We start from the raw sequence: 288,358 nt of genomic DNA on the forward strand, positions 1-288,358 counted from the left end.
CCATGGCTCGGCTCTAACAAATAAGTCTCACTTCATCAGGTCCCAAAGGCTGAACTTAAAAAATGTGTGTCTGAGAAACAGGGTAGGTTTTTTTTAAAGTCTTACTAACATCCAGTTTCCTAACCAAAGCCTTAGGAGGTACTGAAAAGCCTTGAATTTAATTTACACTCCAATATAAAATATTTTCTCTCGCCTGCTTTAAGCAGTAATATTAATGTAATAAAAGCTTTTTGTATTCAATTGCGGGCTATCGGGCAACGATGGATTTTGCTGCAGGAGGCTCTTTTTTTTTGCGGAGTCAGACCTGAAACATGCCCTTACTGTTACGGCTGCTAGCTCCAGCAGAGCTAGGAGGCCCTCATAATGTCTCATAATGGGCAAATGTCACTTTTAGCAAAAACTTAAATTAATCATTTTAAATTGGTTAATCCTTTCACACATTTTCTGCTACTTAGCCATCTCCACATTCAATTAATTCTGAATATATCGTTACAAAAGTATATAGTATATTGGATGTTTAGATTCTGAAACAGGTATTAGGAATTTTAAGGTAGGATGTGTGGATAGCTTCTGTCCATCTATTTCCTGTTACGTGCTGGGGCTGGAGGTTGTCCCAGTGCACCCTGGACAGGTTGGCAGTCTATCACAGGATAGCTCTTAACTGCAGTACCCATAGTATCGGCTGCCTTGGACAGTTCTCTGGCCTACTGCCTTTTTAGTAAGAAAAATAAATTGAAGGAAACACTGACATCCCTCTGGTGTATATCAGCACATTGGACAGCTGTCTTGTACAGTTAACACAGATTCAGCACCTTGGATGATTTTTTATTTTATTTACCTCTGAATCAGTATCTTGGATAGTTCTCTGGACTACACACACCTCTCTGGCCTATATCCTCAGAATCAGCACCTTGGATAGTTCCCCTATTTAGTTAACACTGATTCAGCACCTTGGATAGTTCCCTTATTATCCAAGAATCAGCATCTTGGATAGTTCTTTAGTTATCAAAGACTCAGTACCTCGGATAGTTCTCTAGTTATCTCAGACACAGTACCTTGGATAGTTCCCTAATTATCTTGAATAGTTTTCTGGTTATCTAAGAAGCAGTTTCTTGGATAGTTCTCTGGTTATCTAAGAATCAGTACCTTGGATAGTTCTCTAGTTATCTAAGACACAGTACCTTGGATAGTTCTCTAGTTATCTAAGACACAGTACCTTGGATAGTTCCCTACATATCTCAGAATCAGAACCTTGGATAGTTATCTAGTTATCTAAGACTTAGTACCTTGGATAGTTCCCTACTTATCTAAGAATAAGCACATTGGATAGCTATCTAGTTATCTTATAATCAGTTACTTGGATAGTTCTCTAGTTATCTAAGAATCAGCACCTTGGATAGTTCTCTGGCTTTGTTGCCTCCAACCTTTTTTAGTCTGAGTTTTTATGACGGGAAGCTTTGAAAGATGGCAGGGGCCAATGGCAGAAGAAGCATTTACACTCAATATTTACAGTGGGAGCACATTTTCTGTGATAGACTGACTACATCTTCTTTTTATATGTCTTTTTTATGCTGCATTCACTTGAGATGGAAATTGCGGCTGGCACCACTTGTTTGAAACCTTGTAACTTTTTCAGGGTTGGCTTTGGCAGACTCTTTTATAAGACTTTTCCTAAAGTTGTTATTTATGGCCCTTTTTATGTGTGGTACTGGAAACCTCTCTATAGTACTAAAAAAACAAAGAGCAGTAGAAAAGTAGGATAAATGCTCATTAAATTAATTGGATAGGTCAATTAATAAGAAGAAATCATGGTCTCTCGTCCAAAACAGAGTTCTCTAAGATATTTTCCAAATTACTTTACACTCAAACTTATGATCAGACCTACATTCAGCTGGTGGAACAGCCTGCTGTCTCAAACTACCACCTCAGACAGCACTCTGTTGATCTCTGCCAATGAAAATATGTGGAAATCATACTTGGCTGTCTCTGTTTGATCAGTTTAGTTGCTGTCTAGACATGCTCTATCATTCACTACATCCCTTTCATTTATATCTAGTTATTGTTGCTTCTGTGTGTACATTATTTATTGTGCGATTGCTTTGGAAGACATTATAAGCTAGGTTGTTATCCAGAAAACCATCTTTTGATTAATACTCTGCTTTCTCAATTCCATGATAAGATGTATATGTATTGCAATGATTTTTTTTTATTTTTGATAACTTTGTTTGTTTGAAACTCAGAGTTTGGTGCCACTTACAGGACCAATTGGGGAACTACTGGCAATTTCACTAGTGAATAATAACCTAAAACTTAAGAATTGCTGTGTTTTTTAAGCTTAGAATTATCCCTTTATATCTACATATGGGACCCACCATACTGCTACATTAATGGTAAAACCAAACACTGGCTCTAGAGAGGGACTATCCTGTGTTTACGTCAGCCAAAGGCCACCATAGGTTTTGCTACATGCTTGGAAAGGGCGGGGCGAGTGGATGGATATTTCGTTTTTTACTTTCTGCTAGACGCCACTAAATCCAGCACACTCCTCCTTTAAGGAAAGTTAATTTGTGTTATTATTAATACTATTGATAAGTGTAGTGTATAATTTACACTGGCATGTTCATAATCTTTTTTTTTAATTGCATCATAATCTCCACAGTAATTAGCTTTCTTCTGTTGTCGATGTGCTGTCAGCCGTCTGAGACACTGATATCAGACCACCGTCATTTAACACAGTGACTTACGAAGACAATATTACCCCTGTGTGACTCACTTGTCTCGATTGCACCCCACCCACTAAATAAGCGCTAATGCAAACTATTCAGCACATCCAGGAAATTAATTGGGGTTGACTTCAACCATTTGCTGTGCGATGAATGTGTAGTTTTATCACCCATCGCCTTTCACTGACTGCTTAATGTCTCACTTTGGTCTGTGATTAAAAACCAAGATATTATCTCCTCTGTGTGTGTGTGTCTGTAACAGACAAGCTAAATTACACAGCATCCAAGTCTTCTCCGAGGCAGAAAGTACACAGCCAAGATTGCAGGGTCGAATGGAATGATGTGATTACAGTCCAACCCAGGCAAATAAAACGGGGAAGGTCAAAAGCATTAGCGGTATGCAAAATTATCAATGACCTTGGGAATTTCCAACAAAGACTCTTGTAGTTGTTGCTCAGGAAATCATACCAAGAGAGTTTGAGAAGCCAAAGACATCTCAATATGCCTATCTCTTCACTGAGGCCTGGTATGGTCTAATAATCTAAAATAATTTATTTTCCACCATCCAGTAATGACGAATTGCCATTCATGTCTGTCAAACTGGGCCGTCACTCGGTCAATATTGTGTCTGATTAGCTAATTCACACACACAAGTCAATCAATATCCAACAAAAACCCTCCTCTAAGCCTTTCTCTGAGAATATTTCCACCCATGCCATGTAATACATTTGATAACCTTGACGGCCAACAAACATACACAGCACATATTACAATGTTGTTTCTTTTCCCCCTGCAGACAAGTATCATTACCCCCTTGATATTTGCTGCTGGAAATCGAGCACTGACGTCAGAAAGTGCTTGTGAAGGTTGTCAGCCCACTTGATGTCGATCATAATCACCACAACTGAACAGTGGGTGGCTGTGTGAACACTCAATGCGAGTAGGGCCTGAAATGAATGACCGAACGTTTGCATTTTGGGGTAAAATAACAACAATTATAATAAAGGTCACCTGTCAGGGTGATTGGCAAAGCATGGCCAGCAAAGGGCAAAGTACGGAAACAAGCAAAACTCATTACATTTTCTCTTTTAATTCGAATTGAGCGAGCATTACTTCAGATTTAATATAATTCCCTTCTCAAAAAGAGCTTCATGATTCATTACTTGATTTGTTAAATTGATCTGGGTTGTTTTTCACCCTGTGGATGAAATATATATATGTGAAAAAGCACCTTTGCCCATGAAAATGATTCTTCCTTGACAGGTATTTTTTATGTCAGCGTTTAGCCCTTGGCAGGCGAGCCAGCGCGTTAATTCCTGACACTGTTCCCCGCGTGCAGGATCTTGGGCTGCCAACAGAAAAGACCTTAAAGTGTGTCAGGAGCTCTCAAACACACCCGACACAGACACAGTTGGACAGAGCCGGTTAGATTGATAGCCGAGGAGGCAGACGGCTCTCACCTCCCTCTCGGTGGCAGCAGCGATCTCAGGGCTTAGTGAGTGTTATCTGTCCTTCAGATCAACCGCAGTGACAGTCAATAAGCTCATCTCTGTCAGGACCTGCTCCGCTGCATTCACAGCAAACATCTCAGCTCAAATCACATCCAATATTCACACTCAGTCTACAAGTCTCACAACATATATATAGTGTGTGTGTGTGTGTGTGTGTGTGTGTGTATATATATATATATATATATATAGATATATACATACATACATATTTATTATATATTTTTTGTATTATTATTCATATTTTTTATTATATATATTTATTTTGCTGAATTATTTAACTGCAACATACAGAAGGGATGCAAAAGTTTCCAAACTTGGGTCTTGAAAGGCATTTACTTTCGTTCAACTATAATAGAGCTGAAACATAAGTGATGCAGAATGGATCAATATTTGTCTGACTGTAAAACAATGGAGTCACTACTCATTGAGTAGTCCAGAGGTGGGACCAAGTCATTGTTTTGTAAGTCACAAGTAAGTCCACCACTTTATAGTTTTTATGCCTGAAAGAAACTATCTTTGGTATCATTTTTGCCAACTGGCATCCTTTTTCGACAGTTCTTCTTCATTGGTTGTGCTGCAATTTGATTGGATGAATGCTGTCGGATCAAAATAACGTGGATCGAATTTGATTGGATGTTGTCAGACACACTCAGACAGACACACATTGAGAGACACACACATTTACAGAAGGAGAGGTAGAGCGGTCGTTAGTAACAGACTTTTTAATCTTTGGGTTTTGGGGAAGTAGCAAGTCTTTTCAAGACAAAAGGCTCAAGTTCAAGTGAAGTCGCAAGTTATTAAGTCAAAGACGAGTTGCAAGCCTCTTTACATTTTGTCAAGTCGAGTCAAAAGGCATCAAAGCATGACTCGAGTTTGACTCAAGTCCAAGTCTTGTGACTTGAGTCCACACCTCTGCTACTCAATAAGATGTAATACCACATTACGAAAACACTAAACAAAAAAAAGGCAACAACATTTTTAAAAAATGTATAAAAGCAACAAGTGTTATCAGGATAGATTGACAAGTGTTACATGTATGTAGCTGGGCATCAGGATTGCTGAGGAGTAATTGTTTCAGCCAGTTAACCACAGGTTTTCTTCATAACATCTACCTAGCCGCTGTTAATGCTAATAAAATATGCAACCTTGAGCAATATCATTTGCAGAAAGGTCACCCAGGAGCAGAATGATTAGACCGGGGGGAATCCTGAGGGCAAAAAGATGTAGGCTCTCCAGCTTGTGCCCTCTACAGAGAAAGATTGAGTCGGTGTACAGAGCCAGAAGGCATGAAAATAATCAGCTCTTACATATTGACAGTGAAGGCCTTTGTTATCATCAGAGAGTCCCGTGTGAGATTTATTAGCTCTATGAAGGACCTTGTGGTGTATTAATTTAGAATGGCAAGTCTTTAAAATTGAATTGTTGCTATACTGTGCCAATTTGAAACAGGTTCCTGCATGTTAAGATGCATAATATTAAGACCTCATTAGTGTTTAACATGCCCTTTTGTATCAAGAAAAATATGTATCTACAGTAACATTTTCAGGGCATTTCAGCAACTTGAAGATACTGGAATTTTTTTGACAACTGAAAAGGTGATTAAGACCTGATTCTACGTGTCAGAAAGTAAATCTGGGCTGAAAATATGATAATGATAGTTTTATGTCTGGGATGAAATGGACTGTATTTTCTATTTTTGTGCTCCTTGCATTTACTGATTAAATCAAACTGGAAATTATTTGAATTCAGGGCTATAATGTTGTATTCCCTCTGCTGGATGGTTCCACACATTTGGGCGTTATCTTTGTGCTAAAAAACTTTTCAGTAAAGTTTTTCACATTCCAGACTAGAATAATGTAAGCCGTGCTCTGGCATAATAAACTTGGGTAATGTACATTTTTTAAAAGCAACCAACTTCAAACTATTTCAGCCTGAGGGCATTCTGATCCTTGTCAAACACTACAAAAGAGAATATTGACAGAAACATGCAGCCGACGTACAAAATGATAAAACAATAATTTTCACCTTAAGAGCTACTTGCAGAGAAATGCTGAGGCGAGGTAACCCCAGTGATTTAAGTATCCGCTGGAGGAGCCGGGATGCTTAATGAAGAGAACAGAGGCACTCATCCATCAGCTTCAGACAATGTCATATCTCTGCAAAACAGGAACAAAGGACTCCAGGGGAGGAAAACAGGGACGGTTCTGCCAGCTGGATCACCTTTCAGAGGAAATGTTACTGTACATGTGCAGTGCTCGGTGTTGGCACCCCTATTAAAATTTTTGGCATAGCTGTGGTTGCTGCAGTTGTACTTCTTCTTAACTAAATGTTACAACACAATTGTGGAACACAACAACACCTCAATAATACCTCAACACTGCACTATGAAGTTTTCTGAAAAAGGTAAAAAATAGTGGCAGCATTTCTGTGACACAGCCCTCCTTCTGCAGATCTCCCCTCTCACCAGACGAGCCTATGCAAGCACTTCATACATTAAGGGTTACGAGTGTACACGTACTAGTCATTTATTTCAATCATCCTGGCCATAACTGTGATCATAATGCTGTTAGATTGCAGCATTTCTATGAGAAACTGTCCTGTTTTCCTGGCAAATCTGTGTCTATAAAACCCCTTGAGAGGACATACTGTGAGACTACAAACAGTCAGTGTTGGTGAAGTGTTTCAGAGATGGAAAGAAAGTGTTGCTCATAGTTCAGCCTCCTCCTAGCTGCTAGAAGTGCTCTCAGCCACAATCTCCTTTTGGATAAGTCCATTTTCATTTTCTGGATTTGTTCTGCAGTGTAGGCAGTTGTTCAATGCCTTTACCCTCTGAAGGGATGTGCATGTCCAGCTATATATGTAGTCAGTCATAGAGGTCGGCAGTATATCGTCTACAATAATATCGTTAACGCTGTTTTGAGAATATGCAATTTTACATTATTGAGGATTTATAATATCTCAAAACGAAAAAAACAAACTGATGTTTACCCAATTAATGTCTATACACTGAAGTTTAACTGGGAGTCTCTTGAATGCTTAAGTTTAAAGAAAACAAACCAGAGCTGTTGTGTGTTGTTCTGAAACATTGTGTCCATCCATAGATGTCCTGGTAAGCAAGAAGAACTTAACAGCTTTTTTTTTTGGTAAAGAAATCAAATTTCAAAGGGTATTGTCAGATTATCGTCATTGGAAAATAAATAAAATACATTTTTAAGATTGGGTTTTTTTTGCCCATATCGCACATCCCTAGTCACTAGGAATGACCCGTGAGACACGGTCTCACGGACAAAATATTCTAATACCTGAAACAGAGCTAAGTGAAGGTGCAGTCTTGTTCTTTCAGACCACTTAAGAAAAAAATGCTGAAAGGCTCTTGTATCTATATTTTTGAAAATGATTTCAAAATAAAATGCCCTCCAAGGGCTTTAAGGGTTTCATCAAAAACAAAATAGTAATATTTTTTTAGATTACCTTTACAGTGAGTGACTAACACTGCAAAACCTCACCGTTTCATGCAAACATTTTCTGAAACTGTAAAATGAGAGCCAAAATGTGTTTTCACCACCACCATGTTGGACATTTTTCATTGAAGCAGACAGCAATAATCAAAAACCCACATTTGGTCAGAACACATTCTGTTTTAATTGTGTTTTTACCATCATGCTTGAAAGTTGAAAATGAAGTAGTACCTCTGTAATGTTCTGTTTCACACATTGATTGCTTTACCTCTGAAATATTGTTTATAAAAAACCTGGATAACTGTGTTAATGCTAATAAGGATGTATCATTCACAGCTAGTAAGTCATAAAATATGATTTTTCAATTTTTTCCCCTTTCAGTGCATAATTACACCGTTTTTCTGGCTCAATCCCCACTCCAGAAAGAATAAATGATGGTTTAATTATCCTCTTCTTGCAAGTATTTTAAAAGTCATTTACAATCATTGGCAATGTTACAAGTGTCTGAAGCATTGTCGTCACACTTTACCTCCCAGGGATCATAAGTCAAATTCTGTTTTAAAAGAATACTTCAACCGCAAAATGACCACTGTTATCATAAATTATTGAGAGAACGTTGTGCTTCTTGCATGCCTCTATGGTGAATGGAGAAGCAAAAAGACAGAATATCCTTGATATTCAGGGGTTGCATTATTACTCATTCGGACTTGCACAAAGGAGTGTGAGCATGAGATGATAGTGACGGAAGTCACTACCATCACTAAAATGCCAGGATTACACTGCACAAGTTTTGTGAGAGTTTGCAAAAGTTACAATAGTTATGCTGTTTTTAAACTCTGCCTGAATTAACATCCATATTTTGTGAATATTTTCAGTTTTTTGTTTGCTTTTTACGTTTTTTAAGTGTAGGCACGTGAAAAAACCCAGGGAATTGATATACAAACAGACATTTTAAGGGTGAAGTATTCCTTTAAAGAAGTAATGTCACTGTATCCCAAATCGGACACCGTTTGGTTAAGATTCTATCAAAATTTTAAATGAAGTAAGTACTAATATGAATGATCGTGTTATGCATGGAATTAATGAAATCGTGTGAAACTAAAGTCTAACTTCTTATCTTTTGAACCATTTATCGTTTTAACCGTGTATGTTAGGCTCGGGTTTACCAGAGTCGACAAAAGGACGCTAACACCGGTGAATTAGCCGTGCGCTAACTGTAAAACCAAAAAGCTGTAAAACAATGGGGCTGCTGAGTTTTTCAGGGTAAATTGGATGTTTCAGGGTAAGCCAAATAACTAACACCGTTGTCAACCATAGTTATCAACACACCCGGACCGCACTTCTGTCGTTCACAATAAAATACTGTACAGTAAAAATACAGATGTAAGATCATCGCCTTAGTGTCGCCCAAACGTTCTCACTGCTTTCTCTCATCAGATTTACTTTTGTATTGTAATTAGACATTGATTTAATTTCACACGTAGATTGTTAAATATGTATAAATCAATTATACCTACACTGGTGGTTGCAATCTTCTTCTAAATGATTGTGAAAGACTGGAAAGTGCGACGTTGCAGATGTGTCTGATTCGGGATATAAGTGCCAAACGGTGTCCGATGTGGGATACAGTCTCTATAGTTGTACATTTTGGGGAATAGCCTTTTTTTCTGGCAGAGAGATACAGCTGATATGAAGATCGATACCACACTTAGGGGTGGGCGATATGGCCTTAAAAGAATATCACGATATTGCAGGCTATTTTTGCGATAACGATATTCTTGACGATATTAGGAAATACTTAAAAAGATAGAAAATATGTTTTTTTGTAGTCTGTATAAATAATAAAAAATCTAAAATGTAGTTTGAAGTGCAAATCTCAACAGTTGCCAAATACAAAAAATTTTACTCTTGACTCTTGAGTATGAACAAATAAAAAAAATAACCATTTAGGGGTTCCGGGGGCATATTTGAATGAAATTTTGTAAAGGAGAATAAAGGTTATTGTATGTTCTATTTAAGGCATCTTATTTTGACAGTCTTCTTGTAAATTCTGTGGTGGATTCTCTTAACACACTGTGCTCTTATTTTGAAAGCTGCATGTGTTTAGCGACAGGGAGTAAGTAGCTTTTTGTGATTAAAACAACTTTAACCACTACATCAAGAAGTAGGAACGTTGCCGCTATCATGATATGCATGTTTTTTAACCATAAAAAAATATACCAATATTATCGTGAACGATACGATATGGCACACCCCTAACCACACTCATATCTTCCTGTAGGATATAGGGCTGTTGCCTGCTAGGTAAGCTCACCACAGAGACTAAAAGTCTAGGGTACCTCCAATTTGACATTTTTACCCTTTCTGTATAACGTGTCAATTAGTAGCCTTTAAGTCCTGGTAGGCAGATTTTGTACACTGGGACATGAGCCATTCTCGTTGTTCTGGTCTGTATGGTCTAAGCTAAACCAACTGGCTGCTGTTGTAGCTTCACAAACATTAGAGTGATCTTTTCATCTAACTCGCTGTCAGAAAACAAAAGAACACACCGACCAAAATATTGCACGTTTGTACGGTTTATCCTCAGCCCAGATTTACAGTGACTTCTTCTATTTAATTTACAGCTGCTTTTGATTCCTTCCCATCACAGGAACATTTGAAATTCATAGCTCCAAAGCTGCTGTGTGAACATCCCTTTTCTCTAAGTAGAGAAAGAGGCAGCCGTCAGTGGGAATGTGAAAGAGTAGATATTAAATTTAAGTGGTCATGGGTTGAATCACTGAAACATGAAGTGATTAAATTATATAGGGCAGAAAGTAGAGATTTGGCTGTGTCTTGTTCACTGATACTGTGATTTATGCCGTATTATTTCATAAACTGACAGCTTGGAATGACTTGCTTCTTCTTGTGGTTAATGTGTGTTGTTTTAATGTAGACTGCACAAGATATGTGAAGGCTTCAGTCAAAACCGAGTGATAAAACCTGCATGTCAATGCCAAATTACACTATGCCTGATTTTAAAATCATGCCCATAGCTGTAGTAGCGTAATGGCGGTGATTTCTCTAAAAAACATTTTAAATGTACTCTTATATTGCTCCCATTATCATCTTCAGGCATAGCGAGTGTGAGTTTTTAATGCTGTGCGCCCCGAGCCCTTCACTTGAAAATGGATCCAACTGAGCAGAAAAGTGCCACTCTGACTGGCAGTCCCGGCAGTTGTTACAGTAATTAGCTCCTTTGCTCCTTTATACTCACCGCTGCGTTCCCCAACATCTACGACTTTCCCTCCAGGCCTCTAAATCTCTCAGGTGGAGCCATTGCCAGATGAAACGTAGGGGCTTATTTTTGGCTGTAATAAAGGCGAAAAATGCAAACTACCACACAAAACAACAAGCAATTATTTTCAGTAATGCCTTGCATCAGACTCATAATGTTCTACTTTCAGTGGAGGAGGTTGCTAGAGCTCCAGTTCCAGAGGGGGTAAAAAGAAGAAAGCTGTGCATTATGCACATAGGGTAATATAATAACTTAATGCATGGGGAATGATGTGGCAAAATAGGCTAATAGTAATGGCCATTTCCATTTGTAGTGTAACGTGAGGGTTCGATGTGTGGTGGTTGGATCTCGCTTTATAAGGAGAGACAGCAAGATGGTGACAGATGACTTTCTCAAACAGCCTTTTTACTCAGTCACCAAACTTCAATACAACTTCACTTCCTGGTTTCTCACATCCCACCAGACTGAATTAACCAATCAGAAGCCAGTCCTAAACTGTCTTGAAGACGCAGCTGCAAACATTCAACATGTAAATATGTAAATAATAAATGTGCAACATAAATACACAAACAGCCAATTGATGATAATTATAACATTGTAAAAGCATCTTTTAGTAAATTAACTCAAATATAAATTATATTAACTTCTGAACCTTACAGTAGGATATTTTTTCTAGAATCTTTCAAAAGAGCTCTTTCTGGCATGCTTTTTAAAAATTAAATATATATATATGTATATATATATATATATATATATATATATATATATATATATATATATATATATATAAAGATGCATTACTGGTTGTGTGTGCTTCACATACTATCTGTAGGGGATCGTATATGAGCAGCACAAAAGCTTTAACAGCAATAGAAAGTCTAATAAGCAGAAGTGTGTCAGTCTGTGCTGACCTCGCCATCTGTTGCGGTGATACGTGCTGGGCCACGCACACGCGGAGCTGACCGCGTGGGAGCAGAGCTACCGAAGCGTCCCGCTGTTATTTGTATTCCAGAGCAACGTAGCGCAGCCTCCCAGCGCGCCTCCCACCACGCGGTCAAGCCATGGGCATAACGTGATCCTCGCCTCGCTTCAGTTAGTAAGTCCTACACTCACAGACCCCTTATGCATAAAATGTCTTCAAGATCGCAGGCGAAGGGGTTATAAGGAACAGCGTGGGAGTCAATAGTCATGCGCATTATATATATCTATGATGCGCATAATCACACTTCATAGGTTAATGCGTTAGTGGTGAGACAGGCGGTGGGAGGAACCGTTCCCCTGGGAGGTGCTGCTTTCTTCATTAATATACTGGAGTGGATTACAAATCCAGTGAAGATTAAGTCTTCAGTCCAAATCATTCCTCTATGTATCTTTTTCCCTTTTTGCACTCCTTTTCTCCACAATTTCCTTTAAGGCCGTACACCTCCATTATGTATTAATACATATAATGGCACCCAACATATTTAATTGTTGACTCCTTGTACGATCAGGCAGGTGCTGTTTTATATTTTTCTTTCTGGCAACAAATCTTGCAAAAAGACTAAAACCAACAATTTGTCATTCTGCCTCTCCTAACTTCCTTCACCTGTCATTGACACTCAGCGTCAACTCAATGATTTCCTAAAACAGCTGGGCTCTGTCACTTTTTAGCAAACGTTACTTAGACAGGGAGGGAACAGAGCATGTGAAGTTACACTGAGTGACACATGAAGGTTGGGGCGGTGCCTGGTCTGTTTTCAAGCAAGAAAACATGGTAGTTACTTAGTTGTACACCATGTTGAGCCACAACAAATAGAGCAATAACGGTGGTTGTTCCAAACCAATATTTTAGAGGGACTATCAAAAATAAAATGTCAGAAATAATGTAATATGTGTATTATATTTGCAGGAGCTTGCTTGCATCTATCACATGTCTCAATTTTTTTATTTAAAGAGACGGCCTTTGACTAGTGGTTGGTGAATGAGCAGAGGCCCCACGATACGATTTTACCCCGTTACTTGAGTCACGATACGATATTTTAGTGATTTTAAGCATTTTGCGATATGGTCCACAAAATTAAATTCAATCAAGAATTATTTTGTCAAATAAGAGAAAATTCTCTGTGTATTCATCTCTCTTCAGTCTTTGATTCAAAGCCACAGACTGTGGTATTTATTCAAAGACAAAGTATTTATTCAAACTGAACTGAACTGATATCAAACACGTATGGACGACAACAACTGCAGCATTTTATCAAACTTTCAAAAACTTTAAGCTTGAATTGAAGCTTGAAGCTCTGAAATTTTTTGAATGTAAAATAAAAAAGCCTAACTCTATTTAGACAATTCCCCAACATGATATCTATAGATTCCTTAGATCTTCTAGTTTCATAGGATACCAGTATCTCCAGTATATTCCTAAAAGTGAGCCTGCTATCGCGAATACTGCCAGCCTGCTGGAATGCAAAATATTGATACTTGACGGCCATGAATTCATATAATATTGCCTATTCTACATTTATTCTGCTTTAAGCCTGTCCTGAACTTAAAAAGTGGACTCTTGCAGAGACTTACATGAATATACAGGTGGTAGTAAGTTTTTAATAACAACAACGGAGCTCTGTGACACAAAGGAAACAAGATGAATCAGACTACAAAAACATTTCCTGTATGTATGCTTTTGGGCTTTTTATTGGAATTGTTGCCCCACGAAAAAAAGCTAAAACGATCCAGTATTTCACAAGAAAAAAGTAAAAACAACATTATTTTTCTTCTTTCCTGTCTGTTAAATATCTTGACCCCTCTTACAGTCTTACAGTGTGGGGCCACTGCTGTAGCAGACATGAACACTGAGAAAATAGTCTTTCTTCTTCGTTTTGTCTCTAGAGAAATACAGGATCATTCAGCTGGTTGCTGATTAAAATATCAATCCCTCCAGTTTTGAACACTGGACCTCATTTTCTTGCCTTTCCCCCTCGGATTGATTGATTTGGACTAAAGTCTCAGTAAGCAGTTTGCCCGTCCCGGCAGGAGGCCCTGTGGCTGTCAGCCGGCTGGCTTTTAAGTTTCCTGTTTATTCTCTGAGACTTCCCTCTTTCATTTCTATCAGAGGTTCTACACACATGCAAGTGCTATTCAAGCATTTGCATTGTCATTGTGGCATTTTTCACACACAATAAACCATCACAGCTATAGGATTACATGTGACTTATAGTATTACACAGTAAGTCTGTGAAACAATGGTCCATGCAGGAAAACACAAAAAGTGTTTGACGCAAAGAGGTGAAATATGTTTAAAATGCTCAGAAAGCAGAGGGAACACAAAGGTTAAGGCAGACAGCTACTCTGGAATTGCAACATGTTTCAAGCTTGGCAGTTTTCCTCAGGCGGCATCCATTGTTGATTATCTGAAACAATGTCTCGCCATTTTTCTTCACTTTGTGCTTTGAATTTTTCACTGTGATGGTTATGAAACATTGTAAGACCTCTGTAATCACATTCTGTTCCCCTCTGAAGAGCTGAAGGTAACATTTGGGAGTTCACCACTGCAATACAGTTCATACGTAGAGCTGACACACACAGACACTCACATTTTTCACAGATGTTTCATTTCAAAGTGTAATGCTGTAAACTGACCTTTGGGCACTTTTGGAGGTTGGTCTTGGAGTGTTTTTGGGCTGAAAATGTTTTTTGTGGTAAGCTGCCAACCTTGACATTCCACACGAGAAAAGAAACTTTCAGACTATATTCATCAGTATGATAAAAAATAGTGAAGTAAACCGAAGCTGGAGTTTTAAAAGCAATCCTGTTTTCTTGTTCTCCAATCTCTATCTTTGTCTCCCAACTCTCATTTCAGTTTTTTTCTTTTCCTTGTGATTGACACATGAATTCAAAATACTGCAAAATATCCTGATTTTGACTGAGAGCTTTCTAAACAAGTCAGAGACCCATAATAAGGTGATGTTTCCCATGCAAAGTCTTTTCACTGCACCTATTCACATATTCTTTTTCAGGCTTTTTACAATTCAAGCAAACACAGTGCACCTTTTGTGGACTCAAACCTGAACAGACCTAGTAATAGACTGAACAACAGCAGTGCCTCCTCGTATAATTGACAGATTTTAATATTATATTTATGAGAAAGCGTTTGCAGGAGAGAAGCTTTATCCAGAACTTGGTTTAGTGTTTACCGAGGCCGGCAGTAACAGATTGCTGGAGCATATGGTTCGGTCTTGTGGTGATGCTTAAGTAAAGTCTACACTGGCTGCACAGAGTAAGCAGCATGACGGGCAACATGTGAATCTTTCTGCCAGCAGCGTCCACAGAGTGCTGAGGGATGGTTTCGTTGTTTTCATGTTTAAAAGCTTTTATACAAAATCTCTACTTTAGAATGTCTTGCACAATAGTATGAAGTTCTCTTTGACAAACTGAAGACAAAAGAGAAACTAGAGAACAGTATTAGGGCCAGGCAGGAAAAATACATTTTTGTTTGGACAAATGTAATGATAATAACAAAATTAGCTCACAAGGGTTTAATTTAAGAGCTGATATCTAGCCATTGTCCATCGTTTTCTTGAAAATAACCAAAATCATTTTCAATAAAACCACGCAAAAAGGCTAGATATCAGCTCTTAAACTCGTATGAGCTATTTTTGTCCAAACAAATGTGCCTTTAGTTGTACCAGGCATTAAAATGAAAAAGAAATTGAAGAAAACAATGGTGTTAAAATAATTTATCCATGACTGTATATCAGTGGAAGGTTTAATTATTTTGCAATCCCAGAATAAAGTAGAAATGTCAAGGATAAATTTGACATTTGAAGGTAAAAGAGTTATCTTCCTTTACTTTTATTTCTTCTTTGTTCGCTTATTCACACTCACAGCCGATTCCAGCTGACATTGGGTGAGAGTACACCCTGGACGGGTCGCCAGACTATCACAGGGCTGACACATAGAGAAAACACATAGATCACACTCTCATTCACTCCTACGGGCAATTTAGAGTCACCAATTAAATCTAAGTGCATGTTTCTGGACTGTGGGAAGAAGCTGGAGAACTTGCAAATGTTGTAGAAAGTCTGCGACGATGTGGTTTCGAATTACAGCCTTGTGCTTGGATTTTAATGAAAGGTATCAAAAACAGATACAAATGTCAAAGGTGACAGACAAATCCAATGATCAGAACAACTCTGAAGAGAAATCACTCTGTTACCTCCTATTTCTACCTTCGTTCATGCGTGATCATCTCTGTGTAACTCTGACTCATGATTTCCTGTTTTGTTCCAATTTTGATATAAGAGAACTCTGGGGAGAGTTCAAATTCCTTGTCTCATTTTATTGTAACAACCAGACCATTTGATCAGGCTATACCGAGCTGACTTGACTAATGAGTTTTCCTTTTCCCATGAAACCAGTAAGGTTTCATCATGTATTAACTGTTAGAATGTTTCAGGTACATTTTTCAACGGATTTCCCTGACATAAACTCCACACAGAAGAGCTTATTTTTATAATATAATAATTTAATTCTCATTTTTCCCCTTATGTCTGATAATAATACTCTTTAATACAGCGGGACCTCCCCCCAAACCCTCACACCATGGGAGATCAAACACACAACATACAGTTACACAAAATACAAAAATAACAACTTCCAGAAGAAAGATTGTTGCCTTTGTGCCAAAAGACAACACTATGTTAGCATGTGAATCATAATAACCATGTGCTCTTCTCCTCATCTTCATTCATTCATTATCCTTAACCGCTCATCGGCACTCGGGTCATGGGGGGCTGGAGCTGATCCCAGCTGACATTGGGTGAGAGGCGGGGTAACCCTGGACAGGTCACCAGACTATCACAGGGCTGACATATAGAGACAGACAATCACGCTCTCATTCACACCTACGGACAACTTAGGATCACCAATTAAATCTAAATGCGTGTTTTTTGGATTGTGGGAGGAAGCTGGAGTACCCGGTGAGAACCCGCTGACACGGGGAGAACATGCAAACTCCACACAGAAGAGCTTATTTTCACAGCATAATAATTTAATTCTCATTTTTCCCCCTTTTTCCTAATGATAATACTCTTTAATACAGTGGGGCCTCCCCCTAAATCCTCACATTATGGGCAATCAAACACAGAAATCACAAATACACTTAAACAACAAAAAATATAGTTACACAAAATACAAAAATGGAGCTCTGTGTTAGTTCAGGCGGGAGTTCAGCCATGATCTGTGGCATCCTGCACAGATGCTGCTGAGAGCTCTCTACAGCAGATCCCACATCGGCAAAGTCAACTGTACAAACCATCTTGCAACAAACAGTTAAAATCTATGAGGAGAGTATTCCTGAAATAACAACTTACAGAAGAAAGATTGTTGCCATTGTGCTGAAAGATAACACCATGTTACCATGCGTATCATAATAACCATGTGATCTTCTCCTCATCTTCATGTCTCACAAATAATAATGATAACAGTTGTGATCACTAAAGTTTCTCACGTAACTATCATTGATCATCTCACACACCTCAGAGCCATTCCTTTTTCACGTTGGCCCATAAAAGTTTGTCCTTGTCTGGTGCCGCCAAGGTTTTGTCAGTGGGGTAAAGCTGAGTCAGGGTTGGCGTCCTGATCCCTGATCCGTCATTGTGATCACCACCATGTATTGTAATGCTGATGGTTTACGCTAAGGATGTGTTGCGATCAACCTGAAATGGCTGTTCTGAGGTCAGGGGCAGGATTGCATTTGTATGCATCTAAGTGGAAATGAAAAATGTTGTGCCAGAATTTATTAAGCTTTGTGCAATGCCAGAATAAATGGACTAAGATTTGCATTTAGTGCAGGTTGAGGAGTGCACTGTTGTCTATGAAGTACCTTATAATGGATTAGCTGGTGTCTTGAATTAATAGAACAGGAACTTGTGCTTTGCAGGCACTGAGCCCAGCCTTCATCTGTGATTTCTACCCCCAAATGAACCTTCCAGGGTTCTTTAAGATGTTTTGTGTGAACCGTATAGTGCTCTGTAAAAAGTTTGACACATCTGGATACTACTTTTTGTGTCCGTGTCATTTTGTCTGAGCCCACTCTTTTAATTAAAATGTCAAACCTTTTATAAAGACAGTATGCAAATGATTCAATTAAAATGATGTGTGGCCTGCTTTTTAAATGTAACTTGTGTTAAAAAAAAAATCAGAATTCTAGTCAGTAGTTTCTACATAAATGTTACACAGAAGCTCTTTAACTTCTGTCAATCAGTCTGTAGGAGGCAGCGTTTAATCGTGCCCTTTCAGTTCTTCTAAACAAAATTCCCAGTTAAATTGCTGAGCCCTCCTTGCAAGCATTAGTGCTTTTAAATAAATAACCACGCTTTTTAATCTTGCTCCTCAGAGTCTTCAGCCCCATGTTGGGCATATAGAAGCGTAAATAATCCATTTTAGAGACCATGCTGATTTTTGAGAAGCAACATATCTGCTTTTTTAATATCAACAAACTGTACACAAACACCTACAACCTTGCTTTTCTTGCAGAATTTTTCTATTGTCCCATCTCTATGTAAAGTCATTTTCAGAAGGTTTGAACACTCACGACAATACTCTCCTCTCACAATACAAGTAACTCTGGATTACACTCTTTCAATCAGTCGAGTTCTCCCTTGGGGGTGACTGGCTCGCCCTATTAAATTTCTTCCTTTTTCATGAAAAAAAAGATGATTTAAATTCAGAGCCTCAGTTCTTCTGCATGTTACGATGAGATCAAAGCAGCTGGACTGCTGCTTGTAAAAGTAATTCAGCATTCTGCACACTGCACTCTCTGAAAACGAGGCCACCTCACTTTGATGACTAAACCATTTCTCTCCCTCTAATAATCTTGCAGTATTGACTTGAAATGCATGAAAGGTATGACTGCATACGCTCTGTCAGCAGGCGTGTGTCTGTGTCAGTACAGTCGGATACAAAGAGTGCGCTATATTCCCCTCTCCTGCAACATTAATTCTGCACCATTGTCACTTTTACACTGATGGAGCTTCTTCTGAGGACCTTGTTTTCCCGGGGGGGAAGTTTGATGATAAAACGTGTTTTGCAGGGCACTTAACAGGAACCTGTATTTCTTCACCTTACATCAGTTTCCACTTTAAACCCTTAAGAAGTGCCTGGTCTTGCACATAAAAACCTTTGGAGAGGTATTTGTAGTCTGCCAGGTCAGTAGTGGAAGTCAATCCAGGTGGGCTCTTGCGCTTCTGGACCGCTCTGTCTCGCTGCAGCTTTACTCTTCTCAGTTTTAATTAAGTCATTACCCTGGCTCCGAAATCGGAAATTCTCTTTGTGCTCTTCTCTTTCACTGGTTCTCTATTGCCACTGAAGCTATAATCTTCAGTAGAGACACACAAATCCTCCCAGGACTAGAGGGATTAGTATGTTCTGTGGGGAGCCATAAGTGGAGCAATGATTAGCTCTGACACTGCTATACCTGAACCTCCACATGGCTTTTTCCATAATAGGACTGTAATTATGACTGCGTATAATTGGAGTTGAACATCCAACACCTGTCCCTTTAATATGCAAAGTAACATGGACACGAATGAATATCAGTGGCACCTAATTTTACCAAATGCGTTACATTTTCCCAGAGGAGATGAGCTGCACTTATCTAAGTTCAGCTGAATAGATGATACACCAGGCACAGGTTCATTCAGCTTGGTGAAGGACACTGTGAATTAATCCCTCGGCAGCATATCACATTGGCAAAAGCAGACATGAGAAGTATGCAGATATCATAGACAGACTGAACAGTGTGAAAACACTAAAAAGAGAATTTATGCCACATGCTTTTCTCTTTGTCAAAATACAGTTTCAACCATTTTTACCCAACAAGCTAAGAGTGCAATATATAAAATTGAATGCAGCCACTTAAATAAAATAAAATAACTGAACACCAGATAATCTAAGCATCTTATCTCCTGTTATATTTGTTTCTCAGGAACAGCAGTAATATCCATGGGTCAGTTTGACCCGGGGCATGTTTAATTATCCAAAAGTTTCAGAAACTTAAAAAAATCCAAATAAACATTGTTTATATTTCATTAACAACTTTATTACTGACCATTTTAATCAACATTTATTGCAATGGTGTTCTTTAACTGTCACAGATCTTGGTTCTATGAGGATAATTCACTCGTTTTCCATAAAAAAATGCATGTTAAAACTTTTTTATGTCCTTTGGAAAGACCTACAAATAAAATACAATGGTTTTAAATGACGCTGATTTTTTAAATTTTAATTTTACATTTTTTCTATTTTTGAAAAAATACTTTTAACTATTTTTTTATATATATCTTTAAACTTTGAAATGGGTCAGTCTGACCTGCAACATAACAGGAGGGTTAAATATTAAAATCACATTGGATATAATTGTCTCAAGGAGATGGGGTGATTTTAATATTACATGTGCTGAGCAATGATTTCAATTCCGTCCAGAGTACGTCTGCATTCTATTTTTCACTTCCACTGCAGTAATAATTAGAGTAGCAGCTACTGTTCAGTAAACTCACTGATCCTCCTTAAATTTCAATTTCACTGGAATGACCAGTTCCAGAGTTTTATTTAATGTTCAAACAGATAAACTTTGTTTATTGTAAACATACGCTCATTCTGTGTTTTAAATGCCTGCAAGACATTACTGAAAAGTCATACAGTCAGACAGAGGCATGTGTTACACCTTTTCCAAGTTCTGAATGTGAAATTCTTTCCCAGTCTTGCTTTATATACGAGTTCAGTCCTGGCTTGACGTTTTTCTGAAGGAAGCTCAGAGGTCCCTTCCAAAAATGTTGTCTGGGTGGCAGCATATGTTGCTCCAAAACCTTTATGTACCTTTCAGTATTAATGTTGTTTTCACAGATGGAGTTACCCATAATGCCATAGGCACACACACCCTTATACCATCACAGATGCTGCTGCTTTTAAACTTTATGCTGGTAACTGTTGTTATTTTCCTCTTTAGCTTGGAGGGACATGACATTCATGATTTCTAAAAAAAATTGAAATGTTTTTCAAATCTTCAGACCACAGCAAACTTTTCCAATTTGTGTCAGTCCATCTCAAATGAGCGCAGAGAAGTTGGTGGCGTTTCTGAGTGTCGTTGATGTATGTTTTCCTCTTTGCATACACTGTAAAAAAATCTGTTTAATTTATGGTAAAATACCGGCAGCTGTGGTTGCCAGAACTTCATTATAAAAAACACAGTGAGTGGGTTTTCTAATGTAAATTTAAATGTAAATATTAGCAAAAACTGTAATTTTGACTGAATAATCCTGTAATATTTAGGGTAATTGTATCTTTATGACATTATGGTATTTTTCTATTAATTTTACATACATGTGTTTTATATATTTTTGCAGTTTAAGTTTTGTACTATTCCTTGATTTATGATAATTAAGTGTCTACTATGCCCTATTTCTGATGCAATTTGACTGTTTTACTGCAATTTCTACAAATTTTTTTTTACAGTGCAGTAGTTTTGTACATGCAGCGACAAACTTTGTTTACTGACAACTGTTTTCCTGAGCCCATGTAGCGATGTCCTTTATACAGTGTAGTAGGCACGTGAGTAATCCACCTAGGCATGTGCAGCGTTGTCACATGCCAGGCTGTCTAGTTCAGATTCTGACTGTAGCAACACTAATTATTGGTATGTGTCATACTAACACACATACACACACATCTGTCCATCCATATTTTATGTATCTACTTTGATAAAGTAATTTCAGGTGACATTTAAGTAGGCTACGCTATTCTGATGTTTACCTAAGACATCCTCAGAGTATGAAATTGCCAATCAGACACTGTTTCCTTATGACTAATAATGTCATAGCCCTCTGTGGGGAAACAACTGCAACGCAAAGGGTAATAAAGGTCCAGGAATATAAAATAAATAGATACTTGCAGTAAACATGATTAAAATTAAAGACATGGGGAGAATCACAATTTTAGTTGCTATATTCAACCACCTTGATGATGCATGCGGAAATGTTTTAATTTCCTTTCCCACTCTCTTCTTTTATCTTGCCATTTGCTTATTTGTTGTAAATGCTATTGTTCGTTCCACATCTGAAAAATATAGTTTTTTGGCTTGTTTATAAAACGGAAAGCTAGCCAGGTCTGTCCAACATCATCATTTAGTTAAAAGTGAATAAAGGTCGAAAAGTTATATAATATCCCTCCGCATTTCTTATTTTTGATTCATTGTAAAATATATCTCTACCAATAAAAAAAAGTAGAAGCAGAGGACCTCAAGCAATGTAAGCAAGTTTCAACTTAACAATTGGCTTTGCAAATGTTTTATGAGGTTGGAAATGCACTCAACGTGTGTGTGCCGCCCAAGGGCCACACACTGTGTGTTTTCATGAGCAACACAACCATATTTGTTCTTAATGTTTAAGTGTTTCTTATTTTGGTCCAGGAAAACTTTCAAAATTCTGTAATAGCAAAAAAAGACACATAGGACTATTCCCTCTGTCTCCCCCTTTAGCCACACTGGAGCCTCAGCAATAACTCAGATATTAACTCTACTACGATTTTCTGGTATCAGCTTGTATGTGGCTGATAAGAAAGAAGAAGGTTTGTACAGAAATGCCAAAGATTGAAGTCAGATTGAAGTCATTGAAGAAACATTGTTGGCATCAGTTTGTCCTCAGTGAGCCCAGCTCAGTGCAGACCTTGGTAATGGCTGTTTTCTACTGGATTTTGGATTATTGCAGAAAATAAGCTCTGTGGTAAACAAAAGTTAATGACACTTAGATGACTTGTTCAGCAATATAATCTTCACGAACACTACTTGATTTTTAAGCCTGAATTCAATTGCCAAAAATAAAAAGTGTAATGTCTTGACAACCTTTGTAGTCTCATCTTAGCCACTTGTTAGCAACCACCTTTTCAAGACACTTAAAAGCTTTAAAATGTACTCGTTTTGTATTTACTAACACATTTTATGTCATACAACAAAAGCTGAATAAAATCAGACTTTACTTCAGGCTGCCAACCAAAAACCCAATTAAAAAACAATTGACTTTGAGATAAGGGAACAAGAAGTGCTAAAATGCCAGGTATCTTCCAGGTGTCATTCCTGCATCGCTCTGTTGTTATCTGACTTTTTTTAACCTGTGGAGTTTTTGACAGTTTATAGCACAATGGAGCATGTCTTTTAATACTCCTGGTCCTGATACTGTTGGTACTGTACACCCATATGAGGACGCAAATACATGCACCAATCTATGCTGCCCTACAAAGACAGAGTACAGTACAAAATCTGTAAAATCACAAGTTATGCACAGTTTTGAGCCTGAATGTATGAAGTTAGGATTGATTTGGATACAAATGGTAATGCGGCATGCCAGTAAACAATATTTTATTGTGATCTGCCAGCTATTAATCTGCTGGGACACTTAACACACTTTGAAACCTTTTTTTTTACGGTTAAAATCATTTTGTATTTGCTGCACTTTGCCTTTGTAGGGCAATACAGGTAGCAGTAATGCACCAACAAAGGCAGGGAGGGAGCTTTGTAAATGTTTTATGTTGATAAAAAAAACACATTTACTTTGGGGATTCACACCATGCATGTTGGTGAGTGAAAACATATCTTTTTTTTGTACAGTCCACAGGGCACCTTTAATATCGCCACCTGCTTTCATCCAGCAGGTGTCAATGTCATCAGGATGGATGCATCCTTTTGAAATCAGGACACAAGCTCAGATTAGCATTTAAAACACAGACACCAACATGAAACAGGTGCCACAGGTGCACAGTATTTTGTTGTTAGCATTCAAATGAAACAGCGTGCTGTTCTCTTTATTGTCCAGCCTGTTCCACAGATCACTGGCTGTCACTGCTCTCCACTGTTCAGTATTGGTAATGAAGCAGTGTTTAGAAGAAGAAGATTTGAGAAGATTTGAGAAGATTTGCACGTCAACAGTTGTTATAAAATGATCCAGGGCCGTATGCACACAGGGTGGCCACGTCACTGTAACTTCCTCCAACCTGTTCTATGATAATGAAGGTTGTTAATGAGAAGTGGAAGCTAACAAAAGCAGAGTTAATGAGGACCAGCGTCTGTCTGTGTGGCTTACAGGACAACTCATTAGGACTCCCTTTTAGCCACTGGCTGGCCCACATTAGCAGGTGCTCTCTCTGCTTAAAGTACACAAAGGACACCTCAGTATGTGTCATCTCAGGAGATGAAAGGTGGCATCAGATCTGAAAGAGAAAACATGTGATCTTAGATGGATGTGTTCCCTCTGAGGGATGTGAGGGTTTCTGTCAGACAGTGACACACCATTAAAGAAAACATCTCTGAGGAGATCAAAGACAAGATCATCCCCTCATAGTATGACTATTTTTATTACTTTGTGGCTATTAGAAAAGGTCACAGGAGTCAGGTTCTGAGTAGGTGGCCTTTAGAGATCATTAGGATTGTGGGTGAACAAAAGAAGATGCAGCAGGTTTAAAATCCGTGTGGCTCTGCAGGTGGTTATTGGATTACTGAAAGCTTCGCTCCCAGCAATCCATTCAAATTTAGTCAATGGGAGTGCTCAACATTTCCATTTTGTCAAACTTGGCAGGGACTGTACTGAGGTGCTTTCTAACACACATTATCTGTGTTGTTTCTGGCATGCAGTAGCATGTCAGTGTGTATGCCAGCTGATTTAAAAAGTAGATAGTAAGCCTGAAAGTTTTTGAGGACGGAGATATTCTCTCAGGAAATTTACAGATACAATTAGAGCGAGTCAAGTTAGGTGAACTTAAAAAAAAAATTATCTTTTGAAGTGGAAATAGCATGCACGTATCACTTTTTTCCCCTGGCTGAGCTCACTTTGTAGTATACCAGTGTTCCTCCCGATTTATCTTCATCTGCAAATGATGGGTTTTAATTTAAAAGAACAAATGTAAGATTATATTTAGGGATGTGGTGTTCCCTTAAGAAAGCAGCAGCTACTAGGGCAGTCCGTGGCCGAGAGGTTAGGAATCGGGCTTGTAACTGGAGAGTCCCCGGTTTGAATCCCGGTACTTACAGGCCTAGGACTGAAGTGCCCTTGAGCAAGACACCTAACCCCCCTGCACAGCTCCCCAGGCGCAGTAATGTGCTGCCCACTGCTTCTTGCATGGTGTGTTCACTTATGTGTAAAAAAGGATGGGTTAAATGCAGAGGTTGAATTTCCCCATTGTGGGATTAATAAAGTAATCTTCTTCTACTTTGGTGCTGTGTACAAATAAATCTTGTTTTAATCTTAATACTAGACTTTACAGTTTACCCATAGAAACGTGAAAGCAAATGAAATAAAAACATTACAAACATCACCAATTTTCAATGTTATGAGCCCATTAAATGGTTGTTATCCGTTGTTATACAGTCGTCATACATAAGATTAAAATTAAGATTAAGATTTCCTTTATGAGTCACACAATGGGGATATTTCAAGTGTTACAGCAGGTGGTTAGCAAAAAAACAACTAGAAAATTTCCTCTTGGGAAATTCTGAAAGGGCCACGGGGGCTACTGCCGGTGTGTGTACACTATGATGAGATTCTTCAGAGATTTCAAACAATTAATACTAGTAATGTTAAGACACTATATTATATACAAGAGCACACCTACAACAAGCATTCCTTTTCAAGTATTTATTTATACAGCAACCTATGCCCTTTAATCTCAAAATGTGTGTGTGTGTGTGTGTGTGTGTGTGAGGGGTATTTTATGCCGGTGCACTATACTAAATTGTGTGTACAGCGCCTAACCTCTAACGTGCGCATGTAAATTCCGTTCACTTTCAACGGACAGACGAGCGTCACATAGGCGTCGCGCAGACGCAGCACAATCGTTGTTGCGCATACGCCTACGTGACGTCTGCATGACGGGTGAACTACGCTTCAAATACGTGACATGAAGACCCGCATGACTGTTTAGTACAATTCTACATGAGCGTACAGACACGCTGTGAAGTGTGTGTGGAAATCATATAGGGATGGGTCATTTGTGCCGTGCCACAAGTGAACGTAGCGGACGCCTGTGCGCACACTCGTCTCAATTATTAACTTTATGATGACAAATTTTGAGTTTAACAGCTGCTTCGCTTCACAATTAAAGCAGTTCATGTATTACCAAGAGAGACTGATGAGACGGTTTAGCCTGTTTCAAGTCTACACGTGCGCACGTTAAGGCGTCTGAAGTGTTGCCTTTAGGACAATAACACACACACGCATTAACGTCTGTAATGCGTGTCACACCTGTAACAGTATATCAGGACTGGACCATTGCTCGGACACCAAACTGAGGAAGAGGCTGTGCGCATTTACGCACGAGGTCCACTGGATCATCATGGCCTGACAGTTATTCATTTTCTATGTTCTGCAGCATATCTACACAGATCAGCTATTACACATAGCAGACGCTTAGCCAGTAATGGGCCTCGGCGGCACTGGCCCGCCCATTTTACTCACTGGCCCATCCAGCCAAGATGGATAAAAACAAATTTTGTTACAAAAATTATATAAACATGTATGTAAGGAAGGAAATAAATGTATAATTGTATTTGTAAACCACGTTAATGCGTGTGTGCTATTGTCCTAAAGTCAACGCTTCAGACGCCTTAACATGTGCACGTGTAGACTCAAATAGCCTAAACTGTCATCGGTCTCTCTTGGTAATACATGGACTGCTTGAATTGTGAAGTGAAGTAGCTGTTAAAGTCAAAGTTCGTCATAAAGTAACTCATTATTTGTACACTGAGATGAGCGTGCGCACAGGCGTCCGCTACGTTTGCACGTGGCATGACACTTTTCACCCGTCACCCCTTTATTATCTGGTGTACTCGGAATACGTGTGCCCGTACGCACGCCTATTTATCAGTCTTTATGCAGGCGCAGGCGACTCGTTTAAGGTGTTTTAGTATAGTGTGCTGGCATAAAATACCCCTCATATATCTGGAGTGTGTGCGCTTAAGCGCGCATTTGTGTGTGTGTGTAACTAAAATCACATAAAATTACCTGTGTGTGTGTGTGTGTGTAGCATACATCTGGAGGAGTAACTGTAATCACATTAAGTTACCTGTGTGTGTGTGTGTGTGTGTGTCCGTCCATCTGTTTGTCTGTCTGTCTGTCTGTCTTTCTGCCTGCCTGCCTATGAAAGGGAGCGTGGCTAATCAAAAGGAGCGGGACCCTATATTGTTATGTAATATTGTTCAGTGATGAACCATCATCATGCATGACAAGTTTGACGCAGATTGGACAATGTATGGTATGTCTGGCTGTTACATTAATATGGGAGTCAATGAGGCTGTTGGTGCATATTGGTGGCACATCTGAGCGTCCTACGCCCAAACTATAACTCTGACTGCTTTACCAGAGGATTGTGAATGAGAAGACAAATTTTCCTATGTTTCTATGTATAAATTATTTCTGTAGAGTGGAATTTGCGGCCTGGAGAGCAGTTTTCAAATTTATTTTTTGACAATTTTGTCACACACTGTGACATGGACATTCCATGCAATACACACCCATCATAATCTCAGAATTTCTCCAAAAATGATCATGGTCATCAAACAGGGATTGATAAAAAAAAAACTATATGACCTGTCGAAACGTGGAATAATACACCAATACACAAGACTTGTGTCTACTGTTTAAAGTTTAAATCGAGTCTCTAGGTGAAATTATGCCGGAGAAGTAGACGTTTAAAAATCTCCAATCATGTTCTTTTTCGCTAACTTTTTTCGGCCATCCCACTCACTTCAATGTAACATTTTGGGCAGTTTTTTGAGACTTATGTCGCAAAAAAATCGCACCGAGCACTATTGTTATACTGTTATAACAATAGTGCTTAGTGCGATTTCCCCGTGGCCTAATTAAAACAAAAATAAAATTAAATACTGGCCTCTTCCAGCTGTAAATATGTGCAGAATCACCCTTATCAGCCAATTAAATTGCTGGCATCACTTTCGTTACGTTTCACATTCAGTTGTGTTAGGTTTAGACACCAAAACTACATTTTAAGGTTTAGGAAATTAAAACATTTGTGGTTAGTTTTAGGAAAGAAGATCATAGTTTGAATTAAAGACCCTAAAAATGGCATATAAATTGGCAAAACTATGGTTACGTTTAATTAAAATGATAATGGTTTGAATTAAATACCTTACATTGCTGAATGTACGAGTTTAACTTCGATCAATTAAATTAACTAACTGTGTCAGTGTAATTATCGATTTGCCAACATGGAAGGACACGAATGCCCCAACATGGTACAACTGAGAAGTTTCAATAATATTCAATTTTGTTTGATACATGATCTGATAACATCAATTGGTTGACTAAAATATTGTTGATTTGCTATAAAAATGTGTTTAATGAGCATGTTACAACCATAACTCACACTGTTACAAATTATACTTTATTCAAAAAAACTTTAAGCAGATAATGGCAGTAGACATATGCAGGTTTTTTACCTGAAAATATTACATATGGAGGTAAAAAAAATACTCCTAAATATGTATCAAGTGTGCAAACTCTCCCCTAGCAAGTCCCTTCTAACCTATGTTCAATCATACGGTTTAATCTCACGATAATGTCAGAACTTGATGTGAAATATATAGAAAGAAGGGGAATCTAGACTCTTCCTTTTTTCCTTTTTTACTGTATATGAAGTTGATGTTCCCAGCATTGGGGTTATTACCCTCTATCTTTTCTGAACAGCATGATATTTATTGAAACGGACATGTCAGCACATCACTGTGAGAAAAGCTTCTGCTGCTGTGAATGCTTTCTTATAAACAGTAAGTCATTGTGGGTGGAAACTGGCACGAAACAATCAGTCGCAACACAGATTGTTGGACTGCAACATATTCGCATGATGCATCAGTTCACTTGCAGTTCATCCCGAGGCCAAAAATTGACCCATAATCGGATCCTGATCACTAATCTGTGCTCCTAGATTTTGGGACAGAAATCTTGTGTTAAATGTGTTTTGGTCTGAATCATTAGAGGAGAGTAATTGAATGTTGTGTATAAAAATGTTTATGATGCATTGGTATGTTATCTGTTAGTGGTGGTTTCAATATATCAAAGTTTATAGAGCTTTTCAGATTCTTTTTCAGTTTTTCTTCTTCTTACTTTGACCTGTTTTATTTGCCAGCACCTTGCTTGGTTTGCACTCGGTGTCCTTCTGTTTTGTTGGTCCATAATTTACCCAGAGTGGTAGCGCAGCCAATGCCAGGTCACTGCCATCCAAGCTCTAGAAGAGAGAAGTCCATAAGAAAGAATTTATGAAGTAGTAAAAGCAATAAAGTGGTATTTTGTTTGCCTGCTTTGCTTTGATCACTGTCGCTGTAGATTTTGGGGGATGTTTTCGTGCCGTGTGAGTGTTGATGAGTTTGCTGAGGATCCCTCGGGGTGTGAACAAACACACCCACACTTGAGCTCTGCGAGGCCCCAGCAAGCTGGCAAAGAGCACATGAGTAAGACTGATTAGCTTGAAGCCTTTGTTCATTTACAACGTGTGTGGTTTCATATGCAGTATATTATCTGGGTTTTGTGTTTTGGCTCATAATTATTTTTCGGTCTGTAATTGTAATTGCACACCAGCAGAAAACTGCTGAGAAGTAAATTGAAGCTAAAGTTGCACACAAAAGGAAATCCTTTTTGGCAGTTTTCATACATGAATGTCTTAAAGGGGATTTTGTTTTTATATGTGGTCTGTTGGACAGAGATGAAAGCAAATGAGTGGAGCTTCCAGCTCTCTGGTCATTTTCTTTTATTTTATGCCATTTCCAAGAGTGCCACTAAGGATTCTAGGCTGCATGGTTAGACGTGACACTGGGTCTCCCACCTCAATGCATCTGTTTCAGCCCAGTGACAGCTTGCCTGTCTGAAGGGTATCCACGAACACGGGGCTCCTGAAAATAGCCTCCCATTTCCTCTGCTCATTTCTTATCTTAAGACGTTACAGTCCATTGAGTGCATTTTTTATGCAGAGCCAGTATCAAGGTCATTTATTGATGAAGTTGCTTACTGATAAGTCAGCATCAACCCCGGCCAAGCTTGGCAGTGTCTTCACTGCAAACAATAAGTGTCGATTAAATGATTACAGCAATCAATTCTGCTGCTATCTATTTTGTTTCTGCAGTGTTTCTTCATCCAGATGCTTCTTTCCTGGGAGGGCCCAGACAATAATGTTATTCCCCAGAAGGAAAAGGGAGGCAAGTAAACAAACAAATCAATAGATATAGATGAAAGTCATCATCAAAGTTTGGTAAGATTTTTTTTTCTTTAGGCAGTGGTTGTTTCGGAAGAGAAAAAACATTCCTGGAGCCAAGTGATTCCAAGAATCAGCTATCTGTGTGAGTGAAACATTATCATAGTTTTTGTTATAAAGTGATGCTTGCGTTTTTGGGTTTCAAAATGTCCATATGTCAGAAATGTTCTACAGGCTGTTGTATGTCCCTGTTGGCACATAAAGTGCGCTCTTCTCTGGTTTTTATTTTCAGACAAGTGAAATATGGACATCATTAGCTGGAAGCAAACAAAAACAACAACTTGCCTAATACTAATAATTTCTCTGAAGGCTCATTTGACTCACGGAGGTGTTTGATGCATTTCTTGATTCATGAAGCTTATTTTCTTAGACAGGAACATTGTTTTTTTCAACATTTTAAAATAAATGTTTAAAGGCAGCAAGTTTGTGGAAAACTTAGGTGCACATATATGTTAAGTTTATCAATTAAAATATATACAATTTCACATAATGTTGGACTGTATTCATCCATGTTAAAAAAATTGGAAAAGCTAGAACAGGAAATAAACAAACAACGCCCAAAAAGCTTCAAGACAGAACTTGCTAAATAAGTCCACTGGGGACTGAAAAAACCATTAGATGTGGGGAAAGGATTAAGTTTGTTTTGGTCCTCTGCATTGATTTTACATTCATTTATCTTAGGTGCTGTCCAAGGAGTTGGGGTTCTGCACTTAAGCCTTATAATGGTAGGGAAAACCCTGGATAAAAGGATCAGCTCACCTCTAAATCAAAAATACACATTATTCCTCTTACCTGTAGTGCTATTTATCAATAGCTTGTTTGGTGTGAGTGGCCAATTGTTGGAGATATCTCCAGTCGAGATGTCTGCCTTCTCTCGAATATAATATAACTAGGATGCATTCAGCTCTAGTGCTCTCAAAGTGGCAAAAACTACCTTGCGAAAAACTCATCAACAATGTCTCCCTCCTGAAATCATGACCTGGTTGCTCAAGATAATCTACAGACTTGTTTTGAGTTCTTTCATGTGGGAGTTATACCAGAAAGGAAATAGCTCCGACATGAAATTGTTCACAGCCCCCTCAAACTCACACCAAAGCAATTTATATTGAAAAAAAACACTACAGGTAAGAGCAAAATATATATTTTTGATTTTGGGGTAAACTGGCTCTTTAACATTAATGTAAATCCACAAACAATATGTTGTAATCTATGTGCATTGTGATTCCCACAGATATTTATGAAAGCAATCACATCAGCCGGAGTTCAAACCCTCCATCAGTATTCTGCTGCAAATACAACATCATCACCACTGCATTTGTTCAGAAATCAGGCAGCTAACCTGCAGAGCTGTTTGTCATTTGCACCCTGTCACTAAAGGAACAGCAGCTGAAACAGCTTTTCTTGAAACCCCATGCCTCATTTCTGTTGTTGAGATGTTGATGACAAGTCTTTGCTTTCTGAAGGCATGTTGCGTTGCTGTAATGTTTTCACATCGTTGCGTATTGCTCGAGTAGAGATCGGTCTCCAGAGTTCTTAAAGCCTAAAATCTGTTGAAAGACTTGTAGTGCTGTGCACTGTCAATGGGAGTTAAAATGCTGTTTTTCAAATGAATGCAATGTCTTTGATAGTGTTCTATTCTTTTTTGCCTGAAAATGTAGATCAGATCAATAGAAGAAGAACCAGAAACTCATTCAAAATCCCATTGACATTTGTAACAAATCCAACCTTTGAACAGAGCTTTTCTCAACAGTATGTCTTGCAGTTTGTTTCCAAATGACTTTCTTTACTTTTTTTTCCAAAGACGTGTTTTTTTAGTGCCATTTAGTAAAATCCATTTCCCTTTAAACCTTTGTCTTTGTTTGACTTTGGTGAAAATTTAGGGATACAGACTAGAGTGCTTGCTTGTTGTGCACCAGAATATTTAGTCTGTTTTTGCTCACAATATAATCATTGTTAAACTTTAGTATTTGGCCAAGCCATGTTGTAATGATATACTGCAGATCACAAAAGGTCACTGGAAGTGGATGGTAAACATCAAACGGCTCACATTTTCTCTCACAGCCACCAATTTCCTATTTCTATTTTCAGCATAAAAAGGCATGGTGTAGATCTACTGCAGCTAACCTTCAACAAATCTCATTATTGCTTTGCCCTGTGCCTACATGTCTGACCTTTACTATTTTAACTCCATTACTGTATGTGTACGAGACCAAGGAACATGTGAGGGAGAACTTAGAAACACCATGTCACATACTGTTTGAAAGATATCTCTCACAGCGCCTACTCTTTGCTTGTAGATTGAAGGATTTGATGTTTGGGTATTTATCCGAGACCTCTGAATTATTTTAATCAGCTGCCTTTTAGATGCCTTTTGCTCTGAGGAGATAATGACCAGTGTTTGCACTCAGCCGCTCATCCAAAACGCACGAATCAGAAAGGGTTTTTGATAAACGAGGCTTGTATTCATGCTTGTGTGTTTGTCTGCTGGTGTGTGTTCGGTATGAATTTAGTGTGCCTTATTTTGAGTCACAGCGGGGCATTGTTGCTGAGGATGCATCTGCTGCTATTTGAAAGATATTTTTTCAACACTGAGGGACTTTGATAAGGCTCCGGAGTAAGGGCACTGTGGAAATGTGATGTGAACAGAGACTCTATATATAGAACATACAATGCATGCTCCGTCCATCAAGATGAACCCAATCACCTCAATATAAGGTGCCTATATATAGCTCTTAAAGCTAAATGGGCTTAGCTCCTGTGGTGACAGGTCATCGACATGATGATGTAAAGAAAGTCATAATTTATTACTTGCCACGCTGTAGCAGCCTGCTTTTCTTGGCCCAAGCAGCAAGACTGTTGAAATAGGTCTGTGCTGAGAGAGCTAGTCAGCCCATAGGTTTGCAAGGTGCCTTCGCTGTCAGCATAACAAAGAACCTGGCTGGGCACTACGTGGAGTGCACAGCCACATTTTTCTTTCAGGTTTTCTTCCCTTTGTCCCCTGTTGGGCGAGGATAAAAAGCATTCAGCTGAGTGGCCCTGGACCTGAAATAACTCTTGATGTTTCTGAAGGTGTAGAAGACCTCTTCAAGAATAGCACTTCTCACTTTCCCTCTTCTAAAGCTACTGCTGGGTCAGAGTGACTGCTGAGGTAATGTGCTGGAGACTCAGTAAAAGGTAAAACGGTGAAAATTCCTTCCACTGGTCCTTAAGGTCATGCAAAAACCAGCTGCTCAGCTGAACCAGATTTGATATTTTGTTGGATATTCTGGTTTTTGTAGATATTTGTTTGCCATAAAGGTTTGTGCAAACATTGATGGTCCCCAGAGGAGGAATCCTCATGGATTTGGTGATCTGAAGCATAGCTGTGGCAAAGAATCAGCTTGTGGAAGGGAAAAAAATACTTTTAAACTTGCCATCTAGCTTGTGCAGGACCTAAAGGCTTCAATTTCCACTTAAAAGACCGTAAATACTGAGAGGAGCAAGCAAGGTTGGAGTAAATTGCCCAGGTGTAGTGATCCATAAACCCTTTCAGAGCATGGTGACGATGCCGGTCATGATAAGTGGGTTTGAATCTAGGTTTGAATTTTCAAAAAGTTGGTCCAGAATGATGGTGCCTATCAGATTCTTGTCACATTCGTCTTTCTTCTAGGAGCATTTTTTTGCCAAGCACCAGTGACCGGCGACATTATATCTACCTTCAAAACATCCCTGATTTTCCTTTCAAGAATGGCAGCAGTGAGAGAAGAGTTTTGCCTTCCTTCAATTTAACTATTTTCAACACAGCAGAATAAATTGACACAGCAGGATTTGTTGCAAAAGGTCTTTTTTGACTGGAGATCAATTTTGTAAACCATTTGTGATTTAAATAAATGTTATGATAACCATTTTAGGGACTGCCCATTGCTCTCTGCTCCACATCCTTATTTTATGAAATTCTGTTTACCCACATTCAAATTTCCAATTGTTGTTTGAGATCTGTATTCTTTTGTACACCCTAATCATCCTGCATTTTAGAAGGTCCTTATTTTCCTCAGTGAACACTGCCCAGAATACAAATAATAAACCTGTTTTGGACAGAGGCACAGTTATTTTTTGGCACATAAGTGATGCTCTGTCAGGTCCAGAGAACCCCTGAAACCTGACCAGATGTGTCATGCATGTTCCTGCAAATGAAAGGACGTGATGGTTATGGGCTTTCAAATAAAATGCAAATTGGAAATCTGTTCCAGTCAGTTCAAGCCAGAAGAATAACTTGAGCTCATCTTTTATTCATGGGATCGCTTACAGTGCCGTGCCACGGCAATCTCCTTCCTGCACCCCACTAAAAGCGGATCCCCAGAAGGGTCAACATTTCCCGGGGGAAACAGCTGGACACGGACCTCCGAGTGAAAGTCTTCCACAGTTCCCATCCTGTTCCCGTGCTTCCCTCCTTCCTCCCTCAGAAGCATCCACTCATCATAAATGTGAGAAGATTTAATGATGTATTCTATCACTGCAGCCCAGCCCAGAGATTAAGAAGCTGGAAGACTCTTCTGTATAGTGAGAATCATCAGACAGATGTTCTGAGGGGATAAATACTACATTTTAGTCAACATGAAGAATACAAGTGCCAAAGGTTTTTGCTTTTAACTTGTAAGCTAGCTTCCATTTGAGGATGGATTCAGTTTCATTTTTAGTGAGGTTTTAAAGGAGAATGTTGCCTGTTTGACACCACCATCATGCCATAGTGTCTTTATTCAGAAGTTTGAAAATTAATTTTCAGCTGAACATCACAGTCGTAGAAATCACAAGTGCAGAGTTGCTTATGGCCGTATGGCTGATGGTGTTGACGGTGTACAGCTATAATTTCCTGCTCCATTTACGCCGTTGTTGCTTTGCACTTTGATTCAGAAATCTTGCTCTGTGGCAGCGTCCTGCTGGATAACAAGTTGCTGCTTTTTAAAGACAAGAGTAATAATTTCTCTGCTGAAATTTAGAGGTTGTGGTGAATTCACAGCATTGGAGAGCAGCCAAGAATCATCATGAGTGGTTTTGGTGTGACTCATGTGTAGCTAAAATCAGAATTCAGAGTTTTGAATGAACTGAAGACACTGGCTTTTATCCTTGTGAAAATCACCCATGGAAAAAAACAACAAAGCTAAATTTGGGCAAATACAAACATTTCATTATAATCTGCTCTTTTATCAAACCTCAATTTCAGAAGTAATTTGTTTTTGGGCGTCAGCTTTGCTTATTTATTGTGACATTGCTGCATCCTTGAGTGTTGTGAAAAACTGAACTGTTTGGAATCAATAATCTGAATGAATTGCAGTACAACCATGAAAAGATTTTCAAGTAAATTAAGACACAGAGACCCTGATGAAAAACACAGAAAAATCCATTCTCCGATTTGGTTTCAAAAGCTGTTGACATTTTGGAGATTTTTGCAAGAATTGCATTTTTCTGGGGTGGGATGGTGAGCACTTTTGCTGTGAAAACTGCAATATAATATATATTGTCAATATAAGCAGGAAAGCCATACATCCTCTGAATAGTGTAGGTCTCTAGTTTGTGGTTGTATAGTTTCATGATGCTGTGATTATCCTAGAGGTCACAGCATTGAGGTGCAAAACTAAACAACACTGGTATTTTCTCATCAAGTAAGCATTCGGAAGCAATTGTTTCTTCAAATGTTTTTCTTCACTCACATATTATTGCTTCGACAAGGGTTATGCCACTTGCCACTCTTCATTTTTCAGACGCGTAGTTTAAGTATGCTTGTGTTCATGTGGGAATAAGATACAAGCCTTCTCTCCTTCTGTCTGTCTGTCAGTTTACACTCTCAGTGAATCCACCTGTGGCTCTAAAAGAAGAAATGTGACTAGCTAAAGGAATAATGTTGCATGAATTCATCAACTGGCCAAATGACTTTGGCACATGTATAATCCCTTTAAGTCTCATAAATCCTGCATCGTTAAAGCATATTAATAATGAAGTAATCAATCCCTTTTCATATTCTGAAAAGCATTAATTTCCCATTTGATCGAAAGGAACAAAGTCTGTTCACTGACATTTACCCTCAGATTTCAAAATGTCAAACGCTTCTGCTGCATCTGCCTGACTGGGCTCCCTCCGGAGCCTTTACTTTAAATCCAGATAATGTTTCCCTCAAAGAGGTTACAGCTTGTTACAAACTGTGTTAACGCAGAGGCCCTAATGCCCACATATTGAGCTGGAAGCAGATCATCTAAATAATTGCAGCTGAATTTACATGGTTGTATTTAAAAGCAGCTTCACAGGCTGCCCTCTTGTGTTGTCCCACTTGCTTCACCTCAGCTCCCTCGTCTGGCCTGGCTCAGTGTGTTGCTGCGTCTCTACTACATCTGACTCAACTATTTTTAACAGCAGAAATCACAAACAGCATTCATACCTGGCAGTGGATAATTAATCTTTCTGTCATGTTTGGAAAAGGTGAACCTTGTTTGTTCACAAGATCACAGGAAATAATAATTCTGCCCACATATATAAAGGCCTTTTTCCTTTTTTTACTCGCTGCGCACTTTCTTTGTGCTCTGGCATGAGCATGGAGGTTTAGTTGAGTCTTGAAGGTTATACACAGCACATCTGACTAATGGCCCGGCTCTCTGTACATGCTCATGCTAATCACTTCTCTGATTGATTGTGCTGCTCCGAAGCACTAATAGCATCATTAGCTGGAACTGTTGTGGCAGTCTCGGCTGTGAGCTTTCCCATTCCCTCACCGAGATTTTCTTTATCCTTTCTTTTATTATTATAGGAAGAAGACCAGGACAGGTTAATTTTAAATCTAAATGGCTCTGATTCTGGCTGAAGACAAAGCAAAACGTAAATCACAGGAGGGTGAAGGTTTCTCATTAGTCGTGCTGCTGCCACACCCAGGCATGTAATCCAGCTGGAGCTGCTGTTACCTTGGGAACCTTGAGACAAAGGCTTTAATGGGAGAAATGAGAGTAGGGAGAAGCCAATTGCAGGAAGTGCTGTTTGTATCATTAGAGAGTTAGTGAAACATTAGCACCTGGATGCTGATTGTATTTTAACCTTTAAAAGTCACAATAAAATGCATTTTATTCTAAGTACATCAGTGGTTGTAAAATGTATGATTTAATGCCGATCAGAGTTAATTGAGGTACAAATTTGTGTTTCTGTTAACTGAACAAACCTTCTTTATGCTCAGTTAAGTGATGTAGCTGCAAAAAAATGGCCTCCCTGATAATCCTAAAATGCAGCGAGAGTCTGAATCTTCACAGTGTAGTCGACAGTAGATTTGTGTCTTCTAAGAGCAGTCAGGCTTCTGAGCCAACAGCATCGACATGAGGCCCTTCACCAACTGTTAAACCTGTACAAAAAGAATTTAGCTCATAGGAACTGAGTCACAATCTCACACACAAGAAGCTTTGAACATGGTGGGAGTTCTGATGCTTCCACACTGCAGCCGCGAGGTCATGAATCCAGCAAGCTGCACAAAAATGAAAAAGGCAAGAGGAAAGAAGTTAATAACTTTAGGCTTCTTATACCTTAAATTCACAACTGTGCCATTGGGTATTTCCTACAGTATTCATGGGAACCTTCTCTTTAGGTTTTTACGTAGACTGTATGCAGATAAAAATTGACCCTTCGCTAAGTCCTGCCCCTCAAACGTAGACTGGCCAATAATTGTGTAGCATGGGATAGCTCCATAGACTCTAATGCAAGTTTTTTTTTTTTCATTATTTGACTGCAGTTTGAGCTTGTCATGGTAAATAGTTTTGTCTGTGGCACGTTTAGTAAAGGTTGTTTAACATAACATACACTATAATAAATTATTCTGTAGTCATTTCATTTTACTTAATATATTTGATTAAATGTATTAAATATAAATGTGTCCTTGATTTTGAGGCAGTTGTTTAAGTAAGTTTAATATAAAAATGTTTGAGATAGAATCTACTTATTTTGATCACATTAAATATAATATTTAATTCTAAATCAAGAGGATTTTGAATGAATCCAACACAATAGAATTAGTCTGTTTTTAATTGACAGGCACTTCCTGTTAAGTTGTTATTAACTCAACTTGTAACGTAGTTAGATTTAATAAATAAAATTGCGTACAACCTGTTGCCTAGGGATGGGTACCTTTCACATTTGAATCGATACGGTACCGATACCCGGTACCTGGGAATCGGTACCGGTACTCAACGGTACCAATTTTCGGTACTTTTGCGTAACATATTTATTTCTCAAAATATAAACTTTAAAAAATATATCAAAACAATATAAAATCCAGGATGAGCAGTGCTTTATTGTTGAGCGAACGTGCATTTTGTAACATGAAGGTTGCAGTGTTATCAAAGAATGCAGAGGAGCGCTCTCAGGTGGCAAAGCACGGAGGAGAAAGAAAAAAAAGGTTGCAAGTGCACGTGTGATTTGTTGTGATGACGTCGTAGCCGTGCGGCGCAGCACCAGTCAGACAGTATTGTGGGCATGGCATGATGGAATAAACAAAGTTGAGTCGGGCTGCTCTGGGCACATATCGAGGATGACGCAGGAGTCCGAGGGATTTAATTTCAGCGAGGCAGTTTGGAGTAAAGGGGCAGGTAATATTCCTGAGTTGAAGAGCGAAGTATTAGCGGAGGACCAGAGATGCAGCAGCTAGCTGCTAGCTGCTAATGACTAGTCTACGGATGAATGGAGAGAGCAAACGGAGTAAGGAAGGTCTAATCTGGAGGCAGACGAAGGCCAAGCCCGGGTAGAGACATTGGAGAGATAGTAGCTGGCGGCTAGAAGACCTAGAGCCAGCTGTTGGTCTCTGCTCCGCGGTGGAAGAGGGCAGCAGCTAGAGGCCGCGGTGAGCAGACAGGACCAGACGAGGAGGTAAATAAATTTAAAAAAATAGTGCGATCGTCAGCACGCTTGTTAATCAAAGACGTCAAATGAAAACAGGTTGAAATCAATGATCAGTTTAAAGTTAACGCCGTTTAGGTACCGAAACATGGTACCGTTTGATTTTACATGAATCGGTACTCGGTAGTACCGACGGAATTCGGTCGGTACCTATAAAAGTACCGAATTCGGTACCCATCCCTACCTACAACCCGTATTTTGAAATCTATTGAAATAGGAGAAAATTACACCAATGAAATGACAAACTAAGCTGGTTGTTTTGACAACCAAAAAGCATCAAGCAAAAATAAATGAAACACAGTTCTGTGATACTATCAGATAATTAAGTTGTAAAAGGTTAATGTTGAACATTCACTGACATACTGTTGGTGCTTGAGCTTGGTGCTTAATCAGCTTCTCTACCAGTTTGGGCTCTGCAGGTTTAGAGTAAAACCCTAATGCTTCATTAGTAAGAGTAGCAAGAATTTTCAGTTGTTTGTTTGATGACAGCAATAAGAGTCAACCAAAAGCGGACAAAAGTGACTACAAGCTGCAGAGCTGTGTATAACATTACTATCATACAGCTAGTACACAGAGTTGTTTGTGGTTCCCCATATGTTCCTTTTTTTATCTATAGATTTGAAATTATGAATCAATTAGACAAGGAACAGAAAATGAATCTGCAACTCTTTTAATAATTGTTTTATCGTTTATGTTGTTTTTCAAGGACAACAATATTGCAAATCTCAGCTTCTTTAATGTGACAATTTACTGCTTTTATTATCATATAAAATAGTAGATGGAATATTATGAGTTTTGGGCTTTTGTTTGGACAAAACAAATAAGCTATTTAAGGATTTAGAGAAATGTGATAAACAGTTTTCATCATTCCCTGACATTTAGCAGACCAGGCAATAATTCAAGAAAATTATCAGTGAATTAATGTATTTAAATAATAAATAAATAAACATTCATGCAGCTATCTCCTATCATGATCCGGTGTTCATAACAGTGTGGACGAGCAATGTCCACGGAAAGCTGCAGTCGCCACGCCAACCATTTTTATCCTGCAAGTGCAGCCAAAGAAAAGTTGCCCAAATTGCAAGCAGACAATACGTGCAGCCAGGATTGGAAATTAATATTTTTGCCCACCTGCCACTGTGGCTTTTGGATCCTAAAATCTATTAAGCCACTGAATAGATTACTACAGTGTTGTTGGCAGATGAGTGAAGCAAATCTTGATGCTGCTTGCATGTTTTATCAGTATTTGGCTGGTGGCTGGTGCTAATTTCCAACCTTGCCTGCAGAAATGTGGTTTATAGCACAGTAAAATGAATGTTTTTGTCAATGGAGTCTGGTGAATTTGGTGAGAATGATATAGCTAATGTTTCTAGAGGATTTTACTTTTTAACGAAAAGGTTTTTCTCTGTAGGGATACTTTATTTTATTCACTGTTTTATTCACAATCATTATAAAGCAGAAGCAACATATGAATACATTCATTATACTGACAGCTGCTAGCATAGCATTGTAGTCTATGGCTGATGTGCTGCTATACACTGTAAAAAAGATAAACAATAGCTACTCAATAAAATTGAGGCAACAGTAGGGATGGGTACCGAATTCGGTACTTTTATAGGTACCGACCGAATTCCGTCGGTACTACCGAGTACCGATTCATGTAAAATCAAACGGTACCATGTTTCGGTACCTAAACGGCGTTAACTTTAAACTGATCATTGATTTCAACCTGTTTTCATTTGACGTCTTTGATTAACAAGCGTGCTGACGATCGCACTATTTTTTTAAATTTATTTACCTCCTCGTCTGGTCCTGTCTGCTCACCACGGCCGCTAGCTGCTGCCCTCTTCCACCGCAGAGCAGAGACCAACAGCCGGCTCTAGGTCTTCTAGCCGCCAGCTACTATCTCTCCAATGTCTCTACCCGGGCTTGGCCTTCGTCTGCCTCCAGATTAGACCTTCCTTACTCCGTTTGCTCTCTCCATTCATCCGTAGACTAGTCATTAGCAGCTAGCAGCTAGCTGCTGCATCTCTGGTCCTCCGCTAATACTTCGCTCTTCAACTCAGGAATATTACCTGCCACTTTACTCCAAACTGCCTTGCTGAAATTAAATCCCTCGGACTCCTGCGTCATCCTCGATATGTGCCCAGAGCAGCCCGACTCAACTTTGTTTATTCCATCATGCCATGCCCACAATACTGTCTGACCGGTGCTGCGCCGCACGGCTACGACGTCATCACAACAAATCACACGTGCACTTGCAACCTTTTTTTTCTTTCTCCTCCGTGCTTTGCCACCTGAGAGCGCTCCTCTGCATTCTTTGATAACACTGCAACCTTCATGTTACAAAATGCACGTTCGCTCAACAATAAAGCACTGCTCATCCTGGATTTTATATTGTTTTGATATATTTTTTAAAGTTTATATTTTGAGAAATAAATATGTTACGCAAAAGTACCGAAAATTGGTACCGTTGAGTACCGGTACCGATTCCCAGGTACCGGGTATCGGTACCGTATCGATTCAAATGTGAAAGGTACCCATCCCTAGTTGTAGGTGCCTTTTTGTAATTTGAAGAGATCAAAATCAGCATTTAAATTCGCTCTTGAAGCAAGGATAAAGTTGAAAGCATGCTGGGTTTACACACATATGTAGCAATTAAAGCAGTTTTGTTACATATTTTCCAGCATACACAAACCCTTCCATAATTCTTCCCTCATTCTTGATGAATTCAAAGTGTGTATTATTCTTGTACTTCGTGTTGCACATCATTGCTTTTGCCTTACTGCCCTGTATCGCCTAGAGCTATCACATACAGACACGGTTGTACAGTATAACATTCAGTGTTCTAGCTGCTGATGTGTTGCTCCCAGCTGTGTACTATATAATATGTGGATTGTGTGCTGCTGGTTTTCAAAGGTGGATCTTCCCTCCGAATCGTGACCTGTGTTTGCAAAGATGGCGGCTGACCAGGGGGATCTGTAAAAGGGCAGGAGAGTGTGTGCAGAGTGCAGCTGGGAGGCTGCCAAACTGTCAGAGAGTGTTTAGGTAGTGTCAGCTGGGGGGGATTATTAGTTTAACCAGAGCTGATGTTATAATCATAGGGATGGGAATCCAGCTGGATAAACAACCTAGCAATCTTTTGGTTATAATAACAAAGACAAACCGAGAGGATTCATTCGTCTTTGTAAGCACCTACGCTTTCATTCACACACACTCTGATGCACCTCCAGCTCTTTGTTGTGATTACTTACTGTGGAAACTTTAAAAGGCCTCCTGCTTTGTCTAAATGTGAGCAAGGTGTGGGTCCTGATCCAAAACAACTGCTCCCCATTGCCTGTGAATAAAAGTGGTGGTGGCAGTTTGATTTAGATCATTTTTAAGTGGGGCGGCATGAACATATGCTTTGTCAACCATGAAATAGCAGAATCAATAGCAGGAGATAAAAAAAACTAAAGGTATATTCTACTTTACTTAACTTTTCTCAGCCTGGTCTCCCGTCAAAAATGTAAAAATAGTTGTGTGTCCAGGCAGCGAAAAACAAGCTGTCTCTCCGTCTTCACCGCCTGCTGTAATGCATCCACCGCCATCTTGCTTCTGTTGGAGTTTGGGCAAGCGGATGGGTCGAACAAACGGCAGACCTTCACCTGGGAGAGCGGGGATCTCTTTAAATAACAGAGCAGCAGCAGAAGTATGATACGACTGGTGCCACAGCAAACTCAGTATCAGTGAAAACATTTTTATTGAGCACAGAGATGGAGGTTAGTTACATATTAATTAAATACATGTCAATATACAGAGTTTATTGTGGTAATATTGCAGTATCAGCAGCTTGCCCTGAAGCACATGAAGAGAAGGGAAAGAAAGGAACATTTATTTGTGTTGCTTCAACAACAACAAGGCAATTTAGAGTGCTTTATTTAAAGCATTAACAAGGAGTTTTACCTGTTTCTATAATCTACATATGCAAACGAGTACCTGTCCCTAGGTCCGATTCCCTGCATTTCAGTTGTAATAAACTAGCCATTTAAAAGGAAGCATATCATTTGTGATGTTATATTTTGTGGTTATGGCTGGATTAGCACAGAGATACAGAATAGGACTGAACGAAGGACAAAAGAGCGCAAGGTCAAATATGCATCAACCTTGGTAGGTTATTCAACAGATGGAGAGAATTCTAGGGTTTTCAAGCCCCTTCTTTCTAGACAAGTATGTAATAGGTTCATTTTATTTATGTCCAGACACACTTGAGACAGATTGAGAGCTTTACGACACAATGCAGCCATGCTCGGAGAAACAATATCGGTTTTGTCCACATGCAGGGGCCATCAAAATCAGCAAAAATAAAAATTGCTTGTATTTGCTGTAAAGTTGAGTCTTTGAGTACTGGGCACGTTCTTCCTCTTGCACTCCAGCTTCGCTCATAAAACTGAAGTTGGGGGGGTTAACTCAACAAGAACTGCAGCACTTTGTCTTCCTTTAATCAAGATTGTGCTTGATGATTAAATCATTAATTAAAACTGATTTACCTGCCAAAGACCTGACATTTCATGAAGCTCAATTGGTCTTGATTTGAACAGCGGTGAATTGAGATGCTGCAGGGCAGCTTAGTGGCATTCATTAACCTCACATCCAGTTCCTCGATCTCTGATCTCAGCTTGTTAGAGATATCCCTATGAGGAGAGAGTATAGGGAGACTGATGAGGCAAACTTTTGGTGACCTCGCTGGCCTTATCAGTCTAGTCAGCCCAGCCCGGAGAAAGCTGTCTTCTCTTTTAGTCGTCTTCGTTATCAGCAGGGTTGGTGTTACAGAATTTTCTCTGTTTGGGTGGAGGCAGGCAGGCTGACAGACAGCGTGGTTTAGAATGAGAGGGTGAAAATGTATGGCCATCGGTAACTAGAACTACCTTTTTATTGGCGAATCCCAGAAGGAGTGAGTGAAGGAAGCATTATTAGGAGACTGATCCAGGAGCTGCATTCAGTGCTGATATTGAGGCAGTGATGTTGCGTCTTTGTGTGTAAGGACGCAGTACCAAAAATTACAGCACATAGGTACGTGGCTCACGGTACAGCAGCGCATTCTAAAAATAGCACACACGTACAGTCCGTGGTTGTAAAAAAAGATTGCAGTTTCTGTGGATTTATGTTCAAAAATCACTGACCTAGGTTTAGGGCAAAAAATGTCCTGGTAAGGTGTTATAAAACACAGTTTAATCAGTAAATAAATGTACATAAATGCCATAAATTGGGTCGTTTCAAGGGTCACGTGACTGCCGCAAGTGACATAAAAATGTAACTAACATTGAAAAACGTGATTCACATAACTTAAGTTAAAAAATGTTTGACTTCTTGTTTTCACACAGGACGTACCTACTCTCCTATGTGAAAGTCCGCCATTTGTTCGACCCATCCACCACCCCTACCTTCAGCCACTTGCAGGAACCCGCCCTTTTAAACTTCCCTTGACTGTCAATATCTACTACGTCAGCAAGATGGCGGCAGATGCATTACTGTGGACGTTGAAATAAATGAATATCGCTCGTTTTTTGCTGCCTGTACACACAACTAATATTGACGTTTTTCATGGGAGAACAGGCTGGACAGGGCCATCATCTTGGGCCTGGCTGATGGGGGCTACAGGCGAAAAAAGAGAATGACCAATCAGTACTGTAACTCAGGCCAGCAGGGCTGAACTCAGTTCACTTTCAACTGTATTGATTTAGCTGAAGCAAAAGGTCAATCTAATTGTCATTAGTTACAACGAGCTGCTAATCCTCAATTGTTTTGTGCTAACTTTCGAGGAAAGAGACGATCATTTTGTGCTTGTAAAAATTCTGATGATGTTTCATTAGTTTTTATTGGTATTCCCAAGACGTTTCCAAAGCTCAGATGGAGCTGCTGAGGTCAGCTGCAGTACAGACTGAAGAAATCTGCATTTACCTGCTCTTATTAAAATAAGACATAAAATGGAAGTGCTCTTTCCGACTACCCAAGCCCCCCTGCTGTTTCCTCTTACCACAGGGAAGCATCTTTCCCTCCCTCCTGAGGCTAAATTACAGCTCAGATAAGTGTCCCCATCACAGTTAAATGTTCAGTTTTACCTGCAGGGATTTTTCTTTTTGTAACAGTCTTTGAATTGTGTCACCTCCCGGTCCAACAGAACTGACAGCGATACCGTTAAAAAGCTGCTGAATTTCTTCCCGCTTTGTGTGAGTGGGTTTTAAAAACAAGTGCACAGACGAGTGCAAAGGGCAGTTTCTGTAATATCTGATCTATGATAACATTTCCTTTCTGTGAATTTGTTATGACTGATTGGTGGCAACTGAGGAATCTGAAATCCTTGACAGTCAGGGCACTGATGGCTCATGTTTATGTAAACAACTCTGAGTCTGCTTTATAGGCAAAATATATAAACAAATATTAATTCATCTGCACCTTCACAAAAACCTCTTCCCATTCTGCCACCTGCAGAGATAAAAAGTCGATGGAACATAGAATTTTTGTACAACTTCTGAAAGCAGGAAACCCGAAGATTATTTTAAGATGCATTGTTTTTGAAGTTCTAGTCATAAATCAAACATTAAAAAAATGTTCAATGATTGATTGATTAATTAAAAATAAATCATGAAAATATATGAGAACTTAAAACGTTATGATGGAAGTATACAATGGCTATTTTCACGCTCAATTATGTCCCATAAGCAATGTCTGGGTTGATACCATTTGTTACACTGATTTGGTGCAGTTTTATTATTTTACCACCCGAGAGTTGATAAAAAATGGTTAGAAATCTCTCCAAAATACCACATTAAGAATCCAAGACCTTAAGGAACAACTCATGCTGTGATTTGGTATTTATTTTTCTGCAGAATTTCTCAGGATTGTATTTCTTGGGTGATTAGATGTTGATTACCTCTCTGTTCTAGAAACTGCTAGGAAAACCTCTCAGTGCCAATATACCTAGGAGAGCCATCCATCCTCTGAAAGCTTCAGGTCTCTAGTTGTAAAGTTTCATGATGCTGTGAGGTTTCATTATCGTAGAGGTCATTATACATTGTAGCAAGTTTTTAAAAAAAAATGCTCCTACTGAAATGAAAAGCTACTATTGGGTCTAACATCATCACACATGAATACAATTTGGCTCATTGAATTGAAGGAGTCTCAGCTTTACAGTCATACTGTTTGGAGTTCTATGGAGACATATTCACTGCATGAAATTGGCATACAGTGACCATGTTTGTAAAGCAAGAGAACCCATTCTCATTCAGATATTTTGAGGTCACAGGTCAATTGCCCCCTTTAAAAATGGCCATGTCAGTTTTTTCCTCACCAAAATTTACCATAATGTTGGATAATTATTTACCCCCTTCTAGACAACCAATGGTGCCAAAGGATTCATTAGATCTTCCAGAGTCATATATAATCACTGTAGAATTAAAGCTGAGCCTGCTGCAGAAAGTTGGCTGGGCCCTCCCAACTTTATTTAAGATTACATCTTCATTTTAAGCTCAAAAACCTGCACTAATTACTATTTTTACATTGACAATTCATCAAATTCTTGTGTTGAGCATCTTCCAGCTCCTTGTTTTGGCTTTCTGGTCCACAAGTGTTGTTTTGGTTCATTCTGAAAGACTTCATTAAGCTTAACCCTAAAATGCAGCTGAACCAAGCAGTAGACAAATAAAACAAAAGTTAGCAACTAGCTAATTAAGCTAATATTTCACATTGGAGTCTGTAGAGACTAGGAATGGGAATAATGTATTGATGATTAATGGTCTTAAAGAATTTGGTCAATCACATGGAATTTATGGATCTGCATATTTTTTGATTTGAATTTTATCTCTGACTGCTTATCAGTACTCAATGAACTGAAACATGGCCGATCGTTCAGTTCTGCCATACGTGAATAAGCCAATGAGCTGAGAATTAAGTTGGATAAAGCTACAATTTGCAAACTGAAAGTTGCAATAACAATTATAAAACAGACAAACATATACAAAACATAAAACATTGAACTCCTTGACGTTATCTTTACAGTTTCACCTCATGTGAGTTAGTTTTACGATCGTCAGGAAGTCTCTTTTCGTCCTTTCAAAATATAAGCCTCCATTATCAAAACCGTCTTTCGCACAGTACTGTATATATATATATATAATATTTTGCCCATGTAGGCATGTTTTTAAACATACTGGAGTATGTATACAAACATAGCGATTCATCGATTTATTGATCGTTAACGTTATAGATGCTCGAGTTGGGAGGTTTCTTCCAAATGCCCATCCCTAGTGGAGACCACACATGTCAGTCAACTGGATAGGCAGGTAGTATTCTGGTATTGTGTATTCAGTTTGTTCTGCTGCATGTTACAGGCAAAATAAATCTTTTTATTTTTGACTTGTAGTTGGAGCTATGGAGCGTTTTTCCACCCAACACTAACAATAGGTTAGATGTAAACAATGCAGGTTTTAAAACATTCATGAAGCTTGTCGTAACAAATGTTTTATGAAGGGGCGCATGCATCCAATATGTTTGCCAGACCTTAAGAACACACACAAGTTTGCAGTCAAAGTGACCAGGGTGCTTATTGAGACACAAATGAGCACCTCAGTGCAACATGTCATCATCAGTGATAGAGGTTCCTGCAAAACTCTGTCGGCCTCATCACAATGAAAGCTATTTCTAGATTATTCAATGAACCCTGACAACAACCATTAGAAATAATGACGATTAAATGAGCGGCTACTACAAGAGTATCAATCTCTCACCTTAATCAGTGCCTGCCCATGGATTTCTCCTTCCTGTTCATTTGAAAGCCAATGAGTTCAGGGAGAAGCTGCGACCCTCCCAGTGTAAGTTTTTTTTGATTGTGATACTGCAGTCAGATCAGTAAACTGATAAAGCATTAAAAAGGCCATTGATTGCTTTGCCTGCCATCACTGTCATTTTAAATCAAACTGGGGTTCTGATGAATGGCAGCTCTCCACAAGCTACACTGTACCCATTCACCTTGCTCATTTTTTATCTACTCTTCAGTGTCATGGCCTCACCTGTGCTTCCACAGACAAGGCCAGCATGAATCATCTCCAAGTCGCCGCGGACACGAGTGTTGCAGAGCCGCTGTTGTGCTATTAATCCAGTTTCATTCTCCGAAGCATTCTAGGCCTCATTAACATGAACCCATGAATGTGTAATTGTGGTTTATATTTACAGGCTGCTCTCTCACAACCAGTTTACCACTATGTGTCCTTTGATCTGAGACAGTGTTGTTGACGGAAGCGTGCAGGGATATTTTATAGGAAATGCGAGCCATGGAATCGCAGCCACAGAGTGCTGTGTAATTGTATCTGACGCTTGGGATGGCTATATCCCTAATTAATCAGTGATTTCCCTTATGTTTTAGAATTGCAAATTGGATATGTTGAGCCTTTGAGCGGTTCTTTACACTGACTGCATAGTTGGACTGAGAAATCCTCTTTATGGCTCCAAGCTAATTATTCAGCCTGTGGATCCAGGCTCTGGAAGGCTGCCTCTAACTCTTGCTGTAGGCTGTGTGTGTGTGTGTGTGTGTGTGTGTGTGTGTGTGTGTGTGTGCGTGTGGGCTATTGTAGCATACAGTAGATGTTAGAGCAATTGAGTGTGCATGCATTCATTTGACATTTCAATACTGCACCCCTGTTCTTTGTATTTCGACCGGTTATTCATTGTACATGGGTGTATTTTACTCTTTCAACATCTTCACAGTCCCGCCCCTCTCCCAGTTCTGCTGCCTTCGTGTGTGCACTTGCTTTTTTTAGGATTTCTCCGTTAATTTCTTTTGACAGTGTGAAATGTTTCTTTAGGCCCATGTGTGGGCTTTTTCTTGCTCCAGAGTTAAAAATGTCTTTTCATTACATATTCAGAGATGAGATCACAGCAGTGATGCCAAACATCCGGCCAGACAATGAAAAGCAACGTGTGCTCGAGTGAAAAAAATGTCAAGCCCATTCACTTGGTTGATCTTGCAGCAAATTAGGTATTTGTCTCGTTGGGGGTTACAAAACTGTCTTATAATAATTTTGTTAGCCTAAACGGTGCATGACAAAAATGATCCAATGTTGTTATAATGATTCAGAATGGCCACACATTGCAGAGAAAATATAAAAAAAATGAGTTTTATTCTGTTTTATTTTGTTCTGTTACTCTGTTTTATTGTTTCTCACATTAAATAAAATACACTGTTCTTCATCACATAGGGAGAAACTGTTCGCCTTTGTAATTAGCAAAAAGAGGAATGCTAATGAGTAAAACCTTGAATTTTATTAAACAATACATTAAAGCATTGAGTGAACAAGAGCACTTAAGCAAAGTTGGCCCAGAAGCCTGTTTACTTGTCAACAAAGGCCATTGAACTTGACTGTGTTGGACACAGACGATACATTGGCAGACCAAGTATGAAATAAAGCAGTGAAAAAGAAAAAAAATGGGTTTAATGAAAGGTAGTCCTTGCACAAACTACTTTAGAGTTGATTCTGTGTGGGAGTTTGATGTGTTTGCACTGAGGCACTAACGACACGCTGCAGGATTAAAAGACTGGCCTAATCCAAGTTTCTTGAGAGATAATTGTGGCATTCCACTTACTGTTGGCAGGTTTTTTTCCTTGTTCCCTTTCCTTTCTCTAATCTTCCTTTTTTTTCTTTGTTTAATTTAAAATAACTGAATTTTATATGGTGGGTTTGTATGATTTCTGCACATTCTTCACTTGGAAAAATAGTAAGTGCTTGGCAGTTACAGCAGCAGCATATATCACAGGAAAGGTTTGGTCTTTTTGTTTTCATTAAGCTCTCAATTGAGGAAAAACAGATTCATGCTATGAATGTCTGTGCATGATATATGAGAAAACTATAAGAAAATATGGAGTTCTTCCATGTGCTTCAAAGGTGCAGCATTTCACCTAGTGCAAAAATGTGCATGATTTGCTATTTGCAGCTTTGATACGGTTAAGATTGTGTGCAGTTAGACACACAACAAACTTTGCAATGTCCTGAACGTTTAGCAAACTTTCCAAACTTCCATTTTTGCCTCATCTCAGTCCTCATCTTGTAAGTCAAGATAGCAGCTCACACAGTCCCTGTGCTTTTCAGCATTTAGCAGCATTACACCTTAATTTAAAACTAAAATTGGAACCTATACCCAATTTGAGAAAAGAATGTTGCAATGGAGATTACTTGCTTAGCAGAGAGCACAGAGTACAACAGCTCGGCAGAGAGGAGGCACAGCTGTTAATGCGAGAAGAAAGTACAAACGAGGCAAGGGCCAACCTTCAATCTTGTAAAATCCCTGCTTATTTCTGTTTATTCCCATAAATTCCAGTTTACTATTAAATTCCAGTTAATTCCCATGGAAAGTTTCCAACTTTGAACATTTCTGGAATTTTGCAACCCTAATAATAACACAGCCAAACGGGCTGAATTTCAAATGATATCAAAGCATCTACGTAAAATTAAATATTACAGAAGCTTTAAAATTCAGATTCATTTGAAAACGATATTTACAAAAAACATGTTCATACTTAAAATGTTAATTTACGGGTAGTTCTTTTGAGTACCTTTGATTAGCAAGGAAAGTGAGACTTAACAACAAGTAATGTCTGAAAGGTGATGAGCCTAAAAATACCGAGAAGACAGTTAGAAGAAATTTAAAAGTGTGCCTTGGAAACCTTGGAAACAGACAAAAAATTATATCAACATGCTAAATAAGGAAACTTCCCCATTAAGAATACATTTTTACTGAAAGAATAGAGGCAAAACAAACACATTTCCAACCTCTATTAAAATAAAAAGCTAAATAAATTGGCGGTAAGTGTAGTGGAGAGCTCATGTTGAGCTTTTCTCCTCCGCTGCACACAAACCTTCACATTCATGCACACAGCAGTCGCTCATTGCTCTGTAGCTGTGTGGCTCAGCAGCAGCAGCAGACAAACAGAGGGGGGCGAAGGACAGCGCGAGTTAGCACAGAGAGAGACAAGCGCTCTCATCAGTGACGGGCTCACCGGCTGCGTGGACAGAGCTGTGGCGCAGGAGGAGGAGGAGAGGTGCAACGGGAGGACAAGCTGCCTGAAAACCGGAGCAAAAAAGAGGAGCAAACCGCGAGAGAGCACGAGAGAGGGAGGAGAGATCACCGAGGGGAGAGAAGTCATTCGGAGCAGGGAGAGGGAGCAGGCTGGATGAAGCTGACAAGGACACAGAGGGAGGAAAGTGTACAGAGAAGCCTTCCCTGACGACGGAGAGAAGTGAGGGAGTGCGTGCACAAAGTGGAAAAGAAGAAGAGGAGGAGGAGAAGGAGGAGGAGGAGAGGGAGCCTGACAGGAGGTCGAGCTTACGGGGCTTGACTGACACGAGAACGAAGCGGAGGAGGAGGAGGAGGAGCGTGAGGGCAAGTTGATGGATCTGATTTGGGAAGAGTATTTTTAGAAGGAGGAGCGGAGACATGAGAGGAATATTAAGATTAGAGATGCTGTCTTTGAGAGGGGGAGAAAAAACCAGGGAGGAATCAGAAGAAGAAGAAGAGGGAGTAACAGGAGACAGAGAAAAGGGGGAGAGATGTTGAGATCAGAGTGTGACAGAACAGATTATCTTTGGTCTGGTTTCCCGCAGGAAAGCGCTGTGAGTGTATGTCCGTGTATGCGCATGAGTGCCTCTTTCTCCATGTGAAAGTGTGCTGTAGCATGTTTCTCACTGTGACTGTGGCGCTGGAGAGCAGGTCCGCTACAAGATGAAGCTACCCCGTGGTTACCCGCAGGACTTAATGACACTGGTTAAAGCCAAGTGGGGGGAGAATCAAGGAGCAGACCAGTGACATCACGAGGTAGTCGAAGCATTAAAAGTGAGACCGCAAAGTGGGACAGGAAACAAATGAGCAGGAGAGATTTTTGTGAATTCAATTAAAGCTCGTACTTAATAGTGACAAGGAACTGATTGCTGCCTCTGGCTCCCGAACGCTTCTGCAAGCCAACGAAGCCAGTAAAACATACACACGCACACGAAACTCAGAAGAAGAGAAACTACATCGCTGGAACAAGGCAAGCTCTCCTTTAACAGACTGCACCACACCGACCAATTCCCTCAGCTGTCTTCTCATTATTTTAATTACCTTCCCCTTCTTTCATTTGTTTTTTTTTGTCCTCTCTGCTTAGCCCTTGGTATTTTGTATTCTATCCTCCTCTCTTCCTCTCTCTTCCCCTCCCTCTTTTTCTCTTGCCTTCGCTCTCGCTGTCTCATCCTCTCTTGTTCACTGTCACACTAACTGCGGATGATGCTGGAGTCACTCATGTAGAAGCCACCTTGCTTGGAGCACATTTGCCTAGCTTAATTTTTTGTTCTTCCCCTGCTGAGTTGGATGATTGGATCACTCTCAGATCGAGAGTCCAGGAGAGATGACCAACAAGTAGCTGCTGCTGAGTTAATCAGAGCTCCACCAGGAGAGGACAACTTCAAAACTCACTGATTTCCTTGGGGGCGCTTTGGGGGACTACCGTTGCATATTTTATATTTACAATTAAGACTGCATGGACCATTAGTAGTTGTAAGGTCAAACACATATCCAGGTGTGGATTACAGTAGTGGATTTATCCTGGAGCTACATGTGGGCCCCAGCCCCTGAGGCCTGGCTGGGAAATGAAGCCTTTCCCGCGGCTGTAGGAGCGCTGTGGGCAGCTATGGCCCTTGAGGGGCGCTGTCTCCGGCGGGGATCCCCAGCTATGATCAGAAAGGGTCGTCAGCGGCGACCTGCAAAGCCAACTCTAGCTCGGGTCACTTTCACTTTACTTTCAAGGACACGCCTGCATGGCCTGAGGCATGTTTGCCTCCCTGGCGGCTCCGTGGGCCGCAGGGCCTTTTGGCTGCTGGCCCTCTGCACCTCCCTGGGGCTGCTTTTATCCTGGTCCTCCAACCGCCTACTGCACTGGCTCTCCTTCCCCACATACACACGAATCCACACAGAGTGGGCCAAAGAACTGGCCTTCCCCACAGTCACCATCTGCAACAACAACCCCATCCGCCTCTACAAGCTCACCAAGAGCGACTTGTATTTCGCCGGCCACTGGCTGGGCCTGCTGCTGGCTAACCGGACAGTGAGGCCCATGGTTCTGGACTTGCTTCAAGAGGACCGCCGGGCCTGGTTCCGTAAGCTGTCAGACTTCAGGCTCTTCCTGCCACCCAGAAACTTTGAGGGAACCAACCTGGAGTTTATGGACAGACTGAGCCACCAACTGGATGACATGCTCCTCTCGTGCAAATACAGAGGAGAACCATGCGGCTCTCACAACTTCTCTTCTGTAAGTTAAATTTTCTGTTTTCTGAAGCTTGATGCAGACTCTGTCAGCATCAAAAACACCTTTATTGTATTGTACTTTCATCTCCTTACATGTTGTTTACAGTCACTTATCTCCACATTTACACATCAGCTGCAGAGTGAAAGTTGCAAATGCATTACATCATGCTGAACCGACATATTGCTTCATTTCATTATCATTTAGGTGGGCATTTTCTTGTGCTGTACCGGCAGTAATGGCTAAGTTATAAGGCTGTAAAAACAGTTGTAAAAACACAGTATACAAGCTGCTGTAACTTCCTCTTATAGCTGACTATAAAAGCTCTCTTGGTCATCACACAAGCAGATTAGCAAATGTGTTCCTGCATCCAGAATTTATTCAATCACCACCCAAGCTCTTGTTAAAGGATACTTGTGCAAGAAAGATAACAAATGCATTGAGCTAATAAACTATATGGAAAATTGGATGGGATCACATTAACATGGATGAAGTCGGTTATGTAGAAGCATGTAGCTAGAAATAGCTACATGTACAAACCCTCCATATCATTTTTTTTTCTTTTACAGTACTGTACATCCCAAAGGACTTAACTGCCTTATATCTATCCTCTCTTCTGTGTGGGTGGTTGTGGGTTTGGGGATTTGTGTGCCCGCGCTTTCTTGTTGGCTCCCTTGGCTTGACTGAACCATGGCAGATGTTTTCTCTGTAATGCAGAAGCTCAAACTGTCTTTGAAACTTTTCTTTTTCTGTCATTTCATCTGTGTCCTTTTTTATCCATGTACTGTGGACCTCAGAGTCAGGGACTAACTGCAGCTGAAATAAAACATGGCAGATAAATACGTGTGTGCCAAAGCTGTGCAAAGGTGGTTGGTGTGTTGCTTGTTAAAGGTTGTGTGTTCTGATGGTTGTGGAATGATTGCACTCTCTTTTCATATTTTTTTAATGATCAATATGTAAATCAAACCATACATTGATGCTATTTCTAGCCACATCTTTCCAGCAACTGTCATTCATTGTTTTTGCCTTGTTTGTTTGTTGTCTTCATTGTTAGTGACAGGGTCCGCCTTCCTCACAATTTACTTACCCACACACAAGAGATCAAGAGTAAACAAAACATGCATATATATCGGGTGTGATGTTGATTGGCCTTGTCAAGTGATGCAAAGGGAAATGAAACTGTGTTTACAGGTGTTGAGAAGTGCTACTCTCAAGTGCTGAAAAAAGTTGTATAAAGCCACATTTGGCTACATAATAAGCTATCCAGAATCTGATAAATGGCCTCATGTGATGACACTTCAACTTCAGCATCAGCGTCAGTTGGGGCTGGAAAAGTTTTAGAAATAAAATGAAATTGAGTTGTGGCTTTAGAAAGAAGTGAGCGTCCCAGACCTCTGTAGCCCACTGCTGATCTCTGCTTGAGAAATGAAGCCTTGTTTGCATTGCATGAATTGTCATTTTGCATCGTGGAAAATGTAGGCACTAGATTTTGACAAGGAGTGTGTCCCATAAAAATATAATAATAAATCTGGTCTCTGGCCTAGGTGATTTGGCCAAAATCTTTTCCAGTATAGATAATTTCATATTGCAATATAGTGTGTCTTTTCTGGTTATTCAATACTTCATGAAGAAATATGAAGTGTGTTTTTCAGTGCTTCTTTGGTTTGGTATTGCAGTATATAAAACCGCAGGCTCACATTTTCAATAGTCTTTGAAAGGCTCTTGGTCAGCAGTTGTATTTTCTGCAGACATGATTTGATCAAACTGAATGATTTTCATTTTTTTTCTTTTTTTCTGGCTCTGGTGGGTGGTGCTGCTCTTTTTTTATCCACTTTGTTCATTTGTTTGCCTTTTGTCAGAAACAGTACATGTTGCATCAGCCCATTGCCATACAAATGAAGTGCTTAATCAGAACCTTGCCCTCAAGCCAATATCCATTAAGTATGTTTCGAAGCAATCATGTTCATTTAAGCACAGAGAGGCATTTTCCATCTTTGTTGAATTTAAATGTGATCCAGCGTTGGAAAGGTTGTGAAGGTTTGTTAATGTGCCTATTTTGTTACCTTACAGTTCAAAGGCCAGTTTTTATATCAAGGTAATGCATGCACAGGGTGTGGATTCACTATACTTCCATTGTGGAGCTTGTAATGTGAAATTAAATAACCATGTGAGCCATTCATGTGTTGTAACAATATACCCAAGCTGAATGGTTTTCGGGCATTTAGTGTGTCAGAACATTGTGTAAGAACCTGATAACGCTACAGATAATGGAGGAAAAATTGTCTTTTTGCTGCAACTGTGCAAATTTAAGACAACTAATCTGTGCAATCACTGAGACATGAGACCATGAAGGACAAGGTTGCTGCAGCCGCCTTTTTTTGCTTCCAAGGAACACTTTTGGGAGAGTAAAAAAAGAACAGTTATGAGCATAGTCTCCCTTGCATTTGATGATTTGATGGGATATATATATATATATATATTCACGCAAGAGCCAATCAATGGGTGGGAGGGTTTCTGGCTCCACATTTATAGTCCTGGGTCAGTGTGCTACGTGTCTTAACAGAGGAGTCACAAAAAAAGAAACTGGACTTAATGGCGCGGTTTGATTGGTATCATCCACATCTGGAATGGAAACACAAAAATAACCATCTTAATGTGTAACGAACTGAACTGGTTGGTGAAAACACATCTTTAGAAACACTGAACAACTCACTTATTTCTGTCCCAAACTTAATGAGACCAGTAATAGTATATATAAGAATAAACAAATGTAAAGTGTGTTTCTGTAGTAGTACTATTTGGTACTTAAGTGGACAAGTGTGTTGAATATCATGAGCTTTACTTTGCAGATCAGAGCCACATTGATGCCCCAGTCCCGCCTGCTCCCTCATCTTGTTCTGCCTCGTAGGGGGCCTCATGCCGTTAACGGGCCCTCGGTGGTTTTGCTAATCTCATTAGCCTGCTGCTGCAAGTCAGCAAAGACTCCCAGAGGCCTATTCATTATCACTGCATTTAGAGCACTGTCACTCCAAGACCAGAAAGGATGCAACAACGAGATTAAACAGGGAATAGGGAACACACGCACACAGACGTGCGAGTAAATAAACACGAGGATCCTTGCAGTGTGTGTGTATACAAATTCATACCTGCATGCATGATTGTCTTGGCGAATCAGTGAGGAATCCAGTCATGATAGAGGTTGGTTTTTACAGGATTAAGAGTACAGAGGATGCTTTGAACTGCCAAGCAGTAGGGGTGTGAGGGGAGGAGAAAGGTACAGATAGAGGTTGGGAGGGAGGGGGGATACAGAGAAAAAGCATCTGGTTGGGAATACAAATGCGTCCCATAATTCTGTCCCGCCTCTCGCAGCAGCAGGATTCCATGTGCTGAATCGACCTTAACACAGTGAATGGGAACTAGTAGAAGACTGGCTGATCAATAAATGTATTAGCTCCATGCTGTAGTTTATGGTGGCCTATTTTGCTCCCGCAACTCCAATACTGATATACTTTCAACCATCCTACAGCCAGTTCCAATTTAACAGCGGGGGGATAACGGAGCTGGAGCAGGGCGCCAAAGGCCAGGCAAACCGTTTCAGCCATCCACAATAAAATGTAAGTGATACCTTATCAAACCACAGCTAGCTAAGCCCCTCTCCACGGGACTGATACACATCGCCCTCTCTCACAGGTCCGTCGAGGACTAGATAACTGCGCCTGCAATGACAAATTAAACAGTGCTCAGAGTTGGAGAGCAGCACCTAATCACACTCTAGGCAGGATGAGAAATCTCATAACTGCAGAGCCACAGTAATGCTGCACCACACTGTTAAAGTGTTTTGCCCGCTTATGTGTTTTTGAAGTGTGAATTATATGGGGGATGATACTGGGTGTCAGATTTAGTGTTATTAATGTTTTTTTATTGAAGTCGCTTTCACCATTTTTATATTAAAAATGGGTCAAATGTAGAAGGGATTGCATGCAGTGAGCACAGAGATTATCACCCAATCCTACTGTTTCCCACTGCTCTACAAAGCATTTTAGTGTCTTTCAGCTCATTGTTTTGGTTTATGGTCCATTACTTTTAACTCTAAAGACCTACTGTACACTGTCGGCCAGTGTAGCAGCTGTCAGGATTGAAAAGGAGAATGTCAGAAGGCCTGAAATACAACTCCACATAAACACTAATGTTGCATTTTGTCTGCGGGATGTCTAAATAAGTAACCTGTCGTATGTGGCATTTAAAATTAAAAGTCAATGATACATCCGCATTGTGTCACAGCTTGTTTCTGCTGCTGTCAAATTGCCAAAGTTCCCTTTGTGCAGCTTTTACTACTTTTTTCTATGCAGATAGGTACTTATTAACTGTTTGACATTTAACTGAACAAGTTTGATAACTGCAAAATAACTCAGGTTGCTCACAGAAGAAGGGTGCACATTTGGAAACTGTTTTATTTGAACTCCACATTTACAAACACAAAATGTTCTGTGATATTTACCTGAATCTTTAAAAAAAAATGGTTCAGTCCAGGTTGATTTGCATTGTTAAAAAGATGTTCTTCCTGTAATAACTCATCCTTTTATTTTTTCTCTCAAGAAGGTTATGATTTAATCTCGGTTTGTTGGTTTGCCGGCCCGATTTGCATGAAACTTGGTGGAAAGGTGTAACATGGGCCAAAGAAGGAGTCAATACATTTTGATCCAAATAAGGGGGCGGAATAACTAATTATAGTGATTCTAATTATTTTTACATGGCGTTGGTGGAGGTCTAGCTCTCGAGTGCCCTTCTAGTTCCGTGTGCTTCTGCAATATGCTGCTCAGTTCTGCACATGACACATTTAACAGCCTTCTGTTGATACTCTGGGTTATCAGGGGCTGGGGTGGCAGCTTTAACTGCTCTCTTGTGCCAAATTTTACTCTTATTAACAAAAAATTGATGGTCTTCCAGTAAGCCATGGTTTATGTGAGGGCAGCTTTTCAGTTGAACTCCACAAAGGTACATTGATTAAACATTGCCTAGGATGTGTGTATGGAATATGTTTCCGAGATGAAAAAGGAAGGTGTGTTTTCTCTGCATTGCTCATAGAGCACACGTACATATCTCAACTTATTTTCAGCTACACCTTTTATTATTATCCTGCAGCTTTAATTATGTGTGTTATTGCCAGTGCTTAGGGGAAACTGAAATATCTGCACCACCTGTTGACTCTCTTCCTCTTACTTTCAAAATCAACCATATAAGGGCAATGAGTCGTCTGACAGAGGCTTTGCAGAGAGCTCCATGAAGCTGTCCACAAAGCCTGGTCAATCACAGCTGAGCCTGCAGGGATAGCTGATTGAGTTTTAAGCACAGCCAGGTAATAATGCAGGTCTCTTCTCCTCTCGTTTGCTATTGACCTTTTTGAGGGGGGGTTCTGTAAAGCAAGACCATAAACTATTGATCTGGCTTAGAATAAACAAGAGTGGGAGTCAGGTGGAAGCTGCAGCTCTAACCACAGCAATCTCATTAACACAGATAGACCTCTGCTTGCCGCGCACCACACCAAATCCACTTTCCCTCTTCAGCCAGAAATGGCTTGAGAGGTTTCATGAGCTCCTACTTCCAGCTTATATTAACGCCATAACAGTACCGCGTCTGAATATGAACCTCCAGGGTGGTGGCCATTGATATGACACAGTCCTGGGTGCAGCCAGCATCCAGTAGCTGTTTAGCACAAGCCATAGCCCATAGCCAACAGTCACCTTAATCTCCCGGTGTAATGCAAGACCTGAATGCAGATGAAAAGATTATACATGGTTAGTATTCATAAGGTCACGTTGATGCATAAACCACAGGACTTGTAAAAGGTTAGTGTTTGAAATAGAAAGCTAATGGATGCTGCTCTCTTCCATGAATATAATTAGCTGAAGCTGGATCCAATCTCTAGTGCATCTTATGGGGGACATGCATAAGTTACAGCAGAATATGCTGCGCAGGCTCCTTTTTGTGCTCAATGTTCTGACAAAAGAAAAACATTTATGTGTTGTTGACAGACAAAAATCATTGCAGACAACAGAGGATGTAATTGGAGTATTTAGGAGGCATTTACGTATTTATGCTTGACCTGAAGTCTCACCATTCACCTTTTTCCTTGCGGCTCATCTCTTTCACCACACACAAACAAGCTGAACTGAGGACATGCATACTACTACGCCCCCAATTCAAATCTATTTTCACTCTCTGGACCCTTGGGCAACATACATCCACCCACCCACACCATTGTCTCTGTATTGTGTGTGTGTGTGTGTGTGTGTGTGTGTGTGTGTGTGTGTGTGCTGGTGAGAGGGGCAAGTATGTAAATGGTAATGCACTCAATCTAAAAAACAACTTTTAGTACTACACAACAATAAAACATTCTCAAAAGTGACCATAAGAGTTGATTCAAAAACTCTCTAACACAAAGTCAACACAAAGAAAAACTGCTAATGTCAGGTTCCTTCTACTTTAAAGACGGAAGAAGCTGTAAAATTCCATAACAACTTTAATTAAATCAACTCATTTACTGTAATTAGCTGAGTTTTTCCATTTCAAGTTAGGCAAACAGGCAAAGTGTCTCTAATTACTCACATTCAGACCTATTCCAGAACTGATTTTCATGGGTTCAGTTGTGACTAAGAACGCTGAGTTGATTAAATATGCAGCTGTTACTGTTCAGAAACATTGTGAGCATGTTTGCTTATTTCACAAGATTCAAGATATCATCTTGAAAACATTGACATCATCAAGATTTTTGTTTGAAAAAATGCTCATTGACCATATTTATCAAAGGTGGGTTGAAATAAATAAAGGTATAATATGTTACTTTGACGGTTTGTGTTTGTGTTCTGCATTCAGAGTGAGATCAGCGGTGGTGGAGTGAGCTAGTCAGTGAATGAAGAGAGGGAGCAGCGCTGATAAGAACACAGCCATACATCAGAGGAATGAACATTATTTTCTGATTAGGTTTACACATTTTTTAAGATTTTCTAATTAAAGATATGGTATATATATATATATATATATATATATATATATATATATATATGGTATATAGCAAAAATAAACAGTTGGCAATTGCTAAGACGGACATATTGAAGGTTTCATCCCACCCCAACAGTTAGTTGTTTAATGGCTTTTGTTTGAACTTCAAATGAAGATGGCCTATTTCCCACATGCATTTGCCTTTTTCTTAGAAATAATAACATTAATATTTTATGGATCATTATTAGACGTTGAAATAACAGCAACATCTGACTGTCCCCCTCATAACTGCGGTTTAGTTTTTCGTACCCCACCGCACTCATTTTTTGCCAGCGACATGAACCAATGTTTGCTGGGGTTTAATGGATCAATACTTCTGGTGTGAAGGCAGCTCCTTCACACTACAGCAAAAGGTGTATTTTTTTTAGCAACTCCATGCCTGCAAGATCAGACTTGAATATGAGAAAAAAATAAAAATAAAACTTCAAGGTAGCAAAGTTTATATTCAAACATTGTTGAAATAACTTTGTGGCTTTAAGTGGTTTATTTGAGCCTTGTTAAGAAATACCAGTGTCCCCATTCAGCTTTTATGAACAAAAGTGGACAAAAGTGCACACTTGAAGTGTTCTGTGGAGATTTGAATCAAACTCAATGGCGTCTAACCATCTTTATAAACCTGTGCTTTTGTTAAAAGTGGTCGAAATGTTCTGAGATTGCCGTTAATAGCCCAAGTGTGAGAAGCGCCTGCATCTTCACATAAACAACCTGTTAGTGCTTGAAGGGAAGTACAGGGAACAGAGCTGGCTGTGTCCACAGGACTTGTTTGGCGGATCAATCATCAGCAGGCATGGCTCTGGCGCTAATATGGGCCTCACAGCGTGTGATACTGGCTGTGTCTGGCTCTCCTCATAGGCTTATCATGTAACAGCAATCAGCCCACAGCTATAAACAACACACACACACACACACACACACACACACACACACATACACAAGATGCAATTAGAGTGTGAAGAAAATGGTGAAGCTAACTCCTAAAGTGCATGATCTCTTACTCACAGGAGCCCGATGGCAGTTTCAACTTCACACTTCTTCTCTTTCTTTTTTCAGTTAATTGCACTTAATCTGCAGTCTTGTATAAAAAGCTTAGTCGTAAAAGTATTAAGAGTCGAGTTTCATTTGACACTGGCAAAAGTTTGAATTTCTAACATGCTGGGAACAGGCCAAGAACATATTTTCCAGTTCATTACGTCCCACACACTTTTTTTTTTACACTGTATGTAAGCTTTTCAGGATATTACAGTCCCCTATGGCCTTTTGAACTCACATGCCATATGACCATTTTAGTCTGTATGCTTTCTATGTCTCCAGGGCTTCTTCCTTCTCTGGCATTGTGTAGCGTGCTGCTGCGTAGGTTGAAGTCTGCAGGGCTGAGCCCAGCTCTGAGGATGTTAAGGTCAAACTGTAGTCCAGCATCAGGAGACGCATGTTCCCACGCTCCAGGCAAAAACTGCAGATTCATCCATGATGGTATAGATATCAACCATGCTGTTTGAACCGCATATAGCTGCTTATCACATTTTTGCCACCTAATATGCATTACAGACATGCATTTGAACAGCATCTGATTTGATCAAAGACTTGTAACTCATAATGGTGCTAGTGTCAGCCACATCGGCTATGTGCAGCAAAACGAAACAGCCATTTCATCTTATTATTCTTGCTTTTATCAGATTCTTGCATGCAATGCTGTTACTTTTTCACCCAGGAAATGTGCCTGCTGGCAGAATTTTATGGTTTCTAGTGCTATCTGTCGAAAACAGATAGTAGTTCCTTTACGCACCACTGGTTTTCTTTTCCAACTTCATTTCAGAAGGGAGTCTCAAGGTGAGAGAAACAAGATTACAGCCATAACCCAGTCTCCCCTTTCAATTACTGCTGCCTTTGTGCCTTTGAGCAAGCACTCAATCCGGAGCTGTTTGGGTCCAGTTGATCAGGGGTGAACAGCTTTCGGCTGCTGAACAGCTCTCAGGTGTGTGTGTTTCCAACTTCCTCCAGCCTGCAACTGTTACTCTAGATCGCACCTCCCCAAGCAAACATGTTTAAATGAGGGTTGGGTGTGAAGGACCACAGCAGAGTCAAAAAGCAAACAGACTTAAAATGGCAAGTTAGTGTTTGTTCTCGCCTGAATCTCACAAGACCCGGCTTTGAAGAAGGAATCAGAAGGATACAAGCAAATTCCCCCGACAGTCTGGTTTAAGGTTGTGCATCTTTGATGAAACCTGGTTCTAGTGATACTGCCTTAGCCAGTACAAACACTAGCACCTATCCTGCACATATACAGCTACATTTTCCTCATAGATTTCATTTCTTGCTCTGATTCAAAGACCGGCAGTGGATTCCCTGTGACCCCTCCTGACCTGTTGGTAAGCCGGGTGTGTTGAATCGGATGGCATTGATGTCTAACTTAATCCATATTTTATAGCTTTCCACATGTCGGTAGCTCACTATTGGATTCTCACCTTGCCCTTTGGTTCCGTCAGCTGCAGCCGCTTGAGAAATGAGATATTATACAGTGTGCGTTGTGAGGTGAAGATTGCTACAAGTGTGAATTTAATCAAGTTACACACCATTAGATTACAGTCACTTAAGTAAATCAGGAGGTGATTCCCATCCTATTTTATCATCTTGGGATTTCAGTAAAGCTTAAATATTTCATCCCTTGCTGCAAACCTGCGAGGAGTCGGTCTTGTTCTGGGGTGAGGCTGGGAGGAGAGGAGGTGGAGGCGGTTTTGTAAGTCAAAGGGAAAAAAGGTAAACAAGCAGGAAAAGAACACAGCGGCTTGCCGGATTTAACCTGAACAATATCAAAGAGAGAAACCTCTCCGAGATCTTGAGGTTCCGTCAATAATTTAACACACTGAATGTCTTGTTGTTGTTTGTGCCTCTCCTTCAGACGTGAATACCTTTATGAATAATGGAAACACAAGGAGCAATTCGCAGCAATTCATCCTGTCTACTTGACAGCACACACTTTAATTCAGCTTTACCTTCTCACCCATATGCTGTTGAATATATAAATATAGAAACGTGAATAATTTCTGTTGTTTACATCTACAGTGGGTGGCAGATTTAATATTCAATTGTTTTCTTCAATATTTCAAACAGACTTAATTACTGAATAACTGCCTTGTACTTCTTGTCAAAAGAATATACAGTTTTTATATATATACATTATTTCAATGTTTGTTCTGTGTCTCTGAAGGTTATTATTAACACTCTGCGTTGGTGTTATTTGGGCTTTGTCAGTGTGGAAATTAATATTGCAGTTGTTATATGGATATGCAAACAAACAGCTAAGAGATAAAACAATACCTAGAATTAAGCTACAGACTAAATAAAAAAATAATTGTTGAGCAGAAGCAAAGGGAACGAAAAAAATTGTGAAGCTTCTTTATCTCTGTTTTTCAGGCACTGGAAATTGCATTTTTTTCCACCAATAAATCAAAGTTGTCCTACTTTTGTTTGAAACCTGGCTTGATTTCCCAAGTACCATGATGTGGAGGCACAATGACAGGCTTGAATCAGGAAAATTAGTTCCAACAACAGTATTCACATGATCAGACAAAAGCTTCGTTAATTGCCTTATTTATGAGCTATATTTAATCATGCCCAGTAACCTCATTACATAGAAACATTTACAGTTAGACAAAAAGTCCTGCTAAAATGATTCAGAGCATACAATATCTAATGTCAACTTATTATAGAAGTGCATGCGGTGCTTGAGATGAGTAAAGTAATGTGAAGGACTTCAGCAGCTGGTTGTTGTCAAAGAAATTCCATAAAAACCAACAATCTGTCCGTCCATGTCTAAATACATTTTGACTTCCAGTGTCCGTGGCACTCCCCAAGCTCATCAGCTCGCCACTAAAGATATGAATCTTTAAAAACACACTAAAAGTATATTGTTTCATTTTTTTAAGGCTCAGAAGTTCCCTAAAGCAGGTGGTCACTGTGGTGTCAGGCAAACATTTCCAAACTGGAGGAAATTTGTTGTTGGTGCATCAATACACATCTCTTGCTTGTTGAAGTATTTGTGTTCATGTTAATTACAGAGCGTGTCCCAGTTTAACACTGTGGCTCAGTGATGTTTTTAATAGTTTCTGGACAACAATGGACTGAGAAATGTGCTAAACTTTACACAAGTGCTAAGCTCCAACACGGAGGTGAAATGTTTTCAGTTTGTTGGTTTGTTCGTCTGATTGTCAGCAGGAGAAGAAGAAAATGTAACACTCCTTTAATATTAGAGCTTTGTTGTTTAAAGACATTATAACATCACCCCTTTTTGTCAGCAAGGAAGTTCATTAAAAGTTGTGAAACGTTTTTTTAAACTACATTTTTGATTGCATTTGCACAACTACAGCAAAAATCTGTAAATGAATGAGTAGCAGCTTGATTTTTGATTGTATTGGTGTACGTGTGCATAAAGTACACTGCCTCATTCATATACATTGACATCTGTCTGTATGAATGAGAATTTATTGCATTTGGTTTTATTACGTTTAATGATGAAATTGCCAGTTCGCAGCAGTCTCTGAAACTTAATTGCTGCTCCCTTAGCACAGCAATTACTAAACATTTTCACATTCCTTCCTCGCTATGTGTGTTCCAGACCACAAACTGAGAGACTTTCTGAGAAACACCACATTAGCATTGCAGTACAGTAAATTTGCTCCCACACTGTCCTCCTCAGTAAATGAGCCCCTGGACTCTTTTGCACAAAAATGCACTTTCTCCTTACAGATTCCTGGCAAAGCTTGTGATTCAAACGAGTGAAAAGGGAAAAGAAAATTCCCAAGATTGATGGAGGTGTTAAGCAGGGGAATGACATTGCACAGTGGCACATTGGCCCTCAGAAGCTCATCAGCATTATAGTCCACGTCCTCCTGGCATCGTGGGCACAGGTGGCACCGGCTCATTACTCAAACCCCTATGGTCTGTCTTTCACGGGCAAAGGGAAATATGGACTCCTATTAGCACATTCCCTGCTGTGCCATACAGCTTTTGTGTGGGTCAGGACATGTGTGGGAGGCTGCAAATAAGAAACAGAGAGAAAATACGAGACAACCTCAACTATTTCAAAGAAAATAAGTAAAATCTTTTGAAATTCTTCTTCTCAGAATGGAGACGCTACTAACGAACACTGGCCACATAAATTAAACCTGCATTCTACAACCCACTCGTTCACACATGTTCCCGGGGAAGATTTATGCAGCCTGTGTAAACAAAGAAAGGTACAGTGTGCAGGAAAAATAAACAAGCAGGTAAAAGTAGATGCAGCATGCACGGAAATAAGGCAGGGGAAGCTCGCTAGACTGGCAGAGATTGGTGTCAGACTTGGCAAGATGAAAGTGTTTGTGCACTTCTTAGTCTGTGTCTCACTTTTGCAGACACATGATGCAGCGAGGCCCACCAATAGTTATGAATACATTCCTGCAGGCTAAACATAATACAACACAGGAGCACATACAGTATAGCGCGCAAATACATGCACCTAATCCGATGATGCACAGAGGCAGGTTGTTGTTTACATTCATGACAAGGTTTTGTGTTGTCAGACTGAAATCATTCTCTCCTGCAAGCTATATATTCCATATGTTGGCAGCCCTTATAGCAACATACTGTTCAATTGAGCTCTATCCGTTTACACAGCAGTGACGGCAGTGCTCATATCATTACCATCCGAAACAGATGGCATTCTGCTATCTCTGAAAAGCATTAAATCTTCATCAGCAATAGAAGCAAAGCACACCATGGCTTCTGAGTGAAATGTTTTACCAGATTATTAACTGGGAACACAGCGCTGGTGGACACATCCGCATCAGCATAAAAACCTACAAATTTGAATTCAGCTCGGCTGGCGGACACATTCACATCAGCATAAAAAGTTGAAATTTGAAATTTAAATACATTCCTCTCCCTTCTCTTGCCCACTGACAGGTAGCTGTGTAAAAGTCAGTTTCAGTTTCTCGAGAGTCTTTTTAAACCTACACAGAGACTTGATTGAGCCCGGCAACTCGACAAAGAGCCAATCAGGAAACAAAAGCATGAAGTGGTCATTATGAGCTAAATGGTTCATGTCTCTGAATCATTTCAGGTTTTATGACTGCCCCAACCAAATGAAATGTAGATTAAAGGGAAGCACACAACAGTAGCCTTTTGCTTTCATAGCAGCAGCAACTACTTGACATGTGTCACTGCAGGTTGTTGCCCATCAACTAATCAGGATATGCATCAGGGGCTGGTTAGTACTTGATTTGGAAATCAGTATTAGTTTAGCGTATATAGTTTTATTTTTCTCCCCTTTGGAGTCATGTTTCTGTCCACCTGATGAATCGAAGTCCAATATTAACTCTCTCTCAGCTCCGTGTTTCGTCTCGAACTCATTAAGGAATTATCCGGGTCTTTAGGTGCTAAATGCTCCTCTTTTGGGCTTTAAAATTGGTAAAAGTTACCCACATGCAAAAGAGAACAAAGAATTTCCACTGGGGACGTAACGGGCGCATAACGGCTGCGCCGCGGTCACCGGAGCTGATCGCTGCCACTTACGTAACGCCTCAGCAGCGTCCCAGCCGCGGCTCTCCACTCTGCAGCGATATCAATCCATAGCACTTCTATTTTAGAAGCGAGCCTTTGCTAAACCGCGTGAAGATCAACAGAGTAGATTGCACCAGACAGGAAATCCGACACAGAATCAACGTAATACATTTGCGCCCCCCTTTCAAAATAAAACGCAATACGCAGTTCATGTAGCTTATCATAAATTTACATCAACATTACGTCTTGACCGGGGATACCAGGTCAGCAATCAATCAATCAAAGGGTCTTAGAGGGTCGGCGATACGGACAACGACAGACTGATTGTTGAAGTGGAACAGCATACAATCATTTATCTGTCTTATCATTTATTTAGATTGAGGATATATGGCCAGATCAACAGTTCTTCCAAGTCCGAGAAGCAAAGTAAGCTGATTGTTGTTGTTGTTTCCTTTATACACACAGTTTATCGTGTGATCTCGTGGTCTGCGTAGGTTCAGGATTATCGCGTGATCTTGCGTGAATGCGGCTGGCTTGCTACGCTGCCGTTACGCACCCGGTGGGGATTGACGCCGGGCAGAGGACGGAGCAAAATCGCGGTGCAGCTGTTACGTCCCCATTGGAAATCCTGTGTCATAGACACAACAGCTTGTGTACCGTAAAGGAAATGGATAAAAATTGAGTAAAGTATTTCTGATATTATTATGTCAGGTTGAACAAAAAATCAAGAATGCTAACCTGCCATTTTTCAAGCTTGACTTTAACAAATAGTTCAGATGTGGATGGGAATGTATTTTAGTCAGATTTAGGCCCATCTAAAAGCATCGATTTCAAGTGTCAACCATATTTAAAATATTTTCACAATTTTAGCTTCCTTGCTGCTACTCCTGCCTGCTTCTCCAAACTGGAAGTGTGCCAATCACCATCCACTGTAGGTAATACACTGACAATGGATAAGTACCTCATTCAACCCCGCTTCAAAAAGTCCAAACCCTTTAAGTTAAAAAGCTCTCCTAGTGTGCCCCACTTTCAGAAGGTCAGTGTAAACCCTGTTGAAGTGATTAGTAATCACTAGCATGCTTTGGTTCGTGTAGCATAAGGACTGTGCACCACCTTCCTTCACTCAGCATTTCAATCCTTCGTCCTCGTCACCTCTTCACTTCCCTCGAGGCGTTGTGATTTGCAGATAGAACGGCGGTCCTGACAGCAGTGTTAGTTAGAGGCCTGGCTCTTCTTCTGAAGGACAGGTGCTTCTGGCCCCTGGGGGACAGGCTAGGACAGAGGACAGAGAGAGGACATGCTGGAGCCGTCCTCACTGATGATGACAGCTTTTTAAACGCTTTAACCAAACGTATTAAATAACAGAAAGAGTGGAGTGGAACGCCTGGAGCAGAAGTCATGCAGGGTCGACTGACCAAAGCCTCTACTGGCTTAGCCTGGCAGTATCAAAAGTTTCTGCTTTACCTTTTCAAAGTCAAGCATGAAAAATCTCCTGCTGCCATTTTACTGTTACTCATAGGCAACATGAAAACCTCACCGGATCCATGTTGTCTACTTCACTTTGCTGTACTTTGTGATGTTGCCAGTGGAAACACACAGTGTTGCAGTGAGTAATGCACCTGCCCATGGTGGTTCAGGCTCTTTGGTGTATGAGTGGTCTCCTGAGAATGGCTATTTTCTCCCCAGCTCATTCTCACAAAATATTCCCCTGCACATCACCCCTCTGCCAGCTCCCAAGGAATGATGGGTTATCGGCTCCTGTTGTGGCTCGGGGTTTCACTTAAATCACCGTAGGAGCAGATTAATGTCTAAAATTCGTAAATGATAGGACATGTTTTTAAATATATGCAATGTAAGAATGGGGCTGTATTCAAGATCTCGCCCCCTTCCCTTCACATATTTCTTCCTCCATCTTAAAATAAATGTCCCCGGTCATCTGCATAAATTGTAAATCAGAGCTAATAAAACGCAGAATGATCACACATTTGCTTGATTTCACAGCTCCTTTAGCAGACGACAGCTGAGAGCCGCTTTGACGTTTTGTCATTTGCCGGGGTCGTTGGTTGCATTTTACACTGATTACACTTGTGCAGCGAGAACTGATTCTGTCTTACTACATAACGATGATTTAACAAAAAACTCTGCATGCAATGTTTCAATAATGACACTGGAGTCAGAGCTCTGTCTTTTGTCTCACACCTAAATGTTTTTGCGTGCGTGAACAGCATTAGAACATGACTTGTGACATTTATATTGTGGAATCACCTATTTAAGCTGAGAAAATATTCCCAATTTTCATTACAACAAGATGAGCTGTTGATTAGTTTGGCAGGAAGCTTTTACAGCAGAGTACTTCATTTAATATTTGAGATTGGAAATGGCTCCCAGAAGGCGAGAACAAAATGCTAACTATCATTGAAAAGTATACACAGTTATAACTTTTTTTTCAGCTGGAATTTGGGTCCACTGAGTGTATTGTGCCTGGCAACAACAAATGTGTTTGATTAAGATTTGATTCAATTTGTGTCGTATTGTACATGCGGTGTTAATTAGTGGAGGAGGAATGACACTTGCAGTCTGAAATGAAGCCAGATGAAAAATACCTTGAATGAGCAAACAATTAAAACGGATGTCAGAAAGCTGTGCTAACTATTAGTCGCTTTCCCTCCCATCCTTAATGACTTGATCAAAGCTGGCGCTCTAATTGAAGGTGTCATCTGTCATCTGTCTGTGAAAGTCACTGCTTTCAGGAAAAAAACATTTTCTGTAAAAGAACAGAACACATTTCCTTACAGCCAGGCAGGCAGGCGGGCGTATGTATTCAGATAACCTCTCTGTTAGGGCTCTCACCTTTGCCCTCTTTAGTTTCATTTCTGCAATGTGATTTTCTTTCTCATTTGCCACCTCTGTCTCCTTCCCCTCTGTCTGTCAGCTGGAGTTAGCATCACAAAGGCTCAGTGTGTTTTGGAGCTGTGAATGTATGACAGGTGGTATTTTGTCAGTCGTGTCAAAACATCACAGTATCCCCCTGGCCTTCCTATCATGCCTGTGGAGCTGTAGGGCAGTGCATCTCTTCGACCTCCCAGCAGGCATGTGGAGCTTTAATGCCGGGGCAGTATTGCAGTGTTAAGCCACCACTGTCCTCACTCAAGCCTCTCAGAGCTGATCCAACTTGTGTGGGTGTGGGAAGGAGGGAGATGCAGAGGGATGTATGTGTGTGGGTAGCTGGATGGCTGGATGGATGCAGTTGTGTGTTTTCGTATTCGTGTACAGAGCCATCCATCTTTTTAGCAGCCCACTCTCCCTGAGAATTACGTCCATATTGGATGATTCTGCACCTCACAATTTATGCCCAGTGCCAACATTCAGCATCAGTACAGTAAGTAGTTCGCCCTTATGTAATGATGTAAGTGGGGTTTTGAGGTTGGGTTGGTGGGCTTGTCAGATCAAAGCTCTCCTACCTTGTTTGCCTTTGTCTTAACCATAACCATGATTTTTCCATAGCCCAAAAGGAATGAAACTATCCTCCCTCAACAACGGCCCCAAAGTTGTATACAGCAGCTTAAAATACCAAATTTTTTTACGTATAATTGCAAAGTTGGGAGAGAGATACTAAGTATAAAGAATGACAAGATCCACAAAGCGGGTCAAACAAGCACAGAGGAGACTGGTGTATTGTGTCGTCTGGTGTCAAACCAAATAAGTATTATAACTTCCATAGGTAGCCCATGTGAAGCTACAGCCTGTCAATGTCATGCTTAACATCACAGTGTCTCATTTCCGGTAGCCGCATCCATCTATTTTACTTTTTTAACTATCTTTTGCTCCACCGAATCATGTTTTTTCCCCTTAATTTAAGCAAGTACTTTTGTTCCTTCAACCTAGCCAAACACAGCAATAAAAACATGTTCAAAACCGTGGCCATTACATTTAGAGTGAGGATATGAAGTATAAAGAATGACAAGGTCCACAAAGCAAGTCAAACAAACACTTAGGAGACTGGTGGCTTGTGTTGCCTGGTGTCAAACGAAAACTCAACTATAGTATTTGAAGGATCATAACTGTTGGAGGTTTCATTGGAAAATGTATATAGAAACACACATCTTCCAAATGATTCTCCATTAATAGTGGGAATTATGTTGTAGAATTAATTTGAGGATAAATTGAAATATCAGACATATAGCAGTAAAATATGCATCACATATGATTTAACAAACACAAATTTTGGCCAGCAGTCACAGACTGTCTTTGCAGGAAAGTTAATGGACCTTCGGTACTTCCTGTTCTGAGGAGCTGCTTGATCAAGATAAGGGCGGTGATTTAGGACTTCACTTCCAGTCGTCACGTCCATCTATTTGTCTTTTTTTAACAATCTTTTGCTCCACCGAATCATGTTTTGTTCCCTAAACTTAAGCAAGTAGTTTTGTTCCTTAAACCTAACCAAACACAGAGATAAAAACATGTTTAAAACTGAGGCTATTACATTAAGTTATGAAGATCGCCTGTGTAACTTGTCCTCTCTGGTAGAGATAGAGTGCTAAAATAATAATTTGACATGGTTAAATGTAATGTTTTTAGCTGGATGCAGGCATTTTGTTAGCTTTTCAGCCCTTGGTTGATAGTTTTTCCCTCCAGTGGGTGTGGTTTTCAGAGTATGACACGTTGCACTCTAACTAATGTAATATGAAAGCCCAGTTGGGTCTCGCCAGCCTCAAGGGTACTTCAGGTAAATGTAGTTTACTCTACAGCAGATTTTACAGATTTATTGGCAGACTCATTTAGCCCTGTCTGCTCCAAAACAGGATGTGCTATCACTGCTTCAAAATAGGTAATCAAGACGTACTGAGGAGAGCAATTCCGCAGTTTGTAGTCTGGTGGTGTGGTATTATACCAGGCACTTATAGAATCAATCTAGAGACTCAGTAAGACAACATTGTTTCTGTTAGTTAGTCCTGCAAACTCACAGATCAAAGTAGGATCCCATCTGACAAACCTGAAGTTGTCAGACAAATAGGCTTCAATGGAAGTGAATGAGAGGCAGAGTAAATATATTTGTTTGATCCTTTAGACTGATGAAAGTCACATAAAACTTGACAATGTTTGCACCCCTAAGGACATAAGAATAGCAAATTTTTTCTCCTTATTTCATCTATTTAGAACATTTTTTCCCTAGTTTTTAATGAGAGAACTATTCTGTAGCTTTTCTTTTACTGTGAACAAAGCAGCCTGCAGACTGGTTTTCTCTTTGTTTTCCCTGGATTCATTGGTTGACCTCATCTCAAACTGCATAATATCACCTAAGAAGTTCTTTTGTAAGTAGAAATTCTCAAAAATCAATGATACTCAAGGGCTCACTTAACCAACACACTCCAATCCGTTTTGATGTCATTATACAAAGAGAATAGTTATCTGAATTGCTAATTTCTTTTCCTTTCTCATTTAGTCCTGGTTAATAAATTTGACAGATGTCAGTAGTTGACAAGGTGCTCTCGTCCTTAATACCAGCACTGGATGAGCAGTGCCTAAGTGCCTAAGGACCTAGCCCATTTATTAGCTATGCTTTGTGATGTGGCTGAAAGAGTGCTGTGGTAAATAATTCACCTTTGGTTGAATCAGACTCTATGAGAAAAGGAAAAAGGAAAGACTTTTTGCACATGTGAAAGAATACAGCACTCCGGATTCACTGTGTCGTGTCAGAGCAGAACAACTCTCCTAAATTCTTAGTTTACAAAATATTAAGAAAATCAAAACATTATAAGAGAAAAAAAAACACCTAAAAGCTCATTACTGGGTTGTCTCTGGCCACTCTGTGATTTTATGCGCTTATACATATTTAAATATATAATTTATTGATGCTTATATTCATTATAATATCAGATAATACACTATGATAAGCCCAGTGGTGATGAAGGTCACATGAGCATCCTGTAATTATACTCATACACAGAACTCCTGTAATTTGCCTAATGGCTAAAATGTCATCGGGACTGATGAGTTTAATTACAGAGAATAAGGTCAAACATTTTAATACCCACCCAAAGCAAAAATAAAAATAAATAAATAGATTGTAAAAACTCCTACTGATAGTAGACACATTGTGTTTTTGCTGCTGTCCTTTTTCACTTTAATTAATTAGGATTCAATTACAGTGACATGCAATTGTGTCAGTTCATTTAATATGTGCATAAATTGTCCAGTTATGTTCTCCATGCGTTGTTGCAGTCCTCTGCTCTGTCAGATCATCACATAGAAAAGAAAACACTAGCACTCCACGATTACGCCAATTTGTTAGTGAAACAAAGACTGGAATTTATGCGGACATGAAGATCCACATGTTTTAATTCCTCCACACATGCTTGGTAGAGATGGTCTTGCTTGTCCATGGGGTCAGGATCATTGCTGTGGCTTTTTTCTCTGTTGATTTTCCATCGTCACATGCCACAACTGTCCAATGTCAGTCACCAAAAATACAACCAATACTTGCAAAATAGATCCAAGAGCGAAGATTTTGCATGAATTACGCCATCTGATCAAGCTTCTGTTTTACTTCTTCTCTCCTAGTTTTGCATGTCATTAAACCAGCTGATGTCACATGCTACCACCTTCCAGTGCACAACAAATACTTAAAAATGGATGAAAGAGCACACATTTAGCATAAATTATGCCAGCTGATGGTGTTAAGGTTTGCCTCTGCAAAGCTTACTTCTTCTTTCTAAATTTTGCATCACATTACACCAGTTGATTCCTGCTCTACAGGCAATATTAGTGCTGTATGTTGTGTGGTCACAGTGTTAAGGGTCACAGCAAGTGTGAAGGAGGTTGCTTTTATGCAAATGCACATTAATCAGTGTTGTTTATAAATAAATCACCTTGAAACAAGAGACCATGATTTCAGTGTGACTAATGCACCTCCTTAGTGTGTGTGTGTGTGAGTGAGTGTGTGTGTACATACTTGAGGCACCAAGCTGATAAAGCGGTGAGGTCGTGTACACATTCACCCCCAGTCAAGTATCAATAATTTAACATTTAATTGAATTTCTTCTAACAGCAGACTACAAGAGGGTGAGGTGGTGCATGACAGATTTCAGTCTGCACAGAGAGAATTGTGCACAATTCATTTGATGACAGATATTTCAAACAATTTTTCTAAATGATTTCAAATGAGCAAAAGCCTGAGACAGGAATAGATGTGCTCAGAATGATCTCTATATCTGTACCTGCAGCTTTAATTCTCTGTGGCGACATGCGTAGGAAGGTAATCATTTTTGGAGAGTGTTATTTTTTTAAAAACCATTAATGCAGACGAGCCAGGAAATCCATCTCCATAACTCTTAGTGAAGGCCTGCCTTCTTGTCTCACCACCCTCATTAACAAGACACATGGAAGTCATACTGACTCTGTGGCATGTGTTGAGACGTTTATCACAATAAACAACCCCCCTCTCTGCGTTGATTACTGCTGTAACTTATATCCACTGTTGCAGACGCAGAGCTTTAACTCATCTGTTCAACGGGCCCGTGCTACTTCTCATCCACTAGGAAAGCAGTATGAAGCTGAATGGCCCAGATAACTCGTTTTATTCTGCCAGGGAAATAGCAGCCATTATGTTTCCCCTTTATGATCCATTCCCAGTGTGTCGTCCTGGGAGGTGTCGACTCGCCCAGCAGCAGACTTTCTATTCAGCCACCTGCCATTCCCCCAATCACACTTCTAATTAGCCAAACGTTAAGATGGGCTTGATCGCAGCAGGGACCACAAATCTTGTTTAAAAGCATATAAATAAAATGCAGAAATCTCACCAGAGATTAAAAGCATCCTTAACCACAGAGCTGCATTTGTTGAATTTTTGCAGGCTCTTAAAATCATCGTCTATTTGAAGCATCATTCGTCTGGTATTATAACGCGCAATCCACCGAGGACCACAAATAAAACAACTCCTGAGGGTCTTTAAGTAAATATGCAGAGCAATTTTTGTTTTGGCCATTTAGCAGGACTCACTAGATTTCATGGACACACATTTCCATCCTTGTTTACAGAACGCAGATGAGCTACTCCAAGGTTGAGACAATAGCCTGCACCTTTACAGCTGCAGTCATTGTTATGCATGCAGCGACATGTCCGATGTGATCCCATCTTTAGGATTTATCAGGGCTCCTGTGATAATTTGCGGTGTGTATCATGTCCAGCTTTGTAAGCTAATAAACAACATAACAGTGTGATCACAATTTCTCAGCATGAATGCAATTGTGCAGATTTTCTTGTAAACACACCCTGCAGGTCATAGCTGTCATAATGGCACGACATGACTTCTGCCCTCACCAATAATGGTCATGACTTGCATGCGTGCCCTGCAATGATCAGACTGTCTGGGGAAATTACATTGATTAAGCAAAACAAGCTACATTAATTTATGAGGAAATTTTCATTTACTTTGATTTGATACAGTAGAACCTACTGAGACATGCTTATTTACAAAGGTGCACTGTTCACAGTAATCCTCAAATCAAATCAAGCATGGTTTTGTAAACACACTAATAAAAGTAAATTGTGTATGAATATTACAGTGCTAATAAAAGTGAATTATATCTGTTTTCGCACACCTTAAGCAACTAAGGTGCTAATCACTGACCATCCGTCATACACACGACTGATTTGATCATAATAATGGCACATACAGAAGACAAGGAGTCTTCTTTAGTTCCTATCCTTGAGGTGAAATCTATGATTCATTTCTCTGCATCCGAGAAGTTAAATGGCTTTAGAAGTTTTTCACTTTATCTCTGCTGCTGAGAACTTCTTTTCATATATCTAAAGCTCATTTTAAAAAACTTCAGAGCATTTTTATCACTTTCATGCTGCTGTTATTTTTACTCGGCTGCTTCAAATCAGGCATGATATTTCTGTTTTGGCTGTCAGTCTTGTTTATTATTTCCGGATTTTCCGGGATTATCTGGGAAACCCCCAAGACCTTCACACAGCAGTCATTTTGAATCGTGTGCTTTATGAACCCATTCAAACAGAATACCTCTTTCATTTTTGATCATCTGTTTGCTGTGTGATAAAGCCACAGCTCTAGCTACAGGTATTGCATAAAGTGTTGCTTTAAAATTAGTTTTTCTCCCGCTGTGCCCCTTTCGACCCCGACCTGCCACCCAGTCCTAACCTGCAGAGGCCTTTGTCTCAACCACAACTGGCTTGTATTGCTCTATTCCAGCCAAGTGGGAAGAAAGAGCCACTGAGCCATACCAATACATTACAGCCCTCTGACAGAGCATGTAGTAATAGAGTGAGTGTTGCAGGGATGACGTGTTTTTGTAGGCCAACCCAGACATTAGTATTCCTCTGTTAACCTCAACAAATATCAACAGGATGTTTCCACTGGATTTTAGATTATTGCAAAAACATAGTCGGTGATACATACATGTTTTGTTAAGCAAGATAATCTTCACAAATGAAATCACTTTTATGATTTTTGAAGTGTAAATGCAATCACCAGAAGAACAAAGTCTATAAACAAACTACATCACAGTCTCATGACTTCACCACCACAAAGCTGCTGATGATGGTAATGTCCGTGACAGCCTTTGTCGTCTCATTTCGCCACACGCTAGCAACCACCATTTTTAGGAAGCGTAAAAGATAGACACATTTTATGTTGTAGAACAAAACATGAAAATCATTTAAGGTTGTGTATATTACAGACCTTATTTAAGGCATCAAACAAAAAACTATTTCCAAAAAAACATTAGTTGGAGACAAGGGAACCAGAGGATGAAACATTCTAACTAATTTCCATGTTTTAGGAGTCCTGCAACACTCAAAACCACAAAACCATACAAAACAAACAAAACAAACACAAGAAGCATGGTGCTGCTGGTAGCTCTCAAATATTGCTCAGGGTTATTGTTCTTGTCATAATGGAGACTCTTTTAAGTACTAGAAAAGCTCAAGAGGCAGGTGACACAGCCAATCTGCTGCCATCTATTAGTTTGTTGACTGTTGTATTGAGCCTTGTGATTGGATAACAGGGTGACGCTAATTTATCAGCTAGCACCATCTAGCTCAGGGGTAGACAACATGCGGCTCCGGGCCACATGTTGCTCTTTAGGCCATCTGCAGTGTCTCCCTGTGGCTATGACAAAAAAATCATACAACATGAACAGTTATTTCTGTTTTCCCTATGAACGGTATTAAAACGTCTGGCACCTTAACATCTACATATTGCCAACTTCAAGTCTAGTTTCATTTGCTTGACTAGCTTTCGATTCCAAATCTCCTGAGTTATTTCTTTGGTGTCTCATTTGCACTTGGCTCCTCACTGGATTCTGACAAAATCATATTAATACATGCTCATTATTACTTATTAGTAATGTTGGTAGGCTAATTTAGAATTAGTAGGCTGTTACATATTCATTGTGAGGCTCACAATAAGGTTTGCAGCTCTGTTTCGCCATTATTTCTCTTTTTTTGTCCAACAATGGCTCATTTGTTAGTAAAGGTTACCGACCCTGATCTAGCGAGCTTGGAATTAGAATGCCAACGCGAAACAATGTATTTTACATTTACATTGCATTGTTACAATTGCAGCACGGCAGCACTGCCGCAAAGCATACCCTGTTTTTTCATCTGTTTTATTCCAAACGGGACCATCACTTACAGAATGAACATCATGTATGGTAGAAGACTTGAAACCATAAACATAAACAGGTAATAAATCAAGTATGAAGTAGAGTTATTTTCTCATACACTTTTATACAACCAGACTTTGTATTGCAACCAGTGGAGTCACAGCCAGTGCATTTTTCTGCATTGGCTCTACTTTTCAGGCCTGTAAGTTGCAGCTTGGATTAGAAACAAGGAAGCAGAGAGGAGGAAAAAGCATGATATTTAAAAATGTGAGAAATGAGTTGCACAGAGAACTAGTGACAAAGGGAAATCAGTAAAGTGAGTAGGAGGAGGAGGCTTGCGGATTCATCTCTTGTCGGCTGTGTATCTGAGCTCATAGGCATACTTCTCCTAGTTATGGTACCCACGGCTGCTGAATTTTGGTTGAAACTAAAAACTGCTTGAGTGCGTTACGGTTCACTGCCCACAGCAGAGACCATTCCTGCTCAAAATGATTTCACTGAGGCGGATATCTGTGCACTTCCTCCCGAGACCCTTGGATCAGCTTTCAGTCAGCTCCATCACTAAACCTTAACAATTAATTTCTACTACTTCACTGCCTGTTTACAGATCTCAATGCTCTTTCGCGTTTCAGGATTTTGAGCTTCTGCAACAACTAAGAAGCCAATTAGCTTATAAAAAAGGCTAATGAGTTGTTTTCAGTCACAGTTAAGCCTCAGCTGTCAGTAACATCCACTGAGGGGACCGAGCTCTGGTGTGGATGCCAAACGGGCGGCGGTGTGTGTCGGCTGCAGCCTGGCTGGACAGACAGTCCTCATCTCCAGAGGCCCTGGAATGGGATGTCTGGCTGCTTCTCAGGCCACAGGCCAGAGCTCACCAACACCCTTGTGACTCAGATATCTCCTCTCGGCTTGTCCACTTGCACTACAAAACCACCTCCTGCTGTTGTTTTTGGCACAAGCGAACACGCATAAGCTGATAGGATCTGACTCAGCCTGACCTGTGCTGCACCAACACCACCCAAAGCGGTCTAGATGGACGGCATGATGCAAAAAAGGACAGAATACAGATAGGACTGTAAGTTCCAGGACTCACAGTTTCTTCCATCTGCTTTAATTTTGATTTGAGTGTAAAACCATGTCGCCGCCATGAGAAGACCTTTGCACTCAGCTGGGCTGTAAATGTTTACTGATGCAGCTCACTGATACAGTCGCACACACACACACACACACACACACAGTCACACACACACACACACACACACACACACACACACACACACAACATAAAAATTTAATTATGGGATGGAAATAAGACCCTCCAGTAAATAAGAAGCAGTTGCCGATGAGTTTATTACTCATGCTGCCATATTGGTGATTTATCAGAGTTTTACGTAACGGCCCAGAAAAGCTGCACAGGCAAGTTTTATAAGGAGTTTCATTCTGCACCTGGCTGTTAAAGTCGGCAGAGAGTTGCTTTGTTTATGTGACATTAAAATCAGATGGATTTTCCTCTGTATGGCTTGTGTTAACCTATTGGACTTTATGTTCATGGGTTTAATTCACTTACTCTCCCCACATATGCGATCAATAAAACTGATCTTATCTATTTGTACTTGTCCAACACTGTTGTTGACCTTAAGCTGCAAAGTGGCCAGTCATCCTCTAATATAATATCTGTAAGCATCTATATCTAAAGCTAAAATGCAATAGATAAGTATAAACTATATATCTTATATATTTCTGATTTTGGCTAATTGTAGTAAATATAATGAATGTCTCTGCAATGACAACACCCACTGCTGTATATTTCCAGCTACCCTGCTTATTTTTGGTGCCACTGACAATGTTGCTACTAGTAATTAGTTTGGTGCAATATCTGCAGTAAAAATAGCTAATTTTTTCACATAAATTCCAACAATTACAGAGGTGGATAACCAGCCAGAAGGGCAACATTGTAAGCTGTTGCTTTGTGATTCTGTGCTGTGGTTTTCAACACCACATCCTGATGCATGAAACAAAGTGAGCGAATGCTATCAAGAAAAGGATAATACTGATTAAAAGGTCTGCAAAAACTGGGAACAAAAAGTAACTAGTCTAGCTGATACGCAAGTCTTCGTTTTAATGGGACTCATGCAAGAACCACAAGTGATTTCAGAGAACTTGCCAATTCACCAATTTTTCTTATATTTAGAATTTTCTCTTTCTGCAAAAACGCAACTTACGAGTGGTCCAGACCTGTTGTTGGAGTCATGTGTAGTGTTTTACTACTGGATTGTATATTTCATTACTTTGAAGTGATTTTGAGTTTAAAATCCTATAGAAATCTTAAATTATAGAAAGAAAGTTAAGATAAGAATACAAGAATGTTTGCATGAGGCCCGATGTTTGTAGGTACAGTTTCATATTTCTAGTCAGCAGCATACCATTAAAGTTGTGAATGGATTTCTCTCAACTGATGTCATGGGAAAAGGCCTTCCAGGCGTTCAAGGCTATACTGTCATAATAGTTCATATTTTCTTGCACGACAGATGATTACAATCTGATTTTCAACCTTACATCAAATTCTTTCATTTCATCAAATGAGAAAGTATAAAGGTGCAATGTGTTTGGAAATGCCAACATAGTCCAATAAGAGCTTTTGGTGTTATGTTATATAATACAGTGCAAGACATGCCAGAAGAAAAAACTCACTCACAAGGCTGGTGATGGTGTGTAGTTGTAGCTGAAAATCCATAATTATACAGTCTAAAGATTCCATCCAAACATAACCTCTCCTCTCCAGAATTGTCTTTTTTTGTGATTAGCTAAGTATTTATTCTCAACATCAAGCATTGTTTCTCTCTGTTGGGTTTCAAAACAAGTCAGGCAGCACTTAACCCTGCTCTGCACCTTGATAGTTGCAGTAACAAAACACCCCTTGAAAATACTCTTTCAGATGACAGAAAACACACAGACAGATGACAGAAAACACACAGACAGGGTCAAAAAGCAGGCATCCCCCTAATCTAAAATCACAGCCTTCAAGTGTGTCTTTTCCCGCTGTGAGTTCAGTTTGTTGCATGCTTTGTCATCAGCACGCTCCTCTGCTGCTTCCACAGATATGTGAGTAAGCAAACAGCAAAAAGTCGCATTGTGTTTGTTCTGCGTTTAACCAACATGGACTCAGACGTCTCGACCAAACAACCCCCTCTCTTAAACATTTTGCATCGCTGCTAAACCCTCCGTCTCTGCTCGCAGCTTTAAATTCAGCAGCCTCTGTTGAATTTTGCGGTGAAGGATCTCTAACAGATCTCCTCTTTTTTTTATGATGCTGTTTTATAGCCTGTTTGTCATTCTCAGTCTGTCGTCAGTCAGCCCTTACCTCCCTGGTGGCGTTCTGATTGTCGGGTCTGCTGCTGCTGGGAATGTGTGTGTGTATATATATATATATATATATATATATATTTAAATATATATTGAGAGTGTGAATCTAGAGGGTGTGACGCCCCTGTCAGAAGACATTACATAAAGTCTGACGTCCACTGGAGAAACGAGGCCAAAGATGTGCAGAGCATGTCTTCATGAGACAGCAAACCTACTGTCATGGATTCATATTCTAGATTAACTATCTATCAATCAGTCCTCTCAGATCTAATCTCATCTAGTCAGCTTGTCTGCACTCACTGCTGTACATGGACACCCACATACTTTCCAGTACTTGGAGTCTGCTGCAGTTCTAATTAAGGGAAATTCTTCTTCCTGCTGCATTTAATCTTAACTTAATTGTATACTGATACTGAAGAACAATTGTGTTCTTCAGTATCTGTTGCAACCATTTGGAGCATGACCCTTTTCTGTCTCAATATGACAATGTCTCCATGCATTAATGCAACAAAAAGCCCAAAGAACATGATAGGTCTGCACAAAGCCCCTACCTCAACTTCATGATGAACTAAAGGAAGCCAGGCCTTATCAGCAAATCCCTGCAACCAGGTTCCAAAATCAGGTAGAAAGCCTGAAACAAAAAAGCAATATTGTACTGGACAGCTTGGTCTTATAGAAATTACATTTCCATACAACTTAACTGCATCTTTAATAACGTATAGAGGATTTATTCTTTCCTGGATTGTTTTTGATGTATCACAAATACTGTGGATGCATGGGTCATACAAACGCAGGACTTTAACCCAGGATTGTGTCCCGTGTAAAGCCAGAAGTTAGCATCGACTTATTCCCAACAAACCTTTACTTATTTTAACCCAAACTATGATCTTAACTAAACATAACATAGTTTGTTGCCTAAATCTAACCAAACTGTTAAAATCGAACCACATATTAAAAACGGCAACTATAATCTAGCAGAAAATACATTTCTCTTGAAACATAATTAAGAATGCATTTACATTGTATGGCAACATCAAGGCAGAAGAACCACTATACTGATCGGAGTTCAATATCTGGACCCTGAAAAGATTAGCTCAGTTTACTCAGTTAAACAATGGATATTTGATAATCAAATAATTCGCTTTTCAAACTAAAATGCCCCCAAAAATGCTGGTTCCAGCTTCTCAAATGTGAGGATTTTTGTAATTTATTGTATTTGTTTTGCATGATGTGAAGCTGAATATCTTCAGGTTTTCGGAGAACTAAGCAATTTGAAGAGGCTTTCTTGAGTTTAGGGACATTTTAGAAGATTTTTCACAATTGTCTGACATTTTAAAGGCTTCACAATTAATAGAGAAAATAATCAGCACACTAATTGATAAAGAAAACAATCATTATTCGCAGACAGAACACTATCTATAATAGCTTACTTTCTGAATGCAGGCATCATCCAGTGTGCAGCAGACCAAAGAATTGAACTCTGCATGTGCTCATGTAAAACTGATCATATTCCAGTCTGTTGAAGCTGTCGTTTCTCTTTTAGGAAGTCTTAAAATAGTCGCCAGTCTCAGTGCTCATCATTATCATCTCTTCCCTCACTGACTCTCTGAGCTGCTTCCCTCTCGCCTTCTGTCCCCCTCCTCCCACCGTCCCCTTCACTCACTCTTTATTTCCCCCCTCTGTTTTCCTGACGTTTTATTTATTCATACCCTGCAGTATAATATTTTCTGTTTAGTCTTTTATTATTCAAGCAGATCGAAGCAGATGTTTGTAGAAAAAATGATCAGTTGATCCATCAGTGGAAGGAGTAGACAGCCTGAGCTAGTGCCGTGTGCATCTGTTTGAGTGTGATTTTTACGTGTATGAAACCAGGTGATGGGGAAAGAAAGATGTGCATGTCAATGACAGCAATGACAGCTAGAAAATATGAAATAAATCATAGTCCGGTTCACCTTATCATGAGCGCTGCAGCTACGAATCTGTGAGAGGGAGTGATTTATTTTTTTCCTCCCCTTTTTGCAGCTGTCATGGTTTCAGAATGGAGTCTATATTACAAAGTAAAGAGGAAAAAAGGGCAGAATGAGTGAGAAAGAGATCCTTTGACTAAAAGAGGCAACCGAGTTGGAACTGCCTTGACACTACTTGTCATCCGATTGAAAGCTTTTGATGTGAAGAAAACAGAATGGTAGAAAAAATATCTCCTGGCTAGACGCTGAGCCATGGGCTTACTTTGAAGACTCTCGAGTGCTTCTAAACTTTTTTTTATAACCCCTGTGCATGTGTGTGTGATCCTGATTCATGTTTTGTGTGCACAGGTGATACATTGCTCCCACTTTGGGTTGTGTAAGTAGTTTCAGATTGAAAGGAGGAGGCGGGGGGATAATGAACACTCCAGTATTCCCCTCAGTTACAATGAAGGATGTGGATTGAGGTCACATTGAAGCACCACTGCAGCAGAAGCATCAAAGGCCCTCCTGGCTTCATACAGTGCATGCTTATGATAAGTAACCAAACAGCAGTGGTCTGTGTGTTCTGTGTGTGTCTGTTAATTTGACTGGCTATGTCACATAGATGGAGCATGTTAGGTGGGGACACAGCGTGGAAAAAGAAAGCTCTTCTTCCATATTAATAGACCTGCCTGTCTGTGTAATTTGAACCATCCATTTTCACTGAGGACCTTCTTATCTCTTTTTTTCATGTCAGTTGCAGCTCATTCTTCCCTCGCTGATCTCCTGGTGCTGCTGATCTTCTGAGGGAAAACTCTCCAGGGCATTAGGGTGGATGAAAAAAAGCAGCAATAAAGGGAATATAGAAGTGTCCAGTCGTACTGTACGTCAGGGCCGAATATTGGGATTGAAGTCGACATTTTGATTTGAATAATAGTTTTTTTCTAACATCTCTATGTAACCACATGGTAATAGTTTTGGTCTCTATAGCTAATTTCACCCATTATATGAACTGTAAGGGGAGTTTTTGTTGAACTCAACCATCTAATTCATACTGAGACTTACATTATGGATTCACTTGACACTGCCAGATGCTGACTGCCAGAGTCAACACACTAAGCTTCATAACAGCTCTTCAGAAACATAACTGTAACACCACAGATACTACCTTCATGCTTTATACAGTCTTTGACCTTCAGGCTCATCCCAAAGGTGTTGAATGGGGCTGGGGCCAGGGCTCTATGCAGGCCACTTAGGTTATTCCACAACAAGCTGAGAAAATAAATTATTTATAGATCGGGATTTGGGCACAAGTGAGCTTTTTCATATTGAAATAAGAAAGGGCCTTCCCCAAACTACTGCCACAAAGTATAAACCACATTATTGTGTAGGCTTAAGATTTTCATTAAATGAATTATTTTGGCCTGTAGTCCCAAGTTGATCTTAAAGATCTGTATCTGGGTCGATCTGGGCATATTTTAATGGATTGGTGTCGGCTAAAATAAATCAGAACAAAATCTGATCCTTTCTTGTACTATTAGCCTGTGTTTTGTCCAAATCAGCCTGCTAGTGTTGCAGAGCTACTCTCTGTAATTACAGCTGGCTCTATAGTGCAGCATCTCACTGCTTAAGTCATTGAAAACTAGAGTCTGTGAAGAGGAAAAATGATCTGTTCACACAGTTGATTGACTCTGTTCCAACAGCAGGGAAACTGACAAAGCTGTCGTCTCTCATTAGCAAAGGGCAGGATACATAACTTTCAGTCACTCCTCATTTAAAGCCCACGCTGACCTTCGTTTTCACTGGTTTGAATTAGAAATTGTGTAACACCAGGAAACAACTGTGGCGGCTATGGCTCAGGCTCAGTTGGTAGAGTGGCTGCACACAGATCGGAAGGTTGTTGGTTTGATCCTTGACCATGGCAGTGTACATGTAAAGGGCAAGATACTGAACCCCCTGATGCTTTGTTCAGTGTGTGAATGAATTCCTGATGGTGGCAGATGGCACAGTTTAGGGTAGCCTCGGCCACCAGTAAGTGTGTGTGAATGGGTGAATGAGCGCTGTCTGTAGTGTAAATCGCTTTAAGTGGTCGCAAAGTTGAGAAAAGCTCTATATAAATGCAGTCCATTCACCATTTTGCTATAACTGTGAGTGTTTTGTGAGAGTCCTATTTCTTCTCTCTAGGACCTTCAGTATTTATATAACACTTCATCTAAACTCATAAGGCACTGAGGTTTCCCTAATTTACAGTGACGACGAGTACATTTACCAACAGTACAGAAGTACAAATTCAAAATACGGATAACAGACAAGATAAATGAAGAAGTAAAACATGCTATTTAAAATGACCAAAGCTAAAAACAGTTGTAGACAGTTCAAGGAAAGTCCGCAACCAAGCTACAAATTTGAAAAAACGTTATCCTCAGTGTGAGTTGAAGATCATTCCAGGTCGCAGGGGCATTAAAACAAAAGGCTGACTTCCCAAGTTCAGTGGGGAATTGAGGAGTTAACCAGTTTTTTGATCGTGTCATAGTGTCCATGGTTCCATCAAGAAGTCTTGTTAAGTATGGAGGTACTTTTCTGGTAATGGCCTTAAAGATAAATAGGTACCAATGTTTCTTTCGCCTGTTTGCCAGATAGGTCCAGCCCAGTTTATCATATAGTGATGCATGTTGTAGGCATTTGGTCCAACAAGATAAAAATCCTTTGCTATATGTATTGGATACATATTAATCAACATTTTGGTTCAGAATCCAACCAGCAGAGCCCAAATATTAAAGGACTTGTATCAGGGCTGAACCAACTTCATTGTGACATCCCTCTAAAGCATGTAGAACAGCACCAGCACATTGTTACTCCTCCACCAAACCTTACAGATTCAAATTGTCACTAAAGACAACACTTCCCACTCTCTAAAGTCCAGTGGTGACACTCTGCATTATACATGTTGATCTTGCACATGCTGCGGCCTGTCTGCTTCTGTGTGGTCATGGGAATGCATGTCGTGAAGATCCTAACAAGCAGTTTTTTGTGCTGATGTTGCTTCTCGAGGCAATTTGGAACTTGCTAGCGAGTGTTGCAACCAAGGACAAATTATTTTCTACACGCTACACGCTCCAGGACTTTGCAATCCCATTCTGTGAGCCTGTGCGGCTTCATGGCTGAGCTGTTGTTGCTTCTAGGTATTTCCACATCACAGCAGCAGCCCTTAAAGTTAGTGGGGGGCAAATATAAATGGTCTTATTGGGAAAAGATGGCATCCTATGGCAGTGCCAACAAGCTTTTTCTTTGCAAATTGGTGTCATTATGAGTTTGTCGTTAGAGATTATCCTGATAGCTTTGATGAAAAACTCACAGTCAGGTCATACGTGACACCAAGAATGTGTGTTCCTGTGAGAGTTTGTGCTCTTTACTTTATTACCCTCCTCCTCAGTTGGCAGCACAGCGCTCCACTGACAGCAGATGTCAGGGCCTGTTGCTCCTAGACAGGCCAGAGGAGAATAAGCTAGCTAAAGTCATCCTGAGATCCAAGAAGAAGAGACACTGCAATCCCCTGTCTCTCATCACGCTATCAAGCAGAGGAGATGCAGGAGAGAATCACAGACACAGATATTTGATGGAGGAACTGTCTTAAGACTCTGGCCTGCTTCTGACTTCACCCGTCTGCTCGAGTCTTGAGGCTATTAGCTTTAAAATCTCATCTCCTTAAAAGTTTCGAGCTCGCTTCCTTTTGAAGGGAGTTGTTTGTGTCGGCAAAACGCTGAGTGAACGGCAGGGCTGATAAGCTCCAACACTCCCAGACTGACGAATCAGCACTCTGAAACTAGGCGGGGTAATCTTGACTTTTTATACACTTTGGCTCAGATTGTCATAGCTGTTTCTCTCTCTCTCTTGTTTAAATGAATGTGCGTGCAAAGGCTCTCCCCCAGCAGGCCTGTTAAGCCATTATCAGTTCTGTCTGGGCTTTTATGTTTGCCCACAGAACACGACCAGCCTTCCTCTGGGACAAAACTGCTGACTGCCACAAGCTCACAACCTCCACCTAAAAGCTTATCGGCCTCACTCTTCAGGCAGGGATTATGGAAATCAGAGACTCAGGTGAAGCATCAAACAGGACCGGAGTTTGAACGAACCACTGTGTGTTCTCACACTATGCGTCTGACATTAGCATGTGTGCAGCACAGCGGCTACTTCCATGATTTCACAACACATTGATTTTCAGGAGTTGTATATTACAGTGCATGACTCTTTCTGCACACACTTCTCAACTCTTCACCTTTTTGCCAGTGCAGATGATGGTAATGAATTTTTTATCGCCTCTACCTTTGAAGAGTTTTTATTTCTGGATATTTGAGGGTTTTAATGACTAGCGGAGTTAAAATTCTGTAGTAACATACCAATAAAAAAAGCTGGATTTCTTGGCTGATTTAGAAAATCTGGCATCATGTTTGAAAGTTACTGTCAGTTAGAAATTAAATAAAGTTTAATCCAGTTAGAAATAAAAGTTTTTCTCCACACGAATCCTGGCAGTGTGAATATAGGGAATTCACTGAGGGAGATTCAGTGTCTTTTGGAGAACTGGTTGTTTTGGAAGATGATTATGTTTCATTATAATCATAGTATATTTAAAAATCCAAAATACAGCATTGGTTTTTATTCCCATATTTCTTAAATATATACAGTATATACAGTCATGGAAAAGATTATTAGACCACCCTTGTTTTCTTCAGTTTCTTGTTTAATTTAGTGCCTGGTACAACTGAAGGTACATTTGTTTGGATAAATATAATGATAATGAACAAAAATAGCTCATAAGAGTTTAATTTAAGAGCTGATATCTAGCCATTTTCCATGGTTTTCTTGATAATGATTTTTGTTATCATCAAGAAAACCATGGAAAATGGCTAGATAGATATCAGCAATTTTTTCCATGACTGTATATAATACACGGTCGCATGGAGTTTTGAGAAGATATACACTTTATCTGGCAAGAAAAAAATCTCATTGACACAATCGTTTCATGGAAAGAGGTAAAGAATATATTATTCCAACTTTATGGGTGACTGTGTAGTTTGCTTTGATATAACACCGTTTAGTGTTCGTTTATGAAAATAGCTTGAAATATTCATTCTTGCTGCTCAGCAGTTCTTTCTTTTTTTTTTTGTCTACGAACACAAATTAGGTGACACAAACTAATAGTATACATGCTATCGGGCTGACACAAACAAATAAAAAATGACACAACTTGTTTGAATGAAGTTAAATGTTGATGACATTAATATTTGGGTTACATTACTTTGCTGCACTTGTATGTGTCTTCGCTGCATCTACATCTACAGTGTAGAACCACAAAAACTGGCCTTACAGATGCTTAGATGTCGTTAACAACAAACCATCACTGGCTTCTGAGAGGTCAAAAGACCAAGTAGTATTCCAAACTCTTAGTGACTGTTCTGAGTGCCCTTTGCTGGATCCCTGAAGAAAACCTAATTGTAAATTTTAAACTTGAACGGGTCATTACAGTTCAAGTTTAACTACATTCCATACACGCACCTCATAAACAAAGAAGAAGCTAAAACAGAGGGGACTTTATAAGATTTTAAACTCTCAGAACTGGACTTACAGTATCGTAAAAATTGCCACAAACATGTAACTGGCACCAGAAATAAGCCATCATTATAAAAAAATCTGTCACGTTTAAAACAGCATGAGATAACTGAATTAAATATTGACACGGTTCTTGCGTCAGCCACAAGTCAGTGAACTTGTCGCAGAGCTCACTGCCTTCATTAAAATGTTACAAGTTATTGCTCAGCGCCGTCTCACGTCTTGTCACCGTCATACAAATAGAAAATGATCAGGCCATGCAACACTGCAGCGACATGAAAATCATTTTACAGAAAACATACCAACATAATTACATGTCAGATAGAAATATGTCAAACCATCTGTTTTCATGTCCAGTAAAGCACTGTGGGAAACTCTAATAAACCAACATGAGAAGTTTTAAAGGTTTGTCTCCTGCTTCTGTCTCCATGTATTAATAGGAAAAGTTGAATAATTTATTTTAATCTCATGTTTAGCCAATTTGATTCAGAGCAGTTGTTTTTCCCATCATTTAATCATTTAATGTTCTGGTTTAACTGAGTGTACAAAGGTCAGAAATTTCATTTTCCATGCATCCACGTGTTAATTGTCTCATCGTTAACAGTCAGAGGTGTTTTAGTGTGTGCTCAATTAGAAATCCTCCTGTTTGAAACTATAATTTTCTTTTTAATATAATGGGAACATAGTTGAGGCTCACTTCTTCCAGACCTGAACACAGTGAGGTTAGTGAGGAGCAGTTCTGAATTTTGTGAAAGTAAAGATTAGACCCTTTGTACCCCACTGTTCAAGCTCCAGGCAGAATCCCTCCCCTGCTGCTGGACTCATTTTCTCCAGCCAGCATTCTCTCATCCCTCTCTGAACTGTGAAGACTCTGATTTAACAAAGTTTACCTCTGCAACTCCCCCTTTTGTCTCAAATTCCCCATATTTTTGTACCGTTTTTAGAAAAATTCTCCTCTTTAATCCCCACTCGGAGGATAAGACAATCCCTCCTAATCAAGGCCGAATACATTTCACACGGCCTCATGCGTGTCAGGAGATTCTCCGCAGCTCCTCCTCTTCACACCTCCACATCTTCTACAGCGAAAAGCCGTGACACGCTCCTGGCTAGTTATTATTCAACCCAACCGTTTCCGTCACTCGCTCCATCTTTGCATACGAGCGGAGAAATGTTAAATCCAGGTCGGGGGAAATCAAGGTCTCTCTGTGGTTGTAGTTTCTAACACTGGTACACAGTTTTGACGGTTAATGAAGCACATATAGTCATGGCTTCTGATCCGTTTTAATAGTGAGATGAGCTCCATAATGACCATATTGATTTGAGGTAGATTTGCAACAGTACATGGTAAAATGTGAAATTGGGCCTGCGAGGACGATATCCAGGGAAGAACTAAGATATTACAAGATATTGATTCTGTTTATACAAAGAAATGAAATGAAGTGGAAAGGAAAGGAAAATGCCACAGTTGGTGCTGTATAACAAAGAGATTAGTTTGTTGTGGCGTTACTAAAGAGAGAGGAAGGTCAAGTTCAAAGATTCTGCAGTGAACATTAATCCCATATGGCTTCTCAACAACAACAAGATAAAAAATTTTCACTCCAGCCTGAAACAATGAATTTAACAAGACGAGGGCGACCGGTCTGAATAGACAAAACCTTCAGTTGCTGGTTAAGGTCCAAGTTGAAATGTACAAAAAAAAGTACTTCTTGTCTTTTTATAACCACTTTTCTTTTAATTTAATGAAAAATAGTTCAAGGAAAGATGTGAACAATAGGTCGTAAGGGCTTCCACTCGACTCTGTAATTCTGAGAAGGAAGGTGTAAAAGAACATAGCTCTGCCAACACATGCCATCAGAAAGAACATTCCTAGATACTTTGCTTTTACTTTAACATGGTTGGCGTCAAGGGGGATGTGATGTTAAAGAGTGTAAAAGCAAAAGCTGGTGAGGATTGCGTGATGGGTGGTGGACCGTTCGAACAACAGAGGACCCAGACCCTGTTCCTGTCTCATTTGAACACAAATGTCAATATTGTTATTTGTTTTTAAGTTAACTTCTTCATGATGCCAACGTAACTACCTCATTTTTAGATAAGCCTCCCGTACTCTGCCCACACCGGGAGCACAATACAGAGTACTAAAAAGTTCCTAATTTCACAGTTTTCTTCTGGTTGTAGGACTCATTCTGACAATAATTTGGCTTGTCGCAATTGCTCAAGTTTTGGTGGTGACACAGCAGCCAACTCACACTGGACACGTCATGATATTTCATATCAAAACTAGCTACCTTATTTCTGTTTAAACCAGACATTCCATTTCTTAGTTCCTTTTTCTGAAACCTATGGTGATACATTTTTGTTACTGAAATAGCTGCACCCTGATGTAGTTCGTTTTCAGGAAAGGTTCAGATGAAGACACGATGTGCTCTCTTGACCTGAAGCTCAATAGAGGAAGTGAACCGTAATGTTCTTGTACTTGTACATGTACTTGTAAATGTACTTATTGTAAGTCGCTTTGGACAAAAGCGTCTGCTAAATGACATGTAATGTAATGTAATGTAATGTTCGTTGAACGGCTCTTCTGCAGAGTCACTGCAGTTTTAACAAACAATAGTTTTAACTACTTTAACGCGTTAATTAAGATGAATTAATTACACAAAAATGAACACGTTAAAAATTGACGCATTTTATTAGCACTTATTTTTGCACCGCGGAACGTTTCTCACTGGAATAGTTTCAGGCGGACCGATTATACTGGAGCACCAACTAGCGTTCATGAGTTCAGACAACAACAAACTACAGTGAACATGAAGGAAGAAGCTGATGAGACGCTTTGGTTGGCCCCGTGGATGATGGGACATTTTGTTACAAAAAACGAATGGATGGAAGCGATGGTTGTATGCAAGTTATGACCCTAAAACCAAAGTATTATGGTTTACAGAAGGTCTACCTACCTATAGGCTACCTGAATTACTGAAATGTACTATTTTTCTAAATAAGCTATTGCTATACTTAATGGCAAAAAATTCACTGGTCTTGAACAAAAATAAACAATATTTTTGTAAAATTATAAAATATAAAAATAAACAATATTTTTGTTGCTTAAGCTTATGTATTCAGTCATTATTCAATGGTATACTAAAAATCCATGTGAAAAAATTACTTCTCACTGTTCTCAGGTCAAATATTTATATGCGATTAAAATGCGATTAATTTTGATTAATTAATTACAAAGCCTCTAATTAATTAGATTGATTTTTTTAATCGAGTCCTGGCCCTAGTTTTAACACTTCAGTTACAGCTAAGAAAAGCTAAGCTAAATGTCCCTACTTATCCTTCAGATGCGTCACCCAGTAAGTACCTCACTTCTTCTATTCACGTCCATTTATTTCACTTTTTTAACTAAATTTTAAGCATGTTACTCCTCCCTCCCTAACCTTAAGCAGTTTTATTGCCAAAGCTGGAACAAAACTGCAACTGTTAACACTGTATTTAAGTGCTAACTGTAACTGATAGGGTATGAGGATATGTTGTTGTGTATTCCTATAGTAAAGGAGATAAGAAAGGAAGGATTGGAGCACCTTTGCTTAGCATTTATAGAATCGACCAGCTCATTATGGCTGCCACTTAGATACTTCCAGTTCATTTCAGGAGGAGTTAGGAACCTTCCAGCAAAAATGACTTTTCAACCACAGCCCTGCATGGTCTCCCCTAACATTTAGGTTAAATAGTTCTGAACTGAGCCTCTCAGGCAGCAATTACACAGAGGCTGTGCACCAGGCTCCACCAGTGGAGTTTAAGTGAGAAGTTTAGGGAGAGGTAGAATTTATAAGAAGAAGAAAACGAGGCCCTGCCTGACAGACGTAACTCAGGGCCATTTATGGTGGAGGTCATAATGCGTCTTTTGGATTCCCAGTAATTGAGACTGGACCTGGGAGCCGAGTTGGGCTGGGTCCAAATTACCAAATTATATTCGATCTAATCATGTTTGAAAGGGTCATTTTGGATTATCACAGGTTGAAAATTGAACATTGTAACTTTTATGAAGGTTAATATTAATTATAAGTTATAATTAGTTTTAGCGAGGTGTACCTAATAAACTGGCAACTGAGTGTAGATAAAAGACATAGAGGGGGATGTGAGAACGATCAAGTAACGATCAAGTTGTTGTGAATGTGTCTGTCTGCAGCCGTCTGAGACAGTTTCTTTTTGTGGGTCAGTAATAGCTGCATTTGACAAATGATTTAGGACAAGAGCTAAACTATTGACAGCTTCAGATAAGAAGGGACTGAACCGGAGCACAAAAAGCAAAGAAAAACAACAAAAAAGCCCCAAACGTTGAGTTGCTGAGTCGCTGCAGGCTTCTCTGACAAAATCCAGCATGCAGCGGGTCATATGAGGAAAAACACTGCTTTCTTTCTCCCCACTGAGAAGTATTTGGGTCTTTTAATTTTTTAACCAAGCAGAGAATAACTTGTTAACACGTCAATAATATGACATTGATTCAGGTTGCATTCATAAATCTAAGCCTGGTATTATACTGCTGAAATCAATAACGAGTTGAGACATTATTGAGTTAAGCCATTTTCTCACAAACTTCACACATGCGAGTCCAACGTGAATTTATTCAGAAAGGATTCACAGCAGAAGACGATGTGAAAACTGTGAACAGACCTCCTCCTGTGCTCAGTGAGTGAGACAGGAAGTCAGCCTTCATGTGTTTCCATTCTTTTTCTCTTTCCTGCTGCCTTCCAGCTAGAATCATGTAGTTCTCTATTTCTTCTGATGTATATCGTAGAGGATTCTCTCACTCTTTTAACCTCCTCTTGGGCTGCGAAAAAAAGAAAGATTGGGGTGGCCTTTTTATGGCTTCAAAAATACCTCATGATGGTAGCATGTGGACAGTATCAACAGAGATTTATCATGGATACAATATATTTATCTGGATCTCTGCAATATATTTTTTTCTAGTTTTATCAAATCCCCTGTTGCTCATTTGAATTCAGCTTGTTGTTGACAGTTTTAAGTGGCAGCCTATTAATTGTTCACACCCTGCATCGATGATAAAGATGATAAATAGCAACTTGATCCAAACCCTGGATGTCCCAATGCACAACTTTGAGAAAGCTGATAGACTTGATATGAAATGACTGAACTTTTAATTAAGTACATTCCAACAATGCCCAATAAGTGAGACTGTTTCACTGGAGGAGATTCATTTGTCTTCTGGACACGTTAAACACACTGTCCGCTTGTGATATAGTAGTTATGGGTCTGGTGTTTTACTCAGCTCAGAAATAATCTTTAGCTTGCAGAGCAACATGTCCTCTGCCACATAAACACAATAAAAGTAATAGAAGTAGATTCGCCTACATTTTCATGAGCCACTTGATCCAAACTCTGGATGATCCAGTGCAGAACTTTTAGCAAGTTAATAGACAACTCAAAAATAATCTTTAGCTTGCAAAATCGGTCAATTTATGTCCTGTTATGTTGGACCTGCAACATATCAGGATTGTAACGTAACGTAACAGTACCAAAAGTTAAGTTAAAATGACTCATTGCTGACTATTTTGTCTTGAAAGCAACACAACCGGTGCTCTCCTCGGTCAAAGACTCAAAATGTGAAGGCCTTAGTTCAGTAAGATAGAAAGATGCTATATAAATGCAGTCCATATCCCATTTTTTGTAATTTAACTGACAGTATTAACATACATAAGTCAATGTTTAAATCACCTGCCATCAGTGTTTCATTTGCACTTGGGAATGTGACAGTCAGCTCCACTGAGAAGTGAGAAGCCTGCTTATCATAGATGTATTTCATCCCGCTAATCCAATATAGAGCAATGGTTTCCAAACCCCCACCCCCCTGAAGGTATGCTGAATTAGTTATTATCGCTTCCTCTATGCATGCACCAATGCTGCTATCACAGGATTACTTTGACACTGAAGAAAAACTTAAAGGCATCAAGATTCTCAGGCAACTTCTGGAGTTATTATGGTTGTCTCTTTTCCGGGATTTCTAAGGCGACTTATGGACGTTTATTCATGATGGAGAGCAGATATAATGACATCCTTTTAAAGTGTAATGTCACACTGAATCTAAAAATGTTATATTATAGAATGGCTGGCAGTAGTCTGACTGTCAGCTGCACATCAGCTACAATACCTAACCAAATTATTATTTGGGTTTTTTTACGGTGTTCAAAGCTTTAATTTGAAAGCATATGAACTCTGGCCTACAATGAGAAAAGTGTGGTTTATAATAGCGAAAGACAAAAAGATTCCCAAAGCCAAGTTTGTCCAAATGAGCAACAGTTACTGTGACACTGGAGAGTATGATTCCTTCTTTTGCTTCTGCCAGCGTTTTCTCACTGTTTCAGGCTGTGTGCCCGGTCGTTCTCTGATGGGAAAAAAATCTGTGTTTTTTTCACCACTGAGAGGATGCTGGCAGTAATACCAGTGGTCACAGGGTCACACAAATAATTTATGTTGGTCCTAGGAGGGCAGCAGTCATAAGTATGCATACAATATTGGAGTTAAATTATTGAAATGTGTCCCGATTTTCCCCCCTCTTTATTCTCACAGCTCAATCAGTTGTTATTGTTATATAAGTTATTGCTGACCTTAATTCTAGTAGTTCTGACATTCTGCACAATAAAAAGAACAATTGGCTCTGCTAGATATTTTCTTATTTGTGCATAAAGTAAAGTCAGAGTGCATATCAGCATCTAATGATCTCTTATTGCTGCGGAATCAATTGGTGCTTGCATTATGTGTTTTGATGTTTCAGCCTCTCATCTTCTGTTTGCAAATTTTCTGCCAAGCAAAGAGATAGAAACAGTGGTCATCCCTGGCAGATTGTAATTCGACCACTTTTAGAAGAGGAGTCCTCGGGTCTTTTTACAAGGCCCTTTTACTGTATTTTGAAGTGTATTGTTTCATTTGGACAATGTTTAATTATTTGTGGTTACTTAACAAATGTTGTCTGGCATTTCAAATGTTCTGTGTTTACATTTTTTATTCTTATGTTTATTCAAAAATACATGTATTTGGGGCTTTTTTAGTTAAGCTACTTAAAAAAATGTTTGAAACTGATTACATAAAATGTTTAAAGGTAAACTAACTTGGAATTTTCCTTTTATATTAAGTAATGTTTTTAATTACCAAGGAGTTTGTACACATTTAACTTAAAAAGTTAAGTACATATTAAGCGATTAATGTCTTACAGACAATTTTTTATGCTAGGGGTAATAAAAATATTGAAGGTAGACATACTTAATTTCATTCATACCGTGGAAACAAAATACAGAGTAAAAAGTACTTGAACAGGAATGTACGTCTTACTTAAAAAATTAAGTTAGTGCCACTTAAAATAATTTTGTGAAAGGTACTTAATTTAGAATGTTAGTTTAACACACAAAGTTGAGTGAGTAAGTAGTAGTAGTAGTTTCGATGTAATCAGTTTTACTTTTTTTTTTGTTATATTCACAGGTTTTACAGTGTACTGATAAAGGCTCCCATGTTTTGTAATGCTTAAAACTACATGATGCAAACCTCTATTTGGGGCCAATTCATAGCAGAGAAGTCCAGCAGTTACACTTATGGAGAGGAGTTAAGAGAGGAAGGAGAAAAAATAAGCCCAGAAGCCACAGTCTTGAGTCTCAGAGGTTCAAAGAGGATTGTGTTGGTTTGAAGCTGCGGGGAGCGACTCTTATTATAAAAGGAGATTCATTCCAAATTTCTTCATTACCACGCAGGAATAAAATCTGGCTTCTTGCAATTCATCAATCAATATTTAAAAACACAGATGGTTCTCTCCTCAAAACAGAGTGTTTCTTTTTTTTGCGTGAAAGGTCTTAAGAAGACTCATAATTCATTAGCAACCTAAAATGTGCTTTGCTTTTCTGCCAGCAGTCATTTTATCAAACTAGATGTTATCTTTACGAAATGGTGCATTTCTATTTTAGAACTCTGCCAGTGGTTTTAGATAGAAGCGCTGAAATGGGAAGAAAAAAAACTGCAGAGAGCACTACAGTAGCAGCAGTATAAGGACTAATTACTGATGATTATCTGTGACAGGGTGACCCACTGACATGACACAAGTTTGCTCTTATCAGTTTGTGTTAAGATATTATTTCACATCCCTTTTTGGGTGAGATTACACATTTTTCTACTTTCCAGAAGTGAATTAGGATTGCCTGAGCATACAAAACATAGATAGTTTGTTTTCCACAGTATTTAAGTGCTGATGTGGCATTCATCAATCAAATACATTGAGGTGGCGGCAGTAGCGTCATGACTCATTTAATTTTATTACAATGTGGATGTTATTTATAGGCCATTATTACTATCAGTAATAGATGTACAGAACTAACACATTTATTTGGTGAGATCTGGCAAAGTGGCATCTTCACCAAAGATAAGTCCAAAGGAAAAAAGGGACTTGAGCCTGTGGACATTCAAACAGCTTATAACCTTATTTGCAAGAAAAAACTGAGGCAAAATTAAAAATAATCACCCAAACTGGGATCAAATATGTAAAAGCAAGGAAAATAATCTTTCATTGTGTTGCATTTTGAAGCAAGATGTTCCTGGCAGGGCAAGGTTCTTATCCCATTAAACAGACAATCCACAAAACTTTTGAATTACAACCAATAATTACAAAAAAAGGAAAATTCTGAATACAGAAGTGTGGACCAACAAACTTAGGCTCTATGTACTGTTGGCAAGAACTACAGTAAGCACATTCATTATTAATACACCAGCATAATCATCAGTATAATAAATAATACAGAGGACTGGGTGATATTATAACAACATATATGCAGTTTATGATGGTATTTAGGAGATGATGACTTAATGCTGGGTGTTGCACTGTACTGGTAGTAAAATAATTAAATATTAATATGATGGTAATAATATATGATAATATCGTGAAAACAGTCCAGCAACTTTTAAATATTTTCTGTTTCTTTCTATTCTCAGTTTGTTTCTCTTTCCACCTCCCCAGACTCCTGTTTCCTTTTGCAAAAACAAGATGATTTTGGCTTATAGCATTACATTTTTCACCCAGTTTTCTATATATATTGCAATATCGTTATTGTGATCATGAATTATTTTTGCCATGATAATCGTATAGTGAAAATCTGATATTTCGACAGCCCAAACGTTTTTAATCATTAATAATGCAGATATGGTTAAATAGTATGCATTAGCACACATTTATAGAATTAACAATGTAGTCAATAAAACCATGGAAAGATATGATATGACAATTCAAAAGAGTCTCACATCAAGGCTGTGGTAAAATATTGATGCCCTACCCGGCTTGAATACCGCACTGCAATCAATGCTGCTTCTGTGCTAATGTGTCTGTAAAGAATGTTTCATGCGGCCATTGATTCAGCCCTATGGTAATTTATGAGGCTGTAGTTTACTGTGGAGAGTCCATATTTTTTCTTTTAATTATCACACAAGCAGCAACTGACCGGCTGCTTCAGTCATCACTTACAGTGAACCTGCACAATCCCACAGATGAGGTCTGACCTTTGTTTTGTGTCCTTGTGACTGTAATTGGACCCCACCAGGAAAGAAAATCCTCCTTTTCGACACTTTCATTAAAGCCGGACTACAAAAACAATTCCACTCAGAAATGTCATTGGGGATTAGGGCTTAGTCTGACTGAGACATCATTAGTTTTTACATCCTGTGTTCTGAGCTGCTCCTCTCTCCGGCTGACAAAAGCACACACCTAAAAACTCCACACGCACACACTGCTGTCACAGTGTGCAGGCTAGTGAATGGCACTTTGAGCCTCCGGGTTTTCCTGTCATCCTTTTCCCCCCTTTTTTTTTTTTGCATGTGTGTTGATGTCGGTGACGGCTGGACCTTATGTCACGGCCATTTCTGCTTCAGCTGGAGGCCTCCTTTTTTTGACGGAGGATCTGAAGGTGCTGGGTGTCAGATGCTAATCCAGCAGGACTAATAGCAGCCAGCTCTCCTCCCTCTCCCTCTCTCACACACATACATATCTCTCTCTCTCTATATATATATAAACTAATAAACTACACACACCCGAGGGTCACTTACTCCTTTGGTTGCTGTTGCTGTCTGTGCTTTCCCATTGTTAAGCCTTAGCAACCTCCCCTCCAGCTGGAGCCTTGGCTCAGCAGCTGGCTCCAACACAGATAGAGACAATCGATGGATAGATAGCCGAGCTTTGCTTCCCTCTCAGTGGGTGCTGGATAGGAACAGAGTGGGCTGTTTATAATGTAATCTCACAAGAGAAGGAAGGATTTAATTGCGAGCCACTTTGTGAGCAAGACTGCATGCACAAAGCTTTCAACTTTGAGCATCCATCTGCATGTTTATTTCCCAAATAAAGTATGCAAATACTGTAGGTAACAGCATATACAGTAATCGTACATACCTAGATTACCTGTTTATATTTTCACGATCCATACTTCCTTTTTTAGCATTTAATTTATTTTTAATTTGCAGCATATTTGCACCTTAGTGTTGTTGACCTCTTTCTATTTACACTCTTCTCACTTTGTATTTCAGCTGAAGCACACCGATTTCCTCTGAGATAAATAAAGTTTTATCCTGTGTTACCTCATGATGAAACGCAGTGGTTTTTATCAAATCACATTACGGTAATTCAGGGAAATGATGTAAGGATTACCACAATTATACTATGTCCCCCCTGTGGCTGGATTGTTAGACCCTGTGCTCTCCTGGAAACTGCTGTGATACCACAAATGTGCCCTGATTAATTATCCATCTAATGGTTTAAGCAGATACTTTCTCACCCTGACCTGCGAGGGCTCATACCAGTTAATCACCTGTGGGAATCCACCGGTCATGAATCACACGGATTCAAATCACATTTAACAATACAAATCCAACAAATGGATTCAATTAGCTCGGGGGTGGGGGAGGAGCAGTATGGGAGCCACATTCACATTATACACACACATGGTGCATTAATGATTTGGATTTGGATTTCCTCTTTCCATTAATCTCCTGCCTGCTCTTTTCTCTGTTTTATATTCTCTCTCTCAGTCTCATTTTCATTTCTTTCTTAAAACTTGCGGCGCCGGTTGTCTCCCTGATCTGCTCTGTCGCCCTCCTGCTGATCCTCCACCCCGATAGAGGATTAGAGCATTATACCTCCTCTGCAGAGCACAACTTCTCCATATGATATAGAAATTATTCATTACTGAAACAACATGCCACAGGCAACTTGGTGACTTTGAGCACAGCCTGTAATCTCTCCTCAGGTGCACCTGCGTCAAAGGTAAGAAAACATGAGAGAGGAAAAAACACAAAATGCCCGGTGACTGATTGATCAGTCAGGTTTTTTTACAAGTTCCTGTTGTGTTTGGGGACGTGTGAACTTTGTGGTGGCTTACTGGTCCTCCCCTGCTCCTCTGAAAAAGGCTGACAGCATCAACAGGGACCGGGATGTGCGCCATGAAGAATTGATCTGTGTTGGACAGGAGATGAAAGAGGCGAGGCGGAAAGGAGCAAGAGAGACGACAGACTTCTAATTAAATTGGACAGATAAAGGGAAGATGAAAGGCTGTGAGAGAATAAGTGCTAAAAAAGGTTTGACTGTTTGAATGCAGCAGTGCTTTCATATTGGAGATATGAGGAAGGTAAGAGAAGGGCACTTCAGAGACTCGGAAATTTGGATACGTGTTCCATCAGGCAGGCCCCAGAACAAGTACGAGTGTGTTTTAGTTTATAACAGAAATAGTTTACTAACTGAAATAACACAGACCAGTCTGCTACATTTTGTCACAGCACTCAGCATGTGACACGAACGCTCAAGGCTCCAATTAGCGTGTGTATGACACGCACCAGGCTTTCCATTGGCTGTAATGTAATTCCATCTGGTGCCATATTAGACTTAGAGTAACTGACTTAATACGAATAGCAGATCCACTGAGGGTGGGCCGGACAGGAAGTAGATGGGTCAAACAAACCTCAGATTTTTGAGCCATGAGAGCAGTGTTCTTGTCCTGTGTGAAACCACGAGTCAGTGTTGTTATTTGGACTCCACTGTGTCAGAAGTGGAGAAATTGTGCAGAAATTCTTGTTTTTAAGCCCAACCATGTTATTTTATCACAAATTTAGTCAAGTGGTTTTATTGAGTTAATGGTTTCCTGTTAACAAAGAAGTTTATTTTGAAAAGCCACTATGCATGTACCTAGAGGAAAGAATAGACTGTATATAAAAAGTGCATGTAGTCACCATGACGTCATCCAGACCATGTTTGTACTGGGGAGGAGCGAGGGCTGCATCTGCCTGAGAACCGAAGACATAGCACTCGCCATGTTAGCGACCTGTCAATCACAAGGTGGCCACGCCCCAAATCAGACCCTGCTTTATTATCTGTTTTCTTCTAAATGGGACTATTATTTACACAATTAACATCATATTGTAGCAAAGAAGACGTGAAATTAGCGATTGAGACCATAGTGTTGCCACAAGCATTTTTCAAAGTCAAAGTGAACTTTATTGTCAACCAAACAATGCAACAGGTAGTTACACAAAGGATTGAAATTGCATTTCCCCAAATGTGCAAGTAAAATATAACACACAATGATAATTCAAAGTGTGCCAGAGTGTAGTCACGTTTTGAGGTATGATATTGAGGTGCTATAATGAAGATGCAATGTAGAAAATAGTGCAGAGCGGCATGGAGATGCAATTGTAGACATATATGATATTGTGCATATAAAGAGAATAGTGAGGGCATAAATCAAGAAAGAAGTAGTCTCATTTTGTATTGAGATCAATAGGACCGGACTTCTTTTGCAACCAATGGTGTCGACCCCTGCTGGACTTATGGTACTTCCATGTTTGCTGCACTGCTCAGACCGGGAGGTTGCCGTCTGGAGGAAAGTGAAACACCATCCCATACACGTCCATGTGTCAGAATGTTGAACAACAACAAAACCCACATCCCTTTGGAATTAATATTGTGATTTCAAGATTCATTGTGAATATTTTTCATAGATAAAATAGAAAAATGATCATAACTTGCAGCCCTACTCATTAGCATGCACTCCCTTTCATGGACAGGTGACATTTCCATGAGACTGGAGCTGGGTTTTAGTTTCATTAATTGCAGCTCCTGATTTGAATCATAATCCTGCCATGGAGTGTTCTTGTTCTTGTATGGCTATATAACATTTTTGGTTTTGTAGAATGACAAGCGATTTGAGACCAGGACGACAAAAAAAATAGTTTTTGTATCACTTCTGATGATCAGGTATTGGGTTAAATAGCATACACATTCAAATGATAGCCAGCCTAACCAATACAAAACATGTTTTTTTCATTAGGCAGTGATTAATGTTTCATTTACAGAGGAAACATTGTTGCAGCAAAACAATATACATCAATTATCTTGGAAGTAATCAGCATTTATGACTCATCTCAAAGTCTTATTCAGTTCTAGAAACCCGGCGAGGCTGTCAGGGAGACAAGTGGCGACAAAAACTTTTCTCTTCCTTGTCGCTTCTTCTTAGTTTTCATCAGCTGTCACCTGGAGACGAAAGATGGGAGGTTTGGGAGTGTGGAGACGCCTTCACGTCTTCACTTTGTTCACCTCGGGGCCAAGTGAAGAGAGAAACAGCTATTAGAGACCCAACACCCTCCAGACTTGGAATCACTGTATCTAAAGCCTTGCTGTGTGTCAGACGGTTAACTCGCCGTCTCCTTTTAATGTTTAAGCCACATGCAGATTGCTGGAGTTAAAGTGGTTCTATGTGGTAAATGAACAGGTCAGCTCGTGACTTTGTGCTTCAGAGAAAATCAATAACGTACTTAAGTAGGACTGAGCTGAGTGACCTCAGCGATGTTTCATGCTGAAAGAGTCACATTTATTTATATAGGCTGATTCTCGCCTTTTAATCTCGCCTTCTCTCATTCCACACTTCTAATTTGATTCATTTTACAGGGTTTCTCTTATGGTTGGCTCTATATTTAGCCCTGCTTCCCTTCATCTCTTTGCCAGGGCTTCTGATTCAGAACTCACTCAGGTATTAATGTGACTTTTCCATCACTTTTCCATCAGCTGCTCGTCTCAGCCTTCGCGCTCTCCTCCCCTCACCGCTGAGACATCATCGCCGGCTTGTCATCCACACATTTCACTTTCATTTAAACGACACAAACTTTGTATCAACATGCCATCTCTCACACTGAGAGTGTTTTCCAGTTGTTGGCGTAAATATTGAGATGAGATGTAGAGACACGGGGGCGCAGACAGATGTGGGAGGAAAAGTGGCGAGATAAGGGTGAAGCGAGTCAGAGGGGGGAGATTAAAGCGGGAACAGATAAAATGAAGGACGGAGAGCAAAATCAACATGAAAGTAGGTGAAGGGGAACTTGTGCACTCTGCATGACCGTGTGTCTCCTCTGAGTTAGGAAGGCAGTTAGATATTCTATGTTGGTGTTACACAACAGCATTGCTGCAGTCCAGGGTGAAGGCTGGTCGTCACTCCTTTCTCTGTCAAATGCACACAATATTTCCATGCTGAAAAAGTACTCAGCACCACCATTTCTAATGAAAATATTCCAAATCTGAACCACTTTCATGAGGTAAAGTCTAAATAACATCAAGTCTCAATCTCCACTTAATGTTTTTGTAACAAAGGTGGAAAGAACTCACAAAGTGCTTGCTGCAGTCGAGCATTCAGGCCAAATCTCTCCATTCAACCATTTTTTCTATCTAATTTAACGGCTAAAAGTCACGACACAGCACAACACAGCATGGTAGGAAGCACTAAAGGTACTCTGTAGACTTAATGAAGGGGAAAAAACTGTTTCAGAGGTGCATTCGTCTTCATGGCCGCTAATTGCACAAGCTAGTGGCTGCAGACTGAAATGCACTCTAACAGAGAAACAAAGATCCTCCGAGGTTTCTGACTGGAAGTTGAACAAAGTTCTCTCAGCAGTTTTTTTTATTTAACAGCTGGACAAGCAAAGACATATCTGGCTGTTTAGCTGCTAAATGCTCCACTTTGATCACCAGCTTGTCTCTAACTGTGTCTGCTGTTTTGGCACCAGGCAGGTAGTGTACTGTTTGTTTTTAGAGCTTTTTCTTTGAAACCAACATGATGAAAGTGGAACAAAACTGTATATTTGGACAGTTAAACAATGAGCAGAAACTCAGCTCTGTGAAGCCAAGTCGAGCTGCAGATTCAGGTGATATGGAGGTTTTATCTTTACCACTTCAAAAGCTATATTTGCTTACTTTCATGGATTACTGTACATGACTATTGGCTTATTTCTTATTGAAGTAAGATTCCTTTCATAAGCCTTTGGGGGGTTTTAATCTCACCTGCAACACTGGCTTCTTTTTTTCTTTTGTTGTGTGAAAATAATAAAAATCTAACCAATCAAACCAAGTACCAAGTACTAGTGAAACCTCTCCAGTCAAACAATACCTGCATTCAATCCCCTTTGTTCCCAGAAATGAATGTATTCAGTTATTTAGAAATGTGTATGTATATATAATGAATATTTGTATGGTTTGTTCACAGCCAATTACCACAAGCTGTTGTTGTTGTTGTTGTTGTTGTGTAAATATTATTTGGATGCGGAGAAGTGGTTTTGGCATTTTAGGCAACTGAATGCTGCAAATGTTTCAAAGTTTCATCTATTGAGATACTGGTATGTTAGTTAGGCATGATTCTAACATTATGAATGCATAATTCAGATATGAGCTGTATGCATGAAATTGTCCTTTAGCAAGTTTTTAAATTTGTTGCAGCACACATCAGCAAAAATGTTGTTATTGACGTTTCTGCAATGTTTTTATTTGTCTGGTGACAAAGCAATAAGATTGTAAAGCGTGGGTGGGTGGATGGGACCAACCAATCCAGGACTTTATACACTAAAATACTGTGAAGGTTTACTACTGAGCTGAAGGTCAGAAGTTAATACTGAATACAATATAATACTGAATATGGCTGTACTCAAGTGTTCTGTTCAACTTAATGCCACTGACGGCATATTTGTCTAGCTTTTTTTTTTCTTGCACAATAAATGTTGGAAGCAAATATCTGTTTTCTTAAATTGTTACGTTTATGTGAATGCTAACTAATTATTTGAAGTGGATTAGACTTAGAAGAGAAAGGAAGAATTTAATTCATTCAAATCAAATTTTTACTTTTTCTTTTAAAGGTTACTTAATTTAATTAGGTCTGATCTGGTTATATGTTGACATCTATCTCTTTGACATTGGTTCAACTCAATTTTTTTGTTTTTCTTGTAAACTGTACTTAATTTTTTAGTGTACAGTCAAATACATATTTACATATAAGTACATTACATATAAGTTTACCCAACTCAAAATACCAAGAAGTTCACAAAACCTCAAAAAAAGTAGTTGGGAAATGTTTCCTCAATTATTTGGCCTCGGATCTGAGTTACAATTTTTACAGTGTAGACAGACAAAAATAATGTATGCAGTTAGTTAACCTAAGCTAACTAGCTAACCTTAACCAGGTGGGTTTAGTGCCCGACCTTTTTAGTGATTGTCACGTCTTGTAATCAACAATAGTCACATGTTTACAATGTGTGTGTCGTCATGTGTGCAGTGTTTTTAAAGCTGGAGTGTCATGTGTCAAACTGATAACAGGTTGCAGAGCTTCAGAAACATTCATATTCAACAAACTTGTGGTCCAAATATCTCTAGTCTGTATCTATAGTTGGCAGAAACACACAATGGCAACATTTGTTCTATGAAATTCAAAGTCTTGACATTTTCTTCATCTGTTTGCGTTTTCTTTAGTGCTGTTCACACAGCCGCCAAATCAAAGCTCGTTCTAAACCCCTGGATGAAGTTTGCAAATGCACGGCTGCATGTTTGTGTCCGCGCTCGCTGAATTAGCCGATACTGAGCCGCTCTCAGCTTTCACAGTTTCACACCGTCTGTTGTTTCTGATTCACAAATGTTTTGTTTTTCACAAAACGTCAAATCTGACTGAGCTCCCAAGCCCAGCAGACCCTTTTTCTTTAAATCCTTCAAAACAAAAGAGGAGAGGAGCGAGATGCAGCAGGTAGTGAGGGGGACAGTGGAGGAGAGGATGACAGCAGTGACAGTAGCCGCCAGCAGCTGGGGTATCAAACTGAGAGTTTTGTCGTTACAAGCAGGACTGAGCTGCCTGACACTGTGTCCTCATCGCTGCGGTTCAAACTGTAGTCCAACCCTCTGGGCTTTAGCACAGAAACATTTGGAATATTAATTGCTGCAGATCACTTCAAAGACTATATTTACATAAAAATGTTTTACATTTTCATCAGTTTTGGATTATGCTGATGTTTTCTATAGACATGTCTCTCACCTCACTGGTTTACCACTCAGCACCCACCATTGCATTCTATACAACAAGGTGTTGTGGGCACCTTTATCTATGCGACGAGATATGCATTGGTTCCTTTCCATCTATAAAGTCTTGATAGGCAACATGCCACCATACCTCAGCACTTTACTAAACTGGTCTTAGTAATTATTGGAGGCTGGGAAAAAATAGATACAGCATAGTTTCCCGATATTTTGCGTGGCAATATTATATCGGTTCATGGCCACCAAGTATCGTTATTAGCCAGAGGGCCATTAGTATTTTCACATTTTATTTTTTTTTTGGCTCACTTTTATGAATATACTGGAGATACTGGTATCATATGAAACTAGAAGATCTAAGGAATCTTTAGGCACCATGTGCGTCAGGATATCATTTCGGAAGTTGTCGAAATAACGCTGCAAAGTTAGGCTTTTTTTATGTTCCGTTCAGAAAATTGAGAGCAGTTGTCGTCCATACATGTTTGATATCAGTTCAGTTCAGTTTGACTGAATACTTTGTTGGTCAGTCTGTGGCTTTGACTCTCATTGTGGAGAAATAAAAAGACTGAAGTGAGATGAATAGACTGAGAATTTTCTCTTATTTGACAAAACAGTTATTGATTGAATTTAATTTTGTTGACACAAAATGCAGTTAAACAGTTAAATTGCAATATGTTGTATCGCAATACTCACCATATCGCAAAATGCTTAAAATCATAACAATACCGTATCATGACTCAAGTATCGGGATAAAATCGTATCATGGGACCTCTGCTGATTCACACCTCTAGTAACTATCCCACACGCTCAAGTTATTGCTTCATGCTCAGTGTTCAGACAAATACAGAATTTGGAAAAACTGCTTTCAGTCTTCCTGCGGCATCTACCTGAACATCTTACAACATTCACTCAAACTCAGCACAGTTATAACTAAGGGCCAGTTTCAAACTATAATAAGCAATAAGCATTTCATTGGAACTGTTTTTAATGTCTGTTGCTGTTTGCTCTTTCATTATGTTTTCTTCTGTGCTCTCAACATTAATAACTCCTCGAGAAATAAATAAAGGATGAATGAAAATGAAATTAAATAAAATTCTAAAAAAAAAAGATTTAATGTTAATCGACTCACTTTAAATCCTCAAATGAGAAATGTTCTGAAGGCACAACAAAAACCTTGTTAGCTCATTTTAATTGGAGTAATTTCAATTAAAGTGTATTGCTTCACTGTTACTAAGTTCAACATTCATAAAACAAACACGGTTTTGATCCTGTTTTCAGGTCCTGTCTCTTGCTTTGTGGTAAAAATCGGCTTAAAGGACTCCATGCAATCTTCATGTTTTTATCCTCAATCCCAGATTAAATTGGTTAAATGATTTAGCTCTTCCTTTCTGCCCAGTACATGTCTGGCTCTCGTGTATCCTGATGTTCGAAGGATGTAAACTCTGGCTTGCTTCAGACTGTTGGCAGTCGCCTGCAGCCAACAGTTTGCTGTCACCCAGAATTTGAAGAACAATTTGTGACTGCTTGGTTATGCACAGAGGCAGGCTGAATCGTAGGTACAAAATAGGCCCAGACACCCAGGCGCTGCAGAAATAAGCACACACATCTAGACCCTTTGCGGAGGGAAAGGCTGTATTTTATTTATATTTTATTCAGCGACTTTGAACACCAGAAGCACCAGGAGGGAATGGTGAGAGAAGGAGCATGTGGAGGACAAGAACCAAGCGTTTTATTTTTATTCGTAAAACATACAAACTCCACTTTATGACTTGTAAATGATCAAACATAAAACCACAAGTTGTAGCACTTCACTTCTGGAAATCTACAATGCAGTTTAGTGAGTCTTCTTAGGGATTGTATACAAGGAATTACCGCATTTATTGAGGCGAGTGTAGTGGTAACAAAAAGTATATACAACCCTCACTTCCACTGTAAAGCTTTAGCACTGAATCTTAACAGAAATGCAATAAGCTCAGGGATAAAATGAGCAGATGTGAGGCTGCAGGACAAAGTAAGACCACAGAATACTGTAGCTTTGTCTTTGACCGTCCTTCTGCTGCTAGGAAATGCACATGGAATTCATGGCACAAACCTCAGGCTGAGCCAGTACACATGCAGAAAAATTGCTACTTGTAGTATTTTTTTCAATTCGACAGTGTGTCATCATATCAAAGAGGTTGACACACCCCATAACGCCCACGCTGATGTGTTCAATAACCTAAAAACACAGGCTTCTTTCTGTCAGAGCTGCCTACAGTCTGACTTCTGCCTCTGTGAAATCAAAAGATGGCTCCATTATCGGTTGTTCAAAGAAATGCTGTAAGAAAGAGGCAATATGGTTTAATTTGAATTTGGAATTTCGTGTTAAATTTTTAGTGGGTTTGGTAACTTCGGAGCGCTTCCCCTTTTATCTTTTAATATTTTTTTGTTATGGGTTTGGAGTGTTCCTGTGAGAGAGGTTTTGTGTTGTGTGAGAGCGTGTGTAGTTAATAACTTATGCAGAAGGGGTCTCCGAATGGGAGGTTGTTTTAATGATTTAATGGGCCATTCAAAGGATTCATTCCACTGGGAGCCGTGGCGGCTATCTGAAAGATATGAGGCTGCCATTTTATGGCTGGCGGGGATTCAGAAAGACTTCTTTCCTCACACCAGGCTCTCCCTGTGTTTACCCTGCATTAGCTCGTGCAACGCTTTTCATGTTGCGTGTTAAATATTGCACATTTCTTGACTGGAAAAGCAGAGTTTGCATGGGCTTTGTTGCACATTTTGACAACTCCCCTGGAGGATTTTTACTTCCTCCTTAAAAGACCTCACACCTAGACACTTCTTCTCCTCAAGGAAATAAAAAAATGCTGCTAGATTTTTGTCTCACTGCCTCCTCCTGAGTTCATCACGTCCTCTGTCTCAATCCCAAGCTCACCTTGTGGAATAGCAGACAGTTTGATACCAGAAAATTGCTTTTGCACATAAATGTGGAGATTTAGAAAAAGGAGTGTGTTTCTCTGCTGAATCTGCAATCACTCCAGGGTACCGGTGCAGGTCTGCTAAGTATGAGAAATGTTTCTGATCGTATTCAAGCCTTGTACAACTTTTGGAAGGAATTCAGAATCCAAACTCTGAAAGAATAACACCAGTATGCATGTATATTGTTCAGTATTTTAATTTCTTAAAGGAAAAAAATGAGGATGGATGAGGTTTCTCCTGAAATGTCAGGTCATGAGCTTTAGCCTCTTGCTGAGAAGAAGAAGCTAGTCAGAGACGCAAATTAGTTCTTTTGCAAAGACATAATGCTTTATTATCACAATTTAGGCTAAAACATTGTATTATGAGTAATCTTCTCATCAACTTGCACTTATTTGTGCATGTAGCAGAATTTAGGACCAATCAACAACTTTTTTATGCTTCCACAGAGGCATTATGTCTTCAGGTTGTCCAATATTAACTGTGAAAATCGTAATATTTTGCAAAAACATTACTTACCACCACTTAAAACCACCTCAAAGCTATTGTTGGTAACTTTTATATTTATACATTTTTATCATATCTGCAGAAGCTGTCACTATATCCTGACAGTACAATCTGTGAACAAACATCATGTTCCTCTGGCTCCTCCGATTGCTCCTAACTGCATCTGAAAGAATCAGCCGTGCCTAAAGGAAAACAACCAATCAGAGCCGAGTCGTCTCGAATGCAGCTGTCAATCATGTCAAAAGAGGCACTGCTAATCAAATATGACACAACACTCCACATACTGCATTGCCTATTTCTTGCGTCATATGTTTCCAGAAACATATTTTAGTGACTGTTTAGCTGCAAAATGAGAAAGTTTGTGAAGTTTTAGAAAATAATTGAGCAAAAGCAGAGAAGGAAAGGTGAGAGCTGCCACAAATGGCTTTGTGCTGGCTTTTTTTATTTTAGTTGTTTGTTTGTTTTTCACCTTTCCTGCCTATTTTAAAAACTGTGGGGATTGTATAGATCTTCTGTGCTGCCAGGTTAAAGATGTGTGGAAAGCATCAATCTCTGATAATCTCTAGCTTCTTTGCAGCCACTTCCGTATTTGAGGCATTGTGTACTGTCAACATGAGTCTGGAAGAACCTGAATTGAAAACCATAGTCCTGTGATTTTACTTGTTCTAAATGCCATTTGGGAGTCGAGGATGAGCTGAACCTTTACATCTGGAATGCTTATCACCCAAAATAACTCATTTTCCTTTTAAACTCTGCTAATAACACACAGTTAGAGTTGAAGACGATCCAGATGAGCGACACCATTGAAAATACTTCCTTGGATGACCTCTGTTGCAGCGAACAGTGATTTGTTTCAAATTGACCTTTCATGAAAGCAGAGTCACTCGACAGGAGAGAATCCGCCCTGTCGGGGAGGAGTTTTTCACATTAAAAGCTCTTCACCGATACCACTAATGGACAGCACTGTTCTGCGAAGCTGCAGTCTGTGTACGGCACATTAATTCATCGAGGGTGACACGGTGGCGCAGCAGATATTAATCTGGAGCCGCGTGTTGCCGTACATTTACAGCTGCCCTCCTCGCTGTCCAGTCACTGGATTTGCTCCGCTGCATAATGAAGCCCGATCAGGGAGGAGACTGGTCTAGTTTGGACTCTACTGATAACCACAGAGCATGGCTGAGTCATCATGGCTTGCCTGTATCATCAATCGCCCCAACAGAGGGGGGTTTTATCCTTGTCAGAGTTAAATGTCAATGACATGGCTGCCCAAGGTGCACCAATCATGCTGGGAGACCACTATGCTTATTGACATTCACCTCATATGAGAGTACAATCACACTGCATCAGACTCACATGACTCATCCATGCCTTCACACTTACCTGCCAGTGACCAGACAATATCATCTTCCTGTGTCTCCCACCGAGCCCTCATACGGCTCTGTGGGAGACAACAGAAAGCAGCTCTCATCTTATTTCCTTGAACATGTTGTATTGCGATGGGAGTGTTTTTACAGACGGCTGGTTTTAGTACGAGCACTGTTGTGTCTTGTACGGGGCGGATTGTGTCCCTAATTTCAAAGGATGTTTATCGCGTCCTGTCCTCTGTATTTCACTCTCTTGTTACCTCCTTTCCATTCTGCTCTCTCTCTCTTTGTGAGATTGAAGCTACGCTCAGGCCTCAGTAGGCGTGACAGGACACTGAGCTCAGACTGGATGTGCTGTTGATCCGCTGCTGAATGCACATGTAGGACAGGCGGGCCTTTTCACTGTGATCTCAAAGCCATGACAATCCTCACATTTTAACATTATTATACAGACCCGCCGCTGTTCACACTACCTCTAATCGAAATGAGAGGGAGGGTGAAGAAAGAGATGGCGGAGTGACAAGAAGGAGAAACTGAGGCATGAAAAGTGAGGAGGAGTGAATGGTGGAGGGAAGCAGCAAGTCGAAGTGAGAAAAATGTGTTTCTGATGTGTTCATGTATTACATTTAAGCCTTATACTTCCAAAATGAGGGCGTAGAGGGGTGATATGAATTGACGACGTGTCTTCCTCCTTTTTTTTATTACTTGTACTTGTATACTTGTTGTTATGAATTTTCCAAATCCTTTAAAATGAAACGGCAATCTCCAGAACAATATAGAAGCATGTTTTGCTCTGATGCCTCTATCAGCAGAAAATAATAAATTAATTCACATAAAAAGATGAAGGGATGTAATGTTACTTTGAAGCATTAATGCATTTTTTTCTATTTTTATCTTAGCACAGTGGTTTATCAGGTATACAACCTCTGACAAGTCAACAAGTCCTTCAAACCATATGATCACAAATATAATTTGTTCCAACTTAAAATACACCCCACTGGAGCGTTTCTTAATTATTGCCGGGGGTCAACACCTCAATCAACAGTTACAGTTTTAAACAAATTGTTAATTGTGAAACAGTCTCAGTTCCAGCCTGTTCTCCCATCAAAAACTTCAATATAGGTTGTGTGTACAGGCAGCAAAAAACGAGCAATATTGACGTATTTCACTGATCTCTGCAATGAGTCTATTGACATCTTGTTTTTTAAAATAGCGGATTTCCATCTTGGCTTGAATGCTGGGGAGGTGGATGGGTCAAAGAATTGGTGGACTTTCACCCAGGAGAGCGGGGTTTGTATCCTGTGTGATAACGAAAATCAGCCATTTTTAACGTTAGTTATGTAAAGCACGTTACTGAACATTACTTACGTTTTTTACGTAACTTGCAGTAGTCACAGTTGATCAATTCGCCACCCTTTCTACCTCTCAAAGTGGACCTTTTTATTTATTGTACACTCTTAATAATCCTCACCTCTTCCTGTGTTCTACACTAAAAATGTAGATGTGGGGAATTTTAAGCTGCTGTACAAACGGCACTTGAGGTAGTTTTTGAGGGCAGGACCATCTCCTTGAAGCTGATATCACATAATCTGACACAGATGGCGAGCAAGATTTCATTTAACCCAACTTGCAGATTGCAACATGAAATCTCAAAGTCAAATCTGAGTTTGTGAGGAGGTTTCAGACAATGGCTGTTCTTTGTTCTTTCAAGACCAGAGCTGAAAGCAGTAGTGGCTACAGAAACGTGGGTGAGGAATTGGGATCCATTTTGCTCTGCCCTCTTTTTTTATACACAATGTCCATCACCTTTGTCCCTATTTCCATCATAGGTAAATTGAAAGTCGGAGACAAAACTATAAATGTGTGAAACTTGCAATGTTTTCACACTGTGATGATTCAAATCATCGCTATTTAGAGGGCAGCATTGTGTGCAGAGGCCTGAAAACCCACTTGTCTAAAATATAGTAATTGTCTAAGCATCTGTAGTGGATAAGTGGATTGAAAAATGCATATTACACAGTAGCAGCATATTTGGCTTCAAGCACTCTGAAGTTCAAGGAGTCTTAAACTGAAACATGGTGTTATTGAATTAGCTCTGTCATTCAGGTGTTCATGCAACTTTCAGAAATTGGTGCCTGTATATTTTAAAGGCAGAGACTTGAAATAAATTCTTGGAAAATAATTATATTTGCAGAGGTCAGTTCTCTGTTAACCCTGAATATACAATCAGGTTCTGAAGTAGGGTTTTGGTTTAATATGGTATCAAACATTTTGGAATAATACTTTCAGGGTGCGACTAATAACTCTCAGAGTGCAAGTGCATGTATTATATGTGTTCCCCAGCAACTGTTTAGCAAAATGCATGGCTAATTATTATACAAGGGGATTTGTTTTCTATGAGGATTTAAAAGCCATGTTGTGAGTCGAGCTGAATGTCTTGTTTTTGTTTTTAATGTATAATAGAGCTGGCTGCTGTGAGCATTTAATACAATAAGTGGCATACTTCATGGTGGAGGGTTACTCTGTGATAACCTATCACACCCCCAAGCAAAGAGGCAGCACAGTTTGTGTGTTGGCTGCATGTGTGTATGATCAGACGCTAATTAAAAGTCAATTAGCCTGCAGCCCAGTGGGTGACTGACCTCTCTAAACACGGAAAGGATCAGGGACATGAAAATCTCCCCTAGCTCATTATTTACCGTGACACTGTCCTTCTCCCTCTATTTACCACGAGCTCCTGCCGTCTGTACACCTGTCTGCATCTGTCTCTCAGTCAGCTTCATTACTCTATATGTTAAACACCTCAAACCGCCATCACAGCTCAAATGCACCCGGGAGAAAAATCTAATCTGGAGCTAGTGACCGTCACCACATGGCTATCCTAATGTCCTCTGAATAAGTCACATTAAGATTCAACCTTTCGCGTTGTTGAATTGCACTCATTCAAGCTGTTTTTGTAGTACTTGGGGAACAAATCAATGGTGGAGTGATTGACCGATTGGACCCCTGCTCAGGTTTAACGGTTGAGGTGTTGTCAAAATTGCGGTTATAGAACACTCTACCCCATTTATGCTCTAGTGTAAGCAATTATCTGCTATTGTAGCCAAAGTTATCCAGAAAGTTTTGTTAAATCGTTACTGCAGGATCAGAAAGTCGAGAGTCCGACCATTTATCCTCTTTAAACTCCTCAGTGAGTTGTAGATAAATGTGAGATTGTTCTTGGACTTCCACCTACACATCTACGAGAATGGCAGTATCGGATAAATCTTATTCTGGCAACGGGATTGAAAGACTTTTGAAACTGATAAAAGCGGACAGAAACTAGTTCTAAAAGGAATGGAAAGAGTTTGGTGGCGATGATGAAAGACCCAAGTAATGACCTCTAAAAGAACTCCAACAAAACTCTTCATATTACTCACATCACTTCCCCGGATAACCGCTGGTCCCTGACTGACCTTTGACGACAAAAAGGAGGTTGATATCGGCTCGGGGACTTTGGAGGTTTTGGAGAGGACAACAAAAAGCATCTTTAAGTAATTACAGATGAGATGGATGGCGCTAAAGGGAATGCATAATAAAGCCTGAGGAGCTGCTGCAATGAGTTGAGGAATTAATAAAACTCTTTTACGACAACAGAAGTAATAACATCAGGATTATCTTAACTGCCAAGGGATCAGAGGAGAACTTGCCGTCAATGGAAAACTTTTGCTGAGTACTTTATAAGTAGAGTTTTTACTTATTTCTCAAATAGTTGGGGTTGTAAGGGTTTGTCACTAGTGTTTGACTGTTCTTTAAAACTTTAACCCACTATGATTTTGTTTATATCTGTTAGCATCCTGATTATGATTTGTTTCTTTGGGTTTAGATACATATACTGTTATGATGAATGTGATATTTCCTGCCTGTCCATCAACAATGTCAATATAAGTAGTGTGTACGGGCAGCGAAAAATTAGCTATGTTTTCACCGGTTGCTGTCATGTGTCCGCCGCCATCCTGCTTACATAGTAGTGATTGACAGCCAAGTGAAGTTTAATAGGACAAATTATTGCATTCAGTTGGTGGATAGGTCAGGTCAAGTGGTGGACTTTCACCCAGGAGAGCGGGGTTCATGTCTTGTGTGAAAACAAAAGTAAAACATTTTTAACTTAAGTTACGTGAATCACGTTTTTTACTTAACTTACTTTTTTTTAAGTAACTTACAGCATGTAACCCTTGTAACTACTTCCCTTTGGCATTTACGTACATTAATTTACTGTTTAAACTGTCTTTTATAACGCCTTTCCAGGACGTTTTTTTGCCCTAAACCTAGGTCAGTGGTTTTACAACATAAATCCACAGAAACTGCAGCCTTTTTACATCCACGGATTATACGTGTATGCTGTTTTTAGAACGCGTTGTTGTGCCGCGAGCCTCGAAATGTACCTACGTGCCAGAATTTGTGGTACTGACGCACAACCTCTTCTGCCGTTTATGTTGGAGACCTTGTTGGATATTTCTCATGTTCCATCTCAATGTCATATCAAGAATATAATCAAAACTAGAGTCAAACCTGGAATACTAATGTAAACATCTTTATTGTGCAGAAGATTGAAGGATTCCAGTGGTTGTACAAGGCAAACATAAAAAGAAAAACATGCCATCTAAGTAAGTTAAAAGAATCTCACAGAAGGTCTTCTCACACAGGTGCTTCAAACTTTGAGAAGAAAATGTCCTCAACTTTAACTTTGCAGAGCACGATCACCTTTACCGACCTGTCTGGACTGCAATGCTTTATATTAAAAGATAACAAAGAAATGAGGAGTGAAAGATCAAACATCGGTGAGTTCATCTCTTTCTGGAGGCTGCAGTCACTCACTCATTGCTTCGCGGGGAGAATGTTTAGATTTCTTAGATTTTTTAAATCTGTCATTGTCACGTCGTGTGGGGAGAAAGCTGACTGTGGCAAGGTGATGCCAGACTTTCATTTTTGGGAAAATAAGAATGAATTTACAAGGTCTCAGTGTCTCGGGCTGGAATTATCCTGCAGCCACACTCTGATTGGCGAGTCTTCACAAGGCCTCACAGCGTTATCACTTCAAATCAGAGAAAATATTTGCCTGCTATGTTGAAATGGGGCTGTCATATTACACCATCTACTACTGCATTTACCTCCTGTTGCTTGGTGCATTGCATCAGATATTTCCTGGCATAAGAGAGACACATCTTCCACATATACTGCTGTCCCTGGGTGCCTGTAAAAGTAATATAAACATCCAATATTTTTTGATGTTATGTGCTCAAGTTTTTTCTATTTTCCCCAATTTTAATACAAACACACCACTAATGCATCTTTCCTGAGTGCACTCTGAGACTAATATTAGCAATATGCAGGATGAGATGAGATTTTTTTTGTAATTCATAAGGCGAAACTGAATGTAATGGTAACATCAACATAATGTTTAATTTATGCTAAGAGGTCAATTTAAAAGTTCCGTTTTCACCGTGCAGAAAAATAATAATGAATCCACCTTCTTGTCCGTTCATCAGGCTGCACAATGCACACACTGTTCATTTCCTGCTTCTACCTTTAAAACGTTCAAAAACCAAAACACTAGAGCATGCAGCCAGCTATAAAACACAATATGACTGATTTCATTTGCAGCAATAATTGAATAACTGAATTGTGTGTGCTCATTAATGTGCCTTGTATGGTTCATCTTGTATTGCAGTAGCATGTAATGTGTGAAAAGGTAGTCCCCTACAATGCTGACTTTCAATTTATTTTCAAGGATGAATGATAGAATGAGAAATATGGAAATCAGGTATTGAAAAACTGTGTACGTCTTATGGGATTTGGCAGGGTGGAAATACGAAGCACCTCCATATGGAAGATACAAAATGATGTAAATCAGTTATTGTGATTCATAAAGAGGCATGTATGTAAATGGGATCTGCAGAACAACATTTAAGGACTTTTTTTGCCCTAATGCCGACTATAATTTGGGGGACCGGAGGGAGGGTTAGCACCTGCTTGTACGATCCGTGTTCTGATAAGGCCGAACATCCGAGCTGGCTTAAGAGTTCCCTCTCTGACAGGCTCTTAGTGTGGTTCCCCACGGAGATAACTGGACAAACTCCCCATTGGGCTCCAAGCAAGGGAAGTGAGAAGTGGATATAGGCAGTTCTTATCACTTCAGGTTTCCTCTTCAGTGTGACTTCCCGCATGTAGGCATGAGAAAAAGACGGAAGATTAAGTGAGGAGTGCTTTCCTGATGCATAAGAAGACAGCCTCAGAAAAGGCTGTGAAGAGGCTTTCAGTACCTCCCATCCCCATGCCGCTCCATGGGACTTTCCGGCTCTCTTGCTCATTCTGAAATGCCTCATCAAGCACTTTTTCTTTGGGCAATTACAGCGTGAGAGTGTCTAAGAGCTGAGAATTACGACAGAGAAGGAGGCAAATACCGCTACCTTCCTTCTCCCTTATTAATGAAGATCCACCCAGGAGGCTGAAGGTGCTGCCGGCAAAGTACAAGGTGTTCTCAAGGAGATAGACATTTCCCAATACATTATTAATGCTTGCTGTAATATTAATTATTTTATCTGTTTCCAGAACACCTGTTGTTGCCTATTAATATTAAATTATTTAGTTGAAGTGAATGTATTTGTTTATAGAGAACTATATAATAATCAGTTAAATTGCATCTGTAAACCACAATCGGAGGTAGTTGGCCCTATTTAAACAATCTGTAGCACAGTGTCTAATGTGCATGGTGCAAGTGCTTAGGTGTCCAACTACACTTTTGCATATTAAAACAGCAGGTAATCTGAGTATAAAGTAAGCCTTAAGTGGCAAAAGTCTCGAATTATCTCTTAATTAATCATAGGTGTGTTTTGGGTTTAATAGGCTTCTCATATCCAATTCTGTTTCAGGAAATGCGCCAATTACCTATTTACAGCAACTACAAGGAACTTTTAACTGGTTATTTAACACTTGATGTATGACCTACTTAATCAAACAAGACCATCAGCAAGAATTTTTGTTGTTTCTTTACAGTTATTTTAAATGCCTGCTGCTGTGTCATGCAAGATCTCCAGACTCTCTGACTGAAATTAAAGTTCCTTGTACCTGGAGCTGCTTAAACTGAGAGTTATCTGTGCTGCTGTGTGTGTACAAGCAAAGTGTATGCAGGTTGTGAACCTGGCTGTGTAGATGCATCCAACTATCTGAATAATGCACCTTTTAAATGGCAGGAAAATACTGCACCATTGACTTTAGACCACATTTGTGTTGGTCAATAGCACAAAAGCTTTTAGCTGCCTCAAGATAGCAATGCACAAACAATGCACTTCACCTTATCTCAGCTTGGAACCAACACACCTGCAGGTGCAGAGATGGACGCAAGTACTGGCTTTGCAAATGCCTGCAGCAGTCTGGAACTAGATAGTTGCGCTATGTGCTGCTGTGCACCAGCTACAGGATAGGGATCATTGTCTTCATAATTCCACATATTCTTCTTTCCTCTTACAACCTGACGCCCACGTTACCCTCAATTCAACTCCACCGCAGACAGTTCGGTTGAGGATTTGAGTTTGTTATGCTCAGAGTGGCTAATGAAGCCTGCAGCCTCCGGCCTCAAGCAGAGATAAGGAGCAAGCTCAGAGGTCTGGTGTGCTCACTTTCTAATTCCAGACCTTCAGATTGTTTTCAAACTCTGAAAGTCTTCAACCCCAACCAACTCTCACTCAAGTAGATTGCAAATTCTGCACCAACCAAAGGTGCACCCATTTTGTTCAACAGATAATTTGTAGATTCTGGTCTCATTAGTTCCCTCCTGTCCCTCTTCTCAAAGGTTAAAATGATGAATTCACACATTGTTGTCGCTACATTTTATAACTTATCTTTTTGTAAAATGCTCAGAAAGTCAATTTGCATAGAACATAGGTGAATAGAACATGATGATTTAATAGAAGAAGGACTAATGTGTTTATTACCCGCTGTCTGTCAACACCTCGTATTTGTCATCACCTACAACACCCACCCTTGTTTCTTTTCTCATACAATCAGGTAATTGGTGTTAGTCATGAGCCAGAATCTAAGAGATAAAATGATTAATGAAATTGACAGCTGTGTGTGTATGTGTTTTTGTGCTCCTGCTCCTTGAATGAGGCCCATTTTAATGAGTAATGAAAAGAGTGTGAAACAGGCAGAGAGAATGGATTGAAATAATACAGCAACTGCATACAAATACAAAGAAAAAGAAAGAATAATGACTTGACGTTATCTCTAAAACCTGCAGTAGACGTGGCTCAACAGTGTGAACAATCCATTCACTTGTGAGAATAATTTGTTCGCTGATGTTATCAACTTATTTAAGCGCACATTTTTACAAACGAGAGGCTGCTCAGTCAGCCCAAAACCATGTTTTCCAGCGTTTCATTTTTCAGCTAGACGTCTCGGACACTTGTTTTCCATTTGTATTCCCAGACAATGCCACACCGACTAGACTTGTTGCATCCACACACAGAGACAAACAATGCTAAATATTCATGCAGCGCACTCATCCCACACAGCAGCATGTACCCTTTAAATTTCACTCTTAATGTAAGCAGGCAGCCACAGTGGTGCTGCACGACAGACCGTCTCTGTTTCAGTAGTGGGAAGCTCATTAATCATTCTCTTTTCCAATAGAGATCATTACTCATCACGCCGAGGCGTTGCCCTGCCCACATGCATGAGACAACAATATATATGTCAATATCAGCCAGAAGCTGTCAGGTTATTTATTTATTTACCGTTATTATTCCCCCCTGTGGGAATGCATCCTGTTATTTGCTGCGGGCAACCATTTTTCTTGCTTTGCTTGAGCTTTGCAGAGGCATAATGAATGTTAGTGTGAGGAGTCCCACCGGCACACCTGCTGATGATGATAAAGGCTCAGTGGAGGGCAGATATGTTCACTGTTACCCCGTCCCGGTGACAGATGCCTCACCGGCCAATTCATGATCTATATCAGAAATCTCTGCTCAGCCGTATGGAATGGAACACCGGGGCCTCCGTATTTACTTGAGATATAACATTTAAAAATGTTGCTGCTGCAGATAAGAAGAGGACTAATGACTTTCCTGCAGTTTCAACAAGTGTGGTGGGATTTATATAGTGACCTGATGTCTTTTCTCATGAGCTTATCTTTTGTTGTGCTTTTGTGCTTTTCATAGATCCTCATCTGAGATGCTATATTTTTGATTGTCCTCTTTCAGTAGATTAATTCTTTTATCTGCACAATTCAGATAAGATAAGCCTTTATTGATCCCAGGAGGGACGGTTGGAGAGAGAGAGAGGTAATACAGGTGTTGCAGCAGCACAATCTCAGAGAAGTGAGAACACTTGGAGAGAAAATAACAGACACACAAATACAACCCTGATTCCAAAAAAATGTACTGACACTTTGAAAGACATGCAAAAAAAAACACATTGATTTGCAAATCCTTTGTGACCTACTTTCACTTGAATACAGTGCAAAGACAAAAGATCTAACAGTCAAACTAGGAAACTTCTGGGGTTTGTTATTATAATTATAAAGAATAAGAAGAGAAATAAAAAACAGATCATGCAAGAGCAATTTAACTTCAACTTACAAGGCAGAAAATACAAACACAGGCTAATTAAAAACTAGTAGAGCGTTAACAAGTCAAGCAAAATGACCTGGTGTTGGATATTGCACACCATATGTAATGTAATTAAATTATATGTATGCATACTCTTATATTCTATTTATATGTGTGTGTAAGATTAATATGACACAAACTACTATAACAGCATACATTAGAATATGCAAATATATTGAAGCACGGTGATTTATTGTGTGAATTGATAATATAGAATTATTTAGATGGTTTTTTTTTTAGCAATGTCACAAACTTACATACTTTCATTATTTTAGTGATTTAACAAATAAAAACAACAAACATTTGCTGGATCCTGCTTCTCAAACTATTTAAATGTTTTCAAATTTGGACTGCTGCTCGGATGCGACAAGTAATTCTTCACTATTTTTTATTTATTTATAGACTTAGCAATCTGTTTGCCTCTTCATTTGCTGATGAAAATAATCGTTAGTTGCAGCCAAAACTGTAGATAATGTCTAATTTAGCAATTCATATTCAAGCAGCCAGTTGTAACCAGTTTATAGTTCTAGTATTGGCAGCTAATCCGCATTTAATGGGATCATATAGAATGAAAAACCTCTTAGCTCCATAAATCTCCAGATGCTGACAGACCTTGAATTCATCATTTCACACACTTTTTCTGTAGCAGCTTATTTACAGTTTTACACTGCCAATGCAGGTCAATGCACAGCATCAGCATCTTTTTCAAAATGCCTGCTGGGAAGACTCAAACAAATGCAGAGTTTCACCTCAAGAGTGAGATAATCAATTCTCTTCAAAATAGAATAAAAAAGGAAGTGACCAGCAGGAAGTGTTTTGTGAAAATGTGCCTTTATGCTCACAAAGCATTGAAAAATCGTCTTCAGGTTTTTCAGAATTTGTCAGCAGACTGCTTCGGTTAGTTAATTACAGCTTAATTATAGTGTTGTAATATAAAGCCCAGTTAGCCAGTCAGGAACAGGCCGGGTGTAGATGGTAATGTCTATGGAAAGGATGAATCTGTGGAACAGATGGACGTGTACATGAACAGATGGACTTGCTCTCCACCTCTGAGCATTCACATGCCTTTTGGGGCGAATCCTTATGACTTTCTGCTTTCTGCATGGAGTCCGCCATCGCTTCAAGTTCAGCCATCAGGAAAAAAAAGCAGCAGAATCGATACCTTTGTGTGTGTGTGAAGATGGGAGGGGGATTGGTAGATAATCACAGACTCAATTCAAATTCAGTGCTTGTCCTTGATTTCAGAGAGCTAATGTTGCATAGTGACTGCTTCATTTAGTGAAGGTGATGAACTGAAGGTGACGGACTGTGATTCTCTCCATTTCCACATTTTCATCCTCTTTTTACGGAGGTGAAATGAGTGTTTCTGGCTCCCTCACTTTTGGAAAGGCCAGCGGCTCGTGATTGAAGGCTTGACATTTGTCAGTTTCCTCTGTGCAGGAGGTGGAAGCCAAGGGAGTACTTGCCCTGTTGTTGACATTTTCTGGGACTGATAGGATTTTTTTATTTTTTCATAAAACAGGGGAATGCGGGAGCTTGTCCTTTTCTGTCCAACAGCTGATAATGTCAGGGGAGAGGCTTGGATATATTGATGTATTCGGGATGTAACTACATGACAGATCAGTGTTACCAAAGGCTCTAAAGACCGAACCTTGTTGCAGAGCGAGGCTGTGAAGGTACAGAGAGGGCCTAGGAACATAGTCTTTATAATCTATGCGGTTTTAATGGTTTTAGAACTTGTTTTGCAGCCATTATTGTACCAGCATAGCCTAATAAATCATACTGGAGTGGACTGAGCCAATAGATTTCATACTGGCATGAACAGATTGGGCCAGATGTAGCTGCTTCATGTTGCAGTGGTTAATTATCTCTCTGGATATCTCCCACGATATTTATTTTTCTAACATGAATGCAGTTCATCCTGGGTCAAAAACATCAAATCACAATTTTATAAGTGAGAGACCTGAAAAAAACAGTTTTTCATGCACATATTTACTGTTTTACATTTAATTTACAGCAAGTAACCATGCAATGCATTCCTGTTGTGCCACAGTGCATTTGCAGAGATGGGCCTCACGGTGGACTCCTCCTCATTTGCATAAAAATGTAGGTGTAGGCTCCGTTATGCAAATCCAGGTCATCCAGCGCAAATCACCACCTCTGCAAACTCTGGAAAAAAATTTAAACTGACCGTTGTTGATTTTAAACGAAGGGCGATTCAACAAGTGCATGACCTATTTCTCGCTTAAAATGTTTTCAGAAAGACATTTCAGTGAAAAATTTGTCAATAAGCTGTCCACTTTGAAGTCCAGGAGCAGACAGACAGGGTGCATGAGGAGTGAGATTGACTAAGATAAGGGAAAGTGTTGGGAGGGTCTGCAAACCTTCAAAGGATGTTTTTTTTTTCTGTCCATGGCTGGCGACAATGATCTTTTTTCAAACACCACTATCTCTCCAATGCTTGAAATAAAGCTGGGAAAATGTGTCCATTGTGTATCCGCTTCCTGCTTCAGGGACTGGGATCACCTGTCAATCACTTACCATGACACTCCCAGTTGCCCGCCCATCAGCCATCCAGTGCTGGAAAGCCACAGACTCTTTTGTGAGTACGTTTAACCTGAGAAGAGAGTTGTGCGAGAAGTGCAGTTGCTCCAAGTTTAATGGAAAATATGTTATTTAATCCATTAAAATACAATATAAAAGTTATGTTACAGCAGTGACAGCACTTGTTTATGGAAAAAGATCATGATCTGCTTTTAATTAATACATTTTTCATTCCATTGTAACTGGGAAAACAATTTAGCGCTGTATAAACACAAATCTGAGGAGACAGGGTCGTTCTATGAGCACTGTCCTCATTATTGTTTATTTAAGCAGCTAATTATCTTTGCATAACCAATATACTTCACCGCTGTTCTCTGCAAACTTGCTTAATTTAAGTGCAGCTCATAGCCTGTGTCGTATAATATCACATCCTTCATTTGCATGTCTAAACACACCCGTAACACACACTGGAAGTGCTAAACAGACAGAAGAAGAAGTGAAGGTATGGGAGCCAGCAAGTCCTGATCTAGGGAGGGAAATGTTGCTTTTCAGAAGCTTTGACACACCTCAACCTTTTGGAAATAGAAGAACAACGTATCATGCTGTTCTTACACATACAGAGAAAGGAATGGCCATTCATGCGAAGAAAAATTGCTTCTCTCGAACTCAGAGCAAGATAAATCTTAATGTACTTATTGTATGCTTTTAAAACCATTTTCAAGAGTTACTGCTCACAAATATGCTTTTTCCAATGATACACAAGATGATTGAAGATTTAATTTTCAAGGTATTTTTTGTGAATTTAAAAGCTGCCAATACAGTCTGTTTACTCCTCTATTATGCAGGATCCAAACAAAAAACACACACAAACAGCACGTCGAGACTACTGGCAATAATTTAATCAGATTTCACATCACTGTGTCCCTCCACCCACTCTCTCTGTCCCCCCGAATGAAAATGACAAACTAAGGGAAATGTCTTTTCACATATTTGCCGTATCTGTTCCCAGCGATTCCCAGCGTTACTGTTCATCTATTTCCCATCACTTTATCCAATTTCATGCAGCTGAATGAGACAATGCCGACATTATTCGTTTTTTTTTTCTTTTTTCTCCCTGCTCCGTCCATGAATTCACGGGGAGTCATAGCTTCGTCGTGAGAACTCCCATGTGATGGATCGTAATAGAGGCAGACATCGTACAGTTTTGACATATTGAAAATGCAAGATCAGCTGTATTCATTTCTGCAGATGGCTCCCCAATTACATTTAGCTGGCCGTGTCACTTGTCATCTCCCTGCTGCTGTAATATTATCTGTACAGCAGCAGGGACCCATTGCCATATTATTATTATTCCTTTTCACTTCTATGCAAATCTTCCGCTCCTCTTGCACAGCCCCGCCCGCTCCTGACAACATGGGCTGCTTTTTGTGCCACACACACACACACACACACACACACACACACACACACACACACACACACACACACACACACACAGACTCCGACTTTCATGAGTGCAGGGATTAGTAAGAGCACCAACCTCACAGACAGAGACATAGCTTCAGAGTGTCCTTTCCCTTTGATCTTATATATGAATATCAAACAGTTCTCTGTGACAGTGAAAGCAGGAAATGACTTGTGATTATCCAGGGCTTACCCGGCAGACAGTAGCCCTGCCTTCAAATCAGACTCCACCTAAAATCTGTCCTTTTGAGGCTGTAGCATAGTTCTGCAGTAAAGAACAGAACAGAGGCTGCGGTCAAGTCTGAAGTACTTGTTGGATGGCTGAATAGATTAGGAAATAACCTCTCATTTCACTTTCTGAAACCATACATCTGATATTCACACCTAACAGCTGCATTTCACTGATTTTAGGGACAAGAAACAGCAAAACATGCACCCCAAAGTTAATACATTTTAATATTACCAGAACCAGAAAACTGCACATGACACCATTTATTTGTTCCATAGACGATGGCAAGGCAACAGGTTAATGTTCAGAGGCCTGTATTTCAAAACTTGTAATCTGGATCAGGATAATCCGGATAACGAAATCCTCCTTTTCTCAGTCATGGATCAAGGTGATCCTGCTGGCTGACTTTTGCTATGTTGGATTGCACTCGGAACTCGGAAAGATCTGAGTTGGAAATTCCGACTTCCGAGGTAAATGCGTTTCATTGCTCAACCTCGGAAAACATACACAGCAAACACAGCAAATTTATGTTTGTTTGGATGTCTTTCGAGCATTTAAAAATTATTCTGGGGAAGTACATCAGCTACCTAAGAGAGAGAGAGAGAGAGAAAGAGAAACGTCGTATGCTGTAAGTATGACTTTTGTCTCTTTGTTCCTTTAGGACAATAAACTGAATATGAATCACATCTACAGTGAAACATTTTTTTCAAAATTTCACACACCAAGTGTAATGATTTATATTCTATTTTGATCGTGAGGTGCTCGTCAAGGTAGAAAGTTGACAGGTCAGATGCTGCCTGGTACAACCTACAGTTAAATGGTTGTGTCCTCTCTGGGTCCAAATATAGGGTGGAATTGTGGTCTGCAAATACTTAAGAGACAAAAATATAATTAAATCTTATCAATTTCCTGGATATAATAAAAAGAAGTGCATTATTACACCTTATAAACTAATGTAGTTTAAATATGGGAAAAACTATAATATTTTTTACACTTTTACTGTGCTTTTTTTCCCAAACGCTCACACAAACTCTTTAATTAACAGAGTGGGAGTGCATACACTACAAAGTAATTCTTCACTTTTAGTAACACAAATGCTAAATTAAACGACTAAATGTTGAAGATAAAGTGACTGTTTACCTCTCACGTTGTGTGGCACCATTTTGCTTTGATGTCTTCCACGTAGTTCCGACCTACTCGGGCTGCTTGGATCCTACCCGAATTTCCCGAGTCGGAATCCCGAGTCTCGCGATGAATTATCGCGAGACCTCCTCCCCGACCACAACTGGAAAGTCCCCATCCCTGCATCAAAATCCACTGATACAGTAATCATTATCTTACAACCAATAAAAAATATTTTTTAGCAAATCATGTGTAAATAGACTTTCTCCTGAGTCTGTCCTCTTGTCAAGCTCGGTAGCAGGACCATGTGATTGAATACCGCTTCATGTTTCATCATAACGGAGCGTGCTGCTCTTGGAGATGTTGTTTCTGGGAATGGCTGTGAATTGAAGTATAGAACAAGTTGCCTGACAGTGGTTCATATTTCAAGTGCAGGAGAGTCACGATTCAGAGTCAAGTCATGTGCATTCAGAGCAGGTATGTACCTTATAGTGCTGTATAAAATGTGCGGCTCTGCTGTATATTTGTTGAGCTCATATCCAAGGGCGTATAGATGAGAGTCAGGCTGTGCTGCAGTGGCAGAAACCTTCTATTTATATTTATCATGAAATAAACCCAAAGTTGTGATGAACTCTGCAGTACATGAGGTTCCATTTCTCACGGTGGAATAATACAGTGCAGACTTTATGTGATAACCCAGGACTCAGATTCTTACAGAAAAAATATTTCATATTTCCAGCATCCCTCTTGGCTTCTGACAGCTTTATATTTATGCTAATTCACATGCTGATTATGTGTCTTTGGGGAAACGCCCGATTGCTTGCTTGGTAACTTACAAATAGATGGGGCTGGCGTGCAGTTGATTATTACTTTTGCTCATGGTGTGGTAATTATAGTTTCACACAATAGCGGGTGCTGTAAAGCAGGGAATCCTCCCACTCCTGGTGCTCTGATCAGCCCACTACTTCATGTTTAACCCTCTCCCTGTTTATTAATATAACTGAATCGAGAAGGAAAAAAAACAGCAGAGAAGTAAACTTGTTGAAAACTGGTTCGTTATTTTCTTGACTGGCAATAAACAAAAGCCTGGCACACATTTGCTGAAACACACACTCTGGCCTCCTCTCTTTTAATTACTGTCACACACATGTAAAATCTTTTAAACGGAAGCTCCAAAATCATTAACAATCATTGTGATCAGTGGTTATTTCATTTCTGTCTGTGTTATTTCATGGGCCAGTGGCTCTGCTGCACAGCAGATATGAAACGCTGCTCTAGCACGGCTGCAAGCTGCTGTCAGGTCAGTATATTACAGTGTGTTATTATCCCGGGGTTATTCTTCCTCATTTTCAGGGAAACTAAGCCAAAATGGCTAATTCATGAGGGGGACTCGCCTACATGAGGAGAGAACCAATGGACGCTGGGAGAGTTACATCCTCACCAAAGACTGTTTTAACCTCTTTTAGCTCGCTGTTATTGCATTTTTTATTGGGAATAAAAAATACAACACCGGTTGTGAACTGTCAAGATAAGAGAGGCTACCTAGGCTTTTTCCAGAATAGTGATTCCAGAGGGAGTTCAGCATTTCTTGCCTAGTTGGAAACAGAAATAAGCACACAAAAAAACAATGCATAATTCAGGTTCAAATGTAAACATTACCACTGCAAGGGCTATTGCTGTCTTGGGCAGAGCTATTGATTTACTGGTTTCCATTTTACAAACAACAGAGGATGCACGAGCATGGCTGCATTTATATATATATATATATATATATATATATATATATATATATATATATATATATATACAGTGTTGGGCAAGTTACTCTAAAAAAGTAACTAATTATAGTTACAACTTAGTTACTTCTCCCAAAAAGTAACTAAAGTACTTTCTGAGTTACAAATTATAAAAGTAACTAGTTACTTTGGAAAGTAACTATTGCGTTACTTTCAAGTAATTTTTTAAATGCTCAAATGTGTCAAAGAATTTGGACCCCACCTCCACCCCTCTTTGACGGAACTTAAAATACATGTGCGTGTTCAATTATTTATTTTAAATCTGAATACTATAATGAAATGGACACTACATACAATACATAACAGAAATCCACAGTACACAAAACTAAACTATTTTAAAGTTGCTGTGGGAAAGTGAGACTAGCATCCGATAAAATGTCATGTATTATTGTAGATATTATAATTACTATCTTTATAGAGTGGATCAATAAAAATAACACAATAGATGTTTTGGAACTTTTGATATTTATTCCACCTCAACAGGCCACAACTAAGCAAAATTAAATTATGCTTGTTAAGCAATGTACAAAAAAAATAAATAATATAGTCACTCTTTGTAGTTCAAAGAAGCAGAACAATAGAACAGTGTAAGAATGAAGTGCTTTCAATATCACTGAAAAGTGCAATGTGTAGAAAAACTCCATGGCATCCAAATATAAACAGGTAATACATTAAAAATAAAAAAAAATACATTAAAAAAATATCCATTTCTCTGGCCATTGACAATCTCACCTCAGGAGAATGCAGCCAGCCAACAAATATATTAAATTAAATTATGCTCTTTAAGCAATGTACCAAAAATGTATTCAAAAAAAAAAAATACTCTTTTTACTGCAAATCTAATAAGATACAGCACAACTTTAGACAACAGGTAGACACACTGTATCCAACTTTAGCTCCTGAACATTCACTCATTCATCTATCCATCCATGCATTCATTCATTCTTCTATCCATTCATCTATCAATCCAACAAGTCATCCAACCATCATTCCATTCTCCCCATCCATCCAAATCAACCCATCTACTCATCCATCCATCCGTTCTTGCCACTGAACCAGTGGTTGTATCTCAAAACCAAAAGCTTCTCAAACTTCTGGTCAGAAAGCCTGTTCCTCTGTGGAGTCAAGACAAGCTTCCCCAGGCTGAAAAGTCTCTCTACTGGGGCACTGGATGGAGTGGCTGCATTATGCTGGAGTGAAATTTTCTTAATCAGTGCAAATCCATTAAGAGAGTCTATCCCTTGTTCTCCTGACTTGAAATAATCTGCGACTTGACTTTCAGCAGTAGAAGAGGTGTCATCCTCTTCCTCAAAGGAAAAGAACTCATCCTCTATGGCAGAGTCTGTACTGAGATGGTGTGTTGGTGGGCTGGTACCTGCTTGCCGGTCTTGGTACAGGACAAGTTTCCGACACTCTGCCAGCAGACTTGCCTTGGCCTTGTCCTTCCTGTCCTGTGTCCGCAGCCAGCGTAGTTTGAACTTGGGCAGAGTCACAGCAGCCAAGACAGCATCCTCGCTTTCCAGCACCTCTGCAAATCTTGTTTTGATCACCTGAATGAAACATAAGGAAGCAAAGTCCATATTATATTATCTGTGTCTTACCCTATCCAGTGAGAGAGAGAGAGAGAGAGAGAGAGAGAGCATTATAGATTATTATGCATTTATATTTATATAAATATAAATGCAGATACATTCTATTTCTTTACAACAAGGCTTTGAAGGTCCATCATCTGTAGTCATAATATAATATAACTGTAAAGACTAGGCTAGAAGAGAATAGAGTTAACCTTTCTCATCCATCTAAATTAATACAATTAAATTATTGTGTAATTTGTTGAAGATCTAAAATAAATTAAAGTTCTTACCGTGACAATTGCCTCTGGAAGGTCAACTAGGATGTGCAGTCCACTCTTCAGTTGCAGGGTCTTGAAAATCAATGTCTCCAGGGTCGGTAGGAGTGTGCCATGGTAACAATGATCTTCTCCTTGAAGAATGTCTAAGGCAACTGTAAGTGGCTTCATGACTGTACAGTACTCCTTAATGAACTGGTGTTCTCGTTCTGTGATGGCTGTCAATCCAAACTTGGACGAGATGGTGTTCAGCTCAACCATAGGAATCCCACATATACGAGCCAGGGCATCATAAAATGAGTTCCATCTTGTGGTGCATGGGACTAAAAGCTTCTTTGAGATAACATCATGCACAGTCTCTGCAGCCACCGTTGACCGACTAGCCTTGTTCCATAGCCCTGTGCATTTTGTGGTAGCGTTTCTGTACACTGCTTTTGTTCCTGGTGTTGACAGTAACCATTTGTCTACATCAGTGCATGAAACAAGGTTCAGAGTGTGTGACGCACATCTCATATGTGGAGGCAAAGTGATCTCAATTTCATCATCATCATCATCATCATCATTCACAACAGTGGTTTGCAAGGCCTCACTGATATCGGTAAACGTCACCTCATCCTCACCCTCATCCTCGTCATCATGCTCGACTGGCTGGTATCTTTTAAAGGCCTTGACAAAGTTTGAGCCTTTGTCTGTGACTGTTGTCGTGATCTTGTGGGTTATGCCATAAGAAGAGTGGATATGGTCAAGCTCCGTTGCTATTCTGTCATGTGTATGGCGCCCCTTGAACCTCTTGCATGCCAGTGCTGCCTGACCTCGCTCCATGCTTTGTGGATTTAGCCAATGTGCCGTTACGCCTAGATAACTTTTATTACATGCAGTCCAGATATCTGCTGTGGTCGACAGATATTCTAATCTCTCAAATGTCCCTTTGAGCTTGATATTCATTTCAGCATATTGTGCGTCAATATATTTTGAGAACGTCTTTCTACATGGCAAGCTTACCCCTCCTCTGACCGGTATTTTCTGAACTAGTGCTTTGAATGACTCCGACTCAACCGTCGATAATGGCAGCATATCCTCCACAACATACCTGGCTACCAGTTTGTTTAGCTCGGTCTGAGACAAAGCGTGTGTTTGGGCCGTAAAATCAAGCTTCAGTTGCTTGGGTGTTGTTCCACCGTCTCCTTCTCCTTCGGGGATCTTGGCCACTAATTTCGTGGAAGCATGTAACGCTAAAAGATGTTTCATTAAGTTTGAATTGCTCGACACTGACGTGGAGAGGCACTTGACTCCAGAGCATAATGTGCATTTCACGGTTATACTCGTTCCCTTAATCTCTATAAGGAAAAGTAGTGGCTATACTTCCATTTAAAGAAGGCTACTTTTGGACTACTTGCCATTCCTGTTTCTCGCTGACTTTGCCTCACGTCTGTGTCACGTCTGTGTCGTCTTTGTGTGTCTGGTCACTAGGCTACGCGAGCTTTCGAATTTGCATAAGCAAAGCAACACCCGCCCAACTCCACCTCTGATTGGCTTACCATAGAATTTTACTCAACCTCAGCCAATCGTCATCATTTATGCGATGTCTCGTGCCCCCGCCCTCACCGAGGATTTAAGGAGGAACAAGACAAATCTTTGCCGCTCGGTTTAGAGATCTAGTTGGTCTGATGAAAAACAGCTGCCTTAAATCAGAGTAACGCGCCACATTTTTTGGCAGTAAGAATAACGGCGTTACAATGATGGGAAAAGTAATCAAATAGATTACTCGTTACTGAAAAAAGTAACGCCGTTACTTATAACGCCGTTATTCCCATCACTGTGTATATATATATATATATATATATATATATTTATACAGTATGCATATGTAAAGGCCAAAGAAAAACTCAAATAAAACTTATTACAGTTCAACCTAACAGGGGCATGAAAATATGTAACTACAAAATGATTATAAAAGAAATATTGAAAGGACCACCAAATCTACTAGTATTTATTCTCTGGGGACCATGAATGTATTTTATTGTAATCCAGTTAATACTTTTGTAGGTTGTTTTTTTTTTTTTTTTACAATTGGGCTATTTTGACCGTTTTTGCCTTTTTTTTTCTACCTGTATATACCCCTTTAAACCTGTATAATTTCTTTCAACACAACTTCACCTATATGACCTGATAATTGTTTTTTTTTTCAATTTGACATACTGGATCAACATGTTGATGCAAAAAAAGACATGCAAAAATACATAAAATCTGAAGTTTTTTTATTTTCAAAACACAATCGTGCTCAATGAATAATTTTAAATGTAGCAAATGTGAACACAGGTTGCAAATATAACATATTAAATGTAAAACTAGGATAACTCCATCACATCTTAACATCTGGAGTTTCAAGCCAGTGCTTTAGAGGGAAGTTGAGGGCAGGGCTCGACAATGCTTCATTCTTTTGTCGTGTAGTCATGTGATTTGATCGCTGAGTCCAGATGGTTAATATCACCATTTATAGAGCCTGGACACAACCTGCAGTCACTCAAACTTCCAACATTGGCGCTGAACATTGTGCCTAGTGTCTAGATCACATATGAGCTGAGCTGCTGTTGTTACCACGCTGGTTGAGTTAATGGCTATTTTGTTTTCGATCTTCTCCATTTGGAAACTCAACTGCAAGCATCATTGGACATTAAGGGATAATGAGGCTTTACAGCTGGTATTGATCATATCATGGTGAGAGGAAGCTCCACCGTGCTGCCAGCTCCTATACATCAATAGTGTTCGTCCAAGATAAGAGCTGATGTGAGGAGAAGCCACACAGACCAGGAGAGCCTTTATTCTGTGATGATGATTCTAGAAAAGTCCTGAAATGTCTGAAGGTCTTGTTGTGAAGGCCTGTTGGAAAAGGTCACATCTGAAAATGGCTATAATTTTGGCGGTGCATTAGGCACATCAGAGCCGACTTCCTCTCCACATGCCATTGTGAGGAAGACAGGACATGTCATCCAGTCAGCTGAGCCTGAGCTGGTTCCCTGTCGGTGATTATGAGCTGCCACAGGTCCCCTACCCCAGGAACCATTACTCAGCCTTGCATCAGCTCCGGCAGAGACAGCCAGACTGTGACAGGTGAGATAGAGCCCCACCGGCCATCAGCAAGAGGTGACTTATTCAAAATAATGACTCGATGTGTGTGATGTGATTGATGAGTCTGGGCTGACAGCTGGTAGTCTGTAGCTATATCTGGACGCCTTCTGCACACTGACATGATTGACACGCAGGCAGAGACAGAGAGCTAGAAAGCATGTCGTTTTAATTTTTAAATTTTTCTGCACCTGCAAAGGTGGATGAAGGGAAAGAAAGTAGAATGCCATTATTATTCAGGGAGAACAAGATGCTCGACCCAAAGTGACTTCTCATTTATTTGATGTCTTGCTGAGGCTTCATTCTAAACTGAGGACATTGAGAGGAATATAGTGGCACAGGGCACAGAGCAACTTGGATAAATATATTTTAATGCATCTTTTCTGTTTTCAATAGAGACATGCTGCCTATTGAGCAAACCCTCTGCTGTAAAATACAGAGTAGAGAGATGAATGACACCCTTTTTTCAAACCTAAAGAGAAGATTCTCAAACTAGAGGTGACTTTTAGGTTTAAAGAAGAATTAAACCACTTTGGAAATATACATTTTTGCTCTTTTATTAAGAAGGGGAGGATATTAATAATATCAAAATTAAAAAAAATACACCTAGCAGTGCCTCTAATTATGCCAATTAATAACTTTTATTTAATTTATTGACTCTGAAGATACAGAGTCATGACTTGGAACTATTTCTTGGTTATCAGCCTAAAGCAATGACTTTGCAGCATCCAGAAGTCTTGTTGTCACAGCGCCACAGAGATCATGACCCAAACAAAAACATGAACTCAACTTTGTATCTGGCAGCCCACGCTATAGCTTGTAACTCTGCCAAAAATATGACGTGCCCTTTAAACTTAATCTCTTCTGGGAAAGTATAGGGTTGGCTATTCAGTATGTTTATCAGTAACTGTAAGACATTTGAAAAAAATAGCTTATCTTCCATCTAAGGTGGAGCAGCCTGAGAGCGGAGCCATGAGTATTGCAAGTTTGATGTGAGGATGTTCCTGTTTGTCCCTCATGAGTGACTTGTGCTTCCCTCGCCTGAGGGGAAAGTTTTCACTCAGACTGGACTCTGTGTCAGCCTGTGTGATGTGATGTCGTCCTTCGAGGCTGGATGTGGTCAAAGATATCCGGCTCTCAATACAAGCAGTTCAAGCTTCATTCAGTGGTGAAGGGTTGACAACATATTTCCAAAATGTTGCAGAGTTCAAAGCAAAAAATCTAATAATGTACTACCTTTGGGATAATTTCAGTGTGGTGCTTTAACTCCACTGCTACTGTACTGGCAACTTCTTGGTGGGTAACCACTAAGTTCAAATTTGAGGTATTTTAACTGGAATATTTCCATTTTATACTTTATACTTCTACTGCACTCCAGTTCAGAGGGAAATATTCTTCTTTGTAACTTAACTACATTTCTTTGCCAACTTTAGTTACTTTGAAGACTATGGAAAGGCACACAGATCATTGCTAGTTTCAGACCAATGTTGTTGCCATGTTGATGCTTGTGTAAGTAGCAAAGGGACTTGCACCAATCTGTGAGCCCATGAGGGTGTTGGTCTTAAAATGAGGCCTTGTATTGCTATCTCGAGACAGCAAAAATTATTTCCACCATCGACCAACAACGTGATTTCATGTCAATGGCACTGTATTTTCCTCTATTTGAAATGTGCGCTATTCAGATAGTAATATGTGCTGCACACGTGTGTTCACAACACACATTAAGTGTAATTGTGACACACAAACAGGGATGACAATGACCCTTTGATTTAATTAAGTGACTAAAAAAAACAAACTTACACTTCACTTGGCGCCCAAATTGTGCGCCATTTAACTTGCAAAAGTAGTTGGACACTCCCTAAAATGCACCTGCAACATGCACTTTAGACCATATGCGATATGTCATTTAAATAGGGCCCTGAGATTTTATATGGACAACATATTATAAACTTGATAAAAATGCATGATGTTTTATAAGTTCATCACATGTTTTGTGCGTAAAATATATGAAGTTACCCAACAAATTGGATCCTTGACCAACTAAAACAGAACAACGTTAATGCACTTGAATGCGTCAGTAATAATAAAACAATATTAAAACACTTTTTCCCGCATTATTGGTCCTATAACTTGAACACAGTCCAGTCCAGTGTAATATCCATATCAGAATTAGCACGAATGCTGATACTATTACCTGGAGCAGGCATGGGCCATGATGTCACCAATCACATTAGATGCATTTCCTTGTTAATGTCATTGTAAAATACTATATTTCTGCTCTCATTTACTTCATTTAGCCCTGCCAGACTGCCAACTGAGCTGTTAGTGCCACAGCATTCCTGGAAATTGTGTAACCTTGCATAAAAACGACACCAATGAACTTTAAATAGAGCGCATGATACTCTGTATCTGGCAGGTACACTGAGTTCTATCAGAATCGGCAATCGGAGAAAAGCATTGGACTGGTGCGCCTACAAATAACAAGTCCGACCCGTGGCCCGGTGAGACTTCAGTGCTGATCCAGTTATTTCCTTAACATTGAAAATTGAAAGCAGTTGTCAAGGTCATGTTAGACATCTACACTCAGAGAGCCAGGCAAGATGTTTTTGTGATGAGTTTGATGATGCTGATGAATCAAACAGGAAATCAGAATAGAAGGCATTGCCAAACAGAACAGCCGCCCCCCTCCACAAGCAGCATGACAATTGATTCTCGCAGGGGTGAAAGCCTCCACGACAACTTAGTGCAGACCTCATTAAAACAGACAATCTTTCAACACACAATCCACACTGAAGACAATATGCTGGTCAGCCACAGGGATTTTATTCTCTTTTTCACTCTAGGGGGACGTTTGTCTTTTGATTTCCGATTAGTTTCTCTATTTCCCTCCTCTCATTTTTATCTCTCTCGCTCTCTTTGTAGTTTTTATGCTCATCTTTCACCCTCCCCTTTCCCTCCTCTCCAAAAGCATAAATATCCTGCTGGCAGCAGTGACTGCAATCCTTTGTGTCCTATCGCAGCCCTGCCTCACTTATGCGCTGTCCTGTAAAATAAAATATTATTGACTGGCATGGTAAATGTGCATTAGGGGGCAATGATGAATACGTTCCATAAAACTCCAAACACATCACATAAATGGCAGAATTTGTTTAATGTGACATGAAATATATCCAGGATGTGAGGGTGTTTAAGTTACATGGGAAGCTCGCTTGGCATGCAGGTGGAGGAGTGGCATGCATAAAGTGATAATGATGAGTGAGGCAGTGTGTGTGTGTGTGTGTGTGTGTGTGTGTGTGTGTGTGTTTAAACCCCTCCTTTCCTATATCTCAGTGCCAACCCTGTCGCTAACGCAGCAGCCCTCTGCATTATTTATCCCCACAGCAGTACAACCACTTCTCGGCAGCGCAGAAAGTGCACACCTTGCAACTCAAAGACCTTTTTCATAAACTTTATTCCTCTCTTCTTCTCAGTAAGCCTTAAGAATAAAAAGTCCTCTCCTTCCCTTTCCCCCACAACCCCCAAGCTCCCATTCTGCTTTTGTTTTTTATCATAAAACGCCTGCTAAAATCTCCCGTAATGGGTATTGATTTGTCAAACAATAACAGCAGATCACAATAGACAGCTCATGCGAAAGTCTCACCTTGAAACTTGGAGCCGCTTCATGAGAACTGATAAAACTGCTTGGCTGACTGTTGTGTTTAACGTTTCAATTTGCTCTTCAGTGCTTTACTTTATGTCCCGCCTGCCAGCAAAGCGAATGGGATGAGGAAGTGTCTTATTACCTGCTTATTCTGTAGTGGAAAAATTCAAGAGGGATGCCATCAAGCAAAAAATGGATTCAGATATCAGTGCCTGTTCCTGTAGTTTTGTAGAAAGAAATGTCTTTGTTTTATAATGGTGCATGAACAGCACCACTGACAGAAGGTAATCGCAAAGTCAGCGTGCAGTACCTAAAGAACGAGCTCCTCAGCAAGCTACATCCCATCTCAAACAGGCCGTAATATTACAAATGCAAAGTGCTTATCGTCTGCACGATCCCTTTATCGTTTTTTAACAGAAAATGTCCTGCCTGCATCACAAAATCATCTCAAATATTGAAAAAAAGATGTTTGAACAGGGGCCAATGTGGGAGAGATGGCAGCACTCGCACTTGTGGTAGATGAGGCTTTGCTGTGTCAGTAACATTGAAAGTAGGATTTATAAATATGGCGGCGCACTTCGGGGTATTTTGAAGGCTTGGACGCTACATGGACAGAAGGAGATAAACAAGGGGCCAGTGGGAATGGGAGCATAAAATAAAGAAAAGATTGCATCCCCTCTCTGGAGCAATAAGCTGCCAGTTTTTTTGGCATCACGTCAGCAAGCCATTTGCAAAGCGGTGATAAGGAATGGGATTGTATGCAAGAAAGCAAGATGGATTCAGAATGGTTGGTTTGTGAGAGTCCAACATGAGGAGCTTAGTAACTACCTCAGCAGGTCAGATGTACTCATAGATATACTTTCCATGTCTATTTTAATTATAAAACAGGTTTTGTTGCTTTATAAATACTGTGCATGTATAACATAAGGAATGCACACAACTTGTATTCAGAAAATGTGCCTTCAAATGAGCCAATTGTTATGTCACAACTATAATATTTATATGTAGAAGGAGTCGCTACAGTGCCATTACAGTCATTCCCCTGTTGCAATGATGGTGCAGAAGGCCCAGAAACACAGACCAATCAGAGCAGACTGGGCTTAAAGAGACAAGTCCTAAAACTGAGTATCTCAGACAGAAGTTGAATGAAGGGAATATTTAGACAGATGGTACAAGATAAGATTGTGTTTTTTGAACATTAAATTATGTGTCCTGATATAGTAGAAACCAGAAATACAAGTAGGAACCTGAAAGTGTAAAAGAAAACGCCGCCTTAAATTCTTCCTTTTAATGAGTACCCTATAGTTTTTGCACACATATATTTACAATCCTTTGCATTACACAGGAGCATGTTTAATTGTATGATTTGTGGGTGGTTGATACTAACAACTGACCTTTCATCATGACAGCAGTATACGCTAATGGCCATGTCAATTTTGACTTCTTCTCTGTGGGAGGCACTACACGGCGGACAGGCGAGGTCGTGGCATGTTTGCAGCTCCGCGCTTCCAGACATTCACACTTGCCCCTGTGAATACTAATGAGATGTGTTATGTTGGTCAAAAGGCGTTTTAATTGGCAGCGGAACTGTTCGTGCCCTCGCTTACTGCTCGGCGCTCAGACCTCTGGCTTGGATAGGAGGGAAACTAATGTGCTATTGGCAGCAATTGAGCTTGACTTCTCTGACATTTTACACAGAACTTTGACTTAATTAAAACATTTTAAATTTAACAAGAACAGAGAGTACACTGTATCTGTAACTTGAATTGAAACTTTTTGTTATTTTTTGACTCAAGGAAAAGTTATAGCTTCAGTATTTATTTTTTTGAGGCGGGTCATTTGGTAGCAAAACAAAAACAAAGCTGTGGTCTCAACAATGATAAATTATCACATTTTGTGTTAATGTTTAAGCAAGCAGTTGCCTATACACATCCAGCAGACAGGGAGCAACATTAGCTTTCATCTGGAGTCATGTTTCCTACCACCTGATGAATACAAGTTCAATTTTCACACTCCTTTTGACTCTATTTTGGTCTTCACCAACTTCTTTGGGAAACTTCTGGCTATTCAGCTGCTATATGCTGAACTATGTCCATCAGCTAACTCCGTATCTGCCTTCCGAGAAGAAAACTTACAGCTGTCTTTTAGATATTTTTTTTTACAGAAAACAGTAAAATTACAAGCAATAAAATCAAAATGATGAGCTGAAAGATGCTTAAACTCTCACTTTGGTGATAATTCTCTCTGGCTTTGCCTCCATAAGAGACCTTTGGCATTAAAAGTAGTCATTCAAGATTTCCATTCATTAAACTTTAACAAAAGAAGAGAATACACCTTATGTTGGAGCAGGTTCTGTGGAAAGCAGATGGAAATCTGTATTTGCTCACTGGCATTGATCGAGAGTCACTGGAGCGGAGGTTATCATGGCCTTGTTTATTATGGGCAACTTTCTCCTCTATTGACAGTGATGACAACTGGGACAAACTTCCAAATGCAGACAGTGACAGTCGATATTATCTACTAGCAGTGGAATCCACTTGTTAAATGAGAATTGATAAGTCTTTTTTACCATTACACATTTATCAGGCAGAGCAGTGTTTCCGGAGCTGTTCTGCATTTCTGGACAGGTTTGAGAACTCATTACCTTCTCCCATCTGACAGCTCTACCTGAGGCGGCATATCAGAAGGGAAGTGAGAAAGGAGGGGTAGAGACAGGGTCATGGGCAGGGATTTGCAAAATAACAGAACCCTACTGTCAAGGTTTTGTTAGTGTCTTTGTCATCCAGTGGCTGAGGAGGAGCTTTTGTGTCTGGCTGAGGTCTAATGGGATGTTGACCCTGCCCTGGTCCTGTCTGTCAAACATCATCAATCTTGACAAAAGGAGTGAAAGAGGAGAAAGCAGCGTCCCTCTGAAAGCAATTCTTCCCAATATAAAAAAAAGGCTGGGGCGAGAGAAGCTGACAGTAGACACTTGGGAGTCGTGGCTTTGAAAAGAAAAAAGTGGCAGAATATTCAGTTCAATCTATATATAACCCGATGGCATATGGCTGTTGGGTAATTACGTTTAAATTGTCCACCAACTAGCCAGCGATGTTTGAATGGAACCCTTCATCACTTTAGCGTTTGAACAGCTGCAGAAGAAGAAGTCAAGGTAGAAGTCACAGAAATGTGGTGCATGTCTTTGGTGTCTCTCTTCTGTGCTGAGAAGAATGCAAGTGAAAAAAATAAAACAAAAAAACAGCCACATCTTGTACCTGCAAACGAGGAGTGATGGTGTCATGAATATTTATCTGCTGTCCTCTTCACTACACTCCGGCAGCTCCCAGTGTGTCATTTATTCTGTGCAAATACATATCTGTCGGGAGCACCTCTGTTTTGCAGAGGTGAATGAACCTGTAATGTGGTACTTCATATTCTTCCGATCAGCACCACCTCTGTGGCAGCATGGCATTAGATAGTCGATCAATCATGTCAGTAAACCATCCATGAAAGGGCCAGTGTCAATAAAGAGGGAGGGGCATGAAATGAAAAATCCATCTTAAAACACTACAGGGCTGGAAAAACAACTATTAGGGTTGGACTTTGCCTTTCATGTTGTTGTCTTTTTGAGCAAAATAAAATATCTGTGGTAAAAATCAGATGTGTTCCAAGTGTTCCTTTACTTGCTCCAAACTTTTAAACAATCCTGAACTATAGACGGAGAACATTTTGTGCTGGAGCAACAAGTTCTTCAACATAAATGGAAGAAGAGGCCAAGTGTCAATACCACAAATTATGGCATGTAAGTACATATCTTGGCTCGCGGTACAACAGCATGTTCTGAAAAAGCACACACGTACAGTCCGTGGTTGTAAAAAAATGCTGCAGTTTCTGTGGATTTATGCTGTCAAACCACTGACCTAGGTTTAGGGCAAAAAAAATCTGGTAAAGCGTTATAAAAGACAGTTTAAACAGTAAATAAATGTAGGGAAATGCCAGAAGTGAAGTAGTTACAAGGGTCACATGACTGCCATATGTGCGTTAGGCATGGCCTTTACGGCTTATTGAATATCCGCTTATTTGCAGGACATGAATCTGAACATTGGATAAAGCAGATTTCAAATTTTGTCGCCCTGGGTTATAAAAAAATGTCACCATGTTTTAAGGAACAAAATGTTCTATGATTCTGAGTATGGATGATATGAAGACAAACCCCTCTGTAAAAACCTTCAGAATATAGTTAGGAATAAAACTGGTCAGTTTAGTATCTGTACGTGAAGCTGAAGTTGAGATTTATGGCTCATGAGAAAAAAGCTAAATTTGAGAAAACGGCCTTCGAAGACTTCATACATTGTTAATGGAAATAACTATTTGAAACAAAATATTGATTCTAATATATAGGGGGCTGCAAAGAAGGTATACATTAATGAAAAACAAAACGTGCGCACAAAACTTATTTAATGATTATACAAACATATCAATAATAAACATATTAATCCCCCTAAAATGTACAAAACTACTGTACTAAACTGTTAGCCCTCGGCATTCACACATCCTAGCACTACTGTTATAATACTGGTATTACTGGAATAATCCTTACTGTGTTACTACTTTTGCAGCCCCCTGTATAGCAACAAAAATATAGAACATGTAAAACACATGATGATGTGCAGGAGAGTGGGCGCTTTCTAACAATGCTGTGATAACGAGGTTTAGACTACGATCACGGTACTACACTCTGCAACAGAATGCTAACTTTTAGTGAAAATAGGAGGAAATCTACAAAATATAGTGAAAGATACACCTAAGTGTTTGTTTTTGATATTTTCTTTCCATTATTCTGAAAGAAGACGTGTTATGGGAGTGAAAAATAGCACAAAATCTCAAAATTGACCAGTGCATGACAAAACAGTGTTTTTGCCGATAGTGATAACCTTTGAAATCATGAAACTTCACACGTCCTTGCATTTTTTGCTATACTCAAGAATGAGTCAGTCCGGAGAAAATGTTTTTTTACTCTTAGAGTCCTTCAAATCAACTCCATTAAGTCATAATTTCCCATTCAAGTTATGAGATCACTGTTGCCAGTGACCAGAGTTGCCAGTCACTGGCCAGTGACTGGCTATAAAAACAGCCTTGATTCACCTCCAAAAATAGCTAATGACGATGTGAATAATGTGAATATTGTTTGAAAAAAGACCAGAGTGGGCAGAAAAAGTAACTGAAACTTTCTTGCTCATAAAATCCAGATTACCATATCTCGTAAACAACATAATTTGAAACTTTCTTTTCACATGGCATGTGAACCCTGCTCCCCCAGGTGAAAGTCCACCTATTGTTTGATCCATCCACCATCCCTTCCTCCAACTGAATATGTGAATCCGTCCTTTTAAACTTCGTTTGGCTATCAATCCCGTCAGCAAGATGGTGGCGGACGCATTTCAGCGGACGGTGAAATTTGGAGACATAGCTTGGTTTTTGCTGCTTTGGACACACAACCTATATTCATGTGTTTGACAACACACACATGCCATGTCTCTTGCCTCTTGAACCCTGTTAACACATAATTATAACTAGAATAGCATTTGGAGAGAGCAGAACTTCGCAAAGAACATTGGTGCATTGACATGCTCCATGGATGGTCCCATTCCTTGAGTTTGGTGACACAACTTCGGTGTGGTCGTTAATCAGATGCTTCAAGGAGTCTTATGTTACTGCTGGAGAGTTTAAACAACGTCTTGATGTCTATTTTTAGTATTTGCATGACAACAAAGAGCAAAATAAACACATTTTCAGTATATTCTGACACCACATGAATGCAGCACAAATGCCTTATCTCGCAATGCTAACAGAAGTGAGAAATAATTTGTGTATCCGACCCCTGATACGGATTCATTTCAAAATGTAATGGGTTCTTCCTTTGCCCATGCTGCACCTTCTCACCAAGTTTAATGAGAATCAGGCCTGTAGTTTTTCTATAATCCTGCGAACAGACTGAACTGAAAACATCTTTGGTGAGAGATATTATCACAATCAATCTCACACAATCTCCATCTTAAAACCATGTGGGATGCAAGGTAGTGATGGGAAATTCAAAATTATTATTTCCATGTTTACAACTGCAGAGCATTCTCATCAAAGGTCAACAGGAGGGTTGTATGATTGTAGAATCTGTCATGTGAGAGTCTTTTTTGAATATGTAACTATACACATTCTATTTGCATTTAATCATCTTGAATAACAAACCTTGGCTGAAGAGACATGACTGGCATTCATATTTGTTTTGTATTCATGCATTTCTGAGGTTGTTGAAAGTCATTGTGGGGAATGAGAGAAAAAAAACACTGACTGAATATGTATGTCACATGGAAAATAAACATCACATCTGATATAAGTGTTCTTGTCTCGATTCTACTCAGATTGTGATCTGATATTTATATGCAAATTAGCTGTGTGGAGCTTGCCTACTTTTCAAAAGGGACCCTAATGTCTTTCATCTTATTTTGCATGTTGGATGTTCATTTCAAATTTGGCCAAATGTTCAAATAATGCACTAAACATTAATTTGTGTCCTGAGTTCTCTATTAGGTATTTCGGGTTTTTTTTTTCTTTTCTTGGCTCAAACTGATGTAGTCTCATAACAGATTTCTATATACAGGGTTTCCACTTTATTCATTTAGTAGCGACGGCCCGCCACTACTTCAGAATAGGGGATTGATTTAATGCTTTAACTCTGTAGCAGTGACCACAGCAGCAGGCTCCACTGAACAGTCTTCCGGTCTCTCGTGGCGGGGATGAGCGACTGGAAGAAATTCAAACACTTGAGATGTAATAACAACCGTAACAGCGCGAGCAATCTGTTAGCATCACTGGAGTTTCTGAGTGAGGTCAGACTGCCTGTCAGAGTGGATGGCTAGCTAATGTTACTGTAAAAGAATAAAGCTCACTGCAGTCAGTCAGTCTCCACTTGATTTCCTGGTGCTTGTATTTACGTTGAGTGTTACGGAAAGAATGTGTTAAACCCGCATTCAAAATAAAAACAAACACATTTGGCTTTCACACATGGATGTGTTAGCAGAGTCCACCACAGAATTTACAAGAAGACTGTCAAAATACAATGCCTTGAATAAAACAGAAGAACCCTTATTCTCCTTCACAATAATTCATTAAAATATGCAATGATTAAGATCAGTGTATATGATGGAATAGTGGCATTAGAATTCGTGAGAGATCACCAAATTTAGGCTTTTAGGGCAAAAATTGTATCTGGGGGAGCATGCCCCCAGACCCCCCTACTTTTTTCACCATCATAGTCTCACAAAATTCTGTGGGAACACCGATTCTAATGCTTGTTTTGCAGATGAGATGATGTCATTTTTAATGCTTTTTTAAATTGCAGATTGATATTTACACACGCACGACATCCAGGGGACAAATAACCCTTTAACCCTGCTGCTGAAAATAATGCTAGAGGAAACATTAATATATATGTTCTCGTTATGGCAGTGTTTACATTACATGTAGCTCCATGCCATTGTCAGGACAACTTGTAATCTTTGCTGCCAGTGATAATATCTCCACCATTTCAGGTTCCATTCCTGCTGGAACATGATCATTTTGAATTGTTTAAATCTTTTATTGTTGAGTTTTCATGGTATGAAGCGTGTTGGAGCCATTCCTCCAGCTGTAATGACAGATGGTACAATGACAGCAAGAGCACAGATGCGGAAGACCTGAAAAAGGCTGACCAATCAGAGAAGACCGGGCTTTTTCCGGAGTGGGCTTTAAATAGACAGATGTTCGAGAAAAATAAGGTGTTTTTTTTAACGTTAAAGCAGCTAAAAATGTTTCAGTCAAAACCAAAAAACTGAAGGATAAACCTTAAAATGAGCATAATAGGTCCTCTTTAACAAACATTAAGCATTGGAAGCTTGGGGAAACAAGCTGCTGTCTTTTCCTTTGCAGAAAAAGGGCTCGCCTGCAGTTTTTTTTTCAGGACAGCTGGAGAAGGATGAGGCTGACAGTACAGGACATACAGTACGCTATAGATTTGAATCTATAAGCCGTAGGAGAACATCATTTTGATGTTTAAATTTAAATTTTGCTGAGAGGGGTACAGAGGAAATCGCTGCTCATGCTCTGTTAAACTCTTCCCATCAGTCACTTCTTCTCAGTCAGTCATTCACAAATGGGCTGCAATTTTAAACAAATCCATTATTCATAAATGCTTCAAATCCATTTGGTGGCTCTTGGTGGTACACAGAGACAGGAAGAAATCGTTCTCCACATACAGTGCATACAGTACCTCTAATATGAGTAACACACGCAAATACACACACACACTGGGGGTTTGTGTACCATTTGTTGAAGCCCTGCTTAAGTAGGGGGGCAGTAATGGTAGGGTTCTTTCTGCTTTTAAGTGATTACACGTGAAATTGCCTCTTTTTTGACTTGTTGCTTGTTTCTATGGGCTACAATTGCATGGCTACCTCATAAAAGCTGTGCACTATTCAAAAGCTGAAGGCTCCCACTGGAAGAAAGAAAATGGTAGATAATGTAAGAATGAAAGAGAGTGCTTCTCTGGCAGCCTGCATTTATTGCCAGACCTGTCCTTCACAGAGACACACAGCAACACATGTAGCTGCCAGGGCAGTGAAGTAATCGAAAACAGCAACCATTTTTCTGAAGAAAAAAAAACATTGCTGCCAATGTGACCACACCATATCATCATAGATTACTTGGAAACCTTTTGAAAAGGGATGCAGTTATGGTCAAAAGTCACATTCCTTTTTTTGTGTCATAAATCAGTCAAACAAGAGTGCAATCAGTGCGACTTCTTCAATCATTACATCCAGCACCAATGTAACGTCTTGTGTTTGTTTGGAATCCAGAGTCTGACAAGGACAGAGAGTGAAAAATTGATTTTTAATTTAAAAGAAAAGGTTCTTTAGAGAGTGACGGGTGGTTGATAGACGAAGGCGAGGAGCCGGCAGGCTGTCAAGCAGATGTAAGATGGATTCTGGCTGCTGATTCCTGCACTGGAGTCCTGAGCACAAAGAGAAACACAGTCGAACAGGTTCCACTGTTGAGTAAACTCAAGTATACAATACTAGCGGTCAAGTGAGTAGCTACCACTGTGGAGGTGGAACAATCTGCCGATGAGTGAAAGGAAAGTTGGTGTTCTTGAACTGTGAGTTGATGAGGTTATTAGAGAAGCAGCTGTGGAGAAGAGCTAAGACCTTGTAACTTTGGAACGATGATACTCTACTGTATTTCAGCTTCAGCTTTAGCTTTGTGCTACCTCAGTGTGTTGATGTGCTGGTTCAAAATGGCAAAGTAGCTCTTTAAGATCATTTACCTCAAAAAGTTTGAATTTCTGTCATCATGTGAAGTACCTTTTCATGCAAATGATGGTATATTTTGCATGATGCCATAAGCTTCTAAATAAAATGGAGTAAAACTGCCAAGTTCAAAGTGTTAATTACAATAGCAGGAAACACAGATGGACAATGTTTAGAGGTTGGAATGCTATGTTGATTGAAAGTGTTGCATTAAACTCATAAAGCCTGATAATGCAAGAAAGCATACTGCAGCTTATCATCATGCAAGTACATTTATTTCTAAATCGATGCACTTGGCAAAGCTGCATGGTAGTAAATTGGCTTAGTCGCTGTACAATTAGCAAGTACTGGGAAGGTATTTGTGCAGTATGTCTCAATGATTCATCACTCACCAGTCCTCTCCCTCTCTGTGTCTCCTCTCAGGTGTTCACCAGGTATGGGAAGTGCTACATGTTCAACGCTGCAGAGGAGGGGAAGACGCTCCGCACCACCATGAAGGGAGGGACGGGGAACGGCCTGGAGATCATGCTGGACATCCAGCAGGACGAGTACCTACCCGTGTGGGGGGACACAGGTAGGAATGTCCACCTTACTGACCTGTCCTGCTGGCAGTAAACAGATTAGAGTAAAGGGGAGACACTACAGGTGAATGATTTGTTTGTTTTAACTTGTAGATATCACCATGAAACTTCCCCAGTTTGTTATTCAGGTTAAGACAATATTTTTTGCATTACAAGTTTTCTGAAATTGTGTGTTTAGCTATGCAAATAAGGCATTGACCTATTAAATATGTGTTCATTTGCAGGACATAAATCTGAATGTTGGATAAAGCAAATTTCAAATTAGGGCGCCCTGGGATCTTTATCATATAATAAATCAGAAAACACTCCAAAAATTTAAAAAAAAAATGTGATTATGTTTTAATAAACAAACTGTTGTATAATCCAGATTATGAATGATATAAAGGCAATCCCCTCTGTAAAAACCTTCAAAATAAAGTTAGGAATAAAACTGGTCAGTTTGGTGTTTGTACGTGGAGCTGAGGTTGAGATTTATGGCTCATGAGAAAAAAAAGCATTTGAGTAAACGGCCTTTAAATATATCAAACATTCTTAATGGAAATGACTATTTAAAACAAAATAGTGGATCTAATTCATAACAACAACAATATAGAACATGTTAAACACATAATATTGTGCAGGAGAGTGGGAGCTTTCTAAAGATGCCTTTCACATTCAAATGTTTGTTTTGGATGTTTTCTTTCCATTATTCTGAAAGAAGACATGTTATGGGAGAAAAATCGCCCAAAACCTCAAAAAAGACCAGTGCATGACAAAACAGTGTTTTTGCCTGTAGTGATAACCTTTTAAAACAAACCTTTTTTGCTATACTCAAGGATGAGTCAGTCCGGAGAAAATGTTTTTTGAATCTTATAGTCATTCAAATCAACTCCATTAAGTCATAATTTCCCATTCAAGTTATGAGATCACTGTTGCCAGGTGACTGACTATAAAAACAGCCTTGATTCGCCTCCAAAAATAGCTAATGACTGTGATTATTGTATAAAGAAAGACCAGAGTGGGCTGAAAAAGTAACTGAAACTTTCTTGATTTCTTGATTACCATATCTCCTTCGGCCTCTATACTTGTATATATGTATTTTCTCCCAGTGATGTTGTTCCACCACCAATAATGTGTTGTTGCATGGAGCGACTTTTACCTCTGATCTTGTTGTTGTTGGATTATATCTGGTTTGTTGAGTGGTCCCACACAGAGCTGGCACTTTAGAGATAACCTCATATCAGAGTCAGTCCTTCCTGTGTTGAACATTTGCTTACCTCCAGGCGAGCATAATGTTTATACTCCACTGAACCTGCGTTTGTCATTCTCACTAACACTGTGTTGTTATAAACTAGATTTGAATGCTCACTTATCATGACATTTTTGCTGCAGCATCTTATGTACTATGTGGTCTCCTTCTTTCTCTTTCCCCCCTGTTTTTAGTCTTTTGGCATGAAATGGAAATACATCCAAACTGAATAAAAAATCATAAATAGACATAATTTCCTCAAAGTGAATAAAGTATTTAAAACTCCCCCAATTGTGTCCCACTCAGAGCCTTTGGGCCACAAGAAATCTTTCATCCACTTTATTTAATTTAGCCATAATTAACACAGAAATGATTCCGTGTCCTCCCGATGAAATCACTTCAGGGACACTTTCAAACCTAGAAACTCTCATTAAATTTTAAAATCAAATAAAGCTGCAGTAATGTTTAAAGATGTGGGAGATGATATGTATCAACTTTTCTATCAAATTGCCCATAACCAGCCACAGAAATCTTCTTGATTATGATGCATATAAATCAGGTGAAATCATATTGTTCTTATTTGTATTTCAAAGTGTTCTTTCACTCAAGGTGCCTAATACTCAAGGATATCCCCGAACAATCACTAAGAGTGATTTTTAGGGCCCTGGCACATTTTTTAGTCCATCTTAAGCACTTCTTGCTTCTTGCTACACTGATGATCTTAAGTATATTCAGCTGCTTTACTCACTCAGACTGAGGCTGCATTCACATCAAATCAGACGCTGTAGCAAAAAAATGTCAGTGTTCCTAATAATTTGCATGGGAGTGTGATTAGGCTGCGGTGATTGGGAATGTAGGGGGGAGCGCAGCTGCCTGCAGCAAAAAAGTTGGAGAAACTCCACCACATATCACCTTACAGTGGCCAATCACGCAACCAGTGATATGTTATGTTGTCTGTTGATGAGAAACCCCCTTATTTTCAATATACGTAGGAAAGCCATCCCCTCTGGGTGTCTAGTTTGTGGTTGTAAAGTTTCATGGGCCTGTGATTATCCAAGAGGTCACAGCAGCTCGTTTTATACAATGAGGTCAAGTTTAAAAAATGCTCTCACCACAATGAAATGGCTATAATGGGGACTAACATTATCACACACGCAAAAATTGTGCTCATTGAATCACCAAGCGTCAGTTTTCCAGTGATATCTAATTAATGCAATTCCAAGACAATAGGCAAAATAGCACATTTTTTATTGCATGTACAAAAAAACCTGAGCCCCAAGCCAATCCCTGAATATGCCCCTGATGCAACAAGTTCTCCCACATAAATGGCAGAAAAGGTTGTGTGTCAGTACAAATACAAATACAAATTATGACACATATGTACGTATCGCGGCTCGCGGTACAATGGTGTGTTCTAAAAATAGAACATTTGTCCGGTCCACTGTTTAAAAAAAGGCTGCAGTACCTGTGGATTTATGTTGTAAAACCACAAACATAGGTTTAGGGGAAAAAAAATTCCTGGTAAGGTGTTATAAAAGACAGTTTAAACAGTAAATTAATGTACGTAAATGCCAGAAGTGAAGTAGTTACAAGGGTCACGTGACTGCCATAAGTTACGTTAAAAAAAAGTATACGTTTAAAAAAACGTTTAAAAACATGATTCACATAACTTACGTAAAGAACGTAACTTAAGTTAGAAATGGTTTTCTTTTGTTTTCACACGGGATGCGAACCCCGCTCTCCTGGGTGTAAGTCTGGCGTTTGTTTGACCCATCCACCACCCCAGTGAATATGGAAGACTGCCCTTTTAAACTTTGCCTGATTGTCAATCACTACTACATCAGCAAGATGGTGGTGGACGCATCATAGCGGACGGTGAAATACAGAGACATAGTTCGTGTGTCGCTGCCTGTACACACGTCCTATATTCACGTTTTTGACGGAAGGACTATTTTTTTCTTGACCTGAAGCAAGTACTTTTGTTGCTTTAACATAACCAAACTGTGACCACCATGCCACCACAACGTGGCGAAAAATCTGTTTCGGAATGAACATGACTTGATCTCCTGCCACATGTTGAGGCACTAATTTCAAAACCACTCCTGTGGATCATATTTGAGGGTAGGAACAAACATCACATATGATCTATGGAGGACTTGTTGTAATGGAGACACAAATGGGCAATGGGCCCACACTGCTGCACAACCACGCACTATTCCCCGCAACGCCTGATTTGATGTGAATGCAAACTAAGACTTAAAACAAAGTGCATTGTCAGACGCTGCACTTTCAGCTCTGACCACCTCTGATTATATTTTCCCCAGAGCACATGGACTTGTCAGTGATCAGGATGCATATTCAAAACCCTTTCAAGTAGAACATTGGAGCCTCTTTGATAATCTTCATTACAAAGCAGCTTTACATTATCCTCCATACTGATGTGCGTATTAGAGATCTTGTTAGTGGCTCGGACCGAGTGTTTTAGGAGGCTTGCTGCCTGAGTGACTCCACACTGAAGCTCATTGACTGGCCGGATCACGTCTGAACCAGTGGAAGGGCAGACGGGGGAGTTCCCAGAGCAGCTAGCCAAGCTACGAGCCACCCAGCAGATAGACATTATTTACTCTAGGCTCGACTTAAAGAAGATCCATCATCAAAAAGCCTTCCTATCAATCTCTCTCATGTTGTTCTATGGACAGCAGGTCCCTCAGCTCCTGTCCTGAGCTCATCTTGGTTTTAATTCTGTTTGAACAGACTGTACTTCAGCCACCACCCTGACAGCGAGTGGAGCTTCGTCTCCCAGCAGGCTGCAGTTTCCAGTGCCCTTGTTTATCCCTGTGTGGTTTAATTAGCCCAGATGAGCTGAGTCAGCCTCAGCAGGGAGCGCAGCGTCTCCTAGACTGAGCCAGGTCCCTGCGCTGTGCAGACATGATGGGCACACACTGCCCACACTCCATCCCCATTTTCCTCCCACCAATTACTCTTTTTTTTCTATTCAATTCACACACCTTCTCCCCTCCTGTGGCTTTTTTTATTGTCCATCATCCGGAGACCAGTAGTAGGTCTCTGGGGTTATGTGAGCACACTGCTCCGTCCAGGGAGCTGCAGGGCAGCCATGATTTTCACTTCATCATGACGGACAAATAAATAAAAAAACTTGTTTCATGGTGTGAAAAATGACCAAGACGGATTTAAGTTTGAGTGGTGGGAGAAAAACAGATGGCCTGTTGCCTGGATACCAGACTTTTTTTCCATCACTGTTTTGCTGAACTGCTTAGTGATGGATATAATAAATGGATTGGACATGTCTGTCTGTTATTTTCATCCGTACTGTGGATGTCTACAAAATATTTTGTCAAGTACAGCTTAAATAATTTCACAAAGGGCACCAGGAAATCAATGTAAGTGATCAGGACTCTGAATCAGACTATTTTTCTTCAGTTTTTCACCATATAGATGCCAGGAGAGATAGAGACAGTGGTGGAAGCAGTAGTCAGATCGCTTACTGAAGTAATAGTAATATACCACACTGAGGAAAGACTCCACTACAAGTAAAGTCCTGCATTCAAAACCTACCTACATGAAAGAACAAAAGTATCAGCATCAAAATGTACTTAAAGTATCAGAAGCAAAAGTACTCGTTATGCCAACAAGATCTCCAACCTAAGATTTATCCTTTAATTGATTTATCCTTTAAATGACAGAATAGACCGTTTAACACCACCCATAACGACACATATGAGCGTCTGTCAAAAGCGGCTTGCAGTACAGCGTATCGTTCTAAAAATAGCACACGTCATTATACATAGACGTACGGTTGGTGGTGGGAAAAAAAGCTGCAGTTTCTGTGAATTTATGCTACAAAAACACTGACCTACATTTAGGGCAAAAAAAAAATCCTGGTAAGGCGTTATAAAAAACAGTTTAAAAAGTAAATAAATGTAGGTAAATACCGTAAGTAGTTAGTTACTATAGTAGAGTGACTACCAGAAGTTACGTAAATAACGTAAGTTAAAAATCTTTTACTTTTGTTTGCACATTGGACATGAACCTCGTTCTCCTGGGGTTCTCCATCCACTCCATCTGCCATTTAAACTGCAGCATCAATCATTTTGACTACATCAAGAAGACGGAGGCGGAGGACAGTCAAAGATATATTGACCTTTTTAGGGGAGACCAGTGTGGTTATGCAAAAAGATCCCACTCAGATTGTTTTATATATTGTTATATATATTCCAAATATGTTGTTAGTTAATATTATTGATGCAAATATCAAAGCAGCATTTTACTGTCATCAAGGTCAGGCTCATTTTAACTACTTAATATACTGTTATGCGGTTTAATATATAATGTATATTATATATATATATAATGTTAAATCTCAACCTCAAAAGTAACATAAGCTGTCAGCTAAATGTAGTGGAGTAAAAAGTACAATATCTCCCTCTTTAATGTAGTGGAGTAGATGTATAAAGTTACATAAAATAGAGATACTCAAGTTAAGTACCTCAAAATTGTATTTAGTTACATTCAACCACTGGTTAGAGAAGAGCTAGAAGGTTCCACAGTTGTGTTAAACAAGCTTCTTGTTTTGTAATTGCCATTTTCAGAAATGCCTAGAATAGTAACTTCAAATAAATTAGAAATACCTCCGTCTACATGCAGCTATATTAGGGAAAATGTAATTTTGTAGCATCTGTGAACTTGAGCATGCAGACGTCAAAAACTTCTTGAGGGAGTCTAAATCATTAGTTCCAACTCCTGCTACATATTGACCTTCTCTGCAAAGTCATCTGAAGTTGCGGCGTCGGGCAGGCCTTTCTTCCATATCAGATTCGTCAAGCAGTCTTGATCAAAGTTGTCTGTTTACATACTCGGCACCCACCACGTTTCCCTTCAGCAGAAGAGCTACAAAATGTTTGCAGTGCGGAGAAAAGCCCTTCAAACATATCACAGCCTGTGAAACTGTTATGACACTCAGCTTCCAGTTTTCTCATATCAGAGACTAACATCTTTAAAAAATCATTCACATCACAGAGTTCAGTTTTTGGCGCTCATGTACAGAAAATGTGACATTTCTGAGTTCCCAAGCAACCATTGACATTGTGCTCACCCACTATTTCTAATTTTAAAAACAACATCATGGCTGGAGCAGAGGGCGATAGATATGCAATGTTATTGATTTCTGTTTTATCTCATCTCTTAGAGGAGAAATAGGAAAGAAGCATCAACTCCTTACGTCTCCTTTTTGTTCACTTTGCTTTGTATCTCTCAGCTTTCTGTCTCCTTCTGTTTTATGTTTTCCGCCAATGTACCATCCATCATATCAGATCTTGGCTCCCATTTTGTCTCAAACAGGCGAGTAAAGCACGACAAGCATTTGAGTGCAGTGCTAAAATCCTGCCGTGCCTCTGCACTCTCTGCGTCTGCTGTTATTAAATCAAAGCGATGGTGAAAAAGGCACTCTGAAAGGGGCAGAGTGATGTTTGTGCAACAACAGGCTAAACCAAGTGCAAAGTTGAAGTGGAAAGTCCTTGATCCTTTTATCTTTTCTACATGTGTCACTTCACTCTGAGCTGTTAGGTCAGTGTGTTGCTCGTATATCCTGTGTGGGTATGTGTGTCATCCTATTGCTTTTCCTTCTTTGACACCTTATGCTGCTCTTCTTTCAGTTCATCCCACAGTTTCTTCTATTGCTGAGGACAAATGGCAGAAGGAGGTTACTGTTTAATTTCTAAGCAGTATTCTGACATCTTTAATTAAAGCTGGTGCTGGTGAACTTTATCTGATAAAAGCTGTCCCTGTAGTGCTCATTTGCTTCTGTTTTCTTTCACTGTAAAAATTGCTCTTTCTCTCTGACTGCACAAAGTAAATTTGCAGCCAACGGCAAAATTAGAATAACAAGGTTTTGTGCAAACAGGGCAAATACAACATCTTAGCTCGACATGATGTGACAGTGCCCTGTTGCAGCCTGAGTTAAACCCAGATTGGTTTGTATTTTTAGACAAAAATGTGTCTAATAAAGGCTTGAAGACAATATCCGAAGTTTAAAGTAGGTTGATCTATTTAAAAAAAAGCAGAGTATTGAGGGAATGATTAAACAGTAGGGCATCAATGCGGATGAGAAGATCTGAAAGTTCTCAGAAAACATTGAACATTTGGATTAAACTGGGAAACCCATGGGCTGATAATATGCTTAAAAAATCTAAAATATGGTGTAAAATGGACCTGGTGGTGGTAAAGCTCTCTGCAACAACCAGGAAGAATCACCACTGCCTCGACCCTCTCATGTTCTGCAACAGAGAATCACTTGAAATGCTGAAGGAGAACGGAGGTGAAATCAGAACACCACCTGAATGTATTCACTGTCATTCAAAGCAGCAAGATCTGGTTGGTGATTGCAGCAACTGCAGATAGCATCGTAATTTCGATGAGTTTAGTCGTACTTTGTCAAGTCAAATGAGTATGATCGTGCTAATGAAATACATAGAAACTACAAATCTATGAAGCTATCTTGGATGCAGCTGAAGCTCGTGGTCAGAAATAACAACCATTGTTATCCCTGATCCTTTTGATCATCTTTTGATACGCAGAGCTGAACTGAACGGGGCACAAACAAACACAGCGAGCCCTGTTTGCTTTCTGATCTCTAACACACACACACACACACACCTATTGTTCCTTCAAATAGTCAGATACAGTGTGAGAGTATATATCTAATTTTCACTCTCAGGAGGAGAGCATAGTCTTATTACAGCTACACTCGCTCTATCTGCAGGATTATCAGTGTTCTGTATGTTTGTCTCCTCCCTGATTGCTCTGCACACTGAACACGTTTGCATAAGCATCTGATTCAAGAGTAATAAGCCAGCGCTATGCATGAAATTTAGACAGGAATTAGTTCTGGAACAAGTTGATGATAATAGTCGATAAATAGATACAAGGCATATTTGACAGCTCGAGCTTCTCAGTTGCTACTTTTTTTGAAGTTTGGACTTATTTTCAGAAAAAGACCTTTGAAGTTGTCGCCTCGGGCTTTAGGAAAGTGTGCTGGGTAGTTTTGGCTATTTTCCGAGATTTATGGACCAAAGGATTAATCAATAATGTTAGTAATGATGATGTTTTTTAGTTGCAACCCTATTTCACACATTTCTTTTAAATTTCCAGCACCTCATGTGTTAGACGTGACAAAAACAGACCCACAAAAACCTACTAATGCATTATGCCCAATCCACAACAGATCAGTCAGACCCAAGGATTATTAGACCCAGTTCAAAATGTGGGTGATCCAAACAGAGAAACAACACCGACACTGGCAGAAGCAGCATGATTCAACATGAAATATTGAGCAGCTATGGCAGGAAGGAGTAGCAGCACATCCTAAAGGGTCAGTGTGCTCAGACTGAAGTGCTTGTCGGAAACCTTTCATGCATCAGAGTTGTAGGTAATGTGTCCTACATACAACAACAACAAACCAACAAACATCATTTAAACTTGTCTCTCAAGCTCTCTCCAAATTTAAAGCTAAAGTGTAGGACTTTTCCATATAAATGAATTTGTTTACATTCAAGCCGTTGCCAAATGAGTTCACACAGTGCTGATTGAACCTGTTAGTGCCGGGGGAAAGCTCTCTGTATTTCTCAGTTTGCCAGAGTTGTGTTGTTTGAGGTGACTTTCCTGTGCTGGTGCACCAGTTACGGCTTATTTTTTTAACTCAGAATGATGAGTTTATTAACCCCAGAACACAACACGAGCTGGACACAAATTGCTGAATGGAGAGACCATAATAATGGAATAATAAAAAAAGTATTGAAATTACTATAGCTGCCTTTCGAGTGTGGTTGTGCAGAATAGTTCACAAGTGACCAACGTGACTTCCAACATGGATGGATGACATTTTATACAAACTAGTTTGTGTTCAGAATTACCTTCACCTTAAGAATAGTTCAAAAATAACCTTAAAAACAGAGCCCACATTTGTCACAGATAAGCAGTCTGTTCTCCTGTGACCTGTTCTGTGCCTCAGCTGTGTTTGGTATTTTGCTGGCTCTTCTACAACTATGTTATGCCATGTTGTTCTGAGTACACGTAACATGTCCATGACATTTTCAAAATCCATTTACAAATTATTTAAAGGTCGATTTTCACATCATCATTGTGGATGTTTGTTCTTCTTCAATGTCTCTTGTATGCATGGAAACAGAAAAGCTTTTCAAATTCAGCAGATATTCACTGAGAAAAGGCTTCAGACTGTTCTCAGTATTTCACAATTTCCCTCAAAGATCTGACATTAAGTCCAATTAGTATACAGTCCAATATATATCCATCCAACATATTAGCATCTGGATGTTTTATGTTGCAGCAAGCACATTAGTTGACGCATGTCTCCCACACAGAAGCTGTACAAATAGATTTTAAATAGATGACAGTGACATGTTAATTGAGACTGTCACCATATTAGTGCCTCTAATTGAGCAACAAAACAATGTTTACAACAATACACGTACACAAAATTGAGTTTCTGCCAGTAAACAGACAAGTTACATTGAAAAATGAAGTTGTTAATTTATCTTTTTTTGTAATTATCAACACATAACTTGATAAAAACCAGCAGTGAATCTATGCTACGATGCTGTTGCTATGGAGTCACAGCCTCCATTGTTCCACCATTATAATCACACTGCAGAGTCACACTGGGCGAGACATTCTTTTGTCACAATGAGCCACTAATGTATTTAGTGCCTGTATTTCCAAGTTGTGCAGACGTCACTGTGCAAGCCGCTCAGGGATGCATTTGCTCGTTTACACTGTTTAGTGTTTGTTGTAATTAAGGAATATGTCACCCAGTGCAACACCCAGGCTCTTTTATGTGTTTTTGATCGTTTGTTGTTGTTTTTTGACACCAGTGGCTAATTATGTAAAATGCTGTGGCTGCTAATGGAGCATTAGTCCAACAGCTATTATAAAGACGTATACTTTAATATCATGTGTTTTCCTTTAACATTCCACATTAACACTAACACCTAAATTATATGGCAGAATCTGAAATGGATTAAGTGGCACATACACTTGTACTGTATGTACTTCTGGGCTGTTTCTTCATTGTTTTGTTTAAGACCCTTAAAGCTGGGATATGCAGGTTTCTCCTACTGCTCCTGGCAGCTCTCCTGTCTCTGTCCTAATCTCCTCCAATCAGATAACAATATACACAAGGTTGATTCAGTAACCTGTATTAATTTTAACCATCCCATTGCTGATAGATAGTAGGAATCCTAAGAATGACCATCCAGTTTTCTTGCAAACTTGTGAGCCTAAAAAAGCCCTTTGAGATTATGGAAAAAAATTATTAGACCATTGTTTTCTTTAATTTGTTGTTCATTTAAATGCCTGGTACAACTAAAGGTACATTTCTTTGGACAAATATAATGATAACAACAAAAATAGCTCATAAGAGTTTAATTTAATTGAGCTGCTATCTAGACATTTTCCATGGTTTTGTTGATAATAACCAAAATCATTATCAAGAAAACCATGGGAAATGAATTCAATGAAGACAGCAAGAAGAAAACAAGGGTGGCCTAATATTTTTTTCCATGACTATATTTAGCTAACTACAAATATGTGTCTATCAGTAAAGCTTTTCAAATATGCAGACCTAATTTTGTCCAATTTATTTTGCTCTACCTGCTTCAGTCTGCATTGCTATAGTAGGACTAATTGTCTGGTTTATGACCCGAATTTATCCAGAAACTTTAGATTAGATGCCTGATTTGGCTCCAGAGGACTAGATAACATTTTATGGCCAAAAGTATTTTGACACCCACTGGATGAACTGGATCACCAACTTCAAATCAGACTTTAAAACTCAACACAAGTGACCTCATTTGTAGTCTTGTGACTGAATGGGGGTAAATTCCAACAGCCAGTTTTTAAAATTTGGTGGAAAGCCTGAAACCTGAGGAGAGGAGGCTGGTCTGCAAACCCCCCGGGGGGCAGACAATACTGCTGAGTAAATTTGGGCTGGGCTGGGGTCATTCATTTAGGTCATACAGAGTAGTTTTGGCTATAAACTTTATTTATGGGTATGAGAAGGAAAAGAGAGAGAGAAGAGTGAGATGTACCTGGACACAGAGAGTAGCAGAAGTAGCAAACAGGTTTGCAGGTCGCACGCTGAAGCCAGTTGGCGAAGAGTTATTTTAACTTTTCAGTTTTTGTAAGTTGCTTGGCATCAAATTAGAAAGCCTCACCATGAATCTGGCTGTATTTTCAGTGGGCATGACTGTCAGCGGCACTGTTGTGTTTGAGTGTGTGTGGGTGTGTGTCAGAGAGAGCCTAAAGTGTTATTGTCGGGCCATGGCCAAGGCTTCATCTGGCTGGGCCGGTTTAGGGATTGGACACTACAGGCCAGGTCCAGCTTAGGGCCAGGATATTTGGCCCCCTTTCTTACTGTTATATTTTCAACAATTACATTTGGGTGAATTGTCCCGGTGTACACTTACTTTTGCCCATAAACAGTACTCTGCCATGGAAAAATGTTGGGCTTTCCCTTTGTGTACAGTAAATGATGCCAATTCAATTAAGCTTTGTTTGTGCTAAATATACAGAGAGCTAATAGCTTCTTATTGGTAGCGCCAACACATTATAAAGGACAAGTCACAGAGCCGGACAGAGCAAGATGAGACGGAAAGGACATAAAACGTGTCAGCCACACATGAGTACAAGAACTTCATTACACAGGACATGACATTATATTTTACAGGACGGAACAGACAGTGTACAGGAAAGGACACGATGATTTAACTCCCCACACACACGTCTATCATCAGCGTGCATGCACTTGCTTCTCCATTTCTAAAATGAAAAAACAGACTCTGATTATGTCTCTCAAACAGCCAATATTTCTTTCTCACATCATATACAAATCCACACACACCTACTGTACTCTTTCAGAACACGAACAGCCCCCCAAAAAGGCACGTTTCATCCTTTCTTCTATTCTTAAAGTGAATGCCTCCAAGCTGTATCAGTTACTGCAGATGTTTGATTGATGGGTGTGTCATTGTAAGGTAATGCTGCTTTGTGTGTGTGTGTGTGTGTGTGTGTGTGTGTGTGTGTGTGTGTGTGTGTATGAGGGGCATTTTATGCCAGCACACTATACTAAAACGCGTGTACAGCGCCTATGCGATGACATCAAACGTCTAACGTGCGCGTGTAAATTCCATTCACTTTCAATGGACAGACAGGCGTCACGCAGGCGTCACGCAGACGCTGTACACGCGTTGTTGCGCATACGCCTACGTGACGGCTGCGTGACGGGTGAACTACGCCTCAAATACGTGACATGAAGACCCGCGTGACTGTTAAGTACAATTCTACATAGGCGTACAGACACGCGTATTGCGAGTACACCAGATAACATGGGTGACGGGTGAAAAGTGCCACGAGCGAACATAGTGGACGCCTGTGTGTGTGTGTAACGCGTGTAAGCCTATAACAGTTCAGCTGTTACACAGAGTCTCAGCTTCATATGGTATTGTTTATAAGAAAGCACAACTTATAGATGAAGAGAAAGACTATCTCGTACGTACCAGATAAACTTAACGTTTTTCCGGCCAAAACCGGAGGCTTAATTAGCCTGTTTTAGGAGTGAAAGTCAGCAAAATGCAGCTTAAACAAAATGTTTTACCTCATTAGTTAACTACGAATGTCTGTAAAACATAATGGGACTGTGCATAAGTGCCGAATTGGGTTAAACAGTGTAGATATAAGGTCCGATGGAATCATATTGTGAACGGACTGCTGTCCACATGGCTACTGAATATTCATTAGATAGGTCCGCATGGCTACTTAATATTCAGGGGTGACAGCGATTACGGCTTCTGCAGGCAGGTAAACCTACCTAATTACAGCTGGTGCGTAATGAACTGTATGTCCGCGCGCTAAGCTGGGAACTGGCTGTGAGCGTTGCACTTTACTATTAGCCTACTATTTTTAAGTAGCTGAAATTATTTTAATTATCCCTTTCACCCTTGCTATCATTAAATATCAATTCGATATCATTAAATATCAATTCGATATCATTCAAACCTAGAGAGAGAGAGAGAGAGAGAGAGAGAGAGAGAGAGAGAGAGAGAGAGAGATTTCGTTAACAAGAAAATAAAAACTGGCCTGAAAATAATAGAAATATCCTGACAGCTCTGTGGGGGCTTGGAGTTCATCTGTAAGTTGTGCTTTCTTATAAACAATACCATATGAAGCTGAGACTGTGTAACAGCTGAACTGTTACACAGAGTAACACACTGTTAAGGTACACGCGTTACACACACACACAGGCGTCCACTACGTTCGCTGGTGGCACTTTTCACCCGTCACCCATGTCATCTGGTGTACTCGCAATACGCGTGTCTGTAAGCACGCCTATTAATCAGACTTTATGCTGGCACAGGCGACGCATTCTAGGCGTTTAAGTATAGTGTGCTGGCATAAAATACCCCTCATAGTGTGTGTGCCTGCGTGCGTACGTGCGTGCGTGTGTGTGTGTGTGTGTGTGTGTGTGTGTGTGTTGTCTGTGGATTTGTGAGGCTGGCCGTGCTGAAACGCTCCGATGTCTGTTGGTTGCAGAGCACCTCGAGGTGTCTGGCTGATCGTTTGGCAGGGGGAAAGCCTTGATTGAATGTCCAGCAGCTCACCACTGAAAGTGAGGACATGGAGAGAGAACATTATCGATTTCAGCAAAGACCGCTCTCTCTTTTCCCATAAATGTTATGGTTCTCTTCGTCCTTGCCAACGAGTGTATGTGTGTGTGTGTATTTGTGCATAAGGGTGCTCTGAATGGCGGGATAAAGGCCCTTTCATCTATGGAGTCAGCACCAAGCCTTCCTCTTCTTACTCCTGTTTGATGTGGAGACAAATGGGATGTCACGTCTCAGAGCTTGTGTTGTAATAAAGAATCTTAAAACCTTTTGGCTTTGAGTGGAAAGAGCCCAATACATTGGATGTTTCAAATGGGAAATTCCATTTTTGACTCTCTGCAGAAGCATCTGTTGAGTGTAAACAACTTTTTATTTCTCCTCTGTTCCCTGAGCAGTTTATCTGAACCAGTCAAAATGCCAAAGACATTTAAGTTTTTTTTTTCCTGTACATTTCTGCTTGTTTATTGACTGAATAAATCATATAACCAGTTCTTCCCATCTGTCTTCCACTTCCAGAGGATACAGCCTTCGAGGCAGGTGTGCGGGTGCAGATCCACAGCCAGGCGGAGCCCCCGTTTGTTCACGAGCTGGGCTTTGGCGTGGCCCCCGGCTTCCAGACTTTTGTAGCCACACAGGAGCAGAGGGTAGGTGTCACTGACTTCCACTTCTTCACAGTTAATAGCTTTTTTTTTTCTTTAATCATTTCACTTCTCTGTGCTGTTTTTCATTTCTAATTCTCATGTTCAGCGTATTGCTCAGAGATAAAAAAAACCCCTCTGTGATAAATTGCTTTCCCTAACAGGCAATATGTGAGCGTGTGCATGCATGTGTATGAGTGGCTGCATGTGTGTCCCCATCCCCTCTGGACCATGAATTGGCCCCTGTGGTCTCTTGTGGATTGTTGGCAGACAAATGATAACTTCCCCGTCTGTCGTGGCTTTGACCTTGTTGGAAGAGAGGTGCTTCACTCACTCAATCATACTGAAGCATTGTCCCGTCACACAAGGCCGACATTTAAGTCTGCAGGTCTCACAGACATATACAGCGGTTATTTAATGCAAATAGCCTTTTCTCTGCCACCACAAGCTCCTATTTCACAAGGTTGTTTTCCCCTTTTTCTCTTTTCCACCCTGTTGGACTTGAACAAGTTTCAGTGAAGGTGTTTCTACACTGCCAAGCTGAATGTCTCTATATTGTGACTCCCCTCAGTCGTGTCAGTTAGGAAACCATTTCACAAGGGTTATTAGTTCTGTCTCTCATTCTAACTGTTTGTCTCTCCCTTGCTTTCTCTTTTAGTGCTCCCAAGTTAAGCTCTTGAGAATGCATTGTCTGACTCAACCGTGGGAGCTGAATGGAATACCCTTTTCTTAGCAGACAGATCTCCTTTTAAAAAAAATAATTTCCTCTACAATTTTTAGAATAGCATCCCTCTTCTCTGCGGCACATCAAAGCATTTCGGTTCCTTTTGGCAACCAGGCACTTAAACCTGCAATAACTGGATATTTAGGCCACTAGGGGCAGCAGAGATTAGCTGTGAACATAACACTGACATATTAACACTTTCTTAATTAATTTTGCCAACAAACAGCCTATCTACTCATCTTCCAGATACAGAGTGACATTTACATTCATTTTGAATCAAATGTGAGTCAAATAATGTCTGTATTTTTAGCAACTATGTTCAACTAGTTGCTAACGTTGAGGTGCTAAGTAGGGAGTGTAAACTGGGTTGACTAAGATGAGCTTATTTACTAGCTGCCTACTGCAAAAACAGAACTGAAAGTGGTGAAAGTGAATTAAAACAGAAAAGTTGCCGGCTTTAAAATCAAAACAATGAGTTGAACTGAAGAGTCGATTCTTTGTGGGTTCATCACTATTGGAGACCTGTTTCACATACCGATAATCATGTAATCAATGAGTATTGATTACCCACTTAAAGCAGGATTTGTCCATTGCAGTTGTAAACACGACATCTAATGAGCCGGAGACTTTAGTGATCTGCATTCCAGCTCTCTAATGGGCTGAGTGTTTGTGTCCAGACAAGAGAATTTAACGGAGCTTCCGAGTCAGACGGCACAGATTACAGTGTCAGCCAGCAAATGTCACAAACACTAATAAAAAAGGAAAAGGAAATACAGGCTAGGCAGATACAGACACCGCCACTCACTTCTAGTGATGATTGAGAGAGATCTCTTCTGTATGAGTCTATGCAAAGCCTTACTGCAGTAACTACCCAAAGAGTAAAACAGAGAGAAACTGCTTTAACGGGTTTAACGTTTTTAAACTGGCCAGCCAAATGGGTCATAGGTAGGTAAGTGATATTTTTACATGTACTGATGATGTAATTTCTATGCTCAAAAATCATGACGATTTATTTGACCTTTGACCCCAAAAATGTAGTTACTGCACTCATTGCTGTAAAAGGTTCTGATACTAATGCACAAACAGAGAGCTAACTACAATGTTGTTGTATTTAAAAGTGTTTAACAACTCTATTCAGAGATTTGTGTATTTTAGACTTCATATTATAAGGTAATGTTATATTTTAGTCTTAGTCTAGATAATAATTTCCCTATCAAATTTGGAGTTGGATTTGGTAGTTACAGCATTTTTTATATCATTATTTATCTGCATTAAAGCAAAATTGAAATCTAAAATTTTGTTACAAGATACAACTGACATCAATGAGTTCATTTTTAGTTATAACTTAATTTTGACCAAAAGTGTTGTTTTTGCAGTTAGGCTTTGTGGGGCAGTATACATTGTTGCTACTTTACCTTTAAATACAATCCGCTTTCTCCAACATCTTAAGCACGAAATGAGGGGAAATCAGTTTGCTGTAGTCCAGGTGGTGTAGTAGAGACATTTCATTTCCCCTGCTAGATCCTGCTGGAGAAACTGATTTCTTGGCAATGAAAATGTGTTTCTGCAGTACGTGTGCATGGCAAAAACTTCAGGGACATATCCTTACACATGTCAAATGAAATAAATTAAAAATATTTCTATCCAAAGTTCGACTAAAAATTTAAACAAAATTAACATATTTCACTATTTTCATAATTCCTGCTTGTCTACCATCACTGATAGGGATTAACAGAGCTCAGTAACCTGGTTTCTGAAGTGCATACAAACATAATGAATGTCTAAAACTGCATAAAAACGATTTCCATTTCCATTTCCAGAACTTTTCTTTAGCAAAAATCATTTGAAAGCTCGTCTCGCCGCATCACAGCTCAGTGTGGTGCTGCGATACAGAGAGTCACCTCAGCGGTAGGCAGGAAGGAGACAGGGAGGAGATCTATCCAGTGATGTTTAGGCCTCCTGGGTAATGAGCCTCCAGGGTTTCTGTCTCTGCTCATCTGTCAGCCCAGTGCTGTGACTGGCAGGGGTGAAGGCAGTGCTTTCTCTGCCTGCCTGCTGTGTAAACACTGCCCCTCTCCACCAGCTAGCACAGTGGGGGGACGCAGCAGATTTAGCTCCTGCTAATTAATGCAGAACTGCACTTTGTACAAGAAGTCTGAGAAAATCCCTCCTGCTGGGGGATGTACCCACCTGCCTCGTCAAGCTTCTTCTTCTTCTGTGGAAACCTGGAGGGCACTTTCAAATACGTCCAAACACTACCCTGGTAACGATGATTGGGTGGAGTATCTGGGTCAGAAATTTGGGATGCAGCCTTGTGGAACTTGTTTGAAAAAAAATCCTAGTAATTAGTGGATCTTTGTAATGGATACCAATCAGTCTGCCTGTGAAAATGACTTTGACAAAGAGTTTAAATGAGCTCATTTTGGCTAATAATATTGGGCGTAGATCAAAGTAGCTCAATCAAACGAGCTAACGACACAAAGTACACAGCCTATAGTGGGGGTTTGAATGACTTTTTCATACACGCAGGCAGGCAATTTTAAATTTAAGCTCTCCAGACACAGAAATTGCCCTTCTGTGGGCTTTTGACTGGAGCTAAAAGGGCACAGTTTTCCCCTGGTTGAGAAAGCCATTCTTCTCCAGGATTTAAAAAAAAAGAAAAGTCTCCATTATACCATTTTTTTCTTGCTGCTTGATCCAAGCTCAGGGTCTTTGTATTTCATTTCAGCTGTGCAGAGGGCTTTTTTTTTATTTGTGTCTTGCTTCTCTGCATCGATTTGAGGTTGAGGTCTGGCTCAAACCAACGCTTTACAGTTTCCATTTCAGCTCACCCAACCAGCGCTAATGCAATGACCTTATTAAAACCAAACCCTGTTCTCAAATCTAACTTTCTTTTTTAACGTTGTCCCCTGCTGACCACCTTGTAAAGCCTAATTAAAGCATTGCCCCGGTACAACAGGGGAATGGAACATTGATTAATAACACCCCGAGTGGGGCACAGGCCTCCTCTCTTATTAGATTGAGCATAATCAGGTCAACAGGTCCCAACTCAGTGAAAAGTGATATTGAGCACCTTGGATTATCTGATTACAGAGGAATAATCAAATCTCTGATCAGTCACAGCTGACTCTAATTGGGCCAGAAGTGCAGATTAGCTGCAGTGTGAAGGTGACTTTAAAGGTTAGGGATTGCTGAGAAGCACCTTTCTTGAGTCCCTAATAAAATTAATAGCATCTGGATGTCGGTATTCTTTGCGTGCGCTTGCTGCCGGCTCCAGGGAGGGCATGTTTAATTATCACAGGAGACGTTGTAGTCGTGCCCAGAAATGGCCAGAGGCTCCCGGACGCTGAAATATTCAGCATGCTAGATTGCTGTTTGGATTGTGTTTGAATTTATTGTCCTAAGTGTTGGTAAAGTGATCTGAAGACCTAAAGCATTAAACTATCTGGAAGCACAGATACAACAAGGAAGGGCAGGGTTTCAAATTCTGTCATTACTAACAAGCAAACTGCAGCCAAATTTCACCTGGCAGGATGTTGTGTTTTGCCTCATCCAAAAAAATAGCTCTTTTGGCAGAGGAAGAGGCCTCCGCTGGGATGCATTGTGATGACAATGAAGGGAACTGGGGAACAGAGGGTGGTGGGTGATGGATCTCGAGTGCAAGGCGAGAGCACGCTGCCTGTGTTTGGGAGCAGATGGGCCTCCGCACTGCCTCGCCCGGTGTCCCTCGTTCTTCATCTGCTAGCCCAGTCCTCCGAGCCACAGGAGCAGGAGGAGAACATTTGGAGTTTTTGTGCTCCCATCGCCGGGTGTTGTTGGGTTTTTCTGAAAGAGTCTGGCTATCTGTTGAATTGTTTTCCGCACCGCTTGGTTTGTTGTGAGGCACTTGTGATTCTCTGTACTGGCTGGGTTTCAAGGACTAGGGAACGGAGAGCTGCTGCCGGGATCTGTCCACATTAGACATGGATTTGTGTGTGGGCAGAATATCCACAAGTCTTGAAAATTCTTAAAAAATATTGAGTTCTGTTAAAAAAGTATTGGTCTTTGCTTGCCGTTCACAGTAACAAAACTTCTAACTTTAGTTTGGTTGTGGTTGTGGGCTGTTGGGAGACATTTGTGCATTCTGCAGGCTGTTTAAATCTTTTTGGGGTTAAGTCAGCACCATCTAACTTACAGCAGCTACTGCCTGCCACAGCAGCCGGGATGTACAGAAAACCATAATCAATTTTAGCAAAACCTTGGAATAATTTAAAATTGATTAATTTTTAACTGGTTAATCCACCCATCAATTTTACTGCAGTTTATCTGAAGATCCTGTGAATTATAAATTATATCACAAGGACTTCTTGTTGTATACTGCCTAGCTTGGAGACACTGACAAAAATCTGATGTGAATGTTAATAAATTCATAAATATATATTGTGCCTACTGGTTTTGTGAAATTCTTTGACCTGTATGACCATGAAAAATGATTTTAAACTGCATGTTAATGTGTGAAAAACACTGCAGAAGTTCTCTTAACTAACTCCCACACCTCCTTTCTCACCTGTAGCTGACCTACCTGCCTCCCCCGTGGGGAGAGTGCGAGTCGAAGGCTCTGGAGTCAGGATTTTTCCAGGTCTACAGTGTAACAGCCTGCAGGATCGACTGTGAGACGCGCTACATTGTGGAGAACTGCAACTGCAGGATGGTGCACATGCCCGGTAAGCACCACTGCTGGAAGCCTTCAGCATGAAATATCGACACTTTTTAGGTAGTGGCACATTGATCATGCATTCATCAAGGTTGCAGGATTTTATGTGAGATTAAAGTGCATAGAGAGGCTTCATATAGATATGACAAGTCAATACTGGATTAGTTGTTGGCATTAAGAAACCCTGGGATCATGTGTCTGGCAGGAAAAAGATGCTGCGCCTCGAATATCGTTTCTCGATTTATCCTACTGTCGTATTTCAAGACCTTAATGTTCAAACACTGACTGAATTCCTCCTCATTCAAACTGTTCCTAGGTGATGCTTCTTACTGCACGCCTGAGCAGTACAAAGACTGCGCCGAGCCTGCCCTCGGTAAGTCAGCATACACACACACACACACACACACACACACACACAACGTGAACATGAGTCGGACGAAACACACATGCTGTCTTTTCTGGTTTACATATCATTATTTGCCTCGGCAAAGGATTAGGATTATCTTTTTATTTTTTTTCCTGTTGATACAGAGCTTTAATGCTAAACCTGCTTTAAAGATGAGCAAACACCGCAGAGAATTTTAAGCTTGAGACGGCTCGACTTAAGAGCAGCTTCAGTATATCATCGTGAATGCCAAAGCGCTGGAGAAAGAAACAAGTCTACTTTGGGAATGGGTGATAGCCAGCATCATTCTGCCTGTCCTCATTTAAAAAGGAAATTGCACAGTCAAGGAATAACTCAGCACGGAGACACTGTAGGCACACTAATTAGACCACAGCACTTTCCTGTATATGGTGGAAAGTTTCTGTGTCACTGCTTAACTTTGTGATTTATCAAGAGGACAGGATTCATCTCAATATTTCCTCTTGTGTGTGAAGAGCTCATCAAGTCTGTTAGCAACATCAGAGCAGACAGGGACTGCAGTGTTAGAGTTCAATTTAATGGATGGATGGTCAAATAGATAATGGGTCATATTTCCTGCACTGAGGTAAATTAAACAGCCACATAAGAGGATTTTGGCAGCCCTTCCTCCATTCCTTCAAATTCAAAACGTCAGTTTTATTGAGCGTTGGCTCATCGGGCTGTTTTAAGATATCGATTTGATTTCCTTTGTTTTGACTTCTTATGAAAATGCCTTAATGTCTCAGTTTGTTACTCCACCTTTTTGCCAAAGCCTCAAGGGAGAGTCATGAAATTCAGATGAGACGGTTTCTTTGTGATTTTATCTAAATACGATTTTTTTTCAGGGCATGTTTAAAAGATGAGGGTTTAAAGAAGTTCCACTCATCTTTTTCATGTGTTTGGTTATCGTGTTAAAGAAGAACTAGAGCCTATCCTGGCATGTACTGGGTGACACTAAAGGGTTGGTTCGCACAAATTACAACAACTCAAACAAGAATTTGCTTTGAAGAGCTTTCTCTTTAAGAAAACAGTCACTATGTGCTCTGTAGAATAGCTGACTTACAAGGACTGTATTTCAGATATAGGGTCAATGTGTCAGTGTGTCAAGCAGACTTAACCAGTTATTATTCAGTCCTGCTGGCAAACCCGCCATTTTTTTTCTACTGGAGGGCGTAGCAGCCTCTTAGGGCTTTTAGGACTATATTAATGATACTGATATTATATGAAACTAGAAGATCTAAGGAATCTATAGATCCCAAGCATGTCAGGATGTATATAGCAAATGGTATCAACCCGAAAATTGCTGCAACAACTTATGGGACATAGTTGAACATGGAAATGGACTTCAGAAAGCCACCATTAATGCTATGACCCTTGATACACCCTTACAAGTTTCAATAAATAAGTAATTCATTCATTAAGTCATTTTTTATTAGGCATTTTTGACCAGAACAACTTGACACACAGTGCTGATCTACATCGCAAATTATCTCTATAATTATTGTTCTACTTCACTTCTATGTGACATTTATTGTTGTCCTGCTATCTCTCTCTTAACATCCACTGCCTACCAATTCCCAAAAACAAGGACCCCAAATGGTAACTGGATATTATGGATTATGTAGTACCATAATGATTCTATTTTATGAGGCTTGACCATAGACTGTATAAAAGAAGCAGACATATGATGTGCTGGGGTGTTTTTTTGCGATAACGATATTCTAGATGATATTAAAAAATACTGAAAAAATATATAGAAAATCATTTTTTTGTCTGTATAAATAAATACAAATCATACAACAAAATAAAAATCAATCATAAATCTAAATGTAGTGTAAATTGCAAATATGAAGAGTTGCCAAATACAAAATAAATTACTCTTGACTCATCCACTTTGAGAGCTAAATGTGGGCAAAAACCTCACATAACATTTTTCACTAGATTTCCACTAGGACATGGAGACATGGACAGTGTTGTAAAATAGCTCTTGGGACATGTCCCACTGGAGAATTGTTTTCATAAAAGCCCAAATTTGGTGCCTCTCACACTTTCTAATGCCATTATTCCATCATATACACTGATCTTAATCATTGCCTATTTTAACCACTTCCTGGTTTGCCTTCATTCTCAGACACGGAGGCTGCCGTCTGGTTTTGATTGACTGACGGGTGACAGACACTCTGCTGAGCAGAGACACAACACAAAATAACTTTATATAATGAATAGTGTAGATATATACTTTCAGTAGCTTGAAATGTGACGTTAGCGCAGCACGAGACTCTGGCGGGCCGCTACAGTCTAGGTAATTAATGGAAACCCTTACACCACTACGCAAGAAGTAGGGAATGTTGCCAATATCATGATATGCCTTTTTTACACTTCAAAAAAATATACCGGTATAATCGTGAACGATACGATATGGCACACCCCGATGATGTGCCATCATTAATTGGTTTGTGAAGTAGTGTTTCGATGGCATTCTGGCTGTCAACATCTTGTTTTTTTCTGCCAGAAGTGACAGAAATGCGACCAGTAGTAAGCCTGGCTTGGTTAGCAAGGTTCAGCCGTAATATATTTGATATGAATTGGGATGCTAATACTGGTTAGGCTTAAAAAAAATGTACTAAGCTGATTTTAAACTAAACAGTGAGTCAGACATTTTTAGCCGATCAAAATGTTACATCTTATTTTCATGATCTGAGTGGGACAAAGCTCTAAGTCAGACCTAAAATCTATCCTCTCTCTATCCTGATTGACAGGTCGTGGTAGCATCTTGCCCTGTTGTGGGATAAGACGGCGATGGCTGGAGCCACAGGACTCACCCACTTTAGCTTATATTTTATATTTATTTTATTTACATACTTACTTATTTCTATTTCTATTTCTTACACAGCAGCAACTGTAACAAAAGCAATTTTCCCCCAGGGATCGATAAAGTTTTTCTGATTCTGATTTAATTTGGCTCATCAGAAACCTGTGGGTGATGTCACAGACACTATTTTTTTTTTTTTATACAATCTATGTTTATCGTTTGTTTTACTCTAAATGGGACCATATTTAACAAAATGAACATTATGCATTGAGACCATAAACTCACTAGGAAAATGTTTACTGAGATAATAAATCAAGTGAAAAGTAGGGTCATTTTCTCATAGACTTCTATAGAATCGGACGTCTTTTTGCAGCCAGTGGAGTCGCCCCCTGCTGGCCATTAGAAAGGACACAGGTTTAAGCCACTTCCACGTTAGCTTGTGTTCCTATTAGTTTCTAAAGCCTGAGAGAGTGAAGAAAACCTCAAATAAGACTTTCAGTGGTGTTATTATAAGTAACACATATTAACAGAGCCACAAGGCTGTGATCCCAGCTCTGTGTGACTCACGGCATGTAAACACAATGATTGCACAGCAATCTCCTCTTCAGTAATGAGGTGAGGCAAAATAATGTGAAAGGTCGCCTGTACGCAACAGATCTGTGTGTGCGTGTGTGCGTGCGTGCATGTTGCTCTGTATCAGTAAATAAATGGAAAGATTGTAACCACAAACACAGCAGGGGGAACATAATGATAAATTTATAACTTAATATTACATTGTTGTATACTGTTGTATGAGGTACTTATACACAGTCTGTTTGTTAAAAATGTTTAAATGTAGGCTATATTTTCACATCTTTACCCTGTTTAGGTCACCAGACTCCATTGATAAAACCAGTCATTTTATCTTGCAGGACACAGAGTTGTTGGTCGACTGCTGCCTCGATCAGTTAGTTTATTTGTATTTTTGTGTGACTTTGTTGTTTTAATGGGTACGTTCAGATTAACCAAAGTCGCACAATAACACACACAAACTAACTGTTTGTGTGTGTTAACATTGAGATGCATAGCATATCAAAAACTGTTCTATGTGATTTGATTTCAGTTTTTTCCAAACAAAATGGCAAAAAAAAATAAAAAGTAATAATACATAATAAATTATTTGCTCTTAGCAGCTGTTTTTTTTAAGCAGTTGATATTTTGGAAATTACTTTAAAATCTAGTTTAAATGTAATCTCAGAGTACTTGTTGAATTGTTCGTCAGGTCTGTTAAAATCAGTGGCTAATGGAGTCATATTAACTGTAATATAATACATTGACAACAAATAATAAGTAAGCATCCTAAGAAATGTATGACCTCATCACACTCAACTGTTGGCCTGCAGGAGTTTCAGCTACATCACAAAAACTTTCTCTCCTCCTACGCCAGTCTCTCTGCTCTCTCCCACCCGGAGGAAAATTTTTTCTCGAAAACCAGAAAGGTGGGAAAAAAAAAAATGTAGCCAGGGGCAGCAAAACTTTTAGGCAGTTAGCATCAATGCTGCAGGCTCCCACACCACAAGGGCATTCAGTGTATTACAGCAATGTGCCATTAACATGCTCTCGATAGCACACGATACTGTGTGGTGCAGCAGGAGAGTCAAAGGCTTTGGTGCCTATTCCACACAGCTCTTTTCTCTCTCTTCCCTGTAATTGGCTTCATTTTTTGGAACACTAAGGCTTTTCACAATCCGAACACACACTCACACTCGCTAAGTTTGGATCATTGAATGCAAATTAATTCTTGTTTTAAACTTAGTGCCAATTTGCAATGCCCACCAGAGAACATTTCACACGGCAAAGTTTGATTGAGTTTTCCTCTCTCTATAAGTCTGTCACTCAAGTTTTGGAGACAGCACTGAAAGTGTTTTTGATACGAGACAGCTGCATCTGTTGTCTGCTTATCTTGTCTTTTGCTTTCGAGGAAATAGAGCCGGCTTATAATCACACACCCAGACAAACAAACACAATTATTTCCAATTTCTGTCATAGCTTCTAAACAGGAAATTTCATCCTGCCAAAAGTGTCTCAAAAAGTGGTCCTATCAGTTCTCTCCCTCAGACAGATATATACAATTTGTGTGTGTGTGTGTGTGTGTGTGCGTGTGTGTGTGTGTGTGTGTGTGTGTGTGTGTGTGTGTGTGTGTCTGAATTGAAATTTAAAGTTATAATGGAGAAATGTTTTATGATAATTTGATCTTTAAGATTTAAATGTGTGTGAGAGAAAACGAGAGAGGCTGTTAGTGAATAAAGGTGAGAAAAAAATCAATCATCTGAATGCATAAGGCCCTGCTCCCGTGCATCCAATAACGTCTCATTTGAATAAAAATAAGAGACCACTGAGAAGCCATATTGAATTTCCTCCTGCAATTACGTGACTATGTGGTCCCGCCGGCTATTAGTGCGCCGTGGGGGGATTGCTGCCTCACGCTCTGTGATCTGCAGGTCTGCAGAGCTGTCTCAGTGAGGAGTAAGCCTGATAACATTAACTTCTTCTTTCCATTCAGAGAATAAGGCGTTGATGTTCAGTGCACAGAGAAACGTCTCTCCGATCCCTTGTGAAATTAACAAAGCTGCATTTAAACTTTGCAACTTCATAAATGCAGCTTAAGAAAAGTGATTTGTGAGGAGTGTGAGCAGCGTCAGAGCCAGAGAGCCTTTTGATGGGGCTATATTTGAAAAGCCTGTGTCGCTTAACATTACCGTCAACGAGAGGGAGTTGGTGTTGTGTTGGAGGCTGTGGGCTTAACACGAAATCATCCAGTGCCTTTTAGTTTAGTTGTTTTTTCTCTCTCTGAGTCAAACAGCCGTAGCAGAGTTGTGAATAGTGCCTGGCACAGGACTTTGTCTCTGTCAGGGTAAAGGCTGTTTTCATGGATGCTGCTTGAGGGCGAGTTTGTGTTCGGCGCTTTACATTCTATGACTTTGACAATGACATTGACTTATGCTGTCGTTCGGGCTTTTATGGGAGTTAACATCCACACAACTCAAGGCGCATTATGACTGGGGGCATGTGCACAACTGTGTGTTTATAAGGCTGTGTTTGTAGGTACAGTACCAGTGACCCCTGTTTTCTACGAAACTGAACATTTCAGAGAAAGAAAAGACACTCTAAATTAATCTTCCTGTGGCTCTTTGCAGATGTACACTCAGACTCTGAGCTCAAAGCTGCAGAAGCTTCAAGCGTGTGTTTTAATATCTATCTGAAGTGAGAAAGCATTGACAGACAGCTGGTAGAACACACTACAAAGATGTGTCTAATTAAAAGTAATTGGCTTCGGTGTGTATGTGAACGATTATCATAATTTACCATAATGTTATTTCAGATTAGTGAGGTTGTACTTTACTGTATTCCTGTTAAGATACAAAATATAGAGACAAAAGATAAGGAACTTCATTAACATTTGATTGAACTCTTTCAAATAACTTAATTATTATAAATAATATTTTTATATTTCTATTACATTTAAAAGTCGTGATTATGTTCATTATAAGTCAAAGACATTCTGTTCAGGAAGTCACATTCAAGTGTTTTGCCTCACTATATTTGCATGTTTTTGCAGCTTTGTCTAGTATTTTTGTAGACTTTTGCTCAAATGGTGATGTCCAAAAACATCCTGAACAAATACAGGATAATACAGATGGAGGGCATTCAAAAGAAATTCCGGAAATTGTGAAAAATGTGCTTTCCCTAATTCTTCAAATTGCTTGTTTGTCGACCTGATAGTCCAATTACTAAAATGTTAAATTTCCAGTAATAGAAAACTCACATTTGAGAAGCTGGAACGAGCAATCATTTGGTATTTTTGCCTGGAAAAATATTCTATCAATTGCTAGAATAGTCAACTTTATGATTTTTATAGAGAAAAATATGTGTTTAGTAACTTATAGTTGCTTTACAGTAACTTTTACATATTGTAAACAAATCTAATTCATAACTTCCTCAGTTTGTGCTTTGTTTATAATGGGATGGGTGGGTTGGAGGCTCAAGGGGGGAGGGTTGGGGATGGGCGGAGGGTGTTTCCTTGTTTCTATGTTTTTTATTATTATTATTATTTTCTCTTTTTATGTGAAGTACTTTGTGTTACATTTCTCTTGTATGAAAAGTGCTATACAAATAAAGTCTGATGGATTGAATAATGGATGACAGCAACAACCAGTGTTCTACACTATATTTAAATAGAGCAATTTGTTATACTGCTAATAACATGTTTTGAAAATATAGAAAAAGTTTGATTTGTTTTATATGACTTTCCTCTCATAAGGGAATACTTTGGTCTAAATATTTGGGAATCATACTGCAAACTGCAATCTTCTGCTTTGTTTGTTATTATGTAAAGAATTGTCTTGTGTCTAAAAGAGAATTTTCCCCTTGTTTTCACCATCGTTAATCCGTCCTCCCATGGCCCCGTTCCTGCATGAAGCTAAACTGTCAGCCTTGGAGAGCAGTAACTGCATGTGCAGGACGCCGTGCAACACGACCCGCTACAACAAAGAGCTGTCCATGGTCAAAATCCCCAGCAAGACCTCGGCCCGCTACCTGCAGAAGAAGTTCAACAAGTCAGAGAAGTACATCACGTAAGTAACAAGTAACACAGTTCTTAAATGGAGCGACGCCTGCGAGCTCGTTCAGGCAGGCAACTCGAGCTGTGCTGCCATACGCATGACATGCCCCACTCCTCATACATCCTCCACTTAAACACACCCTCTATCCAATCTGTCGCTCTATTTAAGATGAGAGTAATCCTTGCTCTCCTCTGCCTGCCTATGCTGCTGCTACATCTGGACTGCCGCTTGCTTTCTCAGTCCCACCACCACCCCAGCATCCACCTGTAGGCTCCGACTGGGGGATTTATTGCATCACTCCTCAATACCTCATGTAACTGCTGAGGAGTGATTTAGTCGGAGCCTAGACGCCAAATCTAATCTATGTTTATTGTCCAATAAACACATTTTGTATCACGTGAGTTGTCTGACTGAACTGCCGCTTTTAATGTAGTAGAACTCCCGACATGCAAATAGAACAAATTAACATAAAACATTACTTTAAAGGCATTACTGTAAACCGACCCATTGAACAATGACATTGATCAATCAGCCACATTTATCCTGTTATGTTCGTTTTTCAGGAACCCGTGGCATGTTTATTTATCCAATAGTTTCAGAAACTAAAAAATCCAAATAAACATTTGTTTATATTTAATCCCTAACTCTATTACTAACCATTCAATCAATATTTAGTGCAATGATATTCTTTACCTCTCACAGATCTTCATCCTCGTTTTTCATAAAAAATGCATGTTAAAACTTTTTTTCTGTACGTTGGAAAGACCTACATATAAAATACAATAGTTTTACATGACATTGATTTTTATTTTTTTATTTTTTATTTTTTTTATTTTTAAACTTTGAAATGGGTCAATTTTATCCGCAACATAAGAAGAGGGTTATTTAGAGGGTCTTGCACAGATGTGGAATTCATTAATACGTTTTTGTGATTAATCAATGTTTTGTTTTCCCTCAATTAACAATTTCCATGAGCATTCATTCATTCTTTGTAAATGACCAATTCTGGATGGTTTGACACATGTTGAAATCAATTAAATACCAAAAAAACTTCCCATTTTGCAGCTGCATTGCCAAATCAATCCAGAGGCATAAAGCAGGGGTGACCACTGCTCGAACCACGCACATATTCAAACTAGGCCTTTATGTTAATCTCAGCTACACACCTGTAAAGTTTCATGACTGTATATTGCAGACAAAACCTGTCCACAGACAGAGAAGCACCTGGCTTACAACTCAAAACAGTCTTTGTGATAGTTTCCGCTATAACAGGTGTCTCCAGGAACATAATTTGCCATGGCAACACACACACACACACACACACACACACACAGTTGCACCTGGTAGAAAACAACTGATGGTGGGAAAATGCCAGAAAAAAATCCGTTCCTAAAGCCACCTACGTTCTTGTTCAATGTAAGAAAGTCCTAATTAACAAAGCATGTAAAGACAAATCATGAATCAGATGTCTTCGGATTGTGGGTTTTTTTTGTAAGAAATGTAAGACAGAGAAAACTAGGACGATTCCTGAATGAGGCCCAGTGTGGGAGCTGATCATTTTTTACCACATTCATCGTCATACCCCAACACTGGCAAACATTCACATTTACGCCAACCCACCACTTAAAGTCTCCAATTTGGAGGAAAGCTAAGCATCCCGAGGCAAAACACATTAAAAGGGAAAAACATGCAAACTCACCTCAGAGAGAATCTGACTCTCTGCTGCCCACATTGTCTCTTTCAGCAGTTTTAATGAAAAATGTAAAGACGTGGAATCTGTGTGAGCTGCTGCGATACGCCTGTTTTCCTCCCACATGCTGCTTGTGTTTCCCAGCTCGCTCAGCTCTGCAGGAGATGGATGGACTGTTGCCTGCCAAGTGTGGGATTCATTAGGACTAATGCCCAGTTTTGCCTTTTGCAGAGACAACATCTTGGTGTTGGACGTGTTCTTTGAGGCTCTGAACTACGAGACCATCGACCAGAAGAAAGCTTACGAGGTGGCTGGCCTGCTGGGTGAGTTCTCCTCACTGTTACCTTAATTTTTTTCCAAACCTGGATCCAGTCTGCAGAAGTCACAGTCATGGCACTTCTGAAATGATGTGTTGATTCATGTTGAAAAGGCCCAGCCTGACTCATGGCGGCAGATTTAGATTAGGTAATTCAGAGATGTCTGATTGGACGGTCATGGTGTGTGTGACAAGTCATCAGCAGCAATGTGGGCACTGTGAAATGTTGTGAGCGAGGGAAATTTGACCATTTTGTCAGTTCTTTATACAAGTTACAGCATCTATAAATGAAAAAATTATAGCAGCAATTTGCCTCTGCACAAGCTTCAACTGAACACGAAAAGGTCACTACACTTCCTCGTTTTCATTTTTGAGTCTGCTGCTACAATCCATTCCAAGTTACTTGCAACTTTATATTTAAAAGATTATTTTTTGGGCATTTTGTTGCTTTATTGATAGTGAGAGATTGAAAGGGGGTGATAGAGGGGAAGACATGCGGCAAAGGGAGCTCAGGCCAGATTCGAACCCGGCTCCACCGCAGCACACCACATACATGGTCAGCGCTCTACCGGTGTGAGCCACCGGGACGCCCGCAACTTTATATTTAATAAGTAAGAAATAATACTTAAATAAGATGTACCTGAATTAAAATATGTTTTAGTATATTTTTTCTATCCAAAGTTGCTCGTTATTGTTCTGTGAAAAAAATATTGTTTCAGGATTGATGTCTTTGTGTCAGCCATCATGTTTCTTGAAATAATAGAAATACAGTACGAGGATGTAAAATGTATACTTCAGAATGCATTATATGCTTATATTAAGCTGCGTAGGCATATATCTATCTATCCATCTATCTGTCTGTCTGTCTATCTATCCATCTAACTTTTTTATGCACTGATGTTTATATATATGTAATATTTTCAAAATGTAGTGAAATAGAAGTTACATAAAATGCAAATACTCAAGTAAACACACACACACCCAAAACTGTACTTAAGTAGTAAATGTTCTTAGTTACATTCCACTAGTGGCTGTATGGAAACATAATTTTTAGGTCTGTGAGTCAGAATCACGGCCGTGGCTCAGCCGTCTCTACTTATAAAGTGTTCTTACTTTCCTCTTTCTGTTCCTCTTCTCCTCTCTTTGTCTGCGCTGTCGACAGGTGACATTGGAGGCCAGATGGGTCTGTTCATCGGAGCCAGCATCCTCACTATCCTGGAGCTGTTTGATTACGCTTATGAGGTCGGTCTCAAGTTGCCTTATCACACTTTTATTCTCACATAACTGTGAAAACATCTAATTACGCCCACATAGCCTTCCCCCACAGGCTTTCAGCGTTAAACTTTGATAGCACTTGTTTTTGTTAGTTTGGTGAGGAGAAGAGTGTTGACCATGAAAGCTGACAGCAGGTATCTCCCTTTAGCTTTTAGCTCTATTGTGTGGCTCTCTTTAGAGAATGTGACAAGCGCATAATCATCCTTGTAGAGTTGTAGAAATACAGAGAAAAAGTATGTTTCAAGAGATTTCTTCTTCTTTCTTTCTTCTTCTTTTCTTTATTGAGTAGCGTGGATAAGAAACCCTTATGCTGCTAACAAAAGAAGCTCTAAAGCTGCTTTTAACAGCATGCATGCTGGAATAATTGTGATGCCACCTAATTACTTTTCTGCTTTGAAGTTCCTGTGCGATCGGTAATTACAGGAAGAGCTCATGGTTATCTTCTGTAGCACGCTGAGTGACGCCTCTCTGACTTTTATTTCCTGATCCGCAGGTGGTGAAAGACAGACTACTGGATCTGCTGAGCAGAGAGGAGGAGGAGGAGAGTCATGGAGAGGATGTGGTAAGAGCGGCCTTTAACCCCTCACTTGTCAATCTCCCTCAGAGTGCTGTGTAAGTGGAGCGTGTAGATGAGTGTAATTTAACTCACTCCGGCCATGCATAACACACCAAGCCCTCTCCTTATTCCCTTACACATAAGCATGTAGAAGCAGCACCTTATCAGCTCTAAGTCTATGTATAGAGAAACAATAGCAGAGGCTTTCTGAAGACTCTGCTGAGAGCACCTTACAGATACATGCATGAGCATCAAATCTTAGTTAAATTAGTTATTAGTTATAATTAGTTTTATCAGGAGAAGGTTGGGTTTGCATGACTTTTATCTTCAGAGTAATTAATGTCAGGTGGTGGCACCCTGCTGAAAAGGGCAAAAAAATATAAGCAGTGTGGAAAAAGTTATTAGACCTTCTTCACTTTATTGTTAATTTTTAAGGCCTGGTACAACTAAAGGTGCATTTGTTTGGACAGATATCTAGCCATTTTCCATGGTTTTCTTGATAATAACCAAATTATTAACAAAACCATGGAAAATGTCTAGATGTCAGCTCTTAAATTAAACTCTTATGAGCTATTTTTGTTGTTATCATTATATTTGTCCAAACAAATGTACCTTTAGTTGTACCAGGCATTAAAATGAACAAGAAATTGAAGAAAACAAGGTTGGTCCAATACTTTTTTCTATGATTGTAAATATAAACCCCACTTTTCCTTTGCCTTTCGTTCCTACCGCTGCTACATACTGGTGCATGACATACTACTCCGTCAAAAACATTTCGCCTTGAACTTGGACCTTCTTGCTCATGTATCCGTTGGGGTTTTTGTCAGTGAGTTGTCCATGAGCTGTCATCAGGCTGTCATCTGTCTGTGCTCTCGATGTGACGAATCCTCTGCTGCCCAGAGGATTGTGGGTCAGCGTAGCCAGAAAAGCATGCTGGCATACTAAATTTGACATACTAAAATCTCTTTCTGGCTTACTAATTAGTTTGAATATTGGAGGACAACTTTAGACCATTTCAATCTTTTCCCCCCAGAGTTCCTGTGACCCCGTGGCCAACCACTCGGAGTCCATCAGCCACACGGTGTCTGTCCCCCTGCAGACGACGCTGGGCACCCTGGAGGAGATTGCCTGCTGAGGCCCTCCCCCCGCCCCTGCCCCTCAGAGCCACACACATCCAGAGGCTGCCTCCACTGGGTGGCGCTACATCCTCTGTTAGGGCATCCTGCAGGACTCTAACAGGGGAGGGGAGGAGACGAGGACAAGTACAGGGATTGGCCTGAGGACAGCGCTGCGCTCTGTCACACCGCCCTGTCTGAGGCACTAATGGGGATTAAGGAGCTGTCGGCCGGACTTATCGGCCCTCTCCGTCACCCTGCACTGTACTGTGGTGGGAGGGTGGCCTCCACTGTGCCATACCTGCAGCGGGGTCTGTGTCCCCACATATACGCACACAGAACATTATAGACTGGGTGGGACAGCTCCCCGTGACGGGGGCTCAACCTGTGCAGCATAACTATGTAACAAACACACTCATACGTCGCTCACTGCCAAATGAACTGTACAGAATTGGTTTTGAACTGCATGCGTCGATCTATCTTGCTCTCTTTGCTGATGCATACGCTGGACTGCAGTGTTGCTTTACTGTACATGTGTGCCATTTGTCTCTCTCTATCTGCAGGAAAGGCCTGTGACAAAGGGCCCAGGTGAGAGATATCCAACTCCGAATGTACAGATTGAACATGTGGTTGTTTAAAATCATAGTTCAGGTGAGGCCAATCCTTCCCAAAATCTATCCTAACGAGCAATTTATTATTTCTCAGCTAACTGAAGGGGAAGGTGGTTGTGATGTTTGAGCATTACTGCGGAAAAAAAAAAAAAACTTTCTTTGTGAAATCTAAACGTTTTGCATATTTTTTCACCTGTCAGTTTCCGTTTAGTCAGTTTACTAAAAGGCATGTTTGCTACGTGACTCCCGGGGTGTTAAGCTGTTCCCCACAGACAACTCTAAAGGGATGTCATACTCTAACTGTTAATTTATATGAATAAATGACTGGCTTCTGGCTGCTGCACCCCAACACAGCACCAGGCTAACAGGTAGAATCTGAATTTATTTGCCTGCCAGACTGCAACAACGCTGCAACAAATGAATATCCCGGCAGACTATTATTTCATTAAAGAGAATGTCTGGGGGACATTTCAGAAGGCTATCACCGCTTTATAAAGGGTGGCAACATTTTGTCCTTCACACAAAAATACCCAGGCTTGACAATTTAGAGAAATTTCTACGATTGAGGATTACAAAAGCACCATGAGGAGGGTTCAGCCAGGAGTTTTTTTTACGGTCTGCTGTGATATGGTGTAAATATCTGTGTCTTTTTCTCATGAAAAACGGGTAACATGCAGACATGCCTGAAGCAGATCTAATCTAAAAAAACTCCCGGCACAGATATCATTTCTTATTTGTCACATTTTTTCATGGCTCTATATATGTGGGTGAGTATGTAACATAAGAGGCGTTTTTGAGGGTAGTTGAATGTCATGCTAAAAAAAACGAAGGCACACTTTGCATCGAGCACCAGGCTTCCTTTATACAAAAACCTGCAGCGTCCTCATCAGAAACATCAGTTACATATATGCGGCTTCACACCAAAAGCTTGTGTGAGAACATGTGGAAGATTTCGTGCATCTGAGTCCATGAACACCCTAGCTTGGTCTCTGTCATCATGGTAATGTACATTACAGGTAGGAATGAATTCAAGTGCTTTGTGAGACTGTTTGAATTATGATTTCCCATCTGTGGCTCAACCTGCTGTCTGTGTGTACTATCTCATGTCGTGGCTTCAGACCAACACAGTCCTCAGCCGATCTGCAGGGGGCCGTGAGACACGCGCGCGTCTCGCTTCTCTTGGTGGCAGCGACACCGGCTGATTCTTCTCTCTACTTTGGCTTCAATTGTTATCGCAGGACAGCATTTTCTCATTTTGTGATGCAGCATACAGTGTGTGTTTTTAATGTGAAACAATTAAATTAAAGAGTTGTTTTGCAGTGGTGGCGTCCTGTCGTGGCAAAGCTGAACAAGGAAAGTTTATTTGTACTGCAGCGTTAAACAAGAAGGTAATTTAAAGTGGCACAAAAGCCAAACCAGAAGCTCCGCACTCCCACATTTATTTACACTCACAGCTGACTGAAGCACCCTTCATTGAGGTATCGGGTATAAATACAGCAGCGAGCTTCAGGACAAACTTCCCTCTCCGTCAGAACTTTTTGGAACCAGGGTTCGAATCACAACAACAATCATTTTAAAAGAATCGATTTTCATAAGCTGCTTGATTTTTTGTAACAGTTTCTGTAAACATCAGAGGTGGAAAAAGTATTCAGGTCCTTTACTTAAGTAAAAGTACTAACACCACACAGTGAAATTACTCCACTACAAGTAAAAGTCCTGCATTCAAAACTTACTGAAGTAAGTACAAAAGTATCAGCATCAAAATGTACTTAAAGTATCAAAAGTAAAAGTACTCATAATGCAGAATGGACCCAGTCAGACTGTTTTATATATTATTAGATTTTTAGTATTGATGCATTTATGTAACCAGTGTCCTACTTTTGTAAAGATAGGACTCATTTAATAACTTAATATACTGTTATCAGGTTTAATTTAAAGTCTTATCACTTTAAATTCATCATATATGTTATGTTAAATCTAGACCTGTAAAGTAACTAAAGCTGTCAGCTCAATGTAGTGAAGTAAAAAAGTACAATATTTGTCTAAAAATGTAGTGAAGTAGAAGTAAGAAGTTACATGAAATTGAAATACTCAAGTAAACCACAAGTACCTTGAAATTGTACTTAAGTACAGTACTTGAGTAAATCTACTTACTTACTATCCACAACTGGTAAACATACAACACTTAAATCGGTGATTCTCAAAGTGGGGTCCATGCCACTCTGCCAAGGGGTCCCTGAAAAATGTTCAATAAACAATAATTCAATAAATGATCTTAACAGGTTTTATTCTTCGATTAATTTCTAATCTAACACATTTTTAGATTCTGAAAATATGTTTAATATAGTTTCAATACATTTCTCTTGAATTGTTATCTTACATAACTACGACTATATAAGTTATATTATACCAGTGGACATAGATAGAGGTTCCCCAGTATATTTTCTTGTATCTTGTATCTTGTATCTTGTATCGGATCCTTGGCTCAAAGAGAAAAACTAAAAACTCAACAAAAAAAAAGTATGTTTTTCTTAAAGATACTTTTTGTTGTTTTAGGTAGTTCCTTATAAACTGATGCTTGATCAGGTGTTTGTTCAAAGCAAATAGCAAGTGAGCTGCCGTACATCCATTAAATTTGGGCCAGTAGTTTTTTATGCTGACATACAGACTGACAAACCAACAACAAGACATACATATCATCTTCCCTTAGCCCTGTGAAGTCAATGAGTTGTATATAACCTTGCATCGCCAGGATGGGAATAATTATTCATCGATCGATTATTGCTTGTTAAGAATCTAGTCGATCACATGGAATTTTTATTATTTTTTAATTTAATCTCTGACTGTGTATCAGTACTCAGTGAACTGAAACACAGCCGAGCGTTCAGGTCCGCGGTCGTACGTCAATAAGCCAATGAGCTGAGAATTAAGTTGGCTAAAGCTACAGTTTGCAAACTGAAAGTTGCAATAACTATTATAAAAGACACAGAAACACAAGAGGAGTCATTTTAACAAAACTAGCTTACTGTATCAATCCTTGCTAGCATGAATTACTGAGTTTAATTTGATCCAAAACGTATTCAAACACAAAACACATTTAAATATGCAAGATTACTGTGAAAACTAACCTCATGTCTCTTTGGGGGCTAAAACATAAAACTTTGAACTCCTTGACGTTATCTTTACAGTATCATCTCACTGACTTAGTTTTACGATCAACAGGAGGTCTCTTACCGTCCTTTCAAAATAAAAGCATCAGTTATCAAAACAGGCTTTTGCACAGTACTGTATATTTTTTTTTTTTATTTTGCCCATGTATGCATTTTTTAATACATACTGGAGTATGTATAAAAACTCAGTGATTAATCAAGATTATAGATGCTCGAGATGGCAGGTTTCTTCCAAACGCCCATCCTATAATGTATGTACAAAGATATGTGGTAATCCATCCAAGAGTTGTTGCATTATTTCAATCTGGAACACAAAGAGTTGGGCTGACAGAGCAGCTTCTTTGTTGCTGGCTAAACAGAATAGGAATGGAAGATATGAATAACTAAATATTGAATGAAACTGAATAAATAGAATAAAAAGCTGCTGTGCAGTGAGAGACATGAATAAATAGCCCCAAATGTATTCTAACAGAACGCACTGGTAAACTCACTTGTAGTTTTAAAACTACATTTCAAAGGAAAGAAGAGAGTACGTCCTCAGTTCTTTGCCATTTCATGCGAGGTTTGGTCTCAACTGTGAACTGACTCAGGTAAATTCTTGACTTTCTAAGTGGGAAGAATTAGAGAGTTTGAGTTGCGACAACCCCCTGCATAAAAACAAAAACTGGAGCATAACAAGCCACGCTGGATCAAATGTAGAGCAGCTTGGCAAGGTGAAATTTCCCTCTGACATCCATGCTACATGCACTTAATATAGGCTGAAGTGCTCCCCCGTTCAGCCTGGGCTGATTACAGCAGCTTGGACAATGGAGGAGTCACGCCACAGCAGCGGAAAAATCAGCTTCAAACCTGATTTTGTGTGCTGGTCAGGTTTTATTAAGCTTTTTGCAGCAGCAGTAGCAGCAGTGAGCGCCAGAACTCACAGAGTGCTATATCTGTCTTTTCTCCGTGGCTTCACATTCATTTCATTCATCCAGTTTAATGTGCTCTCCTGCAGCTCTGACATGCACACATGTCAAAGGAAAGGAGGTGAGATGAACTTAACTAGAAGCAGAAGTGATTAACTGTGATTTCTGTGAGCTGAGAGTTTAGTTTAACTTCACAGCAGCAGTTACATTTTCTGAGTTAACTATGGTAAAAAATGATGCCCAGTTTTGGTTTATTAATATTCTGCTCATTGCCAGAGACAGTTATCTGGGAGCTGCTGCAGGCTCGGGGTTCAGCATCAGTTCAGTTCAGGAAAATTGCCTGCAGGTCAGCCACAGTGCATCAGCAGCTCATTGTACACATGCAGGAACTCGCACACTTTAGTATGTTTTAAGGTTTTGTGAATCTGTTCCGTGTGCTAAAGCAAGAAAAACTGAAGACTAAAGGGGAGCCGGAGCGTGAAAAGTCCAGCAATTACCAAGGGTATATGCATCAGAATCTCTTAGGATTACCTTTTGATTATGTGATATTTTAGGTCTTCCGTTTTCAATTGGTTTTAGTAACCTTACAACTTTTTATCAACAGAGGCACATTGAAGACTTTTCAAGGTTTCCCTTTCCAGCAGCTTGCTTCATGGATTCAATTGCAAAAGAGCAGCTTTTTATTTGTACATCTCTTTTTAGAAATGTTTGACCTCCGCCTTTATCTGAAAAGCATCAATTATGTTGGTAATTCGTGCTGTTGCACGAATAAACATGTTGCACAATGTGGCCTTCACATGGGAGATTTATCTGTTTTCTCTCATTGCAGTGTGGGACAAGTTATATTGTCATTCATTCGTTGTTATCCTCTATAGTCTACAGTTTGGGTTTCGAGTCCTTTCGTGTCCTTTTAACAACAGAGTAATAATATTTACACAGGCCATGTGTGCTTTTAAAAATCTGTATTTATTTATCAAAACTTTTTTGCAAGAACAATCTTCAAACACATTTGAAAAAAAAGACAAGTGCATAACATGAGCATATTGCACTATAACTAGTTCCGCAGCAGTTTCTGTCCTGTCCTGTCTCATCTCATATTGTCTGTGTGCGTGTTTTTTTCACACTAATTTAGCAATGCTGCTAGCAAAGTTACTTAGCCGAGAAGCTAGCGTTAGCGTCCGTCCAAAACTTACCGTTCTCTGTGCAACTTCAAATGTCAGACGAAGTTCTTATAATCTTCGACCCGCATGTTTTGCATACTGCAATTAGTTTTTATATCCCAACAAAACTATCTTTGGTGTCATTTTTGCCAAGTGATGTTGTTTTTTAGACAGTTCTTCTTCATTGGTTGTCCTGCAATTTGATTGGATGGATGCTGTCGGATCAAAATAACGTGGATCAAATTTGATTGGATGTTGTGCCACACGTCAGACACACAAACACACACAGCGAGAGACACATTTACGCAAAGAGACCGAGATCTGTAGTTTTTTTCCAAAGACAGAAAAGACATTAAATCACTCATCCATGAAGAGGCAGGGGGAGCGTTTGGGCTTTTCCAATGTAATAGAATACGTCTGCCGGCTATGCAAGGCAAAAGCAATAATATCAGGATTTTCCTTAGCGAGACTAGTTGGAATGGGAGATAACCCAAAGATGGATATCAGTGGGCAGGGTTCTAATCTTGTATTACGGACTTGACCAGACATTGGCTAGACCAGAAATTGGCTAGTTTCTGGTCCCCCCCCCCCCCCCCCCTGTGCTGTACACTAATAATATATATATGGTATTTCACCATCAAAGGTTAAAGTTATATGGTATTTCACCATCAAAGTGTAAAGTAGACGTATCATATTTTATATTATATAATATTACATTTTCATTCGAAATATGGGTTGGGGCATGTTCATTTAATTCAATGAGGGTTTTATTGCCCATGCTTTTTAAAAAATGTTTCGTTAATCAATGTTGTTAAAACAAAGATGTATGCTTTGGCGCCCGCTGCCAATTTGGCGCCCTAGGCAGCCGCCTTGGTGGCCTGTAGGAATAACCGGCCCTGATCACATCGGTCACAAATATCATTTGTGCCTGGAAATAGCTGACTAAGTCTACTTTTGGTGAAATGAATTTTGTGGAGAACCTTAAATTGCAATAAACTAAGACGAGCACAAGAAGATGTAGAATTGACCCTGATCAGTGCCACCCTCCACCACTCATCCCCCAGCTCAAAGCCAAGCTCCTTTTCCCAACTCTCCCTAACCCTCACAAGGGAGGACTTATTTGAAGATGAAATAACATCATATAATACTGAAATCTTACAACGAGCTATTGGAAGAGAGAGTAACTCAGTGATAAGAGATCCCGCTGGAGATTGAGGGAAAGATGTAAAGTGTGTGCGGCCGTAATCCCGAATTTGGAAATATCGAAACATTTGAGATTGGGGTAGATTATATTTAACACGGAGATCATAAAATGTAGCAAATAAGCCCTCTGAATATAGATCTGAAAAACGAACCAGACCTGTCTCTCTCCACAAACCGAGATCGGTCCTTAGTAACAGATGGAGTCGAAAGGCTCAAGTCCAAATAAAGTCACAAGTCACAAGTTATTAAGTCCAAGTCGAGTTGCAAGTCTCTTTATATTTTGTCAAGTCGAGTCAAAAGTCATCAAATTCATGACTGGAGTCCAAGTCATGTGACTCGAGTCCACACCTCTGATAGTCTGTTGTATTAAGAATCATACTGTATATAACAAGATAAGTCTGTTACAGTGTCTTGAAAGTCCATGATTATTGAAGCAGCTCCTCCTAAAGCATCTTGTTGTTGTTGTTGTTGTTGTTGTTGTCTGTATCTTTGGCCAGAGGGCTGTGAGGGGGAGAGCAATTATTCTATTAGATATGTTGGTTGTTTTCAGGAGCTTGTTTCTCATGGAGAGGCTGAGAATGTTACAATATCAGGTGGCTCAGTACAAGAGGACGGGATTAAGACACTCACCCTGAAGCTAAATGCTGAAGAAGCTGTTTTCTCCCGTGTGTTTACCATAAAAACAAAACAAATAGAAAGCACCTTTAATTGATTTCTGGCCATTACATCCAAAACACATTTTACACCTGAACTCAAAAGTGTTTTGATTCTTCTTTCTGGTCTCTGTCAGGAACACCATCTCCCTCCACTGATACACATGGAGTGAATCCTGTTTTATGGATTTTATGCCTCTACGTCTCCTCGCTCCTCCGTCTTGTGACCTGGAGATCGATTTAAGCCCGCCATTTTGAAAGACGTCCCAGCTCCTAAAACAAACATCAGTGTGTTCTTTGTGGAATCTCTTTCAGCACTCAAACAATTCTTTATCAACTTTACTGAGAGAGTTTAAAACACACACTTGTGATGAAGACCAAATGGTGTCTGCTCCAATCCATTTTACCTGGAGGTGATGCTAGCAGGTTATCAACATGTAGAGGAAAATTATGTAAACAAGCTGTTTTAGAAGTTTGGATAACACCTTTCACTGGAGTCTTTGCTCTTTAAAGGGATTGTAGTATATGTAGGTTATTATTATTGTGAACCGCGAGCAGTTTCAGGTCGTTTTATTTCACATTTTACTTACTATGTCCTTGTATTTCACTACAATATAATATAATATATATATATATATATATATATATATATATAATTAAATGGAATTTATATATATATAACACTTTTCCAAGTGCATGCAAGTACTGGGGGAAAAAATTGTCTCCACATATTCTACATATTGAAGTATTTGCACATTTCCAACCTCTCCTGTCCTCTCCTCTCAGCTCTGTGTAAACAGATTTTCAGTGAATATTTGTTACGTGACCGTTCGTCTCAGCAGAATCAATCATGGCTTCACAGTGTCGCTGAGGAGCAGAATTGAATGTTTTTAACAATTATTCCAAACAGTTTTTGGCGACATTTAAATGAGACATTTAGAATAAAGTGATTTTGACGGAAGTATCACAATTTTAAGCTTCGTTTTAGTCACTTTTTCTAACGGAAACATTCATAACCGATGATCTGAGCCAATGTATTTTTGATGATCTTATAAAGAAAACATATGCGGTTCAGAGGATATTTACATTTCTCTTAAATACATTTTCTACAGTTGCTGCAGCCTTCAGTCCTCCTGTGAGAATATCTAAACGATTTCCCTCCATAAATACCGACAGCATGTTCATCAGTGAAAGAACAGAACGTCAAGCTGGATTTGAAGTCTGTTTGATTTAATCTTCTCAACATTCACAGTTAATCAGGCTTCACATGCTTGTACTCTTGATTCATATCAGGGAGAAGAACGCAGTTAGTGAGCAGATTAAAGAGAAAATGAGAGATAATTGGAGTTTGAACAAAGAGATGTTCACATGCTGACAGTAAGACAGTCGCTGGGGAGCTGAGTGCAGAAAGTACAGAACGTGTCAGTTAACAAGAAGGAATCGAGCCATGAATTTTTCTCTTCTTCATCAGACTAGCATTGATAAAGTTTTTATTCTCCATCGTCCAATGCAGTCTAACAGAAGATATCTCTCCTCAGTCAATCCACGTTGAGGTTAATAATGGTCTATTATTAATGTCTCTGCAAATTTGGTGCCACAAAAGCAAAATTGGCAACATAATTGAATTTTCAAGCCCGAAAGTGGAGACCTGTTGACTCTATCTTACTTTTAGCAATGAGAGACTCTATTTATCAAATTAAAAAGTAACAGGAGCCCCTAAAAATATTCACCTCCACACTCATTGGCTATTACCTAAGGCTGAGTCATATTTAATTACCTGTTGGCTTGTTTATTGCTTAAGAGAGTTGATTGCTAATTTAATCACAAGCCACGGAGTAACCAGGGCGCTATTTCGTCAAGCCCCTGGGAAATCAGTGGCATTCAGAACAGTAAGGCTAATAATCCACTGGGTTAATGAAACGACACCTGACCGACCGTCGGGCCTCCACGCCCCCGGAGATCCTTCAGGACAGTTCCAGGAGTTTTGTCTCTGAGTGCCATGATGATTACTGAAACAAGGCACATCCCACACGCCTCTCACAGCGTCATGGTGTGACGAGCCAAAGCCCCGTACAAATTCCCTTAAAGTGATTTACAGGAAGACTCTGAAACTGAAGTTATGAAGTAATGTTAAAATCAACTCTGTCGACTTCTTGAGACTGACGTGACAAATATGTCATGGAATTATGGCCGACTCTGTCATGAAGTCTTCAAATAAGTGTTTTTTGATTTGAGGCTGAACTCAGTGGAAGTATTCAGATCCCTTCGGAAGAAACACTTCTAATACATTAAAATGTATTCAAAGTAAAAGTCATGCAATCATAATCCTACTTAAGAAAAGTATTATGTAAAAATATACTTTAGTCAATACTTCAATTTCTCAAGAACAGAGAAATTTGTTCTTTTTCTCGAGGTGGCAAGACCAAGAACAAAGTTAGTTCGGGCCAGGACATTTCATACTTCACAAGAAACTCAAGTAATACTTTTACTCCTCTACATTTAGCTGCCAGCTTTAGTTATTTTTCAGGTCGAGATTTAACATAAAAAACAAGATAAATTTAAGATGAAGACGTTTCTTTTTAAAAGAAACATTATATTAATATAATATTAAGATACTTATATTAATAATATCTTTACAAAATGTAAACACTGCTTACATAAATGCATCAATACAAGTAATCTCATAGTATATTTATAATAATAATAATAATAATAATAATAATAATAACAATAATAATAATAATAATAATAAATAATAGCTTTATTTATATAGCGCCTTTTCAAAACAACAGCTTACAAAGTGCTTTGACAGAGAGCAGTTAACCACCAGGAGAATGATGCCATAAAGCTAAAAACAATTCTTGCATTAAAAGAAAAAACAAACAAACAATAAAAATCAGTGTAGGAATAATCACAAGACATTTCTCAGAGGTATCTGTAATAAGAGTAATAAGAACAGAATTAGAAGGTAAAAAAGAATAGTAAGATGGAAAGTATACATAAAAGTAAGTCTATAAAAGTGGGTTTTAAGAAGTGATTTAAAAGGAGAAGATATGTAACAATCTAACTGGAGTCATACTTTTACTTTTGATGCTTTTTTGACTCAAGCAGAACTCCTGAGAAGTCCTCAAAGGGCTATAGCTCCCACTGCAGCACACGTCAAATTCAAATTCAAATCAGTCGGACACCACACAAGAAAAAAGTTCTGCCCAGATGATGTGTCAAGAACAGAGACATTTGTTCTCTCTCCCAGGGCTGCAAGAACACTCTGTTCTTTCTCTGTTCTTGCGGAGTATCTATTAGCTTATTTCGAGACTGTTCTCCCCTGAAAACCAGCCCCATGTGTTGTTTTTAACAGGTGGCAACCTCCAGGTCTGAGCATTGAGGCAGACCAGGAAGTGCCTTAAGCTGCATTCTACCGAATTTCCAGCAGGAGGCGCTGACGATGGCTGCAGAAGCATTTGGCTTCATTCATTTCAATACAAAATGAGAAAACTTCTTACTTGATTTATTGGCTCAGAACTTTTTTTAGGACAACACTATGGTCTCAATTGCTGGCAAAAAATCTTCAAGACAATTTGATGTTAATACTGTAAATAATGGCCCCATTTAGAAGAAAATAGAAGATAAAGAATCGTATGATTTGGAGCGTGGCTACCTTTGATTGACAGGTCACTAACAAGGCGAGCCGTGATGAGGAGACAAGCAGAGCAATGCGTATCCACGGCAACGTGTCAATACAGTTATATATAACGTTATATACATATAAAAAAAGGACGTTTACCGGTTAGGTCTCAGAACCTTGACCCTTTCACTGTATTTTTACTTAATGACAGTTTATTTGAACATTTTGTTTATTATTTAATTATTATAATTTTTATATTTATATTAAAAATGTCTTTTTCAGCGTTTGGTTGGACTAACAGGCACTCCAAGGAGTCGCTGTTCATTTTTCTTAGGTAAGTAATGTACATTTTGTTTTTGTTTTTTGCTAGCCAAAATGAACGCCCCACTTAATAATCCAGTTAATGCTAACATGAATTAGCAGCGACTTTGCTCAGTCAGGTGGAGGTGTAGAGAGGCGTGTAGTCAGTGTCGTCAGATCCCTCTCGCTCCTCCACAGTCCAATTATGGTCTGCTCCACGTATCGGAAACAAGATGGCGATGAGTGTAGCGCTGAACTCGATGCATTAAACGGTCAGTCCACAAACCAATGGGTGATGTCACTGTCACTACGTCCATTATTTATACAGTGTATGGTTATTATAGCAGTTTATCGCAACCTATATTTACCTTTGTAGTTAGCAGCGCCCTTTAATGGTCGTAGTAATTATGAAGGATGCCAAGGTTGAAGTTAAGGAGTGTAAAAGCAAAAAGGGAAGCAAGGATACAAAGTATAAAGAACAACAAAGTCCAAACAATCAAACAAACACAAGACTTTAAACCCAGAACAGGATGTTCTTGCAGCCCTGGGAGAGAGAACAAATGTGTCTGTTCTTATGGAGTATGTATTATCCTTAAGAGTGTGAGTGAATCATCATCATTACATTTAAACATTAATAAGAGAAGAAAGAAAATCCCATACACACATCGTATCCACTGACTGACTGTTATTTGATAGAACTAGACACACAAAAACTTCCTCATTTCCCTTTGCAAATAAAAAACTTCTGTGAACATTGAGATGTTCATTTAAATTAAAATGAGATAAATGAATAATAAAAGAAACCATAAATCCCAGAACAATCACAGCCACAGTGGAGGAACAGGTGTGTGTGTGTGTGTGTGTGTGTGTGTGTGTGTGTGTGTGTGTGTGTGTGTGTGTGCTGCTCAGTGATAGATAACTGCCTGCGGGGGGAGATCTGGGCCAAAGCAATGAAACCAAGGACACGGGGGAAACCTTTAGAGAAGAGCCTCCACTATAGCAATCATTTGTTCTGCTGCTCATCCATCACGGAGCAAATCTACTTGGTGCGAGTTGCATTATGAAAAAAGTCATCTGGGGAGATTACTGTGTGGCCTTCAAGCTGCACGGTACCTAAGAGGCAGCACAGATTAGATCAGATGGGCTGATAGGGGAGAAGCAGACCTCCGCTGCGTCTTCTCATGACCAGATGTTGAGTTCAGATTCAATAACTAGTGGCCTTTATCAGACTCGCTCCTGAGAAATATGTATTGACCAGCTTTTTATTTCATCTCATATCTCACAGCGCTAACGTGTGTAAACAAAGTGGCGTGTGACATGGCCCGCGGCGCCTGGAGGCCATTAGAATTAGGATGTTAACATTATCATCACAAAACTGTTTTAGGGTGAAAACATTTTTAACACCATCTTCTGCCAGAAATACATATCTGCCCCACACTGGACTGCCTCATGTTCTGTTTGTGCCATCTAGTGGTGAGATAGTCTCTCACTCTGCAGGATCCTCCAGTGACTCTCTGCAGCTCTAAGGACAAGATGAAGAAGCTTTAACAACCTTTAGAATCAGCCAGGACAGAGTGTGTTTGGAAAGACTTCTGAGATATTTTACTGTAAGATTAAATGTTATACATGACACTTTCCCCTGCAACTATGTGCTTACAATACTCACCATAAATACAGCTCTGGAAAAAATTAAGAGACCACTGCAAAAAGATCAGTTTTGCTGGTTTTACTATTTATAGGTATGCGTTTGAGAAAATTGAACATTTTTGTTTCATTCTTTAAAGTGCTGACAACATTTCTCTCAAATTTGAAATTAAAATATTGCCATTTAAAGCATTTATTGGCAGAAAATGACAACTGGTCAAAATAACAAAAAAAGGTGCAGTGTTTTCAGACCATGAATAATGCAAAGAAAACATGTTCATATTCATCTTCAAACAACACAACACTAATGTTTTAACATAGGAAAAGGTTAGAAATCATTATTGGTGGGATAATCTTAATCTTTAATCACAGCAGTGGTTTTTATAATCTTCCTCATAAAATAAGATTTGGTTCAGGTATCACCTGATCACTCTCTCGTTAAGTAGAATGAGGAAACTTTAGTTTGAATCGAACAAACACTGGAATGGACTGGCTGCCAGCGATGTAGAGATACTTATTTAAGAAACATTTGTGAGGGTGGTCTCTTCATTTTTTCCATAGCTCTATATACAAGCCATTCGAATACTTATATATTTGTAGAGCTATATAAAAATATTGAAAACCAGATTTATCACCCAAAACAGTTTAGACCATCATTGTAAAACTAAAATTTAAATTAAATCACTTGCAGAAATATTAACTAAAATGTAAATACCTGTTAAATAGTCCATCTTGCTTTTTTTTTGTTTGTTTTACTTAGGAAGCATAAACACATCATAATTCATGACATCTTTCCATTTTTTATTGCCTGAACAAACAGAATATTTCAGGATTTTGTTGAGCCATTTAATGGGGAAAAAGACATATTGGATAAACTTTTCCATGATAGTGATTAAGATCAAAAGATGAGATATCATGGACTGAGTAGGGAAGGTGGAAAGTAAATTCCTAATAGTATAAATCAGCTTTTATAAGATAAGATAAGATAAGATAACATAAGATAACATAAGATAACATAAGATAACATAATATATGACTTTATTTATCCCGCAGTGGGGAAAGTTAATTGTCACAGCAGCTCGAGGCTCGAGACACATAGATATAGAAGACAGAATAACAATATAACAAATAAGACATATACATACATTCTATACACATTATAAACATACATTTCTGCTATTTGGTATTTATTATTTACATATATTTTTTGTGTTTGTTTATTTTCCTGAAAGTACTTTGCAGTTTTACAGATTTTGCAAATTGGAGAAAATATATTTCAGCATGTTAAATAGGCATGTAGTATGAACATCAATGAATAAATATATAAAGGGGGACATCATTAAGAAATCACTTTTGCAGTGCTCATGCAGAGACATTTGGGTAGCTTGAGTTCCTGCCAACCGTGAAACTGTGAAACAAGACAACAGTTAATTCTTTGCTTATATCATAAAACATGAGATTCAATAGCCACTGAGATGGGACTCCTCTATGTCATATGAAGAATATTTAAGAGATGAATATAAGATAGAAAACTTAAAATATATCAAAATATTCTAAATACACGGTCAGCCTTGAAGTGGAATCATTTTGTTTTCAGACACAATCCTCTGTTAATTGTGGTTTCATTTTCATTGTGATATGTTTTGAAAAGACACATTGTCACAATCATTTCATGGAAAGAGGTAAAACATATTATTTTATTCCAACTTTATGGGCGACAGTGTACATAAGTTCTGTTGAAATAAAAAGAGCTTTAAAATTGAGTGCAATTGTGTATGTGTTGTCATCTGAATTTCATCCAGTACATTAGGAAAAAGGAATGGCCGACCCTGCCACTGACCATAAAATCTTTTATATCTATAAAACAACTTTATATTGAGAGATAACTAATGATTAATGATTTTAAATACCTTAAATGACTTGTCAATGATACCAGTCATACACTTCCTGTCCTCTCCTCTCAGCTCTGTGTAAACAGACTTTCAGTGAATATTTTCACGTGACCGTTCATCTCAGCAGAATCAATCAGGGCTTCACAGTTTCATTGAGGAGCAGAATGTAATGTTTTAAACATGATCTGGTTAGTGCAAAAAGGGTTTTTTTGGGATGTTTTAAATGAGACCTGTAGAATTAAGTGATTTCGACAGTAATATCACAATTTTAAGCTTCATTTAATTACTTTTTCTAACGAAAACTTTAATAAGCCAATAAACAATGTATTTTTGACCATCTTATAAAGAAAACATATGCAGTTCAGAGGATATTAACATTTCCTTAAATACATTTACTACAGTTGCTACAGCCTTCAGTCCTTCTGTTAGAATAAATAGCAGCAATGATTTAATTTGATATTATCAAAAAATCGGAGCTGAGCTTTCTATCAGATATCTATCTAAGATTTGCAGGAAGCACATTAATTAAATCTGAGCTTCTAACTACCCTACCAGGGTTAATAAGTAGCAGGTTTAAAGTTTCCTTTGTTCCAAGTGCAATAAATGCACATAATTTGCAGTGACCCGTGACTGCACTGCTACCCCTCCAACGGTCTGATACCTTAAACAAACAGATATATCTTTTTTTCATTTGATTGTTTGCTGCTGCTGTTGTGATTAATGTCCCATGTCCTCCTGAACCAAGACTGTGAATCAAATCTCCCCCTCGAGGGACAATAAAGATCTGACCTAAACTGATCTGAGGGGCTTAAACCATGAAAAAAAAAACAGCCTCAGACCAAAAGTTCATGAACAGAATGTGTATGTGCCGATACTTTTGTTCATATTGTGGATATGCAGGTGTATCAATGCCCCATCTGCAGTATACGCTACAGACATTTGTGTCAAAATGAATAAAACAGGACATTTTCTTGTATTCTGAAAGTCTCTAAACATGGTGTTTTATTGCTTTGTTTTTATCTGTGAGGCTGTTAGAACAAGTTCCAAAAGGAAAGACATAGATAATAAACGTTTTAATATAAAGACAGCATCTGGCAGCAGCTCTTGTTCCATGTCTGTCTGACTGATCAGCTCACTGGAAACACCTGCTTCAGATCACGCAGAACAAACACAGGAGGCAGATGGAGAACGGCTTGATTTATGACAAATTATCACGCAACGAATCAGAGGAAACACAAGAGTTTTTAGTACTTTTATGTTAAGACAAATAATGACTTCTTTTTTTTACCGTGTTATGGACTTCAGACAGGTGCACCAAGTTAAGGAAAAGTGTCTCAAACATGCTCCACTGAAAGTAGTTACAGTATTTCCATTTTGTGTAACTTTATACTTATACTTCACTACATTTTGAGGCAAATATTGTACTTTTTGCTCCACCACATTAAGAAGTAATAACTTTAGTTAATCTTCAGGTCAACATTTAACATATAAAACATGATGACCACACAGTGAAATTACTGATCATGTTTTTTATATTGAATCTCGACCTGAAAAGTAACTATAGCTGTCAGCTAAATGTAGTGGAGTAAAAAGTACAATATTTGCCTCTAAAATGTAGTGAAGTAGAAGTTTAATGTTGCATTAAAGGAAATACGCGAGTAGAGTAGCTCAAAATTGCTCCACTGAAAATGTGCAGCAGCCACATTAGAAATAATAATGTAACTATGTTCATTTACTTAATTCATAACTTTTATACAGTCATATTTCTGCCACTTTTCCACAACTGATAAATTGAACTGATGTTATTCATGTATCTATGTAATAAATAAAATAATAATAATAATAACAATAATAATAACAACCTTATTTATATAGCACCTTTTAAAAACATCAGTTTACAAAGTGCTTTGACAAAGAGCATGATAAGAGAAAAAGATACATTAAATGAAAAAAAAAAACAATAAAAAATCAGCAAAAAAGTAATAAGAACAGAATTTGAAGGTAAAGGGGTAAAAAAAGAGTAGTAAGATGGAAAGTATACATAAAAGCAAGTCTATAAAAGTGGGTTTTAAGAAGTGCTTTAAAAGGATATTTATAACAATCTAACTGGGGTCATTCTTTTACTTTTGATATTTTAAGTACATTTTGATGCTGATACTTTTGCACTTTTACTGAAGTAAGGTACAAATACGGTACTTTTACTTGCAGTGGAGTCATTCTGCAGAGTGGTATTGGTATTTTACTGAAGTTAGAAATCTGAATGCTTCTGATTGAGAGCACATGGAGTGGTAAATAACTATATTAACTCATGAATCCACACAGTTTCTGTGCTTCACGGTGCAGCCCCCAAATCTTCCTGCAATCATTTTTTTAGAGGTCGACTTTTGTTAGAAATTAAAAGAGGTTATTTCCTCGGCTCTTAAGAACTCTGAACTCTCACGATTCGCTTGACGAATGCTTTTATTTCTGAGTGATTTGCATCTCGACCTCATAATTCAAAAAACCAACGAGGACTTCCCCCTCTTTAATCTCTAAGGTCATCTCATTCATCTCCACAAAAAGGCCCTCAGATGAGAGCCGACCTCTAAATTCCACTATATCTTCAGTCGGGGTCCTAAAGCTGAATTACACCCAGTCTGGCTCTTACAGACCGGGGCGGCGCTGCCAAACACCATATACCTGTAATTGAATTCGGATTCAATTATAGCTCAATATATCATCTTCATTATAGCCGCCTCCAAGGCCCAAATGAGTTCAAAGGCTCGCCTCGGGTTTGTGTTCATCATTTTTTATTATTTTTCTACTTCCAATGCCTCAAAACACACTTTAGTCTCTCTATTAACATGTTTTGACGTCTTAAACCTCCGTTTGATTGCCTTCTGCCCTCCGTTAATAAGTTCAGAAAGTTAAAGAAATCTTCTAAAAGGCAGACAACCCATATCTGAAACTATTAGAAAACACCATTAATCACAAATAAACAAACGGCAAATTATAATTCTCTTTCTGCTCGCTAATTTCTTGTTTTGTCCTTGATAAAAGTCAATTTAAATGACTTCATGCGTGTGCACAAGGACAGCAAGCACTCATTGTCTGTTTGCTAGTTGTGTCATATTAAGGTTAAGCAGTCGTTCCTTCTGAGTCGACACATAATTGTTAATTGAAAGCTTCAACAGCAATATAATTTGCAGAAATAGATTTGACATATCAAGAGATAATGAGCCAGAAAGTTTTCAAGTGGAATAATTCACACTTCTTTAATTTTATTGAGTGGAAAGACTAATGCGGAGCGGGGCGGCTGTGGCTCAGTTGGGAGAGTTGATTGGAAGGGTTGGTGGTTCGATCCCTGACCATCGCAGCCTACATGTCGAAGTATCCTTGAGCAAGATACTGAACCCCAAATTGCTCCCGATGTGCTGTGTTCATCGGTGTGTGAATGAATTCCCAATGGTGGCAGGTGGCACCGTTTAGGGTAGCCTCTGCCACCAGTATGAATGTGTGTGTGAAAGGGTGAATGAGCGCAGTCTGTAGTGTAAAGCGCTTTGAGTGGTCGCAAAGCGACTAGAAAAGCGCTATAAGTGCAGGACCATTTACCATTAAACTATGAGTCACACAAACCTTCTGAGGAGTTTTTAAAGAGAGGGTTTTAGGAATTGTTCAACATTTGAGTACTCTACATGAATAAAAAAAATGAGGTATTTGTACTTGTGGTTTTGATTTTCATGCTACTCCACTAAAGTTTGAGCATATTTTAGATATGTTTTATTAATATGCCATGAGTCACAATTTAATTTGCAGAATCACTTTGAGTAATTATATTTACATAAAAATGTGATTAAAAAAGTCAGAGTAAATAACACCATTCAAGCAAATGCCCTACTATGGTTTGTTGATACATATAATGGTACATAATATGTCCAAAACTGTTTTAAAAGATGGCATTTCAAGCTACACTATGAACAATTTTCGACATTTTTCGAAGAAAAATTTGGAGAAAGTTCACTGACCAATTTTTTTTTTTACATGTTTCGACATACATGGCATATATGCCGTGTTTTTATTTCATTTTGGACATTCTATAATATGGTGTTTTTTAAATATTTGTGGGCATTTTAAAAAATTTGACTTATTTTTTTTCAAAATTGGACATCTCGAAATATGATGTTTTTTCTTGTAAGCTATATGACTATATGTATCAAAAGACTATTAAAAAAAAGACAATTTTGAGCAGTTCTGGACAAATGTTATGACTTCTTTATGAAAAATTTAAACATGCTATATATAGAATGACTTTTTTCAAATTTCAAATTTTAGACACCTCAAAATATGGTGTTTTGTTGTTGTTGTTGTTGTTATTTCTGGAAAAGCCACCCTACTACATCTATCAACAGACTATAATAAGACCATTTTGAGACTATCGGAGCATTTAAAAATGTTATGACTTTTTCATGAAAAATTTTGACATGCTATAGTATGGCAAACTATACTAGCATACTTTATTTTTATCTCAAAATATTGTGTTTATTTGTTATTTCTAGAAAAGCCACCCTGCTACATTCATCAACAGACTAATATGTATCAACATATGTATCAACAGATGATAACTGACCCATTTGAAGTATTTTTAGCCATTTTAAAATTTGACCATTTTTGACAAAAAACGACATGCTATAGTTTGACTTGTTTTGAGAAGGTAATTTTTTGACATCCCATAATATGATGTTCTTTTGCGATTTTTGGACTAACTATACTACCACACATGTCAACAGACTATAACTGACCCATTTGAAGCATTTTTAGCCATTTTAAAATCTGACCATTTTTGACAAAAATGACATGCTATAGTATGACTTTTTTTTTTAACGAGTCAATTTTGGACATCCAAAAAAATGGTGTTTTCTGTCATTTCTGGCCATATTATGCGGTAATATGTATCAACAGAGCATAATTGACACATTTTAAGCATTTTAAGCCATTTTAAAATTTGACCATTTTTGACAAAAAACGACATGCTATAGTTTGACTTTTTTTGAGAAGGTTATTTTTTGACATCCCATAATATGGTGTTCTTTTGCGATTTTTGGACTAACTATACTACCACACATATCAACAGACTATAACTGACCCATTTGAAGCATTTTTAGCCATTTTCAAATTTGACCATTTTTGACCAAAAATGCTATAGTATGACTTTTTTATTTTTATTTTATTTTATTTTTATCTCAAAATATTGTGTTTATTTGTTATTTCTAGAAAAGCCATCCTACTACATTCATCAACAGACTAATATGTATCAACATATGTATCAACAGACGATAACTGACCCATTTGAAGTATTTTTAGCCATTTGAAATTTGACCATTTTTGACAAAAATGACATGCTATAGTATGACTTTTTTTTATTTTAATTTTATTTTGGACATCTCAAAATATTGTGTTTATTTGTTATTTCTAGAAAAGCCACCCTACTACATTCATCAACAGACTAATATGTATCAACATATGTATCAACAGACGATAACTGACCCATTTGAAGTATTTTTAGCCTTTTGGAATTTGACCATTTTTGACAAAAACGACATGCTATAGTTTGACTTTTTTTGAGAAGGTAATTTTTTGACATCCCATAATATGGTGTTCTTTTGCGATTTTTGGACTAACTATACTACCACACATATCAACAGACTATAACTGACCCATTTGAAGCATTTTAGCCATTTTCAAATTTGACCATTTTTGACCAAAAATGCTATAGTATGACTTTTTTATTTTTATTTTATTTTATTTTTATCTCAAAATATTGTGTTTATTTGTTATTTCTAGAAAAGCCACCCTACTACATTCATCAACAGACTAATATGTATCAACATATGTATCAACAGACGATAACTGACCCATTTGAAGTATTTTTAGCCATTTGAAATTTGACCATTTTTGACAAAAATGACATGCTATAGTATGACTTTTTTTTATTTTTATTTTTATTTTATTTTGGACATTTCAAAATATTGTGTTTATTTGTTATTTCTAGAAAAGCCACCCTACTACATTCATCAACAGACTAATATGTATCAACATATGTATCAACAGACGATAACTGACCCATTTGAAGTATTTTTAGCCATTTGAAATTTGACCATTTTTGACAAAAATGATATGCTATAGTATGACTTTTTTTTTAACGAGTCAATTTTGGACATCCAAAAAAATGTTTTTTTCTGTCATTTCTGGCCATATTATGCGGTAATATGTATCAACAGAGCATAATTGACACATTTTAAGCAGTTTAAGCCATTTTAAAATTTGACCATTTTTGACAAAAAACGACATGCTATAGTTTGACTTTTTTTGAGAAGGTAATTTTTTGACATCCCATAATATGGTGTTCTTTTGCGATTTTTGGACTAACTATACTACCACACATATCAACAGACTATAATTGACCAATTTAAAGCATCCTTAGCCATTTTAAAATTTGACCATTTTTGACAAAAAACTACATTCTATAGTATGACTTTTTTATTTTATTTTATTTCTGGAAAAGGCAACCGACTACATCTATCAACAGACTATAAAAACACCATTTTGAGAGTATCCGGACATTTAGAAATTGTATGACATTCAGGGCAGGGTTTATTGTTTTTTTAAACATACTATACTATGGCGTTTTTTTTTTTGGACATACTATAAAACGATGTTTTTTAAAATGTTTTTGGACATATTTTACTACTCCCATGATCATTTTTTGGAGAAAGTACGTAGATTTTGACATTTAAACATTTTTTTGACATACTATAATTGATCTAAAAGCTGCTGCTTACATGTTACATGCTTAATAGTTGAACATTCGGAAAAATAAAACTTTTCAATGAACACAGCACAATGGAATGCATTCCAAAATGCACTGAGATGCATTTTTATTTATCTTTTTGGGACATACTATAATATGGTGGGGTTTTTAATATATATTTTTGGACATACTATAGTCCTACCATGATCAGCGTACCATTTACAAGGGGGTTAAGCATTTTTTTTTACTAACTACACCATGACCATTTTCTTATCTTTACATTTTCATGGTACAGAATGCCATAAAAATGCATAATATTTGCTGTTGGACAACATAACTTTAAAAAAAATTATCAACCCAAGTGTCCCAACACAATTAATTCTGTAATAATGTTGACAGATGCTTTCCTTCACCACAGATGTCCTTTCTCTCTGTGTGGCAGGTATGACTGGTATGTGGCCACCATAATAACCTCAGCATACTTTGTTTTTCCACAAGAGCATCAGTGGATCTGTGTGCAGCATCAGCACACCTTCACACTAACATCGTTCCATTTTCTCAGCGGAGCAGCTTCACTAATTAGAATGATTGTTACCCAGTTTAATTGGCTCTGTCAGCAGTAGTCTCAAGAGTCACAGGAGGTAATTGCATATGAGAGAGACTGAAAGCGAGTTGATGATGAAACCTCGCAAAACTTACTGAAAACCTGAACTCCGCGGGCAGAATAATGGGCTTCCTATCTTTTTTCAATTACAGCAGCTGAATGGGGATGGTAATGAAGAATTAGTGCGGAGCCCAAAAAGGTGTTTATTACAGTTCAGCCTTAAAAAGGCAATACGCTTTTAGACTCCACAGGGAATTATTGAATTATTATGACAACCTGCTTTAGTCTATACATGGAACAATGTTACACTGATTGTCAACAAAGGATTTCAATTTTCTGTGATAACCCCAACCCAAGTTCATCGAGGTCTTTGCTACACTAGACACCTGTATATTTTAATGATATAATGATTTAATGAGCAGAATAACAGAACAGTTTTGATCTTAAATAAGCCTTTAAGTAAAACATACAATATTTCATATATAGTATAAAGGTAGAAAGTATCAGTTTTCAAAAACATTTCTTCAGTAGTGACTGACTTCAGTGAAGGAATGAAACAGTTTAAACTTGAGGCGCATTTAAATTCTTTCAGAGCTTCGATTTTGTTCTCCACTAATCTATCACTGTGACAATAATCTCTCCCCAGCACAGACTGCATGGGAAAACAACGCTGATAGAGATGTGATGTGCCGAGTGCTCTTGTGGGAACAAGCTGAGGACACAAACCGAGTCTAGATGCACTTAAATGTCCTGCACTGAAGCCGAGAGCAGCTGAGAGGTAAACACATTAAACATTTTGAGGTGAAACAGCAGGCTCACAAAGGAGGAGGGGCAAAACATGTGAACAGAAATTAAAAAAAGACTAAACATTTGACTCAGCGAGCTTTTATTATGGCACTTTGTACAGGTCACGTTACAAACTCAACATTCTGGGTTCATACAGAAGAGATCATTGCATGTTTAAATTCAAAAAGAACAGAGGGGATCTGGAGGCTGCGTCTTTTAAAACCACACACACACACAAGAAAATGTCAGTGCAGAAGTGATAGTTAACCCAAACATTTGTGTCATTAAAGGATAGGTTCACATTTTTTCAAATATGTAGCTTGGCCACTGCAATAATGTCTCCTCTCCATTCTGGCTGTGAAAAGATCCTTTTTAAAAAGTTATTCTAATAGTAAGTGACTCTGCTCTGTTTAAAAAGTACTCCTCAAGCTAATAAAAGGCTTTGACAGTCTAATAAAGTGATTCTCCTCCAAAGTTACTGTCTTCCCTCATGTTGTTTGACCAGATAGAACCCAAACCCAACTGTTTTTGCTAAATTTTGAATACATTGTCACATAGATTGGGGCTGTATCTTGTCCCCATCCCTTTCATTGAAAGTCTGTTGAGAGAAAAATTATGATTTATCCAACAAAGAACTCTTTAAATGTTCAAATACATGCACTTGCTCTTGAAACAATGTGTACCCATCCTTTACCGTGAATCAGATATTTGCCACTGTTAATGCAAGACTGACATTTATGACAATTTCTTCCTGTGTCAGGCCTTTAATTTTAAATCAGGCTGCAACTAAAAATCATTTTAAATTATCAATCTGCCAATTCGATAACTGTTTTCTCAATAAAATGTCCAAATAGTGACAAATATCCGTCACAATCTTCTTAAAAGACGTCCAGTTCACCACTACAGAAGAAGAAATGTAACTCAGGAATGTTTGGCAATTTTGCTTGATAAATATATTAACATATTTTGTGATTTATCAGCAAAAAGTTTCAGTGTTCATTTTAAACATCTCAGCGTCCTTTCTGACATCAATAAAGCAAAACCCTGATTATCACAGAAAACAGATATCTAGTCCCCGCCTCCTCTTCTGCAGTCAAAAATACAGATATGTGCAAGGAAACTGTACAAAACCCATTCCTGCATGTAAAATGAGCGTCTCGTGTCGGTGTGTGTGAACCCGTCCACGCACACTTTGTGCGCGGCGTCACTCTGTACACACAAACAGGAGGTGGGCTCCCCGGGACCGAAGGTAAACAGGTTGCATTGAAGTGCTACGAGATCTTTCGTTGGCACACCAGGAGTAAACATTTACAATATATACATCTGAGATTAAATAATCATGCGTTTCCTTAAAAACAAACAGTTTCGTAGAAAATAAAATTCTCACATTCCATTCGGATATCATTTTTCGTGTGTGGAAATCAGATTTAGCAAAAAAACAACAGTTTCAAATGGCATTCACTAGACTCTATATATCAATTTCTCCTGTTCTGCTGAGTGTATGAATGGTTGTTACACTGTACAGGATGCATGAGCAGCAGGAATTAACAGGAAGCATTCTGCGATTGGCATTGAGTTGAATCAAAGTGTGAAGCTAAAAAAAAAAACATGCTACTACAGGTACTCCAAAAAGAGTCACGATAAAGCTGACTGACTGAGCAATCCTCTGAGTGAGATCCCGAAGCTGCCACGCTCCAGTGACAGCGTGAGGAATAAAACACTTGTTAAACTTTTCTCTGAAGTCAATAAATAAGTAAAAATCAAACCTGAATAAATATGACTTGGAGTGACAGTGAGACTGTGATTTTCTGGACCGAGAGAGCTGTCGATCTGCTGAAACACGCAATATAACGAGGTATTCCTCTGACATCATCCTCTCCCTCTGGTGCCTCAGTTTATATGTCTGAGCAGCCTTGCTTCAGTCATTCAAAGGGAGCTCAGCAGACTCCCGGGCCGGCCAGCAGGGGAAGGGGATCAGGAGAGGACCAGTGCAGGATCTGAGTGGGTTGGCTGTGAAGTTCTCCTGGAGGGGTGCGGTGGGAGAGGAGGGGGAGGGGGATTTAGGTCCGCACCCAGCTGACAGGCACCCAGAAGGACTCTCGCTCTAGCCTTTCCAAGATACCCCGGAGTTCTGCACAGGCACTGGCTGAGTCCTCCTTGATCAGGACCCGATCCACCAGGTGTCCATACTGCTGCTCAGTCTGGATGGCAGACTGACGCATCTCCTGCAGGTCTTCATCCTGTTGCACAAAGCAAAAAGCAAAAAGGAAATAATTTATGGAGAAGAGAGACACATACAGGAGCTAAACAAGAATACACACATAGAATAGAATAGAATAGAATAGAATAGAATACAATAAAATAGAATATCTTTATTGTCATTGTTGCATGTACAACGAAATTAAGTGCATTCTTGTCCGTGCTAGATTAAAAATAAATAAATAGAAGCAATTAATAAATAATAGGAATATAAAAAACAGGAGAAAATTTTAACAACAAAAAAACAAACATAAACAAAGAAAAGAACATATCAAACAACTACATTTGCACTCATCAAGTCCTCGTGGCATCATTTGAGGTCATGAAAGGCTTATCATGACTGCCAGAGGTGGAAGAAATTTCAAAATCACTGTATTACACTGTGAATACCCATGCATTCAAAATCTTACTCTGGTTAAACTAAGTCTACTGTAATCAGCAAAATGTAATTCATTGTGCAGTAAAATGTTCCCAGTCATATTGTAGCAACAGCTTTCATTTCCCAGCACTAAAACATTTATTTTATGATCCATTCAAAGTCAAAGTCAAGTCAAAGTATTGCTTTTTAGTTTTAGAGGGGTGGCAGTTACATTTACTGAGCCCAGCTGTGTTTTGCCACTGTTTATTTTAATTCTAGTACCTGTGTTGAATGTCAATAAATATTCGAGATTTCTTGTCTTTCATTCTGCACTATATTCCATATAATGTGTAAGCTGAATTTAGAACACAACACGTTAGTAGCTAACGGAGAAAGTAGCAAAAAATAAGTCGCCACTACTAATACAAATTCAGACTTGACTAAACAATGCTTAACAATATCGTGAGAAGTGTCAAAGACCTGATTTGGGACCTAATGGGTGCTGTTGATGATGAGAGGTAATGGTAAAATGGTGCAAATCAGACAGTTGACTCATAATTACTTATTTTTTCTTCTTGCTTAAATTGTTAATCGTTTGATATTTCTTGTTAATATTGCTTGTTTCTATTTATTCTTATTTTAGTGATGCTTCCTTCTATTTTTGCTTTACACTTTTTGCTGCTGTAACATCGGAAATGTCATGTTAATGTAATGTAAATGGGATTAATAAAGAAATATCTTACTTCAAATATTTGGAAATCACTGGATTAAGCAAAAGATAGCTGCACTCTGAAGCTTTTTTATGAGCTATATGAACAGTCTACCTGGCCTGGAAAACTGAACTTATACCTCTGTGGGTGATCTGTCATGTCTATACTTAAAAAACACAATAATGCATGTTTTTATTTTTAATTTATTTTACTAAAATTTGTAGTTTTTTGCTTGTTTTGTTATTTGTTTTCAGTCTGACCTGTCAGTGTCAGTAGTTGATGTTTTCCTCTGGCATTGCTTATGTTCCCAAATATATATTATCTTGGGTTAATGTTGAACCATTAACATATAAATGAAGTGATTAAAAAGAGTATCTGGGACTCACTGTGACGCGGCTGTGCTCTCCCCCTCCTGGTGAAGTGGCGGCGCTGCGGCGGCGTCTGCTCTCAGGAACACGAGGCTTGACAAATATCACATAGGGCTTGAACTCTGCTGTCCGCAGCCTCCTCAGGGCCTGGAGTGACGGATTTACATACAATAGAGTCAACAGCGGTGCTTCCACACAGAGAGCAGATCTAATGTGACGGCCTGCCCTCGTCTAAACTCTGCAAACTGCTGCTGCCTGCAGGATCAGCAGCTCCTGACATGCTATGATGAGTTAGTGTGCATTAGACAAGACGAGCTCAGTGGTTGTAACATGACACCTACCTCAGGCTGCACGTCCACCACACACATCTTGTTCTTGGCCTGCACGGAACGGATGGCCTCTATACTCGTGCCATACTGGTTTTCCTTGTACTCGCCGTGCTCGATGAACCTGCACAGAAACAACAGAGCTTCAACTTCAGCAGGGAACAAATCATGTAGGTTAAAAGCAACGCGGCATGAGTGTAAACATACTTGTTGTTTAAAGCATCCGCATCAAATTGCTGTTTGGTGACAAAGTGGTACTCCACTCCCTCCTTCTCATGAGGCTTCTTGGGCCTGGTGGTGTCTGTGGGAACACAAAGAAGGAATATTATGCTTCCACATCATCTTCCAAACCCTTAAATGCAGCTGCAGACGAGGAGAGAAGAGGCTTCTGGAGAAGTTTAGAGCGAGGAAACACAGGTGTGTCCTACGCAGAGGACTTTTATCAAGCGGCATGATGTAAAACTACTTCACCTCAACATCTGGCACATGCCAGGCGTTTTTTACCTCTGTGTGGCTAATCTAACACTTCAGATTATACAACAAATGATGTAACTGCAAAGTCCTGTAGCTCCACACAAAGCAGCAGCTGGCTTTTGTATATTTCACAACAATAAAATCATGTTTATGTGGTTTATTACTGTGCAGATAATGATGAAGATCCTTTCATAAATTAGACTTTGGGGCTATTTTTGCCATTTCTTAATGCTTTTAATTCTGCCTGCATATACCACTTAAAAATGTTTACCATGCCACATTGGTATCATTTTTTCAGCACAATCTCACCTATATGACACGATAATTGTTCTTTTGCTTTGACCCTTCACTTTTGGCCCCCTAAAAACATAAAATCTGATTGTGAAAAGGATATGTTTCTTACTTTTAACATATAATCATGCTGAATAAATAATGTTAAATGTTGAAAATTTGAACACAGGTTTTAAATATAACATATTAAGAGGTAAAATGAGGATAACATCTAGTTCTATAATTTTATACTAAATATATTTGACCCTATCTCCTATCTCTTTTACTCGGCCGATCATCATCTAACAAAAACTGGCGTGGAGTTTCAAGCCACAACTGTAGAGGAAAGCTGCTCGACACTGATTTGGTCTTATGTCGTGAAGTCATGAGATTTGATCAGTGACTCCAGAGGGTTAAACAACTTAATTTTTGTATATGTAAGACTTTTATAGGCTTATAAGAGCTCTTCATATCTCCGTCTCTCTATAAAACTCTATAACAGATACTGCTCATAACCCTCCTGTCATGTTCATTTCTCAGGAACAGCAATAATGTTCATGGGTCAATTTGACCCGGGGCATGTTTAATCATCCAAAAGAAAAAGAAACTAAAAAATCCCAATAAACATTGTGTATATTTCTTTAATAACTCAATTTCTAACCATTTCAAACACAATTTAGTGCAATGGTGCTCTCACAGATCATGGTTCAATGAGGACTTGTTTAGTCACTTGTTTAAAAAAAAAAATGCATGTCAAAACTTTTTTTTGATGTATATTGGAAAGACCTACATATAAAAATACAATGGTTTTAAATGACATAAGTTTTTTTTTTTTTTTTTATTTTACATTTTTATTTATTTATTTTTTTAATGAAAAAATACTTTTAACTATTTTTTAAAAAGATTTTTAAACTTTGAAATGGATTAATTTGATCCGCAACATAAGAGGAGGATTAAATATACGGCTTCTGTGGACTTCTGTGGACTCTGACAGGTGATACAGCTCAGTAGATTAGTAACGTCAGTTGAAGGCTGCCACTACGGGGCCAGGAGTCACGTTAACATCTTTATATGTGTGGTGTAATTTGAGTTCATTGATAAGTACAGTGTTTGACTCACGTGGTACAGCGACTGCAAAGCGATGTGGGTTTTCAGCAATCACACGCTGTTTGAGCTCATTGATCCGTGCTCCAAGAGATCCTTTACAAGATGACACAGATGGTTAACTTCACAGGCATAATTGTTATGAAAAAGCTGTAAGGGTCAGCAGTGTGTTGTAATGTATGCTCTGAGCCACTAGGTGTCAATATTATCACAGGGGAACCTCCTCAGTGGCTGACTCACCGATCAGAACCACCAGACGGGGCCTCTCGTGGGGCTTCTGCTGGTAGCGGGTCACCTCCTCATACGTCAGGTAATCGGGGTCTCCAGGGTCAGAACTCTCTCCGGAGGATCCTTGTCTGTCCTTGCGACTCAGCCGGAAACTTCTCCGTAAACCAGCTGCAGCGAGGCCAGAGATGGGAGGGAGAAGGAGCAGACAAGAAAAAAAAAGGTCTTTTGTCAGATGTCACGAACCATAAAATGACTTACACAAGATTAGATTACATGAGTACACAACACCACTTCCATGATGCAATCTTTTTGCATAAAAAAAATAGATAAGTGCAGTGAGCAAATGCAAAAGCAATGTTTTTGAATACATTCAAGACCAACCCACTGATAATCATGCATTAAAAAAACCCTCTGTAAATAGTGCACAGGGACAAAAATAGCTCACTCTTATCTGAAGTGTAAATACTTGATAATGTGAGATATTAGCTGAACTTTGAGCTAATTAGACGTCATGCTTCCACCAAAAATCAGATCACATGCAGCTGATAGTCAACACATCAGGTGAAGCAGACTGTTTTAAGCAAAACATTCCTTAAATTCAGTTTCAGCAGTTCAAAAACAGATCTCAGTGACCCAAAATAGACATCATTTTCCAACATTACGGTCCTAACAAGGCATGCTGCTCTGAAAGAGGCTACAGTGCTGAGGCAGGACAGACAGGACAGCCTGGCCCTGAGAAACGCCACGTCAGGGGACTGCAAAGGAGGGTCTCCCATGGCCAGGACTGTCTGTATCCCCCCGTCAGTGGTGTGTACCTGAGGGAATGAGCCGGGCACTGTACCTGAATAAAATTCCCAGGAAAACACCTGGCCACAGGAGGGCGCCACTGCTTTACACTTAGGAGAGACTATAACCGGCGTTAGAGCATCACACAACCCAGCCTCACGCCTCCACACAGGGTGAACGAGCAGCAAACGTGCCTGGTTGAGTGTGCAATGCGTCCAACGCAGCCGGGCCCTCGTGGGGGGGCGGGGAGGGCGTTTTAGGGAGGAGGGAAAGCAGTGCATTGGCAGCACAGCAGCAGGGGCAGTTAGTTAGGATGCAGGGCGGGAGGGGAGGGAGGTTCAGGAGGAGGGGGGTTGGGGGGTTGGGGGGAGGAGGGTTTTACAGCTCCAAGCACAGTGCATGATAGGAAGCACAAATACTATTCCATTAATGTATTTTGTGTTACAGGGAGAAGGTGCTGAGAAGCTTTCAGCTGTGTTTAGATCGCTCCTTGTGCTCGTCATCATCATTCCAGCAGCTCACAGGATGTGGGGGGTTAATACGGGGTCAGGTCGGCCTGGAGAGGGTGAGGGAGGGGAGGCCAGTGGACGGTTGGGAGGGGTTGAGGATAAAGGGGACTAATGGATTTCATCCACTCAAAAAGTATAAAATACCTGGCTACCTTTTTAAAAACACAATAAATACAATTTTCAGTATCAATATTTGGTAATGTTTCATTTAACAACTTTCCTGAAAAGAATTGTGATTTAGTATTAAATTTGAAATTATCTTGAAAGAACAGCTCCACTTCAACTTGTACAATTTTCAGTTGCATATTTGTCACAGAAGGTTTAGGAAATCATCAACTTGTTTTATTTATATTTTAGACAATATCACAACAAATTGGGAACTTCATAAATGTACACATAGCAATTAGCATTAGCATTTGTCTTAAGTCAAAGTGCATCTTTTTTTTATTTTCTTTTTTTTTGGGGGGGGGGGGGGGGGTGTTCATGTGATCATATTAATCCAGTGCTTGAACTAAAGCACTCCTCATTAATGCAACATATAATGCAAATAATTATGCTTTGGGGTGATTTTGAAATAATGTTAGATATTTTATTTTTATTTATTCTTTATTTAAATTGTCTGCAACTGATTAATACTGAAGATACAGTACTGATGTTTATTTTGCTATTTATTTTTATTCATTTATTTTATTTTCAAAATTTCTATTGCCAGAATTGGTTGACAATGCAGCACATATACAATACATATTAATGCATAATGATGTCAGAAATTCATAAATAAAGTTATTTGCATTCTGAGTATCTTTGCAGACATTCAGAGAGCAATCAACATGGTAAATAAATGAAAAATTCACTATTCATATTGGTCATCTGTGAATTTTAATATTCTAATATTTGGTATTTCTTTAATTAACAGGTGCTAATAATTTGATTGCAAGCTTCCTGTAAAGAATTGTCATTTGGCACTAAATTAATTTAATTTGTACCGATTCTTTATTTAAATGGTCTGCAATTCACTAACACTGAAGATACCGTACTGATGTTAATTTTGCTATTTATTTTATTTTTATTTATTATATTTTTTCAGTTTTTATTTCTATAATTTCTTTACAATAGACTAAATTAGTAGTTATCTTGAGGGAACGGCTCCATCTCTGCCTCAGCGAATATTCATGTGTTCATATTCATGCCGTGCACGGACTAAAAGACTCTTTATAATTATAATCTAATTATTTGGAATTTATTGTACAAATTAAGTATACTGTACTGTCTCTCTCTTTCTCTTTAGCTTATAAGTAGCACCAAATTACACGGGTGAGTTCTTTTCAGCAAACTTCCTACAACATAATTTGAAAATGATAGACTCGTAAGCAACAGAAATCCTGCACTAATCAAATCCATCACTGCTTTGTTTTTAATGCAATTCAGTTTGTTTTGCCTCTATACTGTGATATCTGACACCTCGACGACACAACTCTGAACTGTTAGCTCTAATTATACAGCGGAAAAGGCAGATCTGTTACTGGCACCGTCGGCAGTGTGAGACGATACTTCCTACACATTATTTTGCTTTCACGTTTCGTACAAATGCTTTTCTGCACACGTCTTCTTTTTGTACTAAGGAATCAGATTCTCCTACATCTTCTTCCTCTGTCTTTGATTCCCTCTCTTGATTATTTTCCTTTTATCCCTCAACCCCCGGCCCCTGGCAGGTCAACCCTACACAAGCAGTTGTTTGACCCCCAGCTCAGAAGCACCCAGGGAACCAGCGCACAGCCAGGCTGCAGCAGGCAAAGAGCAGATAGGGAGAAGGAGGTGGAGAAAGATATGCACGCTCTCACCTATGTACTGTCCATTGAAATAGCCCTCACAGTCACAGTCCTCTGTAGGGAGGCAAGCAGGGAAAAGATGGGGTAAGCACAGGGTAAGAGACCTGGAAGAGTTAAGGAGTAGGGGGGAGGTGGAAGAGTTAAAGAGGAGGGAGGAGAGGGCAAGCAGGGCAGACAGGCAGCAGGCAGGCAGACAGCGGGAGGCGAGAGTGGACGGGCAGCCAAGAGATAATGAAGGAACGTCGGAGAGGAGAGGAGAGGAGAGGAGAGGAGAGGAGAGGAGAGGAGAGGAGAGGACTCTCCTTTATCTGGAAAGGAGCCAGCTGTGAGCCAATTCTCTGACACACGCACACACACACACACACACACACACACACACACACACACACACACACGTAAACAAGCTTCACCTCCCCAGTTATTTACATCTGAGGTTGCAAACTGCCTCACATACAGAAAGCTATTAATAACCCATTCCAAAACTAAATAAAACTGTTTACTTCTCCTCAGCTAGGTCCAAATTTTTCCCTTTCCTTAAATTTAATGTATGGAGATATATGTATGTATGTGTATGATTTTACAAGATTAGGCAAAACAGGAGAAAGCTACATGAAAAACACAAGCTGAAGCTCCAGCAGAGTAAAAGGAGAAGGAGGGAAAACAGAACAAAGAATAATGGTGACTGAGGATGACGCAAACTAAAAAAGAAGCTATTGTTATCTCTAACAGCCTCTGCCTGGTTGGGCTACAGTCTCCAGGGACGCTGTTGTGCCTGCACATCACCTGGTACAACACACACAAGAATCTCTATTCTAGTCTGGTGCATTAACAGCAGGAGGGGAGGAATTAAGCTGGAAGCAGGAGATATCCCAAATGCACTCACTGCTAGCACACATGCACGCTCTCCACACACACACACACACACACACACACACACGAGTCACACACACGCACACAATGAGGTTTTAAGGCATAAAACATTTTGTGTTTTGTGTGTTCTACATGAAGCATGTTTGCTGCACATGTACCCACCTTTATCACATCCTTGGTCATCTGATATAGTTTGCATCCAGGAGAAACAACAGTGTGAAACATTAGAGAAGGTCATGTTGGTGTGGATAGCAGACAAGAGAATGAGATTTGGGAAATTTATGAAATGAGGATTTAAAATCCGAAGAGATTTATTTCCGTCATCGGTGACGTCACACACGGGAGGCAGGGGAGGGAGAAAGGAGGGGGGTGTCCACATTTAAAGGGCCCCTGCTGGGATTTAGGGGGAATTAATAAGAGAGCTGGAGGAGTGTTGAGCGAGGCCGAGACGGAAGAGTCCCCGAAGGCTTGCTGCTGCTGCATACTAGTGCCATACTGCTAAGCTCTTGTTGTCTCCCCGTGGCTCAGGCCTAATCGGATCGCCTGCAGCTTACGCGCCACGAAGAGCCACCACTCACATTACCCACTCACCTGGCGGGTTTACACACCGCCCTCTATATTACAGAGTGAGAAAGTGAGAAGTGTAATGTATTGTCGGGGCTTTGTTTCTCAGTGGGCGCAGCTTGTTACACTGTCTGGATCTACTTAAGCCGCTCGATGGCCAGATGGACCGAACATGAAAGAGATTAATTCATATCTCTGATCCCTGCCTCCGTCTCTGTGCCCCTCCATCTCCCTCTCATCCCTTTTAAAAACATGTCTACATAGAGGCACGGAGAGGACGGACGATGAATGCTAATGCCTCTGAGAATGCCAATTACCAGCACAAAAGGTCAATAAACGTCAAGGAAAACATGTTGTGTGTATCCGGCAGAGATATTATTATTGTCCTATCATGACAGGAGATCTGACAGTGAGAGGCAGTAAAACTGTGATTATGAAATGATGCTGAAGGTGCAGTAGAATCCTGGGAAGCAGAAACTTACAGACAGGCTTTTTAGGGGATTTTGGATTCGGGAGCGTGCCCATTTTCATCCTGTAGGCCAGTCGCCTGGAGAAATGTGCAGCAGAACAAAGAGCAAGAGAGGACGGAGCAGGAAGAGAATCATCAGGTCAGAAATACACAGTGAGCAAAGGGTGAGCAGGGAGTGTCAGAGAGTTGGAACAAAAGATATGAACATGAAAGAGAGCGGAGGTACAAAACAGATCCCCTGAGAACTAACCTATCACTATCCTCCCCAACCCTCCTGTGTAAGACACAAAAAACTACAATTGATGCAGCTTTCTCATTGTTATTTAAGGTCTCTTTGTCCCCTTTTTTTTTATGTCTCTGCAGTCTTTTACGTCACTATGTGGTCACTGTGTGTCACAATTTGTTGTCTCCATCTATTTGCATTCTCTTCTACATCTTCTCTTTGTAGCTGATTTATGTCTCTGCCTTTTTTCCGCTTCAGTGGTGCTTTGTCTTTGTTTGTTTTTTGTCTTTGTTTTTTTATGTCTAATATAGGTCATGTTGTGTCTCTTCGTCTCGTGGTTGTTTTGTATTGTCTCCATATATTTTTCCATCACTTTGCATTGGTTTTGCATCTCTCTATGTCTTTGTGGCAGTTTTGCGTCTTTTTGCAGTCTTTGCGTCTCTCTGTAGATGTGCTGTGTCTGTTCGTGGTAGTTCTGCATCTTTCTGCAGTTGTTTTGAGTCTTTTTGTGGTAGTTTTGCATCTCTCTATAGTTGTTTTAGTGTTATTGTGGTTGTTTTGTATCATATCCATCTATTCACATCACTTTGCAGTGGTTTTGCATTTCTTCACAATCGATTTGCATCTTTTTTCAGTCATTTTGTAGCCATTTGTGGTAGTTTTTCATCTTTCTGCAGTCTTTGCATCTCTCTCTCTAGGTGTGCTTGGTCTATTTGTGGTAGCTTTGCATCTTTCTGCAGTTGTTTAAAGTCTCTTTGTGGTAGTTTTGCATCTCTCTGCAGTTGTCTTTTGTGCTATTATGGTTGTTTTGTATTATCTTTATCTATTTTGCATCACTTTGCATTGGTTTTGCGTTGCTTCACAATCATTTTACATGTTTTTGCAGTTGTTTTGTAGCCATTTATGGTAGTTCTGCATCTGTCCGCAGTTGTTTTGAGTCTCTTTGTTTTGCATCTCTGTGTAGTTGTTTTTGTGTTATTGTGGTTGTTTCGTATCCTCTCAATCTATTTGTGGTCTTTTTGTGGTAATTTTGCATCCCTTCATAGTTGTTTGATTTCCTTTCTTACACTAAATATTGACAGTCACTTTATACAGACATAACCACACTTTGTACTGTCCTTAAAGAGACCTGAGCTTATTCTACTTTTGTTCAGTCATGCTGATGCATTTAAACACATTTTTCTCTTTCGTCATTGTTTCAGCCGAGAGCTCAGAGTGCAGCAGGAACCCAGAGCGTCAGCAGAAATGTGTTATTCCATCCTAAACATTTATTTAACCTACAAAAGACAGCGTGTGGGTCTTTGAGAGCCCGGCCGCCCCTCTGACGTATGTCTTTCTCTGTGTTTAAGCTGTGGTTATTAATCCAACAGACGCTGCAGTGTTTGGCAGGGTTCTCCCAGCCAGCTGAGATCATCTTACTGACGGATTATGACACTAACAGTATCAGCATGCGCCCATTCACGGCTGCGTTTTGATTTTTTTTTTCCACGCTGCTTTGATGTTACATCTAATCATAGTTGACCCTTCAAAGTGGAACACATGAACGTGGATTTGACAGATTACACACGACTGGACAGAATAAATATCAGCACTCTGTGGGTGAACCTTAGAGCCCTGCACCGATCAGTTTACACCGCAGGTTTGCTTGGACACAAGGGCGCTCTCACCTCTCCTGGAAGTGTTTGGACGGGATGAGTCCGGCCCGCAGGTTGCTGTCGCCCACTCGCTTCGCCTGCCACCACGTTTGGTCGTCCTGGGTCACAACCTGCAAGATGTCTCCTCGCTTGAAAGGAAGTCCGGCTTCTTGGCATGGCGTCGCTTTGTCTTCCAATGGGATGTAGTCAAACAAAGCCCTCATGTACACCTGGAATCAAGAAGAAAAGGCCCCGTTTTTACATACTGTCATGGAAAAAATGATTCCCATTGTTTTCTTCAATTTCTTGTTAATTTTAATGTTTTTCTTGATAATGATTTTGGTTATTATCAAGAAAACCATGGAAAATGGCTAGATATCAGCTCTTAAATTAAACTGAGCTATATGAGCTATGAGATATTTTTGTTGTTATCATTATATTTGTCCAAACAAATGTACACATGTTAGTTGTACTGGGCATTAAAATGAACAAAAAACTGAAGGAAAAAATGGTCTAATATTTTTTCTCCATGACTGTATTTATGCAAACAAATAATTCACCAGGAATGCCCCCAACACAAATGCATAAAAACAGATCAAAACTAGAATATTTTCCCCTTCAAATGAAGACTATGTAGTATTTACGCTTACCTTGCTGTCCTTCAGTCGGTCCTCTTCTTTAGTGGCAGGGATTATCTTTAGAGTGATGGAGCCCTGGGACTGGGACTAGATCACAAATAGACAGAAGAAGACGGAGGAGGAGTGTGACTGAAGCCTCAAATTAAAGACAAACACTAAGTATACTTCACTTAAGGGCTCCCTGAGGTGGATTTGACTTTTAATGGACTATCAGTGCACCCTGTATAAATAAATAAAACGAGGACAGAGCATTTTAAGGCAGTGGTGGACTCAAGGAACAGTACTAATACCACACTGTTACAAGCAAAGGTCTTACATAAAAAATGTAAATATGATCAGGAAAATATACTCATTGTATTAAAAGTCAAAATGCTTAACTAAACTCTATTAAAAAATAGATTTAAATAATTAAAAAATTAAACAAATCCTCACATTTGTGAAGAAATAAAAATATTTTTTGTCATTTTTTGCACACAAAATATCAAAACAATTAAGCTGCACTTGAACTGCTTTTAGAAACTGTTGACTAGTTTGTATTTATAACAAAGATGATTTTAGGGCAGCTCCTCGTATGTTTTATATGCAAAAATCTTGAAAGTAGTGATCATCTACTTAAGTTTATTGTTTAACTGCAACACTTTTTTTACTCCTGATTCTGTGTGACATAAAATATGGGCATTTTCTCTCTCTTAACCTAAAGGAAAAAAAACATTATATGTTCTGCACATGTAGAAATAAATCAACATATTTGACAAAATACTGCAATATTGCAAAAAGTGATTTTAAATTTTTCATTGGATGCAAAATCACAGAAAATAAATTCATTTCTGTATATCTAATTTATTTTTTACCAAATTTTTGTGTTTGGTTGCCTTATTATGATCACAGACTTGAGTTTGTCGATCCCCAACATTAAATTCACAGTACGTGGTTGTGTTGGAACAAAAAAGTAACAAAATGGTGCTAAATGCAGATATTTTCAGATATTTTGTAGCCAATCTTCATTTGCAAGTTCAACATAGATGAAGGACTTTATTAGTGCTGTCCATGGAATAGACCTTTGCCAGAATGAAGATGATCCTAAATCAAGTGAAGTTTTTTCCATGGATGCATAACGATTTGAGAACATCTCAGACTTAATGGAGGTCTACATTGCCAGATTTTTAGCTTGTATTCAGTCAGTTTTAGCTCTATTTTGTCCATCTCTGAATATTTATATGTTACAGATAAATACAAGAATGTCTTTAAATCTGCAGTAAAGCTCTCTGTGCATCTTACCAGCAGCTGACTGATCTCATCAGGCCTCTTGTGGATCACAGAGACCCCGTTCACCTCCCTGAGTTCGTCTCCTACATGGACCAAACCTGTGAGGATGAGAGACCGACACGTCAATGACAATCAAAGAGCCTCTCTCCGCCGGGTCTCTGGGGATCATCAGTCATATCTAAACATCAGTGTCGCTGTCAGGTCCACAGATACGAGCCGCGTCTATCCTCAGCTGTGATCTGCAGCCACAACAATGAAATCAAAGGCTGAGAGAAGTCAGATCAATACGCTTCCCCCTCAGGACAGAGAAGCTCACTGCAGACACGATCATACAGATATAATGTATACAAAGAGACTCAAGGCTAATTTTTAAAAATCTCTGCACACTGACGAGAGCTTTTTCCATCACTCGACACAGCAAGAAAACGGAGGAAGACATAAATTATTAATGGATGCAAACACTGATTGGTTTACTTTCCCAGCATGCACGATTGTTTCCAATGCACACACACACATACACCTGCATTTCCATGGTAACACCCATGAAAAGATCTTTGCTGAGTCTATGTCGTGTGATTGATTCTCCTGGGACTCATGGAAAGCTTTGTGTTTCAGCAACAACCACACTATCCCTCTCATTTTCCTCCTCCTGCTGCTGCTGCATCTCTCTGTGGCTTTGATCTCACTGTCGTTACAGTATCAGATTTGTTGTCTCATACGTTTTATGCATACTCTTTGTCACTAATTTCCACTGGCTGCATGAAGACAAATGGCATCACACGGCTGTAGAAGCAGAAGTCTCCCGAGGCGTCCCACTCGCTCCGTTTCCTGAGAGCTGTGCTACATTTACTGCAACAGCCTGTCTGCCTGTCACGCAGGAACTTTTCTGCATGTCATACCTTCATCCTTTCAATTCCTTTAACCTGTTAATGGACACCCTTTCATTGGCATACCAAATGGAAAACAGAAAAACCGTAGTGCCACAATGCATGCATGCCAAGCTTCATATGAAAGGTAAAATCTTCTACTGTCTGAAAATGTGTTCATTTAAAATGTGGCTTAAACACAACCTGATTTACATCAGTTCAAAAAGGTTTGGTATCTATGATAAGTCATACTTGAATAACTGGGCCATGCTTTATACCAGAAGTATGCAAATCACCACAGAGCTTCTACATCTCGTCAACCACACCTCTACAAAATGTCAGACCTCTGGACCATGAGCTAGGGAGTATTTACTTTGTGGTGTTACTGGTGCCCCTGTTTCTCTCCAAAACTATACAACGTATAAATATATACATATTTTCACAAAGTAAGGGGTAACTATATACATTCAGTCATTCATCTTTTATTTAAATCTTGCGGAATGATTGAAGGCAGGCCCTTATTTTCAATGATGTCAAGAGCAAAACACAAAGGAAGAATAAACAGATTGAACATTAACAACAGTTACATTTAAAAGCGGAGTAATTGATAGTTGAAAGCAGTTTTTCCAAATTCTGCTGAGAAGTGCTGAAGGATGGTGGATATACAGTAAGAGCCTAAGCTTGTCTCCAGCAGTTAGCAATTAGCAATAGCAAAAAAATACCCTTAACTATTTAATCTATCTATCTGTAAAATTCATAGTTTCCTTTAGTTATGAATTGCACATGTGGAAAGGTTTGAAACAGAGGAGCTGGTGGTTCTCAAAATGTTCTCCCTGCAACCTGTTAATACAAAGCAATATGTACTTGTGACACCTCTATAGAAATAAATAATTAAATACATATATATTCTTCACTAGAATTGTCTTTCTCCCATGAATATTTTGGCTGATTTTGGACTGAGAACATAATGCTGGTCGTTTCTCAGCCATTTCTTTGTTGTGGCCCATTATATTTGCTCCTGCAGTCTCTGCTCTGCAGCAGCTCAACTGATTAAATGCTGCAGTATAACTAAGCAGAACAACAAAAGGAAAGGAAGTATAATTCACCACTTCTGTCGGCTGCACCTCCTCTCATGATCCGAGCCACCACCACCACTCCGGTGGCTTCATCCCGCCTGATGGTGGCTCCCTGGAGCACAGACAAAAAAAATATAAGATCATTAACAGAAAAGAGCAAAAGAGCTCAGAGTCATTATCTCTTCTCTTTAATCCTCCAGTCCTTCTGCAGGTTTTACACTCTTCACATCTCACCAGAGGCTCCTTGTTCTTCACCAGCCGGACGATCTTCACCGACTCTTCCTCCAGCTCGTCCTCAAAGTCGTCCGGCAGCGGCGGCAGCACGGGATCAAAGTTCTTCTGCGCCACGGTGTCGTGCACCGAGAGAACGGCCTGCAGGGACAGAAAAGAGACGTGCTGAGAATACAGAGCTGACGTTGAGCTGCAGGAGCGCATGGAGAGCAGCCTGACATCTGCCAGAATCTGTAAACAGATTCAGAGAGGAATTTCAGAGCAAATAAAATGTCTGACAGGAAAGATCGCTGTATGAATGTACACTGGTGCTCCATCTCATCTTGATCAAACTATTCTAAAAAACTCCAAAAAAAACCCTGTTTACCTTGAGGTGTGGTGACGTCAGCAGGTGCAGCAGCTCCTTCTCCTCGGTGCTCATCGGTCCACCCTGCAGCTCCTCGGCCACCTACCAGTCACAGACACAGATGAGTCCTGACCCGGAATGAACCCGTGCACGTGTTTACCGGTAATGCACGCTGCAGTTTACCGTAGAATAATTGCAGACAGATACACAACAGACATGGACGCAGGGGGAAGCTAAGTAGTGAGCAGCTAAGGTCAGCAGTTTCCCGGCTGATAACTGGCGAGTGAGCAGCAGGATATGGAGTTTCATTAGATGAGCATCGATGATTCAGCACTTTGAGAACATTAAAATTCACTTTTGATACCTGCATTGCTTCTCTGTCGGAGCTAACTCATTGTGACTGACTGCTGTGCCCAAGTGGAAAAGTAATTTAGGGTGTGTGTGTGTGTGTGTGTGTGTGTGTGTGTGTGTGATGAACTTACATCCTCTGCCAGAGAAGAGGCACTGTGGAGGACGGGCGTCGGACTCTGTCTCTCATACTGTCTCAGCTTCTCATGAATCTGCAACATAAACACATGCATTTTGTAAGAGGAGAGAGTTTCTGAAAGAAATGCAGTTTGGAGATGTACAGTCAGTGATTCACACCAAAAATGCAAAACACAATGATTCATACAGTCCCACTCAAAACTTATGAAGACCAAATCTAAAAATGTTTTCAATTCAATTCAATTCAATTCAATGTATGATTACATGTATATATTACCAAAATGCAGTAAAATAAAAACAGAAATTCAAGAAAAAGCAAGGCTGAAATGTGAATTTGTAAGAGATATATATGTAGTTCCACTTCTTCTTATGCAAAAACAACTTGTGTTTACAAGCTCAGAAGACAGCAAAATGACAATTCATTTCAAATTCAGTTTATAACAGAAAAAAAGCATCTTCAAGACAATAGAATCTACTCATTCTCTCAAAAAACATTTTTTTGTAAGTTTATTTTTAAATTGCATATATGAAATTTGTTGGTTTGCAGCTTTGTATGACATTTACAGTTCTTTACCTTCATGAGGTATTCTAAGCTCCTCTCACTGAACACGTCTTTGAGGAAGACCATGTCTTCTTTGTGATTGGCGTCGGGCCTCAGCTGAGAGGTCAGCAGGGCCAGCGTCTCGTGGAGCCCTGCAGCGGAGAGCGAGGAGAGAAACCAGCGTGTACATTAAGGTGAACAGATGGAGCACAGCGAGCTGCGAGCAGTGTGGGACAGAAAGTGTTAAGAGTGCATGCCAACTCATCTCACCCGCTCCTGCTGTGAGCACCGGCATGGCTTCTTTCATGGGTCAGTGCAGCGAGGAGGGGAGGAAACCTGAGAGCAGAAAGAGGAAATATTAGAAACACTTCTATGTTGTTGCTTTCATTTTCTGAGAGGATATCCTCACAAACAGAACGGGTAATGGTGTTTTTGTGAGCGTGTGAGCGTGCACAACTCATGTACAGGCATCTGGAGACCCATGTGCAGTAATTATAGCCGTAAATCATCTCCTCGCAGCCAGGCTTCATGCTGTAAATCCAGGCTGCATTTTCCCATTTTGCAGTGCAGTTACCTCATCTGTGATCGTGTAGGAGTGTATGCGTAAGTCTGCTGGCGTTATAGAGCCGTACTTGTAAGATAAACAGCCGCTGCCGGTACTATTAATCACACCGAGTCTTACCAGGCCCTGTGAGCCGTGTGTTGGTGTGTAAGAGGGCAGCACACCTGAAATAACTAAAGCACTGTGTCACACTGACTGATGAGCGCTGCTGAGGAACACTGAGACCTACATCTCATTCATCTGGAGGACATTTGAAATCTATCATATAAAATACAGTACCAATATCCTGTATATGCTAATATAGTTGCATGCTCAGAAAATGTTTTAAGGCCTCCATAACGGACTAAACAACATGTCAAGCAAGACACAACACAACAAGATATTGTTGATTTTAATACACTCTTCAGTCTTGAGATTTTTGGCTATTTTGCTATTTTCTTTCAGACTAGTTGAAAGAAAACATCCAGAAACATATTTAGGTGATTATTTTTACTTCACTTCGTCTGTAAATTTTACAGATATTCACCAAATGTCATCACTAGATAATCCATAATTGGTATGGTGATAACTCTATGTTATTTTTATCAACTTTTTCCACATAACTTTACAGGTGGTTTGCTCAAAACTAGCTTATTTTTCCTCATTCTTGAGCCGGAAAACTCCACTTAAGTAGCACTTATTAGCACCAAATGAATGCATTTTATTGATATTTTGAAGGTTTTTACAGAAGGGTTTGTTCACATGTCAATCATAGACTAATTTATAATGCATTAAATTACTAAAATCATGAAAAAATATATATTTTTAATGGTATTGATAACAAGAGAAAATGTTCTCCTTAAAACATGTGACTCTGATATGTCAACAAAATTAAATAAAAAACAAACAAGAACCTGCACCTGGAAGGTAGCACACATTTAAAAAGTCAATGATTCAGTTGCATATTTAAACAAACTTTTAGAAAACGTGCTAAACAAAAACAATTTTCCGAATAAAGGTCACCAGCCCGAGAAGTTTCATGATATCCGAGTTAAAATCTTTCCCTTATCAACCTGTAGTGTCTACCCTCAAATTATATTTGCATTATATATTGTACAATAGATACATCTTCTTTTAAGTATCTATATTCATATGCTGACGGGCCTACAAGTGACTCAAAGATACAGAGGGCTGCAGCCCCTACCGATCGATACCCCCATCACTCCACTCAATACTCTCCATACTTCCTGCTGCTGCAAACACAAGTCAATAACGAAAACCACAGACTCCATCACATCACGCTACGATCCAACGACAAAACAGCAGAAAAATCCTGCAAAAACCAAAACAACACAATAATTGTGCAGTAAAGAGTGCAAACATATTAAAGATTCAAAATAAATAATAAAGTTATAAACATTTTGGGGCAGATTTTGTCAGAAGACATGGAATAAGTAAATATAAGCTTTAAAAAAATATTAAAATAAATTCAGACAGCTTGTAAATACTGTGCTGCACATCAAAAAGTTCAGTTCAGGTTCAGGTTCCCACCACACACAAAAAAAAGCTTGAATGTCTGCAATTGTAAACATAATATGAGCTTCTTTATGAGATATGAGATCTAAATACTGCATAAAATAATCATACAACATCAACGTATATCTACAGTGGTGATATACTGACAGAAACTGTACTGTAGTGTTTATAACAGAGGTGAACCTGTCTGGCAGCAGTGTGCTTGTGTAAAGTAAACATAAGCTTTTAAAGGATGTTGTTCATGTTTCTGATGGAGTCCTGCCATGATGATGCATCTTTACCTTGTGCACAGACTGTATGTTTATAGCAGTAATTATATTTTTTTATGAACCTGTAGATTTTTAGGATTTAGAGCAGTTACTGCATGAACACAGACACAGACAGAAACACAGATTTTGTTTACATGCAACAAAATATTCAAGTTTTTTTGTTTTTATTGCAAGAAAGATGATATTCCAGCTGAGCTTTTTACATTAGGGATGTCACAACTTAAATTATGAATCCAAAATTGATTGAGATGAGCTCTGAATTTCAATTATTTGAATGGAAAAGGGATTGGAAGACACATTTGACCATATGGCTTTAGTGTGGTACATTGCATTGACATATGGCAGTTATATCATACTTAATACCATGTAGCCTCTTTTTGAAGAAGTCAGAGCTTTAAACCCATCATCTAATGATCATTACTGAATCAAGACTTGACAGTCTAACGGTGGAACAGCCTTCAGTGCTGAAAAAATGAATCAATTTGTGGATTTTAAAGAACTGCTGAAAAAAATGGAATATTCCACTAATATTCCTGTTTACATGCAGCCATCTGTGCAGATTAAATTAACTGGAGTTTTCCATCAGTACCATCCTCCCTCTGTCATCCTTCGCTGCAATATTTGCATAGATTTAAAAGCATGTTCATAAGGTTTAACAACAGGTGTGTTTCTCCTTGTGACCAGAAATATGGACTTTTTTCTTGGCCATGCATCTCGAGCCCAGTCTTGAAAACTGTCGGCTAGCTGGTTTGTCTACAATGCACAAAACTGACAGTTAATATACTTCAACTGTGCTGTATACAAGCCCCAAACAAGAATAACATCAGCATATTCCACGTCTTAATCGGAAAATGCTACATTTAGAATCAGTTCTTCTGTTTAAAGGCTAACAACTAGAGCCTGACAGATATATCAGTGGACAGATATTATTAGCCGATATTGGCCTATGTACCCTCCTGTTATGTTTTGTTTTTTTAGGAACAGCAATAATGTTCGTGGGTCAATTTGTTTAATTGTCCAAAAGTGTCAAAAAGCAAAAAATCCAAATAAACATTGTTTATATTTCATTGTTAACTCCATTACTAACCATCTCAATCAACAAATTGTGTTTTTTTCCCTATCACAGATCATTGTTCAATGAGGATAATTCACTTAATAACTTCCTACTGCTCTAAGGACATTTCTGACAACCAAAGTTCTGTAAACCAAAATGAATACTATAGGCCTACCACCCACATTATCTGTCTGATTATCGATTATTTATTATGGACCGTCACTGCATCGATGCAGAATCATCCACATCTGGATTGCGATGCATCGATTATACAATTATTTTCAACACCCCTAATATGGGTTAATGATGAATTCTCCCCCTCTAAAATTAGAATCGGCATCTGTCTCAAAAGAGCCATATCTGTCGGGCTCTACTAACCCGAGAAAATGATAATCAAGGCTTTTTCACCATCAGAAGACGAGAGAAGAAAAGAACCATCACTGATGTGGCTTGCAAACTGTTCAAATAGCATGCTAAGCAGTGTTACTGCTACAGGCTACGGACTACACAGAAACAGGTGCATATCTGTGGGGGGAAAGCAGCAACATGAAGGCATTAAAGTGATCAGATACAAGAGCAAAGGGCCGAGGCGAGGCAGATGGTCAGGACAGGAACAAGAATGGAAACAACTGACAAAGAAAATCCCGTTCATGGAGGCGAAAGTGAAGCAGCTGTGTGGGCAGATGTTTCGTGTGCAGAATCAGCAGTGTGGATGGACAGGTGAGGCCCAGCAGGTCCGGGTTCAGAAATGCAGAAAAAGAATAGAGAGGATTTCAAAGACAGGAACTAGGATTGCGAATAATTAATTGATGATCGATTTATGGACGTTAAGAATTTGGTCAATCACATGGAATATTTTTTAATTTTATCTCTTCAGTACTCACTGAACTGAAACATGCCGAGCATTCAGTTCTGCGGCCGTACATCAATAAGCCAATGAGCTGAGAATTAAGTTGGATAAAGCTACAGTTTGCAAACTGAAAGTTGAAATAACAATTATAAAAGACACAGAAACACAAGAGTATATATTTGAGCAAAACTAGCTTACTGTATCAAACCCTGTTAGCATGAATTACTGTGGTTCATTTTATCAAAAACTTATTTAAACACAAAACACACTTAAATATGCGAGATTACCGTGAAAACACACCTCATGCCTCTTTGGGGGCTAAAACATAAAACATTGAAAACCTTTTAGGTTATCTTTACAGTTTAATCTCATGTGAGTTAGTTTTAGGATTGACAGGATCAAGTCTCTTTTCGTCCTTTCAAAATAAAAGAGTCCGTTATCAAAACAGGCTTTTGCAAAGTACTGTATACAGGTACATTTCAAGAAATAAGAAGATCATAGAAAGTTTATTCATGTCAGTATATGTTATATATATATATATATATACAGTATATTTTTCCAGATGAGTGGGAGGACGGCAGAAGTTCTCGCATATAAAGGCAAAAAGAGACACATAATGTCTAAAAGCTGCAGTATATCCTCCTAAATTTACCTTATTGTTTTTACATCTTAAGACTGCATTGTTCCCCCTCCTCCTGCAGCATGTCTAAAACATATCCTCGTGCTTTGACGATACATAACATGATTTACCTCAGCAGAGACAAACGGAGACAGACAGAGACAGCGATGAGCTCATGAATAATGAACAGAGAGGATATAACAGAGGCAGAGAGAGGGAGCAGCACTTCTCCTTTTCTCTTTTCTTTTTTTGTTCTGTCAGGAGAATCAGTGGGATCAACACACAAGAGAAAGTCTTCGTTCTCAAATGTGTCAGCGGGGATTTTCTACATAACGAGACTATATTTAACTCAGAGAGGAGGATCGTTATCAATATAGTGCTTCATTCTCTATTATCAATATTCACTTTTCACTGATGATGTTTTATGTCACTTCCGACCATCTTAAGCAAAGAAACCCTTCAGAAGTTTTCCTCCCGCCCATCCTGCAAACTAGTAGAGAGAAGAATTAATGGGCAAATAAAAATGTAATGTCTCCCGCTGAAATGTGTAGATTTATACTAAAGACATGGTGTGAATGGATTGGTCTTCATAGAGGAGGGATGTGCCTCTTCATTACATGGCTTTCTTTATCTTTTAATTAGAGGACTTTCTTTCAATTTATACTTTTCCAACACCTATCAAAGTCCAACTGAAGTCACATTTAGTCATCCCTATTTCTAGTCAGAAATAATGTCAGCAAGTTTTCTTATTGTTACATTCATTCAAGGGGACACTGCAACCATGAACTGTAAAAAGTTAATTCGGCATAATTTAAAATGGTCAGAATTTGCTAAAATGTGAACAAAATTGAAGCCAAAAAAGTTGCAGAACCACAGCATAACTTACTGAATACATGGCAATAGTACACAGTAAAATACTTCGATGTATTCTGATCTAGAGTATGTTTTAAACTGCATGTTATTGGCATAAAGTATGCATGTATGTAAAGAGGAGACTTGTGCGAACACAGAGGGCCTATTTTCATTGAGATTGTGCGACATTAGAGGTCACAGGACCGCTTTGAAAATCGCCAAAATAGCCTAGCTTTGCAGCGTTTTTCGACAACTTCCCGACATGATTTTCTGACATGCTTGGGCTCTATTCCTTAGATCTTCTAGTTTCATATAATATCAGTATCTCCAGTATATTCCTAAAATTGAGCCCGCTGCGCCCATTGGAAGACACCTGAACATTAATGCTCAGGCAAATAATAAGAATGCATGGACTGTATATTAAATAATCTTATTTCGGTGGTTGATGAGGACATTTTACATAAACCAGTAAAGAGATATGGGGATCTATCTTTCTCTTTACTCTGGAGACAACTGACAAGAACCAAACAGCTTCTCATAATGTTACTAATCTAATCCAATCAGTATTTAACTGTGACTAAAAGGTTAAGATCGATGTCTCGATGCCTGACTCTGGTTTCGACTTCGCACAAATACTTCCCAAAATCAAGGCTTGAAACATGAACCATGACTAAAGAGCCACGCTTTGATGAAGGATGAGAATCTTTATCATCATGACCGTCCTTTTCATCATCGGCTCAAACAAAGGGCGTTAGAGAATAAGTTTATGGAACATTGTCTAAAAACTTGAGCCAAATTATGTTTGTCTGAATCATTCAACTGGAGATGGATGAGTTTTAGAAATCACAGCTTTTAATCAGAAGTGTGTGTCATTAAAGCGTCCTTCTGCAGCCGTTGAGTCAGTTAACAGTCCTGGGAGAATGACATCATCCTCTGAGCTGCTGGTTCATCCACGTGGTGAGGTCATCAGAGAGAGGCCTTGTGGGAGCACTTCTAATTGGCACCCATGGGGCTTCGAGGCTCGGATCAAAGGGAGACTCAAATAGATCGAGGTAGCGTTAAGTGTAACTCTTTTAAACAGAGAAAAAAAATGGAAATAAAGTATTTAAATCATGCAAAGTCTGCAAATTTGCCTCAAGTACATTCTGATTTTATCTACCACGCTCGTTTCCAGAATACTGCACATATTCATATTCATATTATAGAATTAAGACACATGGACAGGTTTTACTATGACCCATGAGCATAAACAGGAACTATCTTTGGTTACTGTTATTTCAGTTTATGCTGATGATCTTGCAGTAAACATTGGTGATCATTTTTGCTCCCAACTATCAACTGAAAAGTGATCTGTTTCATTCTGAAGAGTCAACTTTTTCAAAACCAACATGGCTCAGTTCAAAATTTTGTTTCAAAACAAAACTTCTCATGTCTTCTCTGACATGATTTTGACATCAGATGATTTGTTAGATTAGGGAAAACATACCTTTAGTCGTACAAACAACATTAAAGCTCTGTTGTAGTTGTTAGTGTGGCAACTAGAGATGGGCGTTTGGAAGAAAGCTGCCAACTCAAGCATCTATAATGCTCACAATCGATTAATCAATTAATCGCTGTTGTTTTACTCCAGTATCTATAAAAACATGCATACATGTTTTATACAAAATAAAAGATCAGTAACAGTATAACCTGTTTTGATAACGGACGCTTTTATTTCAAAGGACAAAAAGAGACTTCCTGTTGATCGTAAAACTAACTCAGTGAGATTAAACTGTAAATCAATCAATCAATCAAACTTTATTTATATAGCGCTTTTCATACATATAAATGCAACTCAAAGTGCTTTAAAGAAAGCAATAAAGATAATTTCAAGGAGTTCAATCTTTTATGTTTAAGCCCCCAAAGAGGCATGAGGTTTGTTTTCACAGTCATCTTGAATATTTAAATGAGTTTTGTTTTTAAATAAGTTTTGGATAAAATTAAACCGCGTAATTCATGCTAGCAAGGTTTGATACAGTAAGCTAGTTTTGCTCAAATGAATCCTCTTGTATTTCTGTGTGTTTTATAATTGTTATTGCAACTTTCAGTTTGCAAACTGTAGCTTTATCCAACTTAATTCTCAGCTCATTGGCTTATTGACGAACGGCCGCAGAACTGAACGCTCAGCGATGTTTCAGTTCAGCGAGTACTGATGGTACACAGTCAGAGATAAAATAAAAAAATACACAAATCGATTAAAAATTCCACATGATCGTCTAGATTCTTAACGAGCATTAATCGATCGATCATCGATTGATTATTCCCATCCCTAGTGGCGACGCAAGGTTATATAAAACTGGTTGACTCCACAGGGCTAAGGGAAGATGATATGTATGTCATGTTGTTGGATTCATTAAATCTGGAAGTGGATCTGAATTACGGGCCTGACAGCAAATCATCGCACTTAAGTTAACAGGGCATGACAGGGCATTTTGGACTCTGCAGTTGTTTGTTTCCATAAGTTCAGGACTGTTAAGACGGTTTGTAGTTCACCAAAGTTGAAATCCATCTGAAAGTGAAAGCTCCACACAGATTCACGAGTGAATGCATTGATTGCTGAATCGATTCACATCAAAGTCTGTTTACAGAGCTTGGGGAGCATTACTGCGTATGTGGAAAAAGTTGTATAAAGCCTTTCTTAGCTGACAATGCTGGATGGGTCTGAAGACTTCAAGTTGAAATTTAAAAAACAATGGTATGTTGGTATGGCGTTAGAAAGAAGTGAGATCACAAGGGAACCCTGACCAATCAGAGCAGACTTAAAGAAAGAAACTACAACACAGAGCTTTTTAGTCTGTTTCAAACGAACTCTGGTACGGTTAAATCCTTGTTAGGATTCGTTCAGTCACTTGTGAGCACTCCAGTCGTACTCTGATGCTGACCAAACAACCAGTCCGAGGCCACAAGCAAGACTCCTAACAAACCCTAGTTCAGTTTGAATGCACTGTGAAATAATCTGGCCCAATTAGAGGAAATTCACCAACACACAGTGGATTGTGGGCGACTTGCGCTGGCATTTTGTGAGATGTACACTAAGCCACAGATGCAACATGACTGGGAGAGGACAGATTTGGACTGAAGTCTGATGTTTGACTGACATCTGGGCCGAAGATGCTGAACCAAGTCCACATAAAGAATGATGTTTATAAAATAATTTGAGATCACCTGAAGGAGAAAGAATTTGTGCACACAAAAGATCAGTGCAGAGTCAAGGTAAAAAAAAAAAACTTTGATAGCAATATTTCATGGTGCATTCAGCTCCATGTTGCTTTGTTTATCAATCAATCAATAAAACTTTATTTATACAGCGCTTTTCATACATATAAATGCAACTCAAAGTGCATTTATATTTATTTCCATGTTTACATTTTCCACCGACAACTTTCCAACCAATGAGAAATAATACTGCCAGTATATTTCCAGCTTTTTCAAACCAAAAGTATCAATTTCACTCTGATAGAAGTGCAGCATCCAGGGTCAGAATTTTTTACATTTTTTTTTACATTACATATAAGTAGAAAATACAAGTATGAACCTGAAAATGACCATAATAGGTCCTCTTTAAAGCCTTTAATTTTGGCCTGAAATGTTGATGCTATAGTGTGTCTGTGCCTTTGTCCTGCTTGTTAAGTGCTTTTAGAGATTTCAAATATAGCCAACTACAGTTCATTATGCGTACTTTGGAAAGATATCAACCTTGACTCTATTGAAAACATCTGAGAGGAAGTGTGAGTCGAGTTCCATTAGAAATATTTTAGTTATAAGTGAATGAAAAAGCTAAACACTAATCACAAAGAGAATATGTGTTTAAGATTTGTCTCTGTGTGCCTGACTAACACCATCTCTCACTGACTGCCCGTATAAATCTATGAGCAGACGCTCCTGGCTCTCTGCACACTCCTGTCAGCTCACATCACTGCAAAAACACGACTACAAACATCAGATCACCAAAAACGTCACTGATCTAGAAATAGACTCAGACATCACACTTTCTGTGTTTCGTCCCGGCAATAAAAAAAATTACATTTTCAGTTCAAATCTAGTTAAGAGCTTAGCTGCAGATCACACAAACATGATGGAGCCCCAGTGAGGTCACAAGAAGTCAGCTGACCAGCTAACAGCCTCCGTCATATGACGTTCATCTCAGGACATTTAGCTGAAATGCAGACGGATGAGCCGCTGGTGCTGATGTCACCGCATTAATAACATGATCCTGCGTTAAATAAGAGACGTGTAAAGCAGAATAACACTGAATTCTCAGTGTTGCTCATCCACACTGGATGAGCTCATTCATGCACAGATAAGTAGTTTGGACTCACAGCACTCAACTCACAGGAACACACAACTAACCAGTGGAGGAAAAAGTATTTATCCTTACTTAAGTGAATGTACTAATACCACACTGTAAAATAACTCCACGACAAGTAAAAGTCCTGCATTCAAAACATACTGAAGTTAAAGTACAAAAGTATCAGCATCAAAATGTACTTAAAGTATCAAAAGTAAAAGTACTCGTTTTACAGAATAGACCCACTCAGATTGTTTTATATATTCGAAATATATTATTAGATTATTTGTATTGATGCATTTATACAAGTAGTGTTTTAATTTTGTAAATATAAAGCTATTTAACTACTTGGTATACTGTTATAAAATTCAATTAAAAAATGTATAATCACTTTAACTGTACAGTCATGGGAAAAAAATATTAGACCACCCTTGTTTTCTTCAATTTCTTGTTAATTTTAATGCCTGGTACAACTAAAGGTACATTTGTTTGGACAAATATAATGATAACAACAAAAATAGCTCATAAGAATTTAAGAGCTGACATCTAGCCATGGTTTTCTTGATAATGATTTTGGTTATTATTGAGTTTTACTTGAGTAAATTTACTTAGTTACATTACACCACTGCAACAAACACATCTCTGTCTTTTCTTTTCCTTTTCTATTTCTGTTTTCTTTGTCACTAAAGCTTCATTCTCCTGATTTTCAGTCCTGGAGCTGCTGCAGGTTCAGCAGGGTATCGGCCGGCCACAGCGATCAGCTCACTGCCAAGAGTTTTATCAGGTCTCCTGGAGTCTCTTTGATGCCTGATCCAGTCAGACCTGAGCCGCTCGAGCTTCTGAAGATACAAAACTGCTGCTATAAGATCAGCAAGTGTGTGGGTTTTCCTCTTTCCTCAAAGAGTTGTGTTGGCTCCGGGGCAGCATCTAATGATTCTCCTCATCATTAAACTGGTCAATTAACCGATTAATTCGATAGAATGCGGAAAATGTTCAAGATGTTGCATTTACAGTTATGTACAACTGAAAAATGTAGCAAATCCTCATATTGATAGAGAAAACCTTCAATGTTTAAGTGATAGTTGTGATTAATTTTCTGCAAATTTAGTAATTCATCAGTTGTGTGGAAATGTGTGGAATGACTGTGAAGCAGCTCAACTAATTAAAAAAGACATTATGATTTGATTAACAAACAGGTAATGAGAGAGGCAAAAAACTAGTTAGCAGTCTATTTTAATAATTTATTCATTCGTTTTGGATTAAGTAATCTGTTTAAATTATTGAATAAAGTATTGTTTATATGGGCAAATAGCTAAAAGTTATGGGGAAATTATTCCGCTTCTGCCTCTCCAACAATGAACTCTTTTTATATAAATAATAGTCTTAAAAAGACATTTAAATTAATTTAAATGCACCAATATGAGGGATGACAGCTGTTGTCAGTAATGGGATTACTGAGTTCATGTGATGAGGTAAAATGATATAAAAAGTTTGGGAGTTATTGATGAATTACCGACTTCTGAGGCTGTACTCAACCTTTAGAGCATTAATATAGCAGTAAATAAAGATAACTATGTAAAGACATGGAGTAACGACCAGAGCATTAAGTCACGCTACTTCTGTGTGTATTTTAATCCGAGCTTCAACAAACAACAACAAATTGTTGTAGTAGCCGGTCTGCCTGCACGTGCATATGAGTCCCTGCATACACTGTGCACAGTGGCAAGTGAGTAATTTGACCATATCATTTTTTATGCATATTTTCAAACTCCAGCCTTTATAAACTTGAGTGCTTATTGGATTTGAGCATACCAGTTGATGTGAATTTGTGTAATGAGGGATGTTTTCATTGAAAGCTAAATTTTTAAATGGTTTAGAGCAAATAAACAAAGCTGCATAAACGTACTTTGGTCAGAAGATGGCAGTGATTGCTGTAGGATAATCTGTCAGTAAACAGTAGAAGAAGAAGAGAAAAAACAACAACATAAAGAGGTTGCTAATCAGACAACTTTGGCCCACAAGAGAAGATGGAGAGAAATCTTTCATCAGAAATTGGATTCAACTGGGCAACTTATAATTGTTCTTTCATGTCAGAGGAAACAGCTAATCTGTCATGTGAGTTAAATATTCGCTACGTTAGAACTTATTCGAATAAGTGTTTCTATCTTATGTTTAGTGCATTAACATTTTTTCAAAAAAGACAAAAAACTCCTCAAGCCTGCGTTAAAACATTTATGTGCATTTTTGAAGGTTTCATCCAATTTTGGTGTTTCGTTCAAGCTTTCCTCATGAGAATCTTTAAAATAGGCATATAAATGTGTTGATTTGTTGTAGGCGACTACTGATAGCTCCGTCCCCACTGTTGCCAATATTTGGACTGTTCGCCGTGGCGATAGCACCGTTAGCTGCAGAAATCATGCAGATTACATATGTTTATATGTAAAAGGAACATTTGTGGCCAAGCTTAACGTAAGACAGCGTTACCTGGAGGTTTGAAACAGAAAACGGCAGACCGGTGTGTTGTTGTCACCATCACACGTCTTCCTCCAGTGGGGCCTCGAGACAGCTTTTTCACTTTAATGCAAATAGGTGGTTTAACTGAAACGACTGATGCTGTCGTTCTTCCTGGCAGGACAGTCTCCAGTGTTCACGTGCAGCTAGTCCTCTATGTACGTCTAAAAACCATCTGGTGCGGTGGTTATTGTGATGCCTGTGAGGGTCTATGGATCACCAGAAACACCCTCTTACTCATAACAGCTCTTTATGAAAATGCATTGTCTACAATGCTGTTAGAAAAAACGCCTTGGCATCGAGATGCTAAAACAACAAATGGTCGGTCAAGCTGTTCCAAGCAGGCTGCCTCTCAGAGACTATTACACTTGGGCAGATGAAGAGGGTCGACCCCGCTCCCGTCCCTCCTGCAGGACCCGATCTGAGAGACGAGCTTTGACAATATGGTGGAGGATATTATCGCTCGGAAAAGGTGAAAATTTAAACAGAGGAGCGACGCCTGGAGCAGAAGGCTGGATGAGTATTCAGCACCGCAGCCTCGCGTGCCGTAGCATCTCCTCACATGCATGTAGTGAGAGAGAGAGACAGACACAGACACACACACACGCGCGCGCACACACGCTGGTGGATGGTTTATGTATGTACAGCTGAGAGTGACAACAGAACATGATCGAGCGCCTTGGCTCGACTCCTCGCCGCCTCGAGAATGAACACCGCTCACACACAGCTAATCCACTGCCCTGACAGTAATGGGAGGCAACACTAAGCATGTTTGGCCGGCGTCCAACATGCCTCTCTCTCTCTCACACACACACACACACACACACACACACACACACTTCCCAAACTGGCACCTGCACAAAACCCCCATCATACAGTCTCAGAGGGTGCGGTCCAACACAAACTTATATCACCTCCACCATGGAGGGAAAACTAGTGATGTTGACAGCTGACACACTCCTGCTCCTCAGATGCTGCAGCACGAGCAGATGTTTTTAATTCCCCTCCTCTCTTTCTCTCTGCTCCCACTTCCCTGATGTCTGTGGAGCATAATGCTGGCCCTCCATCCCTCCCCTTCCCCTTCCTCTCCTCCATCTCTCTCTCTGCATCTCTCCGCAGTGCTACAGCGCTCGGCTCTCCCCACATACAGCACGCCGTCAGCTGGCAGATGGAGGAAGAAAGGAAAACACACACACACACACACTGGATAGCATCTGATACCTCGTGTTCACACTGAAACAAAGGCGTTAAACAGACAAATGTGGCCTTCTTACCTTCTCTTCTCTCTTTCCCTCCTCTCTTTCTCTCTCTCTCACAGTGTTTGTGTCCCTCCTGACTGCAGCCACACGGTTTCTCTCGCTCTGATTCCTCCTCCTCCTCCTTCCTTCTTCCTCCTCCTCCTCTGTTCTGCTGCTCTCACAAGCCTGCTGCCGCTGAGTGTCCGCCTCTTCCACTCTCTTTCTCTCCCTCTCTCAGCCCCTCCCCTCGCCGCTCTGCTCCCTGATGCTCTCTCTGTGGCCACAACATCAGTGGATGAAGAGCGCTGTAGAAGGTGTTTCATCGTGCTGTTTGTGAAATGCTGTAGCTGCAGACAGTGAATCTGATGTGTTATTCAAGTCACAGAAGCATATGTTTTTTATGGGAAATAAACCTAAAGGATCATTTCACATCACTTACAGCCGCTTTTAAGGTATTTTCAGAATCAAATCATCTTCTCTGGTGCACAATACGATTTTTGACTTGTTTAATTTTTACAACAACCAGATTTAGTATGACACAAGAAATATTATGAACATATTCTTGAATAATTTTAATACGCTCATCAAGTACACCTAACTAATATTACTGCAGTTTAATACAGCAGCCCTGCAGTAAAAACAATAATTTTCAGTTTTGGTTGAAACATACTGATTCAACTTTATGATAATTAAAGGTTATGCATCTTGCAGTGCTGTTGAATTGAATTATGTAACAAAAACGTTTGTGTATTATTTTTTAAATCTATCAGGGAAGAGTAAATAACAGAAACACCTCAGTTTAATGTAAAACAACTGCAGCAGAAGCTACGTCCTTCAGAATGATCAGAACATTAAAGCTGCACTAATCATTTTTGCAATTAATAACTGATCAAATGTGTATATGTTATATGCAGGGAGTCACTTGTAGAGATATATCTGACAATTTTGAACGTTTAAGCATATTTTTGCTGACTGTTTTGGTTCACTCTCACCGTTTTAGTATTAACTTCATATTTGTTTTTAATGAAAAATAACATGATAAATCCGCACTACCTCTCCAAAAACAGATAAAAGATGTTAGCAAGTGAAAGTTAGCGAGCATCATTAGCATTAAGCTGCTAAAGAGAAAAGTTCTGCTTCTTGGGAGTTGGTGGAAACCAAAACAAAGCCCTGAATTCATCACATGGACAGACCTTGTTGTCCTGCCCCCTAAATGGTCAGCAAAGGCTATTAATACAGCTTTAATATGGAAAACTACTGTAACTGATAACATTTAAACAAATCAAACGGTTTAAAATCCTTCGTGTTATGGTCTTTTCGGAATAGGAAGAATGGAGTTTCAGCTTTAAAAGCAGGCTAACAATCTTCCACTCCAACATGTTGTGGTAGCTAATTGGATCTGATAGGCTGCCTCTGATGGAGTCCCCCTCCCCTCCCCCTCCTCACTGAGCCTGGCAGGAATCAAGCTGAGGTTGTGGCAGCCCAACTCCAGAAAACAGAGCGGCTGCTCGCTCTTTGTCTGCCTGCATGGAGCTGATGCAGCAGACACACAGCATCTTAATGATGGGCTGATCCCCCTTCACACACACACACACACACACACACACACACACACACTCTCTCTCTCTCTCTCTGTCTCTCTCTCTCTCCTAGGTCTCATACTAATTTATTGTATAATATGTATGTATATATGTTTCTACTGTTCTTTTTCTACAAGTTAAAAAAGCGCAGCTGGAGGACTGCTCCAACAAAATTTTGTTGTCCTTTGCAATGACAATTATTGTTATTCTTCGTTCTTCTTCTTAATATAAAGTTGGTCCATCTTTGTGTTGTTCTTCATACTGATGTGTTTGCACATACTGGAGTGAAATTAAAGGTAAAATAAGACAGTCGGGTGATGCTATTAATTTTTGATAGCACAGGAGCTATAATTATATTCAAATGTATAATAATATTGTAAATTAAAGGTTAAAAACATAGAAATTATCCAACAAAATGTGTCTTTACAACCCTGAAAAAAGTTTGGACGCTGTGTAAAGGTTACTAAAAACAGAAAGTTTCTAATTCAGATAATATATCTGTAAAAAAGTTAAAAACCTATATTGTATTTGTACAGTTTTCAACTGTATATATTTTACAAAGGAGAAGCGTTTAGATAATGTCCCAGCTTTCATTTTCTCAACAACTGTTCATATGATCAATGCTGAGGACCCACGACAGTGTTGAGTGTGGAGTGCGAGCTCTTGATATCTACAGGGCAGGTTTATTAATCGTGTGTTATGTAAACATTGTCTATTCTATTGTGAGCAGACTATTAACTGTAAAAGGCACACTGGGTTCAGCTCGCTCTTCATTGGTCGCTACAGTACACTCAAGAACAGATGAAGAAAAACAGACAGGAGATGTTCCATTGTAGTAAATATTTCAGCAATAAAACTGTCAGATCAAGGCTTTTATTTCTGGAAATAGCCCACTCCCAAACAACATGATGCATAAACTCTCACATTATTAGGGGAAACGTCAATGTCATGTCAGGAAGCTTTGTGTCAGAAGTGAAGTTTGGATCAGCGTTTTTTTGAGAAACCTGCAGGCAGCAACACCGAATACAGTTAGTTGTCCTCTTCTGAACAGTCAGGTTTGAGCGGACAAAACACAAGTGTGTTATGATTAGTTTTACTTGTATAGATTGTTTTGAACCTGATTTTCTTATTGATCATCACCTGCTTGTGGTCTTGCATACTAGGAATGGGAATAAGAATTTGGTCGATCATGTGGAATTTTTAATCGATCTGTGTATTTTTTAATTGTATCTATGACTGTGTACTCACCGAACTGAAACATGCCGAGCATTCAGTTCTGCGGCCGTACGTCAATAAGCCAATGAGCTGAGAATTAAGTTGGATAAAGCTACAGTTTGCAAACTGAAAGTTGCAATAACAATTTGTGATGAGCCCCAGTTTAGTTGGTTTCACGGTCAACAGGAAGTCTCTTTTCGTCCTTTCAAAATAAAAGCGTCCGTTATCGAAACAGGCTTTTGCATAATATGTATATATCTTTTATTTGACTCATGTATGCATGCAGCAATTAATCGATTAGTTGATCGGAAACGTTAAAGATGCTCCGGGGGCAGGTTTCTTCCAAACGCCCATAATGTAGTCTTATCACTGAAACATGAATAGCTTATCTTCCTTTTTATTCTACTTTTCATGCACCAGAAATTATTATATTCTGTGTATGTAAACCAAACGTATCAATGGCTAAAAATCCTCTGAGTCCTGACCTGCTGCAGCCGTGGCAGAGCTCTGTGTGTGTGTCAGCTGGACAGAGGGAGGATCTACACTCCAAACATCCTCACTAATTACAGCTGAGGTCGTTATGGGTCTTTGGCCAAATTGATTCAGAGGCATCTGCTAACCTCCTCCTCTGGGGAGCCGGGGGAGGCCTGAGCCTGATGGCCGCAGCGAGAGGTGGAGCAGGAGGGCCGAGTCGTCTCTGTGACCTCACAAACAGGTCATAAACTGTGTGTGTGCGCGTGTGTTCGGTCCACTCCAGAAGGACGCAGCTGACACCAGATAATAGGAAACATGCAGGAGATCCTTGCTGCAGATGTGTTGTACTAGAAAATACTTTTTTTTTTTAAATTACTAATAAAAGTAGCACCATAAAGCAGCAGAAGCCAGACGTGGCCTTAAAAAGCCAACTGAAGAGGACAAAGAGACAAAAATAACCACAAAGATATGCTAAATGACCTCACAGAAATGCAAAATAACCACAGAGACACAAAATTACAAGAAAGAGATGCAAAACAACAAGAAAGAGACACAAAACAACAACAGAGAGATGCAAAATTACCCCCAAAGAAACACAAAACAACCACAGAAATGCAAAACAACCACAAAGAGATGCAATATTACCACAAAGAGACACAAAATGACCACAAAGAGATGCAAAATGACCACAAAGACTTGGCCTGAAGTCTGCCTCTTGTTTCAAATCAGCCACTCTGACAGCTCCTCGATCATTCACCCTGTAAGTACAGGAATGTAATTAGTTGGTGCTTTACAGTGGAAAAAAAACAAACTTTTGTTCCCTCTGCACTGTTTGTCGTGCTCACTTCTCATATGTGGACATTCATTTCTGTAAAAAGAACAGAGCTAAATTCAGATAAAAAGGACACATAATTCCGGGGAAGTGCAATCATTTCTTTGCAGATGCTTGTGTACAGAACAAACTGATACAGCTTTATCTCCTCTCAGAGAGCCTAAAGCATTTTATCCTCTTTAGAACAGTCAAATGTGCCCAAACATTTGCTCACAGCAGGCAAAATGCCAAACCCAACTGCCGAGCCAAAAATACAGGTGCTATTAGACATTATTGTTTACAGCGCTGATAAAAGGAGCCTTTTAGAGGACACACTGTAAACTATTGAGATTTTTTTTGGCAATTTATCCCACTCACCCAGGGAAGCTGTTTAATTACAGTGACCCCAAATTAGTACATCACCAGCCACACGTCTTACAAGAACAAATTCTCCACAAACAAGACAGTTAAAGTCTCGTGTCAAGAAGCTTCTGCATAAAAAAATATTAAATTAAATTGCATTAATGGAGGAAGCCGTCTACAGTATTTTAGGGATGATTAAGTTTGTATAAATATGTTGAAATTTAACAATTGTTTTAATATGTGTTGTGAATAAGACAGTTCTGACCCACACATTCAGTGTCTTTTCAAACTAAAAGATGATTCTTATCATGTCCTTACAGATTTTTCTTTCACTGCATTATGTAATTCACAGGTTTGGCTGCAAGGGCCACAGACACCCTGTAAAATTCCTGTTTATATCACTTTTTTAAATTCCGCACATAAAACAGATGTGGTATTTATGAGTCATTATGCACAAACACAGCAAGGTGAACTAAGTGTGTTTTTTCAGTATGCATATTAGCCGATCACTGTCATGTTTTGTAATGTAATATATAATGTTCTTAATTTTTTTTTTAATAGTAAACTGTTAATACTTAAAAAAAATATTTCTTACTTGTTTATTTGCTTATACCTTTCTTATATTTCTAGTTTATACTGCTGTTTACTATTTATTGTTATTTTACTATCCACTGCTGTAACTCTAGAAATGTCCGTGTTGTGGGACTTATAAAAGAAATCTTAATCTTAATCAATAACTGCATATGTATGTTTTCAGATATACATGAATATAAAAAACCTTTATTTCAGAACATAATATGCAGAAAGTGATGCTTTGGGTGGTTTAGACATTGAGTTTTATTCTTATCTAAATTGACTGCAGTTGACATACAGTGCTGATGTTTAATTAGATTTTTATTTCATATATTATTTTTTTAAATCAGTTTTGAGAATTGGTTTTTATAATGTATAATAATGTGAAATATTTTTAAAATTTTTATTTTTAAGAATGCAGCATTCTGGGTACCTCTGAACGGTCATTTTGATGCAAAATCAACAAAAAAAGCTGTGTCACTCTAAACAAATCTCAAATGGTCTTCCCGGGATGTTACAGTTAAAGGAAGAAAAAGCCAAATACAGACAATGAAGCAGGGTTCATTTTGGAGACTACAGTTCAATTAAGAAGCAGGAAAATAAAAACAATATTTTTTATATCAAAGTTATGTATGACTGCAAGGGCCTTTACACAGAGAAAACGGATGCAATACAAAAACATTTAAAAACACAAAGAGAAAAATGTTGTCAAATTTAGTAGTTAAATAGGCTGAAATAACATAAAAAGATAAGAGCAGTTCCATAATTTAGATTAGACAGTAAGGTGTTCCTGCTGAGTCAGCTCGATCTGCGAATGAAAGACAATTAACAGAGAGAGAAGAAGAAGGTATCACCTCTTTCTATGACATTAACTGCAATCATATTTACTGTTCTCCCGTTGATCTGATCGCTGCCGTTTGTCTGACAGTAGCAGGCTTAATGTCCTCTCAGACTAATGTCCGCCTGGCGCCACCACTTTCTCACCATTCTCTCAGCCTCCAGGAGTCATCAATATGATCGTCTGTCTGGCCTTCACTACATTATCTGCTGGCACTTAGACTCCTTCAAGGCCTCCCACCGCTCTCTGCTCTCATCCATTTGAGATCCTGAGCTGGAGATGGGAGGATAACCAATCAGATTGTAGCCAATCAGATTACAGAGCAAAGTAGAGAGAGGTGAGCTATCAAAAACAAGCTTGAGTCCATATTTCTGGAACCGATCAGATTACTTCTCATAAATTACAAATATGACCCTCAGAGGGTTTTATAATCTGTGCAGCATTCAACATGCTCTGTCCTCTGATCGTCACTCACTTTAGAGTAGGGAAAAAGGATGCAAACTGACCAGAGAGACGCAAGATGACCAGAAAGATGCTAAACGACCACAAAGAGCTGCAAAATGACCACTAAGAGGCACTAAATGACCACAAAAAGATGCATAATGACCTCACAGAGATGCAAAACAACCACAAAGAGACACAAAATGACCTCACAGAGATGCAAAATGAACAAAAAGAGACACAAAATAACCAAAGAGACCCAAACAACCACAAAGAGACACAAAATGACCTCACAGAGACACAAAACAGCCACAAAACAATGCAAAATGACCTCACAGAGATGAAAAATAATCACAGAGACACAAAATGACCAGAAAGAGACACAAAACAACCACAAAGAGATGCAAAACAATCACAAAGAGACTCAAAATTACCTCACAGCGATGCAAAATGACCACAAAAAGATGCAAAATGACCACAAAGAAACACAGACAACCACAAAGAGACACAAAGTGATCACATTGAGATGCAAAACGACCACAAAGAGACACAGAAGCCGAACGTGGCCTGAAGTCTGCAAAACATCCACAACAACTTCAAAGAGATGCAAAGTGACCCAAAAAAAGACCCAAGATGACCATAAAAAGATGCCAATTTACTCCTGGGATGCAAAACAACTTAAAAGTGACACAAAACAACCACAGAGATGCAAAGCAACCAACAAGAGCACATAGAACAGAATGAACAAAAAGACACAAAATTACTAAAAAGCAGCAAAATATAAGCAAGAACCGTTTCAGTCAGACTGAAAAACGTACATTATAAAGATAATATTTAAAATATTAAAACTTCCTCTCTTGGAGTAATAAGTCCTACAGAATAAGCCCTACTGTAAATGTACAGTTATTACCACTGTTTAAATTTACTTTATTTATTATACATGAAGAATTTGTGCCAGTCTAAACTGAATAACTTGTTTGCCAAAGCAAATAAAAATGATTTGTGAGCCATATTTAAATGGATTTACTCTTCATTACATCTCTGGTCATATTTCTGCTGAGGAGCTGTGAGGTTTGTGAGGTTTCTTTGGGCAGCTGTTAGTTGAGATCTATAGGGTTGCTGGGAAATGTTTCATAATTTTATGTAGTTGAGTTGCTGCTGCAGATCGGCATTAGTGAAAGTGAATTACAGCCTCCCGTGACTTCATAGAGACGGACGAAGGCTGAGGAGGAGGGACAGAGGCGTGTTTCCTCTCATTCAGCAGGAAGATAGCAGAGCAGGTGGCTGCAGCTTCCTTTGTGAGCCCTTTGGCAGGATTTTATTAGAATGTTTTGTTGGCAATCGCGGATTGTAAACTTAAGTGTTTGCAAACTATCATCTCCATCTGCTGCAGTTAAGAAGTCTCTAATCTTTGTCTCAGAAGGCTTCATATGCTACCGTCTGTCACAGAGCTAAACCTGCCCGAGACTGGATTTATATTATTAATTCGGAAATAAACTTAGATCACCAAATTAAATAGAATTAAAATGTTATGACGATTCTTATTATGAATTCTCTTTTTTCAGAGTCATTTTGTGAAAACCACATACCTACAAAATGTAATTTTATTAACTTAGAAAAACTGCACTCTTTTGAAAATGCAGCTTAAGAATCTTATCACTTTTGTCAGATTCTTATGAAATGTAATAATAATAAGATAATAATTCACTTCAATCTGTAGGTTTAAAGCTGAATTAATTGTTTTACCATTTCATTGATTTTTATTGTTATTTAAATTGACATATAGTGCTAATGTTTATCTAGCTTTTTATTTTATTTTTTTATGAAAGCAGCCTTCTCTGTAAGTTTGCAGTCATATTGGTCCATAATCCATAAAGTAAATGTCTATTTTCATTAATTTAGGAAAAAAAACTTGAATGCAGGTAGAAGGAGGAAAACAGTACAAATCATTTTATATCAGTGTTATGCAAGTCTGCAGATAATAATTCACTTTAAAGCTGAATTATTAGATTTTTTTCACTATTACGCTGCAGCAGATCCGGCTGTTTATGCAGTGTGTGAGAGCAAACAATGTTCTATTTATACCTCCAGCAGCGGCAGAGCAACATTCATTTCAACCAACTCCTGAGAAAAATATCTTTGTTTGCTGTTGGTGCGCAGCATCGAGGGTGCACTGAGTTTATCAGAACTTATTGCCTGCTGCTGCTGTAGAAACTGAACAAACATCAAGGTGTCTGAAAAACCCAAACTATGAGTTTAAATATGTTAAAAAGCTCCATAAAGCTGAGAGGAACGGCACAGGAGACAATTCTCTGTTTGTTTGTCTCTTTACGTTATACAACCAAGATTCTATAAAGTAAGACACAGTTTGGACACCGTGTTAAATGTAAATAACTTCATACTTAACATAAAATATACTGTCTTTGAACCTTTTTTTTTACTAAATATATATATATATATATATATATATATATATATATATATATATATATATATATGTATAAATAATTACCAAATTATTGCAATCTGTTTTATTTACATTCTCAGTCCAACTCCTTTGGAATTGGGTTTGTACTTCAACATTTGTTAGGATAAAAAATATAGATTAGGGCAGCTGAAAGGAGCACAAAAGCTGCAGAAAACTGGTTTTCACTGGACTGCAATAATAATAAAATATTGTTGTAGCACAAAAAAACGTTACCATCCCCATTGTTCCCAAGTGTCTCATTTCTTTAATGAAAGGTAAGGCCAATTTTAAAAAAAAGATGAGGTTCACCAAAAAGGTAATCTCTCACTGCAATCTCTGTTACAGTGGTGGAAGAAGTATTCAGATCCTTTACTTCTGTAAAAGTACTAATACCACAGTGTTTAATTACTCCACTACAAGTAATAGTTCCCACCACTAGTTCTGTATAATAACTGTAAGAACGTTTTTTTTAAAGTTTTGAGTTTCTTTTTGCCAGGAAACCTAATTTCTGAGTCATATTTTTCGATGTATATGGTTATTTAAAAAGTGTTAAAAGGCCTTATTCTTGCATATATATTTTTATATGTTGTGTAATATGCTTTTGCATAGTATCCTGCCATGCTGCCAAAAGTAATTAGAGTAACAAGAGTATTATTTTCACAATTCACACAGTATACTTTATTGCAGAAGAAGGAAAGAAGAAATATTTTCATTATCAATAAATCAGCTTATTAGTTTCTTGATTATATAAATTATTATTTTGTCTATAAATTATTAAAGAAAATCTTCTCACAACATGTTCACATCGCAAGTTTTGTCCAACCAGTGGACCAAATCCTAAAGATTGTGAGTTTACAGCGAAATAAAACAAAGAAAAAGCAGTACATATATTTATGATGATGGCACAAGCAAGGGTTTGAGATTTTTTTTTGCTTCAAAATATTGTCAAACTATGATGATGATGAGCTCTGGTTTACTTGCAAATAGATTGAATAAATGAACATCTCAATGTGAGTGTTATCAGGTCCTTTTAGGGCAAAAATTGCAAAAATGTGTGTTTATTACGAGTCTTTTATTTAAAAATTCTGCACAAAGTTTAGATTACGATATACAGAATGAAGTACGTCCCTGTCTTTCCCTGCACTTGCTATGGAGAATTGGCTTGTGGAACTAATCCAGATGTCTTTAGTTGCTTTATTGAGGAGGAGGTGAAATCAATATCTCATCTTCATCTCACCATAAATGTGTGACGATAGCTGAAACGGGCAGAATCTGCAGATCCGGAGCACAGAGGAGGGAAGTTCCTCAAGTTGGCGGTCAGGCTCGCTTGTCTCACCGGCTCGATGCTTATTGGATTGCGTGCCTATTCCCACAGCTCCTGCAGGTCAAATGACTGGGATGTGTAGCTCACGGCCGCTAAGTGGTCTATCGATCAGTCAGCTGAGCCTGTGGGCTGATGGGACGCTGCACCAGACGGAGCCGGGAGTTGGCAGGCTGGTAATGGGAACAAAATACGATGCATTCCTCCACCGCTGAGAGCTCAGCGCTGCGTCGGCTGACAGACAGAGAAGTCCATTACACACCAAGCAGGACGTTATAATTCAAGTTAATGGGGAATTCTGTTCTTCACACACTTTATACATTTTAATTTGGAGATTTGTTTTTACCTCGACCAACTGTTTTATGTTTTATGGGCTTTTTGAGAGTTTGAAGGTTACAACTTTTGCCTGTAGCACACTGGGGTCCTCTAAAAGAGACAAAGGAGACAATTTATTAAAAGATAAAAGCTTTTTGAAATATATATTTTCTTGCTCTTTAAGCTTTTTTGCACCAAAGCCAGATATGAACACTAACTTCCACCCTGTAAGAGTCAGTGGTGGAAGAAGTATTCAGATCCCTTACTTCAGCAAAAGTACTAATACCATACTGTGAAATTACTTCTTGTAAACTTTTACTCCAAGTAAAAGTCATGCATTCAAAACTTACTGAAGTGAAAGTACATAAGTAAAAAAGTACTTGTTATGCAGAATGAACCCACGTAGATTGTTTTATATATTCTAAATATATTATTAGATTATTTGTATTGAGGCATTTATGTAAGAAGCATTTTAATTTTGTAAAGTTAGGAGTCATTTTATCTACTTATTACTACTATACTTAATATACTGTTATGTGGTTTAATTAAAAAAAAAAAAAAAGGCAAATCACTTTGTTTTTATGTTAAATCTCGGCCTGAAAAATAACTAAAGCTGTCAGTTAAATGTAGTGGAGTAAAAAGTACAATATTTGTCTAAACATAAAATGGAAATACTCAAGTAAAGTACAAGTACCTCAAAATTGTACCTAAGTACAGTACTTGAGTAAATGTACTTAGTTACTTTTCACCACTGAGTGTTAGGCATAAGGCTCAAGAAGTTAACATTTTAAGCTTTATTATTATTATTATTATTATTATTATCATCAGCCTACCACAGACTTATCAGTATTAGTGTATTATGCACCAATATTAAAAACCTTTTTTTACGAAACACAAAATAAAGAAAATGTGCAAGTGGTGAATTAGAAATGGTGTCATACAGCTTCGTATTTCTTATTTGACTCATACTGTTACAGTGCTCATACAGTACTAGTTATCTGTTTATTCTATAATAATGTATTAGATGGTCAGCAATTGCCTGAAACTGAAAATACATTCCTGATGTTATTTTAGCAATTTATTTAATATTCATTTAGTTTCTTAGTGTTATACTTTGTATGTATAATGTATCATAATATATTCATACATATCATGTTATTTAATCGGTGCTCAATCCACAAAGAATCTGTCTATTTTCATACCATCCCAAAAATTCACTATATTGGCAAATCGACAATCAATGCATTTTTTTCTCTCTAAAATAAATTTAATAATTTTTACTATTATTTGCAAGTGTGTTTTAATTTTCATTTTATTTAACATGGATTATGGCATTCTGTCCCTGTTTTAAAGTTAATTCTTCATCTGTTTTCTCTTATGGTTGTATAAAAGATGCTGTGTCTTATACTTATTTATTCAGGAAGGTCAAACAGCAGCTTGAGCCAAATGTTGTCAATGCACAAAGTCAAATAACACCTTCTTTCTTGTGAAGATCTGCTTAATGTGGGTTATTTATTTATACACACAACAGTAAAATCCAGCCCTGCAGCTGGCATTAATATTAAGCTCCAGACCATGATGTTACATGCACACACACACACACACACACACACACACACACACACACACATGTTCTCTCAATGCATGCAAACACAAATCAACAGAGCCCATGTGCAGCTGGTTGGACCCCCTGTGTGCCAGTCAGTGTTCCTGTGACCCAAGATTAAGGCCTGGCAAAGCCAGATTTAGCCTCCCAGCAAACCAAATCCCAGCTTTTCAGAGTCTGTGAGGAGCAGACTCTTGGACTGTAACACCAGCACACTGCCAGCCAAGTCTCACACAAACAGCAACATAAAACTTGTGAGGCTTTCAAATACCTCGTCACTCAGTGTGAAAGAGTGCTGCAGAGCCGCAGGGACGGAGGATTTCTGGGTAAAATGCACCGTCAACATCAACCCCACCTCCAAGAATAATCTCATTAACATGGGGACTAATGCAGTCATTCATTTAGGTCCCCCTGCTGCTGCTGCCATATGTATAATGAAGTCTGCTAATTTACAACTATATATACATATATCAACTAAAGGTCCTGCATTCAAAATGTCCCTTGAGTAAAATAAATATTATCAGCAAGTATTACTTTAAATAGGCTATCAGAACTAAAAGTCTTTATTTATGCAGAAAGCGTCTTTTAAATATTCTGTTTATAGCATATAAAGCATATTAATGTTGTAGTTCTTCAATATGAAACCAATGTTAGATACTTTGTATACTACTGAGTATACGTATACGTACGTATAGTTAGTGATATATAGTATCATACCATATAAGCTTATCAGGTTATTAAGATTAAAGTAACTGTAAGTGTAAAAAATAACAAGGAAATTGCAATATTTGCTTCCAAACTGTAGAATGAAGTATGAAGTTGCATTAAATGGAAATACAGAAGTAAAATTTTTAGCTAGTTGTACTTTACTTAAGTACTTAAGTAAACTGTTGCATGTTACTTTGTGACATGTTTAACAGCCACTGTTAAACGTTACGTTTCGATAGATATATATTTAAAAAAAATAATTAGTCGTCCATAAAGAGACACAAACAATCACAAACTGACATGTCAACTGACAATAAAACACACCTCAATTATTGACAAGTTTATATTCGGTTTTACTCACCAAACAACTGTGTGTTTCCTTAAGTTCAAACAAACCTGTTGGAAAACTGATTTTATAAGTGGCTGCATCTAATTAACCCTCTTCTATTCTTCTTCTTGCCCATCTTTTCTTGTAAATGTTGGTGTATTAGTGCCACCTGTTGATCAGTGGAGGAGTGTGACAAAAACATCATGAAGCTGCAGAAACTTTCATCCTGCAATGCTGCATCTTTGGACATTTTCGAAAAAATAACCCTCTTAACCCTGTTATCAGTGCTCACTTTCACTTTTTTCTCTATTTATTTTTTTGTCACTCCTTTCTATTTATGTTGTCACTTGTGTCTCATGCCAAGTGGCCCTGGGTTTCCAGAAAGGTAAAATTAATATTATTGTTTGTTTTTTAATTTAATAAAATAATAATTATAATAATAAGAATGATAAAATAAATAATAATTTAAAAAATAATAATTATATTAATAATAAATAAGTTTGAATTATGTGGTGATAAAAGCTGTTTAATTACTTACAGATTCAGCAATGATTAGAAGCAAGGCAGTTGACAGTGTTTAAATTAATTTATTTCCATTGCACACACACATTCAGTGCCAAAATATCTTCAATTATTTACAAAACCTTTACACATTTATAAAATAGTGCACCGTCTCAGTCACACATTGATAAATATATATATATAAGAGTTTTCAACAACAACAAAAAAGTATACAAGTGATAATTGGCACATCCAGGAGACAGGCTTTATCACCAACTTCACATGTTTCCTGTTTGTCAAACAGAGGATTAAAACAGGCACATTTTGCAAGTGCAGCTTCAACAAACACAGATTTCGCGTTCTCAGCTGCAGAAAGCTATGATATAAATCCCTTTAAAAACACCCCGAACCAGGGATCCAGCCCCTTTAGTCGTACAAGATTTGTTTCTCTAAAAAAATAATCATACCGATGAGAAAAATAGCTATTAGCCCCTGACAGCCCACATTCAATTGCCCTTTGATTTCAGAGGGAAACTGGTGGTAAACTTAGAGCACACATTAGTGCAATTAGCAAAATAAGAAGCATCATTTAAAAAGATGATTTCTAAAAAGCATAAAAAAGTCAAACATATATTGTAAAGCAGATAATTACACTGAGAAACAGCGACATCTACTGGTTATGATCTGCAGCATGATGCACCCAACCTCACTTTTAAAAAAAATAGTTCAAATGTTCTTGCTCGTATGAGTGAATCTCTTTGGTGGCTGTTGTCCGTTGCAAGTTCAAACATGAATAAATTAGCTGGTCCTGCTCAGGAGATGTGCCTGCAGACCCAGAGTTTTAAATCAGTGGCTTCTTTTGATCCCAGAGTTCCTCATTTCTGCAAGGATTTCATTATTTCTTGCCGTCGTCTCCTGGTAAGAAGTAGGGGTTCTCATGGCCTTGAACCAGATAGGAGTAACGGGACGGATTTTTACCTTTGAAGGTGTTCATTCCAGCTGGGGCGAGATCGTATGATCCCGTCTGAAATGTCAGTGGAAACAGTGAGCGTGTTAGTATCTTTCAGATGTGCAGACTTCAAATATTGATGCACAAACACCCACAAAAGCCAAACACTCATGCATGAGTCACCGATGTGCAGTGAAAGTGACTACTCCCCCAAACTAGCATCAGCTTATTTGGACTGTCAGTTCATTTACATGCAGATGAAAGCACGCTGCATTCGACATCAATCAGGGATTCTCCCCCATCACCAGGAAAACCTGCCACCGTCATTTTCACACTGGACTGTCTAAATCATCAGCAGGGTGCCTCAAAATCAGAGAGCAAAGCAGTACCTTACCTTTTTCCATCCACTGTGCTTCATCTGTAACCCCTAAAGCAACATACTGGGTGTCAGGGCAAAGCAGGGAGCATGGATGGGAGCTATGTTATGCCACTATATATACTAACTCTGAATAAATAGGTTAAAACATGTGAAATCATCTTTGGTGTGATACAAGGTGATCGCAGTGAGCATAGATTTGTTGATTAGCAGCTCCAATAAGAGACAGGTGTTAAGTTAAAACCTAGCTACATTTGCAGCATTCAAAAGCATTTAAAAGGATTCTGAAGTGTAGTCTTCAAATTATGTTGAAATAAAGATGTCCGAACTTTAACTTTTTTTAACATAATGCAGACAGACTTTAACTTTCACTTAGATGTATTGTTCACCTGCACATCAAATCTATGCTCACCGGCTGTTAGTAAGTTAATAAGCATTGGTTGGGCAACATTGAAGTAATCAAAGGCAGATTTAGTGGATGATTGACGCAAGACAGTGAGTCTGAGGATTAGTAGGTGAGTAACTGAGACGATAGAGGCGACAGAGAAACGTGGGATGACTCACAAATCCGTTGGTTTGATGCTTTTTGTTGCCCTCTTCTGCCAGCTCTATCGGAGGAGTGTCCACAAAGTTAGTGGTGGCCCGGGGGATGGGGGTGATGCCGGTGGGCCAGGGCTGGTTTGTCTGCTCACCTGAGGAGTAGGGACTGCTGCTGTAGTCTGACTTGCTCTTTGAGCATTTCCTCCTGATGGGCAGACAACAAGGAATGCATAATGTGCATGCATATTTAGTTTTTCAAATCCAACAATTTATTGATCTGTTTAAAAAGTATTACTTGTGTATAAAGCCCCATTGTTGCAGTCAATCCACCATCCTGTTGGCATAAATATAGACTAGCAGACCATATGTGTGTTACTCCACAGCTAAAAATAGTCCCAAACGTATGCCTTGTTTACCCCTGTTTGAGTATTTTAAAAATGACTGTGACCAGCTGTTACAGGATTACTTTTAAATATGAAACTAAGAAATCTTCAAAAAAAAGGGTCACAAATATATAATGTTTGCAGTAGGAACTGATGTGCTTTTGGGCCACAGACAGGGTAGAGAAGCACTGAAAAATCACCTAACATATTGTTGAACTTTTCTTCTCGGAAAAAGAAAAAAAAACATAAATCTCCAGCCTTATCCTTTAAACTCCTTATGCATTAATTTGGGGATTTGCAGGAGGAAATAAACTAGATTAACACTGGGTTGGAAAGTGAGGTGTTAAGACATCTCAGTTATATATAACTGCTGCTTGAACAGAAGTTCATTGATTATATTTAAGTGTCAAACAAGTCTGAACTACATATTAAAATATAGACTGTAAAATAATGCAGAAACACATCCAAATCTTTTTCTAAATAAACTAATATTACCTTTTTGGCCTATAAATAACCAAGGCCATATATTTGCTAAATATTTACTTAAATTATTTGAATTTATTATTATTATTATTTGAATTTATTCATATGTTATCAATGTGCATTTTTTTAATATCCTCACCAGCAGAAGTATGCAAGCAGAGCCAGCAGGATGATGAGCAAAACCCCTCCCAGCACACAGGAGATGACCACCACTGCCAGCAGAGCCGCTATAAACACACACATAAAGACACATTCAGACTTTTATGGAGTCGGCACATAACTGCTGCATTATTTTCGCCTTTGGAAATAACATTGTTGCTCACAGTCATTGCAGTTGAAGCCGGCGTATCCAAATGCACATCTGAAAGACAAAATAGAGCGACTTAACACACAATGATAGGTTTATTTTAGATCTTTCCTGCCCTATGTTAATTGAGTTTAACATTGAATCCACATGGGGGAGCCACCTACACAACAACATGTACATGTACACACACTCCACACTTGCACAAACTCACCCTGCAAACAACATTTATAAACGTGTGTACTCACGGTTGGCACGTGTCTCCCACTGCTCTCTGCCCACTTGGACACGCTGTAAAAAAAACACAGTAATTCAAACAAACAAAATGCAAAAAGAGATGGAAAACAAGAACATAATAAGCTACAGTTTCTGACTCAGTCACGGTAGACGGGGATGTAATGTACGCCCCGGTGAACACGCAATGAAAACATGAGGACAAAGAGAAACTTTGCATGCATGATGACCATTATAAACAAGCACATAATGGTACATTATGTATTTCCTGGGAAAGGAACTGCATGCAGCATTTTGTCTTTATTTGCTCTTCCTATAGCAGACGTCCTCGGTCACAACTCTGCACAGAGAGAGGGAGAGAACGATGTGATTCTTCCACGTGTTTCCAGGGAAACAACCCCCGTTAAAAAGAAATAAATTAGAGAGATAAATGAAGTAAGAGTCAAGGGTTGGCATGGCAAAAAAGGCTACAGCTCTTGACCTTGTCTCTGAGTCTCGCTCCCTGTTGTTTCTCCCCCTCATTCTCACACACAAGCATTTCACTGAGGATAAAAAGGTTCTGTTACAGTTCTCTGAACTGTGGATCAGCTGGGAAAACTTTACTCGAGCTGGTCTCAGACGATGTGGGTCGTCAGGCTCTAATAATCTATAGTGCATTTACTCAAGTACTGTACTTAAGTACAGTTTTGAGGTACTTTACTTGAGTATCTCCACATATGTAACTTTATACTTCTACTTCACTACATTTTAGAGGCAAGTATTGTACATTTTTCCCCACTGTATTTAGCTGACAGCTTTAGTTACTTTTTAGATTAAAATTTAACATGAAAAAAGGTAAGTACAATCAATTAAAAATGCATGTTTATGAATTAAACCACATGAAAATATATTAAGTATTTATAATTATCCCTAACTGGACAGCAGTAACATGCTGCTTACATAAGTGCATCAAATATAATAATCTAAATATTTAGAATATATAAAACAATCTGAGTGGGTCCATTCTGCATAACGAGTACTTTTGATACTTTAAGCACATTTTATTGCTGATACTTTTGTAATTTTACTGAAGTAAGTTGTGAATGCAGGACTTTTACTTGTAGTGGAGTAATTTCACAGTGTGGTAACAGTACTTTTACTTAAGTAAAGAATCTGAATACTTCCTCCAACAGTGGTGCCAGGCCAGCAGAACATTGTAAAAATAACACATTTCGGAACATATATTAAACAGTTGCTTTTACCTCGGCAGCTGGAGTTTGAGTACAGGTTGGAGATCGGGACAAAGCCATCTTTACACACACAAGCAGGCTGGCCATTTTTAGGTGTGCATTCTGTAGTCAACATATCACAGGGTAATGGAGCCAGTGTGCAAAGGTTTGTTCCTGAGACAGAAAAGCACATGAGAACAAAATATTAAAATAATATTGCATATAACATGTTTGTTTCCTTCCAAAATGAATGAGTGTACTAGGAGTGCTTACTTGTGAATGAAGCATTAGTGAACAATGGATTTGATTGGGCTTCTATCGCTGCATTAATGGCCTGATCAACTGTTTCTTGAGTAACGTTGGTGTTTTCGTAGATGTTATTTACAGTTGCTAGAATACTTCCTTGCCTAGAGAATTATAGAGAAGAAAACACGGAAGAAAAACAATTGTAACATGCATATTACAACCATGTCTCCAAAAATGTTTGATGTGATAATAATAACCCCAGGTAATTTGTGTTTTGAAATTGGGGCTGTATCTTTCTAAAGTAAGAAAAAGACAAAATACTCACTGAAGCTGCAAAACATCAGACCGTAAATACCCTGGCTGATCTTTGAGGACATCTCTGAGCTGTGAAACAGAATACATGTGTGATTTAATGACCCTACTGACTTATTGTAGGAATTCAAAATGCTTTGTGATAACCTACCGCTGCTGAGATCTCAGCCGCCTGCTTCTGAAATATTGCTGAGGACCTGTTGCTCATTTCAGGTTGAAAAGTCAAGTCATTGAGATGAAGCTGGCCTGGGAACACTTGGGCTGAATGAAGAGGAGAGGTTAAAATAAGGAGAAGTTTCACTGCTGCTACCTAGTTATGATTTTTTTCATTTGACCAGACATAAACTGTTACATTCTTACCGGGTCTACAAACGCCATCCACCAGGAAGCTACCAGAGAGACACTGACAAGTGCCATTCAGACAGGTACTTTCAAGTGGACATGGGATGGAAGGACACACTGATGAGAAATAAAAATGATGAATTAAACAGCTAGAACTGAATTAGTTGAGTTTGTAAAAACTGGTTAGGATACGGTGAACTTGGTAGCAGCTGCTTATATATCCAGCAGCTATCGAGCAAATTATCATTAATTTGAAGTCACATTTCTGTCCGCCTGATGAATGCAAGTGCAATATTCACTCTCCTTTTAGCTCTGTTTTTGGTCTTTACCAAATCCTGAGTGAAATATCAGGCTGTTTAGCTGCTGAAAACTCCACTATATTCACAGCTAGTCACTATCTGTGGCACCAATACAGTGCCTAAAACCTGCATTCTTTCTAATGACCAGCAGGGGGCGACTTGACTGGTTGCAAAAAGAAGTCTGTTTGTATGTAAGTAAATAGGAAAATTACCCAACTTCTCAATTGATTTATTACCTCAGTAAACATTCTCCTAATGAGTTTATGGTCTTAATTGTTAGTTTCAGGTCTTCGTCAATACAACATTTGGTTTATTTGATAAATGATGGTCCCATTAAGAGTCAAATAGACGATAAGGCGGGAATGCTTAAAGGTGAGGCTACCTTATGATTGAGAGGTTACTACCATAGATCACAGTGTGTTTTCATCTTACAACTTTTACTCTTTCACAGTGTCTTTTCAGTTTATCAAAGTTATTTTTAACATTTTGGTCGCTTGAAATGTTTTTGTTTGGTTGGACTAAAAGGCACTGTAAGGAGCCGCTGTTCATTTTCAGTAACGATTTTTCTTTCTAACTATGGAAGCTAACTAGCCATTATGTTTATTATTTTAATAGAGTTTATGAGGGTACAGTGGACGTATCAGAGACGTTTCTTTTGGTAAGAGTGAAGTGAAGTGAAACAGCAAAGTTACGGAGCGGACAACCAAAAAATAAGCTTAAATGCTAAAATGCTTGTCGAAAGGAGCTGCAGATGTTGGTGATAATTATCTGTACATTCATCACTGTAAGCAATCCCTTTCATAGTGTCACACTGTTGACATTATAATTTGACTTTGTTATTGTAAAATATATATATATATATATATATATATATATATATATATATATGTTATACCTGTAATTACAAGACAAATTGTCTTTCTTTCTCCTTATAGACCATATTAGCAAATAAAACCATGAAAGCAAATACATATATTAATGTGGGTCCTTGTGTATGCAGAATTTAATTCCAACCAAGAAATTCAGCTACTTTCTTTAAAATAGTTGCATTTTTTATGATTGAGTTGATTGATGAAAACATGCACCTCGACCATGAAAACTGTGGAAGCTACGAACCTATGACAGGAGGGATGGGCGGGACTGCTGTTGTGGAGTTGTTGGTGGTGGTTTCTGTTGGTCGCATGGTAGTGACAGTGATGGTGGTACCAGTACTGGTCGTGGATGTGGAGGAGGTTGGAGTGGTGGTGGAGTTGTTGGTGGTGGGAGGTGTTGGTGGCAGGGTGGTGCTAGTGATGGTGGTACTAGTACTCATGGTGGTGGAGTTGTTGGTGGTAGTAGGTGCGTGTGGCATGGTGGTGCTTGTGATGGTGGTACCAGTACTGGGGGTGGTGGTGGAGTTGTTGGTGGTAGTGGATGTTGGTGGCAGGGTGGTAATAGGAATTGTGGTACCAGTACTGGGTGTGGTGGTGGAGTTGTTGGTTGTGGTCGGTGTTGATGGCAGGGTGGTGCTAGTGATGGTGCTGCCAGTACTGGGGGTGGTGGTGGAGTTGTTGGTGGTAGTGGGTGTTGGTGGCAGGGTGGTGCTAGTGATGGTGGTACCAGTACTGGGGGTGGTGGAGGAGTTGTTGGTGGTAGTGGGTGTTGGTGGCTGGGTGGTGCTAGTGATGGTTGTACCAGTACTGGGGGTGGTGGTGGAGTTGTTGGTTGTGATCGGTGTTGGTGGCATGGTGGTGCCAGTACTGGGGGTGGTGGTGGAGCTGTTGGTGGTAGTGAGTGTTGATGGCAGGGTGGTGCTAGTGATGGTGGTACCAGTACTGGGGGTGGTGGTGGAGTTGTTGGTGGTAGTGGGTGTTGGTGGCATGGTGGTGCTAGTGATGGTGGCACCAGTACTGGAGGTGGTGGTGGAGTTGTTGGTGGTAGTGGGTGTTGGTGGCATGGTGGTGCTAGTGATGGTGGTACCATTGATGGTGGTACCAGTACTGGGGGTGGTGGTGGAGTTGTTGGTGGTAGGGGGTGTTGGTGGCATGGTGGTGCTAGTGATGGCGGTGCCAGTACTGGGGGTGGTGGTGGAGTTGTTGGTGGTAGTGGGTGTTGATGGCAGGGTGGTGCTAGTGATGGTGGTACCAGTACTGGGGGTGGTGGTGGAGTTGTTGGTTGTGGTGGATGTTGGTGGCATGGTGGTGCCAGTGGTGTTTGTGGATGTGGAGGAGGATGGGGTGGTGGTGAAGTTGTTAGTGGTGGTGGGTGTTGGTGGCATGGTGGTGCCAGTGATGGTGGTACCAGTACTGTTGGTGGTGGTGGATAAGGTTGTTGTATTGCCACTAGCAGGTTCAGTTGAATGAGTCAACGTGGTTAAGGTGGTCACTGTAACAAAGAAAAACAAAGCCAACAAAAAGCAGTTAGCAAATGTTAGCACAATTAACTAAGTACACTAAGTAGTCCTTAAGTCTGATTTAGGACATATAACAATGTTTAAATAAAGGTAGAAAGTCCAGTAGGCCTGAATTCCTACTCACCTGCATGTTATCATATATTAATTTGTAAGAACACACATCAACACTCATCATGCTGTTAGTCCTACCTCCTGGGGTTGTTGGTGAGGGACTAAGGGTGGTGGTATTTCCAGTGGGGGGTACGGTGCTACTGCCTGGGGAGGTGTTTGTAGGGAGGGAGCTGGAGGTGAAGTTGGAAGGAGGTGGAGAGGGTGTAGGTCCAGTTGTGAGGGTTGCATTTGTGGTGACAGTGGAGGATGAGGGGGTGGAGGTGATGGTAGTGGACACAGGAGTCTCAGGAGAGGTATTAGTAGAGTTTGTTAGTGTAGTTGTCATTAGTACAGATGTGGAGGTTTCTGGAGTTACTGTAGTCACTGGAGTTGTTGTGATGTTGCTTGGCTGTGTCGTGACTGTCATAGAGGTTGTGTTGTTGCTCTGTGTGGTTGTAGTTATGTCTTCAGTTGTGTGTGTGGTAGCTTCAGTTGTTGTATTGTTGTCTGGTTTTGTCGTGGTTGTAAAAGTTGTGTTGTTGGTGTTTGTAGTTGTAGTTGTGTCTTCAGTTGTGTGTGTGTTAGCTTCAGTTGTTGTATTGTTGTCTGGTTTTGTCGTGGTTGTAAAAGTTGTGTTGTTGGTGTTTGTAGTTGTAGTTGTGTCTTCAGTGCTGTGTGTGGTCGCTTCAGTTGTTGTATTGTCTGGTTTTGTCGTGGTTGTAAAAGTTGTGTTGTTGGTGTTTGTAGCTGTAGTTGTGTCTTCAGTGCTGTGTGTGGTCGCTTCAGTTGTTGTATTGTTGTCTGGTTTTGTCGTGGTTGTAAAAGTTGTGTTGTTGGTGTTTGTAGCTGTAGTTGTGTCTTCAGTGCTGTGTGTGGTCGCTTCAGTTGTTGTATTGTTGTCTGGTTTTGTCGTGGTTGGAAAAGTTGTGTTGTTGGTGTTTGTAGTTGTAGTTGGGTCTTCAGTTGTGTGTGTGGTTGCTTCAGTTGATGTATTGTTGTCTGGTTTTGTCGTGGTTGTAAAAGTTGTGTTGTTGATGTTTGTAGTTGTAGTTGGGTCTTCAGTTGTGTGTGTGGTCGCTTCAGTTGATGTATTGTTGTCTGGTTTTGTCGTGGTTGTAAAAGTTGTGTTGTTGGTGTTTGTAGTTGTAGTTGGGTCTTCAGTTGTGTGTGTGGTCGCTTCAGTTGTTGTATTGTTGTCTTGCTGTGTCGTCGTTGTCATAGAAGTTGTGCTGTTGGTGTTTATGGTTGTAGTTATGTCTTCGGTTGTGTGTGTGGTAACTGGGGTTGTGTTAGAGTGTGTGTGCATGGTTGTTGTAATCGTTGTTGTGTTGGTGGTTGGTTGTGCTGTCGATGTACTTGTTGGATGTGCTGTCGATGTACTTGTAGTCAGTGTGGGCTCTGAGCCAGGACTTGTGTTTGTATTTGCAGTCTCACTAGTTCTGGTGGCTTGGGTTGTCTCTGGGCTTGTAGTGGACAGCTTTGTCGTGCTGGCTGGAACTGATGGAGAATGAGTTGGGCTGCTAGAGGTGGAGCCACTGCGCTCAGTGACGGTGCTGGACTGGGAGAACGTCGTCTCTGCGGAGGAGGTGGATGGTTTCATAGTTGTTGTGGCACTTTCTGTAGTTGTAGGAACCACTGAGGTTGTGGTGGATGGTTGTGAAGTTGAAAAACTGCTGGTTGTCTGGCTGACTGTTCCTACTGTCAAAACAGAGGGACAAAATAACCAATGTGTGGTACAGAAATACAAGTATTATTTTGTAGTTGTGTCTTACAGATAAAAAAAAAGGTCAGTATTCAGACAGACAGGTTACGTACAGGTGGTTTATTTTTGCTTTTCCGCTGCCTGCTGCTGTTTGAAACAACACTGATAGTGGTTAGAGTGAGCCAAAACTGTAAAACTAAGGACCATAACACCAAAAGAATCAGCTAAAAACTGCAACATGATAATTCACTGTGCCTCCATGATTTCAAGCAACACCTTTCACATACAAGTAGACATTTGATCCATTGTTAATATACAAATATTCATTAGAGCAGCTTAAAGCTGTTTAATGTCCACATTGCAGCTTAATAAGCTTAATTATGCAAATTACTTGGGGGAATATTGCATAAATTAGCAAACATCTCCATGTTAATGCACGTGTATTCACACAGCTCTGAATATTAACTCAGTGTTCAAAATGTAATTAGATATTCTAATTTCTACAGAAAGCTTGTTGTGTAAGTATAATGTAATACAATATATTTTACCAAGATGTGTCTAAAACACAAGGTCCTGCACACTGTCCTCCACAATGACAGGACAGTTTAAGAGCTGTAATCACAGAGGTTGTGTCTTGAATAAACATTTAACATTGGGTGCGTAAGGAGTTGACAAAAGCTGTGACTCAGCTGATAAGAAGTACCGTAAGTGACGGCTGTTTACAACGCTGAGATGTGTCATTCACAAGTGTTGCCAACTTCTTTTGGTGATCTTAAAGGTAAGCGATGTCTCCTATTTGCTCGGTGTGCTGTCGTGACGCCTGTTCCCGTTTAGCCTGCTCCCACTCTTGGCTTTGTGTTTATGGGGGAAGAGAGGAAGCCAGAGGGCAGCTTGAGGAGCGCTACAAACAGTAGGAGGTCTTTGATAATGGCTTAGCCTGTGTACCTCAGGTCCTCATCTGTATGCATTGAATCATTACATTCAAGGCCCCTTTTCCAGAAAAGGAAACATATTCCTGATGGGTGCACACCTTGCACAAACAGTTTTATCCAGTAAGTCTTCTCAAAAGCATAAGGAAACAGTGAGAAAATCAAGATTAATATCAGATCCTGGGCGTGATTTGATTATTTTCTGTGTACAAGGCTCTGTGTTGCCTAACGTCTTTATCGCTTGGTAACCAAGACTCATTTGCAGATGAAAAACCACAGGCTCCACACACCCTGTGACGGGCAGATTTTATGGATGCGATGAGTTTGATGTATGCACACATACCCACCTTCAGAAATTATGTATTTGGGGAGTGGAATAAGATGTTAAGCAACCTACGATGATAGATGAGGAAGTGACGAAAGGTGCGAAAGACACATAAAGTCTCAGGTGACGGCTTTACGGTCATAAAGTCGGGAGTGGCAGAGTTAGGAAGGGCTTGATCTATATGTGAAGTTGCATAGTGTGAGATCATTGCTGTAAAACACACATGTATCAATTTGTGACCAGCTCGTCAAGATTAAGACTTAAAGGCAATGGGCTAATCTTAGTGGAGGACCAGAGAGCAAGATTAATGAAAAACCTCTTAAATCAGCTGCAGTTGGCCCTGTCTTGATCAGCCTTGTGTGACATTTTAGTATCAATTACAGGGACTTCATGTTTTCATGCATGACTGAGTTGAAGGTTAAGCATTTCATCTAATTTCTGCATACTTTACATTCTGTGAAATCTCAAAGGCCAACATTTTATCTGCTTTGATAAAAAAAACACACATTTTAGCTGTTTTTCAGATTCCTATTGCTTTATAGAAACCAAGCGGCCAGTTTCAGTTTACACTCCATCCTGCAGATTAGTCAGGTGTGCATGTTTTGCTCCACTACTAGAGTATCTGGGCGCCAAGTCAGTGTTACAGCCAGCAGGTAGACCTGTGAGCTGAAGAAAAGCCAGTGGAAATCCTTAACGTTTTAGAAATACAGTTAACAAAGAGTCAATCCTGCTCAGAAGTTAAAGAGCAACATTAACTCAGATGGTGCGGACTCATAAACTCTGTCAAAGAGCCTTATCAGCTGTGTGTGTGTGCGTGTGTGTGTGTGTGGTGACCTCTTTCTTATCAACATCTCCACATTATTGTCAGAATGGAAAGTTTACAGTTTTTACGACGTGTCTTTCACTGTGTCCTGACCAATAATGCACTAAAACTAATCATGATAGAAGCATCCATTCATCTAACCCTTAAGGAGTCATAATTATTAGATAGCCTAATGATAATGAGTTTTAACGAGGGTGTCAGAGAGAAACACACTGTACCTAGTTAATGCTTTATAAATATATATATATATATATAACTTTGTAAATCTTTCCATAGGGTTAGCCTCAGCTGCACTTTGTGTTTAGTTAGCAATTAGCAAATGTTAACACACTCAGATAAGGTGTTAGGATTGAATACCACCCTCAGGATGAAGTAAAATCAGTTTGGTGATCCACTGACCATCACGGTGTCAACATTTTAATTGATCAAAAACTGCAAAACTAATGACGCTCCCTTAACCTTAGCTGCACTTTATGTTAGTGATTAGTATGCACTAACATGCAAAGATGGTGAACATGTTTAACATGATAACTGCTAAATATTAACATGTGAGCATTGTCAGTAGGTGCATGTAAGCATGCTGATGTTAGCGTTTAGCTCAAGCACAACTGTACTGCAGCCAAACTTCACAAAGCTGCTAACATGGCTGTACCTAATTGGTCTTGTTCTATCTTACTAGCAAGCTATCTAACAGATGTAGTATGGAACTAGATATTGCATAGCTGCCCAGCCTTACAGCCAATTAATCCCAGTGGCAACTCTCATCATGTTTTAATGCAAAATCCACCCTGCAACCCTAAAAGCATTTTCTCCATTGACCACCACTCAAAGAGCAAAACTGTCGACAAGAGACTTTGAACTGCAAACAAGGCTAATTATGACTCTTTCTTTAATCCATTGAGGTTTTACATTTGCAAAACTTTCCTTGAGCCAATAAAAGTGATTTAATAATCACAACATAAATCTTTTTGCAGAGCATGAACTCGCAGGCCACGGAGCCAGCTGCAGAAACACATATTCGGGGAGCAGTCATCGGGCTGACAGGAGTCATCTTTAGGACCCCTATCCAGATCTTACAGTACATCCATGGGTAAGATACTTAATCTGACACAAAGCTCTCCACTCTTATCTTTGTAATCTAATTCTAAAGAAAAGGAAATTATCTGAAACTTATCCAAGTTTACTTTTGTTAAACAACTAAAAGATGAAAGAAACCTATGTGCACAGCAGCCTCTCTTCTCTTCTTCAAGGGTCAGTTCACCCAAATTACTGCCTAAATAATTACTATATTCTTACAAATAGTGAAACAGCTCTCCCTGAAAGTTGGCAACCCTGATTTGGCAATATAAGGTTGTTTCATTGTTCCTTGAAGTAGCAAGCACTGAATAAATACCAGACTTGATAAGAACCTTGAGGAATGCAAAGATAAATATCTTGGCAGCAGTGATGAGTTGTGAAATCTAATGGTGCCATTTTTTTTAATATACCCCTTTAAAGGTCTTAATCAGTAAACTACTGTCATCCTTATCTACTACTACTACTACTACTTTAACAGCAGAGACGATTACAAGTCGAGCACAACAGAGAGGAAGGAAAGCTTTTGTTTGGAGCCTCACCTGTTATACTATGTAATACTGCCAGTGGAAAACAAATACGAAGAGAAGGATTTTTCTTTTGGGGCGTGATGACATTTGGAAAGTTCCCGTCATTCTTGGTGCATATTGTTATATGGGATTAGCACAACAGTGTCATTTAATACAGGTCCGCATTACCACATAGTTATTTTCCACGTAGCCTTCACATGCAGTGATTATGGTCTGATGGAGGGTGGCTAAGGCTGAGACCTTGACAATGATTTGATACTGAACAAAGACTTCTGACATGGTGAGATAATTCAGATATCTACCTTCAAGTCATAAATAATACAGATAAAGATACCAAGAAAATGTGATGGTCTCATCATAAACACTATTTATAGACACGGGAGAAGTGATGGACAAAAGGGAAATTATCACAAACAAGAATGAACAAACGGTGGTTCTTCTTCCACTGGTGTTGATTGCTTCCACCTTCAGTGCTGCTTCTCTATTTCTAAGCCCATGGAAATGTCATAAATAAAGTATGTAGAAACTTCCACAGACAATATATGACGCAAAAGCCAACAACTGATACAACAATAGCTGCAACAACTCCACCACAGACCACAGCATTTCTTAAAGTCTCTTAGCAGCCCAACGCCTTTGTTTTTGTGACTTTGAAAGAGCTGCTGGTCACTTTTCTTTGCCTCCCCTGTGATGCTGAAGTTACCCCTACTGGAAAGGTTTACGAAACCCAAATGAAACAATGTAAACAGACAGACAGTTGGTGTAACACACACTTGAGTAACAGTGGAGTAACTAAGAGCACTCACTCTGTGCTGCACGTCTAACAGAAAGCTTTGTCTCCAAGGACTTAACCTACAGCCGGATAATCCCCTGCAGACACAAAAGGGATGACTGGGTCAGGCCGGGTGACAAGTGGGTCTAAGGTCGGCCTGCAAGCAGATATTTAGGAGGATGTGGATAAGAAGGTCCGGCTCTACCTACTGAGTCCAACCTGCTACTTAGTTTGACAAAGTGTAACTGTACTGAAGCCTCTTAAGAGCCGCCACGCCCCTCCACCTCTATCTTTCTTGACACTGAAATCAAACATGTTCAGTGCTGAAGAGATGTCTGCTTCCAGCTGTCAAAGCTTCGCCTCACTTCAAATCACGAACACGTAACAGAAAAAGGGAGAGGCTGGCGTTGACGGTCGTGTTTCAGCGCAGCGCTGCACTTCAGGGGATTTCTATTCATGTGAGACAATAGCACTCCTGTGAAGTACCTGCTCGCAAACTGACTGTCAGATCCAGTTCCCCGAACGCACATCCTAAATTTCCTGTCTGCTCTGCCACTCCTCGAGAATAAATCTGTATTAATTACACACCAGAAGGATTCCTGAGTAAGTCCAGAGGGCCGCACACAAACATCCTCCTGGTTTCTTCAATGTCACCGTGAAAATATCTCCAGTTTAAGGTTGGGATTAGGGGAAAGTACATTCCTGAAATAGTTCTTTATCACATCCAGCAGCAACTCAATAAGGATGGCCATGATTTAAGAATGCACACAGAGCAGAAGATAAAGTGACCCAACAGTCAGGAGCCTGAGGCCAAAAGGCAGCAACTCATTAGGAGACAGAAGAGTCATGTGGAGAGCTGACCTATAGTGTGTGTGTGTGTGTGTGTGTGTGTGTGTGGGTGGGTGTGTGTATGTGTGTGTGTGTGTGTGTGTGTGTTTCAGAAATCATGCAGTATGACATCAAGCTGATCAAAGCCAAAAAAGCTGGAGGCGAACTGGACTCACTTCTAATTACTGGTCACACTTCGGGTCCCTGTGCCAGCTAATGAGAGTCAACACATCTTACATACTGCTTTATGACCTGCTGGAATTTAAAGGTACCCATCCCTGCATCATGCTTCACCAACAGATACACACAGGTCAGTTTCCTTTGGGGGGGAAACCAGGCCTGAGGGGAGCCACATCAAAGCGACACAGCCGGGTCACAAGGGGCAACCTCACAAGACTGAGAGGAAGCTTTTATTTTCATCAACCAACAGTCTGTCACCCTGCAGAGAGTCTGCTGTCAACAGGGCTGGTAAGGAGGAGGAGGCACACTGAGCCTCAGTCAGGGGAGCTGGAGGGCTGGGCAATAAGGAAACAACAACTTTTTCTGATTAACTGATAATTAGTCTGGGCTTTAGACTGTGGTGATGCCAATTATACACGATTTTGTGACATTTCAAGGATCATATGGTGTAAAATCTTGATTTGCAGCAGCAGCAGCTTTGGTTTAAGGAAGCAGTTCATAAAAATACTGAAACATAAGAACCTACGGTGAAAGGCAACAACCAATGTGGTGTTTCCCTGCCATCATACGGCTTGGGCGGGTTTACAATCAATGTGGACAGCATCAAAACTAACTGAATGACTTTTGCCAAATCTAATGGCTGAAGTTTGTGTCTAGTAAACTTCCACCCAAAAAGCTTTGTTTAAGCTTTTTGGATGTTTTTTGGGTATTACTTAGTCTCAAAGAAACCCAGGAATTTACTGATTTCTGTAGGATTCTCTAACATGTGTTATGTGCATTTTAAAGAGTATTAACAGTGTTTAATGTGGGTGTAGTTTCTTCCTAATTTTCTAGGCTGATTCTTGGGAATAACTTTGCTAATTTGGTAATCATTTATAGATAATATAGATGTAACACTTTGTCAGTTTGCAGAAGTTAGTTGTGTTGAATGTATTAGTTGTTGTTAACAGTGTTCTAGAGAAATTTCCCTGAAAGAATGGCTCCATACAAACAACATGAAGTTAATGATGATGTATTATTAGTCCAGTACTGGAAACTATATTTTTTCATATCTGCTGAATTGCTTAACTGTAGAAAAATGTCATATTTCTTGCATGTTCTGCAGACCTGCTGTGTACTGGTTGCCAATTAAACACTTTCTCTATTGGCCCTATGATTAACTAGTGTGATAGAAAATGACCAGGATATTTTAGGAAATTCTTAGTACGAATGTCTTTATTAGCTCATCACACGAGTTTTGTGCCAGCCAGAAATCAGTGAGATTATCTGATGTATAATTTCGTGGACATTAGTGTATATCATTAACAGCTGAGTAATAAAAGATTGAGTTGACTTAAAACTTCATACTCTCTAAGACTTTGCTCTCTCTTCCATCTGGACAAACTTCATGTTGGCTCGGACCGTCAGCTCTTCCTGCTGCTGTTGATGAGATAGGCCCGGTGCCTGACACACACATGTGCAGCCCAACGGACACTAAAAATCTAAACATCTGCAAGGAAATCATGGTGGTTTCACAAATACTAAATGCATTACACAGCAGAAATAAAAAGCTGAGCTGATGTCTCTCAGTCTCTATTTATTCTGTCTAGTTATATCACACACTCTAGGTCCCTTTTTTCTGTTCCTCTTTCATCAGTCTGCAGTTTAAGTGGAGTCCTCAGTAGCACGAGGCTGACGTAGCGCTCTCTGTATCCGAGCAAACAGAGCTTTTATACTGTAACTGGGAGGCAACAGATGGCTCCCTGGAGCAGGGCTCAGTCGCAGGGCCTCTGCACATATCATATCCAATTAAAGCGCAGCCAGCACATGCTTTCCAATTACAGAGTGAGATTTACTGCCCCAGAGCAGGTCTAATCCAGCAGGATGCAGCAGGGACGCAGCAAAAGAGGCAGAAGAGACAGCGAAGATACAGCAACAAGTGTGCAGGAGAAGTTGATGTAAAGACAATACATGCTAGCAGGGGAGAATGCATCAAATGAGGAAGATTGATTGTCAATATTTAACAGAAACAAAGGAGAGGAGGAACTGAGTGACATGAAAACAAAAACAGGTTGTTCTGGCAAAAGCCTGCAAGTGTGAGAATTTGCAGTTATTCATTGTCATATGGCCTCAGATTAATCCATAGTGAAAAAAATAATTTGCTGCAGCCCTGCATGAGTCTGTATCCTTTCACATTCCTACAGCCAATGGTGGTTCTAGGAGGGGCAAGTGACCCTGTAACATTAAGCCTAAATCTCCCTCAGGCCCCTCTAACTGGATCAACTTGACTGTCTTTAAGAAGCTGTAGTGAGCTCTGTTAGACACTGGTACCATATGAAACTAGACAACGTAAAGAATCTACTGGTGCCAACTGTATCACGCATGCCTGTTGGAGAGGAGATGAAACAATACTCCAAACTCTCTTGGCATGGGAAAAGCTGACATGGCCATATTTAACAGGGGTTAGTTGACCTCTGACCTCAAGATATCTGATTGAAAATGGGTTCTACGGGTGCCCACGAGTCCCCCTTTTACAGACATACCCACTTTATGCTAATTGCATGCTGTATAAATGTGTTATTTTCACTTAACATTTGTGCATTTGAATATTTCTGCATACTGGGGTGCCTAATGAGCCCAATTGCATTTATGTGTAGGGTGACTCGTACCTCTGTATTTAGCTCTGCAAAGCATTTTATCTCTTTTCCCTTGACCCACATATTGAGAAAATATTCCAATATGAAAATCAAGCCACTGCAGGAGAGACACTTTTCTAATGCCTGTGAAGAAAGCAGGGAAGGCTGTCATCACATGGGTGTTTGATTTCAATTAAACTGCACACACGTGGGCAATTGCAGGCAAAGTCACAAGCTCTGCAAATTTGGGTGGAATATTTATCACAAAGGAACGGAAATGCAGCTACAACAAAGACTGGGAAAATCCTGTCGCAGTTATTTTTCATATATTTCCCACAGTGAGGAATACAACATGAAGTGTCATCACAGACCTTTTCTTTTTAATGTGGGATGATGTGAGTCCGAATACAAGCCATTTAACTGTAAAAGGATCTTTTTTTTACACGTGGTACCCCCAAAATCATATGTGGCCAACCCATTTCAAATGGTCTAGATCAGGGGTCTTAGAGCCATTGTTTGCCAAAAAAATAGAAAAATATTGTAATGGAGCCACAAACCTTATTTTGAGCCTTACAATAAAGATGAAACAGCCTACTGAGTCTAAATTACCCTACCAACAATACTAATAGGTCATAATCAGTATTTATTTGTATGATTTTGTCAGAATGCAGCCAGGACCCAAGTGCAATTGAGAGGCTGGACACAAAAGAAATATCTCAGGAGATTTGGAATCAAAGGGAAACTCAAAACTAGACTTGATGTTGGCAAAATGTAGAGGTTAAGATGCCAAGCCATAGACTTTCTTAAGCTATGGTGCATATTTTAGTTGACTAAAATGTAAAAATAACAAAAAATGTAATGCCCTATATAAGCAACACATTTTTATAATTGAAGAATACAAATTACCTTTGGCCTACACCAACAATCAATGAAAATTAAAATAGAAAGAAATAGAAAGAAATTTCATGTGGTATAATTTGGTTGTTGCAGCCACAGGGAGCCACTGATCCGCCACTGCCTACAACTGCCTGTTATACACTGAGCAGACCTTGAATGCTGATGCTCTAATAATGACCTAATAATGACTAACCAGCCAAACATGAGACATGATGCGCTGCATGTGGTCCGAGAACAGGAAACAGAAGCGGAGAGAGAAAGAGAGAGAAAGGAATTTAACGTGCTCCTCTCCTTCTGGAATATCTCTTACAGAGGGCAAGAAAATGTGGCGCCAGACTCAGAGGAGGAGGATCACCACCCTCGGAAGTCTTTTCATCTGGACCTCTTTACTGCTACTTCACTCAGTCAGACTGCCCCACGCTGCAGCCCCCATCACTTCCCCAGTCTGTGTTTCACATGACAGTAGGGGAGCCACACAGACAGCCTGCAGGCTTGCAGCGAGGCTCCGGCACATGACACTGACTGCATACATGGCAAACACAGAGATGCACTTCACAACGGTCCAAAATAATATTTTTTTTATGAAAGGGTGACCAATGGATTTAACTGCAATGAAGCTTGGGGAGTCTGTACAGTGGAGAGCTCATCAAAATTCCTCAGGGCAGCTTCACCACGCTCTCAAGGGGGTCCGATTATGCACACACAGAGTAAACTTTGTGTTTGGAGTGTGCTGCGCTTCAGGGAGCCGGCTGTTGTTTGACCGATGCTGGCATCTGTCCACCCCCCCGAGAGCTTTGAGTCACCCTGAAGCAGCAGTGAGTCAGGGGTTTCAGACTATTTTGGGGAAAACCCCGATGATTGTGTTAGAGAAAAAGAAAAACTTGAATAAATGTGAGCTAAATGCTTCTGCTAAACAAGCTGCTAGATAGAATACACAAACAGAATGTGGGTATCTATCCTTACAGGTTTTTTATGAGTTACTTATTAATTTAAGAATATTTGCATTACATAACCACATCCTTTATTGGCAGTCTAAAACTTTTTTTTTTTTCCTATATTAAGTTGGGACGCTGGGTTAAATGTGTAAAAATCAAAAACAAATTCAAAGTTTAGGAGTTTAAACCTAAAATATATTGTCTTTGAACAGTTTTCAACATCCCAGCTTTTTTAGAATAAGGGTTGTAGATAAATAATTAATCACTCTGTTTTATTTTTATTAATATGTTGTTTAAAAAGTAAGTCAATTCATGTGTATTTGTATGTACAATAAATTGCTCCCTCACTACATCATAATAGATAATATGTGTGAGATTTTTAGCCAGTGAGGCAAATTGTCGTCAAACATTTGAGATATTAATTTCTATGCTGTAGGTAAACCCTATTATTTGCCTTACTGTATATTGGTTCCAGTAATCATGGGCCATAATTAGAGGATGTAATCTTACAAAAGTTTAAAAATAATTCTAATAATAATAATAAAAAGAGCAGAAACAAGGACAAAAGTATTTTGTACGTGCTCACATACAAGAAAACTGCCATTTTCTGACTGAAATTTACTGTATAAGTACCAAATTTCACATAAAGTACACAAGATGATCTTGTAAAACATGAATGAACATGCAATATCTCCACCATCACCGACTACATAAGAAATGTTACTTACACATTAAAAATATAAATCTACAACAATATTGTTAATTACAGGGTCACTTAGCTTCATAACTACTAAGCTAACACTTTGATTCTTTAGTATATTTTGCTGGTAATAGCAACAACAAAAAAAACTTTTGCCCAAGACAAGCAAAAAAAAATTACTATAATGGAGCATTTTAATAGTATTTCAAGTAAAGGATCACGATTAAATATGTGCTTACTACAGTTAAACGAGTGCAAAAGTAACATTAACATTTATTTCTAAGGTTCAACTCCAAATCCAATGTCTAGCATGTCAAAATAAACAGACAGTTTTCTGGTGTGGAGGTAAACTTCACTCACCTTTAACCACAGCGCTCAGGAGAAACACGACAGGCAGATATCTGAGAAACATCTTTCAGGTCTTTGGTTGTATAAAACGGTTGGTAACAGGAGGAGCAGCCGGTAAAAGAAGCCCCGTGTGCGGCTGTATAACGGTGCGTGTATAACAGTGCTGCGGACGCTGTTTCCTCCGGGGAGTAGCCACTCGCTGCCTGCTACAGGTGGTTCAGACTGAAGGCTGCAGCCTGCGGCAGCATTAAAAGCTTTAGCCCCTCCTCTGATTGGTCAGCGGTCCTGTCACTCATCATTACTGCGCTGGAGCTGAACTGGTACTTGAACCAGTCACTGAAAATACACAACGTCACCCTGTTAAAAAAAAAATCGCCTTACTCATTTTTTCATGTTTTGCAGGAAACACAAAAAACTTCACCAAAAGTGTAACATATGACATTTATTGATCATTTCACTCAAAAAGGATGTAACAAAGGATGGCTATTGGCATAGTAATAACACTGTGTGTAAATTATGTAACTTAGGAGAAATAAATGACTTAGGCAACTTTTTGAACATGCCTTTGTGACTTGAGCACGATGTGGTGACACTTTGACACTTTATTTTGAAGGTGGTTGACTATGCTAACTAACTTGATACAAACAGTAGGCCTACTGCTGATTTAATTCAATTTAATTCAGAATAAAGATCTTTTGTCATACCAGTTATCAAAGTATCGTGTTGCTAGCAGGTTAATTCAATACGAAGCTATGATCCCAGTTAATCAAGATAAATATGAATATTCGCCTGCTGTGAACACCCAGGAAAATTCCATTTTATTTGACAAATCTTATCATATTTACTATCTGTTAATAAATAGTTTTGACAATGGCCTTCACACAATGATTTACCCCAAATCAAATAAAGTCTATCAAGAGTATTTCCTCAAATATCCAACGCATCTTTTAAAACCTTTTTTTTAGCTGTTTGATATTAGGAACAAATGCTTATTATACAAGGTGCAATGTAGTAGGCACTGAGAGGCAGTGGGCATTCTTTGTAGACAAAAATTTAAAGATAAACAGTGTATGGCAAACTTGATTTCAATATTCGCTTAAGTATGCCATCTCTTGTAATAGTTTCCTGTTTTTCCTGTAGTGGACTCTTATTGTCCAAAAATGAGAACACAAGGGGACAAACTGTTTCAGAATGAAAACATAATGAACCCTTCTTCTTCATGTTGTTATTGAGGACTTCTAAATGGGCTTCAACATTTCAGGCTAAATAGGCTTTGTCAGGAAATTCAAGGCCATCTCCTTTAAAAACATCCAGTTATATATTTCCAGTGGTTATGTAACATTTGAGACAATCAAACAAAGGAAAAACATTAAATTGCTTACAGAACTTTGTTATTTGTTCAACTTGGGTTAGGTGCTTAAAAGTTTTGAAATTAATTTTCATGAGATTTTGACACCTCCACACAGTTTGTGACACCAAAAATCAATAACAAAACTAAATTTAAACTAATTGGGATCTGACCTTAGGTTTACAACTGTAACATTGAAACTAAATAAAGTGAGTACAAGGACTCAACATTTGTTGTTTTGTAAGCAATAAGTTACTTAGAACAATCCAGACTTCAAATCATAACAGTACAAAGTAGACTATGTCTGTAAATGTTCTACCTGGCAATGTTAACGAAAGTAAAGTATTTTGTGTATCTGCCTCGTGATACAGATGTGCGCCAACTTTCAATGGGTTCTTCCTTTTTGGGGAATAAGAAGATAACAGTCCTATGAAGTGAGACTTGATATCTTGGTTTTTAAAATGTTCTACTATTACTTCAAGTCCAATCTAACAATTTAGCATCTGAAAAGCCATTTGGCCATTGCAACCGTTGGTGGTTCTAGCAAGAACCAAAAAGTGATACAAAATTCAGGTGGAACACCTGTTTGGTTGTTTTGCTTCTTGGGTTTTCCAGTGGTCACAGGAGCTGTATCAAAAGGCACTTTACTTAAAGGGACAGTTCACCCAAAAATTAAACATGAGATACTGCGAAGGTTGCGAAGGGCTGGACCAATACTAAATTCTGCTAAATATTAATTTTTCATCGCTTTATAAAATGCACTATATGGTTTTGAGCTGCTACTGGTAAGAAAACATGTTATTATAAGACTATGTTAATATGGAGTAGGTCAAATGAAGCAGTACAAAATAGTAAAAACTCCAAACATTATCTCACCTTTCCATTTATTTTAAACACAACATACATTCAAACCACAAAAAACAATATAGAGCATGTTTGTTTTGCAGTAAACCAACAATTTAATAACTTTTATGCGAAAAGCAACAACAGTTTTTCACAAGGTTACACAGTAACCTAGTTTTTTGTGCAGGTGTGTATGCATGTACGCACATATGTAAATTGCCTTCAAAATAAAAGTACTGCGGTTGTATCGCTTTCTAATTTCTTGGTAACCTCATGTGGGCCGGACAGGGACAGGGATGTTCCCCCCGGGGTGCCCAATGCCCATGTCTGGTTCAGATTGTTGAGGTGATTGCCTTGTCTCAAATATACTGGAACTATATAGCATCAAAACTACTGACAACTAATGTCTCTTTCCAGAAACCATGGCCCAGTTACTCACTTTGCTGCAAATAGTTTCATGTAGGAACTAGTTTGTACATGAAACTGCTCACAAAATAGTTTAATTTTTACAAGAAAAGGCGGACATCCCTACAGACGATACCTCCAACACTCACATGGCTCGCACCAAACAATCTAGAATGAGAAAAAGCACTACCAAGAGAAAAAAAAAAGTATTTTCTTATACCTTAAATACAGATTGATCTACTTGAAGTACCAAATTTTGATTCAGATACAACACAAGAAAAATGAAGCATTACATCTTTGAAATTGAGTAAACCCATGTCAATATTAACATGCTGTATATTTGCATTAAGACTTATATGTCCAATAATTCTGGTGCGTTATATACAAAAATAAATCTATCGATACTATCGGAAGGCACATGTGTTTTCTTTGGCAGTGGCTACTCTAGACACTAAAGCCTGAAAAACAGTGAGGTAAAAAGAAAAAGCAATGGTTTGTTCAGGCAGCCAGTGCAGAGGCCTGATGCAAAGTATTAGTAAAAACCCATAAAGTTAATGAGTAAATATCATTACCAGAGCTCTGTCACAAGCACTCCAAATCTGTGCCAACTTCTAACGGCTAAAGAACAGCTGTGGTCAAAGATCCTGGTTCCACACCTGAGTCTTGTGTAACCTTGTCATATCAGAGCTAATATCTGGTTTTCACACTTCAGGAGCAACTCCAGCTTCAAGGACAGAACTATAACTGATGATTAAAGTCATAACATGTGGATACACAGGTTATTTATGATCAGCGTTGTCACCTTTGTTTAAGTTTTATGTGCTCCACTCATTATGTATCAGCAGGCTGCATGAACTAAACACACAGTCAACAGCTTTCCAAGGAAGAATTGGATATATGGCTGCATTGTTTTATTACACTTATTTTTTTATTACACTACTGTTTCTACATTTGCTTAATTATGGATGACATAACTGGGTATTGCAAATGCTTAACCCAAGCAAACAAATGAGATTAACAGTAAAGATGTTTATCAAATGATCAAAGGAAGGAAAAACACTGCAGCATTATGAATTTGGACTCATTACACATTTTCCTCTTGTTATCAGCAAACTTATTTTTTTATTTTCTTCCGGAGCTGAGATGAATGAATGATGGATTGTTTCACTGAGTGAATTAGGCAGTGTGTAGTGACTGGAACACACAAAAACACACTGTACACAGGTTAAAATGTCACTAATATCAGGAACTGTTTGGAGCAAAAAACAAACTTCCACATTATCACGACAACAACAAACACGAATATCATCATAATATAATTTGAGTGGAAAATCTCACACAACACAAAATTTTGCCTATTTCATCACTTTGACTTTTAATATCGTGTTATAGTTTAACTAAGGTGTGGACTTTATCTCAGCATGACAACATTAATGGTTAATTTCTGTAACCTTTAAACTATTGAATACACTTATATGAAACATTTTCCAGGCAAATTCACTTTCCATCTTTCAAATTCTGCATGTTTCCATAGCATAGCTTTTATGGCTGCGCTGTGGGACACTCCCGCATAAGAGACAAAACAAATGTCCAGTGTATAAACACATCCACCTTTCTGACACGACTCTTATCTCATGCAAATACTCCCGGACATTGCAACATTTTTCAAAACCTTGTGTTGATTTGCATTTTGCCTGGCAACCAAGGTTCAATATTGTACAAGGACACTTTTTTTTAAATGATATTTTTTCATTTTGTGTCTGAAGCAAAAAGGTTTGAAGAGAGTAGGACAAGAAAGATAACCAGATGATGTAAAAGGGCCAAATTAGTGTTATAAAGGTAAATTTCTTTCATACATTTTCTGTTTGTATGTATGTTTTTATCTCTAGGATAGACTGAATGAACAGTAGTATGGATCAGCAACTTTTCCAGCAGCTCTGTGAAGCTTTACTTATTGCAAAACAGCATGCCAACATGCAAATTGTTGAGTTTCAGTTTTAGTTATTCCCTGATCTGCACTGGAAACCTGGTTTGTTTAGGTGATAATGTTTAAACACTAGGCTATACTGACAATAGCCCTTCTATTTCAATGCCTAATGCTTGCTCTAGATTTGCAAAAACTCTCACACTCACTGCCCGATGACCTATGCTTTCTTTATTCATTCATTCATTTGGGCAGTCCATGACCTAGAGGTTAGGAATCGGGCTTGTAACTACTGACAGGTCAAGGACTGAAGTGCCCTTGAGCAAGGCACCTAACCCCCCTCCACAGCTCCCCAGGCGCAGTAATGTGCTGCCTTGTGTGTAACAAAAGGATGGGTTAAATGCAGAGGTTGAATTTCCCCATTGTGGGATTAATAAAGCAAATAAATCAAAAAAAAAATTCTCCTTAACTGCATTGGGGGAGAGGCGGGGTACACCCTGGACAGACTATCACAGGGTTAACCTAAGTGCATTTTTTTTATACTGTGGGAGGAAGCGGGGGCACGCCTGGTCTACAACCAGCCAAAAAGGTCACATGTCACACTGCTGGTCATCGAGCTCCACTGGCTACCTGTTGCAGCCTGCATCAAATTCAAATCTCCAATGCTCGCCTACAAAGTTGTCTCCATACTGCACCCACCTACTTGAACGCACTGATACAGGCATATGCTACCTCATGGCCGTTGCGCTCTTCCAATGAACGGCGCCTGGCTCTGCCACCCGTTCGTTCAAGGCACTCTCTGCGTTCGTTGTTCCCTGTTGGTGGAACACACTACCAGTTCCTACCAGAGCAGGAGCGTTCCTCTCTACCTTTAAAAACCTCCTGAAGACCCAGCTCTTCAGAGAGGACTTCTCTCCTAGCACAACAGGACAATTCTACTCTTTAAAGAATTGTCACTTGCACTTATTGCTGCACTAACGCCTCTTATCGCACTATACCTTGATTGTTTCCCTTTTCTGTAAGTCGCTTTGGATAAAAAGCGTCTGCTAAATGACTAAATGTTAGCCGGAGTACTCGGTGAGAACCCACGCTGACATGGGGGGAACATGCAAACTCCACACAGAAGAGTCAAACGGGCGATCTTGCTGTGAGGCAAGAGTACTAACCACTACACCAACGTGTAGCCTTATGCTACTTTAATATAAGATAAACCTAATTGAACCATCTACACTGCAAATTATTTGTTTCTTACCAAAATAAAAAAAACTTGAAGTATTAGATTATTTATCTTGTTTTAAGATTAGTTAATTTCTTATTTTAAGCGTTCAACATGCTTATTCCTAGATTTAACAATCTTAATTTAAGAAATCTTGTCAAATTAAATTACCTGTCCGTGCAGCAAGATCATTTCCCTCAGATTTTGTGTTTTTATCTTGTTTTTAGACACCCCTCTTTTGCAGTGTAGCAAGACTTTGTCAGTCATGCCGAACCTCAACCGTCCTCACACGTGCGTAGAGCTAACCAGATTTCCAGTTTGGCTCGAGCAAAGACATGTTAGTTCACCATGTAGAAATACAATCCCTAGAATGACAGACATTCCTATTTGATCAGCACGGTGGCCATTTTTTAAATAATACATTAGATTTATATAGTGCTTTTAAAGGTACTCAAGGTTGCTTAACATAACACATTGAAACAAATACAAAATACAGAAAACAAAAACATGGATGAGAGTTTATAGGGGTGGGAGTCAGGTCTTGTAAGTTATCTTGAAAAGGTGGGTTTTGGGTTGATTTTTGAAGGTGTGGAGTGAGTCTGAATTGCGGATGCGTGTTGAAAGGGAGTTCAAGAGGGCTGGGGCAGCAGTGGAAAAGGGTCTGTCGCCAACTTGCTTGTTCGTGGAGATGGGGTGGAGATGGGGGGTCAGGGAACAGGGTTTTTGAGGGTTTTGTAGGAGCAGGAGCAGGATTCGGTGCTGGATAGGGAGCCAGTAAAGTTGCTGACTCACTCAGGTGAGGTCTGTGGTATTTCTGGGTTTAATTGCTTCATATTTCTACTGGAAAGTCATCCATTGTTTCTGTTTAACAGCCGTAACAGCGTTCTTCAAACTCATGACTGTGACACATTTTACGGCCCAACTGACATAATGTCAACAGAACAACTAACAATCACATTTTCTATTGAACTATAAATGACCACGCCAAACAGTCCAAAGTCTGCTCTGCTCTCATTCTATGCCTATGGTTCACCATCTGGCAATAACACAAATTACAGCTGAGGATGATGGAAATGTATGGTCTTAATCGAAAAAATTTAATTTTGACTCGATGATGGCACTTTACCAAAGTTGTAAGAATTTTACAGTGGGGCACAAAAGTCTGAATCTAAAGGATTTAATCTCTTAAATGTGCAGTATTTCATGGAAACCCATCAAATAGTCAGTGGGATATTTCTTTCTGGACCAAAGTGACTGACAAAGTATACTGCCATCCCTACAGTAGTTCGACTAACCAGACTTATTTGCATTCTTTATTCAATTCATCTTACTTATGACTCATGTTACAGCATCATTATAACTCCCTCCTCTTTTTATTGCTGTTGTTCCCCGTTCTTTATCTCTCTGTGTACACAACCCAGTATGTGGCCTCTCTCCAGCTTTGAAGATAAGAACATCATCCACGTCACTTTTACATCCACTCTGTCAACAGACCTGCATCCTCTGGGAGGTCAAAAGACACACCAGGAGACAAGGACGGCCAAAGAGCTCAGTCTGGCTCATGTCCCACAGCGTTAACCCGGCATCTGTTGTCTGTGTTCAGCCAAAACGACCAAAACAGCTCTCTAACATCCAGCTGAGGAACTAAGTAGAACTGTTGTATTGTCTCCACACTGAGCTACACCGCCTTGTTACTTAATAAAACTGTGTCACACCTTTGCTATTCTTGCTTTATGGCTGGATTTCTCATTTTCCAGTCAATACTCAACACAATGCACTTATCATACCTGAGTCACGATGATGCCCAGAAAGTTCTAAGTTTAGATTTAAATCAACAGAAACTTTGGTCACATCATCATCGCAGCGTTCAATAGAAAATTCAGTCATTTATTAACTGAACAGAATGGGATCTGCGCTGAATAACGCAGATGTTTAGGTGTGTGCAAAAGTACATAAAGAGTAGTACAAAGATTAGTTTGTTTTTTTCTGTGGTGACAGGAAGACAACTCACTTCTCTTTTTTTGGATATAAGGAAGCAGGTCAATTCCCTGCAGAGATAATTAAAAATAAATGAGAGAACGTCAAATCACTGATGTGCACGACAAAGTTAAAGGTTACATTTATGAGGACGTGCAGCGATGGCAGCGCTCATTAAGACTTCTCTGTTTGGGTGTCGGGGACTTCTATAACACATCATTTAGGACACTTTTAGGTGCCTGCTTTTGTATCACTTTTCTTCTCCTTTCTGTGTGTTCTGCATGTTTGCTCTTGATTTGTGAGCTCATGAGCAGCAGTTGCAGTGTAGGAATAATTCACAGAGACTCGCCACAAGTTAATAATATATGCAAACACTTATTTTCCCAACGGTTTGCTTATATAAATTTTGTTTACATAACTAACATTTGATGGGTTGAATAAATCATTGAAAGGAGGGAAAAGAAGGGAAAATGTACTGGATGGGCTCTTACAAAATGTAGAAATGGAGGGAAATAACTGGAACAGTGAGACTCATTTGAGGATGTTTGTTTTATTCTTAAGCTTACAGATCAGTGTTTTATGAGGTGTGATGTGATTTTATATTCATATAGAACCCTGATGTTGTATTCAAAAAGGCTCCACCAAGACCATTCTTACTGAGGATGATAAGATCCTTTCGATATAAGCAAAAAGATTCATGTTTTTTATAGTTAGTATGCTGTTTTATGCTCTGCTGAGGGAGCAGCCCAAGAGGAAATGTGTACAATATGTTGAATAAGTCATTATTAATGTAAAACTGCTCTATGAGTAAAATCACCAGTGGTGGAATATAACTAAGTAAATTTACTCAAGTACTGTACTTCAGTACAGGTTGAAGGTACTTGTACTTTACTTGAGTACTTCTGCTTATGTAACTTTATACTTCTACTCTAATTTTCAGGACGCGATTTAACATGAAAAAATACAATCAATCTTAAAATATTATTAAAAAAATATAGATAATATTAAGTAGTTAAAAAAATCTGAGTGGGTCCATTCTGCATAAAGAGTACTTTTACTTTAGATACTTTAAGTACATTTTGATGCTGATACTTTTGTACTTTTACTTTAGTAAGTTTTGAATGCAGGACTTTTACTTGTAGTGGCGTAATTTTACAGTGTGGTATTAGTACTTTCACTTAAGTAAATTACCTGAATACTTTTTTCCACCACTAAAAATCAGGCAAGGTGCTGGAGAACTTTAAAGCCCTGTGATAAAATCACGAGATGATCAGAAAGGCTGGCTCAGTGTTTGGCCTTAACCCTCTCTCTCTTGAGGTCAATGTAGAAAAGAGAACAACACGTTAACAGCAGTTCTGAAGGTCATCCATTACACTGTGTTTTAAGTCTTTCTTTTTTTTTTTTTTACAACTGTGAATGATTCAGGAGCTCATTCAGTCTCAAGATGCGTCAGTGTTGATGTTACATGTTCTGACCTTTAATCATGTCTATAAATTGTGTTATTTATCTGTTTATGTCCTGTGAATGTGTTTTTATTTGTTGTCTGTCAGAAATTATTTGGTGTCAAATAAGTTTCCCCATTGGGGATTAATAAAGCTCTCTGATCATATGAGTGAGCATGAGTATTAAGCCCTGGTCTTCAAACATAAATAAAAGATTTCATGACATTTCTTTTAATCCCAGTTAATAAACTGTTGTGTGAGCTAAGTGGGTGGTGTAAGTATCTGTGAAGCAGACCTTTATTACAAGCTATAAACTCATTAAAAAATTCAAGCCTAGATTAAGGTTAAATCCATGTTTTTCCTCATCAAAAATATGTAGAGATGAAGCCAAACTGCTGTGAGTCATAAGTAGAGTCGTTTCCAGATAGGGACTGAAGTATATTTGAACTGTTGGGTGTTTGATTACTGAGGCCTGAAGCTTATCACATCTAGGACACCATCGCCACCCAGTGGAGGAAATAAATACAGCCACGTTAGGTTCAGTAAGCTTCTTATGTGCTGCATATAAACAGATTTTAAGCAAGAGGTTTTTTTTTCTTTTTTTTTTTTTTTTTACAGCTTTTTAAGAATAAAACCAAACCACTTTAAAGGTATCCAAACCAAAAATCCCACTCCCAAAGCCTTCATTATCATACATAACTTGCAATAAATACAACTGGTAAAATAAAGTTTGCAAGGTTATTTTATACCCACAACAATTCATGTATATGGTAAATTTGACTTCTATTTTACCAGCTGCTCATATCAACTCTAACTGTATGCAGTGGTGGAAAAAGTATTCAGGTCCTTCACTTAAGTAAAAGTAGTAATACCACATTGTGAAATTGCTCCACTACAGGTCAACGTCCTGCATTCACAACTTACTGAAGTAAAAGTACAAAAGTAATATCATCAAAATGTACTTAAAGTATCAAAAGGAAAAGTACTTGTTATGGAGAATGGACCCACTCTTGTTTTATATATTCTAAATATATGATTAGATTATTTGTATTGATGCACTTATGTACAGGTGCATCTCAATAAATTAGAATATCATGAAAAAGTCAATTTCCAGTAGTTCAAGTCAAATAGCCCCAACCAAGTATTGAGTGCATATGCAGTAGTGTTCAAAATAATAGCAGTCCAATGTGACTAACCAGATTAATCCAGGTTTTTAGTATATTTTTATTGCTACATGGCAAACAAGGTACCAGTAGGTGCAGTAGATTCTCAGAAAACCAACAAGACCCAGCATTCGTGATATGCAGCTCTTAAGGCTGTGCAATTGGGCAATTAGTAAAAAGGGTGTGTTCAAAAATATAGCAGTGTCTGTCTCAAAACTATTTTGTACAAATGTTTTTGTTTCTAGGATTTAGCAATCCTGTGAATCACTAAACTAATATTTAGTTGTATGACCACAGTTTTTTTTACAACTGCTTCACATCTGTGTGGCATGGAGTCAACCAACTTGTGGCACCTTTCAGCCGTTATTCTACTCCAAGATTATTTAACAACATCCCCATTTACATTTCTTGGTTTTGCTTCAGAAACAGCATTTTTGATGTCACCCTACAAGTTCTCAACTGGATTAAGGTCCGGGGATTGGGCTGGCCACTCCATAACATCAATGTTGTTGGTTTGGAACCAAGATTTTGCTGGTTTACTAGTATGTTTGAGGTCATTGTCTTGTTGAAACACCCATTTCAAGGGCATGTCCTCTTCAGCATAAGGCAACATGACCTCTTCAAGTATTTTGACATATGCAAACTGATCCATGATCCCTGGTATGAGATAAATAGGCCCAACACCATAGTAGGAGAAACATGCCCATATCATGATGCTAGCACCACCATGCTTCACTGTCTTCACTGTGTACTGTGGCTTGAATTCAGAGTTTTGGGCTCGTCTCACAAACTGTCTGCGGCCCTTGGACCCAAAAAGAACAATTTTACTCTCATCAGTCCACAAAATGTTCCTCCATTTCTCTTTAGGCCAGTTGATGTGTTCTTTGGCAAATTGTAACCTCTTCTGCACATGCCTTTTTTTTAAACAAAGGGACTTTGCGGGGGATTCTTGTAAATAGATTAGCTTCACACAGACGTCTTCTAACTGTCACAGCACTTACAGGTAACTCCAGACTGTCTTTGATCATCCTGGAGCTGATCATTGGCTGAGCCTTTACCATTCTGCTTATTCTTCAATCCATTTTCATGGTTGTCTTACGTTTTCTGCCACGTGTTTCACAAAGTTTTCCTCTCTCCAATGAACTTTTTAATCAAAGTACGCTGTTTTTCTGAACAATGTCTTGAACGGCCCATTTTCTTCAGGCTTTCAAAGAGAAATGCATGTTCAACAAGTGCTGGCTTCATCCTTAAATAGAGGCCACCTGATTCACACCTGTTTTTTCACAAAATTGTTGACCTCACTGATTGAATGCCACACTGCTATATTTTTGAACACACCCCATTCAACTAATTGCCCAATTGCACAGCCTTAAGAGGGTGCATATCACGAATGCTGGGTCTTGTTGGTTTTCTGAGAATCTTCTGCACCTACTGGTACCTTGTTTGCCATGTAGCAATAAAAAATATACTAAAAACCTGGATTAATCTGGTTAGTCACATTGGACTGCTATTATTTTGAACACTACTGTAGATGGACATACTTTTCAGAGGCCAACATTTCCATATTAAACATACTTTTTAAAATTGGTCTGTTCAATTTTTTGAGACACTGAATTTTAGGTCTTTATTAAATGTAAATGAAAGTATATAAATTAAGACATGAAATGTTTCTTTCCGTGTAAAATGGATCTGAATAATGTGTTATTTCCACTTTTTGAATTGAATTACTGACAAATAAAATTTTCTATGATATTCTAATTTATTGAGATGCACCTGTAAGCCACGTTTTAATAAAAAGTAAAGATAGGGCTCATTTTGACTACTTCATATACTGTTAAGAGGTTTATTATTATTTTTAAAAAAGTCTAATCACTTTAAATTGTTCATATTTTTCATGTTAAATCTCGACCTGAAAAATAACTAAAGCTGCCAGCTAAATGTAGTGGAGTAAAAAGTGCAATATTTGCCTCAAAATGTTATGAAGTAGAAGTATAAAGTTACATAAAATAGATATCCTCAAGTAAAGTACAAGAACCTCAAAATTGTACTGAAGTAAATGTACGTAGTTACATTCCACCACTGCATGTGATTAATGTGTAAATATAAAAAATGTATTTGATTAAATGCACCAACTTCCCCTCATAAAGGAAGACAGTAACAGCTTTTTATAACAGTATTTTTTTTATTGTTTTCTCCCTAATCAGTTTTAAATTCAATGGACAATAACAGTCTTGTGAAACGTGTCACAAGAAGCTGGAAGAACATAAAAATGGAAGATTTCATCATCAGCTACAAAATTTGGCGGTGATAAAAAAAAAAAAATAAGGGGGGAGGAAGAGATATATAGTAAAATAAAATTTATACAGGGGTCAGAATTCAGTTAAGTAAGATGTAGTGTTTTGTACATTTTTTGTAAACAATAAGCATATTGAAACAGTATGGCAAATCAGATGTGGAGGAGGTGGAACTGAAAAGACTGAACACTGGTTGGCTTGAGACATTTACAGAAACCCTGAAGCTAGAACGTCTTAGTGGGTCACAGAAATGTCATGTACACACGTGGTGAAACTAGTCACACAGAAACATGACACATTTTTTTTTTTTTTTTTACATACAGCATCTCTGCTACATACATCAAACCTCCACTCCTTTGTCCCTGGATTACTGTGATATGAGGTATATGCGAGGCTAATTCTTGCTCACGCCGCAACCGTTCAGCATGGCAACATATTATTTAAGATATTACAGCATTGCATTCACTCTGCCATGTTTAATGATTGCTTAAAACAACAGGCCATCGGGGCGTAAAGGGGTTTAAAGACTCATTCAGCAGAGTGATATCATCTCCAGCACAAAGGCCAGTCGTAGCTATGGAAGACAGCGTACTTATTGTTGTCGTTTACAAAAAAATCGTACAGCATAAATACATTTAAAAATCAGCAAGAAGTTACATTTAACATTTACTAGACAATATCTTGCACCTGCGCTTCTCAGGAATAGGCACCCAATTTCTAACGGGACAAATATGCTCGGTACTGCCAGCACACGTGAAATATCTAAAAACGCATACAAATTTATTTGGTCAGCCATATTTTTTTGCTCACGTGGCCGCCTCTCAGTAACAGCTGAAGAAATACTTGATCACTAACACATTTGTCATCAAATTCATTAAGAAAGCAAAGCTTCTAAGTTGGGTAACAAGTCAAAACTAAAACTAGAGGTTTGAATTACATTTACATTATCCCGATTAAATGTTACTGTATTTTAAAACCCCCCACCCACCTCCCTCCATCCCTCCCGATCTAAACCCTCCCTAAAAGTAAGGAGAAAGAGAAATGTTAATGAAAAATCCCACTTTCACATATCAACCCGCCCCTCCCTCCCTCCCCTTACGAGCCATGCTACCCAAACAAAGGGTATCCACATCATACGCCCAGAATATGTCCAACCCATCTGCATATGCCCAAACAACGACGTCTGTCAAAAAGCCAGTCCACTCCTGACGTTTGAGCTTCCTTGATCCGAGAGGGTACTTTTACGCAATGTAAGAAAAAACGGCTCAAAGTGCTAATTGGATTCTTTTAAAGAAATAAGAGTGTTGAGGAAGAAGCGGAGGGCAGGAAAAGGGGAAGGCCATTCCATCGCTGCCCAACAGCAACCTCTATTGGCCATAGAAAAGCCCCAACGTCTGTTTCTGTTTTCTGTCCAAAAATATACCAAGGACAACATTAACCCCCCGACCTGGCCCTCATTCTTCCTCTACTTCAGCGGGCAGTTCCCCCAGAATGATTAAATCTGTTACTTTACAATAATATATATTCTTATAAATATATATAGATATATATATGGCCCTTATTGAAGAAAACATGAGTTTCACATTGACACGAAAGTACCATAATCTCTATATAGCCAAGTAGAAAGTGTTTTCAGTGCTCAAGTGAGCTGGCAGCAGTCTGTTTATGTCACACTCATTCAACAAGTAATACAACATAAGAAAAATCCTCTTTGAAGTCGCAAACCTAAACTTCTGAAAAGAGCGCTCACTGCACCTCGTAGGCTTCTCCTTTTCCACTTTTTCCTGAGTAATACTTTAAACCTTGTAACAGACAATAACTTTTTTTTTTGCTATTTCAATTCTGGGCTATTCCCTGCCATCATGGTTATTTTCATTATTATTTTTACAATTGTAAAGTTGATTGCTCAAACACTTCAGCTCGTTGTAAAAGAAACATGTCCGGTGCTACTCTACGCTTGTTTAAAAAGTACTTTCAGTTCATGATTAATGACCAGACCTAATGCCACTATTATGACAAGAATAAACAGTAAATACATATTTAACTTAAAAATAACAGATACTTAAAAAAATGTTGCATTTGCAGGAAGCCTTGAGGGCTTATTGTGGGGGAGAGGAGTGGGCACAAAAACAGAGCATTAAAAGAAAGATGTCACTTAAAAAAATAATAATAATAATAATAACAATAATAATAATAATAAAATAGGAGCACTAAAAAAACATCAGTTTTAACGAGTGTTCTCTCCCTCTCAGGCTCTCATCTGTAGCTTTGGCTTGTTGTAGTTTTGGAACCTGTACTTACTGGCTCATTGACATCAGATAACAAACTACTATACCCTGAGAATTCAGACACAGGCGTCCGTATCCTGTGATCCACCTCCCCGCTAGAGTCAGTGCCGTAAGATAAGCCGCGACTGTCAGACTTGAACTGGGAGCCAAAGGCCTGGGCAAAGTTTTCTATCTGGTAGGAAGGCTTGGAGGAGTCTAGAGAGGCCAGATCCTGCGAGGGGGCCAGAGGGTAGACCACCGTGCCATTCTTGACCGGCGGCTGGTCCTTCTGGCGACTCAGGTCAGATGGGCTGATCTGGTAGGAGGAAGGGGGGGTGGAGGAGTGCTGCTTCTCCATCTGGTCAGTGAGCTCCTGAGAAGGGGTGAGCTGCTGGTGTGTGGAGGCCTCCAGGCCGCTCAGGTGGAAGCTGTGCTGTGGCGAGGACCCCGTCAGCATCGTGAAGTGAGACTTTGGCACAGAGGAGGGCAGCGAAGGCGAGGCCGCCGACTGGCCGAACCCACACTCCAGCGGGGACGTAGTGTAGATGTTCTTTTCAGCATAGAGGGGGTTGTGGGAACTGGTGTACTGTGCTGAGGCGGGAGGCCCGGGGCCCAGAGGGAAGCTGGCACTGTGGCTGGTGCGCTCCAAAGCCTGCAGCAGGAAGCGAGAGTACTCGTGCATCATGACGGTCTTGTCTCCAGATGGGCTGGGCGTGTCGGTGTTGTGGCCGATGTCAGAACCATCTGCTGTGTGCAGATCCACGTGATGGTCGCTGATGTCGAAGTGGACGTCGTGGTGCGAGCCGTCTGGTTTTTGGGCATAGTGGTCGAGGAGGCTCTGCAGCACCTCATCTGGGATCCCGGACTTGTCGAGACTCAGAGGCACGTCGCTGTCGATCACGCTGGAGACAACACCCTGAATGACGGACTGCTGGGAAGACAAGTGGCTGACGTCATACTCACTGCTGGTTCCTCCTGCCACCGTTGGCCCTGATGAGTTTGCATTGTTTGCTGCGTGAAGGTAGCGTCTTTTCTTGAGGAACTGCATGGCGTCGTCGTAGTTGCTGCTGGTGGGCACTTCTTTAGACCCGTTACCGTGAATGAGGCCGAGACCGTCCATGTCCCCGCCATGCTCCAATGATCCTGCTTTTGCCTGATCGAGACCCGCTTTATCCAGGCTCTTACGATTGGCCTTCTTGAACGCCATCTTTGGAGCTCGGCCGTGGTGGCCCTGCTGCATGCTGGGTCCCGGCTCAGTAGAGGAAGACACCGTTTGATTCTCCACAGAGTAATCGTGGATGCCGTAGCCTCCACGTACATCCCCGTGAATGTTCGGTACCCTCACCCCTCCTCCGTCCCCCTTCTTCTTTTTGCGTTCCCCTCCTTCCCCATTTTTGGACCTTCCCCTCTTTCTCGCAGTACTCCCAACATTTCCCTGAGTGATTCCATAGCTGCCGTGTCCCAAGTCTACACAACCCAGGTCCATCATCCCGGGATCGAGCCCCTTCTTTATGGCTTCTCCGCAGGTTCGCTTGTGCTTAAGCAGTCGGTCTGTCCTAGAAAAATACTGAAGGGGAACAAAAAGCAAACGATGAAAGATGTTGACATATAAAGCATCAAATTAGGTAACCAAGACACTGAGCAGCTCACAAACCTGTTGGCAGGTCTCACATCTGTACGGCTTTTCTCCGCTGTGAGTCCTCTTGTGCCTCTCCATGTGGTACTTCTGAATGAAACGCATGTTACACTGGTCGCAGCTGAATGGCTTCTCTCCTGCATCACAACAGCAGCACAGCTCGAGGTTAGTTTCTAATAGAAGCTCACAATGACTCGCACATAAAATCAGTCAATCAGTTGATCACTCACCACTGTGGATTTTCTCGTGTCTTTGAAGAAGGTATTTCTGAATGAAACTCATGTTGCACTGGCTGCATCTAAAGGGTCTTTCACCTGAAAGAAAACCACAGAGATTTATAGGTTTACAATGCTGCATCCCCCAGATGGTCATAAAATAACAAGAACCGGCACAACTTAATACAATCGAATTACTTGGCCCACGCTTCACCAAGAACAGTCTGTATGCATTAATATTCAATGGATTGCATTGTGTTTCACAGGTGTTAATGTCACTGTGTTAGTCTGAAATACTGCTGATTATTTCTTTCAATGACTGGAAAATGAAAAACAGACTAATTGAATCGATTCATCCAACATGAGAAATCAAACATAATCATTTAATTGCTTTAAAAGTAGTCTTATACAGTATTTGTCCTGTTAATAATTATCATGACACTGTGAAAAGGGTACAAACTAAAACGCTTAGATGCTCATATGGGACATCACAACATCTCCTACCATACTTATGCCGATGACACACAACTCTACATTTCAGTGTCCTCACACGACTACAGTCCCTTACTCTCATTGAGTAACTGTATTCATCAAATCAATGAGTGGATGTGCCAGAACTTTCTCCAGCTAAATGCAGAGAAGACAGAGGTGATCATTTTCGGCCCTAAAAATGAAAGATCTAAGATCAGCGCTCACCTTGGCTCTATGTCGTTGACAGCTACAAATCAAGCCAGAAATCTTGGTGTAATTATTGACTCAGACCTGAACTTCAACAGCCATCTAAAGCTTATCACTAAATCTGCCTATTACCACCTGAAAAACATAGCTAGAATTAAGGGTCTTCTGTCCAAACAAGACATGGAAAAACTTATCCATGCATTTATTTTTAGTAGGTTGGATTACTGCAATGGCATCTTCACAGGTCTTAACAAAAAATCAATCAGGCAGCTGCAGCTGATCCAGAACGCTGCCGCCAGAGTCCTCACAAACACCAGGAAACTGGACCATATTATACCGGTCCTTAAATCACTACACTGGCTTCCTGTGAGTCAGAGGATAGATTTTAAAATCTTACTGCTGGTCTACAAAGCTCTGAATGGTCTCGGACCAAATTACATGCTTGATCTGCTCCCTCTCTATGAAGCATCCAGACCCCTTAGGTCATCTGGAACTGGCTTGTTGCGTGTCCCAAAAACAAGAACTAAGCGGGGTGAGGCAGCTTTCAGTTATTATGCTCCTCACCTGTGGAACAAACTACCTGTAGATCTGAGGTCTGCCCAAACGGTCAGCTCCTTTAAATCAGGACTAAAAACACTATTGTTTACTGAAGCGTACTCTTAACTTTAACACTTATCTGCTCTACTCTACTGCCCTTACTTTTTAACTACACAATGTTTGACTTGTGCTTTTTATTATTTTATCTCTTTGTTTATCCTGCTGTATCTTCCCTGTTTTAATTGACTGTTTTTACTGTTTTCAATTGTGTCTTGCTGTTTTTAATGTGTACGTAAAGCACTTTGAATTACCTTGTGTTGAATTGTGCTATACAAATATAAAAAATAAAAATAAAAAATATTGGAAACAAAAAAAAATTGAATGAAAGTGTTACGACCTGTAGCTGTAATTCCACTTTTAAAGTCAATTTTCTGAATCGCTCAATTAAGAGAGCAGTTTTGTGACGAAAGCAATTATTATGTAACATCTAATATTCTGACACAACACGCAAATCAAAAAAGCATTTAGATTAAATAAAGAAAACAAGAGTGATTCTCAAATAATGACAATAGTCTTTTGTCGAGTCAGAACAAAGAATGATTCAGCACAAATAATGCTCAATTGTGCAGGCGAGTAGTCATTAATGTTGGTCCTCAAGAAAGCTTTTTTTTCTCTTTCTTTCCGCTAAGATGCTATGGTAGTGTCTGCACAAGGTAGAGTAATTACACTAGATGAAGGGATTGCTGAAGCACGTATGGAAGCAGAAGAGCCGCTGCCAGATTTTATGGCTTTCTTTGTATTTTTGTGTCTCACTGTGTTATTCGCTCTCGTTGGAGCTTGTTCCATTTCTCTTGTTAACACTTCTGTGTGTGTGTCACTGTAATAATTAGTGCAGAGTAAAAACGTTGCAGTTTACACACAAACACTGTAATAAACCGCACACCCCTGTGAATTTTCCAGAAGGTATGACAAAAACGATACCACCAAGCCGAGTAAGAACTGTTTACTTCAGAGCTCTTAACAAGTACAGGTGCATCTAAATACATTAGGATATAATAGAAAAGTTTATTTATGTCAGTAATTCAATTCAAAAAGTGGAAATAACACATTATATAGATCCATTGCAGAGAATGAACCATTTCATGTTTTAATTTCTTCAAATTCTAATAATTATGGCTTACATTTAGACGTACAATTCAGTGTCTCAAAAATGTTGAATATTACAAAAGACCAATTGTTAAAAGTATGTTTAATATGGAAATATTGGCCTCTGAAAAGTATGTCCATCTATATGCACTCCATGGTTGGGGCCATTTCACTTGAACTACTGGAAATGGACTTTCCATCATATTCTAATATATTGAGACGCACCTGTAGACTAAAAACTCTCTGCAGATAATATTTCATAAACTGCACAAGAGGTGATGAAATATTTAGTTATTTCAGCTGGTGTGAAAATGGCATTTTCTTTTGTGCTATTATAAAAAGATAAAAGACAAGAAGACAATATGAGCATCACAGTGAAAAGTTGCACACTACAATACCTGTGTGTATGAGGACGTGTCTGCGCAGGTGATAGGAGCTTCTGAAAGACGCAGCGCAGTGATCACAGATGTGAGGCTTGGTTCCCGGCGACAGGC

General features: G+C 39.3%; 4 protein-coding genes and 1 long non-coding RNA gene across 7 annotated transcripts in view; 1 reads left to right on the plus strand and 4 right to left on the minus strand.

Annotated features, from left to right (window-relative positions):
* Positions 1-51,680: 51,680 nt before the first annotated feature.
* On the plus strand, positions 51,681-180,771 carry LOC131982666 (acid-sensing ion channel 2-like). Its single transcript, XM_059347209.1, has 10 exons — positions 51,681-53,456; positions 145,945-146,095; positions 160,539-160,666; positions 165,937-166,087; positions 166,394-166,450; positions 173,752-173,905; positions 175,815-175,906; positions 177,062-177,141; positions 177,668-177,736; positions 178,764-180,771. The coding sequence occupies exons 1-10, from the start codon at positions 52,764-52,766 to the stop codon at positions 178,863-178,865; spliced, it is 1,677 nt and encodes a 558-aa protein (XP_059203192.1). The 5' UTR covers positions 51,681-52,763; the 3' UTR covers positions 178,866-180,771.
* Positions 180,772-202,271: 21,500 nt separating this feature from the next.
* mpp3a (MAGUK p55 scaffold protein 3a) lies at positions 202,272-234,516 on the minus strand. 2 transcript variants are annotated; one of them, XM_059348004.1, is made up of 20 exons: positions 234,453-234,516; positions 220,890-220,955; positions 220,653-220,771; positions 220,075-220,152; positions 219,614-219,694; positions 219,250-219,387; positions 219,046-219,127; positions 217,086-217,171; positions 215,820-215,894; positions 215,203-215,399; positions 213,326-213,390; positions 212,442-212,462; positions 211,422-211,463; positions 209,127-209,192; positions 208,298-208,453; positions 208,073-208,153; positions 206,417-206,510; positions 206,225-206,333; positions 205,902-206,030; positions 202,272-204,428 (listed from the first exon to the last, which is right to left on the minus strand). In XM_059348004.1, the coding sequence occupies exons 2-20, from the start codon at positions 220,924-220,926 to the stop codon at positions 204,249-204,251; spliced, it is 1,836 nt and encodes a 611-aa protein (XP_059203987.1). In that variant the 5' UTR covers positions 220,927-220,955; positions 234,453-234,516; the 3' UTR covers positions 202,272-204,248. The 2 variants fall into 2 exon arrangements, with proteins under 2 accessions (XP_059203987.1, XP_059203988.1); XM_059348005.1 differs by lacking the exon at positions 209,127-209,192.
* A 9,313-nt stretch (positions 234,517-243,829) lies between these two features.
* On the minus strand, positions 243,830-247,535 carry LOC131983974 (uncharacterized). 2 transcript variants are annotated; one of them, XR_009395516.1, is made up of 3 exons: positions 247,490-247,535; positions 244,846-244,925; positions 243,830-244,733 (listed from the first exon to the last, which is right to left on the minus strand). It is a non-coding gene; the product is annotated as an uncharacterized LOC131983974 (long non-coding RNA). The 2 variants fall into 2 exon arrangements; XR_009395517.1 differs by lacking the exon at positions 244,846-244,925 and having other exon boundaries at positions 247,490-247,530.
* A 570-nt stretch (positions 247,536-248,105) lies between these two features.
* On the minus strand, positions 248,106-268,964 carry si:ch211-198m17.1 (mucin-2). Its single transcript, XM_059348089.1, has 13 exons — positions 268,786-268,964; positions 257,550-257,813; positions 254,750-255,997; positions 253,353-253,451; positions 253,144-253,253; positions 253,006-253,064; positions 252,708-252,841; positions 252,468-252,608; positions 251,241-251,283; positions 251,012-251,049; positions 250,828-250,915; positions 249,847-250,027; positions 248,106-248,981 (listed from the first exon to the last, which is right to left on the minus strand). The coding sequence occupies exons 1-13, from the start codon at positions 268,835-268,837 to the stop codon at positions 248,853-248,855; spliced, it is 2,586 nt and encodes an 861-aa protein (XP_059204072.1). The 5' UTR covers positions 268,838-268,964; the 3' UTR covers positions 248,106-248,852.
* A 13,482-nt stretch (positions 268,965-282,446) lies between these two features.
* The window catches only part of znf281a (zinc finger protein 281a), an 11,138-nt gene continuing 5,226 nt past the window's right edge, over positions 282,447-288,358 (minus strand). The window contains exons 4-7 of the mRNA XM_059348671.1: positions 288,263-288,358; positions 285,519-285,602; positions 285,307-285,425; positions 282,447-285,219 (exon numbers count right to left, since the gene is read on the minus strand). The exon at positions 288,263-288,358 is cut by the window's right edge and continues 31 nt beyond it. Of these exons, the coding sequence (XP_059204654.1) occupies positions 283,642-285,219; positions 285,307-285,425; positions 285,519-285,602; positions 288,263-288,358 (1,877 nt within the window). The 3' untranslated portion in view covers positions 282,447-283,641. The remainder of the gene's footprint in view (positions 285,220-285,306; positions 285,426-285,518; positions 285,603-288,262) is intronic.

The sequence above is a fragment of the Centropristis striata genome, chromosome 13 (genome assembly GCF_030273125.1).
Source record: "Centropristis striata isolate RG_2023a ecotype Rhode Island chromosome 13, C.striata_1.0, whole genome shotgun sequence".
Taxonomy (NCBI): Eukaryota; Metazoa; Chordata; class Actinopteri; order Perciformes; family Serranidae; genus Centropristis; species Centropristis striata.

Coding starts and splice junctions, on each gene's coding strand:
- mpp3a (XM_059348004.1), bottom strand. CDS start 220,926: ATGAAAGAAGCCATGCCGGTGCTCACAGCAGGAGCGG. Junction 215,400..215,819: donor ACCGACTGAAGGACAGCAAG/GTAAGCGTAAAT, acceptor TCTTGATTCCAG/GTGTACATGAGGGCTTTGTT. Junction 206,031..206,224: donor TGGTGGACGTGCAGCCTGAG/GTAGGTGTCATG, acceptor CCGTCACTCCAG/GCCCTGAGGAGGCTGCGGAC.
- si:ch211-198m17.1 (XM_059348089.1), bottom strand. CDS start 268,837: ATGTTTCTCAGATATCTGCCTGTCGTGTTTCTCCTGAGCGCTGTGGTT. Junction 253,254..253,352: donor GGATGGCGTTTGTAGACCCG/GTAAGAATGTAA, acceptor CTCTTCATTCAG/CCCAAGTGTTCCCAGGCCAG. Junction 251,050..251,240: donor GTGGGAGACACGTGCCAACC/GTGAGTACACAC, acceptor TTTGTCTTTCAG/ATGTGCATTTGGATACGCCG.
- LOC131982666 (XM_059347209.1), top strand. CDS start 52,764: ATGTGGGCCCCAGCCCCTGAGGCCTGGCTGGGAAATGAAGCCTTTCCC. Junction 177,142..177,667: donor TGTTTGATTACGCTTATGAG/GTCGGTCTCAAG, acceptor CCTGATCCGCAG/GTGGTGAAAGACAGACTACT. Junction 177,737..178,763: donor AGAGTCATGGAGAGGATGTG/GTAAGAGCGGCC, acceptor TTTTCCCCCCAG/AGTTCCTGTGACCCCGTGGC.